The sequence below is a fragment of the Suncus etruscus genome, chromosome 7 (assembly GCF_024139225.1).
Source record: "Suncus etruscus isolate mSunEtr1 chromosome 7, mSunEtr1.pri.cur, whole genome shotgun sequence".
In the NCBI taxonomy this organism is placed as follows: Eukaryota; Metazoa; Chordata; class Mammalia; order Eulipotyphla; family Soricidae; genus Suncus; species Suncus etruscus.
In genome coordinates this window covers 70,185,728-70,474,085 of record NC_064854.1, presented here as the reverse complement: position 1 = coordinate 70,474,085, position 288,358 = coordinate 70,185,728, and the positions used below count along the sequence as shown (strand labels likewise).

The 288,358-nt window shown below is 37.6% G+C and overlaps 1 protein-coding gene, 2 non-coding genes and 1 pseudogene across 3 annotated transcripts; 3 read left to right on the top strand and 1 right to left on the bottom strand.

Annotated features, from left to right (window-relative positions):
- The first annotated feature begins 47,336 nt into the window (after nucleotides 1-47,336).
- LOC126014333 (periodic tryptophan protein 1 homolog) lies at nucleotides 47,337-117,716 on the top strand (annotated as a pseudogene).
- Nucleotides 117,717-143,797: 26,081 nt separating this feature from the next.
- Nucleotides 143,798-284,581, top strand: FAM135A (family with sequence similarity 135 member A). Its single transcript, XM_049776769.1, has 22 exons — nucleotides 143,798-143,865; nucleotides 167,045-167,132; nucleotides 167,852-168,020; nucleotides 169,805-169,920; nucleotides 183,718-183,797; nucleotides 193,603-193,742; nucleotides 193,839-193,909; nucleotides 195,325-195,498; nucleotides 196,756-196,882; nucleotides 197,685-197,838; nucleotides 207,980-208,029; nucleotides 213,318-213,473; nucleotides 238,576-238,649; nucleotides 242,995-243,149; nucleotides 243,360-245,721; nucleotides 247,735-247,895; nucleotides 253,475-253,566; nucleotides 256,750-256,847; nucleotides 259,031-259,182; nucleotides 261,470-261,580; nucleotides 281,545-281,658; nucleotides 283,207-284,581. The coding sequence occupies exons 4-22, from the start codon at nucleotides 169,844-169,846 to the stop codon at nucleotides 283,410-283,412; spliced, it is 4,554 nt and encodes a 1,517-aa protein (XP_049632726.1). The 5' UTR covers nucleotides 143,798-143,865; nucleotides 167,045-167,132; nucleotides 167,852-168,020; nucleotides 169,805-169,843; the 3' UTR covers nucleotides 283,413-284,581.
- Nucleotides 202,214-202,320, bottom strand: LOC126015135 (U6 spliceosomal RNA). The gene has a single exon (XR_007498029.1). It is a non-coding gene; the product is annotated as a U6 spliceosomal RNA (small nuclear RNA).
- On the top strand, nucleotides 211,371-211,534 carry LOC126014774 (U1 spliceosomal RNA). Its single transcript, XR_007497771.1, has one exon. It is a non-coding gene; the product is annotated as a U1 spliceosomal RNA (small nuclear RNA).
- Nucleotides 284,582-288,358: the final 3,777 nt, after the last annotated feature.

Below are 288,358 nucleotides of genomic sequence, written 5' to 3'. Positions count from 1 at the left end.
CTCTTTCTTCAATTTCCTGAAACAACCTGAAAAGGATTGGTAGTAGTTCTTCTTAAAAGGTTTGAAAGATTTGTTAGTGAATCCATCTGGGCTGGGCTTTTATTTTTGAGAAGACATTTGATTACCATTTTCATTTCCTAAATAGTGATGGGTCTGTTTAGACGTAATGATTATAAGATTATAAGTAGATGATTATAAGAGTCCAAGAATTAATCTATTTCTTCCAGATTCACATGGTTTGTGGCATAGTTTATCAAAGTAGTCTCTGATTACCCCTTGAATCTCTGTACTATCTTTAGTGATCTCCCCTTTTCATTTATAATTAGTTTATTAAGTTTTTCTCTCTCCCTTTGTGAGTTTTGCTAGTGGTTTATCAATCTTGTTTATTTTTTCAACGAACCAATTTTTGCTTTTGTTGATTTTTTTATTGTTCTTTGGACTTCCCTTAATTGACTTCTGCTCTAAGCTTTGTTGTTTCCTTCTGCCTACCTATTTTTGGTTAATTTTGTTGATCATTTTCTAATTTTATAAGCTGTGTCATTAAATTATTTATGTAGGCCCTTTTTCCCTTCCTGCTGTGTTTAACATTGCAATTCCTCTAAGGATACCAATGACATTAATCAAGGATCAAACACTCCTGAAATTTATTTGGAAAAATAAACACACGTGAATAGCTAAAGCAACCCTAACATAAAAGAAGATGGGAGGCATCACTTTCCCCAACTTTAAATTGCACTATAAAGTAATAGTCATTAAAACAACATGGCATTGGAATAAAGACAATCTCTCAGATCAGTGAAATAGACATGAGTATGTTGCCCAGAAATACAATCAATTAATCTTTGTAAAGGGGCAAAAAAACAAAATAGAACAAGTAAAGCATCTTTAACAAGTGGTGCTGGTACAACTGGTCAGCAACATGCAAAAAAAGCATACTCAAACCTCCATCTAACATCATTCACAAAGGTCAAATTCAAATGAACTAAAGACCTTGATAAAAGACCCAGATCCATAGAAGAACTCATAGGTAAAACACTCTATGACATTGAGACGAAAGGCATCTTCAAAGAGGAAATAGCACTGTCCAAACAATTGGAAGAAGAAATAAACATATGGGACTATATTAAGCTGAAAAGCTTCTGCACCTCAAAGGAAATAGTGACTATAACACAAAAACCACCTACAAAATGCAAGAAACAATTCACCCAGTACTCATCAGATAAGGGATAACATCTAAGATATACAAGGTACTGACAGAACTTCATAAGAAAAAAATCATCTAACCCCATCAAAAAATGGGGAGAAGTAATGAACAGACAATTTTTAAAGAAGAAATACAAATGGCTAAAGGTCACATAAAAAAATGTTCCAAGTCACTAATCATCAGGGAGGTGCAAATCAAAATAACAATGAGGTACCATCTCTATTAAGAGAAGAATATGTGGTTCTGACATAGTATTAAAAATACAATGTAAAATACAGTTGAATTTGAATAGGTGATACTTATCAATATATTAACCAAGAGTGGAAACATAGTGATGGGAGGAAATATAATAGACTAGGAATTAGTAAACTTGAAATGTTCTCACTTTCAAAATTTTCTTTTGGTTCAACATATTACACAATCAAATGTTTTGAGATAGATGTTATTTCTATCTAGGAGTTACAAATATACTTAGTATATAGGAGAGTATAAATTCCATCACAGTTTAGATAAAAATGATATATTTTAAGGTCAACAATAGATCAATAACCATTAACATGAGAAGTTCACAAGAATTAACTAGGATTTGTATGAGTTGAAATACAAAAGGAAGGTTAGGATTCTGAAGTGAGGAGGTAACAATAATAGGACACAAAAAAGGGAAATGAGCTATAAGAAGAGACCAGATTGACAGTGCAAAAATTTTAAGCAAAGGAATTTTAATATTAAAATACTAGTGAACCATTGTATTGTCATCAAAGCTTTGTCTGCAATAGAGATAGGGGTGAGGAAAGGCATAAAGTAAAAGGATATTTCAGGAATCCCTGGAGGCCAAAGGAGAATATTGTTGTGCAGCATCAAGAAATGTTAAACCCACAACAATGACAAGCATTCTGAGCTATTTCTTGAGGTTGGAGGGAAGGTATACCTACCCACCGTTATTCAAGGCTAACTCCTGGCTCTGAACTCAAGGATCACTCCTAGTGGTGTTTTGGGAAACTTAAGGGGTTCCAAGGATTGAACAATGAATTAGTAGTTCAAAGCAAGCAGCGTTCCTGCTGTACTATCTCTAGCCCTTATATGTCACTGTTTTTAAGATGGTACCCTTATACTTCACCCCTCTTTCACTCCCAATATGTTCTCTGCTTTCTACAAAACTCCAAAAAGTTGTCATCACTTTTTATTTTCTGTTAACCTTTTTCAGCATGGCTTGTATTTCAAATACTCAAATGAGTCTCTTCTGTAGATGACCCCCACTTTTTATAAATACAATAGCCAGCTCTAATTCCTACCTTACTGATCTATGTATAACATTTGAATGAGCTGTTTGGTTCATATTATTTTTAAATATTTTTTTCTTTATTTAAACATCTTGATTAAAAATATGATTGTGATTAGGTTTAAGTCATGTAAAGAACACCCCCCATTCACCAGTGCAACATTCCCACCACCAATGTCCCAAATCTCCCTTCATCCAACCCCACCCTACCTGTACTCTAGACAGGCTTTCCAGTTCTCTCATTCATTCACATGATTATGATAGTTCTCAGTGCAGTTATTTCTATAACTGAACTCACCACTCTTTGTGGTGAGCTTCATGAAGTGAGCTTGAAGTTCCAGCCTTCCTCTCATTGTCTCTGAGGGTTGTTGCAAAAAATGACTTTTATTTTTCTTAAAACCCATAGATGAGTGAGAATATTCTGAGTCTCTCTCTCCCTCTGACTTATTTCACTCAGCATGATAGATACCATATACATCCATGTATAGAAAAATTTCATGACTTCATCTCTCCTGATGGCTGCATTATATTCCATTCTGTATATGTACCACAGATTCTTTAGCCATTCCTCTGTTAAAGGACATGTTAGTTGTTTCCAGAGCCTGGCTATTGTGAATAGTGCTGCAATAAAAATAGGTGTGAGAAAGGGTTTTTTGTATTGTATTCTTGTGTATATCTAGGGTATATTCCTAGGAGTGAAATAGCTGGGTTAAATGGGAGCTCAATTTCCAGATTTTGGAGGAATCTCCATATCGTTTTTTATAGAGGTTGGACTAAATGGCATGTCCACCAGCAGTGGATAAAAGTTCCTTTCTCTCCACATCCCCACCAGAACTGATTGTTCTCATTCGTTGTGATGTGTGCCAATCTCTGTGATGTGAGATGGTATCTCATCGTTGTTTTGATTTGTATCTCCCTGATGATTAGTGATAAGGAGCATTTTTTCATGTGCCTTTTGGCCGTTTGTATTTCATTTTTATCAAAGTGTCTTTTATTTCTTCTCCCCATTTTTGATGGTATTAGATGTTTTTTTCTTGTAAAGTTCTGTCAGTGCATTGTATATTTTGGATATTAGCCCCTTATTTGATGGGCATTGGGTAATAGTTTCTCCCACAAGGTGGGTGGCTCTGGGCACAATTTCTTTTGAGGTGCATAACCTTCTCAGCTTAATATAGTCCCATCTGTTGATCTCTGCTTCCACTTGTTTGGAAAGTGCAGTTTCCTCTTTGAAGATGACTTTAGTCTCAATGTCATGGAGTATTTTACCTACGTGTTGTTCTAATACCTTATGGTATCAGGTCTGATACCAAGGTCTTTAATCCATTTGGATTTTAATTTGTACATGATGTTAACTGGGGGTCTATTTTCACTTTTTTGCAAGTGGCTAACCAGTTCTGCCAGCACCACTTGTTGAAGAGATTTTCCTTGCTCCACTTAGGATTTCTTGCTCCTTTGTCAAAAATTAGGTGACTGTATTCTGGGGAACATTGTCTGAGAACTCAAGCCTATTCCACTGATCTGAGGGTCTGTCTTTATTCCAATACCATGCTGTTTTGATAACTATTGCTTTGTAGTACAGTTTAAAGTTGGGGAAAGTAATGCCTCCCATTTTCCTTTTCCCTAGGAGTGCTTTAGCTATTCGAGGGTGTTCATTGTTCCAGATGAACTACATAAGTGTTTGATCCCCTTCTTTGAAGAATGCCATCAGTATCTTTAGAGGGACCGCATTAAATCATTAAATCTGTATAATGCTTTGGGGAGTATTGCCATTTTAATGATGTTATTCCTGCCAATCCATGAGCAGGGTATGTGTTTCCATTTCTGTGTGTCCTCTCTTATTTCTGGAGCAGGGCTTTATAGTTTTGTTTGTATAGATCCTTCACGTCTTTGGTCAAGTTGACTCCAAGATATTTGGGTTTGTGTGGCACTAATGTGAATGGGATTGCCTTCTTGACGTCCATATCTTCCCTTTCATCATTGGTGTAAAAAGAGGCCATTGATTTCTGTGTGTTAATTTTGTATCCTGCCACCTTGCTATATGAGTCTATTGTTTCTAGAAGCTTTTTGTTAGAGGCTTTAGGGTTTTCTAAGTAGACTATCATGTCATCTGCAAACAGTGAGATCTTGACTTCTTCCTTACCTATCTGGATTCCCTTGATATCCTTTTCTTGCCTGATCGCTATAGCAAGAACTTCCAGTACTATGTTGAATAGAAGTGGTGAGAGCGGACAGCCTTGTCTTGTACCAGAATTTAGAGGAAAGGCTTTTAGTTTTTCTCCATTGAGATAATATTTGCCATTGGCTTGTGGTAGATGGCTTCAACTAGATTGAGAAAGGTTCCTTCCATTCCCATCTTGCTGAGAGTTTTGATCAAGAATGGGCATTGGATCTTATCAAATGCTTTCTCTGCATCTATTGGTATGATCGTGTGATTTTTATTTTTCTTCTTGTTGATGGTGTGTATGATGTTGATAGATTTACGGATGTTAAACCATCCTTGCATTCCTGGGATGAAACATACTTGGTCGTGGTGCATGATCTTCTTGATAATCCTATTTGCTAGGATTTTGTTGAAGATCTTTGCATCAGCATTCATCAGGGATATTGGTCTGCAATTTTCTTTTTTTGGCAGCATCTCTGTCTGGTTTTGGTACCAAGTTGATGTTGGCTTCATAAAAGCTGTTTGGGAGTGTTCCCGTTTTTTAAATTTCATGGAAGAGTCTGGCTAGGATTGGTAGTAGCTCCTCTTGAAAGGTTTGAGAGAATTCATTAGTAAATCCATCTGGGCCTGGCTTTTCTTTTTGGGCAGATGTTTGATTACAGTTTCAATTTCCTCAATAGTTATGGGGGTGTTAAGATATGCTACATCCTCCCTACTTAACTGTGGAAGATTATGTGTCCAGGAATTTTTCCATTTCTTCTAGGTTCTCATATTTAGTAGCATAAAGTTTCTCAAAGTAGTCTCTGAGTCTTTGGATCTCTGTGATATCTGTCGTGATCTCCCCCTTTTCATTTTTAATACGGGTTATCAAGTTTCTCTCTCTTTGTGAGTTTTGCCAATGGTCTATCAATCTTGTTTATTTTTTTCAAAGAACCAACTTCTGCTTTCATTGATCTTTTGGATTGTTTTTTGGTTTCCACTTCATTGAGTTCTGCTTTCAGCTTTGTTATTTCCTTCTGTCTCCCTATTTTTGGTTCCTTTTGTTGGTCATTTTCTAATTTTATGAGCTGCGTTATTAACTTATTCAGGTATGTCCCTTCTTCCTTTCTGGTGTGTGCTTGTAAAGCTATAAATTTTCCTCTCAGGACCACTTTTGCTGTGTCCCATAGATTCTGGCAGTTTGTGTCTTTATTATCATTTGTCTCCAGGATAGATTTCCTCTTTGATTTCATCTCGGACCCACTGGTTGTTCAGTAGCAGGGTGTTTAATTTTCAATTGTTAAAGTTTTTCTTCTGTGTGGCTTTGTAGTTCACATCTAATTTCAGAGCCTTGTGGTCTGCAAAGGTAGCCTGCAAGATTTCTATCCTCTTGATTTTATGAAGGTATGTTTTATGTATCAGCATGTATTCTATCCTGGAGAATGACCCATTTACATTGGAGAAGAATGTGTATCCAGGATTTTGGGGGTGGAGTGTCCTATATATATATATATATATATACTAGTCCTCTTTCTTCCATTACTCTTTTCAGGGCTAGTATGTTTTTGTTGGGTTTCAGTCTGGTTGACCTATCAAGTGTTGACAGGGCTGTGTTGAGGTCTCCCACAATTATTGTATTGTTATTGATGTCTTCTTTCAGATTTGTCAGTACTTGTATTAGATAATTTGCTGGTCTCTCATTGGGTGCATATATGTTTAATAGTTTGATTTCTTCCTGTTGCATATATCCCTTGATTAGTAGATAGTGTCCATCTTTTTCTTTTCTTTTCTTTCTGAGTATAAAGTTGGTGTCATGAGATATTAGTATCGCCACCCTAGCTTTTTTAAGGGTGTTGTTTGCTTGGATAATTTTTCTCTAGTCTTTGATTTTGAGTTTGTTCTGGCTATTCAGGTGTATTTCTTGTAGGCAGCAGAAGATTGGATTCATCTTTTTGACCCATTTTGCCACTCTGTATCTTTTAATTGGTGAATTTAGTCCATTGACATTGAGGGAGATGATTGTCATAGGATTTAATGTCATCTTTGTAGATAGGTTTGTTGTGTATGTTAATGTAGACCTGTCAGTTTTTCCTTTAAGGCTGGTTTTTCATCTGTGAAGTTTCTGAGCTGTTGTTTATCCTTGAAGTTATGTATCCTTCCTTCAAACCTGAATGTGATTCGGGCTGGGTGCAGTATTCTCGGTGAGGCATTCATTTCATTCAGTCTTGTCACAATATCCCACCACTGTCTTCTGCCTTGAGAGTTTCTTGTGACATGTCTGCTGTAAGTCTTAAGGATACTCTTTTGAATGTAATTTCCCTTTTAGATCTTGCTGCTTTCAGTATTCTATCTCTACCTGTGGGATTTGTCATTGTAACAAGGATATGTCTTGGGGTGTTTTTCTTTGGGTCTCTTTTAGCTGGTATTCTTCGGGCTTGCAGGATTTGATTGCATGTAGTCTTTAACTCTGGGAATATCTCTTTGATGATATCTTTGACAGTTGATTCTTCCTGGGTATCTTCTACCTGGGCTTCTGGGACTCCAATGATTCTTATGTTGTTTCTGTTGAGTTTATCAAAGACTTCTATTTTCATCTGTCCGCATTCCTTGAGTACTTTTTCCATTGTCTGGTTGTTTGTCTTAAGGTTCTTTTCCAATTTCTTTTTCTGTGTTGAGTTTTTCTGCATCTCATCTTCCAGCATGCCGATTCTGTCCTCCACTGCTGATACCCTTCTGGAGAGGTCATCCACTGAGGTTTTCAGTTCACCTACCCTGTTTTTCAGATCTGTTATTTTAGTTTGGAGTTTTCTGATTTCTGTCTTTGTGTTCTATTCAGATCGATCTATGCTTTCTCTGAGTTCTACAAACATCTTCCATATTTCTATTCTAAATTCCTTATCCGTGAGGTTAATCAGATAGTTGGAATTTATTAGGTCATCCGAGCTATCGTCTTCATTCTCTGTGCATGGTGTTTGCCTGCGAGGTTTCCCCATTGTCACACTTGTAGTGTGAGTTTTTCTGCATGTTGTGGTGGGGCTCATTGGTTAGAAAGAGTGCACAGCGGTGAAGCAAAGCAGAGCACTCTTCTGCGGCCTTTAGGTGACAGTTTTTTGGAGGGTGCACTCCCTAGGCCTCTGAGGAGAGCTTCAGGTATTCATGAAATACAGACAAGCAGAGCAAAGATTTCCCTTGAAGTCCTCTGAGTCCTTGGTTCATATTCTTGAAACACCATTTCCCTTGAATTTGTCCCTTGTACATTCACTCCCCCACTTCTCTTTTATATCCCAGGTAATTTTTTTGTTTTCTTTAGCTAAAAGTTCCTCATATTTAGCAAGTGGATTTAGTTCTAAGATGTTTCTATTACACTTCTCTCTCAGTGATTTAATCTCGTTAAACTATAATGCCATATGTTGTACTATATAATATATTTAAATCATATGGTATAGTTTTCAAATACTAGATTTTTCTATTTTCAGCTACACCTGCTTCCAGAATATTCTTTACTCTGCTAAGTAAACATCTTCACAATTTCTATTGATACCTGCTCTCCCCACAATCCTTTCTTTTCAGTAAATGACAGCATGTATTTCCAAAGACACATATGAAAAATGATGGTGTTATGTTTCTCTATTCTTTGATTTATTCTCACAAAAATATTTTGGTTTTTGGACCACACCCAGCAGTGCTCAGGGCTCTCTTTGCACTCAGGAATCATTCTTAGCATTGTTTGGGATACCATATGAGGTGCCAGGGATTGAACCAGGGTGGGTGCATTATGCATACTAGTCATTATATGTTTCTTAAACTCTAAACCCACAATTTTCTTATAGTATCTCTAAACTACATAAGGTAATATTCATCACAACTTCAGCATTAATTTTTCATCATATCGTTCATGACTTTCATTTTTTACACTTGAAAATTTATGTTTCATAATATAGGGTAGAAGAAGACAAAGAACTCTATCAATAGTTTTGCCATTCTGTCAGTTGCTCTCATTTTTTCCTGTCTATTTATTATAGAGCTCTACATTTAAAAGAAACTTTTTAAAGCTATATAGAGCTGGCTGAATAGTCATGTTCCACATTGGTTTGTTTTGGATTATGTATTTTTAAAAAAGAAAAAGTGTTAAATCATGTATTTGTAAAGTCATATAAACTTTTATCCTTTCTCAAACAAACCCAACCTCCCAGTATATATATCTAAAATGAAAGACAAGCTAACTTTGTTTTCTAATAGAGCTGTACCAAATAACTCTCTCAGGCAATCTTGCTGACAGCAAACAATAAAGAATCTGTCATGGGGCCGGGAAGGTGGCGCTAGAGGTAAGGTGTCTGCCTTACAAGCGCTAGCCAAGGAACGGACCGCGGTTCGATCCCCCGGCGTCCCATATGGTCCCCCCAAGCCAGGGGCGATTTCTGAGCACATAGCCAGGAGTAACCCCTGAGCGTCAAACGGGTGTGGCCCAAAAACCAAAAAAAAAAAAAGAATCTGTCATAAAATAACATGCTTATACAGAATGCTGCCAGGAAACCAAGCTTTGCAGGGGAATAAATTGCACCATATTAAAATATGGGCACAAAGGAAAATAGAAAATTTGGAATTTATTGCTTTAAAATCAAACTAACAATGTTTATAGAAGTACATTGGAAAAAATACAAAATACTCTTAGCACACTAAATAACCATGAATGATGAGGTATTTTGAGTTCTAGACCACATGAGAAGCTATATTGAAAGCCAATGAAAACCTTTTGAAAATGCTTTCCTTTTCCAATTTAGAAAAGGTAAGGAGACAAAAAGACAGGATAGGTCAAAGAAAAGCACAAGAAATATGATATAAATTAGTCTTTCAGTATTAGTGTTCCATCAAATGTTGTGTTTGAGTACATTTTTTAATCATACAAGTCCTTAGTCTTCTTTTTGTTAGCTTAAAAGAAATATTTTCTTTTTGATTTCTTTACTAAAGGAAAACAAATGTTGATCTCAAAGAAAAAGTATTCAACTGATATAAATGCCACAGATTAGAATGAATCTAATTTAAAAATATTTGTTTTGGGGCCACCCAGTGGTGCTCAGGACTTTTCTCCTGGTTCTGTGCTCAGAAATTGCTCCTGGCAGACTCAGAGGACCTTTTGGGATGCCAGGGATCAAATCAGGTCCATCCCAAGTCGGCTGCGTGCAAGGCAAATGCCCAACCACTGTGCTACCACTCCAGTCTCTAATTTTTTTTGTCTTGTATGCAGCTAAACCTATTTTTTTCTTTTTTTTTATAATAGCTTATTTTTATTGAAGATCAGAAGTTAATATACGGTTAACATTATTTCTGCACACATCTTTCCAACAGTACCCCCATGGCCTGAGCGCTTCTAACCTTCACAGAACCCAAGGGCCCCTTTCATAATAGCTCAATCCAGGGCCTATTTTAGTAACATAGGATTGAAACATAAACCAATCAGATTTGTACAAGTACAACAATTTTAACCAATGGGAGCATAAACACATTTTGATGGCGAGAAGGATAAAAAGGAACCTGGCAGGATGGGGGGAGGGGAAGCAAATTCTTAAACAAATAGCTAAATGATATTTATGCAAATACAATTATTTGTTTAGCCTATTTTCCATTTAGATCTATCTTTTGTGCAAGCAATAAGGATCATAATTTAAACTTTACAAAAACATATCAATAACTACATGCTTGAGAGCAGTTACAAAAACAGGTTCCATGGAAAGGTTAAGGCATCTTGTTAAGCCAGATTCTTTGTGCTGAGCTAAATTTATTTGCAGAGTTTTCTGTTGGTTCGGGGCTATGCAAACTTTTGTGGCTTGAATCAGACAGGCGGTGGAAAATTCATTCAGAGTTCCTTTGATATGTGGGGTGCTCGATCTCCCACATCTCCCCCTGTTTAGTATACAATATAGAAGGGACAGACGTGCCTCGGTGGACTGGCCACACTGGGTGAAGAGGTGTGGGGCTTCCAGTCACCGCATCTGCTACCCTTGATTCAGTCGTTTCCAAAGCTTGGCAAGGCACAGATTGAGGTCTATGCGCCAGCTCCTCGATAACTTCAAACTTAAGTGGCAGAGAGTTGGCAGGAGGGGAGATGTCAGGTGTCAGCTGGTCTTCTGAGGTGCATAGTTGTTGGTACAGAACCTTTGAGTCCTTTCTGGTTGCTTCATCCACTTGATTCTTTACGAAGGTGGTGAGTTTGCGAAAAGCCCAAGGACCAAAGGAAACTAGCAACATAAAGCCAATGAAGGGCCCCAAAAAGGCTGGGAGCACTGTTGTTATCCATGGAGTGGTAGAAAACCAATTTTTGTACCAGCTCTCACTCTGCTCTATATCTTTTTGTCTATTTACTAAATTATCCTCTATGTGTTGAATGCTATCTCTAGCTAAGCCGAATTTATTTTAAAAAGCAACATTTTACTCTAAGGATGACACAAATTCCCCCCTCCCTCAAAAAAAATGTTAATTTTGAACCACGGTGGTTATTCTGCACTCTTTGCTAGGAAATCAACAGTAGTGTAAACTTCTTTAAGTTTGTAACCATTTTTAGCCACAGTTATAAGGCATTAGCAGATTCTAGGGTATGAACCAATGAATAAATATTTGTGCTTACACCAATAACACCTAGGCCTTTTAATAAGGCTAGGGTGATGGCAGTGTTTGATTTTTGTACTGCAGCGGGGAGAGACACAAGATTATATTTAAGAGGTAATAAGGCAATTTTTGATCTAACAGTCAATCTAGGCATTAAAACAACCAAAACACAGTGGTACTAGGACTAAAGAAACAAATGTAAAACAATGGGGGAGATAAACTAGTGAAACAGGCAAAAAAAAAAAACGTTAAATTGGGGGCAATCATGAACTGAAAGGAGAAATCAACGACAAGAATTTGATTACAATTTTTTCAGATTATTAAAATTTGCGGCAGGGAGGTCTTGGAAGAGTTCTTGCAATGGGGATACTTTTGGAGCTAGGCCCAGTTTCAAGGAACAGTCCGCATTAAGGAGAGTCTCTAATTTAATTATTTTTTAACTGGCTGATATATTTATCTGGTTGTTTCATATTATTAGCACATTTCATATTATGCATTTATATATTTTCATATGGGAGTAAATCCAGCAATTCTCAAGGGTTACTCATGGTTCTTCATTTAATTATTTTAGCAGTGCTCTAGAAACCCTATGGGATACTGGGTATTAAACCCAGTTCAGTCACCTGCAAGGCAATTACTCTACTCACTGTAGTAGTTCTCCAGCCCCATGCATATTTTATTTTATTCTTACACAGTGCTACTGAATATTTTCTATCTCCAAAGTGATGGAAGAGTGCTCTATAATTATCATTGGCCTCCCAGCATAAGTGGAGGCTATGGCTAGCAACTTTCAAAAAAGATAGGTGAGTATTGGAGGGTGGGAACTGGAGTGACAACACTAATAGCATTTGCCTTGCATGCAGCCAACCTGGGTTCAATCCCCAGCATCCCATATGGTCCCCTGAGCTGCCAGGACTAATTTCTGAACACAGAGTCAAAAGTAATTCTTCTGCACTGCCTGATACGGCTCAAAAACAAAACAAATGAAAAAGATAAGTGAGTATTGTAGGTTTCCATTAATTGATCACAACTTTGTATTTCAGACACATTGGTGAGATGACAGATAATAAAATGGAAATAAGGACAGAGGGACAAGAGTGATCACTAGGACTTGTATGAAAATTTGACTGTTCTTTTATAGACTAAGGCTATAAATTTCATATATAAAGATCTTTTCTTTTCATTTATATTAAATATATTATCTTCATATGTATGGAATATATATTTTTTCATCTGTATGAAAAGAAAAGAGTTGATAAAGATGGGCATACCAAAATTAGGCTCTTGCAGCTTGAATATTGCTCTTTAACTTCTTTTGAATAACACTCACTCATTTCAAAGATTTCTCACAGACATCATTTCTTTAAGAAACACCTGCAAGGGGCCAGAGAGATAGCCTGCCAGGAGCAATTTCTGAGCCTGGAGCCAGGAATAACCCCTGAGCGCTGTCGAGTGTGACCCAAAAACCGGAAGAAGAAGAAGAAGAAGAAGAAGAAGAAGAAGAAGAAGAAGAAGAAGAAGAAGAAGAAGAAGAAGAAGAAGAAGAAGAAGAAGAAGAAGAAGAAGAAGAAGAAGAAGAAGAAGAAGAGAAGAAGGAAGGAAGGAAGGAAGGAAGGAAGGAAGGAAGGAAGGAAGGAAGGAAGGAAGGAAGGAAGGAAGGAAAGAAAGAAAGAAAGAAAGAAAGAAAGAAAGAAAGAAAGAAAGAAAGAAAGAAAGAAAGAAAGAAAGACCTTCAAACTCCACTTTGAAGACTCCCTGCCCTGATCTGAGAATAAATTTTCGCCATGTCCTTCCAGTAACTACCATGGTCCTTATCATAGTCTATTGTCTTTACTGTAACTCTTGGTCTTTAAGAGGCTCAAGAAGATATGTGGATATGTGGTTTCAAACTGCATATCCATTTACCATTTACCATTTACCAGTACACAGGTACATAGTGAAAAGCAATAAATTAAAAAAATAATATCGATGTTTTATAGTTTGATGTCATTCATCTTTAGAATCATTTTGTGATTCCCTACAAAATAAATTCTAAAGATCTGTATATCAGATTGAAAAGACATTCTAAAGAAAGTTATGTGGCTGTAAAATTTTTTTGTGTTCAAGAGATTGGCGAGGTGGTGCTAGAGGTAAGGTGTCTGCCTTGCAAGCGCTAGCCAAGGAATGACCATGGTTCGATCCCCCGGCGTCCCATATGGTCCCCCCAAGCCAAGGGCAATTTTAATTTCTGAGCACTTAGCCAGGAGTAACCCCTGGGCATCAAACGGGCGTGGCCCGAAAAAAAAAAAACAATTGTTTTGTGTTCTCAAAGTAAAAATATCATAATAGAGAAAAAATATGAGTAAATGAGGAACCTCATTCCTAACACTTTTCTACAAGCCAAGATGTATTATTGAGTTCATTATAAAAAGTAATAACTTCTTCCCAATATATACAATCAATTAATCTTTGATAAAGGGGCAGGAAACGCAAAATGGAGCAAGGAAAGCCTCTTCAACAAATGATGTTGGGACAACTGCTCAGCCACATGCAAAAAAGCAAACTCAGATTCCCAGCTAACACCATGCACAAAGGGTCTGATCCAAATGGATTAAAGACCTTAATATCAGTCCTGGAAGGTATGTAGAAGAACATGTAGGCAAAAAACTCCATGACATTGAGGTTAAAGGCATCTTCATAGAGGAAACAGAACTTTCCAAACAAGTGGAAGCAGAGAAAAATAAATGAGACTATATTAAGCAAAGAAGCTTCTGTACCTCAAAGGAAATAGTGACTAGGAAACAAATGGCCAGCCACCCACCAGAGAAAGTATTTACACAATAATCATCAGATAAGGGGCTATCATCTAAGATATACAAGATTCTGACAGAACTTTACAAGAAAAAAATCTAACCTCATCAAAAAGTAGGTAGAAGTTATAAAAAGACACTTCCTCAAAAAAGAAATACATTAAAAAGTGTTCCACATCACTAATCATCAGGGAGGTGAAATCAAAACAACAATGAGGTACAATCTCATGCCACACATCACAAAGAACAAGAACAATCAGTGCTGGTGGGGATGTGAAGAGAAAGGAACTCTCATTCACTGCGGGTTGACTTGCAACACTGGTAGGAATGCTGTCTAGTCCAGCCTTTATGGAAACCAATATGTATATTCCTCAAAAAACTGGAAATTTTATGTTTTGGTGGGCCTATGCAATCAAATGCCACTTTAATATCGTTTTTTACTATGGTCCCTTGACTCCAATCCTTAAGAAAAACAACCCACTAAAACTTTTGAGGTTAATTTAAACTAGTAAGCATGTGCATGGATCTAGATAAATGTACTTTGCCCTCAATGTTTAAAGAGTTACATAAGTCTAATATCTTTAGATTATATGGTGTGCTGCTAAGAAATAATATGTACTACAACGGGGGATTTGAGGGACAAAGTAATTGTATGGTACATGGATTCAGTTTTGTTTTTCTTAATGTTCTTTGGCTGAAAGTATAAGGCTGGGATATCATCGATGGGACTACTGAGAATCCTGTTTATGGGTGATTGGGCTTCCACTGTAACTTTACCCTGTCCTCTTTCTTTGCATCTTTGTTGTCATAATTAAAATAAAATAAATAAATAAAAAAAAAAAAAAAAAAAGAAAAAACTGGAAATTAAGGGCCAGAGAATAGCAGAACAGTAGGGCATTTGTCTTGCATGCAGCCGATACAGGACCCGTGGTGGTTGGATCCTAGCGCATATGATTCTCCAAACCAAGAGCAATTTCTGAGTGCATAGCCAGAAGTAACCCCTGAATGTCACCAGGTGTGGCCAAAATAAAAATAAAGCTAAAAACACACAAACAACCTGAAATTTGAGCTCCCATATGATCCAGCTATACCACTCCTATGGATATAATCCAGGAACACAAAAACAATACAAAAATTCCTTATGCAGGGGTCAAAGTGATGGCACAGGGGTAGGGCATTTGCCTTGTACAAGGCTGACCCAGGATGGACATCATTTCAATCCTCCAGCATTCCATATTTTCCCCCAACCGAGGAGCGATTTCTGAGAGCATAGCCAGGAGTAACCCCTGAGCATCACTGGGTGTGGCCTAAAATAAAAATTTAAAAAAATTCCTTATGCACATCCACATTCATTACAGAGCTATTTACAATAGCCAGAATCTGGAAACAACCCAGATGCCCGACAACAGATGAGTAGCTAAAGAAACTGTGGTACATATACACAATGGAATATTATGCAGCTGTAAGAAAAATTGAATTCATGAAATTTTCCTCTACATCAATGGACATGGAAATGATTATGCTGAGTGAAATAAGTCAGAGGGAAAAAGACAGTCACAGAATAATCTCATTCATCTGTGGAATTTAATAAATTAAAGACAGCATTGTAATGATACCCAGGAACAAATTACAGATGAGGGCTAGAAGGACCAACCCATGATATGAAGCTTACCACAAAGAGTGATAAGTGGTAAGAGAAAGAACTACACTAACAACTATCATGGCAATGGTAGTGAGTGAGGGAAATAGAATACCTGTCTGGATTACAGACAGGGGGTGGAGAGGAGGAATATGGGTGGCATTGTTGATGAAAAGGATGCACTGGTGAAGGGTGGGCTGTTTATTTTATTTTATAACTGATACCCATCTACAAATATGTTTGTTATCATAGTGCTTAAATAAAGATATTATTTAAAAATCTACCTACACTGTTTGTGACGTCAGGCTGGGAAAATCCACGAAACTACGCCTGCCCAGTGGGGCCTGACTGTGAAAAATTGAGAGTGTTGCCTGTGTGTGTCTGTCTACTGTCCTGCTGTGTGAACATCTTGGGAGTGGGCCGAAAAGAGGCTCCAGCAGAGCACTTTGGCTCCGCTTCGCTATGCGGCCGTGACCTCTTTCTAAGAAAAGAACACCATCGCAACAAGAAGAAAAATCACACTAAGAACTATGCTGAATCACTGAAGCAGAGCATTTCTCTTCGGACTGTCTTCTCTGCTGCGTGCTTGGGCCTAAGATTTAATCCTGTGTGAGGCTTCATCCACGGAGGACTCCCCTTCCTTAGAGGCAAGTCGACCCATACAGAAAGGGTGGAGCCAGAGGAGTGTGGCTGCCTGCATCATTTAGCCAATGAATACCACAACACATAGAAAAACCCACAAAACAAGTGTGACAATGGGGAAACAACGCAGGCCAGCATCAGACATAGAGAATGAAGATGAAAATTCTGATGACCAGATTATGACCGAAAAACTAGTCAACCTCTCAGATAAGGACTTTAGACCAGCAATATGGAAGATCCTCAATGAACTCAAAGAAACCATGAATCGAGTTGAACAGAACACTAATAAGAACCAAGAAAATATGAACACAGAAATCACAAAACTCCAAACTGAAATAACATGTCAACTAACAGGCCTGAAAAAGTCAGTAAACGAAGTGAATGACAAAATGGATAAGCTCTGGGACAGGGTATTAGAAGCTGAGAATAGACTTGGTGCTGTGGAAGACGAGATAAATAACAATTCCATACAGCGGGAGAGATTGGAAAAAACTTAAAGCAAATGAACAGACAATGGAAAAATTAGTCAAAGAATGGGAACAGATGAAAATAGAAGTCTATAATAAGCTCAACAGAAACAACTTAAGAACATTGGAGTCCCAGAGACCCAGGAAGAAAATTTCCAGGAAGAATCAACGGTCAAGAACATCATTAAAGAGAAACTTCCAGAGCTAAAGAATATATGTGATCAAATCCTGCATGCCCGAAGAGTACCAACCAAAAGAGAGCCCAGAAAAACAACCCCAAGACACATCCTAGTCACAATGACAAATCCCACAGATAGAGACAGAATTCTGAAAACAGCAAGATCAAAAGGGGAAATTACGTTCAAGCAAGCATCCTTGAGATTTACAGCAGACCTGTCACCAGAAACACTCAATGCCAGAAAGCAGTGGTGGGATATTGTGACAAGATTGAATGAAATGAATGCTTTACCCAGAATACCATACCCAGCAAAACTCACTTTCCGGTTTGACGGAAGAATACATGATTTCATGAATTCTTGACAAAAAGCAGCTCAGAAACTTTACAGACACAAAACCAGTCATAAGAGAAAAACTGAAAGGCCTAACCAAAAGACACACCAAATTTTGATATAAAGATGGCATTAAATCCCAGGACAATTCTTTCTCTCAACGTCAATGGACTAAATACACCGGTCAAGAGACACAGAGTGGCTAAATGGATCAAAAAACTCAATCCAACCTTCTGCTGCCTACAAGAAACGCACCTGAATAGTCAGAACAAACATAGACTCAAAATAAAAGGCTGGAGAAAAATTATCCAAGCAAACAACACCCATAATAAAGCTGGAGTGGCCATACTAATATCAGATAATGCAAACTTTATACTCAGGAAGGTTGTAAGGGACAAAGATGGACATTTTATATTAATCAAGGGGTATGTAGAGCAGGAAGAAATAACTCTCCTAAACATATATGCACCGAATGAGGGGCCAGCAAAATATTTAATACAACTGTTGACAAATCTGAAAAATAATATCAATAACAACACAAAAATAGTGGGGGACCTTAACACGGCTTTGTCAACACTGGATAGGTCAACCAGACTGAAAGCCAACAAGAATATACTAGACCTGAGGAGAGAAATGGAAGAAAGAGGCCTAGTGGATATATATAGGACACTCCATCCCCAGAAACCTGGATACACATTCTTCTCCAATGTACATGGGACAGTCTCCAGGATAGACTACATGCTGCCACATAAAACATACCTCCATAATATCAAGAGGATAGAAATTTTGCAGACTACCTTCGCTGACCACAAGGCTCTGAAATTATTTGTGAATTCCAAAGGGACTCAGAAGAAAAACCTTAACACCTGGAAGTTAAACAGCCTCATGCTCAATAACCAGTGGGTTCGAGATGAAATCAAGAAGGAAATCAAAAGGTTCCTGAAACAAATGACAATAAAGACACAAACTATCAGAACTTATGGGACACAGCAAAAGCAGTACTGAGAGGAAAATTTATAGCTTTGCAAGCACACATCAGAAAGGAAGAAGGAGCTTACCTGCATAGCTTAATGACACAACTAATAGAACTAGAAAGTGCTCAACAAAAGGACCCAAAAATAGGAAGACAGAAGGAAATAACAAAGCTGAGAGCAGAAATCAATAAAGTGGAAACCCAAAAAACAATCCGAAAGATCAACGAAAGCAGAAGTTGGTTCTTTGAAAAAATAAACAAGATTGATAGACCACTGGCAAACCTAACAAAGAAAGAGAGAGAGAGAGAAACTTCATAACTCGTATTAGGAATGAAAAAGGAGAGATCACTACTGATATGACAGAGATTCAAAGGGTAATCAGAAACTACTTTGAGAAACTCTACGCCACTAAAAATGAGAACCTGGAAGAAATGGATAAATTCTTGGACTCTTATAATCTTCCACGGTTGAAGGAAGAGGATGTAGCATATCTAAACACCCCCATCACCATTGATGAAATTAAAACGGTAATCAAATGTCTGTCCAAAAACAAAAGCCCAGGCACAGATGGATTCACTAATGAATTCTTTCAAACTTTTCAAGAGGAACTACGACCAATCCTGGCAAGACTCTTTCATGAAATTGAACAAATGGAAACACTTCAAAATAGCTTTTATGAAGCCAACATCACCTTGATACCTAAACCAGACAAAGATGCTACAAAAAAAGAAAATTACAGACCAATATCGCTGATGAATGCAGATGCAAAGATCCTCAACAAAATCCTGGCAAATAGGATTCAATGCCTCATTAAGAAGATCATCCACTATGATCAAGTAGGTTTCATCCCAGGAATGCAAGGATGGTTTAACATCCGTAAATCTATCAACATAATACACAATATCAACAACAAGAAAAATAAAAACCACATGATCATATCAATAGATGCAGAGAAAGCATTTGATAAGGTCCAACACCCATTCTTGATCAAAACTCTCAGCAAGATGGGAATGGAAGGAACCTTTCTCAATATAGTTAAGGCCATCTACCACAAGCCAGTGATAAATATTATCCTCAATGGAGAAAAACTAAAAGCCTTCTTTCTAAATTCTGGCACAAGACAAAACTGTCCTCTCTCACCACTCCTATTCAACATAGCACTGGAAGTACTTGCTATAGGATTAGGCAAGAAAAAGATATCAAGGGAATCCAGATAGGAAAGGAGGAAGTCAATCTCTCTCTGTTTGCAGATGATATGATACTCTTCTTAGAAAACCCTAAAGACTCTACCAAAAAGCTTCTAGAAACAATAGACTCATATAGCAGGTTGGCAGGCTACAAAATTAACACACAAAAATCAATGGTCTTTCTATACACCAATAGTAATAAGGAAGAAATGGACATTAAGAAAACAACCCCATTCACAATAGTGCCACACAAACTCCAATATCTTGGAATCAACTTGACTAAAAATGTGAAGGACGTATACAAAGAAAACTATAAAACTGTGCTCCAAGAAATAAGAGAGGACACGCGGAAATGGAAACACATACCCTGCTCATGGATTGGCAGGATCAACATCATCAAAATGGCAATACTCCCCAAGGCATTATACAGATTTAATGTGATCCCTCTAAAGATGCCCATGACATTCTTCAAAGAAGTGGATCAGGCACTTTTGAAATTCGTTTGGAACAATAAACACCCTAGAATAGCTAAAGCATTCATTGGGGAAAAGAATATGGGAGGAATTACTTTCCTCAATTTTAAACTTTACTACAAAGCAATAGTTATCAAAACAGCATGGTATTGGAATAAGGACAGGCCCTCAGATCAGTGGAATACTCAGAAAATGTTCTGCAGACATACAATCACCTAGTGTTTGATAAAGGAGCAAGAAATCCTAAATGGAGCAAAGAAAGCCTCTTCAACAAGTGGTGTTGGCACAACTGGATAGCCACTTGCAAAATATTGAACTTAGACCCCCAGCTAACATCATGTACGAAGGTAAAATCCAAATGGATTAAAGACCTCGATATCAGCCCCAAAACCATAAGATATATAGAACAGCACATAGGCAAAACACTCCAGGACATTGAGACAACAGGCATATTCAAGGAGGAAACTGCACTCTCCAAGCAAGTGAAAGCAGAGATTAACAGATGGGAATATATTAAACTGAGAAGCTTCTGCACCTCAAAGGAAATAGTGCCCAGGATACAAGAGCCACCCACTGAGTGGGAGAAACTATTCATCCAATACCCATCAGATAAGGGGCTAATCTCCAAAATATACAAGGCACTGACAGAAATTTACAAGGAAAAAACATCTAATCCCATCAAAAAATGGGGAGAAGAAATGGACAACACTTTGACAAAGAAGAAATACAAATGGCCAAAGACACGTGAAAAAATGCTCCACGTCACTAATCATCAGGGAGATGCAAATCAAAACAACTATGAGGTACCACCTCACACCACAGAGAATGGCACACATCACAAAGAAGGATAATAAACAGTATTGGAGGGGATGTGGAGAGAAAGGAACTCTTATCCACTGCTGGTGGGAATGCCGTCTAGTTCAACCTTTATGGAAAGTGATTTGGAGATTCCTCCAAAACTGGAAATCGAGCTCCCATACAACCTAGCTATACCACTCCTAGGAATATACCTTAGGAACACAAAAATACAATACAAAAATCCCTTCCTTACACCTATATTCATTGCAGCACTATTTACCATAGCAAGACTCTGGAAACAGCCAAGATACCCTTCAACAGACGAATGGCTATAGAAACTGTGGTACATATACACAATGGAATATTATGCAGCTGTCAGGAGAGATGAAGTCATGAAATTTTCCTATACATGGATGGACATGGAATCTATTATGCTGAGTGAAATAAGTCAGAGAGAGAGAGAGAAACGCAGAATGGTCTCACTCATCTATGGGTTTTAAGAAAAATAAAAGACATTTTTGCAATAATAATTTTCAGACACAATAGAGAAAAGAGCTAGAAGTTCCAGCTCACCTCAGGAAGCTCACCACAAAGAGTGATGAGTTTAGTTAGAGAAATAACTACATTTTGAACAGTCCTAATAATGAGAATGTATGAGGGAAATGGAAAGATTACAGGCAGGGGTCGTGTGGGGAGGAGGGAAATTTTGGACATTGGTGATGGTAATGTTGCACTGGTGATGGGCGGTGTTCTTTACATGACTGAAACCCAAACACAATCATGTATGTCATCAAAGTGTTTAAGTAAAATATATATAATTTTTTAAATATTCAACCTAAATAAAGCTTGTAAAAAAATAAGCCTACAAAAATAAAGTATACTAATTTCATTACTATCCTTGAAAATTATTGCAAGGATTAAACAAGTTAATGGAGATTTTAAAAAATCCTGAAAACTTTAAATTGGCATAGTAAAATGTAGGTAGATGCTGAAATAAAATGTAGGTAGGCCTTCTTTTACAAATTATTTTATTTATTTGATCTACACAAAATGAAAACTGAGAAGTACACTTTGATGGCAAGTTTGACAATTATCACTGTCAATCTTGGATATTAGTAGCATTGTTCCATTTTAGTTATTGTCACCACTAGAACATCATCAAATACAGAGTTTTAGTTAGGCTATAGATTCAACTTTCTTTTGCCTTTCTTCTTGTGGGGAGTCAGAATTGTATAGAAAGCATAAAAATATTTATGCCTGTTTTAAAAACTTTTATTTTGTTTTTTTTGGGGCCACATCCAGTGATGCTCAGGGGTTACTCCTGGCTATGTGTTCAGAAATTGCTCCTCACTTGGGGGACCATATGGATGCTGGAGATCAATCAAACCCAGATCCATCCTGGGTGACCCATGTGCAAGGATCACTACCACTACCACTGTGATATTACTCCAGCCCCATGTTTTAAAAACTTTTAACATTGACTACAGTATAATGAATACCATGTTCTTTGGTGGACCAGAAGCAAAATATAACACCTATTATATTTATTTCTGCATGTGACAAAAGATAACTGGTACTAATCGGTCTCCACTGTGATGTAACTACACTTGACTATAACAACAGTGATGATATGATCTGATAAGTTATGGCATTATATAAAAATACAATAAAGTAATGTTGTTAGTAGCTGAATGATCTGGTAATCTATTTACAAGCACCCTAGTAAAAATAATTATAATTATATGGATTTTTTTACAAAACTGATATTTCAATAAATAATTTAAGTACTTAATGGTATTCATCACATTGAGAAAGTCTACTAAGTTTTCCTCCCCTTTAAAGTTGTAGTTTATAACAATAACTTTATGGTTTACCATATATAGTCCATTGTTGTCTGAAAACTATCCCAACACCCTTGACACAGAAATTTTAATATGGCACAATAGTGGCCCCATTTGCTTTCTAACCCAGTCACTTGAAATGTGATAATTCATTAGTTGAATAAGTACTTTCTCAAGTGTCTACATGCTGAAGCAGCAATGTGACAGTTACAAATTGCTTCCTGTCCATCGTGGAATATAGAAATTTCACACTACTCCACACTAATCACAATTCTTCCTTCCCTTGAAAATAAGTTATTTGAACAATTTCATTACTGTGATGATGAATAATCTTTTCTTTCTTTTGGAAAAGTTCACAGAAACTATTCAAAATCATTGTATGAGCATGTGACTAGAATTTAAGAGCACCATACAAGAGAGGGAGGTATGTTGGCATCAATAATTTATTTATTGAGCTCTAAATTTTTTTTTTGGTTTTTGAGTCACACCTGGCTGTGTTCAGGGGTTACTCCTGGCTGTCTGCTCAGAAATAGCTCCTGGCAGGCACAGGGGACCATATGGGACACCGGGATTCGAACCAACCACCTTTGGTCCTGGATTGGCTACTTGCAAGGCAAACGCCACTGTGCTATCTCTCCGGGCCCACTCTAAATTCTTTAGTTTACCCAAAACCCTTTTTTCTTTAAGAAATATATTTTAAATTTGTTCTATAAAATTTTAAAATATATTTAAAATATTGTTCAGTATATAGTTAAGCCATTCAAAATGAGAGAACTCTGTGGCACTGGTTAGTTCAATTATTGTCATTATATAATTTTATAACTTTATATATGTATTTCTAAATATTTGAACATGCCTCTAAAATTTCTTACTTTTTCTATACAAAATATACACATTGCCACATGCATATATCATCATAACCTACCAGTCTATAGGCTTTTGAATGTAGCCTATTTATTCTCTACTTCCTTTCCTTTAATATCTTTTCAGTCAGGCAGAAATTAATTTGTCTATAGAGGTGACAATTCAGTGGGCATAAGCACATGCTTTGTATACCCAATGATCCAAGTGCAATGTCTGGCAACACATTTTCTCATTCCCATCAATGTAAAGCATGGCCCTAGGTTCCTGAGCACCTCTGAAGTTACCCTTATGGGCAAACATTTTTAATATCCTGTCCCCCAATTACATCACCATCTGAGCAGTGAACCTTTTGATACATTTGGTCAACTATCACTAAGAGTGATTTTCAGACCCTCTGGTCACTTTGTTGGAGATTTTCTTTTTTTTTTCTTTTTTTTTTTATAATTATCTTTATTTAAATACCATGATTACAAACATGATTATAGTTGTATGATTACAGTCATGTAAAGAACACCCCCTTCACCAGTGCAACATTCCCACCACCAATTTCCCAGATCTCCCTCCTCCCCACCCCCACCCCCACACACCTGTACTTGAGACAGGCTTTCTACTTCCCTCATTCATTCACATTGTTATGATAGTTTTCAATGTAGTCATCTCTTGTTGGAGATTTTCAAATAAGACACACACATACACACAAGCACACACTTTTGTCAATTGAAGTCCTTCATCTTCAAGGTTAATTACGCTCAGGAAGCATAAAATTCTAAACATGGAATTCATAATTGAATCTTTTACTCAGCTTTATTTTACCTGTAATGTTTTTATTAGTTGTTTGTACTCAATATTAGTACACAAGTATAGGTTTTTATAAATACCTCAGAAGAATTCTAAGTGCTAGAGGTGGGCATTTAGTAACTTCCAAGTATGCTTATACATTCTTCATGATCAGACACCATCTATTTAATTCCTCTAATGCCCCATTCATCTGGTATGACTATGACCAAACTAGACACTGAAGGCTTTTTAAATAACAATAATTGTTGTTTGGGAATCACATTCATTGTTGCCTAAGGTTTACTCCTGGATCTGTACTCAGAGATCATTCTTGATGATGTAGTATTGAGGATCAACTGTGTGCAAGACAAGTGCTTTAACTCCTAAGCTATATATATGGCCCCTGTTTTAATAATTTTAAAGACTGAATAATTATCCATTATTTAATACAATTATATTATAAAAATATATAAGGCATTAATTTTTAGTACTCTTATTTTGTCTTAATCAATGATTAACTATACTTTTATACTTACCAGAACGGAAACCAGAGAATTTTCCACAACTTTTCCAAGCACAGCAAAGCCATCAATATCTATTTTGCCTCTTGGCTTTATAGGCAAGGATTCAATTCTCTTGCAGTCAACAAAAAGAGTAGCACTACTCCTTTCCACGCCAATCATGATCTTATGCCACTGAGAATCAAACAAGGAGGGAAATTTTGAAAAGGTTGTAGTTTGAAGACTTCCATCCAATCCCTTGTAAGAAAATGCAACAGATTTTGTTTGGCCATTTATCTTCACGCCAACTTGCTCCTTCCCTGAGAAATCCTGAATCTGCCAAATGTTCCAGTTCTTTTCAAGTGTGCTTCCCGTCATCCGAAATGTGGTTAAAAAGGAGTATTCTTCAGGCAATCCCCTGGGATATAAATGCCTGAATAAAAATTTTAAAAAGTAAATATAAATCAATGACCATGTTTATTACCATGTTCCCATATTAAGCTATTTAGATTCCAGACCTGCATGAAAGCTACAGTATAAAAACTATGCAGTACTTGTTCTTTCATGGCTATTCATAAAGACCTTCACAATTTAATCATTCATTTACATTAATGATCTATTTTAATACACACTAATTTAAAACCCTCTTTCCAGAGTTGAGGATTTTCATACTACTTAGTCCAACAGTGTTACTATTCATGCTACCTAAAGAACTACTGTTTAGTAATCCCATTCCAGAAAAAAAAAATTCTTGCCAATTTCTTGGCATTACGTCTTCCACAAATGAAAAAGATATGTTTTTGACCTTGGAGCCAGGAGTAATCCCTGAGTGCTGCCAGGTGTGACCCAAAAACAAAAAAACAAAAATAAAATAAAGATTAACAAAATTGTAAAGACTGTTTCTATGAACTGTGCTATTATCTAAAACTTCTTTTAGCCATTATTTTTAATATGACTTTGAGGTTCTTTTTTTAAATTTTCATTTTATTAAAACCATTGTTATTTACAAAGTCCTTCATAGTTGGATTTCAGATATATAGTGAATCAGGGCCATTCCCACCACCAGTGTCAACCTCCCTCCACCAATATTCCCTGAATGCATCCTAATCCACCACCTTTTGTCCCCTGGCCTGCCAGTATAACAGGCCCATTTTAAGTTTAGGTTGAGTCTATTGTTGACTTTGGCTTTTATATTTAGTTCTGTCCTCATTTTTTCTCCACCAATGCACCTGAGACCATTTAGCCCCGACTCCTGTCCTTTATTTTATCTTTTTAATTTTATAGAAAAATGAAGAAATATGAGGTAAAAAAAAGAGTAATTTGTGTCCCAAGGTTCTATGAAAAAGGTGGGAGCCCCTATCTAAAAGATAAAAAAGAGGTCAGTTTTTGCATGGGTGCAGCAAAAGTTGGAGAAAATAGAAAGGAAAAATCTTTGGCCTATAAACAAGAGGTCCCTACCCAGTAAGCATCCTACCATAAGACCAAACATAGGCTCCAACCGTACTAAGTTGTCTAACAGACTTTGGGGATCTTTTACAATAATTGAGTGAATTCTTTTGTCACTGTGCATTTTTAAATGATCACTGGTGATATGTACTATCCTAATTGAAAACTCTCAGTTCACTAATGTATTGTTTCTATAAGGAACATGGCAGTTTTAACTTGTAAATTTTAAAAAAAAATTTTTATTTGAAATGAAGAAGGAAAAAAATACACAGGAAGAAGAATTCTTTTTTCAACCTGAAAATATTTATAACATATATTTTAATATTTACTTTTAATAAAGATTATTTTATCATCTTGACCTTGTATTTTTCAAAATGTATCTATTCCAGAATAAACTCCAGAGATCAAATTAAGGTTTACTAGTGGCCATAGAAGATTTTCTTACTTTATAAAGTGCTTTGTATATCACTCAACTGTTCTTAATTAACTTGCAAAAAAAAAAAGTTTAAAAGCCAAAGAGATAGTAAAGAGTTAAAGCTCTTGCCTTGAACATTGCCAATCCCAATCACTGTATCACATATGGTCTCCAAGAGTTATCCCTGGTATGTCCCCCAAAAAAGGGAAGTTATATTCAATGTTGAAATTCAACATTTATTTCAAGTACAAATACCTTCTTTGGAGACTGGAGCAATAGTACAGTTGATAAGGCACTTGAATTGCACATTACCTAACCCAGGTTTGATTCCTTGAAGCATCCTGAGCCCTACCATGAGTGACTCATGAGTGCAAAGCCAGAGGTCATCCTTGAACACTACCAGGTATGGTCAAAAAGGCAAATATCTAATATTTTCATGTTAATGACCTGAATATATATAGACACTTAAAGATGTTCTATTTATTTAAAATAAGTATTGTTCACTGCAGTGGGACCTTACACCCTAAATAATTGGTATAATGATTTGCCCTAGACTCCAGTTGATTGGACAATGACCACCCACCCCTGAACCATGAATACTACCTACAGAAACAAACATGGCTTTCTACATCAGCACCAGCAACAAATTCTACCAAGGAAGGCCCCATTACTGCCATGTCACTGACTTACTCCAAAGACAGTTCTTATGTCACCCTGACAACTGGGCAACAGCAACTGTCTGCTCTTTGGGCAGGATTCTCTCCAATGCTAACTGATAGTGAGATAGAACCAGAAGACACTACAAGCACCTGGACTTTGACATAACACCTATACAGAAACCAGTATCTATAACTGCAGCTACAACTTCGATGGTGAAAAGCTGACCATCAAGAATGACTATGGGGTTGGACAACCTAATATGTCCGGAGCCTTAAATTGGTCTTATGGCAAAATGCCTCGGGGGTAAGATCTCTCTTTTTTAGGCCAAAGATCTTTCCTTTCCATTTCTTCCATATTTTGCTGTGCCTATGCAAATGACACTTGCCACACACACACACACACACACACACACACACACACATTTTTTAGTGTATCTCCCACCTCTAAATAAGAAAAAGGGGGAGGGAAGTGTACTAAACTTTGGATAATGTATTAACAACTTTATTGGTGATTCAAAATTTTTCACAAATATAACTGCTAATAAACTCTCTCCCCTTCCTTTTCTATCTTTTTCTTTAATTCTCTATTCTTTCTATGTTTAAATAACTTCACTTTCTGTAATCATGAAACAAATGTATTATGATCAATTATGTCAACTATAAAATTTATTTTCTTTTAATAAATTAAAAATAAAATAAGTATTCAGATGTGAGGTTTCTATATGAAGATAAATTCTAAAAACTTCGTCTTCTTGTCTTGTTTAATGTATTATTGTCCTTAAAAAAACCAATTAGTTCTCAGTACATTTGTTTATTTATATACTGAGCATGGCTAAGAATTCTACCAAATATTCTGTGCATAGCAATAAGTAAACTTGACAGCATACATAATTTAAACTAGATCTATAAATGATTTATTTCATTATGTTACAATCTGGAAAGAGTACCTATAAAGAGACCCATAGGGTTTGTCTTTGGACCTTGCAGCATTTGTTTTTATAAATTTAGACCAAAGGAAAGTTAGAGTTTATGTTAAAGAAATAAGCACAAAATTTAAGTATCAGTGGTCTAAAATAAAGAATAGTAGCCATCAAAATGTGTTACAATCATTCTAAAACATATTCAAATGAACAAAAATTATGAATCTAATACATTAGCCATATTTGCCATTTTTTCCCAAGAATAGTTTCTTTTCTCTCTCTCAATACATTTACTTTCCCACACAGAAAATTCCTTTATTCCAAGACATCTACTCCTTGAATGGTCTGGAAGCAATTTTAGTCCCTGACTGTCTTGCCACCTGACTTTTTAATGAGTATGACTTGGAGGACAGCTTAGAAAGAAAGAATCTACTAAAAAGAAAAGACCACTCTGTGAATAGTCTCCTAGCCATCCACTACTTAAACAACACCATTCTTTTCCAATTTCTAGTTTTCTCTACTTCTTAACTCCTCATGACAACTTTATTAGACAGTTATCACTACTACTATAATGTTATTTTATTTTATTTTTGAGTTTTGGGCTACCCCCAGTTGTGCTCAGTGCTTACTCCTGGCTCTGTGCTCAGAGAACACTCCTACAAGACTCAGGGTAAGATATGTGTTCCTGTCATTGTACCCAGGTCAACTGTGTAAAAGGCAAGTCTTACTACAAATTTTTAGTGGAGGGTATTGTCATAATTTGAGTAACATGCTTAAGTGTGTATTTTGCTACCTATTAAAGACTGTATCTCAGACTTCACATTTTCCTCCACTTTCCCAATTTCTCCTAATTATTTTCTCTTTTTTATCTCTTAATAAAATTTATTGATAAAACAATAGAATCTAGTCTTTATGGAGGTAAGGAGTCAGAAAGTATAGAAAATATTGGATATTTTATATATTTTTGTATTTGGAAATTAGTGATAGCTCTAAAAAGAGAAAAACAATAGATTGAGCAGTAGGTAAGTAGAAAATCTCTGAATGAAAGAATAAATGAGAGTCTGTAATAAATATTAAATTACAAACAAGAAAAATTAGCCTGCTACAGAGCTGATGGGCTATTTTGTATATGTTTATTTTATTAAAGAAATAAAATAACCTTTTTAATTCAACAATCACTATAGTGAAAAAAATCCAATGGTTGGGGGCCAGAGTGATAGCACAGCAGTAGGGTATTTGTCTTGCATGCAGATGATTCAGGACAGACCCAGGTTTGATCCCTCGCATCTTATATGGTCCCCCAAGCCTGCTAGCAGCGATTTCTGAACACAGAGCAAGTAGTGACTGCTGAGTGCTGCCGGTGTGGCCCAAAAACCAATAAAAAAAATTCAACTATTGTTATAATGCTTTCCATCTTTCCAAACATGACTAATGTTTCAGAGTCAATATGGAATAGAGGCTTGTATAACAGTCTCTGAAATAATTCAATCTGGGTTTCAAGCTTTTCAGGACTTCTCAAACTATAACCTCACATGATTAACTTAAAATTTTCTGACCTACATTTATTCCTCCAAAAAATACAAATAATAATGTTCTCACCACAGTGTTGTGATGATACGGTATAAGATTTTTTTATGTTATACAATATTACTGCTTTATAAGAACATAATGTGTCAAAATATGAGTTTATATATGTAACTTGGCACTTTATCAGAATATTGTTTGGCCAAATTTTTATTACACAAATAAACATCTAATATCTCCATAATGTATTTTAAATTTTCATTTGTTTAAATCTTTTATTACTCTAATATTTTATTATTTAATTAATCATAGTTTATTTGTATATCTAGTATATAATCTTCCTCTCCATATACCAAAAATATTCTACTTTTGAAGCAAATGAAGCATAAAATCATAACAGCTACATGAAAGTTGTGAAAGCTAAGACCTGTAGCTAATTTGTGACAATGGCATGGCACAACATATGTTATCTAAAGTGCCTTAATTGTAAATAAGTTAAAGAACAAATGGCATATCTGTAAATAAAGAAATAACTGAATTTTAAAGATTTTTGTATATTGCTACCATTGTTTCTATGGTTCCTTCCTGGAGCCAACACTATAAGTGGGAATATATTTCAGCACCATGATGCTTGAACAGCACCTCTGAAAGTCTAACTTCTCTTGGTCCCTAGTAAAATAAATATATACTTATTGTCCGTCATCTCTCACAGGTCTTTCACTCAAAATTAGATAAGTTATAGAAAAATAAATAATATCACATGTTCAATATTAGTGTATAATAGTTTCAGTGATTCTTTTCCTCCTGAAATGGACAATAAATTACATTGTGGAAAATCAAGAATATTCACATATTTGAATACTAAAAATAAATAAAAATAAAAGTGTCTACATTTTTAAATACAATGTGGATCCAAAAAATAAAACATGATAATATTTTCTAATATTATATCCAATGCTTTTTAGGCAGATTATAGTTTTAATATTACCTTGTCGGAATCCTGAAATCCACATTATTTCCCAATTTATAAGCCACTTGTAATGGAGTTGATCCAACTACCCTTTGGATTGCTCTTCTGGATGCTGCCTTATCTACTTGGAACTGTGAAATCAGATCAAACCCTATAGAATGGATATACACACACAATTCCAAATGAGATTTGATTTATTCCTTTCCACAACAACCTAAAATTAAAAATATATATTACTTAGCATGCATTTTCATTGTGGTAAATTTCTACTCACCTGGTAAGTCATCTTGGCCTATCCTGATCTTTGGACAAAGTTCATTTCTGTCATTAGAATTTGAATTGACAGGAAATCCTGCAAAAGGAATATTATGTGATCCGACTAACCCCCATTGGATTGTGGGGTTATAAAAATAATAATAAGAGCTGGGCAATTCTTTATGGTGTAGGGTAAATAATGATAATAATGCATTTAAATAATGTATTTAAATTTAAATAAGGTAAATAAGATAAATAATGTATTTAGCTTTAACTCTATGATACTATAATTACATATTATTTATCTTGTAGTTGATTTGGACCAGAAGCAATGCAAAAAGTTGCTTTAGTAATTTGTGCTAGAAATGTTTTTCTTTTGGGGAAACTAAGACTTTTTCTTTTTGGAAACAGAGCTTCAAAATATTCTGAGTGGCACAGAATAAGAAGCTTGTTTGGAAAGCTTTTTGTGGTGTGTGCTAGAAAATATTCTTTAAGCACCACACATTTTAGAATTCTAAGATATTCCATACCCAGCTGTAAGCCAATTCAATAACATTTCTCAAGGATGCAGTACTTGAGAATTTGTGTTCATTAATCCTAAATGAGATATAGAAGATATATCTAATTTAATAAACACATAACGTATGCCTGACTAGACCATTATTAACATTCCAACTGTGGAAGAGTAATCAGAAGAAAAAAAATCATAAGAATTATTTCTTCTATTTGATGAGAAATCCTAGGATACAATTAAATATTTCTTATACAAATGGAAGGATGCCTCAGAGTCTGCACTTATTTACAACCCAGTCTGTTCATTTCTATGAATAAGTGTTTTTTAAAATCTAGAAACTCTAGTTCTTACTCGGCCAACGCTTGACTGTTACAGAAGCCCATGATCCCAGGAAACTGCATACAAAGAAGAAAACTGGAATTTTCCTGAAAAGGAAAAAAAGGTAAAATAAATTTTAAGAGTAGTTCCTCCAGGTAGGGACTACTTTAGGATTTTTCAGCCTCATTAACATAGTTAATGTAAGTGATAAAATCTCAATATAGTTTTGTTTTTATTTTGATTTTGAAATCTTCATGAAAATTTTAAAATATTCTCAGGGTTTGACTCTTCCTACTCTAAACAATCATGCTGTTATTAATTTTGCTTTCTCACTTTTCCATTTTCTACCTATTTCACTGTTTCTACCTCTATTTCCTTTTTTCTACCTGATTTTCTGCATCTCCAATTTTCTCTATCTCTCATTTCTGACTTTTGCCTGTCACTCTTTTCTGCTCCTTATTTCCTTTCTCACGATCTGTCTCTTTCCATCTCTCCTCTCAACTCACTTTCTGATCCCTATTGATACCAATACAACCCCCAGTTCTAAAGATTTTCAGCTTTAATTATTTCCCACCCCAGCCCAGACATCGTTCAAGGTCTTACCAAAAGTTCGTCATTTTCCCATTCTGTGTTGTTGCTATTTTTCGTATTGTTGTTGTTGTTGTTGTTGTTGTTGCTGCTGCTGCTGCTGCTGCTGCTAATGCTGCTGCTGCTGCTGCTGCTGCTGCTGCTGCTGCTGCTGCTGCTGCTGCTGCTGCTGCTGCTGCTAATGCTGCTGCTGCTAATGCTGCTGCTGCTGCTGCCGCCGCCGCCGCGGCTACAGACCCTACAAGGAAAGGATTGTACAGAAGTACAAGTTCCTCCCAAGATTCCCCTATGTCACCCTAGGACTGATGAGTTATGAACCTAATCTTAGTCCCTCCTGTTTCTGCAAGGCCTAAAAGTAAAGAGAGTAAATAGAGACATTTGGGCAGTGTGGAGGGAAGGCGTAAAAAAAAAGGGCAGTCTTGTTAGCCCAGACTTGACTAGGGATGTGTCTTCAAAGCTAATAAATTATAGTGAAAGAGGGATTAGCTGCGGAAAGTTTACCTGAAAGAAAAATATCAGAATGTGGAGAAATTCACCAAAAGCTTTAAAAAAAAACTGCTATAGGAAACAGTGGAGCTTTTAGAGCAGCTATAGGAGTACAGAGAAGGCTTTTAGAGGACAGAGGTTCCAGTAAAGAGGGCCTCACTGGAAAATACAGATGTGGGAGCCAGTAGGAGCCTTGGTTGCCTGCCAACTAGATTTAAATCCTCTATTGTTCTGAAACTTGCTAATTCTGTGCTCTTAGGCAGTGAGTTCACCTATCTGCATCTAAGTCAGTTGCCTTTACCTGCAAAGTAGTTCAAACAAATGCAATAAAAATTAAACAAAATTGCAGAGATCCTGACTTAGAAAGTAGTTATTCCTTCTCATAATAATTATAGCTAGCACTTGACTATATATTCCTCCTCGTTGAAAGTTCTCACACCTGATGACATTTAATTTCTAACCACACTAAAAGAGAAGTCTAAATTTATTCCTATTCTGTAGCATTAACTTTATTTATAAAACAAATATGAAATAAAACAAATAAGAAATAAAGTAACATATTTTATCCAAAGTTGCAAAACTGACCTCTCTAAACATGTTAGCTCTCTATGTTTTATGGTCTAAAATCTTGATAAAATATAACACCAGGCCCAGATTTATTCTTCAATTAAATCTGAGCAGAATATTCCTAAAAACAAATAGCAAATCATTCTTCTGAAACCAGTTATAAATAATACAGTCCTTGGGCTGGAGAAGTAATATAAGAATTAATATAATTGTCTTGCATATGACTAGTTCTGGTTTTATTTTCCAAGACCCTATCTGGTCCCCTGATCAATATGAGGAGTGATCCTTGAGCACAATGTCAGGAGTAAGCCCTGAGCACAGAGACAGGAGTAACCCTGAGTGCAAGCCAGAGATAAGTCCTAAGCGTTGTCAGATGTAACCCCCAAACAAAAACAGAACATAAACAGGAGGAGAGATTTTACCTTCATCATGTGGCACATATTCACATTCTGGGCATGGCCCAGAACTGTGTGTGGCCCATTGGCCATTTCTGTGACAACAGTGTGAACCTGAGGGCAAAGCTTTAATGCAAGGCCATTTTGGTCAGAAGACTCAATGATCTCAATAAGCCTGAAGTAGTTTTGCATCCTTGAAATTTTTAGTGTTTTAGTTATTTAACTATCAAATAAATGCTTCATTCTTTTTACCTGAGTTTTTATGGAAATTTTTTTCAAAGGGACAGTGGTGGGTGCTTATGGACACTTGTGGGAGTGGTAGGGTGGTGATACTTTGTATATTAATGCCATATAATTAAATACTATTGAGGCATTATACCTAATTAAGCTAAACTAAAAGAAAATAAATTTTAGGCAAAATTTTCTCTCCTGCCTACCACATCACTAGAGAATTTTCTCTGATAAAGTGTAAGAGACAAATATTAAAATCTATATTGTTTTTCTCCATTGAATTTTGTAAATGCATTTGGGTGGTTGTGGCAGGAATTGGTTGTGAGGGAGCACCAAAGATTTCTAATTTTAACCAACTTGTGGCAGTTCAAGGTAAAAGCCCTATATGCAATATCCTTTAAGTAACTGCAATGTTTCTTCGCTGTTAACTTTGCTGGGTATTTGTGAATCCAAGAACAGTCCCCAGAATGAGAAATTACTTCCCATCCCCTTGTCCCCTTTCGGGGGAAGACCTTGGTAATATTTATCCGCAGCAAATAATAATCCACACAGACAAGAACGATAGGGTTTAAAAGATCCGGCAAGGAGAGCCAGAGAATCCTCCTGCAGCCAGCAGCTTTTCACAGAAGGACCCCTCAAGCTATTTATTCCCAACTCCACAGCGCCCCACCTGGAAGGGTTAGGTGGGGCAAAAGTCACAGAACAATCCTAAGGAAACACTTTTATATACAATTCCAAGAATCATCTTATGGAAACTTTTTCATATGCTACAAGTAACAATACTGCAAACCACAGTGCCTAAAAGGAAAAAAGGAGGGAAACAAAGGAAGAGAGAGAGAATAGTGTCGAAGAGGCAGATTGGATGGGGCAGATGGGAAATTAGGAACATTGGTGATGAGAAGTGTAAGAGAATGGTGTTGGAATATTGTGTGACTAAATTTAACCATAAACAACTTTGTATCTCAAATTGATTCAAATTAAAAATGCCCCATTGGAGGCCCTAATGCCACCCTGTCATCGACTTGTTTCAAAATAGTCTCATATGACACCCTGAGGACTAGGAACCATCAACATCTTGCTTTCAGGGCAGCTTTCCCTGCCTTGACACCTAACAGTGGGATGAAATCAGAAGATGCTCTGTGACACTCCAACTTCTACATAGTATCTGTGCAAAAACTACGATCTCTAATTACAGAAACCTGGCTGCAACAACTGAGGTTGAGGAGAACTTTTCCTAGGACCATGAAGAAAGACCTTGGGGCTGGACAATTAATATACTCAGAGCCTGTAGTTGGTCTTACGACAGAATGCTTCATGGATAGGGACACCCTGTTGTTGTTGTTGTTGTTGTTGTTGTTGACCAAGGGTATTTCCTAATTTCTAAAATGTTTGCTATGCCTATGCAAAAACAAAACAAAACCAAAAAAACCTTTTTATTTTATTTTATTTTTATCTTTTTATTTTATTTTTATCTTCTAGATAGAGGTGCCCACTTTTTTTTTTATAAAATTCTGGGACATAAATTACTTTGTTTTATCTCAAATTTCTTCACTTTTCTACAAAATCAAGAAAAAAAAGAAAATGGGGGCAGGGGCTAAGTGGTCTCAGGTGCATTGTGAAGATAAAAAAAAGAACATAAGGACCTAAGTCAAAATTAACTATAATAGAATCAAGACACCCAAACTATAACAATCTAAACTTATAATGGCAAGCCAGGGGGCTAAGGGTGGAGGTATAGGATACACACTGGGAACTTTAGTGTCAACACTAGTGCTGGGAATGGCCCTAATTCAGTGTCACTGTATGCCTAAAACCCAAGTATGAAAGACTTGTAATTCATAATAGTTTCAATAAAAATTAAAAAAAAGGTTGATTGTGTGAGTCGGATGTCTGGCCAGTAGTTCTATAAATATCCAGGGGTGGGGGCATCTGAGGAACTCCAGGTGCTGAAGCACAATGGATTTTTAGAAGGAAATCACTAATATGCCTTTTCTATTCGTGGTCTCCCTGCCTGAAAGAATTCTAGCCCTTTGTTATAGGAATGAGATTGTCTTGATATCATTGTAATTTTTCTTAAGGTTCTGTCACTCTTCCAGGCCATCAATTTTTTAGATAATTACTGAATTTCAGTTGACATTTTTATTTTTGCCAGCTTGCCATAGCTTATAATAGAGGTATCTATTAATCCAAAGAACTGGCTCTACTGCAAGGACTTCTCACAAGAAACTGTGCAGCTGAGGACCCAGGCATCCTGATATCTCAGAAGGGATCTTCTGATATCCCCTACATTCACAGTGAAAGGACATTTCCAAAATAACTCTTGCCACTAAAATTCTTCTGTGTTGTATGATATTGGTATTGCCATCCTACCCTTTATAAGAGAGTGATTTGCTTGAATTGTTGTTCTCAACCTTTAATTTTGAGTCTATGTTTGCTCTAGTTAGATGTGTTTCTTGCAGAAAATGTTGGATTCGGTTTTCTAACATATTTTGCCACCCTGTGTCTCTCTTTTTTGTTTGTTTGTTTGTTTTCTGTTTTTTTGGCCACACCCGGTGGCACTCAGGGATTGCTCCTGACTATGTGCTCAGAAATCGGCCCTGGATAGGGGGACCAGATGGAATGCTGGGGTGATTGAACCATGATCTGTCCTGGCTAGTGCATGCACCACCACTCTGGCCCTGCCCTGTGTCTCTTAATTGGAGCATTTAGTCCATTAATATTGAGAGAGAGAGATGATTGCCGTGAAATTTAGTTTCATATTTTTATAGGACATTGGTGTGTTTATTGGGCCTGCCTTACCTTAAATTAGACCCTTTAAGTCTTCTCTTAGGATTTGTTTTGAGTTTGTAAAGTTTCTGAGCTGTTGTTTATTTGTGTGATTGTGTGTCCTTCCTTCAAAGCTGAATGGAAGGCTGGCTGGATAAAATATTCTTGGTGAAGTATTCATTTTGTTGAGTTTTGTCGCTGTATCCCACCACTGTCTTTAGGGCTTTAGGGTTACTTGTGATAAATCTGTTGTAATTTTTATTTTTTATTTTTTGGTTTTTGGGTCACACCCGGCAGCACTCAGGGGTTACTCCTGGCCCTATGCTCAGAAATTGGTCCTGGCAGGCTCAGGGGACTACATGGGATGCCAGAATCTGACCTTCTGCATGCAAGGCAAACGCCTTTCCTCCATGCCATCTCTCCGGCCCCCAATCTATTGTAAATTTTAAGGGTATCATTTGTATGTAATTTTCCTTTTTGATCTTGCTTCTTTCAGTATTCTTCCCTGTCTGTGTGTTAAATCATTGTGACTAGGCTGTGCCTTGGCATGTTTTTCTTTGGATCTATTTTAGCTGGTACTCTCCAGGCATACCAGGATGTAGTAGCATATATTCTTTGGCTTTGTGAAATTCTCAGGAATTATGTTCTTAACTGTTGATTCTTCATGAGGATTTTCTTCCCCGAGTCTCAGACTACATTGATTCTTATGTTGTTTTTCTTAAGTTTATCCCTGAGTTTTATTTTTATCTGTTCACTTTTTGTGAGGTTCTTTACAACTTCCATTGTATGGAGTTGTTATATAGCTCATCTTCCAGTTCATGGATTCTGTCCATAGCAGCTGTTACTCTGTTGGTGAATCTTTTCAGTGAGTTTTCCATTTAGCCTACCGAATTTTTATCTGATGTGAAAAAAAAACCTTTAAACTTGAGTTTGAAGTTTTCTCATTTCTATTTTCATGTCCTTTAGAGTCATAGTTGTGGTTCATTCTATGTATTCTTTGAGTTCTTTGCATATCTTCTACATTTTCTTTCTAAAGTCCTTCTCAGAGAAGCTGTATAGGTGGCTGGTACTTGTTTTGTCTTCAGAGCTACCATCTTCATTCTCTAAGCATGGTAATGTTCTGCATTGCTTTGCCATGTGTTCTTTGAAATGTGGTATTTTCTATGTGTTGTGCTGGTATAAGCTGACTAGGGAATAAGCAGGACCACAGAGCAGAGAGGTCATGCTCGTCCCTTTTTGTCTCTTTGAGTGGGGCATGCTCCCCGTTTTTTGGGGTGGGCTGCACACCACTTCTGGGGTCTTGCTGCCATGGAGAGCTGGTTATCAACTCAGTTTTTGTCCTTTTGGGTGAGAGGCAATCACCTGCGTGTCACTCAAGGGGTTCTAGCTGCCACTTTGAAATGATTCTTTTTGGAAGAATTTTTAAATGAACTTTATGTTTATGGTGCATCTTAGAAAATTTTGCATGTTTGCTTGCTTTCACACTGGGAAAAATGTGTTAACTTCACTAGGTGGCAGCACAATCCTGAAATTTGAACGAGTAATCAGACTTGAAATTTTTTTACCTCTAAATTGATCATTTTGTTTTTCTGCAAATATTCCTACTATTCTTTTATATATAGATAACTGCAATCTATTTCATTTGAAAATTATTCTCAGAGAAAAAAAACGTGTGCCAAAGCATAAATTCTGATTGTTCTAATGAGAAAGAAAATGGCTAAATTAATAGCTAAAATAGACTTCATAAAATAGATTTAGTTATTTTCTTCCTACCTTCTTAGCACTGATTTACAATTTATAACTAAACAGAGAAATCAGAGGCTAATAGTGTGAGTGGTGGAGTTAGGAAATTTACGTCTTAGCACCACAACTTTCTAACCAGAATATCTTGATAAGTTGTGTTAATCAACACAACTCTGATTTCTTACTTGTAAGTGCAAAAAATTAAAGTACCTACATTATGGTATAGAATAAGAGATAAGCTATAGCTTCAAATGGATCCTGCTGGTAATCAATGAATTTTTATTTTGTACAGCAGTCAGAGATTACTACAACGTATTCTTATATCTGTTGCAGTGAGTGATAGCATATTTAATCTCTTTGAAAAAGAGATTATAAAAAGAGATTAATAAATACTCTCACACAATATACAGATACTCCAAAATCTAATATTGTAGTATCAAATACTAAATCAATGGCAAAGCACCCTCTTTTCTTCTTCGACTATAAGCTGATTGCTCCACTTTCCCAAAACTTTTCATAATATTCTAATTTTATGTCATCTTCAGCTTTACTTTATATTACTCTGATATTTTGAGTGTTTTTATCACCACAATTTCATTTGTATCTCTCCAGATTTCTGTGGGAGAATATCTGTGAGCAACCTGCTTTCTGGTATAGGCATGTAGATGAAGAGACATCATTCATTGTAAATTCGTTACTCTGTAACAAAAAAAGACATCCTAGTCTAGTTTATTTATTGACTGATATAAAGAAACATCAACTCTTCCTTCTCCAATGAATTTAGTTATTTCCAAAACAACTTGTCATGCATAATGCCTACTGCATTTCACTGAGTCCTTTATAAAGTAACACTTGCATATGTATACTTGTTTGAATCATTATTTTACTTTCTTAGAACCTGTAAACTAGATTCTCTTTTTTCTTTCTTTTTTCAATTAAGGTAACAGTCTACAGTCATATTACAGTGATTTTTTTTAATTAGATTATATTTGGGCTGTGTTCTCCCAAGCAGTGCTCCGAAGATGAGGAGATCCCTTTGTTGATTCAGGGTCAACAAAGTCAGCAGGATGCTCAACTGATCAGGTTCAGTCTGACTGGATCTAAAAGCCACACAGGTGGTGTTGCAACCTGTAGAAAGATACCTGGTGATGCTCAGGTGACCATGTAGTGCTAGGAGTCAAAACCTGATTCGGAACATGTGAGTTATGCACCCTAACTGCTGTACTATCTCCTGGCTGTACTTATTTATTTACTTATTTGTTAATATATTTATTTTTGTTTGGGGGGTCACATGTAGTGATGCAATGGGGATACTCCTGGCTCTGAGCTCAGGAATCACTCCTGGCAATATTCAGAAGACCATCTAGGATGCCAAACAATCTAACACAGATCAGCCACATGCAAGGCAAGCAGCCTACATACTGTATGATCACTCCGGTCCCTCTTACTTATTTTTAAGGTAATATATCCACCTTAGGTAAAAGTAAAAATTACAGACAAACATGTTTTAAAACCAATCATAGATTTAGATCACCCAGCTTGATCTCTGGCATCCTAAATAGTTTCCCAACTCTCACCAGGAATAAGCCCTGTTACATGTGTTCCAATAACAAACAAAAATATTTAAAACAAAACACTCATAACTTTTATATGTTTTATTTAGAAGCTGAAATTATAGTAAATTGGTAGGGTTCTTACCTCATAAAACTTATTCACATAGCACATACATATTATTATTTTCCCTAATTTATATGTGGTTGCCTTTTAAACTGGTATTTTTGCTGCCAGAGTAAAACTCAGATGTAAAATCTTTGCATTCAAATTAAAATAATAACTTTTACATTTAAGTACTCTAAAAACCTCAAAAGAGAAGACAACTATCGAAAAAAGAAATGAATAGAAAGCATTTTTCCAGAAGCCTGTGGTTATTAAAAGGTATTTTTTCTTCTACCAAAATCATGTAGAGCTAAAATTCACAAGCAACTAATTAACTACAGAGCAACACAGACATGTTTAGACATTCCAGAGGCCCAAACCTACGTTCCAAATATCTCTACAAGTATGATTAATGCAAAGAATAGCAATAGCAAAGAAATGTGGGTGAAAATGCTTCTCTGTTTTTGAGGCCTGAACTTAGAAGCTGAACGGACTCTACTATTAATGAATTCTGATATCAGAGAGTGTCAATCTGGAATAAACCAGCAGGCTAAAAAACTGAGCAGAGAGTAACCAGAGTGATGAGAGAAACTCAAGATCAGGACTGCTAGCATGTTATCTCAATCTGTATTGGCCAAAAGCTTGATGACCTTCTAGAAATTTTTCTAAAAGTATAATATTAGAATAAAATGTGCTAAAGGAGTACTTTAACTGTGTTTAATACTTAAAAACAAGAAAATGGGCAAAAGCCGGCTCCCTGTGTGTGACACCAGGCAGGGAAAATCCGCGAAAGTACACCGGCCCAGTGGGGCCCAACTGTGAAAGACTGTGAGTGTGACCTGTCTATGTCTGTCTACTGTCCTCTTGCGTAAAACTCTTGCAAGTGGGGCAAAAAGAGGCTCCAGTGGAGCACGGCCGATCCGCTTCACTACGCGGCCATGCACTCTTGATAAGGAAAGAACTCCATTGCAACAAGAAGGAAAAATCACACTAAGAACGGTGCTATATCACAGAAGCAAACATTTCTCTCCGGACTGTCTTCTCTGTTGCATGCTCGGGCCTAAGATTTGACCCAGTGTGAGGCTTCATCTGCAGAGGACGCCCCTCCCTTAGAGGCAAGTCAGCCCATCCAGAAAGGGAGGAGCCAGAGGAGTGTGCTGCCTGCATCATATAGACAATGAATACCACCACAACACGTAGAAAAACCCACAATACAAGTGTGACAATGGGGAAACAACGCAGGCCAGCATCAGACATAGAGAATGAAGATGACAATTCTGAGGACCAGATAATGACCAACCAACTAATCAACCTCTCAGATAAGGACTTTAGACTAGCAATATGGAAGATGCTCAACGGACTCCAAGAAACCATGGATCGAGTTGAACAGAACACTAATAAGAACCAAGAAAATATGAAGACAGAAATCACAAAACTCCAAACTGAAATAACATGTCAACTAACAGGCCTGAAAAAGTCAGTAAATGAAGTGAATGACAAAATGGATAAGAACTGGGACAGGGTATCAGAAGCTGAGAATAGACTTGGTGCTGTGGAAGATGAGATACATAACAATTTCATACAGCAGGAGAGATTGGACAAAAAACTTAAAGCAAATGAGCAGACAATGGAAAAATTAGTCAAAGAATGGGAACAGATGAAAATAGAAGTCTATGATAAGATCAACAGAAACAACTTAAGAGCCGGGCGGTGGCGCTAAAGGTAAGGTGCCTGCCTTGCCTGCGCTAGCCTTGGAAGGACCGCGGTTCGATCCCCCGGTGTCCCATATGGTCCCCCAAGCCAGGAGCAACTTCTAAGCACATAGCCAGGAGTAACACCTGAGAGTTACCGGGTGTGGCCCAAAAACCAAAAAAAAAAAAAAAAAAAAAAAAGAAACAACTTAAGAATCATTGGAGTCCCAGAGACCCAGGAAGAAAATTTCCAGGAAGAATCAATGGTCAAGAACATCATTAAAGAGAAACTTCCAGAGCTAAAGAATATATGTGATCAAATCCTGCATGCCCGAAGAGTACCAACCAAAAGAGACCCCAGAAAAACCACCCCAAGACACATCCTAGTCACAATGACAAATCCCACAGATAGAGACAGAATTCTGAAAACAGCAAGATCAAAAGGGGAAATCACGTTCAAGCAAGCTTCCCTGAGATTTACAGCAGACCTGTCACCAGAAACACTCAATGCCAGAAAGCAGTGGTGGGATATTGTGACAAGACTGAATGAAATGAATGCTTCACCCAGAATAATATACCCAGCAAAACTCACTTTCCAGTTTGACAAAAGAATACATGGCTTCACAGACAAAAAACAGCTCAGAAACTTCACAAACACAAAACCAGTCTTAAGAGAAAAACTGAAAGACCTAATCTAAGACAAGACTACCCAAAAGACACACCAAATTTTGAAATAAAGATGGCGTTAAATCACAGGACAATTCTTTCTCTCAACGTCAATGGACTAAATGCACCAGTTAAGAGACACAGAATGGCTAACTGGATCAAAAAACTCAATCCAACCTTCTGCTGCCTACAAGAAACGCACCTGAATAGTCAGAACAAACATAGACTCAAAATAAAAGGCTGGAGAAAAATTATCCAAGCAAACAACACCCATAAAAAAGCTGCAGTGGCCATACTAATAGCAGATAATGCAAACTTTATACTCAGGAAGGTTGTAAGGGACAAAGATGGACATTTTATATTAATCAAGGGGTATGTACAGCAGGAAGAATTCACTCTCCTAAACATATATGCACCGAATGAGGGGCCAGCAAAATATTTAATACAACTGTTGACAAATCTGAAAAATAATATCAACAACAACACAAAAATAGTGGGGGACCTTAACACGGCTTTGTCAACACTGGATAGGTCAACCAGACTGAAACCCAACAAGAATATACTAGACCTGAGGAGAGAAATGGAAGAAAGAGGCCTAGTGGATATATATAGGACACTCCATCCCCAGAAACCTGGATACACATTCCTCTCCAATGTACATGGGACATTCTCCAGGGTAGACTACATGCTGGCACATAAAACATACCTCCATAAGATCAAGAGGATAGAAATTTTGCAGACTACCTTCCCTGACCACAAGGCTCTGAAATTATTTGTGAACTCCAAAGGGACTCAGAAGAAAAAACTTAACACCTGGAAGTTAAACAGCCTCATGCTCAATAACCAGTGGGTCCGAGATGAAATCAAGGAGGAAATAAAAAGGTTCCTGGAAACAAATGACAATAAAGACACAAACTATCAGAACTTATGGGACACAGCAAAAGCAGTACTGAGAGGAAATTTATAGCTTTGCAAGCACACATCAGGAAGGAAGAAGGAGCTTACCTGAGTAGCTTAATGACACAGCTAATAGAACTAGAAAATGCTCAACAAAAGGACCCAAAAATAGGAAGACAGAAGGAAATAACAAAGCTGAGAGCAGAAATCAACGAAGTGGAAACCCAAAAAACAATCCGAAAGATCAACGAAATCAGAAGTTGGTTCTTTGAAAAAATAAACAAGATTGATAGACCACTGGCAAACCTAACAAAGAAAGAGAGAGAGAGAAACTTGATAACTCGTATCAGGAATGAAAAAGGAGAGATCACTACTGATATGACAGAGATTCAAAGGGTAATCAGAAACTACTTTGAGAAACTTTACGCCACTAAAAATGTGAACCTGGAAGAAATGGATAAATTCTTGGACTCTTATAATCTTCCACGGTTGAAGGAAGAGGATGTAGCATATCTAAACACCCCCATCACCATTGATGAAATTAAAACAGTAATCAAATGTCTGCCAAAAAACAAAAGCCCAGGTCCAGATGGATTCACTAATGAATTCTATCAAACTTTCCAAGAGGAACTACTGCCAATCTTGGCAAGACTCTTTCATGAAATTGAACAAGCAGAAACACTTCCAAATAGCTTTTATGAAGCCAACATCACCTCGATACCTAAACCAGACAGAGATGCTACAAAAAAAGAAAATTACAGACCAATATCGCTGATGAATGCAGATGCAAAGATCCTCAACAAAATCCTGGCAAATAGGATTCAATACCTTGTTAAGAAGATCATCCACTACGATCAAGTAGGTTTTATCCCAGGAATGAAAGGCTGGTTTAACATCCGTAAATCTATCAACATAATACACAACATCAATAACAAGAAAAATAAAAACCACATGATCATATCAATAGATGCAGAGAAAGCATTTGATAAGGTCCAACACCCATTCTTGATCAAAACTCTCAGCAAGATGGGAATGGAGGGAACCTTTCTCAATATAGTGAAGGCCATCTACCACAAGCCAGTGGCAAACATTATCCTCAATGGAGAAAAACTAAAAGCCTTCACTCTAAATTCTGGCACAAGACAAGGCTGTCCTCTCTCACCACTCCTATTCAACATAGCACTGGAAGTACTTGCTATAGCGATTAGGCAAGAAAAGTAAATCAAGGGAATCCAGATAGTAAAGGAAGAAGTCAATCTCTCTCTGTTTGCAGATGACATGATACTCTACTTAGAAAACCCTAAAGGCTCTATCAAAAAGCTTCTAGAAACAATAGACTCATATAGCAAGGTGGCAGGCTACAAAATTAACACACAAAAATCAATGGCCTTTCTATACACCAATAGTAATAAGGATGAAATGGACATTAAGAAAGCAACCCCATTCACAATAGTGCCACACAAACTCAAATATCTTGGAATCAACTTGACTAAATATGTGAAGGACCTATACAAGGAAAACTATAAAACTCTGCTACAAGAAATAAGAGAGGACACACGGAAATGGAAACGCATACCCTGCTCATGGATTGGCAGGATTATCATCATCCATATGGCAATACTCTCCAAGGCATTATACAGATTTAATGCCATCCCTATAAAGATACCCATGACATTCTTCAAAGAAGTGGATCAGACACTTTTGAAATTCATTTGGAACAATAAACACCCTCGAATAGCTAAAGCAATCATTGGGAAAAAGAATATGGGAGGAATTACTTTCCCCAACTTTAAACTGTACTACAAAGCAACAGTTATCAAAACAGCATGGTATTGGAATAAGGATATGTCCTCAGATCAGTGGAATAGGCTTGAATACTCAGAAAATGTTCTCCAGACGTACAACCACCTAATTTTTGATAAAGGAGCAGGAAATCCTAAATGGAGCAGGGAAAGCCTCTTCAACAAGTGGTGTTGGCACAATTGGATAGCCACTTGCAAAAAATTGAACTTAGACCCCCAGCTAACATCATGTACGAAGGTAAAATCCAAATGGATTAAAGACCTCGATATCAGCCACAAAACCATAAGATATATAGAACAGCACATAGGCAAAACACTCCAGGACATTACAGGCATCTTCAAGGAGGAAACTGCACTCTCCAAGCAAGTGAAAGCAGAGATTAACAGATGGGAATATATTAAGCTGAGAAGCTTCTGCACCTCAAAGGAAATAGTGCCCAGGATACAAGAGCCCCCCACTGAGAGGGAGAAACTATTCACCCAATACCCATCAGATAAGGGGCTAATCTCCAAAATATACAAGGCACTGACAGAACTTTACAAGAAAAAAACATCTAACCCCATCAAAAATGGGGAGAAGAAATGAACAGACACTTTGACAAAGAAGAAATACACATTGCCAAAAGACACATGAAAAAATGTTCCACATCACTAATCATCAGGGAGATGCAAATCAAAACAACGATGAGATACCACCTCACACCCCAGAGAATGGCACACATCACAAAGAATGAGAATAAACAGTGTTGGCGGAGATGTGGAGAGAAAGGAACTCTTATCCACTTCTGGTGGGAATGCCGTCTAGTTCAACCTTTATGGAAAGCAATATGGAGATTCCTCCAAAAACTGGAAATCGAGCTCCCATACGATCCAGCTATACCACTCCTAGGAATATACCCTAGGAACACAAAAATACAATACAAAAACCCCTTCCTTACACCTTTATTCATTGCAGCACTATTTACCATAGCAAGACTCTGGAAACAACCAAGATGCCTTTCAACAGACGAATGGCTAAAGAAACTGGGGTACATATACACAATGGAATATTATGCAGCTGTCAGGAGAGGTGAAGTCATGAAATTTTCCTATATGTGGATGTACACGGAATCTATTATGCTGAGTGAAATAAGTCAGAGAGAGAGAGAAAGACGCAGAATGGTCTCACTCATCTATGGGTTTTAAGAAAAATGAAAGACATTCTTGCAATAATAAGTTTCAGACACAAAAGAGAAAAGAGCAGGAAGTTCCAGCTCACCTCAGGAAGCTCACCACAAAGAGTGATGCGTTTAGTTAGGGAAATAACTACATTTTGAACTGTCCTAATCATGAGAATGTATGAGGAATATTGAGAGCCTGTCTAGAATACAGGCGGGGGTCGGGTGGGGCGAAGGGAGACTTGGGACATTGGTGATGGGAATGTTGCACTGGTGATGGGTGGTGTTCTTTACATGACTGAAACCCAAACACAATCATGTATGTAATTAAGGTGTTTAAATAAATTTAAAAAAAATAAAAATAAAAAATAAATAAAAAAAATTAAAAAAAAACAAGAATATGACCCTTCTATTTATTTTAACTCATTTTATTGCCAGTTTTTCAGTAAGAGGAGATTCAAAAGTGTTAGAAAACTTGCTAAGGGAAATTTGATCTATTTTTATTAATAAAAAAAAAGCCTACATACTTCCCAGAACTTGTTTTGGCTCTACACACATAAACACATACTCACTTAATAATGTGTTACACTACTTAAGGAATTATTCATATTTATCCATTGCATTGATTACCAACTTGGATTCCTAATCAAGATGATTGTAGCCGGAGGTTACAGTGATGGTGAAAGTCTTTTGTATATTTCCAGTGTTTGTATTTGTATCACAATTTGTATTCAAATATAGATTCTTTGTATTGGTTAGGTCCTCAATTATTCAAAATTTCTCCTTTATTCAAACTTTATTTTCTATTGCAAGCTTCATTTTATCATTGTGATATTGCACAGTATTGGGTACTAAGAAAAAAATTCAAAATCAAGCAATACCTTGTTTGCCCAAAAGAATAGCTATTGGCCTAGTCTACAAGTCCCCCCACCCCGGGACCCAAAGCGCAAACGGAGAACAGACCGGGTGAGTCCCCTTTCCCCCATGTGGGCGCCTAGTAGGCAAGCCCCCACCCCCCGGGACCCCAAGCGCAAGCGGAGAGTGGACCGGGTGAGTCCCTTCCCACAGGTGAGCGCCAAGTCGGCAAGCCCCTCCCGGGACCCCAAGCGCAATTGGAGAGCGGATAGGGTGAGTCCTTTTTCCCCCCACAAGGGTGCCTAGTTGGCAAGCCCCCCCCCCAGAACCCCAAGCGCAAGCGGAGAGCGGACAGGGTGAGTCCCCTTTTCCCCACGTGGGTGCCTAGTCGGCAAGCCCCCCCCCCCCTCCGGACCCAAACCGCAGGTGAGAGCGGACCGGGTGAGTCCCTTCCCCCAGGTGGGTGCCTAGACCGGCAGGTTGAACAAGCCACTCCGGGACCCCAAGCCCGAGTGAAAGGTAGGAGGAGTGAGGAAAACCCTGTGCCGCTGGGGCAGACTAGGTCCAACAGACAGGGGATATAGGGCCAGCCACCTGGACCCTTGGGTGACCTAGAGCAGTCCACCCCCCTGAGCCCTGGAAGGGACCTGGAACTCCCCAAGGGCTGAGGGCAGAGCCGGCAGGGTTTGGCTGAGGGAATTCCTTCAACTGAGGCATGGAGGGGGTGGAGCTCCATTGACTCCCAGAGAGAGGAGAAAGGATAGAGAGCCAGCTCAACATCTCAACAGCTCCAGCAACCATTGTGGCCAGGAGTAGAACTACACCACTGACAGAAATAAGGAGCGGAAAAGTGACAAGACCCACTGAAGGAAGGCTGACCTCTAGGTAGCAAAGGGGAGGAGAAAGAGCTAGGTTCAACAAGCTCACCCAAAAGCCCCCTCTAGAACTACCTTCAGGAAGGGGACCCATCTCCATGCCACAGGGGACCAAAGCAAGCCAAAATTAGAAAGCACAGCACTCCAAAGCACACCATTAAATACAAAGAAATATGCGTAAATCAAGGAGAACCCTAATATCTAGAGATACCGTGACAAACCCTAGCAAGTTTCCAAGTCCAGCAAAACGCACAGATCCATGGGAAGAAGACCTAAAAGTGGCCATGAGGAAGGAAATGCAAGAATTAATAAAAGAAATGAAAGAAACCCTAGCTACCGAGTATAAGAAATCCATGGATGAACGAATCAGCCAAATTAAAGAAGAAATGTTAAAGAACATGAGAGATTCCATACAAAAAGAAGTGAAGGAATTAAAAGACAAAGTAACAAGCCTCACGAGCAGAAACACAGAGTTGGAGAAGCACATTGAAGAACTCGAAGGAAAACTGCAAACAAAAAATGATCAAGAAACCAACAAAGAAATAAAAGGCAAAGAACTGGAAGGAAAAATCCAATATCTAATGAACAAGCACAAAAGAAACAATCTAAGAATTGTGGGTATATCAGAAGGGAAGGAAATAGGGAAAGGGGAAGAACAGGTAGTCAGGGAGATAATAACAGAGAACTTCCCCACCCTCTGGAAAAAAACTGCAGGGCAAATCCAGGAAGTCAAGAGAGTCCCTAATAAAATAGACCCTAAAAAACCAACACCAAGATATATAATAATCCAAATGGCAAAAAAAAAGAGAGAAAGAGGAACTCCTTAAAGCAATAAGGAAGAAAAAAACCTCAAGTACAAAGGAAAGGACATAAGAATCAAACCAGATATACCATTTGAAATAATTCAAGCAAGAAGACAGTGGAATGACATATTTAAATGACTGAATGAAAGAAATTCTCAACCCAGGGTCCAATACCCAGCAAAACTATCATTCATATGGGAGGGCAGACTAAAAACATTCTCAAACATTAACGAACTTGAACTATTTGTGCAAACTAAGCCAATCCTAAAAGACTTACTCAGAGACGAATTACACAATCCAAACCCCAGATTGTAACAACAACAACTCCACTCAATACAACTGCACAAGAGTCCTCTCTCTCAATAATTTCCCTAAATGTTAAAAGACTAAACTCTCCAATTAAAAGACACATAGTAGAGAATTGGGTTAGGAAAAATAAACTGGACTTCTCCTGTCTGCAAGAAACACATCTACAACTACAGGATAAGCACCAGCTTAGAATAAAAGGATGGAAAGTAATTATACAGGCCAATGGAAAACAAAAAAGAGCAGGGACAGCCATTCTTGAATCAGACCAAATTGCATTCAATTTCAAGAAAGTGATCAAAGACAAAAGGGTCACTACCTACTGATCAGGAGAACATTAGATCAAGAAGTACTAATACTGGTCAATATCTATGCACCTAATGTAGAGCCAGCAAAATATGTGAGGCAACTGCTCACAAACCTGGGGAAACACATAAAGGGAAATGTGATAATAGTAGGGGACCTCAATACTCCACTATCACCACTGGACAGATCCACCAAACAGAAAAATAGCAAAGCAATAAGAGACCTAAATGAAAAATTAGAAGATCTAGGGCTAATAGACTTATAGAGAGCCCTCCATCCCCAGAAAGCAGAATACATATTCTTCTCAAGCCCACATGGATCCTTCTCCAGAATAGACCATGTCTTAGGATACAAAGCCAGCCTATATAAGATCACAAATGTAAGGATCATTAGAAGTACCCTATCAGATCACTATGCAATAGAGGTAAAAATTGACTTCAAGAAGAAACAATGGAGAAAAACTAATACCTGGAGATTAAACAACATGCTGCTCAACAGCAGCTGGATCAAAGAACAACTCAAGGAAGAAATAAAAAGATTCCTTGAGACAAATGATAATGAGGAGACAACTTGTCAAAAATGTGTGGGACACAGCAAAAGCAGTAATTAGGGGGAAACTCATAGCAATACAGGCCTATGTCAAGAAACAGGAAAACAACAAAATCAACAGTTTAAACAATCACCTCAAGGAATTGGAACTGCAGCAGCAGAGAAATCCAACCACGACCAGAAGGCAAGAAATAATAAAAACCAGAGCAGAAATAAACAACATAGAAACTAAGAAAACAATACAAAAAAAATCAATGAGACCAGGAGTTGGTTTTTCGAAAAAATAAACAAGATAGACAAATCACTGGCAAAACTCACCAAAAAAAAGAGGGAAAACACCCAAATCAGTAGGACCACAAATGAAAGGGGAGAGATTACAACAGAACCCCAAGAAATACAACATATCATGAGATCATATTATGAACAACTATACTCAATTAGGCTAGAGAACTCAGCAGAAATCAACAGATTCCTAGAAAATACCATCTTCCAAGACTGAAAAAGGAAGAACTAGAAAGCCTAAATAGACCAATAACCTCAGAGGAAATTGAAGATGTAATTAAGAAACTCCCTAAGAACAAAAGTCCAGGCCCAGATGGATTTACAGGTGAATTCTACCAAACATTTTGAGACCTACTACCACTTTTCCATAGGCTCTTCCAAACCATAGAGAAAACAGGAATCCTCCCAAATTCCTTTTATGAGGCCAATATCACATTCCTTCCCAAAGATGGCAAAGACACCACCAAAAAAGAAAACTACAGACCAATCTCACTAATGAACATAGATGCAAAGATATTCAACAAAATCTTAGCAAACCGAATCCAGCACTTCATAAAAAAGATCATACATCATGACCAAGTGGGATTTATACCAGGAATGCAAGGTTGGTTCAACATATGCAAATCAATCAACATTATACATCACATCAACAACAAAAAGACAAAAACCACATGATCATATCAATCGATGCAGAGAAGGCGTTTGACAAAATCCAACATCCTTTCATGTTAAAGACACTCAGCAAAATAGGGTTAGAAGAAACCTTCCTCAAGATAGTTACAGCTATCTATGAAAAACTGACAGCCAACATTATACTTAATGGTGAGAAACTAGAAGCATTCCCACTAAGGTCAGGAACTAGGCAAGGCTGTCCACTCTCTCCACTCTTATTCAATATAACCTTAGAAGTCCTAGCAATAGCAATCCGACAAGAGAAGGGAATCAAAGGAACCAAATTGGGAAAGAGGAACACAAACTACCTCTATTTGCAGATGATACGATGATATACATCGAAAACCCTAAAGAGTCCACAGTAGAACTCCTAGAAATAGTTAACCAATACAGCAAAGTGGCTGGATACAAAGTCAATACACAAAAGACAGTAGCGTTTCTATATACCAACAACGAAGTCGAGGAGAGAGATTAAAAATACAATTCCATTTAAAATAGTATCAAAAAATATCAGGTACCTAGGAATCAACCTTACAAGGGAAGTGAAAGACCTATACCAGGGAAACTTCAAAACACTTCAGAAAAAAATTGAAGAGAATCTTAAGAAATGGAAGAATATCCCATGCTCATGGATAGGGAGAATTAACATAGTCAAAATGACTATCCTACCCAAACTACTATATAGATTTAATGCAATCCCTATCCAAATTCAAACACAATTCTTTAAAGAAATAGAACAATCAATCATAAAATTCATCTGGAATAACAAAAAACGCAGGATAGCCAAACACATATGGAAAAACAAGAAGCTGGGTGGCATCTCCTTACCTAACTTGAAACTATACTATAAAGCCATAGTAACCAAAACAGCATGGTACTGGAACAGAGACAGGACCTCAGACAAGTGGGTCAGAACAGAATTCCCAGACATAAACCCCCAGATATACAGCCAACTAATATTTGATAAAAGAGGCAGGAACTTGAAATGGAACAAAGAAAGCCTATTCAACAAATGGTGTTGGTACAATTGAAAAACCACATGTATGAAAGTGAAAATTGACCCATACCTCACTCCTTATACAAAAGTCAACTCAAAATTGATCAAAGGCCTTGAAATCAAACCCGAATCTATAAAGTTTATCAAGAACAAAATAGGTAGAACACTCGAAGACCTATATATCAAAAAGGTCTTCAAGAATGGAGCACCAATGGCAAGAACTTTAGCATCAAACATAAACAAATGGGACTACATCAATCTAAAAAGCTTCTGCATGGCAAAAGAAACCTTACTTAATGCAAGAAGACAGTTAACAGAATGGAAAAAAATCTTTTCACTCGACATATCAGATAAAGGGCTGATATCTAGAACATACAAAGCACTCAGAAAGCTGAGCCCCCAAAATGAAATAAAGCCATAAAAAATGGGGAGATGAAATGAATAGACACTTCTCTGAGGAAGACAGAAGAATGGCCAACAAACACATGAAAACATGTTCACCTTCACTCATCATCAGAGAGATCCAAATCAAGACAACAATGAGATACCACCTTACACCAGTAAGGATGGCTCACATCAAAAATAATGGGAACAATCTCTGTTGGCGGGGATGTGGTATGAAAGGAACTCTCATCCACTGCTGGTGGGAATATCCCCTAGTCCAACACCTATGGAGAACAGTCTGGAGAGTGCTCAAAGAACTCAGAATTGAGCTGCCATTTGACCCAGCAATTGCTCTCCTAGGTATATACCCACAAGTTGGAAGGACATTCATTCCAAAATACGTGTGCACCCCACTATTTATTGCAGCACTCAGTATAATAGCCAAGTCTTGGAACCAACCTCAATGTCCAACAACAAATGAATGGATCATTAAGATGTGGTATCTATAAACATGGAATATTACATGGCAGTCAGAAATGACACAATCACAGACTTTGCAGCAATGTGGATAGAACTAGAACATGTTATGTTAAACGAAGTAAGTCAGAAGACAAAAGATAAACACAGAATGATAGCACTATTATGAAGCACCTAGAACATACATCTTATACACAACTAACACTCAACAATCAAATAATAGGGTTTAACAGGGTAGAAACTCTAAACACTGTAATAGTCAACATATACTCGAGAGCAGTGCCCAAAATACATGAAAAAGGAACAACGCAAACTCTTGACCACATTATACCACAAAGACAACAGCAACACCAGAAACAGCAGCATAGAGAGAACAGGTACGTAATCAGCCTTCTACGACAAAGGCCCTCATTAATCCCTTGGATATCGTATACAGGATCACAGGTAAAGAATACCACGGGAAATTACTGACTCCAATGGAAACATCCCATAACATCATGTTTTAATGCCTTATCTTACTATATTTAAAATAACCTCTCAGCTTTTCTGTCCACAGGCATTCTTGGATACAAAGGGTGGACAAACCAAGATGGCAGCTTGGGATACCACACGAGATACCATACCTAGCTGGTACTACGAGATGGTCATGAGAAAACTTTTTAACATACACTTTATTTCAAGGTTATACCTTCTTTTAGGAATCAAAGCACGTGGCCAGTCAAACCACCGAAGCAGTAACCGTGACAAACAGACTTAAACTACAGACTCTACTCATCGAACACATTCAAGCAAACTAACATTCCCTTGCTATTCTCTCCTCTCTTCTCACTATTTTCTTTTTTATCATTTCTTTTCTACTCTTCTCTCTACTTTTTTCTTTTCTCTTTTCCCTTTCTTTCTAATATATTTTCTCTTTTCTCCCTTCCTACCCCTACCATATACCTTTCCCTTTTCCCCCTTTGGAAATACAACTACCCCCTCACCCCTCATTCCCATCCAGACTTCCCACTGTATTAAAACTCTTCACCCTCAGTCTTTAATTTATTAGGCATCAAGATTGACCTCCTACCCCAATGAACCAGTACCCAGTACCCAAACGAAGAGACACCCAGTCAAACCCAAACTTCGTCTCCTGCAAGAAAAGGCAGCTAACTCCCTGCGGACCCATGCTGCGCGGCCCTTCCTACCATCTTCCCCTAATATGGACTGTTACTTGAAACCAGACTTAGTTCCAAAAGTAGCCCCAATACAAGAACTCTTCCAAGACCTCCCTGCCGCAAATATTTTGCCAATCTGAAGAAGGTCAGGGGGTGTGATGGAAAGGTACTGAGAACCCACACACTATAAGAAAAACCCAAAAGACAATGGGAAAACATGTACTCCCAACATAAACATAAGACCTGTATTACACCTCCTCTTTACCTACCTTTCCCCAAATGTAAGGTAGTCTTTTGCATCACTTTGGTCCTTTAAATACTTTGTTAATTCATTTTTTAATTGTCTGTTCTACATATACATATGTGAGCACATACATTTTTAATCCTATTTTTTTAAATCTTTTTTGGGTATGTGACCTGTTTCTGTTTTCCTCTTTGTCCACTCCCAAATGCACCAACAATATAATGTAGCACTATTTCTCTCTGCAAAGGCACACTAAAAAAAGGGGAAATCTTACACATAAAAAAGAGCTCTTATCTACTAGAGATAGGAACTCATAGTTGTTTACAATACAGGAATAACTCCTCCCTTGAAAATATGTCATGTGGAATCAACTTAGACCTCAGGAGATTAGATCCCATCCATCCAGCCTTGAACCCTGGATCCCAGTCACAGAAATGGCACAGTTCTTCACAACAGCTGCAGAAAACAAACCCCATCCGGGACAACCTTAATACTGCTGGAACACCAATGAGTGCCAGCTCTAATATGATATCCTGACAATGAGGAAAATGGGAACAACATGACCTAAGAACAGGTTATCCTACCTTACCACCCATCGATAAGACAAAATCAGAAAACTTGTCACCCGTTGGTAGGTCCAAACACCAAGATCGTGATTTACAGATGACTGGCTGCTAGAACCATGACCAGACTGTATATATCTTGGGACCAATAAAAAAGCCCTATTCTAGGGTTTGAACTATGACCTGCACAACAACCATGATACCCAGTTCCAAAGGTCAGGCAGAGACAACTGTAACGGAATGGGGCTTCTGGAAACACAAGGAAAGGCATTATCCTAGGTGCCATCCCAGGTTTAGTGCCAAGACCAAGACCACCAACCACAGAAGATGGATTAAAATGACACTGAGGGAACAAAACTTCTAGAACCACAAAGACTGACTTCATCATAAGTCCCATCCCTGGAACTGTGCAGATACTGAGATCGATAGATACAGAGGTCTGATTGTATACACCTAGGGTGGAACAGAAGTCTTCCAAACAACACAAAAGCACTACTGGGAGAGTAAAGGATCCTGAACAGAGTCTATAGTTGATCCCGTGACAATATACTTCAAGGGCGAAGAAACCCCATATCTCTTAGGCCAAGTGAATTCCTTTTGGAATGACCTCAATATTTACTGTGCCAGGGCAGGAGGGAAAGAAACAAAACACAAAATATTGTTTATCTTTTTATATATATTATTCTTATCTTCATTTATTATCATTATTATTATATTTACCTATCTATTTTTGGTTGATTTCTTTGTTTTGGTGTGGTTATTGAAGCTGTTGCCCCCATTTACACTTTTTTTTCTTTTCTTTTCTTTTCTTTCTCTATATGCTCTGCCATGTTTCTTATCTCAAGACCGTGGCGTTTTTTTTTTTTTTTTTTTTTTTTTTGTGGTGGTGGTGCTTAGCGTTATTGTTGGAGTCCTCACTGGATATTTGGCACTTCTTTTTGTACTGGTGGAGTGTTTCACCTTTTTCTCCTTCGTCTCTCTAACTGAGGACGAGACCCTCTAGAAGAATTCCACTTATTTTCTGTGTATTAGACCTTTACCCCAGTTTACTACTATTCCCTTATTCAAACAAAACCACGTAACTGGAACTAGCTAGTCCTGCTCCCCAGTTAGAGGGGAAAATAAGGGAGGTAGCAGGACCAAACAGGTGCAAGACTACTAAGTATTAGGCTAGATACAGAGGGAACAACATATTCTGGCAGCCCTAGGGGTGAGGGAAGAGCATATAGGAGGTAGGACAAAAACGGAGGTGTAGGGAGGACAAATTGGTGATGGAAATCCCTCCTGATTTTATGTAAATATGTACCTAAAAATAATAATAATAATAATAATAAACTATGACCAAAATAAAAATTAAATTAAAAAATAGCTATCATATACTAATAAAAAAAACTCTTAACAACTTTGAAACCTGACAAGATTGTAGGTAAAAGTGAAGAAGACTTCACAAAACATCCTATAGAGAAAGTAAAGTTTTAATTTGACAAAATATTGTGTTATAGGCAAAGGAGAACAGAAAGTGTTACAAAGCAGTTGGAATTATGAGAACAGAACTATACAACACGAAAACTTATAAAAATATATTTAATTTGTCTAAGGCCTAGTCCAAACTCTTGAAATTATTGTTTGTGTATTATTATAACCCAGGGGTATGAAAATTTAATATAATGAAACTACATTTTGGAAAGAATGGATTAGACAATGCTTATAACCTGTTATATTAGGTTACTTTTTTAAATAGATATTTTTACTAAAAGTAAATCCATGTTTAATGGAAGGAATATAAATAAGAGATATAACTATAGAGTAACACAATCCAGGAAAACTTTTTGGCTATCTGCAAAGTATTTCCAACTTAGAGAATGCAACAAGAAATTAAGGACACCTAATTTTCAGCAGCAAAGGCAATATGTCTCTGTAAGTCATAATATGTAATTTTCTACCACTTAAATTATTTTTTCTTATTAACATTAGTAATAGACTATGTGACTTACCTAAAGTTAGATGATAGAAGAGTCAAAAATAAGGAGCTAACAGTAACACTTTCAATTCCTCAATAAAAAATATACTTAGACTCAATCTATTCTTGAAAAAGATGTAAACCAAGCCATGAAAAATTATGGGTACTCTGGACCTGCAGCTGAAAATCGGGAATGTCAGGAGAAGATGATGAGCCAAGTCTCTGCCATGCCAAAGCCATAGCAGCTGGTCCCATCACCCACAATTATTTCCTCACCGATCACCCTGCTTCACCACTCAACTACAGCTTTTTGCAGAGACACCAATCTGACCAAAACTCCAGGTATACCAGTATTTGGGCTGATAGCACCAGGAGTGAGTGTTGGCTACTCCTCCCCACCCCACCAACCACCTTCTCATACTTCCAAAATACCTGTCAACAGAATCAATGCCCCACAGAAGCCACAGTCTGAGCAATAGTGTTTGGAATTTCTCGACCGTATGGCCAGAAATCTGACAACTCAATTTTCTTAATACTATCATTTGAACAAACCAATTTAGATGCCAACATATATTTGAAACCACCTAATGTTCAGAAACAAAAGAAGTAACAGAATTGTCAACTAGCAAGAAGAGCTTTATAAACATGACAATATTGCAAGATATAATAATTTTCACAATATTTTAATTTCTGTACTCCTTTTTCTTCTTTTTTTCTCTCTTTTTTAATAATTTTACTCCTACTTCCTCAGAAACAAATATATTATAATCAACTATGTGATTTATTGTCTTTAAATAATGAAATTTATGTATAAACATAATGGATGTTCAAAGTTATAGTACCAGTTGGAAGAAATCACAAATTTCTTTCAGTTTGACTATTCTGTTTTGATGCTTCATTCTAGTTACTATTACATCTCTATCTCTATTAACAAAATTATATGGACCATCTACTTCATTCTATTCCTCATATAAAATAGACTGTTTTCACTGCTTTCAATAAATAACAGCCCTTCTGAAGATTTCTTTTTCCTCTCCACTGAATAAAATTCTCATATGTAAAGGCTAAACAAATGGGGTCTTCTGTGAAACTTTTAAAATTTTAAACAAAAAAAATAATATGTTGCTATGTAAAAGATAAATAAAGATATATCTTACTTAAACATAAAGGTCTAAGGGAATTTTAAATACAGTCTAATTTATGGCTGAAGGGTGAAAGAATGAAGGCAGAGAGCCAATAATGGGAAATGTGTTATGTGCAGGGAAAATATTTAAAATTGAAATTTCTCTGAACAGTGAAATGAGCTCTTAAGTGGAGTTTAAAAGGGAAACAGGGGGTAAATGTGGAGCATAACTGGAGCAACTCAAATTGAAATCAGCATGCCCATCATGTCTTTCCCAAAACCAATTCAGTCAAGTAAAACAAAATAGTAAAGAAGCGATAAAAGAATAAATTAGCTAGAATTATTGGCATCACTAAGCATAGTTCCTGCATCAGGTTGATTTCAGAAGCAGATGTAGAGAAATTGCCATCTAATAGGCTTTTATCACAGTATATGTTCTTTAAAACTTTGTTATTTGACAAGATACTGTTGAAAGCCAGAAGAACATGTAAAATGTTATTACAAGAAAAATAGAAGTAAGTCATAGAAATCTATCTCTTGATAAAATATTGGGAAATGCATTTGGTTACAGATTGTACCATAATAAACTTGTCCATAAAATCACACTATAAATACAGAAGGCAAGAAATAAATAACTTCAATGTTATATCCAGAAACTAAAGGATAGACCTTTGGTGTATTGTTATGTGCTGTTATTTTAGAAAGGAAAAAAGTTAGTTGACATATGTTGGACTATAAATAACCACAAAAACTTTAAAGAAATGGGAAGATTATAAACAGTCTTGGGGTTTTGCTGTGTTGCTTACAAACCCACCCATAGTCATTGGGATTGTTCTGTGTTCAAAATTACAGTGGCAACAAATGCAACTAAAAAACTAATAATAGTTCATACTTCTCTTACAAATAAACATTTTATATCAAATCTGAGTACTTGGTTTTCTCAAATGATACATAATAAAAACAATTTCAAAAGGATAATTTTCTCTTTCTGTACTTTATCTACCCAAATATCATTTGTGTCTCTGCCCAACTCAATGCATACCACCAAGACCAAAGCTCTTTTCAAGCAAATCTCATCTTTCAGTAAGTTGGTCTTTACTTCTAATAAGATATTTCATGTTCTAGACATGTAAACTCTCCAGGACTGAATGCCCAGATGCTTCTGAGCTCCACCCCCACGACAGACCATAGGAACTCCCTAAACTCGCACCTGCTTCCAGGAACATAGGCCAGTGTGTCTGCGCCCCACCTCCTTCTCCAGACTGCAAGAACTTTACTATATGCACCAGGACTGACCACAGGAAAGTACAGTAGACCACTTTATTAAACAACCTAAAATTTCAACATTCAAAGCCACTAAATGCAAAGAAATATGGGTGAATTAAGGAAGACACTAGCAGCTGGGGAAATGGAGAGAAATTTAGGCAAGTTTCCAAGTCCACCAAAGTGCAGGAGCCCAATAAATGAGGACCTAAAAGCAGCAATGAATGTCTTTTTTTTTCTTTTTTTTTATCTTTATTTAAACACCGTGATTACAAACATGATTATAGTTGTATGATTACAGTCATGTAAAGAGCAGCCCCCTTCACCGGTGCAACATTCCCACCACCAATTTCCCAGATCTCCCTCCTCCCCACCCCCCTACACCCGTACTCGAGACAGGCTTTCTACTTCCCTCATTCATTCACATTTTATGATAGTTTTCAGTGTAGTCATCTCTGCAACTGCACTCATCACTCTATGTGATGAGCTGCATGTCCTGAGCTGCACCTACCAGCCCTCATCTCTCTTGTCTCTGAGATACTGTTAAAAATGTCCTTCATTTTTCTTAAAGCCCATAGATGAGTGAAACCATTCTGCGTCTTTCTCTCTCCCTCTGACTTACTTCACTCAGCATAATAGATTCCATGTACATCCATGTATTGGAAAATTTCATGACTTCATCTCTCCTGATGGCTGCATGGTATTCCATTGTGTATATGTACCACAGTTTCTTCAGCCACTCATCTGTTGAAGGGCATCTTGGTTGTTTCCAGAGTCTGGCTATTGTAAATAGCTCTGCAATGAATATAGGAGTAAGGAAGGGTTTTTTGTATTGTATTTTTGTGTTTCTTGGGTATATTCCTAGGAGTGGTATAGCTGGATCGTATGGAAGCTCAATTTCCAGTTTGTGAAGGTATCTCCATATCGCTTTCCATAAAGGTTGTACTAGACGGCATTCCCACCAGCAGTGAAAAAGAGTTCCTTTCTCTCCACATCCCCGCCAGCACTGCTTGTTTTCCTTTTTTGTGATGTGTGCCAATCTCAGTGGCGTGAGGTGGTACCTCATAGTAGTTTTGATTTGCATCTCCCTGACGATTAGTGATGTTGAACATCTTTTCATGTGCCTTTTGGCCATTTGCCTTTCTTCTTTTTCAAAGTGTCTGTTCATTTCTTCTCCCCATTTTTTGATGGGGTTAGTTGTTTTTTTCTTGTATAGTTCTGTCAGTACCTTGTAAATTTTGGATATTAGCCCTTTATCTGATGTGTATTGGGTGAATAATTTCTCCCACTCAGTGGGTGGCCTTTGTATTCTGGGCACTATTTCCTTTGAGATGCAGAAGCTTTTCAGCTTAATATAGTCCCATCAGTTTATCTCTGCTTCCACTTGCTTGGAAAGTGCTGTCTCCTCCTTGAAGATGCCTTTAGTCTCAATGTCCTGGAGTGTTTCACCTACATGTTGTTCTATATACCTTATAGTTTCAGTTCTGATATCAAGGTCTTTAATCCATTTGGATTTTACCTTTGTATATGGTGTTAGTTGGGGGTCTGAGTTCGCTTTTTTGCAAGTGGTTAACCAGTTGTGCCAACACCACTTGTTGAATAGGCTTTCCCTGCTCCATTTAGGATTTCTTGCTCCTTTATCAAAAACAAGGTGGTTATATGTCTGAGGAACCTTCTCTGAGTACTCAAGCCTATTCCACTGATCTGAGGGTCTGTTTTTATTCCAATACCATGCTGTATTTATAACTGTTGCTTTGTAATACAACTTAAAATTGGGGAAAGTAATGCCTCCCATATTCCTTTTCCCAAGGAGTGCTTTAGCTATTTGAGGTTGTTTGTTGTTCCAAATGAATTTCAGAAGTATTTGATCCACTTCTTTGAAAAATGTCATGGGTATCTTTAGAGGAATCGCGTTAAATCTGTACAATGCTTTTGGAAGTATTGCCATTTTAATGATGTTGATCCTGCCAATCCATGAGCATGGTATGTGTTTCCATTTCCGCGTGTCCTCTCTTATTTCTTGGAGCAGTGTTTTGTAGTTTTCTTTGTATAGATCCTTCACATCTTTAGTCAGGTTGACTCCAAGATATTTGAGTTTGTGTGGAACTAATGTGAATGGGATTGTTCTCTTAATGTCCATTTATTCCCTATCATTATTAGTGTATAAAAAGGCCATTGATTTTTGTGTGTTAATTTTGTATCCTGCCACTTTGCTATACAAATCTATTATTTCTAGAAGCTTTTTGGTAGAGTCTTTAGGGTTTTCTAAGTAGAGTATCATGTCATCTGCAAACAGTGAGAGCTTGACTTCTTCCTTTCCTATCTGGATTCCCTTGATATCTTTTTCTTGCCTAATCGCTATAGCAAGTACTTCAAGTGCTATGTTGAATAGGAGTGGTGAGAGAGGACAGCCTTGTCTTGTACCAGAATTTAGAGGAAAGGATTTTAGTTTTTCTCCATTGAGGATAATATTTGCCACTGGCTTCTGGTAGATGGCTTTGACTATATTGAGAAAGGTTCCTTTTATTCCTATCTTGCTGAGAGTTTTCATCAAGAATGGGTGTTGAATCTTATCAAATGCTTTTTCTGCATCTATTGATATGACCATGTGATTTTTATTTTTGTTGTTGTTTATGTTGTGTATTATATTGATAGATTTACGGATGTTAAACCATCCTTGCATTCCTGGGATGAAACCTACTTGATCAAAGTGAATGATCTTCTTGATGAGGCACTGGATCCTGTTCGCCAGGATTTTGTTGAGGATCTTTGCATCTGTGTTCATCAGGGATATTGGTCTGTAATTTTCTTTTTTGGCAGCATCTCTATCAGGTTTTGGTATTAAGGTGATGTTGGCTTCATAAAAGCTATTTGGAAGTATTCCTGTTTTTTCGATTTCATAAAAGAGTCTGGCCAGAATTGGTAGTAGTTCCTCTTGAAAGGTTTGAAAGAATTCATTCGTGAATCCATCAGGGCCTGGGCTTTTGTTTTTGGGTAAATTTTTGATTACAGTTTTAATTTCCTCAATAGTGATGGGGGTGTTTAGATATGCTACCTCTTCTTTATTCAACCGTGGAAGGTTATATGAGTTCAGAAATTTATCCATTTCTTCCAGGTTCTCATATTTAGTGGCATAGAGTTTCTCAAAGTATTCTCTGAATACCCTTTGAATCTCTGCAGTATCTGTAGTGATCTCCCCCTTTTCATTTCTAATACGCGTTATCAAGTTTCTCTCTTTCTTTTGCTTTGTGAGTTTTGCCAATGGTCTATCAATCTTGTTTATTTTTTCAAAGAACCAACTTCTGCTTTTGTTGATCTTTCGGATTGTTTTTTGGGTTTCCACTTCGTTGATTTCTGCTCTCAGCTTTGTTATTTCCTTCTGTCTCCCTATTTTTGGGTCCTTTTGTTGAGCACTTTCTAGTTCTATTAGCTGTGTCATTAAGCTACTCAGGTAAGCTCCTTCTTCCTTCCTGATGTGTGCTTGAAAAGCTATAAATTTTCCTCTCAGTACTGCTTTTGCTGTGTCCCATAAATTCTGATAGTTTGTGTCTTTATTGTCATTTGTTTCCAGGAACCTTTTGATTTCCTCCTTGATTTCATCTCGGACCCACTGGTTATTGAGTATGAGGCTGTTTAACTTCCAGGTGTTAAATTTTTTCTTCTGTGTCCCTTTGCAGTTCACATCTAACTTCAGAGCCTTGTGGTCAGCAAAGGCAGCCTGCAAAATGTCTATCTTTGTTATTTTATGGAGGTATGTTTTATGTGCCAGCACATGATCTATCCTGGAGAATGATCCATGTACATTGGAAAAGAATGTGTATCCAGGTTTCTGAGGATAGAGTGCCCTATATATATCTACTAGGCCTCTTTCATCCATTTCTCTTTGCAGGTCTAGTATATTTTTGTTGGGTTTCCATTTGGTTGACCTATCAAGTGTTGACAAGCCTGTGTTGAGGTCTCCCACAATTATTGTGTTATTATTGATATCCTTTTTCAGATTTGTCAACAATTGTATTAAATACTTTGCTGGACCCTCATTCGGTGCGTATATGTTTAGGAGAGTGATTTCTTCTTGCTGTACAAATCCCTTGATTAGTACATAATATCCATCTTTGTCCCTTACAACTTTTCTGAGTATAAAGTTTGTGTCATCTGATATTAGTATGGTCACCCCTGCTTTTTTAAGGGTGTTGTTTGCTTGAATGATTTTCCTCCAGCCTTTGATTTTGAGTCTATGTTTATTCTGACTATTCAGGTGTGTTTCTTGTAGACAGCAGAAGGTTGGCTTCAGTTTTTTGATCCATTTCGCCACTCTGTGCCTCTTAACTGGTGCATTTAGTCCATTGACATTGAGAGAAATAATTGTCATGGGATTTATTGCCATCTTTGTGTAGAAGTTTGGTGTGTTTTTTGTTCTGTCTTGTTTTTAGAGTAGATCTTTCAGTTTTTCTTTTAAGGCTGGTTTTGAGTCTGCAAAGATTTTGAGCTGTTGTTTATCTGTGAAGCCGTGTATACATCCGTCAAACCTGAAACTTAGTTTTGCTGGGTGCAATATTCTTGGCGAAGCATTTATTTCATTGAGTTTTGCCACTACGTCCCACCACTGCCTTCTGGCCTTGAGTGTTTCTGGTGACAGTTCTGCTGTAAATTTCAAGGATGCTCCCTGGAATGTAATTTCCCTTTTCGATCTTGCTGCTTGCAGTATTCTATCTCTATCGGTGGGTTTCATCATGGTGACTAGGATGTGTCTTGGGGTGTTTCTACTGGGGTCTTTTTTAGCTGTTACTCTTCGGGCATGCAGGATTTGGTCACATGTTTTCTTTAGCTCTGGTAGTTTCTCTGTGATGATGTTCTTAACCATTGATTCTTCCTGAAGATTTTCTTCTTGGGTCTCTGGAACTCCAATGATTCTAAAGTTGTTTCTGTTGAGCTTATCAAAGACTTCTATTTTCATCTTCTCATATTCTTTGAGTAAATTTTCCATTGTCTGATCATTTGATTTGAGGCTTTTTCCAATCTCTTCTGCTGTGTAAAGTTGTTATGCATCTCGTCTACTAAAGCACTAATTCTATCCTTAGCTGCTGTTAACCTGTTGGAAAGCTCATCCATTATGTTCTTCAATTCATCTACTGAGTTTTTCAGACCTGTTATCAGATCTGATATTTCAGTTTGGAGTTTTCTGATTTCTATCTTCATATTCTCTTCATTTTTATTAGTGCTCTGATTTATACTTTCTTTGATATCTGTTAGCAACCTCCATATTTCATCTCTAAACTCCATTTCTGAAAGACTGCTTAGGTAGTTGGTCGTTGTTGGGTCATCAGAGTTTCCATCTTCATTCTCTATGGTTGAAGTTGGTTTGCGTAGTCTCCCCATTGTCTCGCTTACGCTGTGGGTTTTTCTACGTGTTGTGGTGGTACTCATTGGCGAGTTGGACTGCAAGGCCGCGAAGCGCAGCGGAGCGGCCGCGCTCCGGCCCCCAAACACTCACCTCAGCCGAGGCAGCCGTCAGGGGATGCCTGGGGAGGCCCCCAAATGTCTGCCAAGCAAAGGAAACCAGCACAATCCACAACTCCAACAGAAAACACACGCCCCAGCGAGACATGCCTTGAAGAGATTAATGCTGAATGAGGTCAAAGTTCCCAGGTTGATGCAGGCTGGGGGAGGTCCCAAAATGTCTGCCGGGCCTAGGGGTCCAGCAGTCAGCCTGATCCGCAACTCTGGCCCCCAAACACTCACCTCAGCCGAGGCAAGCCGTCAGGGGATGCCTGGGGAGGCCCCCAAATGTCTGCCAAGCAAAGGAAACCAGCACAATCCACAACTCCAACAGAAAAAACACGCCCCAGCGAGACACGCCTTGAAGAGATTAATGCTGAATGAGGTCAAAGTTCCCAGGTTGATGCAGGCTGGGGGAGGTCCCAAAATGTCTGCCGGGCCTAGGGGTCCAGCAGTCAGCCTGATCCGCAACTCTGGCCCCCAAACACTCACCTCAGCCGAGGCAAGCCGTCAGGGGATGCCTGGGGAGGCCCCCAAATGTCTGCCAAGCAAAGGAAACCAGCACAATCCACAACTCCAACAGAAAAAACACGCCCCAGCGAGAAACGCCTTGAAGAGATTAATGCTGAATGAGGTCAAAGTTCCCAGGTTGATGCAGGCTGGGGGAGGTCCCAAAATGTCTGCCGGGCCTAGGGGTCCAGCAGACAGCCTGATCCGCAACTCTGGCCCCCAAACACTCACCTCAGCCGAGGCAAGCCGTCAGGGGATGCCTGGGGAGGCCCCCAAATGTCTGCCAAGCAAAGGAAACCAGCACAATCCACAACTCCAACAGAAAACACACGCCCCAGCGAGACACGCCTTGAAGAGATTAATGCTGAATGAGGTCAAAGTTCCCAGGTTGATGCAGGCTGGGGGAGGTCCCAAAATGTCTGCCGGGCCTAGGGGTCCAGCAGTCAGCCTGATCCGCAACTCTGGCACCCAAACACTCACCTCAGCCGAGGCAAGCCGTCAGGGGATGCCTGGGGAGGCCCCCAAATGTCTGCCAAGCAAAGGAAACCAGCACAATCCACAACTCCAACAGAAAAAACACGCCCCAGCGAGACACGCCTTGAAGAGATTAATGCTGAATGAGGTCAAAGTTCCCAGGTTGATGCAGGCTGGGGGAGGTCCCAAAATGTCTGCCGGGCCTAGGGGTCCAGCAGTCAGCCTGATCCGCAACTCTGGCCCCCAAACACTCACCTCAGCCGAGGCAAGCCGTCAGGGGATGCCTGGGGAGGCCCCCAAATGTCTGCCAAGCAAAGGAAACCAGCACAATCCACAACTCCAACAGAAAAAACACGCCCCAGCGAGACACGCCTTGAAGAGATTAATGCTGAATGAGGTCAAAGTTCCCAGGTTGATGCAGGCTGGGGGAGGTCCCAAAATGTCTGCCGGGCCTAGGGGTCCAGCAGACAGCCTGATCCGCAACTCTGGCCCCCAAACACTCACCTCAGCCGAGGCAAGCCGTCAGGGGATGCCTGGGGAGGCCCCCAAATGTCTGCCAAGCAAAGGAAACCAGCACAATCCACAACTCCAACAGAAAACACACGCCCCAGCGAGACACGCCTTGAAGAGATTAATGCTGAATGAGGTCAAAGTTCCCAGGTTGATGCAGGCTGGGGGAGGTCCCAAAATGTCTGCCGGGCCTAGGGGTCCAGCAGTCAGCCTGATCCGCAACTCCGGCCCCCAAACACTCACCTCAGCCGAGGCAAGCCGTCAGGGGATGCCTGGGGAGGCCCCCAAATGTCTGCCAAGCAAAGGAAACCAGCACAATCCACAACTCCAACAGAAAACACACGCCCCAGTGAGACACGCCTTGAAGAGATTAATGCTGAATGAGGTCAAAGTTCCCAGGTTGATGCAGGCTGGGGGAGGTCCCAAAATGTCTGCCGGGCCTAGGGGTCCAGCAGTCAGCCTGATCCGCAACTCTGGCCCCCAAACACTCACCTCAGCCGAGGCAAGCCGTCAGGGGATGCCTGGGGAGGCCCCCAAATGTCTGCCAAGCAAAGGAAACCAGCACAATCCACAACTCCAACAGAAAACACACGCCCCAGCGAGACACGCCTTGAAGAGATTAATGCTGAATGAGGTCAAAGTTCCCAGGTTGATGCAGGCTGGGGGAGGTCCCAAAATGTCTGCCGGGCCTAGGGGTCCAGCAGTCAGCCTGATCCGCAACTCCGGCCCCCAAACACTCACCTCAGCCGAGGCAAGCCGTCAGGGGATGATTGGGTAGGCCCCCAAATGTCTGCCAAGCAAAGGAAACCAGCACAATCCACAACTCCAACAGAAAACACACGCCCCAGTGAGACACGCCTTGAAGAGATTAATGCTGAATGAGGTCAAAGTTCCCAGGTTGATGCAGGCTGGGGGAGGTCCCAAAATGTCTGCTGGGCCTAGGGGTCCAGCAGTCAGCCTGATCCGCAACTCTGGCCCCCAAACACTCACCTCAGCCGAGGCCAGCCGTCAGGGGATGCCTGGGGAGGCCCCCAAATGTCTGCCAAGCAAAGGAAACCAGCACAATCCACAACTCCAACAGAAAACACACGCCCCAGCGAGACACGCCTTGAAGAGATTAATGCTGAATGAGGTCAAAGTTCCCAGGTTGATGCAGGCTGGGGGAGGTCCCAAAATGTCTGCCGGGCCTAGGGGTCCAGCAGTCAGCCTGATCCGCAACTCTGGCCCCCAAACACTCACTCAGCCGAGGCAAGCCGTCAGGGGATGCCTGAGGAGGCCCCCAAATGTCTGCCAAGCAAAGGAAACCAGCACAATCCACAACTCCAACAGAAAACCAGCAATGAATGTCTTAGCAATAGAAATCAAGGAATTGCTAGCCTGCAAAATCAAAAAATCCATAGATGAGCAATTCAAACAACTCAAAGAATTTTTACAGAAGATGAGAGAATCCATACAAGTGGAATGAAGGGAAATAAAAAACATGATAGCAAGCTGTAGTAGCAGAATCACATAGTTGGAAGAGCACATAGAGGAACATGAAGAAAAACTACAAACCAACAATTACCAAAAAATCAATAAGGAAACAAGAGACAAAACAATGGAAGAAAATGTCAGGTACCTAATGAGCAAAGAAAAAAGAAATAACCTGTGAATTTTAGGAATACTAGAAAGGGAGGAAAACAGGAAAGGGGAGGGCCCAGAGAGATAGCACAGTGGTGTTTGCCTTGCAAGCAGCCGATCCAGGACCAAAGGGGGTTGGTTCGAATCCCGGTGTCCCATATGGTCCCCCGTGCCTGCCAGGAGCTATTTCTGAACAGACAGCCAGGAGTAACCCCTGAGCACCGCCGGGTGTGGGCCAAAAACAGGAAAGGGGAAAAACAAGCAGTGAGGGAAATAATAGCAGAAAATTTCCCACCCTCTGAAAAGAAATGCCTATGCAAATCCAGAAGGCAAAAAGAGTCCCTAAAAACAGATCACAACAGACCAACATCAAAAAATATAGTAATCCAAATGGCAAACAACAAAAAGAAAGATAAAATTTTAAAAAATAAGAGAGAAAAAAATTCTCAAGTACAAAGGAAGAAATATAATAATCAAACCAGATCTCCCATTTGAAACAATTTAAGCAAGAAGAAAATGGAATGACATAATAAAACTATTGAAGGAAAGAAACCTAGAATCCACTACAAGGCAAAACTCTCATTTATATGGGAGGAGCACTAATAACATTCTCAGACAAAAAAGAATTCGTACTATTTGTACTAACAAAATTGACTCAAAATGAACTACTCAAAGATGAGTTACACAAACAATATTTTAACAACCACTCCACACAATACAATAACACAACAACCCTCTCTGTCAGTAATCTCCTTAAATGTCAACAGACTGAATTCCCCCATTAAAAGACACAGAGAGCTGAATCAAAAAACAACAACCAGATATCAGCAGCCTTCAAAAAATACAACTAAAAGAACAAGATAGACTCAAACTTAGAATAAAAGGATGGAGAGCCATCTTGGGTCACACTGTTTTTAGCTTCCTGAGACTGGATTTCATCAGCGTTCCTGCTAGTGATACTGCCTGCTTCAAAGGTGGGTCGGGATGTACACACACTCATTCTTGCTGGTTTCTGCTAGGAGTAAGAAGGGCTCAGAAGCCATCTTGGGCCATGTGGATTCCAGCTGCCTGAGACTGGATTTCATCAGCAATCCTGCCGGTGATCCTGCCTGCTTCAGAGTGAGAGACAGAATTGAGGAACTCTGCTGGAACTCAGATGCCAGCACCCCTATCTGCCTGTCTTTTGTGCTGTGCTCCATTTTCAGCCTGATTTCATCCTTTTTGTGGCTCTTCTGAGGACGGCTCGCCTTCCCTGGAGGTGAGCTTACAAGCCCAGAAAGGGGAAGCTGCTGAACTCTGCTGGAACTCAGATGCCAGCAACCTATCTGCCTATCTTCTGTGCTATGCTCCATTTCTGCCTGATTTCATTCTGTGTGTGGCTCATCTGCAGATGGCTCGCCTTCCCTAGAGCCTTCCCTGGAGGTGAGTTTACAAGCCCAGAAAGGGTGGAGCCAGAGGAGCATGGCCTCTCTGCTTCGCTTCCCGGCCGTGCACATCATTTAGACAATGAATACAACCACAACATGTAGAAAAACCCATAATACAAGTGTAACAATGGGGAAACAATGCAGGCCAGCGCCAGATATAAAGGATGACAATGGCAACTCTGATGACTTGAACATGACCAACCAACTAGTCAGTCTCTCAGATAAGGAGTTTAGAGTCGAAATATGGAAGATGTTCAAAGAACTCAAAGAAAGTATAGAAGAGAACACTAATAAGAATCAAGAGAATATGAAGATAGAAATCAAAAAACTCCAAACTGAAATTTCAGGTCAAATAACAGGTCTGAAAAACTCAGCAGATGAATTGAAGAAAAACATGGTTGAGCTTTCCCACAGGTTAACAGCAGCTGAGGATAGATTTAGTACACTGGAAGATGAGATGAGTAACAACTCCATACAGCAGAAAAAAATTGAAAAGAAGCCTTAAACCAAATGATCAAACAATGGAAAAATTACTCAAAGAATGGGAACAGATGAAAATAGAAGTCTATGATAAGCTCAACAGAAACAACTTAAGAATCATTGGAGTACCAGAGACCCAGGAAGAAAATATCAGGGCAAAATCCATGGTCAAGAATATTATTAAAGAGAAACCTACCAGAGCTAATGAATACAAGAGATTATTCTTGAGATCATCCTTGAGATTTACTGCCAACCTGTCACCGGGAACACTCAATGCCAGAAGGGAGTGGTGGGACATAGTGACAAAACTCAATGAAAGAATATTGCACCCAGCAAAACTCACTTTCAGATTTGAAGGAACAATACATGGTTTCACAGACAAACAACAGCTCAGAAACTTTACAGACTCAAAACCATTCTTAAAAGAAAAACTGAACTGCCTAATTTAAGACAAGACTGACCAAAAGACACACCAAACTTCGATATAAAGATGGCACTAACTCCCAGGACAATTTTTTCTCTCAATGTCAATGGACAAAATGCACCAGTTAAGAGACACAGAGTGGCTAAATGAATCAAAAAACTCAATCCAATCTTCTACTGCCTACAAGAAACGCACCTGAATAGTCAGAACAAACATAGACTCAAAATAAAAGGCTGGAGGAAAAGATTCCAAGCAAACAACACCCATAAAAAAGCTGGAGTGGCCAAATTAATATCAGATGATGCAAACTTTATACTTAGGAAAGTTGTAAGGGACAGAGATGGACATTTTGTATTAATCAAGGGATATGTACAGCAGGAAGAAATAACTTTCCTAAACATATATGCACCAAATGAGGGGCCAGCAAAATATTTAATACAGTTGTTGACAAATCTGAAAAGTAATATCAATAAAAACACAATAATTGTGGGATACCTCAACATGGCATTGTCAACACTTGACAGGTCAACCAGACGGAAACCCAACAAGAATATACTAGACCTGAAAAGAGAAATAGAAGAAAGAGGCCTAGTAAATATATACAGGACACTCCACCCCCAGAAGCCTGGATACACATTCTTCTCTAATGTACATGAGATATTCTCCAGGATAGACTACAGGCTAGCACACAAAATATACCTCCATAATAGCAAGAGGATAAAAATTTTTCAGGCTACCTTCACTGACCACAAGGCCCTGAAATTATATGTGAACTACAAAGGGACACAGAAGAAAAACTTTAATACCTGGAAGTTAAACAGTCTAATACTGAATAACCAGTGGGTCCAAGATGAAATCAAAGAGGAAATCAAAACCTTAAATGACAATGGAGACCCTAACTATCAGAATCTGTGGGACACAGCAAAAGTGGTACTGAGAGGAAAATTTATAGCTTTGCAAGCACACATCAGGAAAGAAGAAGGGGCATACCTGAATAGCTTAATGGCACAGCTCATAGAATTAGAAAGTACTCAACAAAAGGACACAAAAATAGTGAGACAGAAGGAAATAACAAAGCTGAGAGCAGAAATCAATGAAGTGGAAACCCGAAAAACAATCCAAAAGATCAACAAAAGCAGAAGTTGGTTCTTTGAAAAAATAAACAAGATTGATAGACCACTGGCAAAACTAACAAAGAGAGAGAGAGAGAGAGAAACCTGATAACTTGTATTAGGAATGAAAAAGGAGACATCACTACTGATATGGTAGAGATCCAAAGGGTAATCAAAAACTACTTTGAGAAACTCTATGCCAGTAAATATGAAAACCTGGAAGAAATGGATAAATTTTTTGGACTCTTAAAATCTTCCACGGTTGAATGAAGAGGATGTAGTATATCTAAACACCTCCAATTAAGACAGTAATCAAATGTCTGCCCAAAAACAAAAGTCCAGGCCCAGATGGATTTACTAATGAATTCTTTCAAACCTTTCAAGAGGAACTTCTACCAATACTGGCAAGACTCTTTCATGAAATCGAAAAAACAGGAACACTTCCAAATAGCTATTATGAAGCCAACATCACCTTGATACCTAAACCAGACAGACATGCTACCAAAAAAGAAAATTACAAACCAATATCGCTGATGAATACAAATACAAAGATCCTCAACAAAATCCTGGCAAATAGGATTCAATGACTCATTAAGAAGATCATCCACTATGATCAAGTAGGTTTCATCCCAGGAATGAAAGGCTGGTTTAACATCCGTAAATCTATCAACATAATACACAACATCAACAACAAGAAAAATAGAAATCACATGAACATATCAATAGATGCAGAGAAAGCATTTGATAAGGTCCAACACCCATTCTTGATCAAAACTCTCAGCAAGATGGGAATGGAAGAAACCTTTCTCAATATAGTTAAGGCCATCTACCACAAGCCAGAGGCAAATATTGTCCTCAATGGAGAAAAACTGAAAGCCTTTCCTCTAAATTCTGACACAAGACAAGTCTGTCTTCTCTCACCCCTCCTATTCAACATAGCACTGGAAGTACTTGCTATAGCGATTAAACAAGAAAAAGATATCAAGGGAATCCAGATAGGAAAGGAAGAAGTCAAGCTCTCACTGTTTGCAGATGACATGATACTCTACCTAGAAAACCCTAAAGTCTCTACAAAAAAGCTTCTAGAAACAATAGACTCATATAGCAAGGTGGCCGGCTACAAAATTAACACTCTCTGTAAATGTGTCTGGAGGTCCCACCATACCAAGTTCATAAACTGGCTGAAGAATCTTTTCAGCTTCTCCTGACTTTCACAGCCCTTTGGTTCTTGGGTATCTGTCCCAATTACTGTTGGGGTCAGCTTCCTGTCTTTGGACACGTTCCAAAATTTAATGCATTTTTTGACTTGGCCAAAATTTAGAAGATGCTGTGAATATCATTTTGAATTCATGTAAATATATGAAAGAGAAAACCTTTGTCTGAACTTCTTGGGTCTGTGCAAAAGATGTGTACAAGGCAAGCAGATAACTGATATCTGTCCAGTTTGTCATTTAAAAAGGTTTCTGATGTCATGCAGTTGTTTGGAGCATTGCTCCATGTCTTTTAACATTCCTGGTATCCCAAAGAATAGCAAAAAAAAAAAAGCCAATTTACGTAACTTATTTTTTTAATCTGGATGTGCTAGAATTTGGTATGCCAAGGAATGAACATGGGATGGACTCATGATTGAGATCCCATGTTTTTTGTTTTGCCTTTTCCCCAACTTTAGTGCTGACTTCTGGGGAGAACCTCAGTTCCTCAGCAAATAAACCATGGGCCCTCTGAAAAATGCAGCCAGCTGTTTTTTATGAGAGTCTTAAACTCTCTTTACTCTCCTGATACTTGTGAACTGTTGTAAAAGAAACCAAATCATATGAATTGCCCTTCCCCTGTCATCCCAGTGAAGAGCTATACAGGCTAAATTGGACACAAATCAGAAGGACCAATACAATGCTTTTTGTAAGGATTTTGAATGTTTTGTAATCGTATTGGTCCAAGTGTTGTATTTTGTAGCCTTTCTAGTTCCTGGGCCTTTAGTTCCCTGCTTCTTCTATGTGTAATGCATACTGTAGTTAAACATTAAAGTCATGACATGCAAAAAAAAATCAATGGCCTTTCTATAGACCAATAGTAATAAGGAAGAAATAGATATTAAAAAAACAACCCCATTCACAATAGTGCCACACAAACTTGGACTTAACTTGACTAAAAATGTGAAGGACCTATACAAAAAAAATTATAAAACTCTGCTCCAAGATATAAGAGAGGAAACGTGGAAATGGAAGCACATATCCTGCTCATGGATTGGCAGGATTAACATAATTAAAATGGCAATACTCCCCAAATCATTGTACAGATTTAATGCAATTCCTCTAAAGATACCCATGACATTCTTCAAAGAAGTGGATCAGGCACTTTTGAAATTTATTTGGAACAATAAACACCCTCGAATAGCTAATGCAATCATTGGGGGAAAGAATATGTAGGAATTACTTTCCCCAACTTTAAACTGTACTACAAAACAATAGTTATCAAAACAGAGTGGTATTGGAAAACATAGGCCCTCGTATCAGTGGAATAGGCTTGAATACTCAGAGAATGTTCCCCAAACATGCAATCACCTAATTTTTGATAAAGGAGCAAGAAATCCTAAATGGAGCAAAGAAAGCCTCTTCAATAAATGGTATTGGCACAACTGTTTAGCCACTTGCAAAAAATTGAACTTAGACCCCCAGCTAACATCATGTATGAAGGTTAAAACCAAAAGGATGAAAGACCTCGATATCAGACCCAAAAACATAAGATATATAGAACAACACGTAGGTAAAACAATCCAGAACATTGAGACTAAAGGCATCTTCAAAGAGGAAACTGCACTCTCCAAGCAAGTGAAAGCAGAGATTAACAGATGGGAATATATTAAACTGAGAAGCTTCTGTACCTCAAAAGAAATAGTGCCCAGGATACAAAAGCCTCCCACTGAGTGGGAGAAACTATTCATCCAATACCCATCAAACAAGGGGCTAATCTCCAAAATACACAAGGCACTGACAGAAATTTACAAGAAAAAAATATCTAATCCCATCAAAAAATGGGGAGAAGAAATGGACAGACACTTTGACAAAGAAGAAATACAAATGGCCAAAAGACACATGAAAAAGTGCTCCACATTACTAATCATCAGGGAGATGCAAATCAAAACAACTATGAGGTACCCCCTCACACCCCAGAGATTGGCACACATCACAAAGAATGAGAACAAGCAGTGTTGGTGGGGATGTGGAGAGAAAGGAACTCTTATACACTGCTGGTGGTAATGCCATCTAGTTTAACCTTTATGGAAAGCAAAATGGGGATTCCTCCAAAAACTGGAAATCGAGCTCCCATATGACCCAGCTACCACTCCTAGGAATATACCCTAGGAACATAAAAATGCAATACAAAAATCCCTTCCTTACACTTATATTCATATCAGCACTATTTACCATAGTAAGACTCTGGACACAGCCAAGATACCCTTCAACAGATGAATGGCTAAAGAAACTGTGCTCCATATACACAATGGAATATTATGCAGCTGTCAGGAGAGATGAAGTCATGAAATTTTCCTATACATGGATGTACATGGAATCTATTATGCTTAGTGAAATAAGTCAGAGAGAGAAAGACGCAGAATGGTCTCACTCATCTATGGGTTTTAAGAAAAATGAAAGACATTCTTGCAATAATAACTTTCAGACACAAAAGAGAAAAGAACTGGAAGTTACAGCTCACCTCATGAAGCTCACCACAAAGAGTGATGAGTTTAGTTAGAGAAATAACTACGTTTTGAACTATCCTAATAATGAGACTGTATAAGGGAAATAGAAAGCCTGTCTAGAGTACAGGCGGGGGTTCGTTGGGGAGGAGGGAGATTTGGGACATTGGTGATGGGAATGTTGCACTGGTTATGGGTGGTGTTCTTTACATGACTGAAACCCAAACACAATCATGTATGTAATAAAGTTGTTTAAATAAAAAGTTAAAAAATAATAAAATAAATATAATAATAATAAAAAGTTAATAATTTGAAAAAAGAATAAAAGGATGAAATTCAATTATTCAAGCCAATGGAAAACAAAAACAAAGCTGGGACAGAAATTCTTATATGAGACCAAATTGCATTCAACCTCAAGAAAGTACTCAGAGACAGAGCAGGTCACTAGTACTTACTGATCAGGGGAACATTAGGCCAAGAAGAACTAACTCTGATTCAACATTTATGTACCAAATGTAGAGCCAGAAAATATGTAAGGCATTTGACCACAAACCTAGAGAAGCAGATGGAAGGAAATGTGATAGTAGTAGGAGATTTCAATACTCCATTATTACCACTATACAGATCCACCAGACAGAAAACCAGAAAAGACATAAATTTGAAACTAGAAGAACTAGGACAAATGGACAAATAGGGCCCTTAACCTACAGGAAACAGATTACACATTTTTTATATCTTTATTTAAACACCTTGATTACAAACATGATTGTGGTTGAGTTTCAGTCATGTAAATAACACCTCCCCTTACCAGTGAAACATTCCCATCACCAATGTCCCAAATCTCCCTCCTCCCCACCTCACCCCCGCCTGTACTCCAGACAGTCTTTCTACTTCCCTCATTCATTCACATTGTTAGGATAGTTCTCAATGTAATTATTTCTCTAACTGCACTCATCACTCTTTGTGGTGAGCTTCAGGTAGTGAACTGGAACTTCCAGCCCTGATCTGTGGAGAGCTGAGGCCTAGTAAGTCTCTAGCAGATGCCTGAGGCCTAAAAGTCTGTAGCAGTCTCTCAAGAGACCTGAACAAGGATGCAGCCTGCCTTTACTAAAGTCAGTCTAAAAGGCTATGTGAGGCATTGTGACAAGCCAAAGGAAACACTGAGGCCAGTAACCTTGAGAGAAAAACGTTTTTTAGACAAGGCATATTCTAGACACATCCAAGCCAAAGGGAACACTGACCCAGTCGTCTTGAGAGAAAAACATAGTTTAGACAGAACATATTCTAAACACATCCAGTGGGTTGGGAGAAGCAATATTTTTTATTTATGTAGCCAAGGTGCTAGGGGGAGTTATGTTAGGGGATCATCGCTTATTATGTAGCTAGATGACTTGAGGAATCTTAGGAAAAAAACTTATGCTGTTATCTGTGTAACCACAAGCCTTGAGACGTAGCTCATTGCTCTACACTATTTTACTGCTCTTTGTTTGCCTCCCCCCTACCATGAATGAAATATAAAAAACTGCCCTCTTTACAATAAACGGAAGCTAGCTGATTCTGACTAGTTTTCCCATTTTCTTTGTCTGTGTGTATTCTTTGGTTGTATGTTCTAATCTAAACCCATATTCCCTCCGAGAAATTAACCCATGTTTGTAGTTTCCCTGCAGGGGCAAGAGAGCCCATGCTCATCTCTTTTGTCTCTGAAAATTATAGCAAGAATGCCTTTTATTTTTCTTAAAACCTATAGATGAGTGAGACTCTTCTGCTTCTCTCTCTCCCTCTGACTTATTTCAATCAGCAGAATAGATTCCATGTACATTTATGTATAGAAAAATTTTATGACTTCATTCTCCTGATGGCTGCATAATATTTTATTATGCATATGTACCACAGTTTCTTTAGCCATTCATCTGTTGAAGGGCATCTTGGTTGTTTCCAGAGTCTGGCTATTATAAATAGTGCTGCAGTGAATTAGGTGTGAGAAAGGAATTTTTGTATTGTATTTTTATGTTCCTAGGGTATATTCCTAGGAGTGGTATAGCTGGGTCATATGGGAGCTCGATTTCCAGTTTTTGGAGGAATCTCCATATTGCTTTCCATAAAGGTTGAACTAGATGGCATTCCCACCAGCAGTGGATAAGAGTTCCTTTCTCTCCACATCCCCGCCAACACTGCTTGTTCTCATTCTTTGTGATGTGTGCCAATCTCTGTGGTGTGAGATGGTACCTCATAGTTGTTTTGATTTGCATCTTACTGATGATTAGTGATGTGGGGCATTTTTTTTTCATTTTTTCATGGCCTTTTGGCCATTTGTATTTCTTTTTTTTGTCAAATTATCTGTCCATTTCTTCTACCCATTTTTTTATGAGATTAGATTTTTTTTCTTGTAAAGTTCTGTCAGTGCCTTGTATATTTTGGATATTATCCCTTTATATGATGGGTATTGAGTGAATAGTTTCTCCAACTCAATGGTGGCTCTTGTATTCTGGGCACTGTTTTTCTTTGAGGTGCAGAAGCTTCTCAGCTTAATATATTCCCATCTGTTTATCTCTGCTTCCACCTGATTGGAAAGTGCAGTTTCCTTCTTGAAGATGCATTTATTCTCAGTGTCATGGAGTGTTTTACCTACATGTTGTTCTATATACCTTAAGGTTTCAGGTCTGATATCAAGGACTTTAATCCATTTGAATTTTACCTACATGAATTTTACATACATGATGTTAGCTGGGGGTCTGAGTTCGCTTTTTTGCAAATGGCTACCCAGTTGTGCCAACACCACTTGCTGAAGCAGCTTTCCCTGCTCTAGTTAAGATTTCTTGCTCTGTTATAAAAAATTAGGTGATTGTATGTCTGGGGAACATTATCTGAGTACTCAAGCCTATTCCACTGATCTGAAGGTTTGTCTTTATTTCAATATCATGCTGTTTTGATAACTATTGCTTTGTAATTCAGTTTAAAGTTGGGGAAAGTAATGCCTCCCATATTTCTTTTCTCAAGGATTGCTTTAGATATTTGAGGGTGTTTATTTTTCCAAATAAATTTCAGAACTGTTTGATCCACTTCTTTGAAGAATGTCATGGGTATATTTAGAAGGATCACATTAAATCTGTATAATGTTTTGGGGAGTATTGCCATTTTGATTATGTTAATCCTGCCAATCCATGAGCAGGATACATGTTTCCATTTTCGTGTGTACTTTCTTATTTCTTGGAATAGTGCTTTATAGTTTTCTTTATATAGGTCCTTCACATCTTTGGTCAAGTTGACTCCAAGATATTTGAGTTTGTGTGGCCCTAATGTGAATGGGGTTGTTTTCCTAATGTCCATTTCTTCATGATCATTATTGGTGTATAAAAAGACCATTGATTTTTGTGTGTTAATTTTGTAGACTGCCACCTTGCTATATAAATCTATTGTTTATAAAGCTTTTTGGTAGAGTCTATGGTTTTCTAAATAGAGTATCATGTCATCTGCAAACAGTGAGAGCTTGACTTCTTCCTTTTCTATCTGGATTTTCTTGATATCTTTTTCTTGCCTAATATCTATAGCAAGTACTTTCAGTACTATGTTGAATAGCAGTGGTGAGAGAGAACAGCCCTGTCTTGTACTAGAATTTAGAGGAAAAGCTTTTAGTTTTTCTCCATTGAGTATGATATTTGCCATTGGCTTGTGATAGATGGCCTTAATTATATTGAGAAAAGTTCCTTTCATTCCTATCTTGGTGAGACTATTTATCAAGAATGGGTGTTGAACCTTATCAAATGCTTTCTCTTCATCTATTGATATGATCATTTGATTTTTATTTTTCTTGTTGTTGATGTTGTGTATTATGTTGCTAGGTTTACGGATGTTAAACCATCCTTGCATTCCTAGGATGAAACCTACTATATCATAGTGAATAATCTTCTTGATGAGGCATTGGATCCTATTTGCCAGGATTTTGTTAAGGATCTTTGCATCTGTGTTCATCAGGGATATTAGTCTGTAATTTTCTTTTTTGGCAGCATCTCTGCCTGGTTTTGGTATCAAGGTGATGTTGGCTTCATAAAGGCTGTTTGTTGTGTCCTGTTTTTTCAGTTTCATGAAAGAGCCTGGCCAGGATTGGTAGAAGTTCCTCTTGAAAGGTTTGAAAGAATTCATTAGTAAATCCATCTGAGCCTGGGTTTTTGTTTTTGGACAGACATTGATTACCATATTAATTTTCTCAATAGTGATGGAGTTGTTTAGAAATGTTACATCCTCCTTACTCAATTGTGGGAGGTTATAAGAGTCCAAGAATTTATCCATTTCTTCCAAGTTCTCATGTTTAGTGCTATAGAGTTTCTCAAAGTAGTCTCTGATTACCCTTTGAATCTCTGCAATATCTGTAGTGATATCCCCGTTTTCATTTCTAATACAGGTTACCAAGTTTCTCTCTTTCTTTATGAGTTTTTTTAATTATCTTTATTTAAACACCGTGATTACAAATATAATTGTACTTGTATGATTACAGTCATGTAAAGAACACCCCCCTTCACCAGTGCAGGATTCCCACCACCAATTTCCCAGATCTACCTACTCCCCACCCCACCCACACCTGTACTCAAGACAGGCTTTCTTTTTCCCTCATTCATTCACATTGTTATGATAGTTTTCAGTGTAGTTATTTCTCTAACTGCACTTATTATTCTGTGTGGTGAGCTTCATGTCATTAGCTGTACCTACATAGGAGGATGGGGGAAGTAAGGGTTGGGACTGAGGCAGTAAAATATTAAAAATGAGCTTTGTAGGGCAGTATCAAGGTCCCAATACAAGATGGATATTATGGATATATAGAATATATGCACACAATACTATCAATATGAAAAGAAAGAGAAAAAATTTCCACTGACTGTCCCAATATAAACCGGTGCTAGAACAGCCTGCCCTCCTCCTAGAGCGCATTTCCATTAGTGTAGGGAGAGATAGGGGAAAGCCTGTTGACCCCTATAGAGTCCACCTAGACCGGTGCCCAGGGAAAGACTGAAGTCCAGGGGAGAAAAACCCTATACCTGGCAAGATCTGGTCTCCAGAATCAAGAAGGAAACCGGAAGCCAGATGTCTGCCCACCCTCCTCCCCATGCACCTACCCCCTGGAGTATGGAGGGAGGGGGGAACCTGAGGACCACTAAGAGTCCACCTGAACCCACTTCTGGCCATCTGAGCTGGCACCCAGGGAAGGTCTGGAGTCAGGGGGAAAAGACAAGGATGGCTGGGGGCCTGCCAAGCCTCCCAGCACTCCCCAGGCTAGGGAGAAAGGTTCCAGTATGGGGTCTCCCCAAACCCCATACCTGGCAAGAGCTGGTCTCCAGAATCAAAGAGGAAACCGGAAGCCAGATGTCTGCCTGCCCTCCTCCCCATGCACTTCCCCCCTGGAGTATGGAGGGAGGGGGGAACCTGAGGACCACTAAGAGTCCACCTGACCCACTTCTGGCCATCTGGGCTGGCACCCAGGGAAGGCCTGGAGTCAGGGGAAAAAGGCAAGGATGGCTGGGGGCCTGCCAAGCCTCCCAGCACTCCCCAGGCTAGGGAGAAAGGTTCCAGTATGGGGTCTCCCCAAACCCCATACCTGGCAAGAGCTGGTCTCCAGAATCAAAGAGGAAACCGGAAGCCAGATGTCTGCCTGCCCTCCTCCCCATGCACCTCACCCCTGGAGTACGGAGGGAGGGGGGAACCTGAGGACCACCAAGAGTCCACCTGAACCCACTTCTGGCCATCTGAGCTGGCACCCAGGGAAGGCCTGGAGTCAGGGGAAAAAGACAAGGACGGCTGGGGGCCTGCCAAGCCTCCCAGCACTCCTCAGGCTAGGAATAAGGGTCCTGGTAAGCTCAGTTTTTCTGATCTGTTAGTTCAATGTGAAAATTTCTAATTTCAGTTGACAAAACTTCGTGATGCTTAATTTTGCTCCACTCAAGTTTATCGATGCTTTTTTTTTGAGCTTCCTGAACATTTTCCATAATTCTACTCTAAACTTCTTCTATTTGTTTCCTACTTTTTACATTATTAGAGGAGCCATCTTGATTTCTGTAAATATGGGGGTGTACTGAAAAATTACTCCATTGGCAAGGCTGTAGATTGCTTCTTAAAATGTACAGAAATGGAATTTAGGGGTTACAAGATAAGCGCAGCCGCGAAGTGAAGCTGAGCAGCCGTGTTTCCGGTGTGGGTCCTGAAGAGGCTATAGTCCTTGGCTGTAGGCAGGCTCAGCAGAGAAAAGGTAGAGAGCAAGGCTGCTGTGGTTTAAAAGTCTCTGGGTACCCAATCATGGCAGGAATTGGCCCCACGTGCGTTGGGTGGGACATCTTACCAGGATGGGTCCTGAAGTGGCTATAGTCCTTGGATGTAGGCAGGCTCAGCAGAGAAAAGGTAGAGAGCAAGGCCGCTGTGGTTTAAAAGTATCTGGGTACCCATTCACGGCAGGAATTGGCCCCACGTGCGTTGGGTGGGACATCTTACTGGGATGGGTCCTGAAGTGGCTATAGTCCTTGGATGTAGGCAGGCTCAGCAGAGAAAATGTAGAGAGCAAGGCCACTGTGGTTTAAAAGTATCTGGGTACCCATTCACAGCAGGAATTGGCCCCACATGTGTTGGGTGGGACATCTTACCGGGATGGGTCCTGAAGAGGCTATAGTCCTTGGATGTAGGCAGGCTCAGCAGAGAAAAGGTAGAGAGCAAGGCCACTGTGGTTTAAAAGTCTCTGGGTAGTCAATCACGGCAGGAACTGGCCCCACATTCTTTGTGAGTTTTGCCAATGGTCTATTAATCTTGTTTATTTAAAAAGAAAAAAAAACAATTTCTACTTTCATTGATCTTTCAGATTGTTTTTTTGGTTTACACTTCATTGATTTCTGCTCTCAATTTTGGTTCCTTCTATCTCCCTATTTTTGGTTCCTTTTGGTGATAATTCTCTAATTTTTTTAAGCTGCATCATTAAGCTATTCAGGTATGTCCCTTCTTTCTTCTTGATGTGTACTTGCAAAGCTATAAATTTTCCTCTCAATACCGCTTTTGCTGTGCCCCATAGATTTTGATAGTTTGTGTCATTTGTTTCCAGGAAAGTTTTGATTTCCTCTTTGATTTCATCTCGGACCACTGGTTGTTCAGTAGCAGGGTGTTTAATTTCCAGTTTTTTAAGTATTTTTTTCTGTGTCCTTTTGTAGTTCACATTCAATTTCAGAGCCTTGTGGTCCACAAAGGTAGCCTGCAAAATTTCTATCCTCTTGATTTTATGGATGCATGTTTTATGTGCAAGCATGTGGCCTATACTGGAGAATGACCCATGTACCTTGGAGAAGAATGTATATTCAGGTTTCCAGGGTTGGAGTGTTCTATATATCTACTAGTCTTCTTTCTTCCATTTCTCTTTTCAGGGCTAGTATATTTTTGTTGGGTTTCAGTTTGGTTGACCTATCAATTGTTGATAGGCCGTATTGAGGTCTCCCAAATTTATTGTGTTATTATTGATATCCTCTTTCAAATTGGTCATAATTCTATTAGATAATGTGCTGGTCTCTCTTTGGGTGCATATATGTTTAGTAGTGTGATTTCTTCCTGTTGCACCTATCCCTTGATTAGTATGAAGCATCCATCTTTGTCCCTCACAACTTTTCTCAGTCTAAAATTGGTGTTATCAGATATTAATATGGCCACTCCAGCTTTTTTAAAGGTGTTGTTTGCTTGGATGATTTTCCTCCAGCCTTTGATTTTGAGTCTATGTTCGTTCTGACTATTCAGGTGCTTTTCTTGTAGGCAGCAGAAGCAGATTTTTTATCCATTTCGCCACTCTGTGTCTTTTAATTGGTGCATTTAGTCCATTGACATTGAGGGAGATGATTGTCATAGAATTTAATGTTATCTTTGTGATAAGATTGGTGTATTTGTTTTTCTGTCTTGTCTTAAAATAGACCTTTCAGTTTTTCCTTTAAGGCTGGTTTTACATCTATGAAGTTTCTGAGCTGTTGCTTATCTGTGAAGCTATGTATCCTTCCTTCAAACCTGAACATGAGTCGGACTGGGTGCAGTATTCTAGGTGAAATATTCATTTCATTCAGTCTTGTCACAATATCCCACCACTGTCTTCTAGCCTTGAAAGTTTCTTGTGACATTTCTGCTGTAAGTCTTAAGGATGCTCCTTTGTATGTAATTTCCCTTTTTGATCTTGCTGCTTTCAGTATTCTATCTCTTTTGTGGGATTCTTTGTTGTAACTAGGATGTGTCTTGGGGTGTTTTTCTTTGAGTCTCTTTTAGCTGGTACTCTTCGTACATGCAGGATTTGATTTAATGCAATCTTTAACTCTGGGAGTTTCTCTGTGATGATGTCTTTGACTGTTAATTCTTCCTGAGAATCTCCTTCCTGGGCCTCTGTGACTCCAATAATTCTAATGTTTCTGTTGAATTTGTCAGACTTCTATTTTCATCTGTTCACATTCCTTGAGTACTTTTTATATTGTCTGATCATTTGCTTTAAGGTTCTTTTCCAATCTCTTCTGCTGTATAGAGTTGTTCTGCATTTGATCTTCCAGTTCACTGATTCTGTCCTCGGCAGTTATTACCCTGTTGGAGAGGCTATACATTAAGTTGAGCTACCGTGTTTTTTAGATCTGTTATTTCAGTCTGGAGTTTTCTGATTTCTGTCTTTGTGTTCAGTTCAGCTAGAACTATGTTTTCTTTGATTTTCATGAGGATCTTCATATATTTCTATTCTAAATTTATCAGAGAGGTTAATCAGGTGGTTGGTATTTTTTCGGTCATCGAAGCTATCATCTTCATTCTCTGCATGGTATTTGCCTATGAGGTTCCCCCATTGTCACACTTGGAGTGTAATTTTTTTTCTGCTTGTTGTGGTTGGGTTCATTAGTTAGAAAGAGCACGCAGCCATAAAGCAATGCAGTGGCTGTGCACTTCTGAGGCCTCCAGGAGACAGTTTTTTGGACCCTTCCTAGTCCTCTGAGGAGAGCTTCAGGAGATCAGAGAAGAGAAACATGCAAAGCCAACAGGTCTCTTCAGCTTCTCCCAGTCGCCAATCTCACATCAGGGTGAACTCCTTCACAGACAAAGGAGTCAGCTCTCAGGCTGGCATCCCTGATAGCCGGTTTTCACTTTCCTGTCTTTCTTGGCCTTTTGGCCTGAGTGGCTCCAGGAGACAGTTTTTTGGGGCCCTTCCTAGCCCTCTGAGAAGAGCTTCAGGAGATCAGAGAAGAGAAACACGCAAAGCCAACAGGTCTCTTCAGCTTCTCCCAGTCGCCACTCTCCCCTTTTTATGTTTAATACCTCTATAAAAATGCCTCTTAGTGTGTTTATTCCCAAACATAAAGATAGCCTCCTCCATCATTTTTTTCTTTACCGTATTTGCCAGCATATAAGATGACTGGGCGTATAAGATGACACCCTAATTTTGCAGTTAAAACATAGGGTTAGGCCTATATTCATTGTATCAGACAGAACGTTCCTGTATGTATGTACCACAGTGAGCCAATCACAACAATCAAAGGTTGAAAGGTTATACTGTAATAGACTTCCTCTCTGACTCTGGCCAATCCGAGCAGGCTTTTTACAGTGTAGATTTGGGTCCAGAACATTGTCTAATTTGCATGCATAAAAAGCCGAGGTGGTCCGAGCAGCCTTGCAATGATTGGTCCCTTATTATAGGAAACTTTTCTGGCAATTCCCTGGTGGTGTCAGTTAATCTCCCCCACTACATGAAACAAACAACACCCCATCCTCGGACCCTAGTACTGAACCACCAACACGGTTAGCTGGGTTTTGCCAGAAGTGGCCCCCAGATCTTCTGACTGTTTGGGAGCCCCCAAGAAAGAGATTTGGAAACTCTGTGGCCTGATTTTTTTTGTTTTGTTTAGCGGCATATTGAAACATTTTTCGGGATATACTCGACGTATAAGATGACCCCTGATTTTTGGTTGACTTTTTTTTTTGTTTCAAAAGTTGTCTTATATGCCAGAAAATACGGTAATTACGTTTTTTAATTTATTTTTATTTATTTCTTCTATTTTATTTTTTTTCTTTAACTTTGCCTGTTTTGGTTCTGCTTGGTACAAAAACCTAGAAGAAAACGCCTTGCCTGGGATAAAAGCTCAGGTCAAAACCAGGGCAGAGATTGTGTACAGCCTGTCATTCCTACTCCCAAATGCACCAGCAATATAATATGGCACTATTCCCTTTTGCATAGGCACACTAAAAAGGGGGGGAAACTTATGCACAGAAACAAGATCTTATCTACTAAGGAAAAGAACGCATACATTTTTATAATACAGGGGCGCCTTCCACTCTGAACATGTGCCATGTGGCCCCAACTTAGATTCCATGTGATTGGACAGCAACTGTTCAACCCAAATCCCAGATCCCAGATATAAAATTTATACAGCTCCCTACAACAACACCAGGAACTAAACTGCCCTGGGAAATTCCTAATACCGCTCTGGCACCAACTTGCAACAGTTTTGTTATGACATCCTGACAACAAGGTAATGGCAACAACTTGATCTAAGAGCAGGTTGCCCTATTACATCACCTAATGTTAAGATGAAATCAGAAGACATGTCATCCTTTGATCTGTGCAAATACTAAGATAGCTAAATACAGAAGACTGACTTTGACAACCAACTGGGCAGAACTTATCCTGGGGCCAATAAGCCTAGCCTAGGCTTCGGCCTAGGATTTGTACAAAAACCAAGATCTCTAATTCCAAAGGTCTGACTTTGACAACCGCAACTGAGCAGAACTTCTGGAACCATAATGAAAGACTCTATGCTAGGTTTTGGCCTAGGATCTGAGCAAAACCCAAGACCATTAATTACGGAAAACTAACAACAATCCTATGACCTGTGCAAATACCAAGATCTCTAGCTACATAGGCCTAATTTTATCATCCACAAGTGAGTGGAAAGTTTCCTGGCACCATAAAAAGATCTAGGGTGTGAAAAGGAGCATTTACAGCGCTTGTAGTTGTTCCCATGGCAGTAGCTTCAAGGACAGAGAAGCCCTGAATCTCTTGGGCCAATGGAATTCCCTTTCTAATTTTCCCAATACTTACTGTACCAATGCAAAAAAGAAAAGAAAAGAAAAAGAAAAAAAAAAGAAGCACAAAACCTTGCCACACCAGCCCATTTTCCTTCATTTTTTTCTTTTTATTTATTATTTTCTTCTCTTTTCTATTTCTTTCTTCTTTTTTTTTTCCTTTTTTGTTCTTGTGGTTATTATTTGGTGGTTGTTCTTTTATTGCTGGGTGTTTTTTATGTAGTTGCTGGGGTCTTTCTGTTTGTTCTTTTGTTATGATATTCCCCCTTTCTTCTTTTAAATTGATATTTATAACCACTAGACAGACTCCTTTCCATTTCCTTTTCCAACAGAACCACACAACTTGTATCATCTTGTTCTGCCTCATGAATTGATGGGGAAGATGAATGGACCAGGACCAAACGGCTTTATGAACATTGAGTGGAAATAAAAAATGATCAGACTTAAACTCCAAACCCAAAGTCAATAACAACAAAATCCATACCCAATCTACAACAAGCTATACACAGAGGGGAGCAGTTACATTAGCAGTGGTGGGGGGGACAAATGAGGGAGATATGGGAGCATGCTGGGAATAGGGGTAAAGGGAGGACAACACTGGTGGTGGGAATGGCCCTGATTCATGGTCACTATGTACCTTAAATATTACTTGGAAAGATTCATAATTCACTTTGGTCACAATAAAAATTTATTTTATAAAAAGGTGTGTCATATTCTGATCCTCAAAAAATAAGCTATATATATTGTGTTGTTTTTAATGTTTCAAACATAAGAATATCAGGGAAAAAATAAGGACATCTAAAATCAGAAGACTTGAACCTGAGCCTTTCTTGTCTCCTTTTAGTGCACTTGTTTCCATTGAATGCAATGGAGCCTAATTTCCTTTCTAACAAATGAGGATTCCTCTTAAAGGTTCATTGTGAAGTTCAGTAACCCAATCCATGTGAGAGCTTATTGCTTATAAAATAGTCTTTAAAGTTAATTGCTCTTTATACATTTAGGAAATGTTTATTATATACAGGACATTATTTTGAACACTTTGCAGTAATCAAAATGAAAGATAAGACAAATTCCCAACTCTCAAAGAACTTTAAATGTCATAGATAGAGGAATGAAAATATATTCCTTAATAACTGAAGCACAGGGGACTGCAGAAAGTGCCTTAAACAATGCCCACCAAGACTTTAATCCAATTTGACAAACATCCATTCAGGCTCTGGAAATGCCATTAGCTCAGTAGGTCACTATCATCTGGGAAGGATAGACACAGAGCAGTCTAAATATAAGGCAGATGATGATAAACACAGTAAAGAAAGCACATACTGAGAACTACTTAGATCTGGGTAGATAGTTGAGATAGCTTAGCTGAATGCTCAAATATATATAGAAGTAAGAAATTAAACTATGCTTTTAAAGACATGAATCTTATTCCTATTGGGAAAGTTGAATAGATTTAAGTCTGGTGTTTACTTGGTCAGTGCTATAAAGTAAATGAATACTAGTGGGAAATATGATGGCTGTGAAGAATGAGCTTGAACTGGTTAAGTACTTCAGTACCACACACTGACAATATTATCTTCAGGCACTAATCACAATGCCTTGTACAAAATGCGCTAATCAATTGCCTAAAATTAATCACAAGAAGAAAACAAGTTAGGGGAAAAGCTAGTGGTTAAAAAGAACAGAATCTAGCCAAAGTTTTCTTTTGTTGTTTTTGTTTTGTTTTGTTTTGTTTTGTTTTGTTTTGTTTTGTTTTGAAGGGGAGAACACTGGGCATTGCTCATGGTACTAGGAATCAAACTCAAGCCTGCTAAGTGCAAGGCCACTCTACCTGTGAGATTACAAATTGTTTTATCAGAAACAAAGACTTTCCCTGGCTTCCTGCCCCTTAATTATCCATTCTCTTTTTATATGTAAAATGCCTATCTATATGGGACTAGCTCAAGATGAGTCTTTTGTCTATCACTCTCTACCCTTCCCCTGCTCCATTGTGAATTGAGGAGTGTAATAAAGATAATTGGTATGGGGGCAAATAACCACAAAGTTGGAGGCTCCCCAACCTCATGCTTTTCTCTCAGAATAATGATAATCATAATGATGAGGAAAATGAGATTCAGGGGACCTGATCAAATTCATGATCATATTTGTAAGAAAAAGGAGATAGTACAGAGACAGATATTGAAAACCAAAAATTAAGATAAGGTGCCAGAGTGATAGCACAACAGGTTGACTGCCTTGCATGAGGCTGACTCACATGGTATTGGTATCATTAATATATTCAATTCCCAGTGTATTTGATTCTCAATATATGCAATTCTCAGTTTGTTATACTATAGTAATATTGGTTTACTAAACAATGACAACTGTAACACACATCTATATATTGCTATAATGAGATCAATTATTTGTGTAGTGTGAAGAAATTTTTCTATAAACTTTAAACTTATTTCTAAAATAAAATAGTTTTTTAGTGGGGGCGGAGAGATAGCATGGAGGTAAAGCATTTGCCTTGCATGCAGAAGGTCGGTGGTTTGAATCCCAGATTCCCATATAGTCTCCCAAGCTCTGCCAGGAACAATTTCTGACCTTGGAGCCAGGAGCAACCCCTGAGTGCTACAGGGTGTGACCCAAAAACCAAAAAAAAAAAAAAAAAAAAAAAAGTTTTTTAGAAAATAAAAATATATAAGGGCCAGAAGGACCAGCCCATGATATGAAGTTTACAACAAAGAGTAATGAATACAGTTATAGTACTTGTTGCACTGACAATTACCATGACAATGACAATTGAAACTGATAACTCTGGACAAGAACTAGATGCTGAAAGAAAAAAAAAGTGATATGCATGGTACCTATTATGCAAAACACAATGTCAGAAAGGGAAAAGAGAAGAGTGTGTGTGTGTGTGTGTGTGTGTGTGTGTGTGTGTGTGTGTGTGTGTAAGAGAGAGAGAGGGGGGGGGAGGGAGGGAGGGAGAGAGAGGGAGAGGGAAAAAGAGAATAAAATACATGTCCCAGAGTCAGGCAGGAGTGGGGGTGAGATAAAAATGAGAGCTGTTGGTGGCAGGAAATTTGTACTGGTGAAAGGCAGCATATACATTCTATGACTGAAACCCAACTATGAACATTTCTCTAACCATGGTGCTTAAATAAAGAAGGGTTAGGTGAAATAGAAAACAAGATATTCCAGTATGCAGTAGTTGTAACAAGACATTCTTGAACAGCTGCAAGATAGAATTTTGTGCACCTATGTGCCAAATCTTAGATATTTAGATTGGAGTCTTTTTTTTTAACTAGGTATAATCATAGAAACTGTACACAATCCAGAGGGTCTCATTAACACATTTTATCTCAGGAATGTGTTGGGCCACTTCAGCTGCCCAAGAATCAAACAGAATGCATGTTCCAAACACAGAATTGGGAGCTCTTGGGATAACATACTGTTGGACAGCTTCTGTCCCACAGCTCCAGTGGGCATCAATGAGCCTACTTCAGGGATTGGGTAAAACACGGGCTAGTGTACAGTGAAATATGAAATATGATAAAAAAATGATGAGACCACATGAAGTTATGGGGACAACAGGTTCTGGCAAGCGTGTGACAATTTTAATCTCCATGCTGGAAATATTTAATGGGGAAAATGACAGTCATACATGAGAGGAATGCTGATTTTGTTTCTTTGCACAGTACAGAAACTTATCAGTGTATATCGTTTGATCTTTAAAACAATACACATGGCTCTAGGTGGTTTGTAATTATAGAATAGAATATAGTTCCTTTAGGAGCCCAGATGAAAAAAGGAAGGCAAACTTTTATATTTCAAAGTAGTACCTCTCTGGCCTGGCCCCAGGTATCATACTGATGTAAATTAAGAGATGAGCAAGAAGCCAGGTTTTCTATAACAAATTTCCTTTACCTATGAGAATAGGTTTATAGTTTAGGGACTAAGACTAACTTCCTAAATTTTGATTTTGAAAGAGATAAAACTTAGATGAAAGAGGTACAGAATTATACCTAGTAAATTCAATAGCCCAAATTTCCTTTACCTATGAGAATAGGTTTATAGTTTAGGGACTAAGACTAACTTCCTAAATTTTGATTTTGAAAGAGATAAAACTTAGATGAAAGAGGTACAGAATTATACCTAGTAAATTCAATAGCCCAGTGCTATACTGGCAAAACCTTTTTGGAGTATAAATTAGTTAGCAGGTGTTCAAGGTGACTGGGGAAGTCCCTGAAGCAAAGCAATTCTTTCTGTTACAAACTGCTGTGTTTAAAGGCAAGGAGAGAAGAAATTGGAAGAAATTGGTTTTTTTTATGCTGAGTATTCCAGGTAAACATAAATTTAATCAGGGCTATATTGCCTGTAAAAACCCTTATGTTAGTATAAGAAGGTTTTTACTATAAACACAGCAGAAGGGAGTTTATATATATTAAATGTTTGCAGTAAAGAAGACAGAATGTCAGTATCATTAACAGAACATCCCATTCAATTATAAACACTGAGAGGGAAGACTCAGTTGGCCTATTGGTGAGAAATCTCAGGAATCTTCCAGTCATCCACACTTGAAGGAAAGGACTTCTCAGTGGGCCTGCTGGTAATATTTCCTCAGGGATTTTTGATCAGCTACCCACGCTAAGGGTATGAGGCTCCTAGCAGGTCTTCTTACTGATTTCCTCTGGAAATATTAAGATTCCTATTATGTTAATGCTGTGACAATAACATGTACATGATCTCTTGATGGTCTTCCCCAAAAACTTTCAATCATGCTTTTGCCCTGATTACTAAACTACTCACTCCTAGTACTCAATCTGAGATTCACTTCCAATTTATGTCTAACTCATGCCTACCTCAGGCCCTCATTGTCATAGTAGGGAGTCTCCTCCATCGATGGGAGGAGGGAGGTTGTCACTAAATGACTATGAAATCTATCTCTTTAGAACTGAGTAAGATAAAAAATATGTGTGTAAATAATAACTACAAATGACTGAATTGGGTTCCAGCCATTCTTGTTCCCCTACCCCTTTTTAATAAGTTTTCTATGGAAGGTGGTAGCATATGCTGTTCATGTGCAATTTAGTTAATGCTCTTTGAAATAGACTTTAAATCTGTAACCTAATATTTTGCCATAGGAACATGTCTTTGTTTAAAATACATCCGATTAACTCTGAAAATATCATTAAAGGCACCTTCATAAATTGGAATGACTCCAACAGGTATTCAGTATGTCAGCAATAAGCAAAGATTTTTATTTTCTTCTTTTTCATTAATTATTTTAAAGACAGAAAATGAACAGAGATACTGGAGTAATAGCACAGCAGGTAGGTTGGCCTTGCACATGGCCAACCTGGGTTCAATCCTCATCACCTATATGTTCCCCTGAGCACCACCAGGAGTAATTTCTGAGCACAGAGCCAGGTGTAACCCCTGAACACCACTGTGTGTGACCTAAAAGAAAAAAAGATAGGAACATAACAAAAATCAACTTAAATATACATAAAAGCATAAAGATATTCACAGAGGGGAATTCTATCATTTATTATATTATTCTTCAATCAGCATGAAAATAGAGCAACATACACTAGCAGAAAAGACTTGTTAGGCATTTTGATGTGGTTGCCTTCTTGACCCGCGACTGATGTAGGGAGCCAACCTACCCAGAAAAGCTCAGTGACTGCATATCAACAGATGTGAACTGAGCCAGCTGCTAGTCAAAGAACCCCAGATAAGGACTTTAACCTTCAGATAAGGACTTTAGAGGAGAAATATGGAGGATCCTCATAGAACTGAAAGAAAGCAGGGAACGAACTGAACAAACCACAAGTATGAATTAAGAGAATATAAAAATAGAAATAAGAAAACTCCAAACTGAAATAACAGGACTAAAAATATCTTGGTAGTCAAAATGAAAACCTCACTAGAAAGCCTCTCCAAAGAGTAACAGCAGCTGAGGGCCAAATCAGTAAGCTGAAAATTAGATGCATAACAATACAATACCGATTAGTAAAGAACCTTAAAATAAATAAGCAGATCATAAAAAAAATCCTCAAAGAATATGAACAAACTAAAATATAAGCTTTGATAAACTCAACAGAAACAAGATAAGAATCACTGGAGTTCCAGAGACCAGGAAGAAACTCCCCATTAAAAGTCAGCAATCAAAGGCATCATTGCAAAGAAACCCCCAGAGCTAAAGACTGCATACAACTAAATCCTGCATGCCCAAAGAATACCAGCTAAAAATTTTTTTAAGAAAAGCACTCTAAAACACATCCTATTCCCTAACAAATACCACAGATAGGGATAGAATACTAAAAGCAGCAAGATCAAAAGGGAAAATTACATTCAAAGGAGCGTCCTTAAGATTTACAGCAGACCTATTACAGTGTTCGGAGTTTCTACCATGTTAAACCCTGTTATTTGATTGTTAAGTATTAGTTGTGTATAAAATATGTGTTCTAGGTGTTTCCGAATAGTGCTACCATTCTGTATTTTTCTTTTGTCTTCTGACTTACTTCGTTTAACATAACATGATCTAGGTCCATCCACGTTGCTGCAAAGTCTGTGATTGTATCATTTCTAACTGCCATGTAATATTCCATTGTATATATATACCACATCTTAATGATCCATTCATCTGTTGTTGGACATCGAGGTTGGTTCCAAGATTTGGCTATTATACTGATTGCTGCAATAAATAGTGGGGTGCATACGTATTTTGGAATGAATGTCCTTCCATCTTGGGGGTATATGCCTAGGAGAGCAATTGCTGGGTCAAATGGCAGCTCAATTCTGAGTTCTTTGAGCACTCTCCAGACTTTTCTCCATAGATGTTGGACTAGGGGGCATTCCCACCAGCAGTGGATGAGAGTTCCTTTTATACCGCATCCTCGCCAACAAAAGTTGTTTCCATTATTTTTAATGTGAGCCAACCTCACTGGTGTGAGGTGGTATCTCATTGTTGTCTTGATTTGGATCTCCATGATGATGAGTGAAGGTGAGCATGTTTTCATGTGTTTGTTGGCCACCCTTCTGTATTCCTCAGAGAAGTGTCTATTCATTTCATCTCCCCATTTTTTATGGCTTTATTTGGTTTTGAGGGGCTCAGCTTTCTGAGCGCTTTGTATGTTCTAGATATCAGCCATTTATCTGATATATCAAGTGAAAAGATTTTTTCCCATTCTGTTAGCTGTCTTCTTGCGTTAAGTAGGGTGTCTTTTGCCATGCAGAAGCTTTTTAGTTTGATGTAGTCCCATTTGTTTATATTTGATGCTAACGTTCTTGCCATTGGTGCTCCATTCTCAAAGACCCTTTTGATATAAAGGTCTTCGAGTGTTCTGCCTATTTTATTCTCGATAAACTTTATAGATTCAGGTCTAATTTCCAGGTCTTTGATCCATTTTGAGTTGACTTTTGTATAAGGAGTGAGATATGGGTCGATTTTCACTTTCGTACATGTGAGTTTCCAGTTGTACCAACACCATTTGTTGAATAGGCTTTCTTTGTTCCATTTCATATTCTTGCCTCTTTTATCAAATATTAGTTGGCTGTATATCTGAGGGTTTATGTCTGGGAATTCTGTTCTGATCCACTGGTCTGAGGTCCTGTCTCTGTTCCAGTACCATGCTGTTTTAATTACTATGGCATTATAGTATTGTTTCAAGTTAGGTAAGGAGATGCCTCCCAACTTCTCATTTTTCAGTGTGTGTTTGGCTACACTGGGTCTTTTGTGGTTGCAGATGAATTTTGTAATTGATTGTTCTATTTCTTTAAAAAATGGTGCCTGGATTTGGATAGGGATTGCATTAAATCTATATAACAGTTTGGGTAAGATAGTCATTTTGACTATGTTAATTCTACCTATCCATGAGGATGGGATGTTCATCCATTTCTTTAGATCGTCTTCAATTTCTTTCTGAAGTGTTTTGAAGTTTCCCTGGTATAGGTCTTTCACTTCTCTTGTAAGGTTGATTCCTAGATATTTGATATTTTTTGATACTATCTTAAATGGGATTGTATTTTTAATCTCTCTCTCCTCAACTTCATTGTTTGTATATAAAAACGCTACTGTCTTTTGTGTATTGACTTTGTATCCAGCCACTTTGCTGTATTGGTTGATTGTTTCTAGAAGTTTTTCTGTGGACTCTTTAGTGTTTTTGATGTATATCATCATATCGTCAGCAAATAGAGCTAGCTTGTGTTCCTCTTTCCCTACTTGAATTCCTTTGATTCCCTTCTCTTGTCGGATTGCTATTGCTAGGACTTCTAAGTTTATATTGAATAAGAGTGGAGAGAGTGGACAGCCTTGTCTAGTTCCTGACCTTAGTGGGAATGCTTCTAGTTTCTCACCATTAAGTATAATGTTGGCTGTAGGCTTTTCATAAATAGCTGTAACTATCTTAAGGAAGGTGCCTTCTAACCCTATTTTGCTGAGTGTCTTTAACATGAAAGGATGTTGGATTTTGTCAAACGCCTTCTCGGCATCGATAGATATGATCATGTGGTTTTTGTCTTTCATGTTGTTGATGTGATGTATCATGTTTATTGATTTGCGTATGTTGAACCAACCTTGCATTCCTGGTATGAATCCCACTTGGTCGTGATGTATGATCTTTTTGATGAAGTGCTGGATTCGGTTTGCTAAGATTTTGTTGAGTATCTTTGCATCAATGTTCATTAGTGAGATTGGTCTGTAGTTTTCTTTTTTGGTGGTGTCTTTGCCTTCTTTGGGAATGAGTGTGATATTAGCCTTATAAAAGGAGTTGGGTAGGATTCCTGTTTTTTCTATGGTTTGGAAAAGCCTATGGAACAGTGGTAATAAGTCTTCTTGAAATGTTTGATAGAATTCACCTGTAAATCCATCTGGACCTGGGCATTTGTTCTTAGGAAGTTTTTTAATTACATCTTCAATTTCCTCTAAAGTGATTGGACTGTTTAAACACTCTAGATCTTCCTTTTCCAGTCTTGGAAGAGGGTGTTTGTCCAAGAATCTGTCGATTTCTAGTGGGTTCTCTAGCCTAGTTGAATAAAGTTGTTCATAATATGATCTCATGATATGTTGTATTTCTTGGGGTTTTGTTGTAATCTCTCCACTTTCATTCGTGATCCTAGTGATTTGGGTGTTTTCCCTCTTTTTTTTTTTGGTGAGTTTTGCCAATGGTTTATCTATCTTGTTTATTTTTTCGAAAAACCAACTCCTGGTCTCATTGATTTTTTGTATTGTTTTCTTAGTTTCTATGTTGTTTATTTCTGCTCTGGTTTTTATTATTTCTTGCCTTCTGGTTGTGGTTGGATTTCTCTGTTGCTGTTGTTCCAATTCTTTGAGGTGATCTTTTAAACTGTTGGTTTTGTTATTTTCCTGTTTCTTGACATAGGCCTGTATTGCTATGAGTTTCCCCCTAATTACTGCTTTTGCTGTGTCCCATAAATTTTGACATGTTGTCTCTTCATTGTCATTCATCTCAAGGAATCTTTTTATTTCTTCCTTGAGTAGTTCTTTGATCCAGCTGTTGTTAAGCAGCATGTTGTTTAATCTCCAGGTATTAGTTTTCCTCCATTGCTTCTTCTTGACATCAATTATAAGCTCTGTTGCATAGTGATCTGAAAGGGTACTTCTAATGATCCTTACCTTTGTGGTCTTATATAAGTTGGCTTTGTATCCTAAGACATGGTCTATTCTGGAGAAGGTTCCATGTGGGTTTGAGAAAAATGTATATTCTACTTTCTGGGGATGTAGGGCTCTATATAAGTCTATTACCCTAAATCTTCTAATTTTTCATTTAGAGCTCTTATTTCTTTGCTATTTTTCTGTTTGGAGGATCTGTCCAGTGGTGATAATGGAGTATTGAGGTCCCCTACTATTATCACAATTCCCTTCATGTGTTTCTCCAGGTTTGCCAGTAGTTGCCTCACATATTTTGGTGACTCTACATTAGGTGCATAGATATTGACCAGGGTTAGAGTAATAGTCAACATATACGTGGGAGCAGTGTCCAAAATACATGAAAAAGGAATAATGCAAAATTTTGATTACACAATATACCATAAAGAAAACAATAACAACAGAAACGGCACCATAGAGAGAACAGGTAGGTAATCAGACTTCTACAACAAAGGCCCACAATAATCCCTTGGAGTTCGTATACAGGAACACAAGTATAGAACACCAAGGGAAATCACGGACTGCAATGGCAACATACCATAACACTACCTTTTAATGCATTTATCTTACTATATTTTAAATAACCTCTCAGCTTTTCTGTCCACAGGCGCCCTTGGATACAAAGGGCGGACAAACTAAGGTGGCAATTCGGGATACCATACGGGATACCATACCTTGCATGCACTACGAGATGGCCACGAGAAAACTCTTTAACATACACTTTATCTCTAGGTAATACCTCCATTTAGGAATTGAAGCACGTGATCATTCAGATCATCGAAGCAGTACCTGAGACTTACAGACTTAAACCACAGGCTCGATTCTTCGAACACCTTTAAATAAACCAGCATTCCCTTGCTATTCTCTCCTCTCTTCTTACTACTTTTCTTTTCTTTTTTTTTTCTCTCTATTCTGCTTATTACTTTTTTCTCTTTCTCTTCCCCTTTTCTCTCTAAGGTATTTTCTCTTTTCTCTTCCTTCATACCCTTCCCATATACCTTCCCCTTTCTCCCCTCCGGAAATCCAACTATCCCTTTACCCCTCAATCCCATCCAGATCTTCCACCATATTAAAATTTTTCACCCTCAGTCCTTATTCTATTAGGCATCAAGATCGACCTCCTACTCAACGAACCAATACCCTGCACCCAGACGAGGGGACACCCAGATAAACCCACACCTCGTCTCCTGAAAGAAAAGACAGCCAACTCCCCTGTGGACTCATGCTGCGAGGCCCTCCCTACTAACTCTCCCTAACGTGGACTATTCCTTGAAACTGGGCCAAGCTCCAAAAGTATCCCCAATGCAAGAACTCTTCCAAGAACTCCCTGACGCAAATTTTAATAATCTGAAAAAATTGTAATCAAATTCTTGTCGTTGATTTCTCCTTTCAGTTCATGATTGCCCCCAATTTAACGTTTTTTTTGCCTGTTTCACTAGTTTATCTCCCCCATTGTTTTACATTTGTTTCTTTAGTCCTAGTACCACTGTGTTTTGGTTGTTTTAATGCCTAAATTGACTGTTAGATCAAAAATTGCCTTATTACCTCTTAAATATAATCTTGTGTCTCTCCCCGCTGCAGTACAAAAATCAAACACTGCCATCACCCTAGCCTTATTAAAAGGCCTAGGTCTTATTGGTGTAAGCACAAATATTTATTCATTGGTTCATACTCTAGAATCTGCTAATGCCTTATAACTGTTTGTGTAAGCACAAATATTTATTCATTGGTTCATACTCTAGAATCTGCTAATGCCTTATAACTGTGGCTAAAAATGGTTACAAACTTAAAGAAGTTTACACTACTGTTGATTTCCTAGCAAAGAGTGCAGAATAACCGCCGTGGTTCAAAATTTAACATTTTTTTTGAGGAAGGGGGGAATTTTTGTCATCCTTAGAGTAAAATGTTGCTTTTTAAAATAAATTCGGCTTAGCTAGAGATAGCATTCACACATAGAGGATAATTTAGTAACTAGACAAAAAGATATAGAGCAGAGTGAGAGCTGGTACAAAAATTGGTTTTCTACCACTCCATGGATAACAACAGTGCTCCCAGCCTTTTTGGGGCCCTTCATTGGCTTTATGTTGCTAGTTTCCTTTGGTCCTTGGGCTTTTCGCAAACTCACCACCTTCGTAAAGAATCAAGTGGATGAAGCAACCAGAAAGAACTCAAAGGTTCTGTACCAACAACTATGCACCTCAGAAGACCAGCTGACACCTGACATCTCCCCTCCTGCCAACTCTCCGCCACTTAAGTTTGAAGTTATCGAGGAGCTGGCGCATAGACCTCAATCTGTGCCTTGCCAAGCTTTGGAAACGACTGAATCAAGGGTAGCAGATGCGGTGACTGGAAGCCCCACACCTCTTCACCCAGTGTGGCCAGTCCACCGAGGCACGTCTGTCCCTTCTATATTGTATACTAAACAGGGGGAGATGTGGGAGATCGAGCACCCCACATATCAAAGGAACTCTGAATGAATTTTCCACCGCCTGTCTGATTCAAGCCACAAAAGTTTGCATAGCCCCGAACCAACAGAAAACTCTGCAAATAAATTTAGCTCAGCACAAAGAATCTGGCTTAACAAGATGCCTTAACCTTTCAATGGAACCTGTTTTTGTAACTGCACTCAAGCATGTAGTTATAGATATGTTTTTGTAAAGTTTAAATTATGATCCTTATTGCTTGCACAAAAGATAGATCTAAATGGAAAATAGGCTAAACAAATAATTGTATTTGCGTAAATATCAATTAGCTATTTGTTTAAGAATTTGCTTCCCCTCCCCCCATCCTGCCAGGTTCCTCTTTATCCTTCCCGCCATCAAAATGTGTTTATGCTCCCATTGGTTAAAATTGTTGTACTTGTACAAATCTGATTGGTTCATGTTTCAATCCTATGTTACTAAAATAGGTCCTAGATTGAGCTATTATGAAAGGGGCCCTTGGGCTACTGTGAAGGTAAGAAGCACTCAGGCCATGGGGGTAGTGTTGGAAAGATGTGTGCAGAAATAATGTTAACCATATATTAACTTCTGATACTCAATAAAAATAAGCTATTATTAAAAAAAACAGATTTACAGCAGACCTATCACAAGAAACCCTCAAGGCCTGAAGGCAGTGGTGGGATATTGTGAAAAAAAATAAATGAAATTAATGCTTCACCTATAATACTTTATCCAGCCAAACTCACTTTCAGGTTTGAAGGAAATACACATAGCTTCATGAATAAACAACAGCTCAGAAACTTTATAGACTCAAAACCAGCCTTAAAAGAAAAACTGAAAGGTCTTGTCAAGGCAAGACAGATCAAGAGATACACCAAAATCCTACATAAAGATGACACAAAATCCCAATTATCTCTCTCAATGTTGATAGACTAAAATTACCAGTTAAGAGACAGAGTGGCAAAAAAAATGGATAAAAAAAGCTGATCTAACATTCTGCTGCTAAAATTCATTTTTCTAAAAGAAACACATCTGATTAGTCAGAACATAGACTCCAAGGTTGGAAGACAATCATCCAACCAAAGAATTCTCTTAAAAAGGAGGAGTGATCATATTAATATCAGATGACACAAACTTTAGACTTAAACAATTTATAATTTAAAAAAAAAGCTAGTAAAGAGGAAGGGAGACAAAAGGAGGAATGTAGAATACATTTTGGTTATCTTGGCTCATTATATCAGTATAGTGTTTATTGTAATTAATTATAAGAAAATAAATATACAAAGATGGGTATTTTATAATAATCAAGGAGTATGTACAACAGGAAGAAATCACACTCCTAAAAATATGCACCCAATGAGAGATCAGCAAAATATTTAAGACAAATGTTGATTAATCTGAAAGAAGACATGAATAGCATAACATAATAATAGTGGGAGACCTCAGCACCACCCAGTAACCACTTGGTAGGTCAATCAGGTTGAAACTTAACAAGAATATAGTAGCTCTGAAAGGAGAAATGGAATGTCCTGCTAGATATATATGTATATATAAGGCTCTCATCCACAAAAAACTGGATACTCATACCTCTACAATGCACTGAAATTAAACATGAATAATAAGCAGACACAAAGGGAAAACTTTAACACCTGGAAGTTAAACAGCTCACTAATGAATAACCAAAGGGTCAAAGATAAAATCAAAGAGGAAATCAAAATATTTATGGAAACAAATGCAAATGAAGACACAAATTACCAGAAGTTGTAGGAAACAGCAAAAGAGTTACTAAGAGGGAAAAAAAATTTTTTTTGGTTTTTGAGCCAGAACCAATAGTGCTCAGGGATTACTCCTGGCTCTGTGCTCAGACAGGTATGAGGTGGGGAAGGAGGGAAATTGGGAGCATTGGTGATGGAAAGATTGTACTAGTGAATGGGGGTGTACTTTTTATGACTAAAAACCAACTACAAACATGTTTGTAACAATAGTGCCTAAATAAAGATGTTAAAAATATAATAAATAAATTAAATATAAGACTAGTTATGTTTTGGGCCCAGAGAGATAGCACAGCGGCGTTTGCCTTGCAAGCAGCAGATCCAGGACAAAAGGTGGTTGGTTAGAATCCCGGTGTCCCATATGGTCCCCTGTGCCTGCCAGGAGCTTTTCTGAGCAGACAGCCAGGAGTAACCCCTGAATACCGCCGGGTGTGACCCAAAAACCAAAAAAAAAAAAAAAAAAGACTAGTTATGTTTTGAATATATGACTAAACAGAATGCATTGTGTAGAAAACCATTAATTTTTTGTTTGTTTGTTTTTTTGTTTTGGGGGTTTTTTTTGTTTGTTTGTTTTTGGGCCACACCCGGCGGTACTCAAAGGTTACTCCTGGCTGTCTGCTCAGAAATAGCTCCTGGCAGGCATGGGGGACCATATGGGACACCGGGATTCGAACCAACCACCTTTGGTCCTGAATCAGCTGCTTGCAAGGCAAACGCCGCTGTGCTATCTCTCCGGGCCCGGAAAACCATTAATTTAAATTGAATTATTGTTCTTAGCAAAGAAATTTGTAAATTTGTTTGTTGAATTGTTAATGTATTTAAGTAGATTACTGTAAATATATTTTTAATAGATACATCCCCATGATGGCACTTGGACTGAAACAAGCCCCCCTATAAGAGACTACTGCCCTACAGAGCATGAAAACCAGCATAACTTTGCAAAAGCCGGCTCCCTGTGTGTGACAACAGGCGGGGGAAATCCACGAAAGTACACCGGCCCAGTGGGGCCCAACTGTGAAAAACTGTGAGTTTGACCTGTATATGTCTGTCTACTGTCCTCTTGCGTGAAATTCTTGTGAGTGGGGCAAAAAGAGGCTCCAGAAAACTCTCTCGCCCAGACGCCATTTTCAGGGAGGGACTACAGAGCATGAAAACTGGCATAACTTGCAAAAGCCGGCTCCCTGTGTGTGACAACAGGCGGGGAAAATCCACGAAAGTACACCAGCCCAGTGGGGCCCAACTGTGAAAAACTGTGAGTTTGACCTGTCTATGTCTGTCTACTGTCCACTTGCAAGAAACTCTTGCCAGTGGGGCAAAAAGAGGCTCCAGCGGAGCACGGAGCTCCGCTTCGCTTCGCGGCCGAGCACTCTTTCTAAGGAAAGAACACCATTGCAACAAGAAGGAAAAATTACACTAAGAACGGTGCTATATCACAGAAGCAAACATTTCTCTTCGGACTGTCTTCTCTGTTGCATGCTCGGGCCTAAGATTTGACCCAGTGTGAGGCTTCATCTGCGGAGGACTCCCCTCCCTTAGAGGCAAGTCAGCCCATCCAGAAAGGGAGGAGCCAGAGGAGTGTGCTGCCTGCATCATATAGACAATGAATACCACCACAACACGTAGAAAAACCCACAATACAAGTGTGACAATGGGGAAACAACGCAGGCCAGCATCAGACATAGAGAATGAAGATGACAATTCTGAGGACCAGATAATGACCAACCAACTAATCAACCTCTCAGATAAGGACTTTAGACTAGCAATATGGAAGATGCTCAACGGACTCCAAGAAACCATGGATCGAGTTGAACAGAACACTAATAAGAACCAAGAAAATATGAAGACAGAAATCACAAAACTCCAAACTGAAATAACATGTCAACTAACAGGACTGAAAAAGTCAGTAAACAAAGTGAATGAGAAAATGGATAAGCTCTGGGACAGGGTATCAGAAGCTGAGAATAGACTTGGTGCTGTGGAAGATGAGATACATAACAATTCCATACAGCAGGAGAGATTAGACAAAAAACTTAAAGCAAATGAGCAGACAATGGAAAAATTAGTCAAAGAATGGGAACAGATGAAAATAGAAGTCTATAATAACCTCAACAGAAACAACTTAAGAATCATTGGAGTCCCAGAGACCCAGGAAGAAAACTTCCAGGAAGAATCAACGGTCAAGAACATCATTAAAGAGAAACTTCCAGAGCTAAAGAATATATGTGATCAAATCCTGCATGCCTGAAGAGTACCTACCAAAAGAGACCCAAGAAAAACCACCCCAAGACACATCCTAGTCACAATGACAAATCCCACAGATAGAGACAGAATTCTGAAAACAGCAAGATCAAAAGGGGAAATCACGTTCAAGCAAGCTTCCCTGAGATTTACAGCAGACCTGTCACCAGAAGCACTCAATGCCAGAAAGCAGTGGTGGGATATTGTGACAAGACTGAATGAAATGAATGCTTCACCCAGAATACTATGCCCAGCAAAACTCACTTTCCGGTTTGACGGAAGAATACATGGTTTCACAGACAAAAAACAGCTCAGAAACTTTACAGACTCAAAACCAGTCTTAAGAGAAAAACTGAAAGACCTAATCTAAGACAAGACTACCCAAAAGACACACCAAATTTTGAAATAAAGATGGCGTTAAATCCCAGGACAATTCTTTCTCTCAATGTCAATGAACTAAATGCACCAGTTAAGAGACACAGAGTGGCTAAATGGATCAAAAAACTCAATCCAACCTTCTGCTGCCTACAAGAAACGCACCTGAATAGTCAGAACAAACGTAGACTCAAAATAAAAGGCTGGAAAAAAATTATCCAAGCAAACAACACCCATAAAAAAGCTGGAGTGGCCATTCTAATATCAGATAATGCAAACTTTATACTCAGGAAGGTTGTAAGGGACAAAGATGGACATTTTATATTAAACAAGGGGTACGTACAGCAGGAAGAATTCACTCTCCTAAACATATATGCACCAAATGAGGGGCCAGCAAAATATTTAATACAACTGTTGACATATCTGAAAAATAATGTCAACAACAACACAATAATTGTGGGGGACCTTAACACGGCTTTGTCAACACTGGATAGGTCAACCAGACTGAAACCCAACAAGAATATACTAGACCTGAGGAGAGAAATGGAAGAAAGGGCCTAGTGGATATATATAGGACACCCCATTCCCAGAAACCTGGATACACATTCTTCTCCAATGTACATGGGACATTCTCCAGGATAGACTACATGCTGGCACATAAAACATACCTCCATAATATCAAGCAGATAGAAAGTTTGCAATCTACCTTCACTGACCACAAGTCTCTGAAATTATTTGTGAATTCCAAAGGGACTCAGAAGAAAAACTTTAACACCTGGAAGTTAAACAGCTTCATACTGAATAACCAGTGGGTCCGAGATGAAATCAAGGAGGAAATCAAAAGGTTCCTGGAAACAAATGACAATAAAGACACAAACTATCAGAACTTATGGGACACAGCAAAAGCAGTACTGAGAGGAAATTTATAGCTTTGCAAGCACAAATCAGGAAGGAAGAAGGAGCTTACCTTAGTAGCTTAATGACACAGCTAATAGAACTAGAAAATGCTCAACAAAAGGACCCAAGAATAGGAAGACAGAAGGAAATAACAAAGCTGAGAGCAGAAATCAACGAAGTGGAAACCCAAAAAACAACCCGAAAGATCAACGAAAGCAGAAGTTGGTTCTTTGAAAAAATAAACAAGATTGATAGACCACTGGCAAACCTAACAAAGAAAGAGAGAGAGAGAAACTTGATAACTCGTATCAGGAATGAAAAAGGAGAGATCACTACTGATATGACAGAGATTCAAAGGGTAATCAGAAACTACTTTGAAAAACTCTACGCCACTAAAAATGAGAACCTGGAAGAAATGGATAAATTCTTGGATTCTTATAATCTTCCACGGTTGAAGGAAGAGGATGTAGCATATCTAAACACCCCCATCACCATTGATGAAATTAAAACAGTAATCAAATGTCTGCCGAAAAACAAAAGCCCAGGTCCAGATGGATTCACTAATGAATTCTATCAAACTTTCCAAGAGGAACTAACACCAATCCTGGCAAGACTCTTTCATGAAATTGAACAAACAGAAACACTTCCAAATAGCTTTTATGAAGCCAACATCACCTTGATACCTAAAACAGACAGAGATGCTACAAAAAAAGAAAATTACAGACCAATATCGCTGATGAATGCAGATGCAAAGATCCTCAACAAAATCCTGGCAAATAGGATTCAATGCCTCGTTAAGAAGATCATCCACTACGATCAAGTAGGTTTCATCCCAGGAATGCAAGGCTGGTTTAACATCCGTAAATCTATCAACATAATACACAACATCAATAACAAGACAAATAAAAACCACATGATCATATCAATAGATGCAGAGAAAGCATTTGATAAGGTCCAACACCCATTCTTGATCAAAACTCTCAGCAAGATGGGAATGGAGGGAACCTTTCTCAATATAGTGAAGGCCATCTACCACAAGCCAGTGGCAAACATTATCCTCAATGGAGAAAAACTAAAAGCCTTCACTCTAAATTCTGGCACAAGACAAGGCTGTCCTCTCTCACCACTCCTATTCAACATAGCACTGGAAGTACTTGCTATAGCGATTAGGCAAGAAAAGGATATCAAGGGAATCCAGATAGGAAAGGAAGAAGTCAAGCTCTCACTGTTTGCAGATGACATGATACTCTACTTAGAAAACCCTAAAGACTCTATCAAAAAGCTTCTAGAAACAATAGACTCATATAGCAAGGTGGCAGGCTACAAAATTAACACACAAAAATCAATGGCCTTTCTTTTTTTTTTTGTTTTTGTTTTTGTTTTTGGGCCACACTCGGTAATGCTCAGGGGTTACTCCTGGCTATGTGCTCAGAAGTTGCTCCTGGCTTGGGGGACAATATGGGACACCGGGGGATTGAACCGCGGTCCGTCCAAGGCTAGCGCAGGCAAGGCAGGCATCTTACCTTTAGCGCCACCGCCCGGCCCCATCAATGGCCTTTCTATACAACAATATTAATAAGGATGAAATGGACATTAAGAAAACAACCCCATTCACAATAGTGCCACACAAACTCAATTATCTTGGAATCAACTTGACTAAATATGTGAAGGACCTATACAAAGAAAACTATAAAACTCTGCTCCAAGAAATAAGAGAGGACACATGGAAATGGAAACACATACCCTGCTCATGGATCGGCAGGATTAACATCATCAAAATGGCAATACTCCCCAAGGCATTATACAGATTTAATGCCATCCCTCTAAAGATACCCATGACATTCTTCAAAGAAGTGGATCAGACACTTTTGAAATTCATTTGGAACCATAAACACCCTCGAATAGCTAAAGCAATCATTGGGAAAAAGAATATGGGAGGAATTACTTTCCCCAACTTTAAACTGTACTACAAAGCAATAATTATCAAAACAGCATGGTATTGGAATAAGGACAGGTCCTCAGATCAGTGGAATAGGCTTGAATACTCAGAAAATGTTCCCCAGACATACAATCACCTAATTTTTGATAAAGGAGCAGGAAATCCTAAATGGAGCAGGGAAAGCCTCTTCAACAAGTGGTGTTGGCACAATTGGATAGCCACTTGCAAAAAATTGAACTTAGACCCCCAGCTAACATCATGTACAAAGGTAAAATCCAAATGGATTAAAGACCTCGATATCAGCCCCAAAACCGTAAGATATATAGAACAGCACATAGGCAAAACACTCCAGGACATTACAGGCATCTTCAAGGAGGAAACTGCACTCTCCAAGCAAGTGAAAGCAGAGATTAACAGATGGGAATATATTAAGCTGAGAAGCTTCTGCACCTCAAAGGAAATAGTGCCCAGGATACAAGAGCCCCCCACTGAGTGGGAGAAACTATTCACCCAATACCCATCAGATAAGGGGCTAATCTCCAAAATATACAAGGCACTGACAGAACTTTACAAGAAAAAAACATCTAACCCCATCAAAAAATGGGGAGAAGAAATGAACAGACACTTTGACAAAGAAGAAATACACATGGCCAAAAGACACATGAAAAAATGTTCCACATTACTAATCATCAGGGAGATGCAAATCAAAACAATGATGAGATACTACCTCACACCCCAGAGAATGGCACATATCACAAAGAATGAGAATAAACAGTGTTGGCGGGGATGTGGAGAGAAAGGATTTCTTATCCACTGCTGGTGGGAATGCCGTCTAGTTCAACCTTTATTGCAAGCGATATTGAGATTCCTCCAAAAACTTGAAATCGAGCTCCCATATGATCCAGCTATACCACTCCTAGGAATATACCCTAGGAACACAAAAATACAATACAAAAACCCCTTCCTTACACCTATATTCATTGCAGCACTATTTACCCTAGCAAGACTCTGGAAACAACCAAGATGCCCTTCAACAGACGAATGGCTAAGGAAACTGTGGTCCATATACACAATGGAATATTATGCAGCTGTCAGGAGAGATGAAGTCATGAAATTTTCCTATACGTGGATGTACACGGAATCTATTATGCTGAGTGAAATAAGTCAGAGAGAGAGAGAGAAAGACGCAGAATGATCTCACTCATCTATGGGTTTTAAGAAAAATGAAAGACATTCTTGCAATAATAAGTTTCAGACACAAAAGAGAAAAGAACTGGAAGTTACAGCTCACCTCATGAAGCTCACCACAAACAGGGATGAGTTTAGAGAAATAACTACGTTTTGAACTACCTAATAATGAGAATGTACGAGGAAATTAGAGTACAGGCGGGGATTGGGTGGGGAGGAGGGAGATTTGGGACATTGGTGATGGGAATGTTGCACTGGTGATGGGTGGTGTTCTTTACATGACTGAAACCCAAACACAATCATGTATGTAATAAAATTGTTTAAATAAATAAAAAAAATATTTTGAGGGGCTGGATTGGGTGGGGAGGAGGGAGATTTGGGACATTGGTGATTGGAATTTGTTGCAATGGTGATGGGTGTTCTTTACAAGACTGAAACCCAAACACAAGCATGTATGTAATAAAGTTGTTTAAATAAATAAAAAAAAAGAAATATTTTGAGGGGCTGGAAGATAACACAGCAGGTAGGGCATTGACTTTCACGAGGCCAATCTGGGACCAACCCGGATTTGATTTTCAGCATCTCATATGGTCCCTTGAGTCTGAGTGCCACTTTTTGGGGCCCAGTAACCAACCAACCAACCAACCTACCTACCTACCTACCTACCTACCTACCTACCTACCTACCTACCTATCTTCCTACCTACCTAATGAACAAACAAAAATCTATAATAAATAATAAAAAATCTTTTGATATATGCAAATTTGTGACCATAGACATGTTTTTAGAACTGGGTATATTATTGATGATCTCTTCACATCTTGAAATAATTTGAAACAGGATTTCCGTGCTAGCTTTATCTATCCAACTTACCTGTGTGGCTACGTAACATTATACATGCGTATTATATATGCTGTTAATTAGACTACAACCATAAAATGAAATATTGGCAGACTGTGCTAAGTTAAATCTTACTGAAATCACAGTTTAAAATTATAAATTTTGCTAGTGAACAACATTGTTTAAGGTCATAAGTTTTGGTAGTAAAATTTGAATTGGTTCAGTATTGATTCACTAAGTAAAAATTATTCTAACTTCACCCAATTTTATGCAGCACTTTTTACACATTAATTTTTTGTTAAATTATCACCTTTAAACACTTTTATGAAAACATCTAACAGGTAGTGAGTGACAGGAATATGTGACAGACATATGCTAAGTACTTGGATGCATTATTTCTCATAGATCTCAGAACTCCAAACCGTGATATTATGAATCTTGTCAGTGAAAATATATATATAACACCTGTAAAATTAAGGATCTTAACTTTAATGCTAGTATATTGTGAAATTGAAATATAGTAAGTTTTGCTAGTACTTATATGTGACAATAAAGCATATTATATTTTCTAATCAACTCAATAATGGTAGAGAAGAATAACTGAATACCTAGTGAAGTTAGTGTTTGGACTCGATCAGTTTGACTGCAGTTCTGAATATTGTATATCAAAACTGAGTAGTGAGTGTTAAATGTGTGCTGTCCAATATTTAGCTGCAAGCCATATTTCACAATTCAAAATTAAATGGACTCCATAAAGAAATTCTGTTCTTCAGTTACATTTAAGTTACATTATAATATTAGATACATTTAAGTGCTCCCTAGCCACATATGACTAGTGATTATCATATTGAATGATATAGATACTATATACTTGCATCATTTTAGTAAGTTCTATTGAATAGTGCTGCTCCATAGCATCTACATTGAATGTTTAGTAAAAACAATGCATACTCCAGGAAGAAACGTGAAAGCATTTAACATTTATTGTCAACATGAACTAATCACCATTATGAGTAAAAAAAATGTTTTGGGCAATACTTGCAGTCCTCAAGGCTTAGTTTTGCTTTTGTGTTTAGGGGTCAGTTCTGACCACATGCTGTACTTGGGGTACCATAGGCTGTACCTAGAATCGAATAAAATCAATTAACTACAGGGCAACTACCTTAATCCCTGTAGTAACTTTCAAGTATTGGAGTGAATCAATTTTTGTAATTAAGTTTTTGTTTTGTTGTGTTTTGTTTTTGGATCACACCGAGTGGCACTTAGGAGTTACTTATTTCTGGCTCTGCGCTCAGAAGTCGCTTCTGGAAGGCTGAGGGGACCTTAAAAGTTACCAGGATTTGGGGCCGGAGAGATAGCATGGAGGTAAGGTGTTTGCCTTTCATGCAGCAGGTCATCTGTTCGAATCCCGGCGTCCCATATGGTCCCCTGTGCCTGCCAGGAGCAATTTCTGAGCCTGGAGCCAGGAAAAAACCCTGAGCACTGCCGGGTGTGACCCAAAAACCACAAAAAAAAAAAAGTTACCAGGATTTGAACCGGGGCCCATTCTGTGTTGGCCGCATGCAAGGCAAGCGCCTTACCGCTGTGCTATCTCTCTGGCCCGTAATTAACTGTTAATTATATCTTAGGCAACATGATTACAATATCATTAATATTTATGATATTTATATACATAGTTACCTCACCATCATAGATCTTCCTTCCTTCCTCCCTTCCCTCCCTCTCTCCCTTCCTTCCTTCCTTCCTTCCTCCCTTCCTTCCTCCCTCCCTTCCTTCCCTCCTCTCTCCCTTCCTTCCTTCCCTCCTCTCTCCCTTCCTTCCTCCTTCCCTCCTCCCTCTCTTCCTCCCTTCCTTCCTCTTTCTTTACCTACCTTTCTTTCTTTCTTTCTTTCTTTCTTTCTTCCTTCCTTCCTTTCTTTCTTTCTTTCTTTTCTTTCTTTCTCTTTCTCTCTATTTCTTTTTCTTTTTTCTTTCTTTCCATAACCTTTATAACTCATAATAATTTTCAATTAGGGAGTATTAAGTGATTAAAATATATATATATATTCAAAGAGTTAAGTGTTGCATGTAGGTATTAAAATACACTAGAAAATTGAATTTCATTGAATGCCAAGACCCACTCATGGATGCCAACTGTAGTGAAGAAATAAGGAGAGAGAGAAAGAGAGAGAAAGAGAGAGAAGAGAGAAACAATGTTGCTTTTTATTGTCATGCATCTCCTGAAGTCAACCCAGGAGGTTTGAGCTAGATAGAGATCACTGGCTAGAGAGGATGAGGAGGCCTGTGGCTCAGGTTTGAGATATTGAAAGAGAGAAGGTCAGAGCAAGTTGCATCTTGTTGATGCTGTCTATCAAGCCCTACCCGGCAGAGTGGAGTGCCTGGATTTTGCTCTGGTATTTTCCTGCCACCCCATCATGCTCAACTGCCATGCTTAATCTTTTAAAGTAGGGCAGTAGTCTCTCTCTTTTTTTTTTTATTTAAACACCTTAATTACATACATGATTGTGTTTGGGTTTCAGTCATGTAAAGAACACCACCCATCACCAGTGCAACATTCCCATCACCAATGTCCCAAGTCTCCCTCCTCCCCACCCAATCCCCGCCTGTACTCTAGATAGGCTCTCCATTTTCCTCATACATTCTCGTTATTAGGACACTTCAAAATGTAGTTATTTCCCTAACTAAACTCATCACTATTTGTGGTGAGCTTCCTGAGGTGAGCTGTAACTTCCAGCTCTTTTCTCTTTTGTGTCTGAAACTTATTATTGCAAGAATGTCTTTCATTTTTCTTAAAACCCATAGATGAGTGAGACCATTCTGCGTCTTTCTCTCTCTCTCTCTCTCTGACTTATTTCACTCAGCATAATAGATTCCGTGTACATCCACGTATAGGAAAATTTCATGACTTCATCTCTCCTGACAGCTGCATAATATTCCATTGTGTATATGGACCACAGTTTCTATAGCCATTCATCTGTTGAATGGTATCTTGGCTGTTTCCAGAGTCTTGCTATGGTAAATAGTGCTGCAATGAATATAGGTGTAAGAAAGGGATTTTTGTATCGTATTTTTATGTTCCTAGGGGATATTCCTAGGAGTGGTATAGCTGGGTCGTATGGGAGCTCGATTTCTAGTTTTTGGAGGAATCTCCATATAGCTTTCCATAAAGGTTGAACTAGATGGCATTCCAACCAGCAGTGGATAAGAGTTCCTTTCTCTCCACATCCCCGCCAACACTGCTTGCTCTCATTCTTTGTGATGCGTGCCAATCTCTGGTGTGTGAAGGGGTACCTCATAGTTGTTTTGATTTGCATCTCCCTGATGATTAGTGATGTGGAGCATTTTTTCATGTGTCTTTTGGACATTTGTATTTCTTCTTTGTCAAAGTCCATTTCTTCTCCCCATATTTTGATGGGATTAGATGTTTTTTTCTTGCAAATTTCTGTCAATGCTTGTGTATTTTGGAGATTAGCCCCTTGTCTGATGGGTATTGGGTGAATAGTTTCTCCCACTCAGGGGGGGGGCTCTTGTGTCTTAATATCCATTTAATATATTCCCATCTGTTAATTTCTGCTTTCACTTGCTTGGAGAGTGCAGTTTCCTCTTTGAAGATGCCTTTAGTCTCAATGTCCTGGAGAGTTTTACCTACGTGTTGTTCTATGTATCAGGTCTGATATCGAGGTCTTTCTTCCATTTGGATTCCATTTGTACATGATGTTAGATGGGGGTCTAAGTTCAATTTTTTGCAAGTAGCTAGCCAGTTGTGCCAACACCACTTGTTGAAGAGGCTTTCTTTGCTCCATTTAGGATTTCTTGCTCCTTTATCAAAAATTAGGTGATTGTATGTCTGGGGAACATTCTTTGAGTATTCAACCCTATTCCACTGATCTGAGAGCCTGTGTTTATTCCAACACCATGCTGTTTTGATAATTATTGCTTTGTAGTAAAGTTTAAAGTTGGGGAAAGTAATTCCTCCCATATTCTTTTCCCCAATGATTGCTTTAGCTATTCTAGGGTGTTTATTGTTCCAAACGAATTTCAAAAGTGCCTGATCCACTTCTTTGAAGAATGTCATGGGTATATTAGAGAGATTGCATTAATTCTGTACAATGCTTTGGGGAGTATTGCCATTTTAATGATGTTAATCCTGCCAATCCATGAACAGGGTATGTGCTTCCATTTCCACGTGTCCTCTCTTATTTCTTGGAGCAGAGTTTTAAAGTTTTCTTTGTATAGGTCTTTCACATTTTTAGTCAAGTTGATTCCAAGATATTTGAGTTGTTGTGGCACTATTGTGAATGGGGTTGTTTTCTTAATGTTTATTTCTTCCTTATTACTATTGGCGTATAAAAAGGCCATTGATTTTTGTGTGTTAATTTTGTAGCCTGCCACCTTGCTATATGAGTCTATTGTTTCTAGAAGCTTTTTCGTAGAGACTTTAGGGTTTTCTAGGTAGAGTATCATGTCATCTGCAAACAGTGAGAGCTTGACTTCTTCCTTTCCTATCTGGATTCCCTTGATATTTTTTCTTTCCTAATCGGTATAGCAAGTACTTCCAGTGCTATGTTGAATAGGAGGGTTGAGAGAGGACAGCCTTGTCTTGTGTCAGAATTTAGAGGAAAGGCTTTCAGTTTTTCTCTATTGAGGACAATATTTGCCTCTGGCTTGTGGTAGATGGCCTTAACTATATATTGAGAAAGGTTCCTTCCATTCCCATCTTGCTGAGAGTTTTGATCAAGAATGGGTGTTGGACCTTATCAAATGCTTTCTCTGCATCTATTGATATGTTCATGTGATTTCTATTTGTCTTGTTGTTGATGTTGTGTATTATGTTGATAGATTTACGGATGTTAAACCAGCCTTTCATTCCTGGGATGAAACCTACTTGATCATAGTGGATGATCTTCTAAATTAGGCATTGAATCCTATTTGCCAGGATTTTGTTGAGGATCTTTGCATCTGTATTCATCAGCAATATTGGTCTGTAATTTTCTTTTTTTGGTAGCATGTCTGTTTGGTTTAGGTATGAAAGTGATGTTGGCTTCATAAAAGCTATTTGGAAGTGTTTCTGTTTTTTTGATTTCATGAAAGAGTCTTGCCAGTATTGGTAGAAGTTCCTCTTGAAAGGTTTGAAAAAATTCATTAGTAAATCCATCTGGGCCTGGACTTTTGTTTTTGGGCAGACATTTGATTACTGTCTTAATTGGAGGTGTTTAGATATGCTACATCCTCTTCATTCAACTGTGGAAGATTGTAAGAGTCAAAAATTTATCCATTTCTTCCAGGTTTTTATTTTTAGTGGCATAGAGTTTCTCAAAGTAGTTTCTGATTACCCTTTGGATCTCTACCATATCAGTAGTGATCTCTCCTTTTTCATTCCTAATACGAGTTATCAGGTTTCTCTCTCTCTCTCTCTCTCTCTCTCTCTCTCTCTCTCTCTCTCTCTCTCTCTCTCTCTTTGTTAGTTTTGCCAGTGGTCTATCAATCTTGTTTATTTTTTCAAAGAACCAACTTCTGCTTTTGTTGATCTTTTGGATTGTTTTTCGGGTTTCCACTTCATTGATTTCTGCTCTCAGCTTTGTTATTTCCTTCTGTCTCCCTATTTTTGTGTCCTTTTGTTGAGTACTTTCTAATTCTATGAGCTGTGTCATTAAGCTATTCAGGTATGCCCCTTCTTCTTTCCTGATGTGTGCTTGCAAAGCTATAAATTTTCCTCTCAGTACCACTTTTGCTGTGTCCCATAGGTTCTGATAGTTTGTGTCTCCATTGCCATTTGTTTCTAGGAAGGTTTTGATTTCCTCTTTGATTTCATCTCGAATCCACTGGTTATTCAGTATTAGGCTGTTTAACAGTACAGCAGGGCGAAGACTCTGCAGGTGAAGCAATCAGCACTTCACCTGGCAGTCCCCACAGTCAGCCATTTCTTACTCACTCGCTTGCTGGGTAGCTTCAGAATGCAGGTTTTTTTTGGGGGGTTTGCTTCCCAGGGCTCTGAGGAGAGCTTCAAGGATTCAGAAAAGACAGAGAAGAACAGTACAGGGCTCCCTTCAGGTCTTCAGTTTCCTCAGAAGAAGCACAGCAGGACGGAGACTCCGCAGATGAGGCAATCAGCACTTCACGTGGGAGTCCCCACAGGCAGCCATTTCTTTCTCACTCACTCACTCTCTAGGTAGCTTCAGAATGCAGTTTTTGGGGGGTTCGATTCCCAGGGCTCTGAGGAGATCTTCAAGCATTCAGAAAAGACAGAGAAGCACAGGACAGGGCTCCCTTCAGGTCCTCAGTTTCCTCAGAAGAAGCACGGCAGGGCAGAGACTCTGCAGGTGAAGCAATCAGCACTTCACCTGGCAGTCCCCACAGTCCGCCATTTCTTACTCACTCACTCAGAATATTTCTTATATAATATTTAAATAAAGTGATAAATCTCACATACATATCAACCCCTCTTTATTTGCATCTTTAATTAAGTACCAAGTGATAAGACATCTAAAATGTAAGCATTTAGGGAAGATTGAACATGCTTTGAAAAATTGTTTTCAAATGTCAGAGCAATAGTTGAAGTCTGGAAAAGTTAAATTAGTAAGCTTCTAGTTGAGGTTTAAAGCATATAAATAGGTCTTATGTGCTCTCTTCAACATTTTTTCTGGTATTGCAACAGCAGACAAAGGAAGTTCTTGTTTGTCTAGTAATGTTTCCTTGGTAGAGTGTAAGTAGGTCAGGGAGAGAATAAAAAAGCTTTTCTTTCAGCCAGAAATTTGTCAGAACCCCCTTCATATTTATGGTTACTTTTACAGTACAGTTGCCTATAAGCAAACAAGTAGCAAACCCCTTGCTCCTAAACATATGCTCCCAGATCCTAGAGAAATAATGAAACTTCAGTTTTCAAACTGCAGATTTCCTGGAATCTGTTAGACATTGCAGTTTGAGAAATTACCAGTGTAATATCAAAGTCTTGGCGAAGTTATACTGCATCGAGACTGCCAACTGGAAGCGGGCCCTTAAAACCCATTTAGGTATAATAAAGATTTCATCTCTGAGTGACAAAATAATCCTCAAGTACAAACCGATTAAGTATAAAAGAGGAAAATGGTATGCTTACTGTCATTAGATTTTGAGAAAATAGGATAATGACCTGAATCAGATTGTTTCAAACCCTCCCAAATTATAGTATTCAATACTACCAAAAGACCCGAGATTATATTTGATCATCATCCTTTTGTAAGGGTTAAAGCTGCTTTTAATCTGAACTATCAACTAACAGAAACACCTTATAATAAAGATTTTAATGGTAACATTTAAACATGTACTGTATTAACAGATATAATACATATAGTAATGAAATTTTTTCCTTCTCTGAGTTCTAGATCAAATTTTATTGGTCCATATAGATTTTAAACTCTTCCTAAGACTTTTCTGTCTCGAGGATGATTTATTGTCAAATCTCAAATATTCTCGTCTTGCGTTCCTACATCCAATAATGCTGGACTGAGAAGCATTGTTCTTCTATGGTTCTTTTGGGTACTTATAACATCATTTGCAGACCATACCATACAGGCAGATAGGTCGATTAGAAAAATACATCTCTCCTGTCCTGTACCAGAGCAAATAAACATTATTTCAAGGGCCTTGTATGGCCTATATACCAGACATACCTGATCCCTGCTTAATGTATGCATACTTCACTAAGTAAACACTTTGCACAGAAAATTTAAACTGCCGTACCTCCCCCTACCCAAAATTCTCAGTGAATACAATGTGATCAGTAAAACTAGGGAGTTTTTTAAGGACAGGATGAAGGGAAAGATAAACACATAGGAGAAAAAGTCACCTTATGGCCAGAAAGATAGCACAGGGGTTAAGGGACTCGCCTTGCATATGGCCAACTCCTGTTCTGTTCTCAGCACCATATATGATCTCCTGAGCTCCACCAGGGATCACTGCTGAGCACAGAGTGAAAAATAATCCCTGAGCATTTCAAACTCTCCTCTCCAAAAAGAGAAAAAAAAATAATTGCCTCATATTATTTCACAAATAATTTAAAAAACCTGTCTTTTCCACTTGTTCTCTACATTTATCTCTAAATCTTATGATCTGGTACCATTGGTTGTGAATGAGTATAAAGCAACCAGGGGACACCAACTGAGGAGGCTCCTGACACATGCTGAGAAACACAGATACCAAGCAGCTCCATAAATATAGTTTAAAGTTAATAAAGAGCAATTATTAAATTTCAGAAACCTGTGCCTTGTATTCCTTCACCTCTTTGTAAGATTAGACATTGAACTCATCCTGTGGTGCAGGATCAGAAATGTAGGTACAATAATTGTGAAAATACTATAAAATAAAATTGGCTAGTCAGATATTTATGTAACTTAATTTATGTAACTTCAGTTCAATGTAAACTTGAACTTCTCTGCCCCAGTGATTCATAATTTTAGTTGGCCATGCATGATGAAAATAATCACTTTCATATCAGGGGCTGAAGAGATAGCACGGGGGTTTAGGCACTTGCCTTACTACTGGCCCAGTTTCAATTCCTGACATGCCATCAGGTCCCCTGAGCCTAATCAGGAGTAATCCCTGAACACAGAGCCAGAAGTAAGCACTCACTACTGCCACATGTGACCCCCCCCAAAAAAAAAAAATAAACAAAAAAATATTTTAATTAAAATAGTAAAAGTTGGGCCAAAGAGCACAGCTGTAAGGCATTTACTTTGCACGCAGCAGACCCAGGATGGACGGTGGTTCAAATCCCGGCATTCCATACAGTCTTCCTAACCTGCCAGGAGTGATTTCTGAGCACAGAGCCAGACCCCTGAGTGCCACCGGGTGTGACCCAAAAACAAAAATAAATAAATTAGTTGATTAACTTAATAGTAAAAATCACTTTCAGGGCCCGGAGAGATAGCACAGCGGTGTTTGCCTTGCAAGCAGCCGATCCAGGACCAAAGGTGGTTGGTTCGAATCCCGGTGTCCCATATGGTCCCCCGTGCCTGCCAGGAGCTATTTCTGAGCAGACAGCCAGGTGTAACCCCTGAGCACTGCCGGGTGTGGCCCAAAAACCAAAAACCAAAAAAAAAAAATCACTTTCATATCTGATTAACTGATATTTTAGAATACAATTCAAATATAATACTCCAAATATTGCATATATATGTATTAAGTACTGCAATTTTTTTTTTTTTTTTTTTGGTTTTTGGGCCACACCCTGTGACGCTCAGGGGTTACTCCTGGCTATGCGCTCAGAAGTTGCTCCTGGCTTCTTGGGGGACCATATGGGACGCCGGGGGATCGAACCGCGGTCCGTGCGCAGGCAAGGCAGGCACCTTAGCTCCAGCGCCACCGCCCGGCCCCAGTACTGCAATTTTTTATAGGGAATACTCTCATCAATGAGTGATCTGAAGCCCAGACAATTCCCAGTGATGTTTTTCTAAGGGTTCTGGGCCTAAAGACAGATAACATGAGAAACATGACCCAGATACTGAAACTCTTGGTCTTACCATCTATGGGAGCAATGATCAAAATCCTTACTTCACAGTGAAATACAAAGCAATACAAATTGAAGACTTTGTGATCAAATGGTGATCAACCACTAATAGTCTTGTGGTCTGTAGCAGAGATGAACAGGATCAGTGCAACTTAGAGGCACATGTTTAAAATCAGGAAGATTGTTTTTATATGTACCATGATATACTGTTGCCTGCATACCCTCTGATTTTGGAAGGGCTGGATTTTGATCCTAGACCAGATAACACTACTGGAAATTCTGGTGTTGTGGGAAACGACCCCAGTAATTGAAGTGTGTGCTTTCCTAGAATAAGCTCATCAGAAAGGGCTGACAGTGCTGGGATTCTATGGGACATTTCTGTATAGCAGTCAGCCTCTATGTGTGAACTTGGTTGAGATACAGACTTTTCTGCTTCTTCTGTTTGAAGCACAAACTCTGATTTCTGAATCAGATGATAAATCTGTGGCACTGTATGACTGCCAAGCCCAGAAGAGAATCACCAAGTGTGGCACTTCAGAGAGCAGATCAAGCAAATGACTTCTAGCCATATCATATTTTGGCCAGTAAAGATTATGGTTTTGAATGAAGGTTCAAATAAACTAATTTTTACACTTAATGTACATAACGATGAGATCTCTGAGCTTGACCTAAGCAATCAGGCCAATGGCTATCTAGTCTCAGTATTGGCAGACAAGTATGTGAATATCTAGGACATCTTGAGAAACCACACAAGCCTGGTTTTTCCAAAGACATGAAAATGGGAGTTTTCTTCTGTTCTTATGCTGTCCAGATTTGCCATTTATTTATGCTTTGGGAGATCAGAGAAAAGGATTTGAATCTGGGATTTTAGCACTGTTTCTTCAGTAAATAAAGAAGTAAAACTTTTGTTCTGACAATGCAAGAAACTCACTATTAGCAGCCCTTTCAGGAGCAGGAGCTCAGACACACAGATGGAGTTGTAGTAAGATCACAGAGCCTTTTTTTTTTTTACTGTAACTCAGTGACAAAAGACACCTAAAATGCCTCGTGCAGTGACCAAAACAGGCTCATTCCTACTATCTGACATTCTCTCTGCTTTATGGTGATAGCAGAGATGAGGCCAGTCTGTGTGCTTCTAATTCGAATTTATGGAGTAGAGAGCTTCAGTCGCATTCTTGAGAAGAATAAGAAAGGTTCTGGGGAGATACTCAGAGGACTGGAGCACATACTGTACATGTGCTGGTCCTGGGTATGTTACCTAACCTAGTAGTTCCCCTATTACAGAGCTATTGGGCCCCCTCCCAAAAAATAAAAAGTGTATTTGAAGAAAAATAAATTGTTACAATGTACTTTTTAAGTTCTTAGTAATCTTCCCTGCATCAGTTCAAAATTAGGCATTTCAACCATTCTATGTATATAATGAGGAACTCAAATTAGAGAAATTATGAGGACAAACACTACACTGAAAATTGATTGAGCTCTACTTTGTCACTAATCAAGTGAATTTACAAATTCCTTTAGGCCCTGTAAATTAGGTGTTGCTATAGATGTCCCTGCAGGGTTCTTCTAATTTTAAAATCGTGCAATAAATACCTTTTCAATTCCAACATCATTTTAGATTCCAACAGCTATTTTATAAAAAGGAGGGAAGTCTGACAAAAAGAAAAAGTCACTTAAAATTATTCTTTTATAAAGAATATATATAATAGGGCCAAGAGAGAGTACAGCATTTAGAGCATGAGACATGAGACAGTCCTGGGTCCCATTTCTGGCACAATATGGTTCGCCCACCAACACGGAGTTTAACTCTGGAGGCCTTCAACATCAGTGGGGTTGCCCAGCTATCCCTTGTACTGCAGAGACAGAACAGAATTGTATCTTCTGGCCCATCTGTTGAACTTACTGCCCACTTGGTGGAAATTGGTAAGGGGAACCAGACTTCCTGAGCTCTGCTTGGAGGGCCCCCAAACATTAATAATACGTAACTTTAGTTTAGACCAGGGAATGATTAAACTGTGGAATATTAAAATCTTTTACTCTAGAGGTTTTTAGGAACAAAACAGGTTTCAAACTGCAAAGGGATAATTTATAAGAAAAGATTGTTGAGATGATATGTCAAGAACATTCTAGCTCTTTGATTATTATCTGAGACTTTTTTCATATCTAAAGTTTTCTTTCCACAAGGACAAGTTCTTAATTATCCATGGGCATATATTATTAATTAAATCCATCTTTGAATACTAACTCACACTAAAGTCCCTAGTGGCTAAAAAAAAGTGTGTGTGAATTTATAAGAACTTGAAACTCGACTCAGGAAGTCATTGCTCAGATCATTTAAGGTCATTTACTTTGTTTAGATGTGATATACTTTATTATTAGAGCTTATTCACACTCACTGCAATACTCCTGGGGAATTAAACACATTAATCTAATTATGAGTTTCACAGCACTTTTAGCATAAAGCATTCACTAAACTCCAATTATTTTTAGAAGAACTATCTTTGAATATAATTTAAAATGTGATCAAATACCTCTTTTGTTATCTAAATAGTAGTAAAAATCTATTCATAGACAAAAGCATAACTTCATTTGTGTTGGTTTCTATTCTGAACATATCCTTACAGCATTTTTTCTATCATATCAATTTCAGATTCATAGATGGCCTTCAAAGAGTTTTATGTTTGTTTTAATTTTTTTGGTTTTGGGGCCACACCCGGTGATATTCAGGGGTTACTCCTTTGGGGAACTTCAAACAAATATAAAATAAGTTAAAATAGAGTATAATATTCCTATTAAACTTTAGTATTTATCATAAAAGTCTAGTATTTTACAATTTAAGGCCTTTTTAATCTATACTCTCTGTCTAGGAAATTTTTGAAGACAACAAAATTTTTAAGAGTGATTAAGCCTCTCTTTATAACGCAACAGTATTATCCGGCTCCTACTTAACTTGGTTCACTTGCTTACATCTGGCCTTTGTCTTAATGAAATCAATTATTTTTCTAGGATTAAGAATGACAAAAGCATGAAAAAATCCAACAAAGCAAATCTTTTGAAAGAGCTTAAATCCCGAATCTTGCTTTTGAACAGATGCTCAGCGTCATCTCTGCAGCAACTGATGTCAAGTGTGGCACCCAGAGAAAATACTAAGAAGAAAGGATCCTGTATGCCTGTATTCATGACTGACAGAAAAGAAGTAGTCACTGTATCAATTGCCACTGATAATGTCACTGGCATTGCATCCTTACAGTAGCTTTATCTTATACATTACAAAATACTACAGCTATGTCTCTCTTTGGGCCACTCCCACTCACAGTCCAGTTATGTTTTAAAAGGCATCAAATTTGATATCATGTTGTTCTCTGTCTTTGCAGGTCTCTTCCTCTCTATATGCTTTCCTTCCAGCTTCTTTTTTAGACTCTCATCTTTAAAGATGTATCCAAGTAGATTAAACCTAGTCACCTTGATAGCTCTCTGCTGTCCCCTTCTGATGTAAATTGGTAATGATAATAGTGACCCATTCTTTGGACAAGACTTAAATCTCTTTTTCATACCCAGTTGTTCTCTGTTCTTTCCTATATCACTTCTGCACATTTGTATGATCTATTGACAACTGTACTCTGTCTTCAGAGATAATTATCTCTGTTGGATTCCTCATAGCCTCTCTGTTGTCACTTGTAAAATTTTCTGAATTTTCTTTTTATCATTAATAGAAATCAAAGAGGCATATTTAATTGTATGTTTCTTTTACTCCACAAAAAATATCCTCAGTGGAATTTATAGATTTCCATTACATGATCTAACATTACATTTTTTTCTACACTCCCACTTGTTCTCAATTTTTCTTTTCACAGTCCTTATTTAAATAGAGCTCTAGGCTAGAATGAATGGTTTCACTTATTGTCTCACTTCAAAATTTTATGACTAGAGTATAAGACATAGAGCTCTCAGAAGAAACTTGTGTAAGTTTTTCTAAGAAAAATTAACTATTGACTCCTAAAAACTTATGCTGGCAATTCAAAACAGGAAACACTGTGACTACTCATGACCAAGGAGAAGAAAATATATATATCACTCTAGCCCCTAAGCTCAATATTAATATGCTCTTCAAAATGAACTGTATTTGTTTCTGTGAAATATATCATACCAACAAGACAGAACAATTCATAAAAGTATTTTAAAGGATAGTAATAGTACCTACCCAACAATGTGTACCTACAACACAACTAAGGTTTGGATATAATCAAAATCTTTCTCCTCCATGAAAGCGAAACACTACCCTGAATTTCACAAAATTGTCTCATATTCCCCTTGAAATTATATATATAGTACATATAATTATTCACTGCTTAGTTTAATAATTGTATTAATAAAATTTTATGGTAGCAGTAATTACTCTTTATTGCAGCATTATACTATTAAAATTTTACCATGTGGATAACTTTTCTGTACTTCATTCCTTTTAAATATTGTATATTCAGCTATGTGAATTTATAGCAAAAAATAGACTTTCTTTTTTATGCAGTAAACAATTCAGGGGCTAGAGAAATAGTACAGTGAGGGGGCCAGATAGATAGCACAGTAGTAGGGCATTTGCCTTGCACGCAGCCGACCCAGGATGGACAGTGGTTCAAATCCCAGCATTCCATATGGTCCTCTGTGCCTGCCAGGGTGATTTCTGAGCACAGAGCTAGAAGTAATCCCAGTGTGACTCAAAAGAACAAAAATAAAAAGAACAAACAAACAAAAAGAAATAGTACAGTGGGTAGGATGCTTGCCTGACCTAGATTCAATCCCTGGAAGCCCATAATATTCCCCCAAGCACCACCAGCATAGAGCCAGGAGTAAACATTGAGCATGACCAGATATGCACCCCCAACAAACAATAATAAAAACATTTAATTAGGTTTATTTTTCTTTATTATAAAAGAATGTTATAAACACTCTTAGACTTTTAGTGTCCAATACAAAAATGTCTTACAAGGGAAGATCCAAGAATAAAATTTCTATATCAGAGGTATACAAAGCTTCAACCTGAACCAAATTGCTTTTACAAAGTGGGTACAAGTTCATAATCGTAAATGCCTCATTTACTTTCCATTTAGAAACTAACAATATTGACTTTCTCTTGTAGATTATCTTGGTTACAACTACTAAAAGCAAACTAAAAAAGGAAAATGTTCTTTATTTTCAGTATCCATGGTTTATTGTGTATCAATATTGTTCATACCTTTGACTTATTTATCTTACCACAGATGAGTGAGGTTATTCTGTATGGTCCTTTTGCCTGGTTTATTTCACTGTACTCATCCATCCAGGATGCCAAATTACAACTTCATTTTGGCTTATGGCTACATAGTACTCTTCTGCTCAGTTTTGATGGGGTTAGTTGTTTCAAGAGTTGTGACTTTTTAAATTTTGTGCATTAACTCTTTGATATATTATATGCAAATATTTTCTTCTATCAGTACAGTATCTTTTTGTTTATTTTTGCCTGTATATTTTGTTTCCTTTACCATCAGAGTTAAATCTCTGAAGATTTAAATAAAAAATATGATGTGTTTTTATTTAGGTTTTCTGCATTGCATTTTATGGTTTTTACTTTAACATCCAACTCTTTAATTCAAATAGAGATAATGTTTGTCCACAATGTAAGAGTATTCCTGAGTCTATCCAATTTTCCCACCACCCTTTATTGAAGAGACTCACCTTTCTTTACTCTATGCTTCCTTTTGTCTTAAATTAACTGTTCACATAATTCTATGTTCCTAATTTTAGTCTAGTGAGTTCTGAGTCCATTTTATCCCAATACCACAGTATATTTTATTTCTATAAATTTTTTAAGTAATTTGGAGTTAGCTGGTGGTGGAAATGGTGTTGAAATATTATATGCCTAAAACTAAACTATCAATAATTTTGTAATCTATGGTTTTTACTGAGGAAAAAGATAAAGAAAAGAGAGTTCCCATTTGATGTCTTTGTTTAGTACATAAAGTATATGTGGTACATTTGCATATAAAGTAAGAGCATTTTTCTCTGTGGCCAAATACAGAAAATTAGAGCAGAAAAAAATAGTTATATTATAGAGTAATCAAGTCCACAAATGCAGTTGCTATATCTGTACCTGACCAGCTCCATAGACTTATATTGTTCTCAAAAGAGATATAAACCAAGTCATAACAAATCCTGTGTACCAGCCATGTAGCTGAAAGATGACAATTTCAGAAGGAAAGGGCAAGCCAATCCCCACCCTCCAGAAGCCACAACTGCTGCATCCATCACCCAAATGCACCCCTTTGCCCTGTTCCACCACTCCTCTATGATTCTCTGCAGAAAGCAATCTGACAAAATTACAAGTATGCAGGTATTTGGGCTGATATCACCAACTATTTTTTTTAAATGAATGCAGGCGCACTCCCCCATCTTGTATTTCTGAAAGACTGGCAAACAAAACCATATGTAGGTAGTATCAGCAATAATGCTTAAATGCTGCATTCACGGCCACATGACAACTTCATTTTTCATTTAATACTGTCCTCTTCATAGGACATACCAAATAACTTAATGACCTCATTGGAGAGACAATAATTTTCACAAAGTTGCTTGTCACTTACTTCTTTTTTCTTTATATTCATCATTTTGCTCTCACTTATCTGGGAACAAATATATTATGATCAACTATGTCAACTATGTGATGCATGCTCTTTAGCAATTTCTGAGCGCAGAGCCAGGTGTAACCCCTGAGAGCCACGGGTGTTTCCCACAAAAAGAAAAAGCAAATTTACTTTTCTATTATAAGTAGAGATTTAATATATGGATAGTTACATCCATTTGTGAGTGTGTCTGTGTGTGTGTGTGCTGTATCAAAAATAAATAAGCAAATAGATAAACTAAATAGAGGACCTAAAAGATACTCAATGAAAAAACAATTTTTGGATAATTTTCTCTTACAACTTTGTAGTATTCTAAATATAACAAGATAATTATATAGATCCAGGATAAAAAATTTGAAGTAAGATATAAAGTACACAATTTGCAGAACACTACTTTTGATAAGACAAATTAAAAATAAAGTTAGCTCATTTCAATTCTACCTGGCAGAATTGTACTGACTTATGACAATACCTATGTTTCATGTCTCTAATGAAAGGGCTTCAATCCTACAATAAAATCTCCCAGAATATACAATAGAAACATTTCTCAGAATTTTTTTAAACTAATGAAAAGAAAGCTTAAATTTGCTGATTAATTAGACTTATTATTATGAAGAAAGAAAAATAAAAGATTAATGTTTTAGCATCCTTTATTTCTAAAACTTGAAAATATTATATAACTGATTATGTAATAAACTCTATAAACTATAGGGCTTAATCATAGAAAAATTAGTTTTAATATTTAGTAAAAACTTGTAGAACTTTTATCCCATCTAATATAATTTAAACTCTCATTGACTATACTACAGCACAAAAGACACCTCTGAAACATTTCAAATAGTTGATTATAAATACTTTTTCATTCAATTATAGCAATCAGTTTTTCCCAAGTGTTTTGAGTATAAATAAATGTAAAATTTCTTCAATATTTATTTAAAAGTTGCATTATATTATGACTAGACAGATAGTGCCGGAGTTAAGTTGCTTACCTGGCCTGTGGCAAACCCTGGTTCCAACCCTAGTAAAATTCCCAACTATCTATGGGTGGTATTGAAGCACTGGCCTGATTTGCTAAGAATGCCTGAGAGTGATATACTATATTAATATCACAAGCACTACTTTACAAAACATGACAGAGAACTAATAGTAAATATATATATTGATATTTTGCTTTACCTCTTCCCAGTGAAATAATTTTGAATATAAAAATTATACTGAAGAAATAAGTCAGTGTATAAGAAATAAATCAGGTTCGAGTTTATTGAAGGATAATGGATAAAACTGAGGTGAACAAAAATGAGAATGGTAAGGAAAGAATTAATTTTATAACACTAATATGCATTTTATAATCAAAAGTCAGAGCAAAAAATTATATGAAAGCCTATGAAGAACTGCCACTAAACTTCAGATTGTTATACATATCCCCTAACTAGAAGAGTAATACAAATGATCATCTGTTTAACACTAGGCAAAATTGGAAAATACATGAATTTCATTTACAGCAACAATACATCTTAAAGTCCCTTTACCTACTTCTTCCTTGCTTTAATTTTCTATTTCAAAACAAAAATCCATGAAAAAAATTTTAAGGGAATATGATACAATGTTTTATAAAATAAACAGAAGCCTTCTGTCTCTAAAATAAAAAGGAATGCTGTCTCGGAGATATAATACAGTGAATAGGAGACTTGCTTTGCACCCCATTAAACTGAGATTGATCTCTAGCATCCCACGTGGTCCTCAGAACACCTCCAATTTCTGAGTGCAGTCAGGAGTTATCCTTTGCATTGCCAGTTATAATGCTCCCCACAAAAAAAGAGAACAGTCAGAAAATAAGAAACAGAATAAAAAATGATAAATGATTTTTCAGAATGTTCTTAGAAGATACAACACACAATCACACACACAAATAAATGTAACTATCCATATATTAAATCTCTACTTATAATAGAAAAGTAAATTTGCTTTCTTTGTGGGGCACACCCCATGCTCTCAGGGGTTACACTTGACTCTGCACTCAGAAATTGCTCCTGGCTCAGGAGATCATATGGGATGCTGGGGATCAATCCATCCTAGGTTGGCTGCTTGCAAACAAATGCCCTACTGATGTGCTACCACTCGGGCCCCATTTTTTATATAAAAGAAGTATAACTACATATGCCTTTGTTGTTTACAATAATCCATCTTTACTATTTATTTAACTAATTATACTTTTTTCCTGACATTTATGTAAGCAATTGTTTGTCAAATATAAACTACTATTATTTGAAATTTTGTAATGCTGAATATTACTTTTAAAATTATGCTTTCAGTTGACAGTATTAAAAATCTGTTGAGTGGCAGGAGAGATAGCACCATGATAGGGTGTTTGCCTTGCGCCTAGCCAACCACAGACTGGCCCAGGTTCAATCCTTGGCTTCCCATATGTTCCTCAAGCCTGCCAGGAGTGATATCTCAGAGCAGAGCCAGGAATAACCCCTGACAGCTGCTGAACATAGCCCAAAAACAAAAACAAAAACAAAAAAAACTATTGATTTTGGAGCTGGAGTGATAGCACAGCAGTAGGGTGTTTGCCTTGCATATGATGACCCATTACAAACCTGGGTTCAATCACTAGCATCCCATATGGTCCACTGAGTCTGCCAAGAGTGACTCTGAGCACAGAGTCAGGAGTAACCCCTGGGAGCCCCTGGATGTGGCCCAAATAAAGAATATAGTAATACATTTGCAAATCTGGCAAATGGTTAATCTTAATAGTTTTTATTATCTCATGATGCCTTGTAAAGTGAAACTGGTTGCTTAAGACACCCTTTCTATTAATTCTCAATTTTCATCATATATAATATTTTAATAAATTATTTAGCTTCTATTGTCCTAAAGTCATAGCTTTTTCACATCATAATTCTCCAGTTTCCAGTGTGTTATTTCCTATTATGATATTATTCAAAAGTTTTTTATTGTTGCATTTCATAGAGAAGTCTGGCCAGTGGTACATGGGGTTATTCAAAAGCTAGTTCCTTCCTGTGCGTGTGCATAAACACACATATGCTTGCACATGCACATATACACACTTTTAGTAAGAATTTGTCAATTTTTTAAATCTTCAAATCAGTTTTCAGGCTATAATTTACTACTTTTAGAAGCAAGTACTTTCTTTCAACTATTCTATATTTTCTATATTCTGCCTTCTCCCCTTCTTTTAGAATATCCTACATCCTGAGGTATAGTGGCAAATTCCTGCAGATATGCATATAGTAGTCAATTAAGCAAAGGGAAGAGGTACACTTGTCCCTCAACTGGCAACCTCACTCTTTCTGGAATGCCAGGTTTCTTTTTCTAACAAGTTACATCCTGTCTGTAGACAGATTGGCCAAACAGACTAATCTGTTGAAGTGAAACTTGCAGAGAAACATGGGAGGTGGGGAAATTAAATTGCAAAATAAATTCTTAAAGGGGTTAAAATACAGTCTATGTATACTACATATGTATATTACATATACTCAAGAAAATTACCATTATTTTTCAATGACATTTTGTTCTAGGGGATAAAATATTAGCATATTCAGGAAAAAGATTAGTAAAACATCACTTATGTTTTAATAACAAACTATCATTAACCAGAAAATTAGAGATTGTCTCATATCCTAAATAAGTGACTTAGCTAAGTTGAAAAGAAGCACCCAAATGTTGCAGAGATCATTGCTTATCTGATTTTATATATGAAATTATTTATTATTTTTATTCAGAATAGTGATTGTAATGTTATCTGTGGATCATTATTTAGGCTCTAAGTTTCAATCATCATACATTGGCCATTCATCCCCAAAACTTAGATCCAATTTTTGAAGCTGGCATAGTTTTCTGCACCAGTACCAAGAACTGAACTCCTATTAGAGAAGGCCCTAATGCTGCCCTGGCACCAACTTGCTTCAGAGTGGGTTCATATGACACCCTGATAACTTGGAAACAGCAACAACTTGCCTTCAGGGCAGGGTTCCCTTCATCGCCACGTAAAGGCAAGATGAAACTAGCAGATGCTCTGTGACACCCTAACTTTGACATAGGACCTGTGCAAAAACCAAGATCTCTAATTACTGAAGCCTGACTGTGACAACTGTGATTGAAGAGAACTTTTCTTGGGACCATAAAGAAAGACTTTGGGGTTAGACAACTTAGTATGCCCAGAGCCTGTAGTTGGTCATATGGCAGGATGCTTCATGGGTAGGGTCTCCCTATTTATAGGCCAAAGGTTTTTCCTTTCTATTTTCTCCAACTTTTGTTGCAGCTATGCAAAACTGCCACCCCTTTCTTTTTTCCTTCTTTTTTATTCTTTAATAGGGGCTCCTGCCTTTTTCATAGAACAATCAGACATGAATTACTTTGTTTTACCTCATATTTATGCATTTTTCTATAAAATTAAGAAGGAAAGAAAAAAGAAGAGTAGGAACAATAGCATAGTGGTAGGGCATTTGCATGCAGCCAACCCAGGATGAACCTGGGTTCAATTCCTGGCATCCCATGTGGTCCCCAGAGTCTGCCAGGAGTGGTTTCTGAGCTTAGATCCAGGAACAACCTTTGTGTGCCACTCAGTGTGGCCCAAAAAACAAAATAAAACAAAACAAAACAAAAAAAAAGGATGAGGGCTGGGACCAAGTGGTCTCAGATGCATTAGCAAAGATGAAAAAGAACAAAACTAAATATCCAAATCAATGTTAACCACAATATAATCAAGAGACCTAAACATTAACAATCTAAAATTAAACAGACCTGTTATACTAGCAAGGTAAGGGGCAAAGGGTGTTGATATAGAATACACTCTGGGGAACATTGGTGGAGGGAGGTCAACACTCGAGATGGGAATAGCTCTGACTCACTATATATCTGAAATTCAACTAAGAAGGACTTTGTAGATCACATTGGTTTCAATAGCATAAAATTAAAAAAAATAAATTTTACTTTATTTAAAGAGCATGTATCACATAGGTAACATAGCTGATCAAAATACATTTGTTTTCAGATAAGTGGGAACAAAATAATTTTTAAAAATATAAAGAAAAGAAGGAAAAGAAGAAAACAAAAACAAAGTACAATGACAAGCAAATTTGTGAAAATTATTGTATCTCCAATGAAGTCATTAAGTCATTGTCAGAGGTTTAGAAGCTCTTGTTGACAGCTGACCATTCTGTTACTTCATTTGTTTTTAAACATTAGATAGGCATCTAAATTAATGCACTCCTTTGGGGATGACAGTATTAAACAAAAATGTGATTGTCACTCAGTCCAAAAATTTCAAGCATTATTGCTGATACTGCAGCTTTTGGGGGGCATGTTCTTGACTGCTAGGTCTTCTGAAAATACAAAAGGCAGTGAAAGGGTGCCTGTTCTTACTCTAAATAAATCCTTGTGATATCAGTTCATATACCTGCAGTTTTAATCAGAGAACCTTACAGGAGTGATGAAGCAAGGCCATTCATTGGCAAAGCAGCAATTGTGGGTGAGGAATACAACAGGCATGGCTTCAGCATGGCAAGGACTTGGCCCACCCTCTCCTCATGATATTCCCAGATTTCAGCTGTGTGGCCAGTGTACCCCTAAGTTTTCATGATTTGGTTTCCATCTCTTGTGAACAGTGAGTCTATGTAGCAAACATAGCAACTCAATCATAATTTTCTAGTTTATATTTTTAATTTATTGTTGGAGAGATGAAAAGCTACTCTAAATTTTAATATTTCAAAATGTTATTTTTGTTCTATAAAAATGAGAAATATTGGGTCTGGATTGATAACACAGCAGTAGGGCATTTGCCTTGCATGCTGCCAAATGGTGGTTCGAATCCTGGCATCTCATATGGTCCCCGAACCTGCCGGGGGGTAATTTCTGAGCGTAGAGCCAGGAGTAGCCCCTGAGTGCTGCCGGGTGTGACACCTCCCCCCAAAAAAAAAACACAAAAAATATGAAAAAGATTTATTTCAAATTTAAAATCTTTGTACTAGTAATGATAATTCAGCATTAAAAATAAACTGTATGGCAATAAAGGTCAGTAAGAATGGTTTTTAAAGTTCCTGTTCTGGTTATATGTTCCAGTTTTGTTTTGTTGGTTGTTTTTGTTGGGTGGGGGCAGTGGATGGTCTAGAAAATTCAAAAGTAAGTTACTAGAAATCTTAATTTCAAAATGTACCTTCAAAATAATTTTAGCCACATTACATAAATGTGATACAGATAACTAAGTTTGCTGTCTTATTAGTTATAAATAATAGTAAAAACATTAGAGATCTACACTTCTAACACTAATAACTAAGGAAAAAGAAACTTACATGAAATTAACTCAACTTATAGTACTCGTTGGCTTTGGATAGTTCAATGGTCTAAAATACATGGTTTTCAAACAATAGGTCCTAAGTTTCACCTCTAGCAATAGATAGGGTCTCTTGAGTACCACCAAGAGTAACTCCTGAACAATAAGCCAAAGTAGCACCTGAGCATTATGCAGTATGGTCCAAAACCAAAATGAATGAAAGAATTAACAAATAACAGAGATAAAGGGACAAAAGATACATTGATTGTACCTGATAATTATGTGCAATCTAGATACTGGGCCAGACATTTTATAACTTAACAGTAAGTTAAGTTATAACTTAACTTAACAGTAACTTAACAGTAAGTTAAGTTATAACTTAACAGTAAGTAACATTTTATAACTTAACAGTAAGATAAGAAATACAGAAAGCATAGCATTGTTGGGTTTTTCTTTTTCTAAACTTATACAACTCTTTTTATTTTTTTGGTTTTTGAGTTACACCTGGCAGCGCTCAGGGGTTACTCCTGGCTCTACGCTCAGAAATCGCTCCTTGTGGGCTCGGGGAACCATATGGGATGCCAGGATTCAAACCACCGTCCTTCTGCATGCTAGGCAAATGCCCTACTTTCATGCTATCTCTCTGGCCGCTTTTTCTTTTTTTTTTTTTTTTTCAAATTATAAACCTTGCTTTTTCTTTCTTTCTTCTTCTTCTTTTTTTTTTTTGCTTTTCATTTCTTTTTTTATTTATTTAAACATCTTGATTACAAATATGATTGTGATTAAGTTTCAGTCTTGTAAAGAACACCCCCTTCACCAATGCAACATTCCCACCACCAATGTCCTAAATCTCCCTCCATCCCACCTCACCCCCACCTGTACTCCAGACAGGCTTTCCAGTTCCCTCATTCATTCACATGATTATGGTAGTTCTCTGTGTAGTTATTTCTATAACTGCACTCACCACTCTTTGTGGTGAGCTTCATGAAGTGAGCTGGAAGTTCCAGCCCTCCTCTCCTTGTCTCTGAGGATTGTTGCAAAAATGACTTTTATTTTTCTTAAAACCCATAGATGAGTGAGACTATTCTGTGTCTATCTCTCTCCCTTCGACTTATTTCACTCAGCATGATAGATTCTATGTACATCCATGTATAGGAAAATTTCATGACTTCATTTCTCCTGACGGCTGCATAATATTCCATTGTGTATATGTACCACCGTTTCTTTAGCCATTCGTCTGTTGGTTGTTTCCAGAGCCTGGCTATTGTGAATAGTGCTGCAATAAATATAGGTGTGAGGAAGGGGTTTTTGTATTGTATTCTTGTGTTCTTAGGGTATATCCCTAGGAGTGGAATAGCTGGGTCGAATGGGAGCTCAATTTCCAGATTTTAGAGGAATCTCCATATCGCTTTCCATAGAGATTGGACTAGATGGCATTCCCACCAGCAGTGGATAAAAGTTCCTTTCTCTCCACATCCCCACCAGCACTGATTGTTCTCATTCTTTGTGATGTATGCCAATCTCTGTGGTGTGAGATGGTATCGCATCATTGTTTTGATTTGCATCTCCCTGATGATTAATGATGAGGCCCCTTTATCTTAATTTTTAAACAAAATTTTAGTACTTGGGCAACACCCACAGCACTTTTTTTCTGATTCAGCTGTACTCAAGATCTATCACTCCTTTTCCACTTCTAGGAACTATATGAAATGTAGGGAATCAAACCCAGGTCAGTCATGTGCTAGTCAAACAGCCTCCCTGCTGCACTATCTCTACTATCCCAAACCAGCACAATTCTTGACTCACATGTGCTTAAGACAAAGATAATTTTTGATGTTTCACTCACACAAGATTTTCTCTCTTACAAATCCTATTTATTTATTCATTATTTGCCTCACACTCAATCTAGTGCAATTTCTGAAGGACTGGCTTAATACTTTTATACACCTTTAAAATATTTCAAATATAGGCAACTCATTAGCATCACAAGTGCCTAGCGCTGTCATGTCCCTCTTCTCAGCCAACTATGCTGGTTAACAAAGTCTTTATCTTTCTGGGTGGATACAGGGTCATTAAATTTAAATATGCCTTTGTGAAGAAACATTAAGGTTGAGCTTAGTATTAACTTAGTGAACCTCCACCCAGCTAACTATTCTAGGAGTAATTTGGTAAGTCAGATGTTTGGCTTTCATATTTTAAAGAATTATTATAATCTATCCTAAGTAATGCTATTGAAAGTGGAATGTCCTAGAAATGTGCCATTACATCTCCATTACTACAAAAGCATCAGGGGTAAATAACAAAATGACACATTGTTAACAAAACCATTTTCTGTATTTTGTTGTTGTTTTTAAATACACTGTGTTATTATCAAAGATGGATAAATATTTTTTCATTTAACTATGCAGAGACTGACCTTTTATCATAAGGCACATAAAAACTTTTGCAATATGCAATTGGGAAATCTGAATTGAGAGACTGTGATGATTAAATGTAACAAAATCTGAACAGCTTCTTCATCATTTAAAAATAACAAGTTGATGCAACTCTCAAGATAAATATTCCAGTCAAAAATAACCTAATAAAATAGCAATAATCCAAATGAAAGTCAGGAAATGAAAAGCAAAAGCAAGACATTTAAATTTAACAAAGATATGTAGAGAGGATATAGGCATTTATTATATTTCCCTCCATATTTTATATATGTTTTACATAGAAATTTACTTATAAAAAGATAATCATTACCTGTACAGAAATTTTGACCACAAATAAATGTAAAGATGATTTACTTTCACCATATGCATTTTATATCTGAGCACACAGGCAGAATCAAGAACAAAAGAATATATTAAGGTAAAAAAAACCTACCTTAAAGAGAAGTGTTTCTAAGAAAATATAAAAAGTATCATATTATTTTAACAATAAAAATTTTAAATGCCACATAATACCATGTATTAAAATTCCCTTTAATAAAAAAGCTTCTACATTTATCTTATAAATGTAGTACAAATGACAAATGGCAGGAATATGTAGGAAGAAGATATTAAGAGAAAGGAAAAAAGGAAGAAAATAAAACATGATATAATGTATATCATGGTATACAGATGGTGAAAATGTTAAATAAAACTTTTCTAAATGAAAGCTTAAAATATATTAAAAGAACATTTAAACTCCACCAAATACATTTTAATTTCATGAAACAGAAGGAAAATAATATACATGTCTAGAGATAGAATACATGGTACTCATAAGTCAAAGAAAAAATTTTAATAGATATGAAAAAATGTGATGAATTTTACACTTTATTTTAAAAATAACTACAAAAATAAAAAGCTAATATATGTGTATATAATTCTCAAACATAATATAAATTATAATTATTGTGATGGTTAAGGAAACATGAGCTGCTCTCTGAGAAAAGCCTGGGCATTTTCAGTTTAACTGTTTTTTTTCCCTAGTCCTATGACTTCCAGCCAGGATAAGTAGAGAAGAGAATTGTTTTAAGAGATTAATTATATGTGTGCTGCCCATCTAAAGAGATTCAGGCTGATGGTGAAGTTGCTATCTTCAAAACAAGGCTGTAAGTCCACCTGAAAAAATAACAGACCTAAGTAGGAAACTGGGAATAAAAGAGTGTCCTACATTGGAAACTTTTGAATAAAGTGTAAGCCTGGAAATGGAACCCATTACTTCAACTAATACCTCACTAGTTAAAACTTAGTCACACAATTGCTTCTAATAATAAAACAACTATGAAATGGAATCTATGTGACAGAAGACTAGAGAAACAGGTTTGAATAGCTAGTCAGCCTCTATGGAGTCTATACAGTGTCATCATCACATAGTCATTCTATTTTTTTCTTTGGTTTTTGGGCCGCACCCAGTGGCCTTTAGGGGTTAGTTATTCCTGGCTCTGAACTCAGAAATGACTCCTGAATGTCGCAGGAAACCATATGGGATACTGGGATTGAGCCAGAGTCTGACATATGCAAGGCAAATGCCCTACCTGCTGTGCTATGGTTCCAGCCCCTCCTCATTCCTGTTTCAAAAAAAGACAGCTGATTTTCCCAAGAGAAGATAATTCAAAAAGTTATCAAGCCTCTTTATCTAATTCTGAATCAAGAATATCCAAGAAATGAATAATTCTTTCTATGATGATAGGTCTGATAGTTCAGGAAGTTATGAACTAAAATGGGAAATTATCTGGCCATCCACCTTCCTGAAACACATACTGATTACTGCATAAAAGGGAATTCTTGCATCAGATACAAAATTCCTTTGTGACTTTCATGACTTTTTGCTGTTAAATAAAGTTCATGTATTTTCAATTACATATTGTTTTAATAATTTGGAAAGAGCCTTTGAAATAATAACCTTGATCTTTATTGAATACCAACTAGTTCTTATATGCATCATGACTGCTTGCACCTTGATCTTGGGTTTTCAGCCTTGAGATATGAAAAATTAATTTGCACTGTTCAAAAGTCATCTAGTTTATGGTATTTTTTTCTATAGTTTGAACAGACAAAATCAATAATTTGGCTGTCAGAGGGATTTTTTGTGTCTTTTAGCTTTAATAGTCCTAGAAAATTTTTACTTTAGGGTGTGCTTACCAACAAGAAATACTAGAAATACTCTTTTTTTGTTTTAGTTTTGGGGCCACACCTGGCAGCACTCAGGGTTACTCTTGTTTCTGGGCTCAGAAATCACTCCTGGCAGGCTTGGGGACATTATGGGATGTTAGGGTTTAACCTGGGTCAGCCACGCACAAGGCAAATGCCCTGCCTACTGTGCTATTACTCCGGCCCTGGAGATACTCTTTTTACAGCGCTTCTTTTAAAGATACTTTCATAGAGATCTCAGTAACGATATTGCAAATCTCAGTTTCTAAAAGGGGGGGGGGAGAAAGGGAGAGAGAGAGCCAGAAAGAAAGAAGGGGAGAAAGAGAGAGTGTGGGAGAGGGATGTCTTCCCCAGAGGCAGGCAGGGGAGAATGGCAGGAGAAAAACTGGAGACATTGCTGGTGGGGAATGTGCCCTGGTGAAGGGTGTTGTATATTGTATGACTAAAACTCAATCATAAACAACTTTGTATCTGTGAAGAAAAATGCCACTGTATTATGAACAACCAGTAATCACAGTTTTTAGATAAAATTATCAATAAAAATAAAATAGAATTTGAGTAAGAATAGGGCCAGAGCTATGGCACAGTGATAGGGCATTTGCCTTGCATGCAACTGACCCAGGATGGACCACAGTTCGATCCCCTGCATCCCATATGGTCCCCCAAGCCAGGAGTGATTTCTGAGTGCATAGCCAGGAGTAACTAACCCCTGAGCATCACCAGGTGTGGCCCCCCCAAAATTAAAAAATTAGAGTAAGAATAAAATAATTCTATGCCAGTGTAAAAATATATAAAACAACTACAGGATAGAAAAGATTACAAACTTTGCAGTCTTTAAGCATGCATGACTTGAAATATAATACATACAGCTTTAGTTTAGTACAAAGATGATATGAACTTCTTTTTTTTTTTTTTTTTTTTTTTTTTGTTTTTGTGTGTGTGTGGTTTTTGGGTCACACCCGGCAGTGCTCAGGGGATACTTCTGGCTCCATGCTCAGAAATTGCTCCTGGCAGGCACGAGGAACCATATGGACGTCGGGATTCAAACCGATGACCTTCTGCATGAAAGGCAAACACCTTACCTCCATGCTATCTCTCCGGCCCCGAACTTCTTTTCTTAAATAATATACAAGTTGACTAAACATTTGGGGATAAGTCTGAGAAGGTGGTGAAAAGAGCTAAGTGTATGCTTTGTGTTTAGGAGGCCAGAGTCGGATGCCAACACCAAATGTTTCCCAAATATTACTGATAACAAGTCCAAAGCATCAAGACAGGAGCACTATGTGGCCTTCACACCACCCTCATCACCACAAAATTATGAAGAGATAAACAGGAAGTTTAGGGTAATGAAATTTCTTAATGATTTTAGGTACTATACAATCTAATTCTGTTGCTAAGAGAAAAGTGAAACCTACATATGTTTAAAGAATATCAAGTGAGGCTAGAGTGAGAGCTTAGTGAGTAGGTGTGAATAAATTTTTAATAAATCCTGAGGGAAAAGGGAAGTAAAAACTGGGGAGAGAAAAGAAAAAAACTTTACCCTAAGATCAGGGTGGACTTTCAAGGAAGCATCTGACTACATTTCCAACATCAGGCTTCCAACAGTCTAAGTTTGCCTTTTCTTTCTAGGTCCTGGAAAAATTTTTTCTCATGGTGGTTGTCGTAATCAGGCTCTGTAATTAAAGTTCTTAGGTTTTTCACAGGCTCTATATCATTGTCAGGGTGTCATGAAGCATGTCCTGGTTTGCCAGAAGTTGTCAGGGCGTCATAAAACAAGCCCTGGTTCTATGTCGTTGTCAGGTGGCAAGTCTGTCCCAGTTGCAAGTTGTTGCCAGGGTGGCACAAAGCCTGCCATAGTTGCAAGTCATTGCCAGGGCGACACGAAGCCTGCCCAGTTCTGGTGATGGGGCCTAAAGTGTGGGGGTGCATGGCCAATCTCAGAGCAACTGAAGTTTAAGTCAATATGACAATGTTCAGGATAAAAGACCCACATATAAGTTTTGCAAGCTTAAAATTTGAAGTTTTTATCCCTAATATCTGGTAAGTCCATTCGGGCACCAGCTCTGGATAAATCCTCACACCATAATCCTGAGGGAAGAGGAGAAATAAGTCTGGAGCAGAGCAACTGCAGGAAATAAACCAAACAAGGCTGGGTGAAAGAGATGAAACTTGAGTCCAGGGACCCTTATGCCACATGGAGAGATAGTGAAGCTTGCCAGGACTGAGTCTTTATTGGGAAGATAGATCACCTCCATGGGGGAGAATAGTTTGGGAACAAAAGTCTATCCAGAGGTTCTTTCTGCCTAGGTGGGCTTTTGATATGTAAAAAGGAAAGCTGTATTGTGGCTGAGGGTGAAGTCTGATGCAGCATATCTGTTTGGGTAAAGGCTGAATATTCCAAGAGGTAGGACATTTGCCTTGCATGCAGCTTACCCGGGTTTTATCCCCTGCATCCCACATGGTCCCCTAGGCATGCTAGGAGTAATTCTGAGCACAGAGCCAGGAGTAACCCCTGAGCACAGCTGGGTGTGCCCCCAAAACAAAAAATCCCCAAGAGTACAAAACATGTATAGGCTCTAAAACTTAAACTAGATAATCTGATAATTAAACCAATATTTTATTTAGACTCTGCTAAGTCTAATATTTAAAGAGATTATTTTATATTCTTTTATTGATGAAGAATTTTGGAAACTTTTCTCAAATCTCTAGGTTCATCCATTCTTTTATTATTAAACTGTGGCTATTCCAACTTATACTCTCAAAATTTTTTCAGGGAGTCTTACTCAATGTACTCAAATTCCTTACTCATGGCTCTCCACTCAGAAATCACTGCGGGTGGGCTTATGGGACAATGTGAAATGCCAGGGATCCAACTTAGATTGACTATGTGCATAGTAAGCAATTTACCTGTTGGGTTATCTCGCTAGCCCTTTATTCTTAAATTAAAAAAAAAATTTTATCTCTACTTCTACTTATTTGGACAGTGATGTATCCTTCTTGAAGATGCCTTTAGTCTCAATGCTATGGACTGTTTTACCTACATGTTCTTCTACATATTATATGGTTCTGGGTCTAATATCAAGGTCTTCAATTCATTTGGATTTGACCTTTGTGCATGATGTTAGATGAAGGTCCAAGTTCAATTTTTTTGCAAGTGGCTGACCAGCTGTCCCAACACCAATTGTGTGGTTTTTTGTTTATAATAGTTTTTATTGGGATCAAAGTGAATTACAAGTCGTTCACAGTAATATTTAAGGTACATAGTGGTAATGAATTAGGGCCATTTCCACCACCAGTGTTGTCCTCCCTACACCACTGTTCCCAGCATGCATCCGATACCTCCCCCAACTTGCACTATGGACTGCTAGTGTAACAGCAGTATTTGTGTATAGTTTATTGTAGATTGGGTATCATTGACTTTGTGTTTGGTGCTTAAGTCTGATCATTTTCTATTTTCACTCAATGTTCATACGATTGGTAGTTCCTGGTACCATCCATTTCCACCCCCCTCAGTTTATGAGGGAGAACAAGATGATTCAAGTACTGGCGTTCTGTTGGAAGAAGAAAAAAAAAGAAAAAAGAAAAAAAGCTGGGAGAAATTCGTCTAGAGACTATAAATATCAATTCAAAAGAAGGAAAAACAAAAAAAAAAACAAAAAAATAAAGAAAAACAAGCAATGATAAAAAGCACAACAGCATCAACAAAATATCATCACCAAAACAACCACCACAAGAAATAAAATAAGAAAATGGAAAAAAAAGTGAAGGGCCAGTGTGGCAAGGATTTGTGGGCTTTTTTTTTTTTTTGCTTTGTTTTGTTTTTGCATAGGCACAATAAATATTGGTGAACTTAGAAAGGGAATTCCTTTGACCTAGGAATTACAGAATTTCTCCACCCTTGAAGCAGTATATACTGTCATGAAAGCAACTAAAGGCTCCATACATGTTCATTATTGAAACCCAAGGTCTTTTTCTGTTGCTAGGAAAGTTTCTGCTCAATTGTGTAAAAGGAGTCCTCTGTAGCAAGAGATATTCTGCTTAGTTGTGTAAAAGCAGTCTTCTGTAGCTAGAGATCTTGGTATTTGAGCAGGCCATAGAACAAAGTCTAGAAGAGTCTTTCATATGGTTCTAGAAGATCTGTTTCATCGTGTTCGTTGTAATCAGTCTTCTGTAATTAGTGATCTTGTTTTTTGCATAGATCCTAGGTGAAAGCCTAGGACAGAATCTTTCCTTAGGGCTCCAGAAGTTCTGCTCTGTCATGGTTGTCAAAGTCAGAACTCTGGGATTAGAGGTCTTGGTTTTGTACAAATCCTAGGCCGAAGCCTAGGCTAGGATCTTTTTTATTGGTCCCAGGAAAAGTTCTGTTCAGTCGCACCAACACCACTTGTTGAAGAGGCTTTCCTTGCTCCATTTTGCATTTCTTGTCCCTTTATCAAAGATTATGTCTGGGGAACATTCTCTGAATATTCAAGTCTTATGTCTATTTCACTGATATGAGGGTCTGTCTTTATTCCAATACCATGCTGTTTTAATGACTATTACTTATAGTACAATTTAAAGTTGGGGAAAGTGACGCCTTCCATCTTCTTTTTCCTAAAAGTTGCTTTAGCTATTCATTGGCTTCTTTGAGAAGCTTCTGCACCTCAAAGGAAATAGTGACTAGTATATAAAGGCCACCCACAGAATAGGAGAAACTATTCACCCACTACCCATCAGATCAGGAACTAATATCTAAGATATACAAGGTACTGACAGAACTTAACAACAAAACGAAACAAAACAAACACCACATCTAACCCTATCAAAAAGTGAGGAGAAGAAATGAACAGACGTTTCCTCAAAGAACAAATATAAATGGCCAAAAGGAACATAAAAAATGATCCACATCACTAATTATCAGGGAGATACAAATGAAAACAACAGTGAGGTACCATCTCATGCTACAGAGCAGGGATGGCGAACACAAGACTCTTGAGCCGCATACGGCTCCCGGCCTAAATGAATGCGGCTCTTTGCCTCTTATGAGTTTAATATATTATTGTTAAAAATATATGCTTTTGTGTGTTTGTCTGTTTTGGCAGGTCACTGCGTAGTGTGGCTCTCTAACTCACACAGTTTAAAATTTTGGCTTTTTGTGTCAAACTTGTTCACCACCCCTTCTACAGAGACTGACAAACATCACAAAGTATAAAAACAATCAGTGCTGCCAGGGATTTGGGGAGAAAGGAACTCACATTCACTGCTGTTGGGAATGCTGTCTATTCCAGTCTTTATGAAAAACAATATGGAGATTCACCCAAAAAAACCCTGAAAATTGAGCTCCCATACCATATAATCCAGCTATACCACTCATAGGGATATACCGAGGAACACAAAGCATAATACAGAAATGTCTTCTACACACCTATATTCATTCCAGCGCTATTTAAAATAGCCATCATATGGAAACAACCGAGATGCCCGAGAACAGATAAGTGACTAAAGAAAGTGTGGTACATATAAATAATGGAATATTATGCAGCTGTCAAGAGAGATGAAGTCATGAAATTTTCCTATACATGGATGGTCATGGAAACTATTATACTGAGTGAAGTAAGTAAGAGGGAGAGAGACAGAATAGTCTCAGTCATCTGTGGGATTTAAGAAAAATAAAAGGGGCCGGCGAGGTGGCGCTAGAGGTAAGGTGTCTGCCTTGCAAGCGCTAGCCAAGGAAGGACCGCAGTTTGATTCCCCTGCATCCCATATGGTCCTCCCAAGCCAGGGGCAATTTCTGAGTGCTTAGCCAGGAGTAACCCCTGAGCATCAAACGGGTGTGGCCCAAAAAGCCAAAAAAAAATAACAATATGGTAATAATATCAGAGACAATAGAGATGAGGACTGGAAGGACAGGCCCCCAATATGTAGCTTACTTACCACAGAGTGGTGAGTTCAGTTAGAGAAATAACTACACTACCAACTATCATGACAGTGGTAGTGAGAGAAATAAAATGTCTATCTCAAATACAAGCAGGGGCGTCGGGGCGGGGGGAGAGATGGGGGCATTGGTGGTGGAAAGTTTGCACTGGTGAAGGGGGGGGTGTTCTTTTTATACTAAAACCCAACTACAAACATATTTGTAACCATGGTGCTTAAATATAAGAAAAATAAAGAAAATATGAGTCGGGAGGGGAGAGAGTTATAAAAAAAAAGAAAATATATATATATTTTGTAGTGCTGGACTAAACCCTGGTCTTATGCATAGAAGTATGTGCTTTGCACTCAATACTTAATTATTTTTAGTGCAATTTCTTGATAGTTTAATACCCAACTATTTTTTCCCAATAGATCTTAAACTGCTGGAGGATGACAAAATCCTGTTAATCTTCATTGGATACTAGTAACTGCTACGGAGCTTGCCATACACTGAATGTATAATTAAAATGACAAATTTGTTGGCTATATACTTGAAAAGTGCTGAAAGAATATATTTTTACTGTATTCACTACAAAAATGAAATAGGTTCTATGATAGCATTAGCTAGTGTGTGACAGTTTGCTATATATGCGTAGAAATGTACCAGAAATCATTATTATTAGTCAATTATTAAATCTGAAGGAAATTACAAGTTTGAATTGATCTGACTTTTCTGAAAATTTTCAGAGGTTATGATCTCACTTGCTTATTTCTCTAGCTCATATTTCCCAGTTGTGGCATCAAAGTTTTTTTGGGTTTAGTTGTGTGCAAATATGCTTCCTGGGGCTGCAGAGATAGTATAGGGGTAAGTAATTTGCCTTGATTGTTGATCTGGGCTCAATATCTGGCACAACAGATGGTCCCAGAGCACTACAGAAGTGATCCTTGAGCACAGATTACAGAAGTAGGACTAAGGGCTAAAAAAACCCATAAAAACAAAAAACTTCAAACCATAAAGGTGATCAAGTAACCTCTTTGCTCTTTTACACCCACCTTTTGCTCCAAATATCTATTTTTATTACTTCTCAATTTCTCCTAGAAGTCTTTCCTGACACAGACATTTCCAACCAAATTAATGCTTCTTCTCTGAGATTGTTTCTCTGTGCACTACTTATCCTGTACTATACACATCACATCTTAAGTTAATTATGTAAACACTCCAACTATGTTGTTTAATTCATGCTGCTATCCTCAGAGGTAAGTACACTATTTGGCATTTAAATGGTTTACAATGTGATTTGAATAAAAAGAAAACATAATGGAGAATAAATCTTGGCACAGGCTGTACTTTAATACTTAGATGTAAAAGTGTAATTGGATATGTAGTGCATTTTCCTGAGACAGAACTGAAAAAAAAATCCACAAAGGTTTACTAGTTTTTAGCAAGCAATTAAAAATTACAAAATGAACAATTTTGAAATAAGATAACAAATAGTATTTTCTCACTAGAATATATCAAGGATATAATATTTATATCACATACTATAATTACATTCATAAAATATAAATCTCAGCAAAGCATAACATTTATGCAAATACTAATAAGATAGATTACCATAAGCTGGAACACTTCCAATCAAGATAAAAATTCAAGATGAAGAAAAGCCATCGGCTCAATTATATTGAAAAATGCTATGACATAGCAATTCCAGTCCAAGGTGTATTAGAGAAACACATATTCAGTCTATACAAACTCCTGTATTCATGGTCTATTTACAATACCAAGACATGGAAACAACCCAAGTGTCTGCCAATGGGGCTGGAGCGATAGCACAGGAGGTAGGTCATTTGCCTTGCATGCAGCCAACCCAGGTTCCATCCCTGCCATTCTGTATGGTCCCCAACCCTACCAGGAGTGACTTATGAGTGCAGAGCCAGGTGTAAAGCCTGAGCACCGCTGGGTGTGGCCCTCAAACAAAGCCAACCAAGTACCCACCAATGGTTGAATGGGTACATAGTACATGTGCACTATTCAGTCAAAAGATGACCTCTTGCTATTTTCACCAATATGTGGCTAGATTTGGAGAGGATTATGCTAAATGCCATCAGTAAGTTTAATGCTGGATGTTTTGACAAGGAGACAAACCAAACTCTTGGAGTCTGAAGATGAAACTGAGGAGAGATAAAAAAGAACATAAGCCATTACGCTAGAAGAATGTTAGTACTTTGAAGGAGGGCGTGGTATAACTTATGAATACTTAACATAAATCTGAAGGCATATGTGTATAACTGTGAGCGTATTATCCATTATATACCTATAAATACCTCAAATGGGTGGGGGAAACTTGCCCCTACAGGTTATAAAGTACCATTATTTCAAAAATCCATGCACAAAGCCTTGTTATTCAAATCTCAGTATTTATTGTTAATAAAACGAACAAAACCGGTCTTTTTAACCATTTATAAGTACACGATTCAAATGTCACTAAAACTTGTTTCTATACAACTACCACCAATTGCAAATCTTTGTTTTACAGACACACACACACCCACCGCCCCTTATTTCCACTGTCCCACGAACTCTACTGCTTTTTTTAGTTTTTATAGCCGGCTGTGCTCGGCTAGGTATCGAACCCGAGTCGGACCCAGGGTCGGCAGCGTGCAAGGTAAACACCTTCCCCGTGGTGCAATCGCTCGGGTACCACACAACTCTGCTTTTGTACAAAAGACTCGACTAGATTTAGAGACAGATCAGTGAAGCAGAGAGTGGAGGAACTCTTCTTCGCCAAGCCCCAAATCATGAGCTGGGGTCAAATGTCAAGACTGCCTTTGTAACAAGTACTCCAAGCCCCATCGCGGCCTTTTCGGGCATCATCAGCTGGATAACCATCCGTCGCCGACATGTCTTCCAGAGCGCTGAGTCCCAGAAACATAGCTCGTCGCGAGCAAGGTCCCGAGTCTGGAAGAACACCAAGCGCGTCGAAGAGGCCGCATCTGGCTCTTCTCGCCCTCTCAGGCTTCTTCTACCCTTAACCGCCCGGAGCTCCCAGCGTCGCGTCTCAGTGGAGCTCGCGCTCTTTATTGACGGAAACCAAGCCCTCCGCTAACTCTCGCGGGATTTTGGGAGCGGGATCTATATCTCTAGAAATCCCTGCAGCGAGAACTGGAACTAGATTTGCCGCGGAGACGCAGGCGGAGGAGAAGGGGGCGGAGCCCGGAGCCCGGAGAGGCGGGGCCTGGCCTCCGAGGGGGCGTGTCCTGGCGGGAGGGAGGGGTGTGTGAGACAAGACCGGGGGGGAGGGGGCGGGGCCGCACCGACTGGGACCTGTTGAACGCAGGTAGCGCCGCCGGCGGGCCGGGGCTCCCGAGGACCGCGGCGACTGCGCATGCTCGCTGGCCGCGCCGGGCCGGGAGCCGAGTGGCTGTGACGAGCGAGCGAGCGAGCGAGCGAGCGCGCTCCTCAGCGGCGGCGGCGATGGCTGTGTGAGGGGCCTCGGGCGGGATGGTGCTGCTCCCCCGGGCCGGCCGACTTCTTCCAGCGGGACCAGCAACTCCTCCGTGCGGCCGGCGGTGGAGGAGGAGGCCGTCGCGGGCCGGCGAGGTGAGCCCCCTCAGGGTCCTTTCTGCCTCCCCGGCTCCGGACAGCCGGCCACCCGGCGCCCTCCTGCCCCGTCGCCTTTTCCTTCTTTCGTTCGAGGCCGGGCAGGAAGCAGCCGCCTCCGCCGCCTCCTCGGCCCACTTGGCCCGGCGGCGGCTGCTGCTCCGGCTCGCTGAAGGTCGGTGGGGTCGGCGGGGCAGAGCGGCCGGCGGCTGGCGGGGCCTCGCTCCGTTTACTGCCGCTTCGCCGCTGCCGGAACGGACCCGCGCCCCCGCCCGCCCGTCCGTCCGTCCGTCCGTCCGTCCCTCCGTCCCTCGGTCCCTCGGACTGAGCCTGCTCGGCGTCGGCGAGCGTCCGTGCCACACGCCCGCCCCGCCGCTCGGGGCCTCTTCCGCGCACTTCTGCGCCTGCTGCCCCCGCTCCCCGTCCTCTCCGTCGGGCAGTTCTTGGATGCTCCTCACCCCTCGAGCCCCGCCGGCGTCTCTCGGCTAGCCGTTGATTCCGGTCTGGCTGGGCCCCCCGCGGCCCCCCACTCCACCCCATCCCACCCGGTGGCCCCTGCCCGTCCTGCCATCCTCTTCCATCCCCATTCCCTGTCGACTTTGCTGTGCATGCATGCCCACTCCTCGGCAGTCGACGTCTGCACTTTGCACACGCCCAACCTCTTAACATGTAGCCGAAGAAATCTGGACTTTTGCTCCCTTTCTTGACCCTCCTTTATCTTTCTGCGCCGACTGAAAAAACTAGCATCAAACGAATGCTAGAAGCAGTAGACGTGTTTACGTTTTCCTGTCGCATGCCTCAGTTTGAGGGAGAGAACTACCGTCTGTCTCCTGACACGCCAGGAAAAGCCAATGGAGAGGCGTGGTGAAAAAGATGTGAGCGAGGGTTCACATTAGTTCCAGGCCGACCTACAAACATACAATTAAACTGTGGACCTGTTGGGGCCCTCCCGAAGTTGTAATTAAGATCTCATATTAAAATGAGATTTAAAGAACTCGTTCAACAAAATTGGTTATGATTTGTTTTATGTATTGATTGTTGCAGGCCATTGCATCATTTTCCTAGTATTCTGTTGGCTTTAACATAGTGTACAATTTATACTCTATAGAATCAGTGTTTTTCCAAAGAAAGAGAAATATGTGAGAGACAACACATTTTTGTTGTTGTTGTTGTTGTTGTTGTTGGTTTGGGGGCCACATTCCGCGCACTCACGGGTTACTCCTGACTCTGCAGGCTCAGACATAACTCCCGAGGCTGGAACAGCAGTAGCACAGCGGTAGGGTGTTTGCCTTGCATGCAGCCCACCCCAGTTTGATTCTCAGCATCCCAAATGGTCCCCGCCCCTGCCAGGAGCGATTTCTGAGAGTGCAGAGCCAGGAGTAACCCCTGACCACTGCCGGGTGTGACCCAAAAACAAACAAAAATTATTTATTATTATATGGGATGCTGGAGATGGAACCTCTCTTGATTGCATGTAAGGCAAAGGTCCTACCCTCTGTATATCTCTCTGGCCCCAATACATTATATTTTAATTGGATAGAAGAGCTTTGTAAATGGTTTTGGAGATTTTATTCCTCTACTTCATAATGATCAGAATTTGACTTCCCTAAAATATGTATTGCACAATAGTCTGCTGGAGATATCTGCTGAATTAGTTACCTTTAGTCTAAGTGAACTGTGAATTTCATTCTAGAATCTCAAAACAGTTCACAGTTAATTCTTTACTTTGTTCTCTTAAGTAGGAATGAAATGGAATTTTTGTCTTGTACAGAAGGAAGCACCAATCAGTAAGTAGCTTCTTCAAAGTTATAGTAGAGGTAAAAGTGGAAGATACATTTTAAGGTCTAGTCATTAGACTTTACACCCCCCTTTTTGGACAACAACTAGTCATTATTTTGTATTGAGGGTGATGAATGCCTCTGCTTTTGCCTTTTTTTCCCCTCTGCGTCCCCCCTGCTTTTGCATTTTTTAAAATGATTTTCCCTATAGGTTAAATAGAGATCATTGCTAATTTTTTGTTGTTGTTGTTCGTTTGATTTTTGTTTTTTTGGGCCACACCCAGCAGCGGTCAGGGATCTCCTGTCTCTGTGCTCAGACACTGCTCCTGGTAGGCTCAGGGACCATATGGGATGCCAGGGATTGAACCCAGGTCTGTCCTGAGTAGGCTTCTGTGCTATCGCTCAGTCCCCAAGATAACTTGCTATTTCTGAAGAAATCTGCCCCTGCCTCTTAAAGGCAGATCTTTTTAGTTTTAGATAACTGTTTATTTAAAAAAGCACGTGCCTACAAATTCTTGTTGATATTTTTAGTCAGTTGATTTTGTGTACTTCAAAATACAGTAATGATTCATGAAGGATAGCAAACACAGGACTAGAAGTAAGAAGCTTTAAACACATGATGACTCGGGACATTATAGAAATAATTTAACCTCTGTATCTCAGTGTCTCTACCTATAATTTGTCACTGGTAAAGCAAGCCCTAATAAACATTCTTAGGACAATCACAGCCATGTAAAAAATTGTTTTTCTCTTTTACTTTTTTGAATTCATGCTTTTTAGACTATATACTAAGTATAATTGCTGAAATGCTAAGCGAATTAAATTTTTTTTAGTTTCAAACTTATATGGAAAGTCAGGTGCATTATGGACTAGTTTATATTAGTTAATGTTTTTATAGAGTAAAACATGCTGCATATTCAGTAGGTAGAACCAATAGGCTCTTTGCTCGGATTCAACAGGAAAAAATTTTAAGAGTTCCGTATTTTTCTGCCTTCATAGTTTTCTGTTGTTTTATGTTTAGTTGCTGCTGATATACTTTTGATATTTGGGTTATTTAGGGGAAAGGACAAATATACTTTTTGCTTTGATTCAAGGTATTGAGGGAAAAAATAAAGTGAGTTTGTGTTAAGTGCATGTATCTTGTGTTCATAATAGGTATCACATACATACATACACACAGAAAGTTTTCTTATTGAATTATAATTCATGTAATTGGATTTCAGTCCATTCTAACACCAATTCTTTCACCTATATCCACTTACCTCCACCAGTGTCCCCAGTTTACACCTTTGTAGCCTGCCTCTGTGACAGACACTATTTTGGTTTTTTTCTCTTCACTTTTAGACTTTGGTTTATAATATTATTACTAATTGGGTATCATGCATAAGATTATTCTCCTTAAATACAAGCAGCTACCCTATATATATGTATAACATATATATATATAAGTAAATAGAAATTTACTAATTTACATTATTTGTTTTTATCCTGATACTATTGTTTAATAAGATTTATGCATTTCAAGTATGCAATCATAGTTTAACAGCTATGTATATAATATATATAATATATATGCATATATATGTGCCTATATATACACACATTTTGTATATAGTCACATGAAGTTACTTATTTTTCAATAATTTTTATTTTGACCAAAGTGGATTACAAAGCTTTCACAGTAATATTTTAGGTACATAGCGACATTGAATCAGGGGCATTCCCACCAACAATGTTGTCCTCCCTCCACCCCTGTTCCCAGCATGCATCCCATATCCCCTCCTTTGCTCCCCAGGCTACTAGTATAAGTGGTCCCCTCTGTGTCTAGCTCGTTGTAGATTGGGTATCAATTTACTGAGTTATTTATAATTGGGTTTTAGGCATAGGCTGTTTCAGCATTTTTATAATGTGGTTGTACTGTTGTACAATGTACTGTTGCTGATAGGGTTTCATATTTACATTTTGCCACATTCTGCTATGTTCAGCACTGCCTGGTGATTGAATGCTTTCCTCCTTCATAGTCATTGCCCCATTTCTGTCCTATCCCCAAAGTGACATGTTTTCTAAATATCACTTATGTTCTTTCTTTACATTGTCTTTGGGTGTTCATTATTCAACCATTATATTTCTTTATATCTCACATCTAAGGAAATTTCTCTGGCTAACATCACTCAGTATGATACATTCCAGGTCACTCTATGTAGCAGCAAAATGCATGATTTTATCTTTCTTCTAGCTGAGTAAATTTCATTGTGTGTATGTACCATATGTCTTTGCCTGGTTATTAATTCTTTTTGTTTGTTGGTTGGTTTTTGGTCCACACCCGGTGGTGTGCAGCGGGTATTCTTGGCTATGCACTCAGAAATCACTTCTGGCTTGGGGGATCATATGGGACACTGTGGTTCATCCTAGGCTAGTGCGTGCAAGGCAGATGTGCTACCTTATGCACCACTGCTCCGGCCCCTGATTATCAATTTTTAAGACACTTGGTTTGTTTCCAGATGTTAGTTATTGTGGATCAGTGGTCCTCAAACTATGGCCCATGGGCCACATATTGTATTTGTATCTGTTTTGTTTCTTCATTGCAAAATAAGATATATGCAGTGTGCATAATAATTCGTTCATAAGTTTTGTTTTTACTATAGTCAGACCTTCCAATGGTCTGAGGGACAGTGAACTGGCCCCCTGTTTAAAAAGTTTGAGGATCCCTGTATGTGGATGATAGTACTGCAAGGAACACAGGTGTACAAACATCTTTTCTCATTTTGTTTTTGGACCTTTGGGGTTTATTCCAAGAACTGGAATTCCTGGGTCAAATGGAAGCTCAATTCTTAGATTTTTTTTTTTTTTTAGGACTATTCTTATTTTTTTTCATTTCCACCATTATCAATGAATGAGAGTCCCTGGTCTACAGACATACCAGCACTGGATGTACTTTTTCTTTTTTTTTTTTTTTCTTTTTTTAATTTTTTGGGTCATACCCGGTGACACTAAGGGATTACTTCTGGCTATGTGCTCAGAAATCGCTCCTGGCTTGGGAGACCATATGGGATGCCAGGGGATTGAACTGCAGTCTGTCCTGGGTCAGCCACGTGCAAGGCAAACACCCTACCGCTGTGCCATCACTCCAGTCCCTGTACTTGTTCTTTTTAATGTGTGCCTGTCTCGATGTGAGATGATATCTGAAGCTGAACATTTGTTTGTTTGTTTTTTATTTTGGGCCACACTCAGTGATGCTCAGGGATTACTCCTGGCTGTATGCTCAGAAATCGCTCCTGGCTAGGGATACTGGGGATCAAACCCAGGTCCATCCTGGGCAGCCTTGGGCAGGGCAAATGCCCTACTACTGTGCTATTGCACGATCCCCTGAACATTTATTTAAGATAGACTTTTGTTTGGCATTTTTGATTTCTTCAAAAGTGATTAGTCTGTTCAGGTGTTCATATCTTGATTTAGCATTGGAAAGTTAATAGTAGTCCTGGATTTATTGATTTCTACTAGGTTTTTGGTTTTATGGCATAAAGATTCTCAAAATAATATCTGATGTTTAAGTGTTGTGATGTCCTACCCTTTCTGATTTGGTTTATTAGGATTCTCTCTTTGGGAGTTTAGCTAGTGGCTTATTGATCCTGTTTTTGTCCTTATTGTTGTTATTTTTTTCAAAGAATTACCTCTGTGTTTCATTGATCTTTTGGATTGCCTTTTTGAATTATAATTAATTAATTTCTGCTTTTAAATTTTAGTATTTCCTTCCTTCTCCCTGTTTTGGGCTTTTTGTTGGTCATTTTTCTATTTCTTAAATTGTACAATTAAGGTATTTATGTGTGTTCTTTCTTTTTTCTTGATGAATGCTTGCATAGCTATGAACTTTTCTTTTTTTTTTTTGGTTTTTGGTTTTTGGGCCACACCCGGTGGTGCTCAGGGGGTTACTCCTGGCTGTCTGCTCAGAAATAGCTCCTGGCAGGCACGGGGACCATATGAGACACCGGGATTCGAACCAACCACCTTTGGTCCTGGATTGGCTGCTTGCAAGGCAAACGCCCTGTGCTATCTCTCCGGGCCCTGAACTTTTCTTTTAACACCACTTTTGCTATGTCCCACAAGTTCTGGTAGGTAGCGACCTCATTCTCATTTTTTTTCAGGAATCTTTCATTTTCATTTTTTATTTCCTCTCTGACCCATTGGTTGTTCAGTAACAAGCTATTTAATTTCCAGGAGTTTGAGTGTTTCCTATTTTTGTTTGTTTGTTTTGTTTTTGGACCACACCTAAGTAGCACTCAGGTGTTACTCCCGCTCTGTTCTCAAAAATCACTCATGTCAGGCTTGGGCGACCATTTGGAATGCCAAGGATCAAACCCAGGTTGGCTGTATACAAGGCAAGCGAATACCCACTCTACTATTGCTCTGGCCTTGCTTCTCTATTTCTGTTTCGCTTCTGTTTTCATGTATCACAATCTGATAGATAACTGATATGATTTCTATTCTCTAACTTTGTGGAGGTATGTTTTGTTTTCTAGTATTTGCTCTATCTTGGAGAATGTCACATGTGCATTGGAGAAGAATATGTATTTGGCTTTTTGAGGATGAAAATTTCTGTATATCTATATTCTGAGCCCCTCTCTTCAATTTTATTTTCAAATAAAATAATCTAGTTGACCTATCAAGAAGGAACAGAAATACTGATGTCTCCAACTACTATTGTGTTGCTATTGCTGTCTCTTCAAGTCGATTAGCAGCTATGAGTATTTGCTAGTTCCTAATTCGTTGAATCTTTAAGTGTATAAATTCTTAAAAAAAAAAGGTGTGAATTCTTGATATACAATTTTTTGATCATTAAGCAATAATGATATGGGGCCGGTGAAGTGGCGCTAGAGGTAAGGTGTCTGCCTTGCAAGTGCTAGCCAAGGAAGGACCGCGATTCGATCCCCTGGCGTCCCAGATGGTCCCCCCAAGCCAGGGGCAATTTCTGAGCACTTAGCCAGGAGTAATCCCTGAGCATCAAACGAGTGTGGCCCAAAAACAAACAAACAAAAAAAAGAAATAATGATATAAAAAATAATGATACACCTTTTCATCCTGTGTCATCTGATAACTAGTAGGGCAATCATGGCCTTTTTGAGAGCATTGTTAGTATAAAGAATTGTTTTCCAACCTTTGACTTTCGAGTCTCTGTTTGCTCTAACTATACATATGTGTTTCTTGCAGGCAGCAAAATGTTGTGTTCAATTTTCTAATTCATCCTTCCACTCTGTTTCTCTTAATTGGTTCATTTAGAGTGCTGTGAGAGATTATTGCCATGGAGTTTTGTGGTATATTTCTGCAGGAGTTTAGTGTATTTGTGAAATTTATCTTGTCGTAAAGTAGTCCCATTAGTTGTTGTAACAGTGTTTTTGAGAATGAAGTTCCTGAGTTACTGTTTATCCATGAAGTTGTATATCCTTTTTTCAAATATTAATGAGATACTGGCTGGGTAAAGTATTCTTAATGATTCATTCATTTTTTTGTTTTGTTTTGTTTTTGGGTCATACCCTGTAGCACTCGGGTTACTCCTGGCAGGCTCGGGGGACCATATGGGATGCCGGGGATTTGAACCACCGTTCTTCTGCGTCTAAGGCAAACGCCTTACCGCTGTGCTATCTCTCCGGCCCCAATGAGTCATTCATTTTGTTGATTTTTTTTTTATTACGTCATATCACTGTCTTGAACCTGGAGGATTTTATTTGGTAAAGCTTTTTGTTGTTGTTGTTGTTGTTGTTGTTGTTGTTGTTTGGGTTTTTGGGTCACACCTGGCAATGCTCAGAGGTTACTCTGGCTCTACAGTCAGAAATCGCTCCTGGTAGGCTCGGGGGACCACATGGATGCTGGGATTCGAACCACCGTCCTTCTGCATGCAAGGCAAAAACGCCTTACCTCCATGCTATCTCTCAAGCTAAATCTCAAGGACATTCCTTTGTATATGATTTTTTTCTTTGACTTTTGCTGCTTTTAGTATTCTGGAATAGTTTACATGATTTTGATTAGGATGTCTTATAGTATTTTCCTATGGTCTCTTTTAGTTGGTACCCTGTGGACCTCCTATAGTGAGAGGCCTGCATGGACTCTCCAGCTCTGGAAATTCTCAGCAATATTTTTAATTGTTTCTTCTAATGAGGATTGCTTTCCTGATCCTCTGGAGCCCTAATGATTCTGATTTTTTTTTTAATTTATTCCACTGTTTCCTTATCAGTTGTTTGTTTATTTTAAGGCTTTTTCTTTTCTGGTGCTGCCTGGAGATTTTTTTCACTTCATGTTGGAGCTGACTGATTCTTTCCTCAACAGCTGTTACTCTACTAGTGAAACTTTCAAAGTGAGTTTTTCATTCGCCTACCACATTTTTCAGTTTTGTCATTTCTTTGTGCATTTTTCTCATTTTTGCTCTCATATCCTCTTGTTTTTTTATTGGCTGTCCATTCCATTTGTTTATTTGAGCTCCTTATGCATTCTCAACCTTTCCTCTCTAAAGTCCCGATCAGAGAGGTCATATTGCTGGTTATTATTGGATGAGTCTTTGGGGCTACCATTTCTACTGACATGGTGAGGTTCTGCATTGCTTTTCCATTGTGACTTTTGCAGTATAGAGGTATTTCTTGTGGATTGTTGACTGTGGCTAGATAACTACAATTAGGATGTCTTTTTATGTTCTCAGTGAGATATGAAGAGGTGAAAAAACTTGTGGCTATGTAGGGCCATGGTCTTTGAAGGGGTCATGACATGGGAGGGGACAGAGAGATATTCTGAGACAAAAACAGGTCCCTGACCTGCCATGATTACTTGGGACCCTTGATTTCTTAGGACTGCTACTGGGCAGAGTCAAGTCAGGATGGCTAGCAGCCTTCTCCTTCTTCTACACTTTTACCTTCTTCCTGGGAAAGTGAAAAATTCCACCATGGGTTTCATCATTTAATTTTTTTAATTTTTACTTTTTTGGATATTGGGCCATATCCAGCAATGCTTAGGGATTAATTGCTCCATGGCTCTGCACTTTCCTGTACTCTTTCCTGGTAGGCTAGGGGGATCATATGGGATACTGGGGATATGGGACCATATGGGATACTGGTCACAGTACATGAAACACAGGCACCATTCCTGCTGTACTATATCATTCCTGCCCCTCATCTAACTTTTTTGGTTTTGATTTGTTTTATGCCATACTCGGCAGTACTCAGGGCTTACTTCTGACTCTGTGCTCCTGGCAGGCAGGGACCATATGGAATGCCAAGAATCAAACCCAGGTTGGCTGTGTGCAAGGTAAATGAACTGCTTGCTGTACTACCACTCCAGACACTTATCATTTAATTTTTAAAGATGAATTTTTAACCATATATACATGGTTAACAGTGAGGTACTAAATTTAATTTTAAAAATTTATTTCCTTTTTCTAAACAGGAATAAGAAGTTGTCCAGCTCATTATGCCTTTTAAAAATAATTTCTGGTGGCTAGAAAGATAGAACAGTGGTTAGGGTACTTGTTTTACATGCAGGCAACCTGGTTCAATCCCTGGTATTTCATATTCTTCCCCTGAGCCAGCTATGCTGGGTGTGGCCCAAGTTCCAATATCCTGTTTGAATAAACGATTTGGTCATTTTGTTGTCAATGAAACAGTCTTCATGAATGTTTAAAAACATTTTGAAAAAAATTATGTTACATTCCCTTTTATGGAATTTTGCTTGCAGAGAATCCATGATATTAAAAGTATTTCTGTTTTATGTTGTCAATTTAGAAGTTTGTCATTGTTAGTATATGCCAATTTTTGGCATTATGAAAACCCTTTTGCTGCAGTTTTATTAATAGTTCTTATATAATTTCAATTGAATATTCATTGAATCCCTTTGAAGTTACCTTGTAGAATGCAACTGCTTCATTCATTGTTGTTTTACAACTGTGGTGCTTGACACTTGCTTTTGATGTTAACAAGCTGCCCGTAAATCATAGGAGGGTTTTATTTATATACCTATTTAAAGAAAATTCATCACATATAGTATTGACATATTTATTCATAATACATTTGTTTCCAAATAAGTGGAAACAAAGTTATTGAAAAAAAAACAGAAAGAAAAAATAAAGTGAAAAAGAAGAAAAAAAGGCAAAAAGAAAGAAACAGGAATGAGTAATACTCACCCGCCCCCCAAAACCAGGGTGTGCTGAATGATTCACATAGGAAGTGTAGTGTTGGTCCTTAGGCATAATAGCAAGAGGGAACGAACTTTCTGCTTCTTTAAATAAGGTAAGAAGAAATACAAATGGCCAAAAGACACATGAAAAAATGCTCCACATCACTAATCATCAGGGAGGTGCAAATCAAAACAACGATGAGATACCACCTCACACCACAGAGAATGGCACACATCACAAAGAATGAGAATAAACAGTGTTGGCGGGGATGTGGAGGGAAAGGAACTATTATCCACTGCTGGTGGGAATGCCCTCTAGTTCAACCTTTATGGAAAGCAATATGGAGATTCCTCCAAAAACTGGAAATCGAGCTCCCATACGATCCAGCTATACCACTCCTAGGAATATACCCTAGGAACAGAAAAATACAATACAAAAACCCCTTCCTTACACCTATATTCATTGCAGCACTATTTACCATAGCAAGATTCTGGAAACAACCAAGATGCCCTTCAACAGACGAATGGCTAAAGAAACTGTGGTACATATACACAATGGAATATTATGCAGCTGTCAGGAGAGATGAAGTCATGAAATTTTCCTATACATGGATGTACATGGAATCTATTATGTTGAGTGAAATAAGTCAGAGAGAGAGAGAAAAATGCAGAATGGTCTCACTCATCTATGGGTTTTAAGAAAAATGAAAGACATTCTTGCAATAATAATTTTCAGACACAAAAGAGAAAAGAGCTGGAAGTTACAGCTCACCTCAGGAAGCTCACCACAAAGAGTGATGAGTTTAGTTAGAGAAATAACTACGTTTTGAACTGTCCTAATAATGAGAATGTATGAGGGAAATGGAGAGCCTGTTTAGAGTACAGGCGGGGGTCGGGTGGGGAGGAGGGAGACTTTGGACATTGGTGATGGGAATGTTGCACTGGTGATGGGTGGTGTTATTTATATGACTGAAACCCAAACACAATCATGTATGTAATCAAGGTGTTTAAATAAAAAAAAAGAAAAAATACAGTAGCAAACATATTGTGAAAATTTTGTATCTCCAATGAACTTATTAATACAGTGGCAGAAGGCGTAGTAAGCTGTTAGCTATTCATTCTGTTAAATTGGGGTGTTCCTTTAAGAATGACAGTATCAAACAAATGAAGTTATTGATAAATTCAAAGCACTATTACTGATACTACAACTTTTAGTGACATATACTCAGCTCTCAGACCTCCTGGAAGAAGGAAGATATGAGGGGAGGGTGCCCCCACTCACTTTAAAAAGCTCTGATGATATCAGCCCCAAATCTGGCATACTTGAATTGTGGTCAGCTTGATTTCTCCATAGGGAATCGTAGAGGGTCAGTGATGAGGCAGGGTCACTGGGGAAACAATGATTCTGGGTTGATGGAAGCAACAAGTGTGGCTTTGGCAGGGCAGAGGCTTGGCTCACTGTCTCCTTAATTATGGAGGATTTTAAATATTATTTTTCCTGAGTTTTCCTTGTTGAGAAAACCACTTAGAAAAAATATTTAAAAAATTGGGGTTAGTTACCTAAAGTTGGAAATAGATGTTGATTAGTTCTTTGTTATCACAAATAAGAGTTGCCTTTGGGGGCGGGGGTAATATGGGCTCTACTTTACAAATGTATATAATTTATACATGCATACAGTTTCCAGTTTCCTGCATGATATATTCATAGGAATTTTGTATTATATTACTGACACATTTATTTTATAACATAAATTTATCCCTGAATATTTTTATGAACAATTATGTTAAGTTCAATTATTTTACATTAAGTTCAATTTTCTTATTTTCTGTATAATTTCAGAGTGACTTTAGTGAGCAATAAAGGCTGCATTCTGTTTTTAAAAGCTTGTCATGTAAGTCAACAAGGGAAATACTCTCAAAGTTATTATTAATGTTCTTCGTGACTTACAGTTATACTACTCTCCAGCCTAAGAGTACTTCTTAATCTAAATTTAATTCTGTGTTTGTCTCACATTTATTAGACACGGTTGACACTCAATTTTATGATAAACTAGAAGATAACAGTCTCTTTAAACTTAGTTTTCATGTGTGTAGATATGAGGTAGGCTGAGGGAAAAGTGAAGATCTCATAATTAGAAATAAATGTTCATTACATGAAAACTTAGACTAATTTTTTTTTTTTGGGGCCGCACCCGGTAACGCTCAGGGGTTACTCCTGGCTATGCGCTCAGAAGTTGCTCCTGGCTTGGGGGACCATATGGGACACCGGGGGATCGAACCGCGGTCCGTCCAAGGCTAGCGCAGGGAAGGCAGGCACCTTACCTTTAGCGCCACCGCCCGGCCCCCTTAGACTAATTTATGAAATTATTTTTTTCATTAATATTAAATTCTTATTTTTTTTCTTTTTGTAGGGCCATATTTTTCTCATTTCTTGCTGATCACTAAATTCTATAGCAATTCAAGTGTGGACTGTAGAATTATGCAATTTCAAATGTTGCCTGTGGATTTTTACTCATTTAAGGGGTTTGTCATTTTGTTGTTTTTGTTTTTTATCATTTCCTGACTTTACTGTAAACTTTCTGCTCTTTAGTTTCCTACTTATGAAAGGAGTAATAGTGATTTTCATAATTTTTGATAAGTAAATAAAATAATGTAACTAAAACTACTGGTGTAAAATTACCTTTCTCTTCCCTTTAATGCTGTTCGATAAGGTCCAAGGGGTTGTCATGCATACTTGGTTGTTGGTGCTTCTAGACTTCATAGATTTTAGTGACAGCTCCAGTTATTACATACTTGGTTGTGGCACCAGGGATCCTAAACGTTAGTGCATTGGTGCTGCTGAATTGGATTGGGTTTGTTAGTTATTAGTGCAAGGAGGGGGGGCATGGCAGTTCAGGGATTGAATTTAAGATATCATCACACTGGTAAGGCAGTTATTTTATCCTTCAAACTATCCCAGGCCACCTCCACCCACCTCTTTTCTTTTCTTTTCTTTTCTTTTCTTTTCTTTTCTTTTCTTTTCTTTTCTTTTCTTTTCTTTTCTTTTCTTTTCCCTCCCTCCCTCCCTCCCTCTCTTTCTTTCTTTTTTTTTTTTTTTGGTGAGTTTTTATTGAATAAAACTTGCTTAGAAAGATGCAGGACAAGAAAAAGAGGAAATACATGTACAAGACATGGCCTTCTTTCTTGTGTCCACTTCTCTGGAGTATAACAGACAAGCAAGATACTTACTTAAGAGAGAATACAAGTTTACAGAGAAAGCTCCAAAAAAAATTTTATTTTTGGTTTTTGGGTCATACCTGGCAACACTCAGGGGTTGCTCCTGGCTCTACACTCAGAAATTGCTCCTGGCAGGAGCCTCGGGGGACCATATGGGATGCCGGGATTCGAACCACCATCCTTCTGCATGAAAGGCAAATGCTCTACCTCATGCTATTTCTCTCGCCAAAAAGCTCAAAATTTTTGAGGTGTAATTGATAGAGTATTAGTTTCAGGTTTATACATAGTGATTCAACATATGTATATATTGTAAGCCAGTCACAATATTTATAAAACTTATCTTCTTGGGATGAGAATCTTTAAGATCTGCTCAGCAATTTTCAGATTTACAATAAGTATTATTATAGTCATTATGTTGCACGTATTTTTTAATGACAGTTTGTACCTTTTAACTCCTCGGTTCAACATCCAGCATCCCTCTTTGCCTTGCCTTTAGCAATCTGCAATCTGTTATTCATATCTGTGAGCTTATGGTGGTGATGGTGGTGGTGGTGGTTTTTTTAAATCATTATCCTGTTTTTACCAAATTGCTTTCAGGAAAAATACAATGTCCTTAACACCAATTCCACCAGTGTCCTACTTCCCTCTAGCCATTGTTCCCATGTTCTCTCCCACTTAACAGTCTACCTTTTTGGCAGACACATTTTTAAGCTTGGCTATTATAGTTTGGGGTTTCATATTTTCAGCATTAGATATGTATCTATACCATACCTCTACACTGCCAGTATATTTGAGGCCGCTGACCCCTGTCACTTTTACCTTCATCTCTCGTTTGCCTTTTCTTATTTCCCTATTTATTATTTTTCTTTTCTGTCCTTAATTCTATAATCTAGGGTTAAGGTTAATCTAGGTATTCCTGCCTTTGATAAGCATTCCTTTGTCCTATTACTCTAAATGCCATATATAAATGATATTTGTTCTTCTGATTTTATTACTATTTTTGCATAATCACTGTATCAATATGTATTTTCATCTGCACTACACTGGGATAACCTTTTCTCAGTTCTCTACAGTACTTCCTACTTCTTATCTTTTTAATAATATCCTTTCTAGCAGTGTGATGTGTTAATTGTAGTTTTTATTTTGCATTTCTCTGATTATTAAAGGCATTGAACATATTTTCATGTATTTATTGGCCATTTGTACATGTATTTTTGGTAACTGGTCAAATCCACCTACTATATTGTTTAGGTTTTTGCTGTTGAATTGTATATATATTTAATGTATTTTGAATATTAACCCCTCCTGGACATATGATTTGCAAATAATTCATCTGTACCTTGCCTTTTTGTTTTATTGTTGGACTCATTTTTTTTTTTTTTTTTTTGGTTTTGGGGTCACACCCGGCAGTGCTCAGGGTCTACTCCTGGCTCTGCACTCAGAAATCACTCCTGGCTGGGGGACCATATGGGATGTTGGGATTCAAACCACGGTCCTTCTGTGTCTAAGGCAAACACCCTACCGCTGTGCTATCACTCTGGCCCCTGGACTCATTTTTTTATGTAGAAGCATTTAGTTACTGAAGTGTCAAGTTTATTTTTGCTTTGGTTGCTTTTTTTGTGTGTGTGTGTTAGGTTCACAAAACAATCATTAAGACTAAGAGTTTGCTTCCCTATGTTTTCTTTTAAGAGTTTTGTGGGTTTTGGTGGTACATTTAAATATTACTCCATTTGATGTTGATTTATTTTGTTGTGGCATAAGTTTTATTTTGCTTATAAGTAGTATTCCTACCAATATTTACTGGAGTCTATCCTTTCCTCACTGTATATACTTGGCCATCCGGCTATAAGTTAATTACTATGTCATGTCTGCATGGGGGTATAACTGTAGATCATGTAGATCTTTGTTGGTCTATATGTCTGCCTTTATGCCATTGCCATATTGTTTTCATTATAACTATCTCTGTGATTTTGATATTCTTTCTTAAGATTGCTGTGGCTTTGGGGGAGCTTTTGTAGTTTCTTGAAAATTTTAGGATAGTTCTGTTTTTGTAAGATTGTCATTACTGTATTATTTTTTAGGAATTGTATTTTTTCTAAAATTGGAATAAAGTAAATGATTTACTTACTAAAAATATATATTTTGATTGCCAACATTTCCCGCTTCTATGAAATTATTAGGGGGAAATAGGGCATAGATGAGGTGTTGTGTTATATTATCTTTATAGCTAATGTCTATCTAAATTTGGATTTTATAGGTGAATTTATTGGTAAAGTGCTTGCCTTGCATACAGGAGACCTGAAATCCATCTTTGACACCACCCAGCATCCCTCTCTATTCTTTCCCTTCCTACCAAAAAGAATTGGACATCATTATTTGAACTGTGTTTCAGACTTCTGCAGTGATGGGAACTCTTAAAAGCAGCCATAGGAATTCATTTGTTCCCATGGTTGCTTACCTGGGCATGAATTCAGATGCTGGAACTATTGGCTCTTTAATTGATAAAAGTGGCCCCTTCATTGCTAGGTAATATACTTCAATTTTGGGGCTGGAGTGATAATACAGTGCATAAGTTCCTTGCTTTGCACGTGGATAACTTGGATTCGATTCCTGGCCCTCCTGTATGGTCCTTTGAACACCACCAGAAATAATTTCTGAGTGCAGAGCCAAAATAACCACAGAGCATGGGTATGCCCCACCCTCAGTCTTAGGAAAAAGAAAAACCCCAGGGTATTTATTTGAGTTAATATTTCAAGTTAAGTTTGTTAGTTATTTGTTTAATGTGAGGAGGATCTAGCATCTCTTGAGTTCTTTACTTTATTGTGTTTTATATTATTGAAACCATTGTTTCAATAAATGAAGGACTATAAAAAGTTCTTCATCCAGACATACAGTGATTCAGGGACAATCCCACCACCAATGTCCACCTCCCTCCAGCAGTGTTCCCAGAGTGCATCCTTTGTCCCCTGGCCTGCCAGTATAACAGGCCCATTTAAGTTTAGATTGTTAATGCTTAGGTCTCTTGATTCTATTGTTGTTAACTTTGGCTTGGATATTTAGTTCTGTCCTTTTTTATCTCTACCAATGCACCTGAGATCACTTGGCCCCTGGCCCCCATTTTTTTTCTCTTTAATTTTATAGAAAAATTAAGAAAAATGAGGTAAAACAAAGTAATGTCTTAAGGTTCTATGAAAAAGGTGGAAGCCCCTATCTAAAATATAAAAAACGGGGTGGCAGTTTTTTTGCATAGGTACAGCAAAAGTTGAGGAAAATAAAAATTAAAAACCTTTGGCCTATAAACAAGATGTCTACCCATGAAGCATACTGCCATAAGACCAAACAACAAGCTCCAGTCATATTAAGTTGTCTATTCCCAGTCTTGCTTTATGGTTTCAGGAAAAGTTCTCCTCAATCACAGTTGTCACAGTCAGGCTTCAGTAATTAGAGATCTTGGCTTTTGCACAGATCCTATGTCGAAGTCACTTGAGTTCTATAGGCCACTTGAGGAGTTTCTGAGCTGTGTCTCTCAAGTTTCTCATAATACTTCATTCCTTTTAGGTTTCTGAAACACTTGTGAATTTAGACTGTGCTCAGAGTGGTTAGTTATTATTTACGAATCTCTGTAAATGATGTGGAGCATCCTCCACATATATATATATATATATATATATATATATATATAGAGAGAGAGAGAGAGAGAGAGAGAGAGAGAGAGAGAGAGAGAGAGAGAGAGAGAGAGATCTATATATATATATCTGGACTCTTTCCTTTGTGCATATCAGAGAGCTCTCTCTGCTGACCCAATGTGCCAGAAAACAGCCCTGTAGTCTTAGGGCTGTTTTTATGTTATTTTTATGCACCTAGTGTTACTTTTGTTGCAAGTTATTTAAAAAGTAAAAATAAATGGATAATAGAAAGTTAATCTAACATTCAAAATGATATTTCAGAATGTAGTCCATAAAACATATCAGTAATTATAGCTTTATGTATGAAGTATATAGGAATTTTTGTTATTTATTTTGGTTTGGGGGCCAAACCAAACCTGGCATCGCCAGGTGTTTGTTACTCCTGGCTGTGTGCTCAGAAATCACTGTTGGCAGGCTGGGGGACCATATGGATGCAGGAGATTGAACCCAGGTAGGCCTCATGTAAGGCAAACACTGCTATCATTTCAGCCCTAGGTTTTAAGTATTTTAAATACAGTATATAAGTTGACACATTTTAATTAGTACATTTATTTTATAATTCTTACATTTTTTGTATTTAAATTCATTTTTAAAAACTCTGTCCTAGCTCTTCCTCCCCTCCTTTTCTTCATCCTCCTTTTCTTCTTCCTTCTCCTCTCCTTCTCCCCCTCCCCTCACTTTTCCTCCTCCCCTTCTCTTCCTCTCCTCTTCCTCTTTCTCCCCTTTTCCTTCTCTTCTTCCTCCTTTTCTTCCTCCTCCTCTTCCTCTCCCTCCTCCCCTTCTAAAAATAAAACAAAAACAAAAAACTCTGTCCTCAGTTATACTAATTATATTTCAGTTGTTTACAAGTCAGGTGTGGTTTGTGGCCTTCTTGCTAACAGAACAGCTCTAGGAATGTGTTTCTGATTAGTCAGTAACTGTTTCTTTGGAAATCAGTCAACTTTTCTTGAGATGTTAATTATCATATTGTACCCTTTAATGAGGTTTGATGGAAAAATCCCTTGCCATAGAGTCGAGATCTACTTCTTATCCATTATTGAGATAGTTTCTGTTTGAGTATCTTGTCCTCAAATTATTTTGTGTAGTTACTTTGTCAAGACCAGAAGAATGGGAAATACAATCTTAAGTGCTGATTCTCAAAGTGCCAAAGGCTGTGGAAATACAATCTTTTTTAATTTTTTTAATTTTTTTTTATTTTTAATTATGAGAACAAAGATGCAAAGAAAGAGGACAAGGTAAAGTTACAGTGGAAGGACAATCACCCATAACATAATTCTCAGAAGATATCTTAAGATATCTGCTAATATCTTAACTTTGAACTTTCAGCCAAAGAACATTAAGATAAATAAAACAGAATCCATGTACAATTACTTTGTCCCTCAAGTCCCCAGATTGTAACACATTATAATATTTCTTAACAGCACACAAGGCAATCTAAAGCCATAAAACTTACGTAACTCCTTAAACATTAGAGGCATAGTATTTTTTACATTTCCATGTACATGCATAATAACTTAAGTTAACCTCAAATTTTAAGTGTTTTTTTTTTTTTAAGGATTAGAGTCAAAGAAGCACAGTAAAAACGGTGTTAGAGTGGCAATTGTTGTTTGCATATGCCCAACAAAATATGAGGGGAATGGAAAGGAATAACCTTGGCCTAAATACAAAGAGACCCGACCCCTGAAGTTTCCTGGCATAAGACCAACTCTAGGCTCCAGACAAGCTAGATCGTCCAATCCAAGACATTGTCTGTAGTGCCAACACACTTATTTTTCACACAGTCTCTGTTGTTGGTATCATGTTTCTGTATTAAATATCCTGGAATCTGCATATCCTACATTGAAGTCAGGATGTAGAACGTCCTCTTGTTTCACCTCACCATTAAAGGGCAATGCAGAGAATCCTGTCCTGTAAGCAGGTCGTTGTTGTTAAGTCTTCTCAGTGTTAAGGGAAGTCTCTTTTGAGCAGGTCGATGTCTGAGCAGTGGTAGGGTCTTCCGTGGTAGAGGATTGCTTCCAGGTTATGTTATAGACAAATCTGGATGTTTCGTGGATGGCTTCCCTGGTTCAGGGGTGAATGGAAAATGCCCTTTCTTCTGAGGCCTGTGCAAGGTCGTTATGTCAATGTTCAGAGTGTAAGGTCCCTTTGCACTATAAGATTTGTGTGTTCCAATCTCTATTAGATAGGATCTTATTTGTATGTATAGTATTTTCCCATTTTAAATGTGCCTATGCAAAAAAGGAGCAATGCCACGTGGCGTTATTGGCGCATATGGGGGCCATAAGAACAAGTCCAACAATCCCCATGACATGGTTCAGTCATAAGCATTAAACTGGGGGACTCTTTCAACAAAATTCCTTGTTGAACAGCTCATAAAGAGAAGATAAAAAGTGGTTAGAATCATCACTGTATAAGAGAATATTTAGTAAGACTTATAGTTGTCAGAGAAAAAACAAAATATTCTAAAGAAATACGTGTCCATTTTATGTCTTTTGAAACAGTTTGGGGTTGTCACACACAATGCACGGCTTTGGTCTGTGATTAGGATTGTGCAGTACTAAAGTTAAACAGAGTAATGTGGATTAGTGATGTTTGGTGGGGGTGAGAGAGTTAAGGAGTAAAAATGAGCTTTGTAGGGGTGTGGGAAAGGGAAGAATACAAAATGGACATTCTGGATACGCAAAACAAACATAAAGATAAGGGATACTCTTAATACAATCTTAAGTAAGTGCTGATTCTCAAAGTGCCAAAGGCTGTGATTAAAGTCACAGATCTGGACCTAAATAAACAGGAAAGGGGTAATAGTGCTTGCCTTGTACTAGGCAACCTGGGTTAGATCAGTAGGGATCCCTGAGTACAAAGCCAGGAGTAAGCCCTGAGTGCTGCTAGAATTGACACACACACACACACACACACACACACACACACACACACACACACACACACACACACACACACACACACACACACACACACACCTGAGTACAAAGCCCAGGAGTAAGCCCTGAGTGCTGCTAGAATTCACACACACACACACACACACACACACACACACACACACACACACACACACACACACACACACACACACACACACACCTGAGTACAAAGCCCAGGAGTAAGCCCTGAGTGCTGCTAGAATTGACACACACACACAAGCCCTGAGTGCTGCTAGAATTGACACACACTCACACACCAGCACACACATCAGCAAACACACACCAGTATACACTTCCATCCCAGCATCACCACCCCATGCTCCCCCCTCCCCATCCCAAAAGTAACAAATCTGAACAAACTCAGGTCATGAAACTCAAGGGTTCTAGTGGATATGGGGGAATTTCTTGCAAAGGAGTGTTTCTTGGCCATCATTTGGGTAATAGGAATTAAAAACCTTACTATTTCCTTTCATTCTGGAGAGAAGGCTGGGGTTTTGTCTGTTTCATGAAAAATGTTTTTACCTTATTAACTGAGTAATGTAGAAATCTGTTAAAATTAGAAATGAAAAATTTTGAGCAAATTTTCCCTGGAGATGAATTTAGATAGATTTGTTTTAGTTTCTGTTCGATTTTTAACTAATTAGCAGCATCTAAACATTTGGAGAATTTTAAAATTATTTTACCTTTAGAAAAAAAGGTTTTCCAACTTCTTGAAAATTAGCAACTTCTGTTAGTGTTGGGCCACTAATGGGAAAGAACAGGATTTTTTGTTTGTTTGTTTTTTAGAAAATGTATCTCCTTAGTTGCTGACAGCTTTTGATTTTTCTTTTTTCTTCTTTTTTTTTTTTTTGCCTTCTAGCCTCTTAAATTTTTTGTTCAATTTTTGGGTTTTGACCGGGGTGGCACCTAATCAGGCTCAGGACTTACCCTGGAAGTGTACTTAGAAATCACTCCAGATGGGCTCAGAGGACCATATGGGGTGTCAGAGATTAAATCTGGGCCAGCTGCATTTTCAAGGCAAACACTTCTTACTACTCTGGCCTGTCCCTGATCATTTCTTCTTAAAGTCTTGTTTCCTTAGATATTTTTATGTGGGAAATTAAACAGCAAAATGAATACACAGGAAAACATGAAGATGAAAAAAACTAATAGATCTTAACATTTTTGTTTGTGTTTTTGGGGCCACACTCTGTGGTGACTCCAGTTACTCCTAGCTCTGAGCTCAGAAATTGCTCCTGGCAGGCTTGGGGGACCATACATATATGGATGACAGGGATCAAACCTGGGTCCATCCTGGGTTGGCCACTTGCAAGGCAAACACCCTACCACTGTGATATCGCTCTGGTCCCAAGATCTTGACCTTTTTGATTTTCTCTGACCCACTTATTGCTCACTAGTGAGCTGTTTATTTTCTAGGGGTTAAAACTAGTTGTTTGTAATTTATCATATTTGCTGGCGTATAAGACGACCCTTCAACCCATGAAAAACTTCCTAAAAGTCAGGAGTCATATTATATGCTGGTATATGGCATGCTGAAACTTGTTCCAGCTTCAGGGACGAGTGATCCGCACCCCTCTTACTTTTAAGAAGTAACTTACTTTTAAGACTTCTAGGAAGTTTTTCATGGGTTGAAGGGTCGTCTTATATGCCGGCAAATACAGTACTTCTATTTTCAAGCATCATGGTCTGACAATATTTCTATCCTCTTGATTATATTTATAAAGTTAGGCTGTCAGTGTACGTGGGGATCTTGACTTGCTGGAGGCCAAGCAGGCAAGAATCTGGAACAAGATGTTTCTTTAAGTCTATTTTAATAAACAGGGAGTGTAGAGTGGCTAGGAGCTTTATGACAAACCCCTAAGCCAGGAGAGATAGGGGGAGAGAGAGAGAAGAGAGCTGGGTTTGGGACCAGGGTAAAGTCAGATTGATGGCCTGGTACAAGGAACAGGTAAACAAGGCAAAAAAGAAAACTATCCAGAAAAATACAACTTAAGCCTGTAGATGTAGACATCAGAGCAAGCCACAGACAGGAGTAGAAATAGTTTTCTCTGCTCCACCAACTGCCACTTCACAACTCCCATCTCTCAGCCCCCTCCCCCACTTCACTGGGGGTTGGGGTTTAACCCCCAGACAAACTGCCAGCCAATGACAGTTGATTAAGGTCTTTCTTAAAGGTGTTGTTAGGGTGTTATAGGGATAATATAGTATTGTAGGAGAGGAGTATGTTTTGGCCCATTATGTGAGAATGTTTTGGAGAGTGTCCCATATACATTGGAGAAGAGTATGTATTGAGATTGGGAGGGGTTGAAAAGCCATATAGTGTTTATGTTCTCTCTCTCTCTCTCTCTCTCTCTCTCTCTCTCTCTCTCTCTCTCTCTCTCTCTCTCTCTCTCCCTCCCCCCCTCTCTCTCTCTCTCCCTCCCCCTCTCTCCCCTTCTTTCTCTCCTCCTCTACCCTCTCCTCTCCTCCTCTACCCTCTCCTCTCCTCCTCTCCTCCTCCTCTCCTCCTCTCCTCCTCCTCTCCTCCCCTCCTTCTCCTCTCCTCCCCTCCTCCTCCTCTCTTCCCCTCCTCCCCTCCTTCCCTCCTCCTCTCTTCCTCTCCTCCCCTCCTCCATTTGACGCTCAGGGGTTATTCCTGGCTATGCGCTCAGAAATCACCCCTGGCTTGGGAGGACCATATGGGACACCGGGGGGATCGAATCGTGGTCCGTCCTACTCTAGAGCTTGCAAGGCAGACACCTTACCTCTAGTGCCACCTTCCCGGCCCCGACCCTATAGATTTTACGTGTTTCGGTTGAATTTATTTCAAAGGTGTATTTTTTTTTAGTTTATTTTGAGGAATTTTCCATCTCTTTTTATTTATTTTAAGGTTCTTTCCCAACTTTTCTTGTCTTAAGGTGTTATGCAGCTCATCTTCCATCTCACTGATTCTGTCCTCAGCAGCTGTTACTCTGCTGGTGAGGCTTTCCTGTGAGTTTTTTATTTCACATACTGAGTTTTTCAGTTCTTGACAAATATTATTAATGCTGATATCAGGGAAAGTATAAGTGAAAATAATCTTTAAAATATTATTCTTAGGGCCAGAGAGATAGCATGGAGGTAAGGTGTCTGCCTTTCATGCAGAAGGATGGTGGTTTGAATCCCAGCATCCCATAAGGTCCCCTGAGCCTTCCAGGAGTGATTTCTGAGCATAGAGCCTGAACGCTGCCAGATGTGATCCCAAAACAAAAAAACAAAACAAAAACAAAAACAAACAAAAAATATATATATATATAATTCTTAAGCCTTACGTAGAATATATGTCTGTTATGGAAATTCTCAAAATGTTTAAATAAAACAGGTTTCATTGAAATGGATTCTTTCTATGTCTATTATGTTGTTTGACATGTTAATTTTTTCTTTCTCATAGGAGGAACAATATTTTTAACAGGAATCAATAACTGGAAATACACAATTGGTTATTTAATCATGTTAAAGTGAATATTTGACCAGCAGAGGTGAGTAAATGCTTTTACCCCACTATATATATGTTTTGTTTTGTTTAGGCCACACCCAGTTTTGCCCATTGTTACTTTCTAACTCTGCACTAAGGAATCACTCCTGGTGATGCTCAAGGGACCTTTCAGGGCCAGAGATTGAATGGGGTTGGCCACATTCAAGGCAAGTGCCTTACCCACTGTACTATCTCTCCAGCCCCTCCCCCATGTTTTAACACATAGTAAAGTAGAATGTTTATACAAAAACAACAGAACCTGAGAACTGATCTGTAAAACAGAGTTTGCTGTGTTGGGAAGAGGGTAGATGGAAGAGTAGATTGAGGCTGGTACATTGATGAAGGGTGTGGTGTATGTATGAAACATTGTATTATAAAACCAGTACTGTAACTCATAATGCCTTAAAAAATTAGTCAGCCAAATTTCTGTGAAGTGCTGTTGCAAGAACTTTGGAGGAGCTGAGAATTTATCCCACATACAAGTTAACAAGTTATCTGGCCACAATGTCACTGATGTGAGTAGATCCTTTGAGATTCCTAGATCAAAAGAAAAGATGGCTCACACACAGCAGTAGCAGCAGTTCTTAGAATATCAGACAATACCTGCATGTGAGTAAGTTGTTTTACAGGAAACAGGGAACCTGTAGTGGACAGTAAGCCTGCTGAGTTATGTCTTGGAGGGGGGTGTTGCTTTCCCCTAAACAAATCTTCCCTTTGTTACAGGTTGACAGACTGTCTCACTTGAGACTTTGCTATGTAAACATCTTTCAAAAGTAGTCTGGAACAAAGACAGCATTGTGATTGTTTGGAAGACACACAGACAGAAGATTCACAGAGAATTGTCTATCAGCATTTTCTTATTCTGAATTGGTTTTTGAAGCATGCTTTATTGGTAAGAATTATTATTCAGTGATTTTTAAAAAAAATAGTCATGCATTAGATTATAATTTTATGTCTACACACATGTTAAATTGCCCAATGGCCTTATTTTTTTTTTTATAACATTTGCAAGATGGGTATGTATCTCAGTTGAATAGCACTTGCCTTCCATGTATGAGGCCCTGGGTTTGAACCCAGCTCTGGCTTGTTGGCTCTGTAGCTTTTCTCACAAAGCTAGATGTGCAAGGTGTGGGGCTTACCTCAGTTAGAAGAAAGGATGCCTGCCATTTTCTCTTACTGTCTTTTTAATCATGTGGCTTTCTATATTAATAGCCATTGACTTCCCTAGATTTACTCCCATATACGTAAGATCTTATCTCTGTTTCCTTTTTATATGTAATTTCTTTCTGAAATAAAATCATTTTTGGAAAAAGGAAGGAGGGATGGTAGAAAAAGAATAAAGGACAGAAAGGTTGCAGGAGGGATGGACAGATCTGGTATTCAGCAATGCCCAGTTAGTGCAAAGATTAAAAACTTTTGAAATGTCCAGTATGAGATAGTATAAATTATAGTATTCATAGTGTTATAGTTAATTATAAATTATTTTTACAGAAATTGTGTAGTTAGTTACATGTATCAACGATAGGTCAGCATATATAAGTCAGTAGAATTGGGTTTTCTTTTTAGTTGTTTGCATTTTTTTTGAAAATCAATAATTTAGACTTTATAATAAATGGAAATGTATTTAATTAAAGAATAATTACTTAGGTTACCCAGTTCAGGGTTGTGAGTTTAGGTGGTCAGGAGTAACATTTTATACTGAAAACATAAATATTGAAATAATTGTAAAGCATATAATCACAATAATAATGCGATTTTCAAATAAGTACCTTTTGGATGGAGGGTTTGGGAGTCATACCTTGTGCTGCTCAGGGACTGACTTATTGTTAGCCCTGTGTAAGGCCTCCAAATGAGTATCTTTAAATGCTTTACCTAGCTGGAAAAAAGTAACCTAATATTTTATTAAAATGTTGCTATATGGGGTCCAGGAAGATAACTAAATGGAGTAGAGTATGTATTTTGTATGCAGGGCTCAGGGTTCATTCCTAATACTGCATTGTTTCCCAAGCACTGCCAGAAACAACCCCACCAAAGCCTGGAGTATATCTTGAGCACCTCTAAACCTGGCCCTAAAACAAGATTAAAAACTAAACAAAAGCTGTTTTGTTTGCCTTACGGTTAGAATTAAGGCCAAAAAGAAACAAAACAAAAAGTATTTTGTCTGTGATTTATAAAGTCAAGTTGTTTTGATTTTTTTTCACTAGTTTGCTATATTATAGATGTCCCAAAGGAAAAGTTTTAGAGAAAGCTTCCCAACAGGGCATAAATTATATAGTACCATTGTTTAATGTGTTATTAGTAGGTATTTATAGATTCAGGTGATAGTTGGATTATATGTTAGGTATACTCAACACACATTTATTTTTCCTAGTTTTGGGACCACGCCCGGTAATGTTCAGGGGTTACTCCTGGCTGTGTGCTCAGAAATGGCTCCTGGCTTAAATGACCATATGGGATGCCAGGGGATATAACCGTGGTCCACCCTGGATTAGCACGTGCTCCCATCCTAGGTTAGCGCATTCAAGGCAAAAGCCCTACTGCTTGTGCCACCACTCTGGCCCCATAACAAACATTTTTATTTTCTTTTTAGGTGTCATACTTTACAATATGCTTAAGTAATAATGTTCTGTGAGCTCCCATTTTTTGTTGTCTTCATTTTTTTTCCCATCTAACAAGGTGCCGTTACCAGATTTGTCTTCTCAGTATAAAATAAAAATGAGTGAAGTTCAAGCAATGGTAGAATTCTCTGTGGAGTTAAACAAGTTCTACAATGTGGATTTGTTTCAGCGAGGGTATGTATTTAAATGTAAAAGTATGTATAATGAAAATGCTTTTCTCCTGTTTTCACACAGAAACAACTCAGTCCAGATAGGGGTTTTCTGTGAAGGATTTTAGTAGGACAAAACAGGTAGGAAGGAGGCCAGGGTCTTAGAGGAAAGCCATTTGGAAAATCCAGCCAACAGTCGTCATCAATATAAACACTAATACAACTGCTACCACATCAACCTTTCAACAGTATTCCAGCTTGGGTTCTTATGCCCCCAGAGCAGTTGCTTCTCAATTTGCTTATTGAAGTCTCTAATTGAGAGGATTCTTTGCTCTGAAAGTGACAGGCCTTTTTATAATCTCCAAGACAGAAGACTCCTTTAGGAGTCAAGAGCAGTATGAATTAAGCTTTGAAAATAAGAATGATCATGTTATATTAAAGAAATATTTAGAAGATTGTATATTTACTAGAATTGCAGGTGAAAAGATTTTTAAAGGAGACACAATGTTGGTAAAGGGCTTTTATTTTATTTTATTTTTATTTCTGTTTTTTGGGTCACACCCAGCAACACTCAGGAGTAACTTTTGGCTCTGACTCAGAAGTCACGCCTGGCATCTCAGGGGACCATATGGGATGCTGGAATATGAACCAGAGTCCATCCTGTATTGGCTGCTTGCAAGGCAAATGCCTTACTGCTTTGCTGTCACTCCAGCCCCTTCCCTGCCCTGCCCTTTCCCTTCCTTTTCTCTGCCCTGCCCTTTCCCTTCCCTCCCCGCCCCCTTCTATTCCTTAACCTTCCCTTTCTTCCCCTTTCCCATTCCTTACCCCTTTCCTTTCCATTCCCCATTCCCTTTTTCTTTTTTTTTCTTCTCTTCTCCTTTTCTTCTTTTTTCTTTTCTTTTCTTTTCTTTTCTTTTCTTTTCTTTTCTTTTCTTTTCTTTTCTTTTCTTTTCTCAGGGGTTACTCTTGGCTCTACACTCAGGAATCACTACTTGGTAGTACTCAAATCAGATGGGATGCTGGGGGTTTTTCCTAATCTGCCATGTTCAAGCCAAGCACCCTACATACTAACATACTATCTCTGGCCTCAGTGAAGGGCTTTTATTTGCTTTTTGTTAGTTTGAGTTTAGTTTTTGGACTACACCTGGTGGCGTTTAGGGTTAATTGTTCCTGGCAGGTTCAGGGGCCACATGGGATGCTGGGACTTGAACCTGGGTCAGTCCTGGCTCGGCCATATGCAAGGCAAATGCTCTTGTTACTGTGCTATTTCTCCTCCCACAATAAAAGGCTTTAATATCTGTGAAGTGGCACTAGGGATAAGGTAACAATGGATGGTTTTGAAGAAATTATATATTAGACTAATACTTATATGGATGATTGGAGGCAAAGGGTATGTCTCAGAAGTACTTGCATTACCTAAGGATTAAAAATCTAAAGATCATAATGTGGCTGTGGCGTGTAAAAGGGTAAGAGATATTTTCCTTTTTTTTAATTTTCTTTTTAATTTTTGTTTGTTTGTTTTTGGGGGGCATACCCAGTGACACTCAGGGGTTACTTCCTGGCTCAGAAATCGCTCCTGGCTTGGGGGACCATATGGGATGCTAGGGGATCGAACTGTAGTTTGTCCTATGCTAGCGCTTGCAAGGCAAATACCTTACCTCTAGCACCACTGCTCCGGCCGCTTTTTAATATTTTTAAGGCACCATGATTCACAAAGTTATTTATGATTGAGTTTCAAACATACACTGTTCCAACACAAATCTCGTCACCAGTGTTAGCTTCCCTCCACCAATGTCCCCAGTTTCCCTCTCACTTCCCCAACATCCCCTTATCTTTATGGCAGGTTTTGTTCTTTTTATAAGGCACTGTGATTTATAATACTGTTACTGATAGGGTTTCATGCCTTACACATTTCAGCTTATCACTCTCTTCCCAGAGTGTCCACCTCCTTTCTCTGTTACCTCAGTGTTCTCATCTCCTGCCTATTGCCCATACCTTATCCTGTGTTTTGCATCCTACTAAAGGTCAGGTCTCAGTTTCTGTTGCCTTTTGGCAATTGATATTACGCTACTGTGTTTCTGTTATATTCCACATATAAAAGAGATTGTCTTTGTTAGTCCCTCTCTCGGAGCTTCTTCATTTAACATGATATTCTTGGAAATTTTTTATTGAGTTTTACTTATTTGTAAATTGTAAGATTTGTAAGTAAAATTACTTAGTTTGACTTTGTCATCTTGTTGAAAAATCAATGCAGCTATATAACTGTTGTACTTCACATGGTCTCTGATCCTTTGTCAGGTCTAGTCTGGGCTTGTACTCATAACAGAGTCACGAGTCTTAGGAAGTGACCACAGGTAAACTTATTATTGCCATCACATCTTATTTGGGGGGGAGGGGTTTGGGCCACACTCGGTGACTCTCAGAGGTTACTCTTGGCTATGAGCTCAGAAGTCGCTTCTGGCTCAGGGGACCATATGGGACGCCAGGGATTAAACGCAGAAATGTCCTGGTCAGCCACGTACAAGGCAAACGCCCTACCACTGAGCTATTGCTCTGGCATTTCACAAGATTATCCCAGGAGTGTAGGTCGGTGGCTCTTCCATCAGCAAAACTCCCTTTAAAATTGTATTGTGCTTTATATATGTCTCATATAATTCATTATTTGCTCTAAAATTTATATCTACTGATATTTCAACAAATAGCCTGGACTGTAGGTGTAAGTGCTACCATTTGGGGTCAAAAATGTGTAGACTTATTTCCTTAAAGCTTCCTACAAAGACCAGAGAGATGCAATGGGCTGGAATTTATGCTTTGCATGCACTAGTCATGAGTTCAGTTCCTGAAAGTGAATATTATGTATAGTTTTGGCTATGTTTTCTTTAATATGATTTATTTATCAAGTCTAATAATATCTTTAATTATTTTTATGTTAACTTGTGCACAGTGTAAGAGATTGTCTCCTTCTTCACAAATAAACTGTCCATGTTTGTGGATTTATTTGTGGGCTCTCAATTCTATTCCACTGGTTTGATTATCTACTTATATTCTGGTAACTGTTTTGATATTACCTCCAGTCTAGTTTAAGGTCACAGAGCCCTTTCTTCCCATCTTATTTTTGCAGGATTGCCTTGACTATGTAAGCTTTTGTCTTCATCGATCAATTCAGGTGTATGTTTCCTGCATTTTCATTATAACTAGGGTTAGTGCTAAAGTCTGCATTTAGGCAAAACTCGTTGGCATTTGGGATTTTAGAAATTCAAATTTTAGCTAGTAGCTCTTCTGAATTGTGGGGATCAAGAATATGGAGAGTAAATGTAAGGTCAGATCCCAAGATGTAGATAGAACTCACTGGTGAGGTAAGAGTCACTCCATAGAAGTCACTGGTGGGGCTGGATTTCAGGCAAGTAGGAGTACTCACAAAGAAGCATCCACTAGCCACTTGGGGGAAGTAACTCAGTTTATTGTAGGTGGGAAAGGGATTTATATTAGGGGAGAGTAAAGTGGAGTAATAGTAAGGTGTAGACTCTGTCAGCCAATCCAGTATGATATTGGGGGACCAGGGAGAATTACAACAGGGTGTGTGTTTCTGTGTTTAGGGAACACAGGGTAAAGGGATTAAGGAAAGCAGGGTGTGTGCTTAAGGTGATTAGCTACAATGGTGTGGCTGCAGTAGCAGAGTTTAGTGGCTTGTGATGCTGATCCAGCATTCACATTTGCTAGTTCCCAGCAATAATGCTGGGGTGTGAGGTAAGCAGGTAATAACTGGAAGAATGCAGTCACAAATGTCTAGTACCAACAGCATGCATTCCTGTGTTAGTACTGGGGAAATTTTGTTTGTGAGCATATGGCAGCAACTCTAATAGCATGATCAAAAAGATCTGGGTAGTTGCTTGTGGGGTAGAGTTTGAGTATTTTGGGGATGAGACCAAGATCAAACAGAATTGACCTGTAACCAAATATTTAACATTGTGTTGGGGGCAGGAGCTACCTGTTCACCAAATTTAAGGAACCTGTATCACCAGTAGGTAGCAACTGAATGTGAAAGAGGCTTAATCATGCTTGGGAGTCCCTAGAATGCTGTGGGCATAGAATGCTATGAGCAACTGTGAAACCTTGTTTTGTTTTTGTTTTTGTTTTTAATTTTTTTATTTTTATGAGAAAAAAATGCAAAGAAAGGGAATAAGGTAAAGTTACAGTGGAAAGACAATCACCCATAAACAGAATTATCAGAAGAAATCCCCTTGCTGACACCTTAATTTTGAACTTTCAGTCAAAAAAACATTAAGAAAAATAAAACAGAACCCATGCACAATTACTTTGTCACTCAAGTTCCCAGATTGTAGTACATTATATTTCTTAGCAGTTCACAAAGCAATCTAAAGCCATAAAATTTATGTAACTCCTTAAACATTGAATGTTTACTATTTTTTTATAATTCCATGCACATGCATATTAGTTTAACATCAAAAAAAAATTTTTTTTTTTAAAGATTAGAGTCAAAGGAGCATAGTAAAAATGGTGTCAGACAACTGTGACTGAACAGAACGTACCTTGAGACCATTAAGGAAAACCTACCCTAGGCTATAGCCCAGGTCTTTTACAAAAATCAAGACTTCTTAGTACAGAGGCCCAATTCTGACAACAGAGACTGAGCAGAACCATTGGAACCATAATTTCCTAGACTTCAGCTTAGGGAACGAGCAAAAACATGGAGCACATGATACAGAAAACTGAACACACCAACAATGGTGGAACAGTACCTCTAGAACCCTGTCCTGGGACCTGCGCAAATACCAAGTTGCTTGCTATAGTGGCTTTATTTTCTCATCCACAACAGAGAAGAAAGGTTCCTGACACCACAAAAAAAAAAGAAAAAGAAAAAGAAAACAACCCTGGGATATGGCAATGAGAAGGTATGGAGCCAGTGGTTGTTCCCATGACAATATGCTTCAAGAGTGGAGAAACCCTGAATCTCTTAGGCCACGGGAATTTCCTTCCTTCCCCAATACTTGCTGTGCCTATACAAAAAAAAAGGGGGGGGGTAACACAAACCCTGCCACTGCAGCACTTTTTCTGGTGTTGTTTTAATTTTTGTTTGTTTTTTTTTTTATATTATTTTTCTTCTTTTTCTTCCACTTTTTTCTTTTTTTTCCACTTTTGTGGATATTATTCGGTGATTTTTTTTTTTAGTAGTTAATACCAAATTTTTTATCCTCTTTTCCTTAACCTTTTTACCTCCAACAGAATAGCATAATTTAAATCATTCAGCCTCATAAATTGAGGGGAGAAAAGAATGATACCAGGACCAGTCATATGAACATGTAGTGTAAATAAAAAAATGACCAGACTGGAACACCAAACAGAATAGATACCCAACCTATAACAAGCTGTAAGGCGGAGACCATTTGCAGTAGGATTCTGGGGGGTAAAGGAGGGAGATGTGGGAGACATGCTGGGAAGGAGTGGAGGGAGGATAACATTGGTGGTGGGAATGCCCTTCATTCATTGTCACTATGTATCGTAAATAATTCTGTGTAAATGAACTTCAGTCACAATAAAAAATAATTTAAATAAAAATAAAGAAAATAGGAGTTCTAAAATAAAAAAATAAAAAATTGGAAAAAGAAAAAAAATGAATTGCCAGGAAGGAATCCTCCACTCAGGAGTAACTCAGGAGTAATCCCCCGAAAAACCCTAATAAACTCTCTCTCTCTCTCACACACACACACACACACACACACACACACACACACACACACACACACACACACACACACACACACGGTGTCAGAGTATGGGGCTTTGAACTTCCGGGCTTCCAGCTCTTGAAGGATCTCTTTCCATCATGGGAACCAGAAGTTTTTGCCAGCATGGGGTTTGGCGGGCCTCCGCCATGCCAAAGGCTTTTTTAGCTTTGCTCCCCACCTCTCCCCCAGCATGGGGGCGGAAGGGCACAGGGAGGATGGCGGGCAGATGTCTGGCTTCCGGTTCTCCACCAAATACTTTCTTGATCTGGAAGCTAGCTCTAACCGGCATGGGGTCTGGGGAAACTTCAGGCCGAGGTCCTTCTCCCTAGCTTGGGGGTTTGGGGGCCATCCCCTCTTCCCCCAGTCTCCAGGTCTTCCTTGGGTGCCAGCCAAGGTGGCTAGAAAAGGTGGGTCCCTAGCTTAGGGGTTGCTGAGAGTTGCTGGGTTGCACTAAGGCAGTCAACCTCAGCTGTGAAACCTTTATGGAGAGAAGACTGAAAAGTTGGGGGCCTCATTACAGAACATGACTTATGGGGCCAAATGGGAATACGGTAGGCAAGGAATTTCTTCCTTGCTAATTAGCTAAACTGGCAGAGTATTTTTTGGCTGTAAGGGTACAGCTTGTGTGTTAATAGTCATGTGTAGATTAGGAAGGACCAAGTCTATTTGGTAAGCAGTCACATAAGATGTCTCTTAGCTCCAGCTTAACTCCACTATTAGTTTTTCCAAACTAAAAAGTCACATAGGGGCCTGAGCGTTGCACAGTGATAGGGCATTGGCCTTGCACGTGGCTGACCTAGGACCGACCTCAGTGTCCCATGTTGTTCTCCAAGCCAGGATCACATAGCCCGGAGTGACCCCTGAGCGGCACCAGGTGTGGCTCAAAAAGCAAAACAAAAAACACATAAAACTAGAATTCACATCAGACCCCTAGATTTACTCTGTTACTCTGGAAATGAATCAAATATGGTTCCTCATCCATAAGCTTGGGTAGACTTTTTTTTTTAATCAGTTTGCTTGATTTAATCAGTTTCATGAAAGGGAAGTGGTTAAATTCAAATGAAGCTACCCTAAGACTTTTTTTTTTAACTTAGAACAATTTCTTCCAGAAATCCTTTTTATTTCATTGATTTTAGTTCATTGATTTTAATGACAAATGGGTCTATCTCTGTCCACCTCTGACAGCTTCATATTTGTTGTGGATCTCTTGTCTAGATACCACTCATTCATGTTCTGCAGTCATCAGTCCTTCAGATATAGGGATGCATGGGTCTCTTAGTCTGGTTGGTGACTGGTGAGGGTTTTCTGTGATTTCTAATTAATTTTGATTTGTGCTTTAGCTCTGGTATCTTTCCCACTCTTCAGAATTCTAAATCCTTTTAAATGACTCAAGTGACTTTGTTTCTTTTGGCTTTGTAGGTTGTTTGGAGCTAGTCGAGCTGAACTGAGCTTTTTGAAGCATTTGAAGTTAACTTATATTTTAGCTGTGGTCTGAAGTGTCTTAAATGGCTTTGTTTGGGACTCTTCGATTTTTTCCCACAGTGTCTCTTTCCAGCAGGCTGAATTGAGTATAGTAACTCCTTAAATGAAAAGTTATGTATTTTCTTGTTGAGTGCAATAGCTAGTCAATACTTTAAAAAAAAGGTTACTTTTTCAGAGTCAGGGTAATATCACAAAAGGACTAGAACATATATCTTGCATGCACCTGGCCTCAAATTTGATTGTAGGTACCTCATTCTCCCTTTCTAGTATTGTTAGGTGTGGCCCTAATGGTTGGACCCTGAAGCACCATTAGGTTCCCTGTTAGCCCCAGCACCACCATGCCCAAGCAACATTTTTGGTAAAGCCAAGTATTTGAACAGTCAGATCTGCAGAGTAGGCTTTCATTGGGAGTGGCTTTTGTGGTCCTTGATCACTGATCGAGAGCCCCTAAACTCAGTATTTTAAATCTTGAATTTTGAGGAAAGATGGAAATTACTTTTATTTATAGAATTTTTAATGCTGTAATTACATTTTTCTTAATTATAAAGTAAAATATCTCATCTAAATAAAAGCTTTATTTTTTTTGTTTGAATCTTTAACATTTTAAAAATACAGTTGATCTATGAATTTCAAATACAAATTGGTGTTCAATTTTGAGATTTTATTATTTGCACACTGAGATGAAACCTAAGTAATACGCTTGGAAGGCATGCACTTTTTGAACCATATACTAGTTGTCTTTTGGGAGACAGGGAAGCCTTCAGTCCATACTCAATGCTCACTGATCACTCCTGACTGGTCTAGAAGACCAAATAGGATTCTGGGAGTTGAACTTAGGCTAGCATATACAAGGCAAATACTTTAAATTCTGTGTCATCTCTTTAGCTCCTCCAGACCTATTTTTGAGATTTTTTTTTTTGTATACTAGAAGTAACTGCTTACAAGATGACTTCCCAAATGAATGTAAAACATTTGAAATCATGGTTCCAAAGGCGAGGAAATAATTGTTTTTAACTATATGGGGTTGGGTGAAATGCTTTTTGAGCATCTATTCTTAAGTGCATAAGGAATAAGAGACTGGGATTAAGTTAAAACTAGTAATTTTAGTTAGATATTAAATTGGGGAGAATAGTTCATCTCTTTGGAGAGACCACAGCATAATTATTAGAATCTATTTCTTTTAGAATGCTTTATGATAGTGCTATTCAGAATAGCTCATCTGCAAATATTTATTACTGGATCAGAAAGAGATTAAAGGCTGGAGCAATATACAGTAGGTAGGGCATTTGCTTTGTATATGGCTGACCCAGATTCAATCTCTAGCATCCCATGTAGTCTCCCAAAGCTGCCAGGAATGATTTCTGAGTAGAGAGCCAGGAGTAACCCCTAAGCGCTGCCGTGTGTGGCCCCAAAACAAAAAGAGATGAAATGTTTTTGCTGGAATGTAAATTCTAATTTTTTTTAATTGGCAAGTCTTGCTATTAGGAAAAGAACTAGGGACCAGGAATGTGACTCTGAGGTAGAGTAATGCCTATGTGAGGCCCTGAGTTCAATCCCTGATGGTAAGAGAGGGTGGAGCTAGTTGAAATAATGTGTTTTGATATAGTTTTGTTTTTTATTGCTACAGTTTGGTTAAGAAAATCATCTCAAAATCATCATGTTTCACAATTCATTGACTGTAGACTTAGAATATTAGTAATTTGTTTCTAGATTTGCGTTAACTCTATAAACTCTCTAAACTCTATTTGCGTTTCACTCTATAAAGCGCACCTGACTATAAAATGAACATAGTTTTTAGACGAGGAAAACAAGAAAAAAAAAATAGTACATTGTAGAAGTGATCAAATAAACTTAAAAAAGCTTTATATGTGACGGTTAAAGTGTGTTAACCTGATTGCTCATTCTATGTGGTATGTCTGTGCAATAAAGGGGTCGTATCACCACAGATGTCAAGTGGCTAGTATATGCTCTCCTCTCCTGCACTAAGGCTTCAGCTCCAGGTGGCATTTGCTTACTAAGCCACAAAGAGACACTTCCCCCATCTTGGAGGGGGAGAGGGTTGTATCTAATGGTACAAAAAATACTGTAAGTTTCTTTTGGCAGGAAGTAGACTAGGTTAGATATTTTCAGATTTTTAGAAAAGTTGGAACTTTGATGATGACTTGTATTCTTTAAAAAGAAATGTAAAATGTTAATTACAGTTTGATGGTTTTATGTACAGCAGTGAAGCAGTCAGTATCCAGCACATTGCATATAATAAGTAAAAAGGGAAATGCTGAAAATACTGTCTTGATACTTTAGTTTTAAATTTTAATTCGGATCTAGATACCTATAAAACCATTATGTATGTAGCTTCTGTAACTTTTCTTAGTTGTGTATTGACAACCTTTCTTTGTTGTAAAGTGTGCATCTGTAAGGTTAAGAGCATTTATGATTTAGAAAGAGTGAGATATTATAGATTCACTTTTTCTTATATTTTAATAATGTCACAAAACCATGGGATAAAATTAATTTGGAAAACTCTATAGATCCCTACAATCTAAGTTCTATACCAGAAGAGTTTTTAAATGTTATGAACAAAATAATTTGTCTGTTAACACAAATCTGAAGTTGTTAAATTTATGGGAAGCATATTTTTGATTTAAAATGGCTGTGTGCCAAGGGTCAGGAAATTTCATTTTGAGTTGTTTGAATATTGATAATTTTATTATAACCTTGGAAAAAAGATACCTGATTCAGGAGTAGTGATAATGAGTTTATACAAAACTCCCAAGTTATCTGTAAGGTTTTCAAAATAATGAGTGCTATTAGGAAGATAGTTTTCTACCTTACAGTCATCCACACCCTCTCTTGTTAACTGTTTTCTCATATTTACTCCATTATTAGAACATAATATTTTCTTCATTATTGTGCCTTGCCTCTTTAAAGAATACATATTTAATGGTAGAGATCTGCCTTAAACTTGATTCTATATCATACAGATGGAATAGAAGCACTTGTTTTTTTTTTGTTTTGTTTTTGTTTTTTTTTTTTTTTTGGTTTTTGGGTCATACCTGGCAGCGCTCAAGGGTTACTCCTGGCTCTGCTCAGAAATCGCTCCTGGCAGGCTCGGGAGACCAATGGAATGCCAGGATTCGAACCACTGACCTTCTGCATATAAGATACCTCCATGCTATCTCTCCAACCTAATAGAAGCACTTGTATAGAAAGTAACTTGTTCTCCATAGGAGATATTGTAATTTTTTTATTTTGGAGGTAATTAACTTTTGCAAAAAGTTGTAATAGCTAGGGTATATCTACTCCCTTTTGTTCTTCAAAATGGAAACTTGCTTTTGTTTCAGTTTTGCCATATTTTTGCTTTTGTGAGATATGAGGGATTTTGGAAGTTTAGTCTGAAGGATTATAATGATGGATTATAACAATAGAATTAATAGAAATAGGGTAAAGAGCTAGAGAAAAATACAACAGGTATAAGGCACACATCTATCTAGGACACATCTGACATAATTCATCCCCAGTAGAGAATATGGTCCTGTCGGAGCCAGGAATAAGTCCTGAGAACAGCTGGATATGGCCCAAAAGAGCCAAAAAATGAAAAAAATTATTATTTCAGCAATCAACTAAAACTGACTTTCAACATACCAATAAAACATAAGTACTACAAATATAAAATTAAGTATAAATAATACAAAATCAAATTAATTGTGAAAAATATAGAAAACCAGACTGGAAAGATAGTACAGTGATATGGTGCTTTCTTTGCATGTTCGCAATTAAGTTTTGATCCTCAGCACCACATATGGTCCCCTGGTGCTGCCAGGAGTATCCCTAAGTGAAGATTAGGGACTGAGCAAATCAAAACAATGAGAAAACATCTCACATAGGTGAAAATGGCACATATCAAAAAGATGGGAAACAACTAGTGCTGGCAGTTCGGTGGAAATGTTATCTGGTTCAGTCTCTATGGGAGGAAGTAAGGAGATTTCTCAAAAGAACTCTGATAGAATCCTTTTTTGCTTCTTGGCATCTAATCCCAAAACATAGATTCATTAATTTGAAAGATATATTCATTACTTTGCTCACTACAGGACTTAGTACTACTGTAACCAAGATATTAAAATAACCCAAATTTCCAATAACATATGAATGGATAAAAAAACAGAGGTATATTTGTGGTATATTGTTATAGTGGAATACTATGCAGCTACAAGAAATGATTAAATGTAGTTTTGTGCAATTCAGATGGAATGGGAGGATATAATGTTGAGTGAAAATATAATGTTCCACAATGTCACAGAGAAAACAAATTTCAGATGGTCTCACTCATATGTAAAATATATATAAAACAAAATAATATACAGTATTGAACAATAAATATGCATTTGATATAACACTGTAAACAATAGAGGTCATTGAGAAAACCACACTGGAGGTGACATAGGGACACTGGTGTTAGTTCATGTTGTTGGTGTGGCTTGAGCTGCAGTAATTTGTATATCAATACTATAAAGTAATATTTTAAAATGTAATTTAATATTTTTAATATTTTAAAAGTTTACCCCAATGCTAATTTTTTTAGTGTGGCTTCAACCTTCAGAAAAGACACCCAACCACTTAATCACATCCCTAGCTACACCCTGAGGTTTCATTCACCTGGAAATAAAGAATAATAGCTTATAATCTTAGTATTATTTAAAGATTGAATTTAATGTGTAGGAAATTATTACAGAAAAGTAAGCATGCTAGTCAACTACTCAGTATGCATCTATACTTACTGTTGGTTTTAATGTAAATTTAAATTATAGCAATTCTGTGTGTATATATGTGTGTACACTTCCAAATATATCACTTATATTACCTAACAAACTTTCAGTAAGTGATATTAAAGAAAAAAATGTACTAAAAAGTTTGGATTTGGAAAGAAAGAGAGAATGAATATATGGATTAAGGCACTTGCAGTGCCTGAGGCCAACCCTTGTTCAGTCATTAACACCATATATAGTTCCCTGAGTACTACCAGTCATGGCACCTGGTAGTCAATAAAATAAAGTGTTTTTAATTCATGTATTTTATATATAACTAATAGAGTTGAAATATTTAATATAAATTTAGAGTAATCAAGTAAAAGTACATTAATAAATCAGCATTGAAAATGGATTTGTATATAAAATAGATATATACTTTAATAGTATGGAATCAAAAGTAATTTATTCTTGTATCAGGCCCAATTTCTTCAGCACTTTTTGATATCAGTTTTTAAAGCCATTTATAGTTAACCCTTAATTTTCTAAGAATAATATTTATCTTATAAAAATAAACCAAATTAAGCAACAGAACTCTTTGATACCTTAATTTTCTAGTTTCTATAACATTCTTCATGTGTCAGAAATGCCTTGATTCTCTCATCTTTATACCTGACGGTTTCTTTTTTAGATTAATGTCATTTTAGTATTTGATCTGTGAGCCTGATAGTGTTATTCTCCACCAATATTGGACGATTGGCATTAAAATAAACTTCATGTTTTAATGCATATTTATATATGGTAATTGAGACATTGCATAGATTAAAATGTTTTGAAATGACTTTCTGCATAGGTTAAAATGTTTTGAAATGACTTTCTAATAAATATCTTTAAGCACCATGATTGCAACTATATTTGTAGTTGGGTTTTAGTTATATATATATAGAAAAAGAACACTCCCCCTTCACCAGTGCAATGTTCCCACTACCAGTGCCCTCCATCTCCCTACTCCCCCACCCTTGCCTGTATTCAAGACAAGCATTCTCAGCTGTCAGGAGAGATGAAGTCATGAAATTTTCCTGGATGGACATGGAAACTATCATGCTGAATGAAATAAGAGAGAGAGAAAGAGATAAACACAGAATAGTCTCTCTCATCCATGGGTTTTAAGAAAAAAGACATTGTAATAATGCCCAGAGACAATAGAGATATGAGGGCTGGAAGGACCGGGTCATGATATGAAACGTATGGTAAAAAGTGGTGAGTGCAGTTAGAGAAATAACTATACTAACAGTCGGGGTGTGGAGACATTGGTGGTGGGAATGTTGCACTAGTGAAGGGAGGGTGTTCTTTTTATGACTGAAACCCAACTACAGACATGCTTGTAATCATGGTGTTTAAATAAAGACATTATTTGAAAAAAAAAAAAGAGGCAGGCATTCTATTTCTCTCATTCACTACCATTGTTATGGTATTTGTCAGTGTAGTTACTTCTCTAACTGAACTCCCCACTCTTTGTGTTAAGCTTCATATCCTTGGCTGTACCTTCTAGCCCTCATCTCTATTGTCTCTATGTATTACTACAATAATGCCTTTTATTTTTCTTAAAACCCTTAGATGAATGAGACTATTCTATGTCTATCTCCCTCTGACTTATTTCACTAAGCGTAATAGTTTCCATGTCCATCCATGTATATGAAAATATCATGACTTCTATTTTTTTTCTGACAGCTGCATAGTATTCAGTTGTGTATATGTACAACAGTTTCTTTAGCCACTCATCTGTTGTTGGGCATCTGGGTTGTTTCCAGATTCTGGTTATTGTTGAAATGGCTTCTATTTTGTTTTTAGTTTTTACCAGATTCGTGCATCTATGAAAATTCCACCTAGAATTCCCCACAGAGTAGAAGCTAATTTGTTACATGCAACAGGTAAGTGAAGGAAAATTTTCAAAATTTGAAGCAATATTATTAATAAATATTAGTGAATACATATATTATTATTAAGTTATTTTATTCGGTTATAAATGCAAGATATTAAAGAGCACAGTTGTAATTTTCTTATGAGAAATATATTTGAATCCTCAAAAAAAACTTGATTATAGGTATCACATCATCATAGGTTTCTTATGATGAGCAGATGAAATATTAGTCTTTTGGTGATTCTGTTTTTGTTCTGGTGCCACACATGACAGTTTCCAGGTTTTTCGAAGGTTACTTCTGGGATACATGACCGGAACTCTCGCTTCTTGCATGCAAAGTATGCACTCCAGTCTACCAAATTATATCACTGGTTCTCTGGTAGAGTTTTGTAATGTATTGTTTGATAATATACATTTTTTAAAATAATAATTAACTCAAGTAAGTTGATCACAATCTTGTTAATTGTTTTGATATTGCTATATATTGCTTTTTGGCCTTTTGGCTAAGATCAAGTGTTGATATTGGTATAGTTACTGTACCTCAGTACAGTAATTATCACCAGTGCCCAAAACCTCCCCTCTATCTTTATTTTACTAATAGTTTATAGTTCATTTCTTCATTCCCCTGCCACCATCCTTTCATCTTCTCCCATTACTTGGCAATCTTGTGTTTTGTAAACCAAGATCAAGAATTTGTGATTATTCTGTACTGTTTATTTCCTTGTTTCTCTTTATACCATAGATGATTGAGATCATCTCATATTTGTCCGTCTCCATCTGACTTACTTTGCTTAATTTAATACCCTACAAGTTTCATTTAAGTTGCAGCAAATTGCAAAATTTTATTTTTTTCTTACAAGTGCACAGGTGTGTGTTTATATATTTATTCAACCGTCATTTGGCAGATGGGTTGTTTCAATATCCTGGTTATTGTATTGAGCACTACAGTGAACATAATTGCATATACATCTTTTCTAATTAAAGCTTTTGTGTTTGGGAGATAAATGCCAAGAAGGTCAAGCATTGAGTCACATGAATGCTCTCTTCTTCCTTGAGAAATTTTCATACTTTTCCACAGAGGCTGAACCAGATGACATTTCCATTAGTAATGAGGGCAGGCTCCTTCTTTACCACATCCCTACCAGTATTGGCTACTTTTTATCTTTTTGTTAAATGCAAGTCTCACTGGTTTAAAATAATAATGTCATTTAATTTATATTTCTCTGGTAATAAGTGATGATGAACAACTTTTTATTTGCTTACTGGCAAGCACATTTTTATGTATCTTTTTTGTAGAAGTGTTTATCTTCTCTTTGTTTTTTCATGGGATTAACACTTTTTGTGTTCTGTGTTTAGATATCTTGGGTGGTGGCTGTATATATTATTTGCTGTATATTCAATAGGCTTTTTTTTTAGCCCAGATTTTTTTTGCTATGCAAAGCTTTTTTATTTGGGGAGGGGAGAATGCTGTAGGCAGCTTCTGTTGTACAGCCATCAGTGAGATTTCGGTGAATCTACTTTAGGGAGAGTGGGTTGCACAGGCGGCAAAATATGAAATATGAAATATTGAAGCCACACACAGAGTATGTGGGGTCAACACATCTTCTGGCAGGAGTGCGACAAGTTTAATTTTTTGAGCAAGGGGATTTATAGGGGTGAAACTAGCCATAGGTGTAGAGAAGAATAATTATAATTACAAAGCAAAGTACAACAGTTTTGTTAACAATACCTAAGCTATGGGTGTGACTGTAAAAATTCTAAATTACAAAGGAGAAGGTTACAAATCAAGGCAGCTCTTTGCAAGCTTACTTCAAATGCAAAATCAGGATTAGAAGGAAGTAGGAAATATCTAGGAACTTGATCTTCACTAGGCTGGGCTCTATTGTTTTAGGGGTCAAGTAAAGGAAGGAGCCAAATCCCCTAAAATGTGTTTCCCTATTTTCTTTTTCTTTTCTTTTTTTTTTTTTTTTTGGTTTTTGGGCCACACCCGGTGTTGCTCAGGGGTGACTCCTGGCTGTCTGCTCAGAAATAGCTCCTGGCAGGCACGCAGGACCATATGGGACACCAGGATTCGAACCAACCACCTTTGGTCCTGGATCGGCTGCTTGCAAGGCAAATGCCACTGTGCTATCTCTCCGGGCCCAGTTTCCCTATTTTCTGAGCAGAGTCAGTAGCCCAGGATCTGCATTCACCCTTGATACCCAGAGACTGCAGCTACAAGGACATATTTGAAAAAAAGAAAAAACATTGTCCTAAGTTTTAAACGTTAAATATTACCCAGGAAAAGGCATTCTCTTAGTAATCTTTGATGCTGGAATTTCTGAGCCAAATTATTTGATTGAGGCCACAATTTTGCCTGAGATTTACAAAGGAAAGATAGCCAAATAATGACTAAAAATGTAATGCCAACCATCTCTTCGGAAATTTCTCAACTATCCACGGAGGGGAAAAAGGCGTCTACAGTGGGCCTTTTGAGGAACCCCGTGGGGGTTATTTCAGTTCTCCCCACCAGGAAAATCAGGATATATCTGGTGGGCTGAGCTCCCCTAAAAGTTTATGTATGCTGTGGCAGGGGAGGATTTGGGCCACACCATGGCACTCAGGGATTACTCCTGGTTCTGCGCTCAGAAGTTGTTCCTAAGAATGTGAATGAATGAGGGAAGCAGAAAGCCTGTGGGGGTGGAGTGGGGAGGAGGGAGATTTGGGACATTGGTGATGGGAATGTTGCACTGGTGAAGGGGGGTATTCTCTACATGACTGAAACCCAAACACAATGATTTGTAATCTAGGTGTTTAAATAAAGATATTAATTTTGTTTTTGGTTTTGGTTTTTGGGCCACACCCGGCCATGCTCAGGGGTTACTCCTGACTATCTGCTCAGAAATAGCTCCTGGCAGGCATGGGGGACCATGTGGGACGCCGGGATTCGAACCAACCACCTTAGGTCCTGGATCGGCTGCTTGCAAGGCAAACACCACTGTGCTATCTCTCTGGCCCCATAAATAAAGATATTAATAAAAAAAAAAAGTTGCTCCTGGCAGAATTGGGGGAGCATATGGGATGGGAGGGATTAAACCTGGGTCCATCCCAAATTAGCAGCAAATGCAAGGGAAATACCCTATTGCTGTCCTATCTCTTCGGCCCTATGTAAAACCTTTTAATGTAATCCTATTTGGTTTGGTTTTTATTATCTTTGACAGTGAAATCAAATAATTGAAGGTATCTTTGAAATCCATTTTCTTGTGGTTTCTGCCTGTATTTTCTCAAGTATTTAATAACCTTCTCTGATTTCAGGGTCTTAATCTATTTTGAGTTAATTTTCACATATAATGTGAGATACAAGTCAAGCTTTTTTGTTTATTTTGGGTTTTGGGTGACATCTAGCAGTGGTCAGGACTTTTTCCTGGCTTGTTGTACTCAGGGATAATTATGGTGTACTGGGGTTTGGATCCAGGTCCTTTAGGTGCAACACAAGTGTCCTGCTTTTGGGACCCTATGATGTACTGGGGTTGAATCCAGGTCCTCTGGATGCAACACAGGTGCCTTTCTTACTGCCCCTTTGGAAGGAATTTTTGTGTTTATACCAGTGTGGGATGGCTTCTGTGAACCCTTCCCTTATGTGTGGGACTTAACTCCAGGTGCCTGCTACATGCCTCTTATAGTAATCTCAAAATAATTGTTCCAAACTGTGGCCTGAGGGAAAGCACCTCTATCTATGGTGGTTAATGCCAGTTCTAAGATTCTCACAAAGTGGGCATAGGCACAAAATGGTACCTTTTTGGACCCTTTATGCTCAGTTGTCCCATGTACTTGATGTCTTTGCAATTGGTTTGGAGATTAAGTCCAGTGCTTAAGTCTCTGCCCACTTTGGCAGTGTTACCTTGGTTCTGAACTACCTGGAGTCACAAGCCTATCAGATTGTGCCACAATTGGAACTTGAAGGTTGGGGTTTAGCAGGGTGGCAATGAGTCTATGCTTTTATGGTGGCAGAGCCAAGACTGAGCCTCTCAGGGCTGGCTTGACTGGCTTGACTGGGTGGGACTTTGCTATATGGGACTCACCTCACCAATGGCTGCTCCCTTTGGTGCCATATGTGATTGTACCTTTTAGTGGGTGTAACAAGCCCCATGACACCTACTCCTCAGAGTATTATCAGGTTGGGACTATCTGGTAGAGCTGGGGAAAATTCCTTTGGGGTAGAGCCCAGACAACAATCCTCCTTTTGGTGTTGACTCACCTTTTCTGGCTACTCCCAGCTCTTGATGTGAGTTCCCAGTGTTTGGAATAACACCAACCCTGGTGTTTTTTGATTTGGCATTAGAATAAAGCTGTTGGTATTTTATAGTTCTTTATTTTCAGTGCCCTCCTGCCCTAGGTTGGCATTTTTCTGTTCAGTACTGGTTTTCTGGACTTAGTAGCCCCATTTTTTTTCAATATCTGCATCTGCCCATTGTCTACCAAAGGAAGCATGCATTTTTGCTTCCAAAGAGTTGCGTCTCCTTGTGGTGATGACTGTTTTTTCCAGTGAATTTTCTTGATGTGACCCCTTGTGGGATGCTCTGTTCCCTTAATTTTTTTTTTTTTTTTTTTTTGATAGTGGAGCCATGCCCCACAGTGCTCAGGGCTTACTCCTGGCTCAGAGATAACTCCTGGTGGGACTTGTTGGGACTATTTGAGGTTGCAGGAATTGAACCTTAGTTGACTATGTACAAGGCAAACACCCTACCCTCTGCACTGTTTCTCTGGCCCCTCCAATTTTTATGAATGCATCTTTGTTAATGCCAAAGGAATATTCACAAGAGTTTTTCCTCTAGACCTTATCCTGAGATTATTTTTTATCTGCAATTTGGAGGAATAATCACTTTAATTAGGAAACAACCTGAAAACAGTATAGGAAAGATATAAAATAGACAACTTATGCCTGTTATTTATGCATACTCTTGAGAGACACCAGCTATTTTTTTTTTTTTTTTGGGTTTTTGGGCCACACCCGGCAGTGCTCAGGGGTTACTCCTGGCTGTCTGCTCAGAAATATCTCCTGGCAGGCACGGGGGACCATATGGGACACTGAGATTTGAGCCAACCACCTTTGGTCCTGGATCGGCTGCCAGCAAGGCAAACGCCGCTGTGCAATCTCTCCGGGTCTGACACCAGCTATTTTGGGGGGAAAGTTTCATCATTGAGATTATGTGGTTTACACATAATAATGGTACTAATAATGGTTTCTTATATGCATAATTATAACACCAGTATACCCTCTCCCACTCCCAAGGAACCATAGCCCCCCTACAAATCCCCTCCTCCTCTCCAGTTAGTTGCTTTGGATTATATGGAAACAACCAAATGCCCAATTATAGACAAATGGATCAAGAAGTTGTATTATATATACGCAATAGAATTCTATGCAGTTAAGAAAGAACAAAATCATGCAATTTGCAGCAATATGGATGAACTATAGGATATCATGTTGAGTGAAGTCAGAAGAAAAGTTCTTTCTCATATGTGGGACTTAAAAATATATATAGCAAGGTAGCAGAGGTCGTCCAAAGGCAACATAATGGAAAAGAAACACCAGCCTTAAAATGTTTAGCCATAACTGGTGTTTCTAACATAATTTTTATAGGCACTACTTTTGAAAATAATTATAATTAGGAAATAAAATGGTTAGTGAATTCTAGAAAGTTACATACTTTTCAAAACATAAAACAAGTTTTGGGTTTTTTGTTTTTGTTTTTTTATATTGTTTTGGGCCACACCCAGTGACGCCCAGGGGTAACTCCTAGCTATGAGCTCAGAAATTACTCCTGGCTTGGCAAACCATATGGGATGCCGGAGGATCAAACTGCAGTCTGTCCTAGGTTAGCACAGGCAAGGCAGATGCCTTACCACTTGTGCCACCACTCCAGCCCCAGCTAAAGCTAGTTTGAGGATAGTTCAGTGTCAATTTTTGAATTAAAATCTTTTCCTAGGAATTTGAAGATTTAGAATTATGTTTAGCATAATATAGTTATTAAAATGCTGGTTAATACTAAATTTCAGAACTATTATTTAATAGAGTTTACTCTGATAGCATGAGTGTCAGAAACTGTCAGAAAATTAGTGTGCTCAATGACCTCTGTGCTTGCCACTTACCTGATGTCTTGAGTTTGATCTCCCTGCACTGCATTAGTCAAGCACCCCACAGTCTATTCTTCATAATCAGAAAAAAATATATATATAAAAAAATTGCTCAGTAAGGCTAAGGGCTAATATAGGGGTAAGTTACTTTACACACAGATAAACCTAGTTTAATCCCTTGTATCACACATGGTCTCCCAAGCTCTTCCAGAAGTGATCCCTGAGCAAGAACTATAATTAAACCTTGAGCACTGCTGGGTGGCCCAAAAATAAAAAATGAACACTTTATCCAGAGTATCTATCCAGCTACATACTCTGATGTGAAGTAGTGGTATCAAAACTTCAGGGCCAAATTGAGATTTGAAGAACTGATAAAAAGTTTACTGGACATACAACAGCTTAGTTCACAGAAGCCTTGGAACTAGGTTTGTAAGTAGTGTTGAATTTTTAAAAAGTAAACTTCAGAAGCATTCATAACTTACAAAATGATATTTTATTCATTTTCAATGACTAGAATTCATGAATCAAGAGACAGAATGATAGGATGAATCGGGAATATTATCTGCTGCCTACAAGAGACACATCTAGTCAGGATCAACACAGGTCCAAAGTTCAAGGTTGAAAAGCAGTAATAGAAGCTAATAATTCTCTTTAAAAAACAGCACTGTGGGCCCCGAGAGATAGCACAGCGGTGCTTGCCTTGCAAGCAGCCAATCCAGAACCTAAGGTGGTTGGTTCGAATCCCGGTGTCCCATATGGTCCTCCGTGTCTGCCAGGAGCTATTTCTGAGCAGACAGCCAGGAGTAACCCCTGAGCACCGCCGGGTGTGACCCAAAAACCAAAAAATATATAAAATATAAATAAATAAAAAACAGCACTGTGTGGTGCTTGTCTCTATTGCTGTAGTGCTCACTGGATATTTAATTTGTATTTCTGTATTGTAGTGGTGCTTCAGTTACCTTTTTCATGTCCTCTCTCAAACTGAGGTTGAAAGCCTCTAGAAGGACTCCGCCCATTTTTAGCTTATTTGATTTTTCTTTTATTTATTTACCCCATTCTATTGCTTTTCTTTCCTTCAAACAAAACCACATAACTTGAATGATCTAGCTCTGCCTCTCAAATAGAGGGGGAAACAAAGGAGGGTACCAGGACCAAACAGATATGATCGCTAACAGTAAGCTAGACAAAAAGGGGACCACCTATTCTAGCAGCCCGGGGGTGATGGTGGCTGTTATGGGTTGCAGGAAGGGAACGGGGATGGGAGGAGGACAAATTTGGTGATGGGTATTCCCCTGATTCAATGTTAATATGTACCTAAAATACTGTGAAAGATATGTAAGCCAATATGATCAAAATAAAAATTAAAAAAAATAAAAATAAAAAACATCACATTTTCAGAGCGGGAGAGATAGCACAGCATAGGGCCTTTGCCTTGCACTCGGCCAACCCAGGACAGATTGTGGTTTGATTCCTGGTATATCCCATATGGTCTCCTGAGCCTGCCAGGGACGGTTTCTGAGTACAGAGCCTGGGTAACTCGAGTGTCGCCAGATGTGACCCAAAAACCAAAAATAAAAAAAAAAACTTCAAATTTTAAAAAGGTACTGGGAGAGTCATTTTGTTAAATTACTTTAAACAATGTGCAGATTTTTTGCCATCAATGACTTTCCCTCCCACTTACCCTCTCTCCTGCCTGCCTCTGTGTCGGCATGTGTTTTATTGTTTGTTTGAACCATTTTGTTCTGCCTCACAAATTGAGAGGGAAATAATGGAGGTGTATACATCAAACAGGTGTATGAACATTGACTAGAAATAAAAAATGATCATACTTAAACACCAAATCCAAAGTCAGCGACAACAGAATCAAAACCCAATCTAAAACAAGCTAGACACAAAGGGGACCACTTACACTAGCAAGCAGCGCAGGGGTCAAAGGAGAAGGATATGGGATGCATGCTGGGAATAGTGGTGGAGGGAGGACAACACTGGTGGTGGCAATGCCCCTGATTTAATATCACTATGTACCTAAAATATTACTGTGAAAGATTTGTAATTGGTCAAAATAAAAATTAATTATAAAAAAATTTCAAAAGAATGGGTGATGTAGCTCAGTGGTAAAGTACTTGTTTCTATGGAGGTATTCCATATTTAGTACCGCACACAATATTTAATTTCAGCTATCATGTGATTTGCAATTTCACTGCTAGCTATTTATCCAAAGAAAAATAAAATTTTAGATTAAAAGGTATATTCCATGTTATTGCAGACTTATTTTATAGTATAGTTAAGAAATGATGGATAAAGATGTATAATGTACTTTTTCTCATGTATTCAGGTGCCTATTACCAGCTTTTTGATGTATTTGAAAAAAGTGTCTTTTTAGATTATCTGCCTTTGTTTGTTTTTTTTGGAGGGGTGGGGAGCCACACCTGGTGATGCTCAGGGGTTACTCCAGGCAGATGCCTTACCTCTCTGGCCTCATATCTGCCCTTTTGTTGTTGTTATTGTTGTTTTGAGTCACACCTGCAGCGCTCAGGTGTTCCTCCCTGGCTCTACACTCAGAAATCGCTCCAGGCAGGCTTGGGGACCATATGGGATGCCGGGATTCGAACCACAATCCTTCTGCATGCAAGGCAAATGCCCTACCTCCATGCCATCTCTCTGGCACCATCTCTGCCCATATTATAAGTAGGTTGATGGGGAGGAGGGTTCACCCATACCTGGTGACGCTCAGGGGGTTTACTCCTGGGCTATGCACTCAGAAATCGCTCCTGGCTTGAGGGACCGTATTGGATGCCGGGGGAATCAAATATTATTACTCCAGTAGTTTCAACTGTTCACTAAAGCAACTGACAGAACACTAGAAAGTCTCCTACTTACTGGTTCCTCTGCTTACTGGATCCTGACTACTGACTACTAATATGTAAAACTAAAAGCACCAAATATTTAATTCTTCCCTTACCCCATCCCCAATGGAATCAGGATGCAATGCCCTACAGGAAATGGAATACTCTACAGTCTACAATACATAGAAAAATTTAATAATAAATAATAATTAGAAATAAATAGATAATAATAAATAGAAAATTTCACCTAGGCTTCAGTATCCATAGGTTCATTACATAGGTGAGATTGAAATATTTCCCAGATGGCTGTTTACAACCTTGATATATGCTTGTATCATGTGACTAAAACCCCAACTCTCTAGTCACATGGTTGGTTTTAGTGTTGTGACCAGCACCCATCCTGAGTCCTCTCTTTAGCTAAGGTGAGGCCCACCCCCCCACCTTGAGTCACCTTATCAGCATGAGTTATCAGGGCCCTCATAAATAGTGAATTTACCAGTCACTAGGAAATTCCAAGGATTGAGATCTCCTCCCAGGAAGCCTTGACAATAGCCAGCCAAATTCTTTTTTCCAAGAATTTGGAGGTAACCTCCCAGCAACCAACACAAAGACCACTAATTTGTTTACTGTGCAGCTATGGGAAATGATATTGCTTTCTTGTGTAGTATTTCAATCAATTCTTCATTCTTAAAATATCTACCTTCTGATAGTAAGTTTTATACTTTATAATGGTTATCATGGAAAGTAATAAACTTTTGGAAATTGACAATATATATTGTCTTAAAGTACAGCTATTATTAATTAATCTTATAGTTTGTGTTTAACCTGTTAATCCCATATCTCACCTCTTAGGTATGACTTTAGCTTTTCCAGCTTCAATTCATGATTCTCTGATTTGCAGTAAAACATTTCAAATTCTGTATAAAAATGAGGAAGTTATTTTAAATGATGTTATGATCTTCAAAGTTAAAATGTTATTGGATGAAAAAAAGGTGAGAATTTCTACATATATTTTCAGAAGTGTTTCTTAAAGTCTCAAATCCTGTTTTTAACTTTCTATTTTTAAAAAAACTTCTTTTACTCTGTAGATTGAAGAAACCCTTGAGGAAATAAACTTTTTGTTATGTTTGGACCTACATTTCACAGATGGAGATTATTCGTAAGTAGGCTAATCAAATAATTGAAAATCTTCAGTAATTCATTACTTAGATTCTCATTTTCTTAGAATCTAATGTATCCCTTCATTTTTGAGTTACTTAAATCTTCTTGGAAAATATGAGAATAGATCATTTTATTTTTGTCTATTCTCATTCCATGAGCTTTCATTAGCCAAAGGAGAGAGAGAAAGATGTTTTGCCTTAGAGACAGGCTGAGGGATAAATGGGTGAACAGAAAGGGATTGTTGGGGGCAGGAAATGACTACTCATGAAGGAGCTGGGTATTAGAGCATTGTATGACTAAAACCCAATCATCAACTACTTTTTTCTGTATCATGGTGTTTCAATTAAAAAATTTTAATAGTAGGTATATTTGTTTTGAGATATCATTTTTATGGCAGTGTTTCAAATATTTTGCCTTTTTTTTTTTTGGGGGGGGGGCTGGGCAGGGGGCCAAATCCAGCTTTATTTTCCACTTCAGGATTTTTTCCTGGTTCTGTATTCAGGGATTACTACTAAGGGGACATAAGGGGACCTTATGTGGTGCCAGGGAGCAAATCTGTTTGGCTATGTTCAAATTAAGTGTCCTAACCAATGTACTATTTCACCATCTGTTTCAGATTTTTGTAAGCGATAACCAAATAATAGGCTAAATAGTTATAGTAATATATTAACTGATAGCTTGCTTGTTTTATTTAGTATAACATTTAAAAACAAAATTTGGGGAGCTAGAGTTGATAGCACAGTGGGTAGGGCATTTGCCTTGCTCATGGCCAATCTGGGTTTGATCCCTGGCATCCCATATGTCCCTCAAGCCTGTCAGGAGGGATTTCTGAGTGCCCCTGGGTATGGCCCCAACCCCCCAAAATAAATAGTAAATAAATAAAAACAAAATTTTGTACAGTAAAGATATTTAGAATTTATGAACATATTGTCCAGCATGCATGCAATTAAAAAAATTGTATGGACATGAGAGATAGTACAGTGGGTAGGGAATTTGCCTTGCATTTAGCCAACCTGGGTTTCATCTCCTACACCCCATTCTCTCTCTGAACACTAAAAGGAGTGAACCCTTTAGTGCAGAGCCAGAAGTAAATTCTGAGCAACACCAGGATTGATTACCAAGAAACAATAGATGAATAAATTAATTAAAATACAAAAGACTAATTGTTTAGGGACTTCAGTGAGGAAACATTCCAATGGACTTATAGAAAAGTATACTTAGGGTATTTATTCTTCTATTGTTAAATTTCACATTCTGATAATCAGTGTGCTACCATTTTATTATTAAAATTTATTCTCATTATAAGTTTAAAATTAAATAATTCGGTACCTAAATGTTTTGATCATTTAAGTGATAAAATAATGGCATATACTCTGTACTGCATACCTTATACAAATGTATTGCTTTTTATAGGGCAGATGATCTGAACGCCTTGCAACTAATAAGTAGCCGCATATTGAAACTGCACTTTAGCCTCCATCGAGGCCTTCATCATCACGTTAATGTTATGTTTGATTATTTCCACCTTTCTGTTGTGTCTGTTACAGTACATGCATCATTGGTTGCACTACACCAGCCACTAATAAGGTAAATTTAACTAATAGCTCTGTCCTATAAATTAATATCCTATATTTCTATATTGAAAAATTTACTATAGTAAAGATAATAGAAATAGTGAATAATTTTAAATGCAACTTTTTTCTTTGTTAGAAAATACATGTTTATTTTCTAAAAGCAAATTTATTTTGCAAATGAAAACTGCTCTGCTTATGACAATTTTTTTTTTTTTTTTGGTTTTTGGGTCACACCTGGCAGTGCTCAGGGGTTATTCCTGGCTCCAGGCTCAGAAATTGCTCCTGGCAGGCACAGGGGACCATATGGGGCGCCAGGATTCGAACCGATGACCTCCTGCATGAAAGGCAAACGCCTTACCTCCATGCTATCTCTCCGGCCCCAACTTATGACAATTTTTTTTTACTTTCCATCTCTTCCCTTTTACCACATAGTCCAGATGCGCCCATTATAAATTGGCTCATATTTCGTATCAAATTTGCACGTGATTTTTTTTTTAAATCATCAGAATTAGTGAAGAACTTTGCTTTTAAGTCCCTGGTCTAGTAAATGCAATGTCAACATTGACAACAATCCTTGACACCAGTGATTGAAATAGTGCTTTGAAGCACTTATAAAAGTCACCTTGTTGGAGTTCTTAATCTTTTAATGAGTAGTTTGAGAGAATTTAAATTTTGTTTTTACATAGTAGCAAGGGGCTAGAGCAGAGCTCAACAACCTGAGACTATACTTTGTGTACAGGAGACCTGGTTTTGATTTTCTGTCCCACCTGGTCACCTGAGCACTGATAGGTGTGATCTGGAGCATAAAACGAGGAGTAATCCACTGAGTATTATACCAAGTCTAATCAAAAATCAAAAATTAATAATAGAAACACAAGTAGAGTTAGTAATTTTTCTGTATTACTTACAACTCTTAGCCCTTTATTTCTAAAATAATGTCTATATTTAATTGTCTATAAATCTGGCAAATAGTTCTGACAGGTCTTTATTTCTAAATTAAAGTTTAATCTTTATTTGTCATTGAGCTTCTCTGAATCCTTCTACATTTTATCTTTAGAATTTTTTGAGGTCCCCTGAGAAACCGTGGAGAAATAATAAACATTTAGGCTTGCTTTTTATATTTTTGTCTTTATACTAATTCAAATTAAGTTACAAAATTAGAAAACTTTGCAAAATCCTTGTCTTTTATTCTTACAAGATTTCTTTTTTGTAATGTTTGACTTAGCATTCATATACTGTAATGACAACAATGTAATGCTTACTTCTTCAGCTTTCCTCGACCTCTGAAGACTACATGGTTAAATAGAAATGCACCAGCACAAAACAAAGATTCTGTGATTCCTACTCTTGAAAGTGTGGTGTTTGGTATTAACTACACGAAACAGTTATCACCAGATGTAAGAACTGAACGTATTTATAAATTGTTATTCCTCTTAGCAAATGAAGTGTTTGTTCTATTTATAAATGTGATGTTTCTTAATAATTTGAACTTAATAATATACAAATACAGTTAACTATGACCATAACAAATTGGCTGGTTTTATTTCTGTATTATAAAAACTCACTGGAGAAATTGTACAGAGGTTAAGGCAATTGACTTACATGCAGCTTTCTGTGGTTCAATCCCAGACACGGCATTTGGTTGCCTAGCTATTGCCAGAATAATACCCGAGCTTAGAGCTAGGAGTAGTCCCTGAGCACTTCCAGTATGGCTAGTTACCTCCTTGTGCACCGTCCACCCCCAAAAATAGAAGGAAAGAAAACTAAAATCCTTAATAGCTAGTTGTTTTTTTAAACTTGTTCTTTTCACATCTTGCTCCCTAGTCAAATCAGTCTAAAGTGTAAAAAGAACAGTTCCCAGAGTTGCAGTTTTCAGTTGTATTAGGATACTTACTATACATGATTTCCCTAAAGGAAGGTACTGTGCTAATAAAGAACCCAAATGAAATTTGACCCTCAGATTTTTTAGATCATAGTTTATTTTCCTTGATTTAGACATCATCTATAACTGAAAAAGCACATTTTTTGTTTATATTATTTGTGTGATCAATAACAATTCTCTGAGATATCACTGTATTATATTTTTAAAATAACTAATAAATACTAAGGGTTTTTTCTGTTTCAAGTATAGTATAATATTTTTAGATTTTTTTTATTGTTACTATTAACACTCTAATCCCAAATTAATTTTTTATTTAGGGGTGCAGCTTCATCATTGCCGACTCTTTCCTACACCATGCCTATCATTTTCATTATACACTTTGTGCCACATTGCTACTAGCCTTCAAGGGATTGCACAGCTACTTCATTACGGTAACAGAAGAGATTCCTTCTTGTCAGAAACTAGAACTGGGTATGTTAAAAGTAGTCAGATCTATCCTACTTTTTTTAAGTCATTCTGTTTAGATGCTAGTTGTTTAAGCTTTGCAATTTTTTTCTACCAAATCTGTATTATATGCTTCACTTTTCTTTCTTTCCACTTCCATCTTTTTTAACATTTAATAATTCCTTTTTGCACTTAAAAAGTATCTTTGAAAAATAACTTCTTGGTTCTGTGTTTGAAATATCTTTTGGTAATTTCTTAAGCCATATGTCAATATACTACTGCTTTTAAAATTCAACCTCAAAGCATACTAGAAAGTAAATGTAATTATTATAGAATTATAGGAAATAAATTAGTCATTCATACTTCGAAATATTAGAACATTTATATACATACATTTTATTTGTTCAAAAATTTTAATCTGATCGCTTCTGGGCCTTTTGGCTGAGATCAAGTGTAAAATGTTTAAAAATATTGACTCCCTCTCGGGCTTAATTATAATTAATATATAAAGTTAAATATTACTTACATTTTTTTTTTTCAGTCAGTCTTAACATTTAAGAGAAATAGCATAGAGGTAGGGCGTTGCACACAGTCAACTCAGGACAGACAATGGTTTGAATCCCGGCATCCTATATGGTCGCCAATGCCTGCTAAGAATGATTTCTGATGGGAGAGCCAGGAGTAACCCTGAGTACCACCAGGTGTGACCCAAAAACCAAAAAACAAACTGAAACAAACGAAAACAAAAAACTTTTTTAAATCAGGCTGGAGAGATAGCATAGCAATAGGGCGTTTGCCTTGCATGCTGCCAGATGGTGGTTCGATTCCTGGTATCCCATATGGTTCCCCAAGCCTGCCAGGGGCGATTTCTGAGTGCGGAGCAGAGGAGTAACCCCTGAGTGCTTCTGGGTGTGACCCAAAAACCAAAAATCAGTTTTATTTTTTCATTTTTTTAATTTTTTTAAATTTTTTATTTTGTTTGTTTTTGTTTGGGGGCCACACTCAGCAACTCGGAAACTCAGAAATCACTCCTAGAAGGCTCAAGACCATATGGGATGCCAGGGATAGAACCTGGGCTGGCTATTTTGCAAGACAATGGGCCTACCCACTGTGCTGTCTCTCCGGCCCCCTTATTTAAAGATGACTGAGATTTTTGGGGGTATTCCACTACTCAGTTGTGTTTGATTAATACTCTATTCAGTATATTCAGTCAATTCATTTACACTTTATTTTACATAACTAGAAACATAACACTCAATTGGCTTTTTACACTACTTGCTTAAAAAATCCAATATATGAAAAAATATTCCAATAATAAGAAAATATGATTATGTGCTGTTTTTATTCATGTATTCTTGTAAAAATATAGTAGTATAGAACCTTTAGATTACTTTTTCTTTTTTTTCTTTTTTTAATTTATTGTTTTATAAATTATCTTTATTTAAACACCATGATTAAAAATATATTTGTAGTTGTATGATTACAGTCATGTAAAGAACACCCCCCCCCTTCACCAGTGCAGGATTCCCACCACCAATTTCCCGAATCTCCCTCCTCCCCACCCCACCCACACCTGTACTCAAGACAGGCTTTCTTTTTCCCTCATTCATTCACATTGTTATGATAGTTTTCAGTGTAGTTATTTTTCTAACTGCACTTATCATTCTATGTGGTGAGCTTCATGTCATGAGCCGCACCTACATGAGAAGATGGGGGGAAATAAGGGTTGGGACTGAGGCAGTAAAATATTAGAAATGAAATTTGTAGGGCAGTATCAAGGTCACAATACAAGATGGATGTTATGGATATATAAAATATATGCATACAATACTATCAATAGGAAAACAAGGAGAAAAAAATTCCAGTGACTGTCCCAATATAAACCAGTGCTAGAACGGCCCACCCTCCTCCCAAAATGCATTCCCATTAGTGTAGGGAGAGGTAGGGGGAAGCCTGAGGACCACTAAGAGTCCACCTGAACCCACTTCTGGCCATCTGAGCTGGCACCCAGAGAAGGCCTGGAGTCAGGTGAAACAGACAAAGATGGCTGGGGGCCTGCCAAGCCTCCCAGCACTCCCCAGGCTAGGGAGAAGGGCTCCGGTATGGGGCCTCCCCAAACCCCAAATCTGGCAAGAGCTGGTCTCCAGAATCAAGGAGGAAACCGGAAGCCAGATGTCTGCCCGCCCTCCTCCCCATGCACCTCCCCCCTGGAATACGGAGGGAGGGGGGAAGCCTGAGGACCACTAAGAGTCCACCTGAACCCCCTTCTGGCCATCTGAGCTGGCACCCAGGGAAGGCCTGGAGTCAGGGGGAAAAGACAAGGATGGCTGTGGGGCCTGCCAAGCCTCCCAGCACTCCCCAGGCCAGGGGGAAGGGCTCCGGTATGAGGCCTCCCCAAACCCCATACCTGGCAAAAGCTGGTCTCCAGAATCAAAGAGGAAACCGGAGGCCAGATGTCTGCCCGCCCTCCTCCCCATGCACCTCCCCCCTGGAATACGGAGGGAGGGGGGAAGCCTGAGGACCACTAAGAGTCCACCTGAACCCCCTTCTGGCCATCTGAGCTGGCACCCAGGGAAGGCCTGGAGTCAGGGGGAAAAGACAAGGATGGCTGTGGGGCCTGCCAAGCCTCCCAGCACTCCCCAGGCCAGGGGGAAGGGCTCCGGTATGAGGCCTCCCCAAACCCCATACCTGGCAAAAGCTGGTCTCCAGAATCAAAGAGGAAACCGGAGGCCAGATGTCTGCCCGCCCTCCTCCCCATGCACCTCCCCCCTGGAGTACGGAGGGATGGGGGAAAGCCTGAGGACCACTAAGAGTCCACCTGAACCCACTTCTGTCCATCTGAGCTGGCACCCAGGGAAGGCCTGGAGTCAGGGGAAAAAGAAAAGGATGGCTGGGGGCCTGCCAAGCCTCCCAACACTACCCAGGCCAGGGAGAAGGGCTCCGGTATAGGGCCTCCCCAAACCCCATACCTGGCAAGAGCTAGTCTCCAGAATCAAAGAAGAAACCGGAAGCCAGATGTCTGCCCACCCTCCTCCCCATGTACCTTCCCCCCTGGAGTACGGAGGGAGGGGTGAAAGTTTACTTTTCCTGACTTTTTAACAACTCTACTATGGTACTGAAAAGGTAATACAGGGAGTAATGCACTTACCTTGCATGTGACAGACCCTGATTCAATCCCTAGCACTACATGGCCTCTCAGAACCACCAGAAATATTTCCTGACCCAGGAATAAGCTCTAAGTCATTTCCAGGTGTGGCCCATCTCTCCCCAACCCACTAAATTATGTACTTAAAATTTTTATGTTTCCCTCAGAAAAGTTCCTTAGGAGGCTACTTTCTCAAGGAAAATACTTTATTTTTAAATTAAATAACTGTTTTTAGCATAAAGTTAATTTATGCTGTTGCTTAGGCACATTGATGAAAAATTATGTCCTAAGTATGTTTTAACTTGGTTCTTTGGAACTGAAATTTATTTTCTTAGAAAATTTATATTACAAATTTTCACATTTCCACAGGAATGTTAAATTACACATTAACAAGTATCCTACATCATCTTCCTGAAAAAAGTGTTATTAAGGTAGTGATATGATGGAGCCAGAGCAATGGGGGTAAGGGCATTTGCCCTGCATGTATCTGACCTAGGTTTGATCCCTGGCACTTCATACTGTCGCTTGAGCCCATCAGGAATGATCCCTGAGCTTAGAGCCAAGAATAATACCTGAGTGTGACCCAAAACAAAAACAAAAACAAAAAAAAAGAAAAAAAATAGAGATAGGGTTTAGTAGTTGTATTTAATGGTATCTCTAAAAGACAATGTGGATCATTTCAATGCCATAGTAGAATTTAAGGAGGCATTATTTTGTCAGAGTTCTGAAGAATATATATTTGTAACTTTTCCTGTAGTTTAGCAACTTTAAAAGTATGAGCACAAAGTGAACATAAAGCTGGAAAAAATTCTTCAAGTGTTTAGAAAATGAGTGGAATCAGATATGTGTCAGGAAGGAAGGTTGAGAACATTTGAAAATCAGAATGGTTTTATTTACTTAGACTTTTCAAGAGCACTTTTTGTTTTAAATATTTAGCAATGCGGGGCCGGGCGGTGGCGCTAAAGGTAAGGTGCCTGCCTTGCCTGCGCTAGCCTTGGACGGACCGCGGTTCGATCCCCCGGTGTCCCATATGGTCCCCCAAGCCAGGAGCAACTTCTGAGCACATAGCCAGGAGTAACCCCTGAGCATTACCGGGTGTGGCCCAAAAATCGAAAAAAAAAAAAAATTTAGCAATGCACTAAGGGGAAATTTGAGTATCTTTTTACAGAGCTCTGATTTCTCTTATTTTTATATCTAATTTATTTAGCTATTAAGATTGGCAGGAGAAACCTGCAAGATTGTATTTTTTTAACAGAAAAAAATATGGAACGCTTCATGAATTTGCATGTCATCCTTGCACAGGGGCCATGCTAATCTTCTCTGTATCATTCCAATTTTAGTATATGTGCTGCTGAAACCAGCATGCTGCTTGTATTTTTAATAAGAGATCTATATATGAGATGGTCTATAACTGCAAGAAATTGACTTGCCTGTAATTTTTAAATAGATTTAACTTAATATTTGCAAATGAAAAAATATACTTGAATCACATTTTAATGTAGGAAAAAAATCTTTCTTTAAAAGGAAGTGCTTATTGTGCTCGCTTCGGCAGCACATATACTAAAAGGAAGTGCTTATTGGTAAAACGTGTAACTAAAGGTTAGACAAGCATTTTTTTTCAAAGACAAGTCTGTTTCGGATAGCTTTGATTGTATTCACATTTTATTAATTCATTTATTAATCTAACTTTGACAATGATAATTTATTCATTTTAAGATTTTTAATATTTCACAATTAAAGATGACTTGTTATTTGGGGATTATAGATGTCAAACAGTAATATATATAATATAGAATATGATGTATAATAATTAAAAGAGCCCTATAAGAATTAGTTACTAAATGAATGTCAGCTATGTTTCAAATTATTTGCATAAAATATTTTTTCAGAAATAGAATTCTAAGGCAAATGCAGGTATTTTTCAAAGTATTTTTTCTGAATAAGAATGAAGTAGCACAGTATAGCTTTTATTGTTAACTTAAATTACATAAGTTTCAACACATAATTTAGAACAATTTCTAGAGATTTTTTTTCATAAAAAACATTTGTAATATTTGTTTTCCAGTATTAAACTTTTCACTACTATTTATGTTTCATATTTATTACAGATATTTTTTTGATAAATCTAGGAAAATATTTAGAAGTACTATTAACTATTCAAAATAAACTACATTTGTGGCTGGAACAACAGATACCACAGCAGATAGGGTAGGGCATTTTCCTTGCACATAGCTGATCTGTTATCCCATATGATGTCCTTAGTCCTCCAGGAGTGGTTCCTAAGTACAGAGCCAGGAGTAACTCCTGGATACTGCCAGGTGTGGCCCCAAAACAGACAAAAAAAAAATCTCCAAAATTTGTTTTTATCATTGTAAAATTAAAATTTAGACAAGGGATTATTTCCATAAAACACATAACTAGATTTTACCATATTAACTAGTTTTAATACGTGAATATAAAATAATTTTTGATTAGAGAATCAATATTTGTTATTTAGCAATTTTCTTGAATAGTCTAAATATGTATTTAAAAATCTTAAAATCCATTACATTTGAAATGATCTTGAACTTTATATAATAAAGCAATACTTCGAATTCCTTTCTGCTTTTGACTTTTCCTTTTCTCCTAGATGAATGATGTACATTGTTTTGATGATGTAGTTTTTTCATTTGGTGCAAGGAGCTCTTACTGAAAATGCCTATGAAATTTAAACTGTAGCAACCCATTTAACTTTTCTGGGCCCCAGTATATACACTTGTAAATGTAAACATTTGCTTAGTTAAGCTCTGAGATAACCTATCTCTTAAATTCTAAAAATTTAAAACAATAATATTGGATGATGATATGTTAAGATGTCATTAAATAGATAAAAAGAATTAATTAATAAAAATGGAATGTACATCATTTGTAATTCTAATAATCTAACACAGATTCTGCTTTAGTGCTCTAATCTACTTGCACTTTCAGATCAATATTAAGTTTATTATTAACAAGTTAAAAAATTCTAGTAAATTTGTCATAAAAGGAATATAGTAACTAGTGCTATGTACAATCCCTATAACTAGCCAAGGCCAATATGCAGGTCCTTTATGAGCGCCTTCTCAGAAGAAAACAGCCACGAACACAGAAAGACACCTATCTAGGTATGTTTACATATAAGTTAATAATCCCTTTAAATACTATAAAATTTTGTTTCAAATTAGTGTCGAATATTGTGATTTGCATTTGCTTTTATTATTTAATGACATAATTTTATGTATTATTGTTTTAATTTAAAACTAAATAATGCAAGGTTTTTTATGTCTTTTTTTTCAAATTATTTTTAGAGTTTCTACAAAGAAATTTGAACACCAATATTGCCATAATTTATAGGTTTAATGTTATTGCTTTAAACTTATTCAGAATAAGTTTATCTTTGGATAGGACTAATAATAATGTGATTTAAAAACTTTTTCAGTACCTGGTTTTGTTTCTTCAGTCAGCTTACAATTATTTTTTTATTCCTCTGTATTTAAAAAGCAAAATAGTAACAAATCAACATTATCTAGGTGTCAATCATTAAGAAAATATTCTGACCTCATTTTTATTACATATTTAGCTCTATATCTTAGACATTTTTATAATAGCAACAATACTTAATTCTATATTATTTTGAAAGCTTTTACTTTGTGATGAGTCACAATGGCATTTTGAAAATTTTGAAAAGCCATATGAATAAAAGAAATTGGGTTTTGTTTCCAGTATCAGAAGTATTACAAAGGGAAATTAAGATGCTAAATGTGTTCTCTGTTTTTCTTAGATAAGAGCTAACTCAGAAGTTTTTGCATTTGGGTCAGTCTTCACTAAAAACTTTAAGAGAAACTAATTTCCTTATCAGGAAAAATAAAATCAAAGATTGGGGGCCAGAGCTATAGCACAGCAGCAGGGTGTTTGCCTTACACATGGCCAACACAGGACAGACACCGGTTCGAATCCGGTATCCCATATGATCACCTGAGCTTGTCGGGTGATTCCTGACAGAGCCAGGAGTAACCCCTGAGCACTGCTAGATGTCGCCCAAAAACCAAAAATATAAAATAAAAGATTTATCAAAATTTAAGAGTAAAATCCTGTTAGCAGTTAAAAATGTCCTTGTCATTTAAACTATTATAACATCTTGTCAACATATATGTGGACATTGTAAATAATTTTGTAGAATGCTGTATACATGTAAAGTATAGATAAAGACCTAGTTTTAGGGGCCGGGCGGTGGCGCTAGAGGTAAGGTGCCTGCCTTGCCTGCGCTAGCCTTGGACGGACCGCGGTTCGATCCCCCGGTGTCCCATATGGTCCCCCAAGCCAGGAGCAACTTCTGAGCGTATAGCCAGGAGTAACCCCAGAGCTTTACCGGGTGTGGCCCAAAAACAAAACAAACAAACAAAAAAAAAACAAGAAAGACCTAGTTTTAGTTTTTTGGAGAAAGCTTAATGAAAAATTGAAGCATAATAGTAATTAAATTTTATTGAAATTATTTTATACTTAACATAGTATTAGCATTTCTGAGCTATATTTGTTGAATGAATAAGTGGCAGATAGATCTGCCTGGCCACTTCGTTTTGTGAAAATTATGTATCATAGCAGTAGGGTATTAGTAAATAAAAATAAGTATAAATGCACATTTATTATTGCACTGCTTTTGCTTAGACAAAACACAGAACACAGTGATGAATGCTTTATGGTTGCAGATTTTTTAGAGTGCCACTGGAAAAAATTTTTTACTATATGGGCATATAGTAAAATATAGATTTATAAGGTACAAGTAAAAAAGGAATAGTGTGGTCATTTTAAAAAATGCCTTATGGGGGCCCGGAGAGATAGCACAGCAGCGTTTGCCTTGCAAGCAGCCAATCCAGGACCAGAGGTGGTTGGTTCGAATCCCGGTGTCCCATATGGTCCCCCGTGCCTGCCAGGAGCTATTTCTGAGCAGACAGCCAGGAGTAACCCCTGAGCACCGCCAGGTGTGGCCCAAAAACCAAAAAAAAAAAAAAAGCTTTATGGTTGCAGATTTTTTAGTGTGCCACTGGAAAAAAATTTTAAATATTATATGAATGCTGGGCTGGAGAGATAGCACAGCAGTAGGGCATTTGCCGATCCAGGATGGAAAGTGTTTCGGATCCCAGCATTCCATACGGTCCCCCGAGCCTGTCAGATGCCACTTCTGAGCACAGAGCTAGGAGTAAACCCCTGAACGCTGCTGGATGTGACCAAAAAAACAAAAACAAATAATAATAATAATAATAATAACAATAACAATAATAATAATAATATGAATGCAAAGATCTTAAAGTTGTTTTACTTTCAAGCATGAAAATAGTTCTCAATATTCAATATAAATATACCCAATTATTCATTAAATTTTTATTACATAAAGATTCTGAGAGTATTTTAAAACATCAAATAGTTTATTTTAATCTAAAATACACAGGTAGAATATTTAAACTTTTATGGCAGGAAAAGGATATGGAAAATATGAAAATAGATGTTTGTATTTGGAAATTACTGTTTTAGTACAGAACCTGCTATTTTTTATTTTTGGAAAGCTTAAAACCATTGATTCAGGGCCGGAGCAGTGGCGCAAGCAGTAGGGCGTGTGCCTTGCACATGACTGACCTAGGAAGGACCTCGGTTTGATCCTCCAGTGTCCCGTATGTTCCCTCAAGCCAGGAGTAATTTCTGAGCACATAGCCAGGAGTAACCCCTGAGCGTCACATGGTGTGGCCCAAAAAATAAAAAAGAAGACCACTGATTTGTCTGACTTGTGAAGACTCAGTGGATTCTTTCGTTATTAGTTGAGCAAATTTGTGATCTAATTCTTGTTATGTATTATCTAAATTAATTTTATTTATATTTTAAAATACAAATATTTGTTCTACTGGATTTAATTACCAATGTTGCTCTCATCTTAGCATGGGTTGTATTTTTGTATGGGTATAAATAATGCTCATCATATTTTTATCAAGTCATAATGTTCAGTCTATAAGATAGTAGACTGATACATAAGTTTAGGGATGTCTATAGAAAATATTCTTGTTAGAGCCAGAGTGATAGCACAGCGGTTTGCATTTGCCTTGCATTCGGCCTGCCAGGGACAGGCCTGGGTTCATCCTCAGCATCCCGTATGGTTCCTCCAAACCTGCCAGGAGTGATTTCTGGGCGCAGAGCCAGGACTAACTCCTCACCACTGCCGGGTGTGACCCAAGGACAAAATTTAAAAAAAATTATTGCCTTTGTGTAAGAAGGAACAGCTAAACTTTCAGCACCAAGATTATGATGGATTATTTTAGAAAGTTATCTACTATATTATACTGTTGAAAAGAATTTTGTCATTCCTCTTTATTAAATAACCTATATTTTAGGTATATTTTCTGTTTCTATTATAAAAATGAATTTGAATTGATATTTAGGTATAACTTGTAATTAGATATACATGTACTCTTATGTCACAAATACTACGTTTTATTGGAATTCATAGCACATGACTCCTATGAAATGTATTAATGTTTTAGTTTTGGGGATAGGGATGTGGCTCAATGGTAGAAAACAGCCTTGCATATATGAAACTTTGGTTTGATACATGGCACCACAGGGTCTCCTGAGCTGTGCTTAGGGGCTAGACCATCAAACAATAGAACTAAGAGTAACTCCTAAGTACACACTGGTATGACCCAAACAACCCCCCTTCCAAAATTTTATCTTTTTCTGTGACACATTTGCATATATGTTTCTTTAGGTATGTTATCCAGTATTTAACAATTTTAGCCCATTAAAAGACTAAAACACTGTTTAATAATCAAAACATATTTTAATAATTATAGTATATATGATTAAATATTTATGAATATATATTATATTGAATTTTAGTCCATTGAATATAATTGAGGTATTTCAAATTCATAATTTTTTAAAATGTTATTTATATCATTTCAAAAACTTTTCAGATTTAACATTGAAATATTTTCTTTAATTAATCTTTACTCCTTTCAGAGGAAATGGATATAGAAGCTCGACTTACTGAACTTTGTGAAGATGTTAAGGTACTTGGATTTTTTTTTTTTGTAATTCACACTATCAAGTGATTTGTTTCCTGTACTATATTTTTTCTAAGAAAACTTAAGTTATCCTTAAGATGCATAGATACAAAAGAGAGATGCATAGATATGTGATAAATTTGTATAACTGCAACTCAGTTCACACATTTGACTTCAACAAATTTATAAAGTGCGTATTCTACATGTAAGTGAAAATCATATTTAGCTATCAAAATCATACATTTTTTCATCACTAAGAGTATTTGGACAAAATAATTTCCCTGTTACCATTTTTTATGTATTTGTATTCTGAGCGGAAAGTGTATACTTATGGTGGTGTTCACAGGACTGGATACTTCAGTTATGTTTACACATATTTTTGATTACAGGGCTTACACAGTGGTTGTGGTGTTTATTGTCTTTTAGTTTTATTGTCAGGGTTTTTAGACTTAACCTGTGATGCTCATTTAGTTGGGTTGTTTACATTACATAAAATATAAACATTTATATAAACATATAAACATAATATATATATATATATTGCACATATGTAGTTAGTTGAAATCCCAAATAGCATTGCCACAATATTGCCCTTAGCATATAGGATCGTGCCAGAGATTAAAATCATGACTCAGGCCTATAAAGTAGGTACTCTGTCATTTAAATATGCTCTGGGCATATTTTTTAAATAATTCCTTCATTAATATATTAAAGCTTTCTTTTTTCTTTAACCTTTTAACTATTTACAAATATTTTAACTATTGACAAATAACCATTTCATATCAGCTACACTTATAAAAGAAATTAGATGGGAATCAAAATTATGTATTTGACTTTGGGATGTAAATTTGACTTAAGACTCCTTTGGAAAGGGTTACCATCTCACAAATTTAATCACATGTAGGATTTACAAGTTATTTTGTATAGTACCTTACAGGCTTTTCCCACACATACAATTTTTGTAGTGTTTTGTTACTGTTTTTGTTTTGGAGCCACACACAGTGATGTTTAGAGTCTACTCCTGGTTCTGCATTCAGGATCATATGGGAATTGAACCCCTGATTGGCCTCCTGCTAGTAGAAAAGCATCTTACCTATTATACTATCTCTCCAGTCCCTTTCCCCACAATTTAAGTAAATTCTTTTTTTTTTAAATAATCAATTGTAAAATAATTGCCCCAAAATGTATTAAATATTTAGAAATAATCTTAATTTGTGGTTATTATGAAAAAAATATTCATATATCAAAAAGTGATAAAATATTTGAAATAAATAAAACTATACTTACTGATGAAAAGATGATCTTCAGTAAATTTTAATATAGCCATATCGAAATCTCATTGAAAATTTTAACTTAAAATTTTATTTTTGTTTTTTTCCCCCTTTTTTTGGTGGTGGGTTGGGTCACATCTGACAATGCACAGGACTTACTCCTGGCTCTGTACTCAGGAATCACTCCTAACCAGTACAGGGGACCACATGTGGTACCAGATACTGAGCCTGGGTCAGCTGTGGGCAAGGCAAGCACCCTAGTCAGCTATACTATCACTTCAGTCCTAAACTTTTCTTTTTAAATGTGCTCACCAGGAGTAATTCATGTGACTATTGTCCTCAGAGATTATACGCTTTTGTTCTGCTGGGGATTCTATACTCAAAATTGCCAGGAACGTGGAGGAGCAAACTCATGGTCTTAGGCTTACAAAGCTGGTGCTTTTACCACTGAACTATCTTTGGGCTCTTAAACTTAAAAATCATTTGAATAAAGATAAGGTAGCTTTAGAAACACTTTTAAAAAATATTCATGTGGGCCCGGAGAGATAGCACAGCGGAGGCCAAAGGTGGTTGGTTTGAATCCCGGTGTCTCATATGGTCCTCCGTGCCTGCCAGGAGCTATTTCTGAGCAGACAGCCAGGAGTAACCCCTGAGTAACGCCGGGTGTGGCCCAAAAACCAAAAAAAAAAAAAAAAAAAAAAAAATTCATGTGGAGAGATAGCACAGCGGGGACCAAAGGTGGTTTGAATCCCGGTGTCTCATGGTCCTCCATGCCTGCCAGGAGCTATTTCTGAGCAGACAGCCAGGAGTAACCCCTGAGCAATGCCGGGTGTGGCCCAAAAACCAAAAAAAAAAAAAAAAAAAAATTCATGTGGAGAGACTAGACTAACTGGATGCTAAAAGATACAGAACATTAACCATAATTAAATAATGTTGGACCTCTAATAATAGAGTGGAAAAAAATCAATGAAACTAGTACTAAAACAGTCTCAGTTTGTGTTTAATTGTGATCATATAATTATTTGTAAACTTTTAAATATGTATATTTTGAACTGTTGTACATACAGAAGAGTAATGTAAATTAAGATATAAAGAATTTTTTTATTCTTATCTTTTATTTTAAGTCTTTTGGGGAGGGTTGGGGGCCATACCTGGCAGCGCTCAGGGGGTTACTCCTTGTTCTACGCTCAGAAATCACTCCTGGCAGGCTCGGGAAATCATATGGGATGCCGGGATTAGAACCACCGTGCTTCTGCATGCAAGGCAAACGACTTACCTCCACGCTATCTCTCTGACCTCTGTCAACTTTTTCTGTTTGTATATATTATATTCCTGGAACTTTTTCCTTAAATCTAAGAATTTTTTATTCATCTATACATTTGTTCATTTAGTAGTTATTTTTGGGTCGATAAATTTGTACTAGGTAGTAGAATTGTAAAATCAAGATCATCCCTTGTTTTCTTACCAATTTTGTATTTTTATTTCTGTGTTCTCTGTATTAAGATAGTTAAATTTGAAAGTAGAAGCAAAACCTGCGAGTTAAAGAAGTATAAATTAATAGATTACATTGGAAATTTAAAAAATTCAAATAGCAAATATACATGTATATATATTTAGGCCATCTTAAAATAAGAACTGAACAGCTGTTTTCCAAAAAAAGGCATAAGATGATGAACATGCATATGAAAAATAGTTCATTGTCTCTCTATATTAGGGAAGTGCAAATCAGAATGACACTAAGGCATCACCTCACAACTTTCTTTATAATGACCCAGTTCATTGGAAACAGCCAATTCTGGTTGATGTGTAGTGAAAAAGTAACCCTCATTCTCTGTTTTGGTGGGGACGTCAAACAGCTCAGCTTCAATGGAAAGCAATATAAAGACATCTCAAAACATTACAAATAAAAATATATATTATGGTCCAGTCTTTCCCCTTCTTGGCATCTATCCTAAGAATATAAAAACATTTAATTCATATTCTATTTACACAATTTCATTGAAGCTTTATGTACAATAGCTAAGATCTAGAGATAAGCCAAGTACCCAACAACAGATAAAGAAATTACTCAGTTTTATACTTAGCAGGCAGGGCTGATTCCATGATCAAGAAGATGGTTTCTCCAGGGTGAGGCTCGCCCATTGCACTTCGGGCATGTTGAGCCCTGCGATTTCCCCAAATGTGGGAAACTTGACTGCGTAATTTATGGTAGTGGGGGACTGCGCGCACGCTATCCCCTGAAAAAAAAAAAAAGGAAGAAATTACTCAGTTTTAAGATGAAATCTTGCATTTCTCTACAACTTGGATGGAAATGGAGTATCTCATACTAAGGGAAGTGAATCAGAAGAGGGAATCAGATATGGATAATCTCCCTCATTTATGGAGTATGAAGAAACAAAGTAAGGGAACTGACAGTGATCAGTGAAAAAAAAAACTGAATATTGGAACCTAGGAACAGTGGTGTGGCTGTAGTACAGTTACATTGCCTGTCCAGGACCTTAAAATTGATACATTAAAAAAAGAGAGAAAATCTTCAGAGTCCACATATAGAAGTACTTCCAAATGTAAGGAGGCAGATGCTGGATATGATGAAATAAATAATTTCTGTTACGCTATACAAATATACCATAATTTATGCAATGGATATTTTTGGGTTTGGTTTGGTTCGGGTTTTGGTCCACACCCAGTGACACTCAGGGGTTACTCCTGGTTATGCGCTCAGAAATCGCTCCTGGCTTGGGTGACCATATGGGACATCAGGGATTGAACTCAGGTCTGTCCTGGGTCAGCCGCATGCAAGGCAAACGCCCTACCGCTGTGCTATCACTCTGGTCCCTGGTTTTGTTTTTGTTTATTTAACAAAATTTTTTTAATAATTCCATTTCAAAATGTTAGCATTTTTATTTCTACCCATTTGGTCTTTGGGGGTGTTTGGGGGTGTTTGGGCCATACCCTGCTCAGGGGTTTCTCATGGCTCTTTGTTTAGGGATCATTCTTGGTAGTGCTCTGGGCACCGTATGTGAAGGCGGGATTTAACAAGCATCTGCCATATGCAAGGCAAGTGCATTGACCCTATACTATATAGCTCCTCATTTATAGGTTTTGTTTGGATACTTTTGCATATTTAAGTTGTATTCAATTTTTTACTAGCAAAAAGTAGTTTAAAAAAATTTTTTTGATAAAATGGATCTCGGTGATTTTGGACAGTGTATCCACTGAAATTAAAGGGTGTGTGTATGTGTGTGTGTGTGTGTGTGTGTGTGTGTGTGTGTGTGTGTGTAATAGCTCTGAGAATGGGACACATTTCCTGGCACTGAATTCTCCCCTGGGGCATGCTGATTGTAGCTTAGTAACCCACAGGTTCTGCCAAGGTGATTCTCTATAAATTGCCCTATAAGTTACCCTATAAATTGATCAATAAAACGAAAAGAGAGGGATTTTTAGGCCTTTCTGAGGGCCTCCCAATCTTTTAAAATTTAGTTGATGGGAGAAAACAATATCAAGATTTCATTATCTTAAAAAATTTTGTAAGTTCGTATACATTATTAATTCCATTTAGTGTTTAAAGCTGATAATGCTTTGCAGAATCCTATTATGTACCTTTGTACATATTTGATAACAAGATAGCTTTAGTATTGAAATAATGTGGCCTGACTGATAGTATAGCAGTCTTACCTTGCACATATCCAACCCAGGTTATATCTGGTACATATAATCATCATGAACTGCCAGAAATGATCTCTGAGTAGATAGCCAGGAGTATGCCCTATGCACACTGGGTATGAACACAAAACCAAAATTAATATGATGCCAAAATATTGGTTAACTTTGAATTACACTTTAGTAATTACCATTTAGAAAGTCACTGGCAAGTTAATTTTTCTCCATAATATATAGGTACATACCAATGTTTTTTTAAACTAAGCTTTGACTTTGCATTAATATTCTCATTAATACAAATACTTGAATATGCAGTGGTAAATCTCAGCAGTGAACGTTTGTTTTTTTTCCTTGTCTTTTCAGAAAATAGAAAACCCTGATGAATTGGCAGAACTTATAAATATGAATCTTGCACAACTTTGCTCACTTTTGATGGCTTTATGGGGGCAGTTTCTGGAAGTGATAACATTACATGAAGAACTAAGAATATTATTAGCACAAGAGCACCACACTTTGAGGGTAAGTTAAAGAATTAATGTTACAGAATTTTAATGAGAATTAATGAGTATTAATGAATATCATTTATCTTAGTCTTTTACGAACATAAATTCAAAGATACTTATCATTGTGTTATTGCTTGATATCTGAAGTTAAGAAAACTAGACAGTTGAACACACAACTCCAGCTAAGAAGTGATATAATGCCAGTTAATAAAAAAGAACTGTCTAAATATCCATCCTTAAAGTACGTTTAATGAAACACGTTGGATTTTAAGAATGGAAATATAGCCCAGTTTTATTTGGAATAGAAAACAGGAACTGGAGAGCCTTTTCAAATTAAGATTCAGTTTTATTTTTTATTCCCCATTTTCTCCCCTTCCCAAACCATCCTGCTATTTTTTATCATAGTTATGATTGGCAGGCTTAGAGAAGACATGAATGCTTACTATAGACTTTTTAGGGACCATCTGCACAAATTTTTTATACAAATTAGTTGTATGCTGTATCAGGTGTTTTGATTTGTAAAGCATCTGGCCACCCTTTCATCCTTCTTGTTTACTCTGCATGCACACCAATTTATTTGACCTGTTATCTTCAAAATGTTTATATTTTCTTTTCTTTTTGTCAGATTATAAAACATAATATGTAACTAAAATCGCATAGGTAATAAAGCATGTATATTTACAAAGGTAATTTCTGAATACAGACAGGAATACCCTCTGGACGCTGTCAAGTGTGGCCCAAAAAGCCCCCTTTCATCCCCTAGTAAAAGATAACTTTTTCACTCTCACCCAAATCAAGAAATAGGAATTGTCGGGGCTGGAGCCATAGCACAGTGGGTAGGGCATTTGCCTTGCACACAGCAAACCCAGCTTTTATATCTGGCATCTTATATGGTCCCTCAGGCTTGCCAGGGATGATTTTTGAATGCAGAGCCAGGAATAACCTCTGAGCACCACCAATTCTGGCTCCAAAAGTCACCCCGCCCCAAAAGCTGTCTTTTTAAACTCTTAACCAGATAAACAAATAGACATTTTCAGAAGCCAGAGCACAGTGGGTAGGGCATTTGCTTTGCATGCAGCTGACACAGCTTCGATCTCCTGCAACCTGTGGTCCCCCAAGCTTGCCAGAAATAATACTTGAGTGCCCTTGGGTGTGGCCTAAAAACAAAAATTAAAAAAAAAAGTGTCAGCACTAGGGAAGTCCTCTATATTTTTCCCAGTTTTTAGACAGTTGCCCATACTATTTTCCCCAATTTTATCCCTCCCTGATATTTATAAGTAATAACCATTTTCTTCTATATAATAAGTTTCTCACTTTCCTTTTCATATTACTACGTGCATACATGGATTATTTAACATGTTTTATTTTGTATCTTCCCTCTTTTAGTCAAGGTTTTGTAGTAAGTTTTTTTTCCCAGTAGCTATAGATTTTTCATTTTCAATTCTGTCATGTAATCTATGTGAACAGACCCATAATTGGCTTATTTAATTTACTCTTAATGGGCATTCCATTAACACTATTATAAGCCAATCTGTTCTGAATATATTTCTTGGCATGTAGTTTTCTCTGAAGTAGCTATTATATATATATATATATATATATATATATATATATATATATATATATATATAGGTATCCATTACTTCAGTGTTACTGGTTAATGCCATACTCTTTTTTTTTTTTTTTTTTTTTTTTTTTTTGGGTCACACAGTGACACTCAGGAGTTACTCCTGGCTCTGTGCTCAGAAGTCGCAGGCTCGGGGGGACCATATGGGATGCCGGGATTCGAACCAGGTTCGTCCTGTGTTGGCCCTGTGCAAGGCAAACGCCCTACCACTGTGCTATCACTTCGGCCCCCAGTGCCATACTTTTCTTAACCACAGAAATGATAGCAATTTCAGTTACATCAACGCTTTATGAGATTTCATATTAATCTCAACTCTTTGTGGGGAAAGGTGGAGTTGACCACACCTAGCAGTACTTAGGGTTTATTCATGACTTTAAACTCACGGATGACTCCTGGCAGGCTTTGAGGAACCATATATGGTAGTAGGGGTCAAATTTGTATTAGTTACACACAAGACAAGCACCTTACTCTACCCTACCCTACCCTCCAGCTCTCTGTCAGCTCTTGATATTGGTAGACTATTTAAATTTTGCTACTCTGATGATATCTATAAAGGTTATATAATCACGAATTTAAATTATCTTTATTTGGGCATTTGACCATCATTTTGAATAATTATTGACTGTCAATTTCCTCTTTGTGGTTGCCTATTAAATCACTACTTTTGTGGGGTCAGAGAGAGAGAACATAGGGTTTAAGACAATTGTGTGTGTCTGACCCTGGTTTGATCCTCAGCACTGATAGGTATGAACTCTGAATAGAGCCATGAGTAGTCCCTGAACACCACTGGGTATGGCTCAAAAGCATCCTCAGAAAATTAATTACAATTCTGCAAACTATTGTCTTTTTTGTTCTTCATTTCTAATAGTTTTCTATACATTCTAAGTACTAGCTTCTTCTTAAATGATCTATAAGACTTATTTTCTCTTTATTTGGATTCTTTCCTTCACTGCTTCTACATTATCTTTTGATGAACTAGACATCGTTATTTTACTGTATATAGTACAAAAGAAATAAACCAAACAGTAAATAAAAATGGAAAGATGAGACTTTTAAATGAGTAATATTGGGACAATTCAATATCCACTGATCTATAGTAAAGAGGCACTGGTATATATATAAATATATATATATTTTTTGTTTTTGTTTTTTGGGCCACACCCGGTGGTGCTCAGGGATTATTCCTGGCTGTCTGCTCAGAAATAGCTCCTGGCAGGCACGGGGGACCATATGGGACACTGGGATTCGAACCAACCACCTTTGGTCCTGGATCAGCTGCTTGCAAGGCAAACACCGCTGTGCTATCTCTCCGGGCCCGGCACTGGTATTTTATGGCGAGTAAGCAAATATTTATTTCAGTTGTTCAAACCTGTATTCATAAACCTCTGGAATTTTTAAAACCAACATTACATCAATAATATTAATAACATAATATGTATAGAGGGAATAGTGAATTATTTTGTTTGAAAAGTTAGCAGTTTTTTGGGGGGGCATCTGAAGCACATTTTTTGCTTGAAAAAAATTTTCGAATGGTAATGTAGGTATTGTATATTTGGAAGTTGTTGCTCAGAGTATAGATGATGTTTTTTAATTTTTAAATTTTATTTAAAGAAAATGGATCACATAGTTAACATAGTTGATCATAATACATTTGTTTCCAATTAGTGAAAGCAAAATTATTGGACAAAATGATCCAATGAAGTCATTAATACCATGGCAGAAAGTTTGAGCTCTTTTTGTTAGCTGTCCATTCTGTTAAAGTGGGGTATTTCTATAGGAGTGACAACATCAAACAAATGAAGTTGTCTAGAAATTCACAGCACTATTACTGATACTACAACTTTTAGAGGCATATACTCAGGTACCAGGCCTCCTGGAAAAAGAAAGATACAGAGAGGGATTGCCTGTATTATCTACAGAAGCCCCAGTGATATCAGCTCAAAAAGCCAGCATACCTGAAGGTTAGTCAGATTGGTGTCCCTGAAGGGCCATCAGGGAAATGGTGCTTCTGGGTGAAGGAGCAACAGGCATGGCTTCGGCAGGGCAGAAGCGAGGCTCACCCTCTCCTCCCAAGATGGCCAGCTTTCTGCTGTGTAGGCTGATGTACCCATGATCTTTCACAGCTCAGTTTACAACTTGTTTGAGAAAAGAGTGAGTCAATAAAGCTGGCCCTGTTTGAACATGATGACTCAGTGTGAATTTTAAATGTTCTCACCATAAAAGAGGAAGAAGGTAGTTATATGAAATGATGATGTTAGATCATGCTAGGTTATCAATCATTTAGCAGTATCTAAGCATCATATCAGCATATAATGACCTTAAATTTGTATGATGTCAATAAAAGGTGCCTTAGTCATTTCAAAATGAGAAATGGTATTTTTTTATTTTAAATATTTTTTATCTTTTTTTTTGTTTTTTTTTATTGTAAGAATTTATTCAAGAGACAAAATTGATTAACATAATGAGGTAAGCTAACATAACATAATATAGTGACATAACAACATATAATATAATTGATGTAATAATAATACATGTAAGTCAAAGAAAGTTTCTGATTAAAAACATTTTTTTTTCCATAATGCCTTACATATCTTTCACAGTAGTGTTTTAGGTACATATTAACATTGAATTAGGGGAATACCCATCACCAACTATGTCCTCCCCCCATTCCAGTTCCCTTTCTACAACCTATATAACCCACCATTACCCCCCCGGCTGCTAGAGTAGGTGGACCCCTCTTTGTCTGGCTTACTACTAGTGATCTCATATCTGTTTGGTCCTGGAACCCTCGTTTCCCCTTCTATTTAAGAGGCAGAGCTAGAAAAATCAAGGTATGTGGTTTTGTTTGAAGGCAAGAAAAGCAATAGAATTGGAGATAGTTAATTCCTCATAATACATTTGCATTTATTCTTAAGCCCCAGTTTCCACAGTTCAATTTTATGAAGGCTAGTGGATTGCTTTGAATTATAGTGGTGAGAAACTTGTGTGTAGAGATATAAACGTTTTATAATAGACAGTATGTAAACTGGCCCTACGTATGCCAAAGTGCGAGTTTTGTCTTCAGTGTTGTTCTTATTGTATAAATATTTTTGAAAATATAATCTTAGAACAAAGATGGTGCTTTTCCTAATAGATGCTTTGAGAATTTATTAATAATTCTATTGGCATTCTCCTAAAAGAATGCTTTTCAACAGTCAGTCATGTCTTATGGAAAACTCATTTCCATGTACCTTATTCTCCCAACCAATTTTACTGATCTTTCTTGGTAGTGCTTTAAATTTTTTGAATTTCTATTATAGTACTTCCTATCATAACATCTTAGATGCCTTATTTAATGCACAGTAACTTGTGCATAGAATTATATATACATTGTAAGGAAACCTGTTTAGCTTATGAGCATTAAGATTCAGACTTTCGTTTTCTTACTAGTATTATAGACTTTTCTCCTCTAAATTGACTCATTTTAGCACTGATAGAGTCAAATAAAACAGCAATTCATCTGGCTTTCTTTTTTTTTTATCTTACCCTCACTTCACCTGGTATTTTATTCAGAGAAAATTTGAGTAGATCTTAAATCTGTCATACCAAATACCTTGACTGACAGATAAAATATAGAAATGCCAGTTAAATTTGAGTTTTGAGTATCAAATAATACTTAGTATAAATACATGCTTTTCAGTGATTATAAACACTTATGCTAAACTGTTTATATTTTTCTATCCTGTTTGGAAGTTGCCAGATTTAGAAAACAGAATAGCTATGGAGCTTTTATTTGAATTTTAGGTGAACAAAAACAAATTTACCAATATAAGTAATTATTTACATTGCAAAATTATCAAGCAAATAACTGAAACATCTTAGGACATAACTATGTTTTCTTTATTTCAAAATCAATGAAATACTTCTTCTGGAAGTAGACATAAATTAAAATCTCTTCATCAAAAAGAAAACTAAATTTGAGCCTAATTATGGAGCCAGAGTAATAGTCTGGCAGGTAGTGTTCTTGTCTTGCACAAGGCCAACCTGAGTTCAGTCTCCACCATGACATTTAGTCCCATGAACATTGCCAGGAGTAACCACTGTGCATTAAAGGTGTGATCTCCAAAAAAATTTAAAAAAAATACAAAGAATATATTTCTAATTCTTTTCTTTTTTTCATTCCTTTTTTTCTTTTTTTTCCTTTATTAAAAATCTTGGTTACATATATGATTGTGATAAGGTTTCAGTCATGTAAAGAACACCCCCTTCACCAGTACAACATTCCCACCACTAATGTCCCAAATCTCCCTCCATCCCACCCCACCCCCACCTGTACTCCAGACAGGCTTTCCAGTTCCCTCATTCATGCACATGATTGTGGTAGTTCTCTGTGTAGTTATTTCTATTTTTTTTTCTTATTTGTGTAGTTATTTCTATAACTGCACTCACCACTCTTTGTGGTGAGCTTCATGAAGTGAGCTGGAAGTTCCAGCCCTCCACTCATTGTCTGTGAGGATTGTTGCAAAAATGACTTTTATTTTTCTTAAAACCCATAGATGAGTGAGCCTATCCTGTGTCTCTCTCTCTCCCTCTGACTTATTTCACTCAGCATGATAGATTCCATGTACATCCATGTATAGGAAAATTTCATGACTTCATTTCTCCTGACGGCTGCATAATATTCCATTGTGTATATGTACCACCGTTTCTTTAGCCATTCGTCTGTTGAAGGGCATGTTGGTTGTTTCCAGAGTGGCTATTGTGAATAGTGCTGCAATAAATATAGGTGTGAGGAAGGGGTTTTGTATTGTATTCTTGTGTTCTTAGGGTATATCCCTAGGATTGGAATAGCTGGGTCAAATGGGAGCTCAATTTCCAGATTTTGGAGGAATCTCCCTATCGCTTTCCATAGAGGTAGGACTAGATGGCATTCCCACCAGCAGTGGATAAGAGTTCCTTTCTCTCCATATCCCCGCCAACACTGACTGTTTTCATTCTTTGTGATGTGCGACAATCTCTCTGGTGTGAGGTGGTATCTCATCGTTGTTTTGATTTGCATCTCCTTTATGATTAGTGACGAGAAGCATTTTTTCATGTGCCTTTTGGCCATTTGTATTTCTTTTTTATCAAAGTGTCTGTTCATTTCTTCTACCCATCTTTTGATGGGATTAGATGTTTTTTTCTTGTAAAGTTCTGTCAGTGCCCTGTATATTTTGGAGATTAGCGCCTTATCTGATGGGTATTGGGTGAATAGTTTCTCCCACTTGGTGGGTGACTATTGTATCCTGGGCACTATTTCTTTTGAGGTGCAAAAGCTTCTCAGTTTAATGTATTCCCTCCCATCTGTTGATCTCTTCTTCCATTTGTTTGGAAAGTGCAGTTTCCTCCTTGAAGATGCATTTAGTCTTAATATCATGGAATGTTTTACCAACGTGTTGTTTTATATACCTTATGGTATCAGGTCTGATATCAAGGTCTTTAATCCATTTGGATTTTACCTTCGTACATGATGTTAACTGGGGGTCTATGTTCGCTTTTTTGCAAGTGGCTAACCAGTTCTGCCAGCACTACTTGTTGAAGAGGTTTTCCTTGCTCCACTTAGGATTTCTTGCTCCTTTGTCAAAAATTAGGTAATTGTATGTCTGGGGAACGTTCTCTGAGGACTCAAGCCTATTCCACTGATCTGAGGGTCTGTCTTTATTCCAGTACCATGCTGTTTTGATAACTATTGCTTTGTAGTACAGTTTAAAGTTGGGGAAAGTAATGCCTCCCATTTTCCTTTTCCCTAGGAGTGCTTTAGCTATTCGAGGGTGTTTATTGTTCCAGATGAACTTTATAAGTGTTTGAGCCACATCTTTGAAGAATGTCATGGGTATTTCTAAGGGTATCGCATTAAATCTGTATAATGCTTTGGGGAGTATTGCCATTTTAATGATGTTAATCCAGCCAATCTATGAGCAGGGTATGTGTTTCCATTTCCGAGTGTCCTCTCTTATTTCTTGGAGCAGGGCTTTATAGTTTTCTTTGTATAGGTCCTCACATCTTTGGTCAAGTTGACTCCAAGATATTTGAGTTTGTGTGGCACTAATGTGAATGGGATTGCCTTCTTGACTTCCTTCTCTTCCCTTTCATTATTGGTGTATAGAAAGGCCATTGATTTTTGTGTGTTAATTTTGTAGCCTGCAACCTTGCTATATGAGTCTATTGTTTCTAGAAGCTTTTTGGTAGAGTCTTTAGGGTTTTCTAAGTAGAGTATCATGTCATCTGCAAACAGTGAGAGCTTGACTTCTTCCTTTCCTATCTGGATTCCCTTGATATCTTTTTCTTGCCTGATCGCTATAGCAAGAACTTCCAGTACTATGTTGAATAGGAGTGGTGAGAGAGGACAGCCTTGTCTTCTACCAGAATTTAGAGGAAAGGCTTTTAGTTTTTCTCCATTGAGGATAATATTTGCCATTGGCTTGTGGTAGATGGCTTCAACTAGATTGAGAAAGGTTCCCTCCATTCCCATCTTGCTGAGAGTTTTGATCAAGAATGGGTGTTGGACCTTATTAAATGCTTTCTCTGCATCTATTCATATGATCATGTGATTTTTATTTTTCTTGTTGTTGATGTTGTGTATGATGTTGATAGATTTACGGATGTTAAACCATCCTTGCATTCCAGGGATGAAACCTACTTGGTCATAGTGTATGATCTTCTTGATGACACATTGAATCCTATTTGCCAGGATTTTGTTTAAGATCTTTGCATCAGCATTCATCAGGGATATTGGTCTGTATTTTTTTTTGGCAGCGTCTCTGTCTGATTTTGGTATCAAGGTGATGTTGGCTTCATAAAAGCTGTTTGGGAGTGTTCCCATTTTTTCAATTTCATGGAAGAGCCTGGCTAGGATTGGTAGTAGCTCCTCTTGAAAGATTTGAAAAAATTCATTAGGAAATCCATTTGGGCCTGGGCTTTTCTTTTTGGGCAGATATTTGATTACAGTTTCGATTTCATCAGTAGTGATGGGGCTGTTTAGATATGCTACATCCTCCTTACTTAAATGTGGAAGGTTATAAGTGTCCCAAGAATTTTTCCATTTCTTCTAGGTTCTCATGTTTAGTAGCATAAAGTTTCTCAAAGTAGTCTTTGATTACCGTTTGGATCTCTGCAATATCTGTCGTGATCTCCCCCTTTTCATTTCTAATACGGGTTATCTGATTTCTCTCTCTTTCTTTGTGAGTTTTGCCAATGGTCTATCAATCTTGTTTATTTTTTTCAAAGAACCAACTTCTTTTGTTGATCTTTCGGATTGTCTTTTGGTTTTCCACTTCATTGAGTTCTACTTTCAGCTTTGTTATTTTCTTCTGTCTCCCTATTTTTGGTTCCTTTTGTTGGTCATTTTCTAATATTTTGTGCTGCGTCATTAAGTTATTCAGGTATGCCCCTTTTTTTTCCTGATGTGTGCTTGTAGAGCTACAAATTTTCCTCTCAGGACCACTTTTGCTGTATATCATAGATTCTGGCAGTTTGTGTCTTCATTATCATTTGTCTCCAGGATAGATTTTCTCTTTGATTTCATCTCGGACCCACTGGTTGTTTAGTAGCAGGGTGTTTAATTTTCAATTGTTGAAGTTTTTCTTCTGTGTGGCTTTGTAGTTCACATCTAATTTCAGAGCCTTGTGGTCAGCAAAGGTAGCCTGCAAGATTTCAAATCTCTTGATTTTATGAAGGTATGTTTTATGTATCAGCATGTAGTCTATCCTGGAGAATGACCTATGTACATTGGAAAAGAATGTGTATTCAGGTTTTTGGGGATGGAGTGTCTTATATATATATATATATATATATATATATATATATATATATATATATATATATATATATATATATATATATATATCTACTAGTCCTCTCTCTTCCATTACTCTTTTCAGGGCTAGTATGTTTTTCTGGGTTGACCTATCAAGTGTTGATATGGCCATGTTGTGGTCTCCCACAATTATTGTATTATTGATTTCTTCTTTCAGATTTGTCAGTAATTGTATTAGATAGTTTGCTGGTCTATTATTAGGTGCATATATGTTTAATAGTCTGATTTCTTCCTGTTGCACATATCCCTTGATTAGTACATAGTGTCCATCTTTGTCCCTTACCACTTTTCTGAGTATAAAGTTGGTGTCATCAGATATTAATATGACCACTCCAGCTTTTTTGAGGGTGTTGTTTGCTTGGATGATTTTCCTCAAGCCTTTGATTTTGAGTCTATGTTTGTTCTGGCTATTCGGGTGTTTTTCTTGTAGGCAGCAGAAGGTTGGATTCATCTTTTTGACTCATTTTGCTACTCTGTGTCTTTTAATTGGTGAATTTAGTCCATTGACATTGAGGTAGATGATTGTCATAGAATTTAATATATTTGTAGATAAATTTGCTGTGTTTGTTGATTTCTCTTGTTTTAAAGTAGAACTGTCAGTTTTTCCTTTAAGGCTGGTTTTTCATCTGTGAAGTTTCTGAGCTGTTGTTTATCCTTGAAGCTATGGATCCTTCCTTCAAACCTGAACATGAGTCGGGTTGGGTGCAGTATTCTCAGTGAGGAATTCATTTCATTCAGTCTTGTCACAATATTTCACCACTGTCTTCTGCCCTTGAGAGTTTCTTGTGACATGTCTGTTGTAAGTCTTAGGGATCCTCTTTTGAATGTAATGTCCCTTTTTGATCTTGCTGCGTTCAGTATTCTATCTCTATATATGGAATTTGTCATTGTAACGAGGATGTGTCTTGGGGTGTTTTTCTTTGGGTCTCTTTTTGGGTACTCTTCGGGCATGCAGGATTTGATTGCATGTAGTCTTTAACTCTGGGAGTATCTCTTTGATGATGTCTTTGACAGTTGATTCTTCCTGGAGATCTCCTACCTGGGCCTCTGGGACTCCAATGATTCTTACGTTTTTTCTGTTGAGTTTATCAAAGACTTCTATTTTCATCTGTTTGCATTCCTTGAGTACTTTTTCCATTGCCTGGTCATTTGTCCTAAGGTTCTTTTCCAGTTTCTTCGGCTGTGTTGAGTTTTTCTGCATCTCATCTTCCAGTACTCCAATTCTCTCCTAAGCTGCTGTTACCCTGCTGTCGAGGCCTTCCTCTGAGGTTTTCAGTTGAGCTACTGTGTTTTCCACATCTGCTATTTCAGTTTGGAGTTTTCTGATTTCTGTCTTTGTGTTCTGTTCAGATCGATCTATGCTTTCTTTGAGTTCTACCAACATCTTCCATATTTCTATTTTAAGTTCCTTATCCGAGAGGTTAATCATATGGTTGGAATTTTTTAGGTCATCCAAGCTATCATCTTCATTCTCTGTGCATGGTATTTGCCTGCGAGTTTTCCGCATTGTCACACTAGTAGTGTGGTTTTTCCTGCGTGTTGTGGTGGGGTTTATTGGTTAGAAAGAGTGCGGGGCTGCTCTTTTGGGGCCTCTAGGTGACAGTTTTTGGGGGTTCGCTTCCCAGGGCTCAGAGGAGAGCTTCAAGAATTCAGGAAAGACAGAGAAGCACAGCACAGGGCTCCCTTCAGGTCCTCAGTTTCCTCAGAAGAAGCACAGTAGGGCGGAGACTCTGCATGTAGAGCAATCAGCACTCCACCTGGCAACACCCACAGCCAGGCCTCCTTAGGCCAGAGATTTCAGCTTATTGGACGGCGACCCCCACAGCCAGAATTTACTCACTGGGAAGTTTCAAAATGCAGTTTTTTGGGGGTGCGCTCCCTAGGCCTCTGAGGAGACCTTCAGGTATTCAGAAACACAGGCAGACAGGCACAGAAGTTTCCCATATTTTCAAGCCCAGGTGAATGAGTCTGAATCAGAGTTGCAGAAGAAATAATCCAGACCAGGCTGAGGGTGAAACATGTCTAGTCTTGCAGTCTTCTACCTAGTATGGAGCCTCTAATTATTTTTTTTTTATATTTTTGGGTTTTGGACCACACCGAGTGACACTCAGGGCTTACTCCTGGCTATGCATTCAGATATCGCTCCTGGCTTGGGCCACCATATGTGATGCCAAGAATCCAACCACAATCTATCCTAGGTCAGCTGTGTGCAAGGAAAACGCTCTTTCGCTGTTCCGTGCTCTGACCAATTAAGAATATGTTTTAATATAGTATCACTCAACATGCACTTTCTACCTGGAATAAATATATCCTAGACAATATATTTCCGTTACTAATATTTTATATGTTAGTATTCGTTTCAATTCTTCATATAAATGAGCGTTACTTTGGACTATTAAAGGAAAACATTTTTTTTATTTTTAATTAAACACCATGATTACATACATGATGGTGTTTGGGTTTCAGTCATGTAAAGAACACCACCCATAACCAGTGCAACATTCCCATCACCAATGTCCCAAGTCTCCCTCCACCCCACACAACCCCCGCCTGTACTCTAAACAGGCTCTCCATTTCCCTCATACATTCTCATTATTAGGACAGTTCAAAATGTAGTTATTTCTCTAACTAAACTCATCACTCTTTGTGGTGAGCTTCCGGAGGTGAGCTGTAACTTCCAGCTCTTTTCTCTTTTGTGTATGAAAATTACTATTGGAAGAATGTCTTTCATTTTTCTTAAAACCCATAGATGAGTGAGACCATTCTGCGTTTTTCTCTCTCTCTCTGACTTATTTCACTCAGCATAATAGATTCCATGTACATCCATGTATAGGAAAATTTCATGACTTCATCTCTCCTGACAACTGCATAATATTCCATTCTGTATATGTACCACAGTTTCTTTAGCCATTCGTCTGTTGAAGGGCATCTTGGTTGTTTCCAGAGTCTTGCTATGGTAAATAGTGCTGCAATGAATATAGGTGTAAGGAAGGGGTTTTTGTATTGTATTTTTGTGTTCCTAGGGTATATTCCTAGGAGTGGTATAGCTGGATCGTATGGGAGCTCGATTTCCAGTTTTTGGAGGAATCTCCATATCGCTTCCCATAAAGGTTGAACTAGATGGCATTCCCACCAACAGTGGATAAGAGTTCCTTTCTCTCCACATCCCCGCCAACACTGTTTATTCTCATTCTTTCTGATGTGTGCCATTCTCTGTGGTGTGAGGTGGTATCTCATCGTTGTTTTGATTTGCATCTCCCTGATTAGTGATGTGGAGCACTTTTTCATGTGTCTTTTGGCCATTTCTATTTCCTCTTTGTCAAAGTGTCTGTTCATTTCTTCTCCCCATTTTTTGATGGGATTAGATGTTTTTTTCTTGTAAAGTTCTATCAGTGCCTTGCATATTTTGGAGATTAGCCCCTTATCTGATGGGAATTGGCTGAATAGTTTCTCCCACTCAGTGGGTGGCTCTTGTATCCTGGGCACTATTTCCTTTGAGGTGCAGAAGCTTCTCAGCTTAATATATTCCCATCTGTTAATCTCTGCTTTCACTTGCTTGGAGTGTGCAGTTTCCTCCTTGAAGATGCCTGTAATGTGCTGGAGTGTTTTGCCTATGTGCTTTTCTATATATCTTATGGTTTGGGGGCTGATATCGAGGTCTTTAATTCATTTGGATTTTACCTTCGTACATGATGTTAGCTGGGGGTCTAAGTTCAATTTTTTGCAAGTGGCTATCCAATTGTGCCAACACCACTTGTTGAAGAGGCTTTCCCTGCTCCATTTAGGATTTCCTGCTCCTTTATTAAAAATTAGGTGATTGTATGTCTGGGGAACATTTTCTGAGTATTCAAGCCTATCCACTGATCTGAGGGCTTGTCCTTATTCCAATACCATGCTGTTTTGATAACTATTGCTTTGTAGTACAGTTTAAAGTAGGGGAAAGTAATTCCTCCCATATTCTTTTTCCCAATGATTGCTTTAGCTAATCGAGGGTGTTTATTGTTCCAAATGAATTTCAAAAGTGCCTGATCTACTTCTTTGAAGAATGTCATGGGTATCTTTAGAGGGATAGCATTAAATCTGTATAATGCCTTGGGGAGTATTGCCATTTGCATGATGTTAATCCTGCCAATCCATGAGCAGGGTATGTGTTTTCATTTCCCTGTGTCCTCTCTTATTCTTGGAGCAGAGTTTTATAGTTTTCTTTGTATAGGTCCTTCACATTTTTAGTCAAGTTGATTCCAAGATATTTGAGTTTGTGTGGCACTATTTTGATTGGGGTTGTTTTCTTAATGTCCATTTCATCCTTATTACTATTGGTGTATAGAAAGGCCATTGATTTTTGTGTGTTGATTTTGTAGCCTGCCACCTTGCTATATGAGTCTATTGTTCCTAGAAGCTTTTTGGTAGAGTCTTTAGGGTTTTCTAAGTAGAGTATCATGTCATCTGCAAACAGTGAGAGCTTGACTTCTTCCTTTCCTATCTGGATTCCCTTGATATCTTTTTCTTGCCTAATCGCTATAGCAAGTACTTCCAGAGCTATGTTGAATAGGAGTGGAGAGAGAGGACAGCCTTGTCTTGTGCCAGAATTTAGAGGGAAGGCTTTTAGTTTTTCTCCATTGAGGATAATATTTGCCACTGGCTTGTGGTAGATGGCCTTAACTATATTGAGAAAGGTTCCTTCCATTCCCATCTTGCTGAGAGTTTTGATCAAGAATGGGTGTTGGACCTTATCAAATGCTTTCTCTGCATCTATTGATATGATCATGTGGTTTTTATTTTTCTTGTTATTGATGTTGTGTATTATGTTGATAGATTTATGGATGTTAAACCATCCTTGCATTCCTGGGATGAAACCTACTTGATCGTAGTGGATGATCTTCTTAATGAGGCATTGAATCCTATTTGCCAGTATTTTGTTGAGGATCTTTGCATCTGCATTCATCAGTGATATTGGTCTGTAATTTTCTTTTTTTGTAGCATCTCTGTCTGGTTGAGGTATCAAGGTGATGTTGGCTTCATAAAAACTATTTGGAAGTGTTTCTGTTTGTTCACTTTCATGAAAGAGTCTTGCCAGGATTGGTAGTAGTTCCTCTTGGAAAGTTTGATAGAATTCATTAATGAATCCATCTGGGCCTGGGCTTTTGTTTTTCTGCAGACATATGATTATCGTTTTAATTTCATCAATGGTGATGGGGGTGTTTAGATATGCTACATCCTCTTCCTTCAATCGTGGAAGATTATGAGTCCAAGAATTTATCCATTTCTTCCAGGTTCTCATTTTAAGTGGCGTAGAGTTTCTCAAAGTAGTTTCTGATTACCCTTTGAATCTCTGTCATATCAGTAGTGATCTCTCCTTTTTCATTCCTAATAAGAGTATCAAGTTTCTGTCTCTCTCTTTGTTAGGTTTGCCAGTGGTCTATCAATCTTGTTTATTTTTTTCAAAGAACCAACTTCTGCTTTCGTTTATCTTTCGGATTGTTTTTTGTGTTTCCACTTCATTGATTTCTGCTCTCGGCTTTGTTATTTCCTTCTGTCTCCCTATTTTTGGGTCCTTTTGTTGAGCACTTTCTAGTTCTTTTAGCTGTGTCATTAAGCTACTCAGGTAAGCTCCTTCTTCCTTCCTGATGTGTGCTTGCAAAGCTATATATTTTCCTCTCAGTACTGCTTTTGCTGTGTCCCATAAGTTCTGAGAGTTTGTGTCTTTATTGTCATTTGTTTCCAGGAACCTTTTGATTTCCTCCTTGATTTCATCTCAGACCCACTCGTTATTGAGCATGAGGCTGTTTAACTTCCAGGTGTTAAGGTTTTTCTTCTGAGTCCCTTTGGAATTCACAAATAATTTCAGAGCCTTGTGGTCAGCGAAGGTAGTCTGCAAAATTTCTATCCTCTTGATATTGTGGAGGTATGTTTTATGTGCCAGCATGTAGTCTATCCTGGAGAATGTCCCATGTACATTGGAGAAGAACGTGTATCCAGGTTTCTGGGGATGGAGTGTCCTATATATATCCACTAGGCCTCTTTCTTCCATTTCTCTCCTCATGTCTAGTATATTCTTGTTGGATTTCAGTCTGGTTGACCTATCCAGTGTTGACAAAGCCGTGTTAAGGTCCTCCACAATTATTGTGTTGTTATTGATATTATTTTTCAGATTTGTCAACAGTTGTATTAAATATTTTGCTGGCCCCTCATTCGGTGCATATATGTTTAGGAGAGTTATTTCTTCCTGCTCTACATACCCCTTGATTAATATAAAATGTCCATCTTTGTCCCTTACAACCTTCCTGAGTATAAAGTTTGCGTTTTCTGATATTAGTATGGCCACTCCAGCTTTTTTATGGGTGTTATTTGCTTGGATAATTTTTCTCCAGCCTTTTATTTTGAGTCTATGTTCTGACTATTCAGGTGCGTTTCTTGTAGGCAGCAGAAGGTTGGATTGAGTTTTTTGATCCATTTAGCCACTCTGTGTCTCTTGACTGGTGCATTTAGTCCATTGACGTTGAGAGAAAGAATTGTCCTGGGATTTAATGTCATCTTTATGTCGAAATTTGGTGTTTTTTTTGTTAGTCTTGTCTTAAATTAGGTCTTTCAGTTTTTCTCTTAAGACTGTTTTTGTGTCTGTAAAGTTTCTGATCTGTTTTTTGTCTGTGAAACCATGTATTCTTCCGTCAAACCGGAAAGTGAGTTTTGCTGGGTATAGTATTCTGGGTGAAGCATTCATTTCATTTAGTCTTGTCACAATATCCCACCACTGCTTTCTGGCATTGAGTATTTCTGGTGACAGGTCTGCTGTAAATCTCAAGGATGCTTGCTTGAACGTAATTTCCCCTTTTGATCTTGCTGTTTTCAGAATTCTGTCTCATCATTGTAACTAAGATGTGTCTTGGGGTGGTTTTTCTGGGGTCTCTTTTGGTTGGTACTCTTCGAGCATGCAGGATTTGATCACATATATTCTTTAGCTCTGGAAGTTTCTCTTTAATGATGTTCTTGACCATTGATTCTTCCTGGAAATTTTCTTCCTGGGTCTCTGGGACTCCAATGATTCTTAAGTTGTTTCTGTTGATCTTATCATAGACTTCTATTTTCGTCTGTTCCCATTCTTTGACTAATTTTTCCATTGTCTGCTCATTTGCTTTAAGTTTTTTGTCCAATCTCTCCTGCTGTATGGAATTGTTATGTATCTCATCTTCCACAGCACCAAGTCTATTCTCAGCTTCTGATACCTGTCCCAGAGCTTATCCATTTTTTCATTCACCTCGTTTACTGACTTTTTCAGGCCTGTTAGTTGACATGTTATTTTAGTTTGGAGTTTTGTGATTTCTGTCTTCATATTTTCTTGGTTCTTATTAGTGTTCTGTTCAACTCGATCCATGGTTTCTTTGAGTTCGTTGAGCATCTTCCATATTGCTAGTCTAAAGTCCTTATCTGAGAGGTTGATTAGTTGGTTGGTCATATCTGGTCATCAGAATTGTCATCTTCATTCTTTATGTCTGATGCTGGCCTGTGTTGTTTTCCCATTGTCACACTTGTATTGTGGGTTTTTCTACGTGTTGTGGTGGTGTTCATTGGCTATATGATGCAGGGAGCACACTCCTCTGGCTCCGCCTTTTCTGGATGGGCTGACTTGCCTCCAAGGTAGGGGAGTCCTCCGTGGATGAAGCCTCACACTGGATCAAATCTTAGGCCCGAGCATGCAACAGAGAAGACAGTCCGGAGAGAAATGCTTGCTTCTGTGATATAGCACAGTTCTTAGTGTGATTTTTTTCTTCTTGTTGCGATGGTGTTCTTTTCTTAGAAAGAGCACACGGCCACGTAGCGAAGCGAAGCGGCGTGCTCTGCGGAGCTTCTTTTCGCCCCACTCCCAAGAGTTTCAAGCAAGGGGACAGTAGACAGACATACACAGGTAGCACTCACAGTTTTTCACAGTTGGGCCCCACTGGGCAGGCGTAGTTTCGTGGATTTTCCCCAGCCTGATGTCACAAACAGGAGACCCGGCTTCTTCAAAAGCTAGCCGGTTTTTATGTTCTGGAGTCCCACCCTGAAAATGGCCTCCTGGAGAGCGAGTTTTCTGGAGCCTCTTTTTGCCCCACTCCAAGAGTTTCACGCAAGAGGACAGTACACAGACATACACAGGTAGCACTCACAGTTTTTCACAGTTGGGCCCCACTGAGCAGGCGTAGTTTCGTAGATTTTCCCAGCCTGATGTCACAAACAGGGGACCCCTAAAGGAAAATATTTATGGTCCAAACTGATTCTACATTTTGTACATTGCCTTGCACTCAATTAACCTGGGTTCAATTCCTGGTACCATATATGGTTCTCCTAGCAGTGTCAGAAGTGAATCCTGAATGCAGAGCTGGGAATAAACACTGCTGATATGACATGACCCTATGCCCCAAATCCCCCTGCAAAAGCAAATATATATATATTAAGGTTACATAAAAGAAAATCTAATCCTATACAATCATCAGTTTTGGTATGAACCTAAAACTGTTCTTAAAACATATTCTGGGGGCTGAGCAATAGTACAGCATGTAAGGAATTTGCCTTGCATGTGCCAGTGCTCAATTTCTAGCTAGTACCATCAGAAGTGATCTCTGAGTGCAGAGCCAGAAGTAACCCTTTAGCATCCTCACCCCTATCCCAAAAAATGATCAGGAGAGCTACAGCAGACAGAGTGCTTGCCTTGCACACTATCAACCATTTACAATCCTTCAAGCCCACCAGGAATGATACCTGAATGCTAAGCCATGGAGATTAAGCTAGGAGCAAAACAAACAAAAAAAATCCAATGAATTATTTACGATCACAAAGTAAATCAATATAGAACAAGGGAGGATGAGTAATTTTAAAAATGTTTTAATTTTCATTAGATATCTTCATATGTAAATTTCTGTGCCCTATTTTGATATCTTTAAAATTTACTCTGTTAAGTCCCATAATCTTATCCTCTTTTCCATTTTTTTTTGGTTTGTTTTGGGGGGATTGAGCCATACTCAGTGATACTCAGTACTCCCTCTTGGCAGTGCTCAAAGGAACATATGCCAATCCAGAATCAAACTGGGGTCTGCTGTATTCAAGGCAAGTGCCTTAACCTCTGTATTAGCTTTCTGTGATCTAATCCCATTTTTTTTGTTTCAAATTAGATGTCTTTATTTTAGACACTAGTTTACACTAGAGTAGTTAACAATACAGTTATTTGTGGCATTAAATATTACAACACGGGGCTGGAGAGAGAGCATGGAGGTAATGCGTTTGCCTTGCATGCAGAAGGTCAGTGGTTTGAATCCCTGCATATGGTCCCCAAGCCTACTAGGAGCGATTTCTGAGCATAGAGCTAGGAGTAACCTCTGAGCGTTGCCGGGCGTGATCCAAAACCTGCCCCTTGGCATGTATGAATAATTTATAAAATTACTTGCTACAATTAAATGATGTTGGAATTACAGGGAGAAAAGACTGCATTAAAAGAAAATTTGTGAACATGGGTCTATATCATTGTCTGAAGGTCTACTAAGCTGTATATTGCCAGCGGAGCATTCTGTTGTTGATTCTGTTTGTTGAGATTATATAGCTTCTATGATAATTTCTCATCAAATTTGATAAATTCCTACTGGAAAATCGGCATTAAAATTATGGGAGTGTTGGGCCCGGAGAGATAGCACAGCGGGCGTTTGCCTTGCAAGCAGCCAATCCAGAAACTAAGGTAATCCCGGTGTCCCATATGGTCCCCCGTGCCTGCCAGGAGCTATTTCTGAGCAGACAGCCAGGAGTAACCCCTGAGCACCGCCGGGTGTGGCCCAAAAAAAAAAAATTATGGGGGTGTTGCATGGCCCACTAATTTGAGGATATGAGGGGCTGTGCTGATAAGCAAATTGTAGCTGATAAGATAATTTCTAATAGGGGCTATAGGAAGGGCCCCAATATGATCAGCTGTGAAACAAGTATGTCCAAGACTTTTTATTGCTCATTGGGTCTTTCTTTTGAGAGTTAGATGAATGTATGGTGTTGGCTGCTTGTGCATACATAGTGGAAAGAAAGCTCTGAATCATGGGTGTGGCTGCCAAGAAAATCTGGAGGTATAGCAGCATGGGGAAAGTGGCCTGGCCTGACTCCAGACCCCCAAAGGTGTCAACCACAAAACCAGCTTACCTGGAGTGTTTGGTGGGTAGGAGTCTGAAGAGATAAGTAGAGAAGTTGTCAAGCTGGGCCATTGGCATGGTGGCATGTACAGTATGTATGGCATGTATGGTAGATTTTTGTGTGCAACCCCTAGAGGGTGTTGATTAACCACTGCCCCATCCTATTTTTAAAAAAATATTTTTTCTCGGGACAGGGGAGATAGTACAGTGGTAGGGCGTTTGCCTTGCATGAGGCTGAGTAAGGGACCCAGTTCAATTCCCAGCATTCCATATGGTCCCCTGAGCCTGCCGGGAGCTATTTCTGAGCGCTGAGCCAGGAGTAACCCCTGAGTGCCACCAGATATTGCCCCAAAATCAACCAACCGACCAACCAACCAATCAATCAAAGTTTAAAAAAAATTTATTTTCTTCCCTTTACCTTTGTTACCAGGGGTCACTTGCTTAGTTATGGTTCTCATATATTTGGTTATTATACTCACATACTCAGCCACAGTGCTCACTAATGGTCGCACAATAAGCAGTGCTTGTACAGTAAATCACCAGGAACAAACAGAAAGCTTGGGTGATAGTACATCTATATACAGAAAATCTTATTGAATATTTGAAGTTCGTTATTGATTCCTATTGCTTAGCAAAAGAGTCCATTCAAAATATTACTCTATACTAGCAGTACATTTTGTCACCTAACTTCTGATGAAGATGGATAGGGATATTATTATTTCCATGCTTGCTGACAAAATGTATTCTGAAACAATGTATTAAGCATTTTAGACTTTCAAACTTTATTATTTATGAAATATATTTTATATATATGGCAGCTGCCATAGTGATTAATCTGATGTATATGCACAGAGTACATTGAAAATCTTTTGGGAAAGATTTGTTGTTATAGATGCGCTTAAGGGCATTCATAATTCATGGGAGGAGGTCACCATATCAATATGATCCATTTGAAAGAGATTGATTTTGAACTTTACTAGATGACATAAGTAGAAGAAATAATTAAATGATAATGTTTTCTTGTGATAAACAGATTCCTATGGGCAGGTTGTAAACATTGTTAAAATGATAATACAGAATCAGAATACTGAATGAATGTATGGATGAAGTAGTGTCAAAGTTCAAAAAACTTTAATATTGAAAGTTCTACCATGGGTAAAATTCTACCAAGCAGCATTTCTACAGAGAAATCTCTCATGTAAGAAAGAGTCCAACAGCAGGGGTTACTCCTGGCTAAGCGCTCAGAAATTGCCCCTGGCTTGGGGGGACCATATGAGATGCCAGGGGGATTGAACCTCGGTCCTTCCTTGGCTAGTGCTTGCAAGGCAGACACCTTACCTCTAGCCCCACCTCTCCAGCCCCTTGGTTAGCATTTTATAGAAATAAAGTCATTAATTTTGGCAATCATTAATTTATAAGACTGTGTTTTAGGAATGCAAATTTAATTCATTAAATATAAATGATCACAACATTCCGTCCAACAAAGTACCCATCTATTATACTTCCTTCCCCTCTGGAAGCCTTAGTCTTGTAGTAAGAATCCACTATTTTATTTCCCTTTTACTTTATTCCCTTGATAGGCTTCTTTCTAGCCCAAATGTGAGTGAGATCATCTGGTGTTTGTTTTTTATCCTCTGACTAAAATTTTCTTAGCATGAAACTCTTCAGTTCCATTCTTGTCACAAAAGGCAGAAATTCATCTTTTCTTTCTTTTTTTCTTTTTTTCTTTTTTTTTTTTTTTTTTGTTTTTCAGCCACACCTGGTGGCATTGAGGGGTTACTCCTGACTATGTGCTCAGAAATCACTCCTGTGTTGGAGGACCATATGGGACTCCTAGGGGATGAAACTGTGGTCCGTCCTATGCTAGTGCGGGCAAGGCAGATGCCTTACTGCTTGTGCCACTGCTCCAGCCCCAGAATTTCATCTTTTCTTATAATGGATGGATTATTATTTCATTATGTATATATATCACATCTTCTGTATTAATATATCACTGAGTAATTGGGTTTCCTTATCTTGGCTATGTAATGTTCTAAGGAACATGGGTTTTGGGTGAATCTTTTCAAGTTAGTTCTTTGTATTAATACCTAGAAGTGAACTAGATCAAATGGTAGATCTGGTTTTTTACAATCTACTTTTAATAATTTGAGAAATATCTTTAGTTTTTTCTATAAAGGTTAGAATAATTTACATCCTACTGACGGTGTACCAGGATATCCACACTCCTTCCAACACATATTTCTGGCATGTGTATCAGCCATTCTCACCAGTGTGATGTGATAGCTCATTATCAGTTTTTGTCTTTCCCTCACAATAAGTCATAATGAACATTAACTGTGTGCTTGTTGGCCATATGTATCTCTCACTATTCAAGTGTATAATAATGGTGGAGGGAAAGTCAGTCATAAACTAATTGTGCCTGCTGTAACATGTGCCTGCTGTTACAAGCAAGCATTAGGCTGTAAATTCAATATCTGTTACTGCTACATGTGCTGAACATGATTCTGGCAGCTCAACTCAGTTGTCTGAGATCACCAGAAATTGCCACAGGCACCTAGTCAGAACCAAGTGTATGTAAGCATTTCAACTGTAAAACAGATATGATCACTATAACCAGAATTTGTATAAGTATCTGGTTAAAATGTTTATAGGAATCTGAGTCATTGCAACATCATCAGCAGAGGAAGAGTTATAAAGTATTTGTTCACCTTTACTCCCTAATTTTGAATAGGTTTGTTTTCTTGATCAGCTTTGTAAAATCTTTATAAAATCTTAGTCTTTTGCCAGATAAATTGTACCAGAGTGCTAATCATTACATTATGGAACCCACCTTTTAGTAAGATGTGTTTGCATCTTAATGGTAGTTTCTTTAGCTTTGCAGAAGTTTTTTCATATTATGTAGTCACATTAACTTTTTTTTTAAACAATAGGTAGGGGATTTTGATTTTCTTTTGTGTTTTGGGGTTTTTTGGTTTTGTTGCTTGTTTTGTACCGTCCTCATTTGTGCTTGGGATTTATCCTGGCATTGTACTCCTCAGGGGGATAGGGGCACCATATGGGGTGCTAGGGATTCAAACTCAGCTTGACTGTAATTAAAGCAAGCACTTTGCCTGCTGAACTATTTCTCTGACCCAGTGCTGTTTTTATCGAATTAAGATATGTACTTTTCCCAGGTATTGCTGTGTGTACTTAATTGTGGACTTTATTGTAGTTCTTTATTTCTGTGGTCTGGCACCTATCTTGTTCTTACTTAATACTATGTTATTTTTAATACATACTGCATAGCAATACAGACACATTGCTATGAACATTGGTAAACCAACATTTAAATCTGTAATGGTAATAACCATTAGAACAGTCAAAAGGTAATAGTTGATATTGTCAAATAAGTGAATTTTTTAATTAAGGTATATATGCAAAATGTGATTTACAAATTTATGTGACAGAAGTAATCAAATAGACTGTTAATATCTTCAGAATCATTAATTTAATTTATATGTATGCCTTTTGTCCAGAATTAAGTTGTGCTGTCATCAAGTGGCTGTTATATCTTAGTTATGGCCTTACAATAGCTTTATTGGCTTAGTCATTACATATTGCCACAGCAAAAGTTATGGTTGAAGAAACATTAGAAAAATAATTATATGAAGGCATAGAGAAAATAGAAAACTTTATGGCAATAAGAAATCTTAATATAAAAGAGAAGAAATAATGGGCAGAGCGATAGCACAGCAGGTAGAAGTTGACCCGGATTTGATCTCCAGAATCCCTTATGGTCCCCTGACTTGTCAGGAGTGATTTCTTTTTTCTTCTTACGGATTTTGGGCCACACCCGGTGATACTCATTAGTTACTCCTGGCTCTGCTTTCAGAAATTGCTCCTGGCAAGCTCTGAGGACCATATGGGATGCTGGGGATCAAACCCAAGTTCATCCTGGGTTGGCCTCATGTAAGGCAAATGCTCTACCATTGTGCTATCACTCCAGCCCCATCAACCGGGAGTGATTTCAGAGAGCAGAGCCAATAATAACCCCTGATTGCCACTAGGTGTGTCCCAACAACCAAACAACAACAATAACAACAACAACAATAAAAAGAATAAAAACAAAAGATAAATTTTTGGAGCTAATGTTTTAGAATTTCTCAAATCTTTATTTGAAACTATTTATTATTTGTTAGCTATGTTACCTTCAAGCATTTAACGTCTTTGTGCTTTGGATTTCTTATTAAATAAAGGCAATATCCACTTTGAGAACTTTTATATTGTTTTGTCAAAGAATAAAAATAAAATGCTTAGAATAGCATAGAAAGTAAAGTAAGGTCCTGGCCAAGAAATGACCGTTATTGTTATATAGAAGTTAGAGAAAGAAGGAAAAGCAGTTACCATATTTTCCGGCATATAAGATGACTTTGGAAATGAAAAAAAGTCAACCGAAAATTGGGGGTCGTCTTACACGCCGAGTATATCCCGAAAAACGTTTGGATATGCCACTAAACGATCATCTGGATATTGCCACAAAACGAATTTTCAAACTCGACCCTGCACCAATCACTTCAAAGCTACTCAGACCGCCTCTTTAACTCAGCCAATCCAAGCAGGCTTTTTATGCATGCAAATTAGACAATGTTCTGGAACCGAATCTACACTGTAAAAAGCCTGCTCAGATTGGCCAGAGTCAGAAAGGAAGTCTATTTACAGTATAACCTTTGAACCTTTGCTTGTTGTGATTGGCTCACCATGGTATATACAGTTGCAGTACAGGAATATTCTATCTTATACAGTGAATATAGGCCTACACCTATGTTTAACTGTAAAATTAGGGGGTCATCTTATACACTGGAAAATACAGTAACAATTTTTGTAGTTTCGTCTGCAACTGCAGAAATTCTGAAGACTTGTGGTATCATTTCTTAATCTATCATCTCTAGAGAGACCTGAAAATAATGCAGCTGTAAGGGCACATAGATCTAGGATTCGCCCTATCCAGGTTTTTTTCCAAGTATTACATGGTCCCCTGAGCATTGTAGGGTACAGCCCCACAGGCCTTGGAGGTCACTAATTTCGGGGTATAGTAAACTCCATTTCATACATAACAAAGCATATTGCATTATAATCTGTATCACCTATATGGTCTTGTATTGGGTGGGGATTCATAAAGATGTGGTAGATTTTTAGCTTGTTTCTTTTTCTGAATGTCAGGCTACAATCTATAAGCCTACTTTGCCTCTCTTTGTTCCTAAGCTGATACTTGAGCTCCTTACTTTTAGGAGGTTCTTCCTGGTCATTCCCAGATCTGTTTACTTTGTAAGCACTATTGTGCACTTCCTGTGAGGCTGCTTGCAGAATTCTTGGGTCGCTTCTGTGTTTTCATTTGATTTGAGATCCAGTATAATTCATAGGGCATCCTTCTCTGCTATCTTGGCCTCACCTCCTCACACTCTCTTTTACCATCCTAAGATTTTTTTTCCTGACTAATCAAATATTTCACATTATTAATATTCTCTTTTGTAATTTTCAGGTACGGAGATTTTCTGAGGCTTTCTTTTGTTTTGAACATCCAAGAGAAGCTGCCATTGCATACCAGGAACTGCAGTGAGTAGCATAAATCCAAAAATAACACTCAAATTATTTTTTTGTTGTTATGTTTTAGTTTGTGCTTTAGACTTACTCTTGGTTCTGCACCGGTGATCACTTCTAGCAGGACTCAGCCATATGGGGTGCTGGAAATAAAGCAAACACCTTATCACTATACTATCACTCTGAGCCCCCCTCCCTTATTCTCTTTTACATAAAATCTAAATATCAGACTTTATCAGTGGACAAAGTATGGTAAAATTCCATTCCTTACATAACAAAGCAAATTGCACGGTAATCTACTTCACCTATATTAGGCCTATATCTTTGATAGTACTATACATTTCTGGCTTCAGGTTTTCTTTTGGTCATCTTGGTCTAGCTTTACTTTTGCATATCGGAACTCCCTATATTTTTTAATTATGTGTTACAGATTTCTACAAGTAGTTTGCTTGGCACTGTCTCTCTTTCCCTCTGGAGATACTCAGTATATCTCCTTGACTTTCAAATATTTGTGGGCATTATGTTGAGCAAAAGAGTAAACACTGGGCTAAAGAGAGGCTATAGCAGAGAAAGCAATACATTGCATGTGACCAAACTGGTGTCAAATCCCTAATATCACATATATTCCTCTGAGCCCTGCCAGGAGTAAGCTCAATCATTAGTATTTATTCCATCACAACTAAACACGTGATTTTATTCTTACGAAGTTCTGTAACATGTAAAATATAAGATGAGGCATATTTGTCTATATTTCCCCAAGATGTCTTTCCCTTCTTTAGACTTAAGGCACATTTGCCCATATCCCTACTTCATAACTTCATGTGTGTACTTTTCTTTTTCTATGCTGCTATAGCCCAAATTTTTCTTCTTTTTTTTTCTCTCCTATTTTCTTCTTTCCTCTCCTCTCCTCGCCATCTTTGCTTTACTTCACTATCATTCTCCTCCTAAAATTTTTGCTTGAGGTTGAGAAAAGGCAACAGACCTGTAAAACCTGAAAATGATTTAGGATTGACTTGTCCTAAAAGAGAAATAAAAAAATTCTAAAGGGAAAAATATCTTGACAAATTTGGGCTAGAAGTTTAAATGGGAAGACATAAAATTACTTTCTCAGTAGATAAAAATATTCTATATCATGTGTTTATTAGTCAAAATATTACTGCTAAAATTTTTATTTCTGTGCCTATGAATTATAAAAAACAGTAATAAAGTATGACATCATTAGTGAATAACTAGTATAGATAAAACAAGAAGAGCAAATTTTTCATCTGAATGATAGATTTTATTAATTTCTTAGATTTGAATTTTTTCATTAGAAAAGGTTTGTGTGTGTGTTTCTTTTTAAAAATAACTATTTTTTAAAGAAGGTACCTTACCCTGATTTTATTCCTGTTACCAAATAAGGCCCCTTTCCCAGTATTGCTAGGTATAGTTCTATTGGTCCCCAAATATAACCTGGTATCCCTTAGGATGCTGTTAAGCACTGCTTGCATAGACCTAATGATTTATGGCACTGCACAGGACCCTGACATTAAAGCTCCAGCCCAGTTGGCCAAGGGATCGTGAGCACTGCTTGGAAATATTCATCCCATGGGGGGAAAAAGGGAACCAGAAAAATAATATAGGAGTGAATAAAGTACTTGCCTTGTGTGATACTAACCTTAGTTTAATCCTCTGTTGTTTCTTGAACATCACTGGAAGTGACCCTAAAGCTCAGAGTTGGGAGTAAATCGCATGCTCCATCAGGTTTTGTCAAAGTAAAATAAATAGCCAAATAAATATATTTTATGGTGAAAGTTCATAGCTTTTTAAAAATAGATGTTAATTTTATTCATGAGTATATGTTAAATATAGCAGTAACAACAGAACACATTTTTCTTTTTTTATATGAATATTTAATAAAATTATAATTTAACCAAGATCATTATAAATATTGAAGTTGTTTTAGATTTTAGTTATATCAGAATATCACATATTCCAAAATATTTTATCACGTGTTATTTAATAATACAAAGAGTAAAGTCATAATTTTACAGTTGAGAAAATTAACAGACATCTTTTAAACCTAATGATAAAAGTTAACATTGCCAACTTTAACAATTAACGATCTGTGCTTTCTGATATATTTGTGTTTTCATAGTCAAATATATATAATTTGAATATTATATGAGAAAACATAAATACAAAAATTAACAGGTCTGCAAAATTGCTTTACTGATTTTTAAAAAACATCAATTGTGGAACAATAGATGGAATCAGAAACCATTTCAAATTGAAACATGACTACTGAATGTTATAGGAGAAATCTTAGAAGTTTTATTAAGAGAATTAGGAGATGTTATATTCTTCTAAATGGTATAAGGAGAAATACTAAATTGTAATAATATAATTACAGTTGTACTTTATATATTGACACTAATTTTTTTATTTTGATTCAGGTCATTCCTTTATTAAGGGAAAGAACACAAAAATGTTTAGGAATTTAGACTTCATCTTGCAACATGTCTGCAAATTAAATGGCTCAGGAAAAAATAAAAAATAAATAAAAGATTGATTTATTGGTATATATAGTAAACATTGGAGCCTTATGGCAAAACAATATATTTGTGTAAATTTAATTTACTTAAATAAAAATTTATATATATTTTTCTTATTTTGACCATATTAGCTTACATATCTTTCACAGTAATATTTTAGGTACATGTTAACATTGAATCAGGATAATTCCCATCACCAAATTTGTCCTCCCTCCACCCCTGTTCCCATCTTGCATCCCATATCCCCTCCCCTTACACCCCAGGCTTCTAGAATAAGTGGTCTCCTCTGTGTCTAGCTTACTACTTAGTGATCATACATCTGTTTAGTCCTGGTACCCTCCCTTATTTCCCCCTCTATTTGAGAGGTGGAACTAGAGAGTTCAAGTTATGTGATTTTGTTTGAAGAAAAGAAAAGCAATAAAATGGGGTAAAAATCAAATAAGCCGAAAATGGGTGGAATCCTTCTAGAGACTCTCAACCTTAGTTTGAGAGAGGAAAGGAAAAAAGGAATTGAAACACCACAACAATACAAAAAAGAAATATCAAATAAAATATGCAGAGAACACTACAGCAATAAAGACAAGCACCACCTGAAATAAAAACATGCCAGAGTGCAAAAAGAAAGAAAAAGATATAGTAAAATAAAATAAAATTGGAGACATCAACTTCAATATCTACACCAAAACAAAGAAGTAAAAATATATATAAATAAATAAAAGATTATTTTGTGCTTTTTTTTTTTTTCCTGCATAGGCACAGTAAATATTGGGAACATTAGAGAGGGAATTCCTTTGGCCTAAGAGATTCAGGGTTTCTCCACCCTTGAAGTATACTGCCATGGGATTAACTATAGACTTCTTGCATGTTCATTTACTCTCCCCTCCGTGCTGGAACACATTTTTCTAACATTATCATCAAATTATCATTAGGCATTTGACTTGCGGTATTTCTGCTATAAGGCATTGCTCTATCAATGGGAAATTAGTTCAGGCATTAACCATAAATAATGATTACCTTGAAATAACAAGTTCTGGGGCTGGAGAGATAGCATGGAGGTAAGGTGTTTGCCTTTCATGCAGGAGGTCATCGGTTTGAATCCCGGCATCCCATATGGTCCCCTGTGCCTGCCAGGAGCAATTTCTGAGCCTGGAGCCAGGAATAACCCCTGAGCACTGCCGGGTGTGACCCAAAAACCACAAAAAAAAAACAACCAAGTTCTAGAATATAATACAAATTATGTAAATAATTTATCAACATAGCCATAATTTAAATCAGTAATTTTGCTATCAATAAATTTTCATTTTATCAGAGTTTGGGGGGATTTCTTGTGTGTGTGTTCTTTGTAAATACTTTTCCATAATAGATTTATTTGTTTTTTCACAATTGCAAAATTGTTTGTGATTTAATTTTAGTCACATCATGTACAAAACCCTTCCCCAGTGCACGTTTTCTGCCACCTATGTCCCCAGTTTCCTTCCCATACTCCCCTCAATTGCCTCTGAGACAAGTTTTGTGGGGTTTGCTCATTTATGGCCACACCCAGTGTTGCTCAATGTTTACTCCTTTCTCTGTGCTCAGTGTTCACTCCTAGTAGTGTTTGCAGGAACATATACAGTTCTGGGAATTAAACCCAGTCTATATGCAAGGCATAACACTGTACTCTCTCTCCTGCCCCACCCACAATTTTTCTTTTTAAACAAGATATTATTTACAAGAAGGTTATATATTGAGAAAGGAAATACAGTGAGGAGGTTAGAAAAGGAGTTGAGTGTTAAGGTAGAATTGGATATAGTTTTTATTACAGTCTAACTTAAATATTTTTTCAGTGCTCAGAGTCATCTACAGATGTGCACTGCTATCAAAAATACTTCCTTCTGCAATTCTCTTCCACCCCTACCTATTGAATGTAGTGAATTAGATGGAGATCTCAATTCATTGCCTATAATCTTTGAAGATAGGTATTTAGATTCAATTACTGAAGGTAAGTATACTCTAATATGTAACCATATTGTGATTTTTGGTATAATTTTCCTTATATACATAATTCATTCCCTAATTGGGGCTGTTTTTATTCTCTGGTTTTATTTTATTTTATTTTTTTGAAAATGAAGAAAGTTATAGTCAGAAAAATAATCTTAATTATGATCCACACCTTGTTTTAAACCTGAATCTTTTTTTCTTTGGATAAAAGACATAGATGCACCTTGGATTGGAATTCAGACTCTTCAGAGATCAGAATCCAGTAGAATGGATAAATATGACACTGAAGAAAGCTCTATAGCTGGACTTTCTAGCCCAGAGTTGAAAATCAAACCTGGTGTCTCCAATTTTTGGTATACAGAAAGTGAAAAGCAGCTAACAAAATCTCTAAAAGGAAATAATGAAGAATCACATAAGTCCAAGGTTAAGGTTACTAAACTCATGAAAACAATGAAATCTGAAAGCACAAAAAAAATTATAAAACAGAACTCTAAGGATTCTGTGGTTTTGGTTGGCTACAAATGTTTGAAAAGCATGCCATCAAATGATCTCTCTAGATGCTTTGAAGACAATCCTTCACATAGTCAGAAGGAAAGTCTGGAGCCCTCAATATTTGGATATCATTTTGACCTAAAGACCTACACCAGACAGAGAATTCAAAATGAAGCTAGCTATTTGCCAACTAATAAAGACAGAACTGAACAAAAGTCTCCAGATAATGAAAACATACAACCAGACATGTTTGATACTTTGAGCTCTGGCAGCCTAAATCAGTGTGCAAATTTGTCCATTTCAGGTAAACTTGATATCTCCCAGGACGATAGTGAAATTATACAAGTGGAACAGAATGTGACATCCAGAAGTTCATCAGATTATTGCCATGATCCTCCGATAACTCCATCTCCAGGAGTTAAGACAATTGAAGTAAAGCCCTGTAATAAAGATGCTTTTAGTGGAGAGAAAATAACTGTAAAAATAGGACATTGGACGGAACTTCAACAAAATGAAACATTTGTGGATAATTTACAACTACCGAACTTTGAGCCCTTAGAGTCTAATGGTAATTCTAAATCTATAGAAATAAGTCTTGAAAAGGAAGTTTTTCAGGAAGGAAAGAATATTCCTATTGAAGAATCCTTAACTAAATTAAGTGATCTACCTGGTTCTACTACAAAAGAATCTCATATTGTAGTAAGTGGAGATACAATTAAAGTACCAGATAACAATGCCACATATGTCTCATCTAGGTTTTCAGATTCAGGTGTTGAAAGTGAACCAAGTTCTTTTGCAACACATTCAAATCCTGATGTAGTGCTTGAAAGTATCCAAGGGCAAGGTCCTTACAATAATGAAAAATTATTTCGGCAGCTTTTGATTAAACCTGACTATAATGTAAAAATTTCATTAGGAAGTCATTGTACAGAGAGTACAAGTGCTTTAAGTGAAATACAGTCATCTCTGACATCTATAAACTCTCTGCCGTCTGATGATGAACTATCACCTGATGAAAATTCTAAGAAATCTCTTATACCTGAAAATCACCTAAGTGATAGCAAAACTGTATTAAATCTAGGAACAGTTGATTTGCCAAAATGTGACAATAGTAAAAAGTCAAATGTTACTTTGCAGCATCAGAGTGTTGTGTTTTCTGAGCATTTGGACAATGAAATTATAACAGTACAGTCCTTTGATTCAAGCACTAAAGACTCTTTGCAATTTGTTTTTTCAGATGAAGATACATCCACTGATCTGAAAAGTAGTTGCACCTCCAAACCTAACCTGGACAATCTATATAAAGGCTCCCAAAGTCCAGATAAAGCTAGTAACTCTGCAGAAATTGAATTTACATTAAATTCAGAACTGGTTTGTTTGAGTCCTCCTCCTGCTCTAGTAGGTTCTATTTCTTCTAATACAGAAGAGAGTGAAAATAGTTCTGTAAATAGAAAAAGTAGTGATACAATAAATCTAAAAAAAATTAATCTAGAAGTGTCTACAGTTAAAAATGAAATTCATCTAGATACAAGCGACCCTTTTTCTACCAGTCTTTCTACCAGTCTTGATATGGTTAAGCAGGGGCTTGTGGAAAACTATTTTGGTTCTCAAGGCAATACAGATATTTCTGATGCATGTTCTAGTAACTATAGCAATTCAGTTAACACTCAGAAGGAGACTTCAGGAAAAGAAATTAGTAATCTACTGCAGGAACAGGGTGTCAAAGATGAGGAGGAAGAGCAGGATCAACAAATGGTTCAGAATGGTTATTATGAAGAAACAGTGTATTCAGCTTTGGATGGAACAGGAAGTGATCATTATACAAGCAGAGATGAACTAGAAGAAAGTCTTAAAAAATCTGAAAAACTAAACAGTGAATACCTGAGGGATGGTATAAATATGCCTACGCTCTGTACTTCTGGTTGTCTTTCATTTCCATCTGCACCACGAGGATCTCCTTCTAGTGTTAAGTTTTCTAAAAGTAAATTTGATGCCATTACAAAGCAGCCAAGCAGCACTTCTTACCACTTCACTTCATCAATTTCCTGGTATGAAAATTCACCTAGACCTCAAATTCAAGCGTAAGTAAAGAAATACAGTAGTATGTGCTACTTTCTAGATAGAACATACATTTTTTTTGTAACAATGTATTTTCATGTTCTTTGGTTTCATAAATAAAAAAATTCTTCTTTGGTGCCGGTGAGGTGGCACTAGAGGTAAGCGCTAGCCAAGGAAGGACCTCGATTCGATCCCCCAGCGTCCCATATGGCCCCCCCAAGCCAGGGGCAATTTCTGAGCGCTTAGCCAGGAGTAACCCCTGAGCATCAAACGGGTGTGGCCCAAAAAAACAAACAAAAAAAATTCTTCTTTGATTAGTTATCTAAAGTGGAGAAGTTATTAGCTCACTATACTTTTGACCAACATTTCATTCTTTATGTGAATTTCCTGTTCTATTTTTGTTTTGGCGCCATACCCAGCGATTCTTAGAGCTTACTTCTGGCTCTACACTCAGATATCACTCCTGACCTGCCTAGAGGACCATGTAGGGTGCTGGGGATTGAACCCCAGTCTGCTATATGCAAGACAGGCCACCCCTCCCATTGTACTATTTATCTTGTCCCAAATTTCCTGTTCTAAAGACTAAACTTTCCTAATACAAAATTTTCACTGGCAATTTTAGTTGTTTTGTTTTGTTTTGGGCAGTGCTCAGGGGTTACTCCTGGTTCTTCACTCAGAAATTGCTCCCAGCAGGCTCGAGGGACCATATGGGATGGTGGGGATCAAACCCAGGTCCATCCTGGGTCAGCCACATACAAGGCAAAGGCCCCACAGCTGTCCTATCACTCCAGTCCCTATCCTTTTTTAAAAATATTATATTTTATATTCCTAACCAATTTTTTTATAATCAGCTTCCCCACTTATTCTCAGATAAGTTTAAAAGTATGTCTAGCAAATATTGGCAACATTAGATAGTAAATAATAGATTGTTGGAAAGTTCCTAAACTTATCAGACCAAACTGCTTAAGCTAAGTCAGTGGTTTACAAATTTAATATATTATGCATCGGTAAAATATACTAAAAATCTGAAGATTACAGGTTTACTAGCATAGCACTGGTTTTCAAGATGTTCTACCTTGCCCCAGAAAGGATTATAAAATCCTTAGAGTAAATTTGTCTGGGCGTGTCTGCATAGATGATTTTTTCTTAATTTTTAGATTATTCTGATTATATCTATAAACAAGATCCAGGCATAGTGATTAAAGTTAGTGAAGCCAATGAAGAAAGGAAGCCCTCTTCAAATATCAAAATATGCTAGAAATTCTGACTACATCTGGGTACTTCAAATTGTGTCTGAGTCATTAATGAAAACATGTCTATGTCTTTAAAAGTTTAGAAATTAACAGTTTCTGCTTTACTTTTATGGGTCCAAATGATGCAATGTAAGAATTTTTTTGATGTTTGTAATCCCCAAATTGATTAAATTAGCCATTATTTTTTTAAAAATTTTATTGAAACAATTGTGTTTTACAAAATTCTTCAAAATTGGTCACTACTTTAAAGTGAATGCATAATAATCACTTTTCATCCTACTCCCTTTTGATACTACTCAGTATTTTCAGAGAAAAAATAACAATCTAATGTATTAAAGGCTATTAGTCTTATTACCCTTTCTAGGACAGCTCCTTCCCTCCTGTTTATGGGAGATTAGAAAGGAGTCAAAAGGGAATTTAGTACGTTTATAGGATATGCTTCAAATTGTCACATTTTCAGTATTCTGTCAGCTTTCTTGTGCTTTCCTACAGATATAGTTTAAAACATATTCACTCCTAACTTCACTGATCCCAAATTTAGAAGAATATTTTTTATATTTTTAAGTATTCATTGTATTTGGTCAGATTTTGTACTAAAATAATATAGAAAAATCACTGCTTTATAAATCATTTAGGGGATCTTACATATTTTTATTATTTTATAAACAAATGTTGCTGTGATTCCTCTACAGCAATCCTCTGAAGTCAGTAGATTATCTTTTCAGTACTTAAAAACAATACAATAAAGTAATATGAAAGATATTTTATAATATTTTGCTTCAGCTTTCTTCAGGCAAAAGAAGAACTAAGGCAACTTAAGCTCCCTGGGTTCATGTACAGTGATGTTCCTGTCCTAGCATCCTCCATCCCTTACTTTAGCATTGAAGAAGAGGGTGGTTCTGAAGAAGGAGTTCATCTCATAGTCTGTGTGCATGGTTTAGATGGTATGTGACATCTATCAATATAAACCACAGTAATTCTGTTTTATAAATTCTGTTTTCCTAATGGATCTGACTTAGTTTTATTTACTCTTAAATAACTTTTCTATTGTTTACATGTATTGAATTATATACATTTTAAGCCAAAATTATTTAATTTCGCTGTATAATGTTAGATTTTCTTTACAGCAAATATTCTGTGGACCTGACATTCATGTGTCCACATTTCATTTAACTAAATTTTTCTCTTTTTTTTTTGCCAGCTCTCTCACCTTATATAATCATTTTGTCTGCATCTGATAGTCTTCCAATGAATTTTATGGAATAGAAAGCCATTTTCTATAATTAAAGATTATATATAATAAATATAATTAATTATGTTAATTAGGGCATAATTTAAATTCTAAATACTTTGGTTTAGTGCTATAGTTTATATGTTATATTACTTAACAGACTTTCTAGATGAAGAAGCTGGATAAGAAGATGTAAATAGCTCTAAACTAGTCAAATATTACTGTATTGTAAAATGATTCTCTATAAACAAATTCACCTTTTTATAGATTAAAAAATTTAACAGAGGTCTTGGGATGTGACTTAGAGGTAAAGAATTGGATGTTTAAAGTCCTCAATTCAATTCTTGGCACCACGCCACATCATTAAGTAAGATTCCCTACACCACAAATCTAACCCTATTATACAACAAATACTAAAGAAACCTGACCTGTGGAATTGCTTTTGTCTTATTTTACACACACATATACATGTACATACACGCATGCATGCACACACACACACACACAAGGACATGGCAATGCTCAGAATTGCTTTGGGCTCTATGACTGGGAGCCCGTGAAATTCTGAAGATTGAACCTAGGCATGAATGCATATGAGCTAAGTCCATTGAGCTATTTCTCCTGTCCCAAGAATTAAAGGATTTTTTTTAAACAAACAAAAAATGCCTTGACTCTTAGAAACAAAATACTTATAAGATTAAACTCTTTCCCCTAATAATAATATTTTCAAAGAATTTTTCCCCCAGTTAAAATACTTATTACTTAACAGCTCTGGCAAATCTTTCTTGGAATTTAAGAAACAGTCCCTATCTGATATATCTTGCTCCATAATAATGAGGATAATAAGGGGTAGGGGATAGGAGAGAGCCACAAACATAATATTGTTATTATTTTATACAAAATAAATAAAATCTTAAAATAGAAACTTGATATTAGAAATAAATATTTTTCTATGAATACTTAGAAATTAATCTTTTTTATGGGGCCAGAGAGATAGTACAGCGAGTAGGACACTCCCCTTGCATGTAGCTATCATGTGGGTTTGATCCTTGACACCCCATATAGTCCTTCAAGCTTGCCAGAGTGAGCCACCACAGAATGAGGCCCAAAAACGGGGGGGGGGGGTGGAGAGAGGGAGGGAGGGAGGGAGGGAGGGAGGGAGGGAAGGAGAGGGAGAGGGAGGGAGGGAGAGAGAGAGGGAGGGAGGGAGGGGGAGAGAGAGAGAGAGAGAGAGAGAGAGAGAGAGAGAGAGAGAGAGAGAGAGAGAGAGAGAGAGAGACCATAGACCATAGTACTCAGGACTTACTCCTGGCTCTTGTGTAAGGGATCACTCCTGATAGGTCCCAGGTGATCCTAGGGATCAAACCTGGGATGGCTACTACAAGGCAATTGGTATCTTTGCTTTACTGTCTCTCCAGCCCCATTTTTTTTTTCTGGTATTTGGGCCACACTGTAATGCTCGGGAATCATTCGTGGCAGGGCTCAGGTTACTATATGCATTGCCAGGAATCAACTCCAGGACAGCTGATGCAAGGCAAGTGCCTCTACAGTTGTAGGGCCATACTTGGCAGTGCTGACATTACACTAAGTGGTATAGAACAGTGCTGAGAATCAAACTCATGACCTTATATATGCCAGGCCACTGAGCCATAGCCCTAGAACTTGTTTTGGGAGATCATAATGGGTTGTGTGTGTGTGTGTGTGTGTGTGTGTGTGTGTGTTATTCAATTTTAACAGTATAATAGTATAACTGATATTTTTAGAATACATTGAGCACCTTTTCTTTTATATAAAATATTTATGCACCATGATTATAAGCATGATCGTAGTTGGGTTTCAGTCATAAACAGAATGCCCCCTTTCACCAGTGCAACATTCCCACCGCCAATGCCCCCCCCCTGCTTCCCAACCCCTGCCTTTATTTGAGAAAGGCGTTCTTCTTCTCTCATTAAGATTGTCATGATAGTTGTTAGTGTAGTTATTTCTCTAACTGCAATCACCACTCTTTGTGGTGAGCTTCATATTGTGAGCCAGTTCTTCCAACCCTCATCTCTATTGTCTCTGGGAATTATTACAATAATGTCCTTAATTTTTCTTAAAACCCATATAAGATGAGTGAGACTATTCTATGTCTATCTCTCTCCCTCTGACTTATTTCACTCATAGTTTAGTGCCTTCTTGTTTTTTGTATTTTATTTTATATACTGATCCCACAAGAGATAGAGCTCTTGTTTCTCAATAAGTTCTATCAACCATGGACTGGAGAGATAGCACAGTGGTAGGGCATTTGCCTTACACGCAGCCAACCCAGAACAGATGGTGGTTCAAACCCCTGCATCCCATATGGTTCCCCAAGCCAGCCAGGAGCGATTACTGAGTGCAGAGCCAGGAGTAACCCCTGAATGTCACCGATTGACCCAAAACAAACAAAAAGTTATATCAACCAGTTGCCATGAAAAAAATCTTCAAAATTCATTAAATACTATTATGAAGTCCTCTTTAAACTTGTTCTAAGGCTAGAAAGATAATGCAGGGGATAAGGATAGGTTCATTCCCCAGCACCACATATGGCCCCTTGACCACTAGAAATAAGCACCAAGTCCAGGTATATTCCAAAACCCTCTCCAAAAATAAGGTTTTGGCCTAACAAACCAACATAATATCTGAACAGATATTAAGAGATAGGATGCAAAGACAATCTATCACACACTTCTCATACTTTAGCAATATTTTAGAAAATAGGTATTAACCCTCTAGCAGGTAGATCTTGTATATGAAGTCAGTTCAGTAAGTAGGACTTAATTCCAAGAATGTACACTAAATATAATGTTTATTTATAAATATACCACTACCAACAATCAGGTGAGGAACTTGATAAGATTTGATTCATGCACTGAGGATGTATCAGTGGTAGAATGCCTACCTTGCACACTTGAGTCCCTAGTTTGATCCCTGTAACCACAATACAAAAAAGATAAAACCAAACTTTAAGCTTGAAATAACACTATTTAGAGGTGATTACACATTTATATTTCCAGTCAATATAAAAAATATTTAGTAGTAATGCAGTAGGGATGTTTCTTTTAACATCATAAAGAAGTATAGGAAATGCCTCAAGAGTCAAATATTTGGAGAAATTAAAAGCTCAGCAATTGCTTATGACATTTTAATATTAGTATTCAATAAACAAAAAGAAGTAACTAAAATTTTACTATGCTGATTTTTTTTTTCTTGGTGTTTGGGCCACACCCGGCGTTGCTCAAGGGTTATTCTTGGCTGTCTGCTCAGAAATAGCTCCTGGCAGGCAAGGAGGACCATATGGGACACCGGGATTCAAACCAACCACCTTTGGCCCTGGATCAGCTGCTTGCAAGGCAAACGCCGCTGTGCTATCTCTCCGGGCCCACTATGCTGATTTTTAAAGAAAATTGTATATCTATTATATGCATTTTACAAATATTTCCTATTGATAGATTTCTATTGAGGTATGCTGATTTACATAACTATATATTTTAATGGTTCATTTTCACACCTCTTCAAAAATGGACATTACCATATCACACCCATCAAACAAGGTAAACCCTCTTAGATCATTCGATTTGTTTTTAATTTAGTCACCATGAAATTACAAAGTCATTCATGATTGAGTTTCAGGCATACAATATTTCAACACTTAATTCTTTTACCTGTGCCCTTTTTCTTATACCAGCTCCCTGCCACACTCACTAGTCTGCCTTTATGAGAGTCACTGGGGAGTAGGGGTTATTCTACAGTACATTTTTACACTGTGGTTTACAGTTCTGTTGCTGATAGCACTGTATAATCTAGCATACATTAAATCATACATAATGCTTTACCACCTTTCAGTACCACCTCCTTCTCCTTGTTGAGTACTTCCCTCCACCATAGTTGTTGCCCCTTTTCTTTAGCCCCAAAGTGACATGTTTCCTACTGAATGTCGGTTTTCAGATTCTTTGTTTCCATTGTCTTTGGGCATTTGTTATTCCACTATTACGTTTCTTTATAACCCACATATTCTCTCTCTCTCTCTCTTTCTCTCTTTCTCTCTTCTCTCTCTCCTCTCTCTGTCTCTCCCCCCTAATTTCACTCAGCATGGTTTTCTTAGGACCTCCATATAGCAAATTTCCTTTTTTTTTTTTTTTTTTTTTTTTTTGGTTTTCTGGGCCACACCCAGCAGTGCTCAGGGGTTACTCCTGGCTGTCTGCTCAGAAATAGCTCCTGGCAGGCACGGGGGACCATATGGGACACCGGGATTCGAGCCAACCACCTTTGGTCCTGGATCGGCTGCTTGCAAGGCAAACGCTGCTGTGCTATCTCTCCGGGCCCAAATTTCCTAATTTTATCTTTTCTTATGTCGAAGTAATATTGCATTGTACCATAGAGCCTTTATTTTTTAATCATTTATTCTTGAACATTTGGGTTGTTTCCAGATTTTGGCTACTGTGGATAGTGCTGCAAAGAACACAGGAGTTGTAGATAATTTTTCTCTATTTTGTTTTTGTGCCATTGGGCATATATTCCAAGGAGTAGAGTTGCTGGGTCAAATGTAAGGTCGATTACTAGATATTTTTAAGAATGTCTATATTTTTCCAGAAAGGCTGAACCAGTCAACATTCTCACCAGCAGTGAATGAGAGTTCCTTTCTTACCATATCCACACCAACACTGATGGTTCTTGTTCTTGATGTGTGCTATAGAATTGTATTTAAATTTCAACCACTATCCCAGGAGCAAGGAAAGTCAACAGATGAATTCTGATTCTAAAATGCACTTAAGTTTTGTACAATGAACATATTGAGTGGTGACAATAAAAATAACTTTAGTTATTCATAGCTCCTATAGTCATTGTCACCAAAGTGAGTGCTAACAAATATACAATTAAGTGACAAAATATCAATTGATGTAAACTTCCTTAGAAACAATACTGTAAGGGTTGGAGTGATAATACAGTGCAAAGGGTATTAATACAGTGCAAATTTGCCTTGCAAGCTGTTGATTTGGACTCAATCCCCAACATCCCATATAATCACCTGAGTACATCCAGGAGTGAAAGAAGTTTGTCATGAGCACCACTAGTTCCCCCTTAAACAACAAACAACATAAAACTGGAAAGTACTGCCTTACTTGTAGGAATAAAATTGAAAATAAATTGAAATTTGTAAGTGTGTTTATTCATAACTGAGATATGACATATCTTTCAAAAACTGTAAAAATATATGAATACTTTGTTTTTGTCCTTCAGACATAATTTTTCATATTCTTTATTTTCTAGGAAACAGTGCAGATCTCCGATTAGTAAAAACTTATATTGAGCTTGGACTACCTGGGGGAAGAATTGATTTTCTTATGTCTGAGAGGAATCAGGTACAATATAGTGGTGTTTTCAGAAAAAGCAAACATTTAATATTAATTTCATTCTAATATTTGCTTACTACAGAATTTCTATAGTAATAAATAATAAATCTGATTTCCATGAAATTTAACATTACTGTATTTAGTGAGTTCATGCTTATTATTTTTTAGGAGGAGTTTGTAGGCTTCCTCACTGTAATAGGTAATTCTCAGACAATAGTGTTTGCCCAAGTGTTGGGCTCAATTTTGACACTTTTACCTAGTGATAACTTTCCTGTTCTATTGGCTGAGTTCTCAGTCTCCCAAGATAACTCTATCAATAGTAAGTTTCAAACCCATGAGATGCATAAGACACAATATAGGGAAAGCTGGAGAGCAATATGCTTATCTTTAATTTCATGTGCTCACTAATCCAGAAACTCTTGAGAGTCCATCTTTTTGGACTTTTTAATGGTGTTTTTATTCATATATGTCATAACTCATTGGTTATTGGCTGTTGAATTCAACCTATTCCTTTCCTTGGGTTAGAATTTCCAACCCCCATTGTTAGGTGACTTCCCAGCCTACTTTATTATCATAACAAGAGATACCTTTAGCATCTTTAATACTTTAAAATTCCAAGGCTTTTGGAGAAATGTGAATTTGGAATCTTGAATGAAGACTTAATACGTCATATAAATGACCAAATATATTTTTCTTATAAATTATAGTATCTCAAGGAAGTGAAAATTATTTAATCAACCTGTGCACTATTTCATTTAATCCATTATGATTAGCTTAATGTTGAATGCTGAAAGTGTGCTAAATAATTAAATTAAAAATTTATCTAAAATACAGTGAAATGTTAATTAGGAAAAGAAATTAAGACTATCATAAAATATCATACATAGAAAATATTTTAGAATAGCAAACCAATGCAATTAAGTTGAAGAATACAGCCAATGCCCAAAAGAAATCTGTCACATTTTTACAGATAAGTAATGAATAATCTAGAAGAAAAAAGTTAAAGATAGTTTTATTTACAATTGTTTTCAAAAGTATCTAGGAATCTATTTTACAATGGAGGTGGAAGACTTATTTGTCAAAAGCTAAGTCACTATTAAAAGAAATAGTACAAGACACATAGCAAGTTGAAAGTGTTCATTTCCTATTATGTTCATTAATTGGAGAACTTGACATAGTGGAGATGACCATCCTATCCAAAGTATTAGACAGTGCAGTCTCTGTCAAAATTCTTATGGTATTGAAGGAAATAGAGGCAAATAATACTAAAATTTATGTGTAACCAAAATCTCTCTTTGCAGCCAAGTAATTTCTTATAGAAAGGCAGATAAAGTGACATTATTGCATTTACTGACTTAAGACTTACACTATTCTGGATAAGTATAGTGATAAAAAGCAGATTATCAGACCAGTGGAGTAGAATTGAGAATCCAAAAGTAAACCCAGAGATGCAAGACAAAGTAGCTACCTACATACAGGAACACGGGAGTTTCAAGTGCTAGGAAAGTTGGGAGCCACATCAAAAAAGAAAGAAATTAGATATGACAGACAAAAATTAGTTCAAAATTCAAGACCTCCAAATTAGACACAAATTCAGCAAAAAAATTAAAAGAAACTGTAGGCGAAACTGCATAAGACTGCAGAAGGGTCTTCAATTATTTGATTCCACTGGCAACAAAATTACAAGCAAAATTAACAGCACTACAGAAACTAAAAAGAATTGGCATTGCAAAAGAACTGAATTGAAATAATACACTACTGAATGAGAGAAAATTTTGCATGCCATGCATTTGATATGATTCATATCCAAGATATGTATAACTCAAAGAAGAAAACAACTCATTTTAAAATGAGAGAAAAGGGGGCTATAGAGATAGTATGGAGGTAGGGCATTTGCCTTGCATGCAGAAGGATGGTGGTTCAAATCCTGGCATCCCATATGGTCCCCCCATGCCTGCCAGGAGCAATTTCTGAGCATAGATCCAGGAATAACCTCTGAGCCCTGCTGGGTATGTCCCAAACCACCACCCCCCCAAATGAGAGAAAAGTTGAACAGACATTTCTCATTGCTTATTAAGTAAAGTATGGGTGAAAACAAATTTGTACCAGTGAGAATTATCTATATAAATCTGGAAAAAAACATTATTGCTTGGAATGTGGTATAAAGGAACCTTAATCATTGTTGATGGGACTTTCTCTAGTTCAATTTCTATGGAAAACTGTATAGACCTTCTTTCCAAAAGTTGAACTATTATAATATTCAGTGATTTTACTCTGGGATATTTATTCAAGAATGCAAGTATCTTAATTCAAAAAGATTTGCCTGTTGCTTTGTTCATTGCACAATACCCAAGACCTAGAAATAACTCAGATGCAAAACAATCATGTGTGGATAAAGAAATTAAGGTTTTTGTACACACTGGATTACTACTCAGCTATAAGAAAAGATGATATCAGGGCTGGAGAGATAGCATGGAGGTAGGGCATTTGCCTTGCATGCAGAAGGATGGTAGTTCGAATCCCGGCATCCCATATGGTCCCCCGTGCCTGCCAGGAGTGATTTCTGAGCATAGAGCCAGGAGTAACCCCTGAGCACTGCTGGGCATGACCCAAAAACAAACAAAAAATAATAATAATAATAATATATATATATTATATATAATATATATATATATATATATGAAAGAAAGAAAAGATGCTTTCTTTGCCTTTTGCTGCAATTTGGGTGTCATGTTAAGCAAAATAAGTCAAAAGGGAAAAAATAATTGCCAGATGGTATTCTCCATGCAGTATATATAGGAACAAAGTTAGGGAATTGACAATGTCCAAAGAAAAGAAATCGAGACCTTGAATTATCAGCAGAACTGGGACCACAGGATAGTGGAAGTGGGAGGTAAGGAAGTAATAAAAGATGAAAGTGTGAAGGGAAAAATGAAAGATCAAGGATTTTTGACACTGTTAGAAGTTGTTGCACAGCGTATATACCAAAAGTATAACTTAACATTGTAATTTTAAGAAAGATAGACTTTTTCCCTAGAAATTGACTATTCATGCTTATTAATGAATTCATTTCACTAACTTCTCATAGGAGCTGTGATTCTAATTGTATTAATGGTTTATATTCCACTTCATATTCAGTTTTAATGTGATTATGCATATTTAATACATGATATATCTCTTGCTTTTGTTTAGAATGATACTTTTGCTGATTTTGACAGCATGACTGATCGCCTTCTGGATGAAATAATACAATATATTCAGATATATAGCTTAACAGTTTCAAAAATAAGGTAACTGCTATGTTATGCAACTTAATTTTTATATCTATGAATCATAGAAAAATATTTTAGTATTTACTGTTCTGAAGCATAGAATATCATGACTCAGACTGAAAACAAAAAGAAAACATTATATATTTTTTAAGGATGAAGCATATACCATCTGATCCTATTTTTGTGAAATGTTCAGAATTGACTATTTGTAGAGACAGAAGGTTAGTTACTGCTACAGACTGGAGGAGATAGGAAGGAGAAAACTAAAGGAAGTGGTGAAAAGTTCTAAATTTTTTTGTAATAGTTGCAAAATTCTGTGAGTACACTAAAAACTATTGAATTGTATTCTTTACAAAGTGTTGAATTGTATGATGTGTGAATAATATTTTAATAAACCTGATAACAAAGAAGATAGAGAAAGGGATGTACCATCTATTATAAAATAGTGATGAGCGAAATGCTCTTCTGATTTCAGCAACTTCTAAATAGAGATAAATGTTTTATAAATGTTATTCTCTACGTGTAATGCAATGCGAATTATTTTCCTGTTCTTAAAGCACATGAAGTCAAAAACTTCCAGTTTGGAGTATATATTCAAAATAAGTCATCCCTCATAGATACAATTTAATGATTTTGCTTTATTTCAGAACTAAAATATAAAAAAAAAAAAAAAAGGTGTGTGCCTAAAGAAGCAAATTTATTGAAGCCAGAGAAATAGCACAGCAGTAGCACATTTGCACGTGGCAAACCCAGAATAGATGGTGGTTTGATTCCTGGCATCCCATATGGTCCCCCATACCTGCCAGGAGCGACTTCTGAGTGCAGAGCCAGGAGTAACCCCTCAGCGCTACTGGGTGTGACACAAAAACAAAAATGAAAAGAAATAAATTTATTATCTAGTAAATGTTAAATTAATTTTTAAATTATTTATTTTAAGTATTTACAAACTTTTGGATAAAATTTAATGTTAACTTTTAAAATATAATAAATATATTTAAGTAAATACTTATTATATTTTAAATATATATATTTTTTGTTTGTTTTGTTTTTTGGGGGGGGCCACACCCGGTGGTGCTCAGGGGTTACTCCTGGCTGTCTGCTCAGAAATAGCTCCTGGCAGGCAGAGGGAACCATATGGGACACCAGGATTCGAACCAACCACCTTAGATCCTAGATCAGCTGCTTGCAAGGCAAACACTGCTGTGCCATCTCTCCGGGCCCTATTTTAAATATATTTTAAATATATTTTAACAGGGCCGGAGAGGAAGCGCTAGAGGTAAGGCGTCTGCCTTGCAAGTGCTAGCCTAGGACCGACCTTGGTTCAATCCCCCAGTGTCTCATATGGTCCCTCCAAGCCAGGGGTGATACACATGAGCACAGAGCCAAGACTAACCCCTGAGCATCAAATAGGTGTGCCCCCCAAAAAAATATATTAATCAATAAAAAAATAGTAAATATATTTAACACAAATATAAAAAATATAAAAGGAATTTTATACACTCAGTTTTCCTTCAAACTATAGGTATTATAGGGGTCAGGCAGATACTCAGTGGGCTAGAATTCATACTTTGCATTCAGGAGTTCCAGGTTCTGTCCTCGGTAAGATATCATTACCCATGCAGAATTGAAGATGACTCTCTCAAGCACTACTGGGTATAACTTAAAAACAAAATTTTTAAAAGATAAATGTATACAATGGGTAAAGTACTTGCTTTGTGGGGCTGGAAAGATAGCATGGAGGTAAGGTGTTTGCCTTGCATGCAAAAGGTTGGTGGTTCGAATCCCGGCGTCCCATATGGTCCCCCAGACTGCCAGGAGCGATTTCTGAGTGTAGAGCCAGGAGTAACCCCTGAGCACTGCAAGGTGTGACACCCCCCCCCCCCAAAAAAAAAAGCATTTGCTTTGCACGCAACTAACTTAAGTTCTGTCCCTGGTACCACATACAGTCTCCCAATCCCCTCCAGGAGTGATCCCTGAACTCCCATAGTCCTGAATACTACCAAGTATGCCCCCAAAACGAACAAAATAAAGAAAAGCAATGAATTACCATTTCAAGATACTGAAATAAAGTTTTAAAATATTAGAAAATTTCAAATTATTACTGTTACTTCCATATAATGTGATAATAACTTATTTTTTACTTAAAGTTAATTATATGAAAGACATGGTTTGTTTTGTTTTGTTTTTGCCCCCTTTTAAAGCTTCATTGGACATTCATTGGGAAATTTGATAATCCGTTCAGTGCTCACCAGGCCAAGGTTTAAATATTACCTTGATAAACTTCATACCTTTTTATCACTTTCTGGACCTCATCTTGGTACACTCTACAATAGCAGTGCTCTTGTTAATACAGGTAAATAGTTTTCTTTTTCAATATAGAAACCTTGCCGTGGAGAGAACATTTAATATAAATGTAGCATTTTCTTGTGTTTATTATAGAGTGTTTGTTACATTATGAAATGAAAGATGAAGCCATTTTTCTAAATTGACATTGAGTGTGAAAAATATGTTAAAAATGGTTTCAAAAAATATTCTAGGGGCCGGAGAGATAGCATGGAGGTAGGCATTTGCCTTTCATGCAGAAGGACGGTGGTTCGAATTTTGGCATCCCATATGGTCCCCTGTGCCTGCCAGGGGTGATTTCTAAACCTAGAGCCAGGAGTAACTCCTGAGCACTGCCGGCTGTGACCCAAACACCAAAACCAAAAACAAACAAACAAACAAACAAAAATATTCTAATAGATGGAAATGTTACTCAGTAGTAGATAGCACGCACTCATATGTGTGAAGCCCTGATCTGGATCTTTCACACACCAAATCCTCAGTTCTTCCTTTCCCAAGCTCCTGGTAACCTACCCCACCCCCCAAAAAGAGGATGTCCTCAATTTCCTTTCTCTTTACATCAACCTGTCTAGATTTTTAGTAAATACTTTTAAATAGGCATTTTTTCGTTTATACATCTAACAAATATTTTACTATATTATAACATGACAAAATATATGACATTAATTAGGATTTTAATTTGTTACTCATAGAGGAACTTAATGAGAAAATACTTAGTTTTCTTTTCCCAAGAAATTTAATTTAAAAACCCTGGTTCTGGTTAGAATAGATATTCTCCTTAAGAAAGAACCAGTACCTTGATTTGTCTTTTATTTCATTTTGTTTTTCCCTTACAACTTTGAAACGCCTTTTATATATAGTTGTTACTCATTGTAAGAGTAAACTGATTTTATTCTTTTTCACCAAACCATGAAATTCTTAGTTCCATGTTCTCTTCTACTTCTTTCACTAGCAAGCAAACTACATTTTTTAGTATACCATTTTAAATAGTACATTTTAATAGTTCTCTATTTCTAATTTTAATAAAGTTTGTTTTCCATTTTTAACTTTTCAAAAAGTGAGTGTGAAAGAAAAATAATATAAGTAAATAATAAAAATTCTGAATTTAGTGGAAGAGCTTAACAAATTGAGTACATGATTAGCATGCATGAGACTTGGGTTCAATACATAGCACCAAATGGTTCTTAGAATGTCTCTGGGAATAGTCCCCAAACCCCAGCACAACCAGGCATAAACAAAAATAATAATGTAAACTTTTTCTCTCAAAACTTATTCCCAAATATAGTTGAATTATTTTATCTAATATATTTTTCCCATTTTCCTCTAATATCCTCTAAATAGTTAAAGTAGAAATAGATATTCTATATTCTTAAATTATTTCCAGGGTGGGGAGCAAAAGATAGCATGGAGGTAAGGCATCCCATAAGGACGGCATTCCATATGGTCCTCTGAGCCTGCCAGGAGTGATTTCTGAGCCTGGAGCCAGGAATAACCCCTGAGTGCTGCCGGTTGTGACCCAAAAAAAAAATATTTTAATTCGGGTTGATTGAAGGTTCATATAAAGAAATTACATTTATGTAGGTAACTCATAATATAAAAATTATAATTAAGGACCAAAGAAATAGAATAGCAGGTAGGGTATTTGTCTTTGTTTAGGCTGACCCAAGTTCAATTCCCAGCATCTCATATGGTGCCCTGAGCCTGCCATGAGTGATTTCTGAGTTCAGATCCACGAGTAATCCCTAAACACCATGAGGTGTGCCCCAAAAAACAAACAAAAAATTATGATTAAATATGAACCATAAGATTATTTATACCTATATAAATTAAATGATTAATTGATAATATATTTCTATTAATTGATTAATTGAAACGCTAATTCTGAAGTTTAGTCCATATCTAATTAATCAGAGACTTTGTAGTTAGGCATTTTGATGTTACTGTTTGAAGATTACACACACAATTCTAATAAATATGAACATATTGTTCATATAATATAACATTATAATATGCTGAACAGAAATATTTTTTTCAAATTTGTACTTCAATGACCATTTTCTGTTTTATTATTGAATGAAATAGGGACAACATGTCTTCAACAATCACCATTAAATCAGAAGTAATTTATGTGTTTCTGATTATTGACTATGATTATCAGAAAATAGAACTATATTCCATATATTATAACCAATAAAATGCTTATTTTAGATCTTATTTTATGCATTGAAATACATAGTAAAATTAACATGTTGCCACACATTTCCAGCTGTACTAACATATCATTTATAACTGTCTAGGTCTCTGGTTTATGCAGAAATGGAAAAAATCGGGCTCTCTCTTACAGCTGACTTGTCGAGATCATTCAGACCCTCGCCAAACATTCTTATACAAGCTTAGTAATAAAGCAGGTAAGTATCTAGTAAGAGTTTTGAAGATATTTACATGAAAATGTAAATACTGTTTTGTTTTTGTTTTGGGCCCATACTTGGTGATGCTCAGGGGTACTCCTGACTTTGCTCTCAAGGGTCATTTCCTGGCAATGCTCAGCAGACTCTATGGGATGCCAAGAATCAAACCTGGGTCAGCTGCATGCCAGGCGAATGCCCTACCTGCTGTGCTATTGCTCTAGCCCATGAAAACTTTTAAAAATGAACCTTTAGCAAAGAAATGATTACCTTGTCTTTCTAGTTATAAAAAAAAGTATAATTAATTATAATTTTGTGATGAAATAGAAGATTCAAAAATAAAGTTTAGCAGTTAAATTAATTATTACCATGAATATATTCATCTTTTATAAGTGAAATAACTTAGAAAATTTAATTATGCCTACACTTGGCCTAGCCTTCTGGAAATCCATACTCTTGTCCACGGACCATTCTATAAACTCAAATGACCACTTATTTGTGCTCATCAAACTTTTCTGCACAAATGTCAGAAACTAAAATATTAATAGTTATTTCTTGCACAGATTCTGCCGATTCTTACTACTCATCTCCATAGCTAATTATTAAGTTTAATACATTGTCCATCTTCACATACATTCAGCCTGGAGCCCAAATTACTCTTTAACCATTCTGATTGTTAGCATTCAAAAATAAGGAGTATCTAAATAGATGAGAATGGCTTTATTGGCACAGAGATAATAGGGAAGCTAGCCTGAACACACAAATAGAGCAAGCTCCAGAAGGGGGAAGTGTAAGAGTCTGCTTTTATGCCAAATAGAGATAAGGTCTTTTTAATAGTCTATATATTTGGAGTTTTCCAGTGGAAAAAATACAAATTTATGAGAAGAAACAGTGTGACATATACAGTTGAGAAACCCAGTTTACATTAAATAATGGTATATCACATGCAGAAAATGTCAGCAAAATAAAGTATGTTTTTAGTATAGTTAATGAGGAAGCAGATCAGATGGCCCTTCAGGTCTGTTTTCACTGACCAATTTTAGCATAGGTGGGACCAGAGAAATAGCACAGAGGATTAGAATCCCAGCATCCTGAGCATTGCCAGATGTGCCCCCCCCCCCTAAAAGAAAACGTTTGTATCATAAATATGTAGATCACTGACACAATAGATTCATAGGTCCTCATCTACTTATCCCTATCCATTACCTTAAAAGTTCAGAGGTGTATATGTGGGGGCGGGGGGAATTCCCACTTGTATGGTGCTTGCCTTGTACACAGCTGACTTACAATCTGTCCTGATACCCTTTATAGTAACCCAATCTCTGCCAGGAGTGAACCTTGTGCATAGACCCAGGAGTAAGCCTAGAGCACCAAATGCATGGCCTAGAAATAAAAGGCAAAAAAAAAAGTCTTTTTTTTTTTTTTTTTTGAGATCAAAGAGCTGAAACTTAACTGTGGCTTGCAAAGGCACTGGATTTGATTTACAAGATTATTTAAGTACCACTGGTGGTCCAGTGGCTGAAAGACTTGAGGAGTGATGACCTTTAGGTACCCTGCACACTGCTTAAAACAGGTTCCTTCCCACTTGCCCCTTTTTTAGAACAAAATTACTTGGTACCTTCCTGAGAATCTCTTCTTACTTTTATTTTTTTGAGTTCTCATGCTTTTACTTTTTGCAAAGCACTATTCTCTGTGTTCTGTTGACATGACACTAATTTTTACATGGCCACATGAAGTAATACACATTGTTCCCATTTTATTATTTTTATATAAAATATCTAAGCATCATGAGTACAAGCATGATTGTAGTTGCGTTTCAATCATAAACAGAACACCCCTATCACCACTTCAACATTTCCCCACCAATGTTCTCCCTCCCTCCTTCCCAGCCCTTGCCTGTATTTGAGATAAACATTCTACTTCTCTCACTCATTAAGATTGTCATGATTGTTGTTAGTGTAGTTATTTCCCTATCTGCACCACTATTTGTGGTGAGCTTCATATTGTGAGCCAGACCTTCTTGTCCTCATCTCTTTCTGTCTCTGGGGATTATTACAATAATGTCCTTAATTTTTCTTAAAACCCATAGATGAGAGAGATTATTCTGTATCTATCTCTCTCACTCTGACTTACTTCATTCAGCATAATAGATTCCATGTACATCCACATATAGGAAAATTTCATGACTTCTCTCCTAACGGCTGCATAACATTCCATTGTATATATGTACCACAATTTCTTTAGCCATTCCTCTGTTGAAGGGCATCTTGGTTGTTTCCAGAGTCTGACTATTGTAAATAGTGCTGCAATGAATATAGGTGTGAGGAAGGGATTTTTGAATTGTATTTTTGTGTTCCCTTGGCATATCCCTAGGAGTGGTATAGCTGGATCATATGAGAGCTCAATTTCCAGTTTTTTGAGGAATCTCCATATTTTTCATAAGGCTGGGCTAGACAGCATTCTCACCAGCAGTGAATGAGATTTCCTTTCTCTCCATACCCCCACCAGCACTGATTATTCTTGTTCTTTGTGATGTGTGCCAGTCTCTGTGGTGTGAGATGGTACCTCATTGTTGTTTTGATTTGCATCTCCCTGATTATTAGTGATGTGGAGCATTTTTTCAAGTGTCTTTTGGCCATTTGTATTTCTTTTTACCTTCTTTAAACAAGCAGAAAATTCGTTCCCTCTTGCTGTTATGCCTAAGGACCAACACTACACTTCCTATGTGAATCATTCAACACATCCTGGTTTTGGGGGGCGGGTGAGTATTACTCATTCCTGGAAACACTGGATTGGGAAATTTTTTAATGGCTTCTAATTTTCATATCTTCTTCATACTTTGAACTACCACTGCTACTGTCACTCCACAAATGATCTTGCTTCCTACTTTATATGTGATAATCGAGACCATCATGAAAGAACTTTAGCATACCTTTTTTCTTTCTCAGTAAAGTTTACATTTATGATCTAGGAATAACTCTGGGTTTTTATTTTTCTCTTCAATATTTTAATCTCTTATCTCTGTATTTAATCTGCCTTTCTCAGTGGAAAAATCCCTTAATTTATGGTATTCCACTTAATCTCATGTTACATCAGTGGTAATTGATATGCTCCTTGACTACTGACACTGTAGTTCTCTTTCTCTTTTTTCAAATTGAAGCCACTTTACTTCATCTTTTACTTCACCTTTCAATCTATTACAATTTGATTTCTAATTTCATCATTCTACACAAGCTTGTTAAATCCAGTGATCTCTGTTCATTCTTTTACTTGAACTTACTTTCATTTAAGATTATTGAAAACACCTTTCATCTTGAAGTTACTTTCTGTTCACTAATTCCTTATCAGCATCTAATTTTTTTTCATCTCTTGCCTTTTGCTTTCAAATAGGCTCCTTTTTTTCTTCTCCCTCTGCTTTGTTCTTTGATAGGATTATTCAGTATCCAACTTTACCTTCGATACTCATTTAACACAGTCATCTGTGCTTTATAATTGAGTGTCCATTTGCCCAATTAATTTAACACTTAGATGTTTCATGAATGCTACAGATAGAATGTTTTAGGTGCCTTCTGAATTTCTTCTCTTGATTTCACATTTACAAGTATGTCACCCCCATTTACCCAGCTAGAACCTGGAAAATTTTTTAGATTTCCCCTACCATACACTGAGCTTTTAATATTTGCAGCCTTTCTAGTAGCAATCTGCCTCAAATTTGTAGCAATAAGAGTAGAGCAAAATAAAATAGTATCTTCAGGTTTATACAACTTTAGGTTGATATTCAAGTAGAGATGTTTAAACAAATAAAATTGGATTTTATTAATGAGATCAGGCTGGAGGCATACTGTATTTTTCGCTCTATAAGATGCACCTGACCATAAGATGCACATAATTTTTAGACAAGGAAAACAAGAAAAAAAAAAAAAAGTAAATGGTGCAATGCGAGGCGCCAGGAGACGGTGGCTTGGAACAACCAGCCTTCGAGGCTGAAGTATATTTACAATACGCTGTTCCACAGCTGGTGTAAACACATTTACCTAACTTTTTTTCATCAGAAAATAAATAATAAAAAAATGTCATAGTAAATACTTTGAAAAACTATGAATTCCACAGTAAATACTGGGGAAATTAGAAAGGAAATTCTCTTGACCTAAGAGATAGTTTCTCCACCCTTGAAGCATACTGTCATGAAATGAACTACAGGCTCTGGACATGACAACCCCAAGGTCTTCCTTTATGGTGCCAGGAAATGTTCTGCTTTGTTTCGGTTGTGGTTGTCAAAGTTAGTCCTCTGTAATTAAGAGATCTTGGTTTTTGCACAGATTCTAGGATAGTGTCTTTTTAATGGTTCGAGAAGTTCTGCTCACTACGTTTGTTGTAGTCAGTCTTCTGTAATTAGTGATCTTGGTTTTTGCACATATCAAGGACAGAGTGTTTTTTGATTTCATGTCACCATTAGGGCAACTTGCCCTTAGATCAAGTTATTGCTGTTTACTCATTGTCAGGATTTTATATGAACCTTCCCCAGCGCAAGTTGGTGCCAGAGCGGTATTAGGGACTCCCTCAGGGGGAGTTTGATTCCTGGTGCTGCAGCAGGGAACTGTGCCAGTGCTAAGGTTGGGATCTAGGGTTCTGATGTCCAATCACATGAGGTTTAAGTTGAGTCCCCATGACAAATGTTCTGTTCAGGGTGGAAGGTGCCCCTGTATTATAAAATTTATGAGTTCTTATGTCTAGTAGATAACTTGTTTCTATATGTAAGATTTTCTCCATTTTAGTGTGCCTATGCAAAAAGGAATGATGCATATCATATTATTGTGCATTTGGAGGTAAAAATGACAAGCTATACAATCTCTGTACCCTGACCTGAGCTTTTATCCCAAGCAAGACTTTTCTATTAGAATTTTGTACTAAGCAGAAATAAAGCCAGCAAAAATTAAAATAAAGGGATGGAGAAGGCTACCTTTATATTTGGAAATAAACACACTAAGAGGTATATCTATTAAGGAAACACAAAAAAAATATAGATAATCCCCATTAAGTCTTTTGAGATAGTCTGCGGGGGATGAGATCCAGGGCACATTTTCATCCCACTTCTTGAGTCTTATTGCCTATATTTCTATGAGAATCAGTGAAACTTTTATAGGTGAAGTTTTAGTATTTTTGTGTCTAAGGATAGAAAGTACATGGAATTTCTTATAGTGTACTTAAGTATATACTTGATTTATAAAACTATAAGCTATTCACACAAAATCAAAAACACTATTTGAGAAATTTTGTGAGAAAAATACACAACAGAGACTTAAGGATATTACCTGAACCATGCACAACTTTCTGCTAGCCTTATGCTCTGAAGAAGGTAGCTGTAGTTTGTGCTAGTGCTGATGACAGGTTGGCACCTTTCTTATGCCATTGGTCCCCAGTTTATGAAAATTTCATCACTGCTTCCTTGAAATATCTTTTAAGTCTCAAGGGGAGTCAAATAGCACCCAGTTGAGTACAGCTTCAGAAGACTACCTAGTATATACTGTTACATCTCATAAGATTATGAGAGGCACTGAGATCTCTGTATTTTAAAAGGACTTTCTATGAAGACCAACTCCAGAGTCTGCAAACTGCCAGATGGTGCAGTACCTAAACTTGCAGTGTGGTGCTTCTGAGACCCAGTGGTTGTGGGCAACAACAATGGTTACCTGTTAAGGTAGTGGGTTCCATATGCTGCCAGGAATTAAACTTTGGGCCCCACACATATAAAGTTTATAGCTCCATGTCCCAAGAACTTATACTTCTATATTTTTTATGTTACATGAATTTTTTTATTTAAGCACAGTTCTTACAAAGTAAGAACTGATCATTTATACTGAATTTTACAAAGTAAATTTTAATTAGTAATAATAATAGCATAATAAAATAAAAGCATTAGGCTGGAGTGAAGTTAGGCATTTGCTTTGTACCTGGCCAACCCTATTTTGATCCCTAGCATTCCATATGGTCCCCTGAGCCAGCCACAAGTAATTTCTGAGCCCAGAGCCAGAAGTAACTCCTGAGCACTGCTGGGTATGGCCCCATAAAGAAAAAGATAGAAAGAAAAGAAAAACATTGGGGCCAAAAAAATCAACCTGGTCAACCTGAGTTTGGTCCCTGGTACCACGTGTGGCTCTCTGAGCATTGCCTGGTATGATCCCTGATCTCAAAACCTGGAGTAAGCCCTGAAGACTTCTGTGCTGCTGGTGTGGGCCGAAAACAAAGAAACAAGAAAAAAACTAAAAAAAAGCATAATTATAAAAATTTATGTAAATTTCATTATTCATGACCTTCCTCATCTGAACATATATTTATATTACTAAGTTCATTATTAATAATTATGTATATATTACTTATTTTAAGTTAAAACTTATGCATACATCATATGCTTTAAACATTAGTTAAAACTTAAGCCTACAAACTGTTTGCCTTAAAATGGCAACTCTTTATTTTACCAGTCTGACATTACCAAAGTTTGAAGTTGTTACACATAGCTCTCAACTGTAGATAAAATATCAACTAGCATATTTATCTAAACAAGCATGTTTCTTTATTGGTAAATGAATACAATAGTATCTTCCTGACAAGACTATTAAAGTTTTTTTCTTGTCACACCCAGCAACACTTAGGGGTTAGTTACTTTTGGCTATGTGCTTAGAAATCACTCCTGGCTTGGGGGACCCTATGGGACATCAGGGATTAAACCCAGGTCCATCCTGGTTCAGCCTCGTGCAAGGCAAATCCTTACTGCTGTGCTATCACTCCAGCCCTGACTATTAAAATATTAAGATAATATGTGCAAATTATTAGTATTTTGAATATAAAGAACTTAAGGTTAGATGGTAAAAGTAGCTCTAAAGAGTTGTCTGAACTAGAACATTATTTACTAATGTAATTAATAATGTAAGTTGAGGCCTGAGAGATAGCATGGAGGTAGGGCATTTGCCTTTCATGCAGAAGGATGGTGGTTCGAGTCCCGGCATTTCATATGGTCCCCTGAGCCTGCCAGGAGTAACCCCTGAGTGCTGCCGGGTGTGACCCAAAAACCAAAATAATAATAATAATAATGTAAGTCATAGTTAATTTACTTTCAAATTAACATGAATTATTAGTCTTTTAAATATCAGCAGTTAAAAATCCTTCATGTCAATATAAGTAAATATAAAAAATGATTTAAAGAAATTATTAAATTGTTTTTATTTTAAGATTATGCCTTGCACCTGAATCTTGTTAATATATACTAGAATTTAATTCACATTATTAGACATAACATAAAAAGCATGATTTTCTAATTATCTTGATTAGTATATTAGGTAATAATGAAATACAGAAATAAAATAACAGTACATGACAGCTGGAACTTACTATATTCCAGATATCAGCTTATTGCATATATGTGCTCTGATACATAATAGCTTATTTACTATTATGCAGTAGAAATCTTATAACCCCTATCTTGTAGATGAAGGGCCTAATTATAGAGAAGTTAAATTATCTGCTTTAGAGTATAAGGCTAGTAGAAAGTTTTGCATGATTCAGATTATGTCCATAAGCCATTATTGTGTATTTGTTTTGTTTTTTGGGGGGCCACACCTAGCTGTGCTCAGGGATTACTCCTGGCTCTGCACTTTGGTCATTCTTGGTGGTACTTAGAGGAGTGTATGGAATGCCAGGGATTGAACCCAGGTCAGCCACATGCAAGGCAAACACCCTATCCTCTGTGCTATTGCTCTGACCTTCTGTTGTGTAATATTTTTGGCTTTGGAGATTTTTGTTAATGTTAACAATATTCTGTACTTGACAGTCTTATTTTAGAATATTGTCAGTTTGTCTCTCAAGCTTTGATCATGTCTACCACAGAGCTGTGAAAGATTACTAGTCTATTTTTAAAACATCATTTCACCTGTATGTTTTATATAATTTATTTATAAAGTAAATTTTGTGGATTTATAGCAGAAATATCAGAAATAAATATTAAATAAATATCAGAAATAAATAGAAAAATATAGGCAGTGTTTATGTAAAATCTGTTATTTTTTAAATCCATAATGATAATTTCTCTTTCATTTAATATTACTCTGCTAAAGCCTCCTACTTGTAAATGCCCTTGTCTTATTATTGCTTCTGTTTCTTTACAATGGTCAACTTCTGGTTCTTTGGGAAAAACTAAAATAGTATATCTAAAGTAAAATCTGGCCTTCTATCTTCTTCCATTTCTTTTGTTTTTTTAATATCTTTATTTAAACACCTTGATTACAAAAATGATTGTAGTTGGGTTTCAGTCATGTAAAGAACACCCCCCTTCACCGGCTCAACATTCCTATCACCAATGTCCCAAATCTCCTTCCTCCCCACCCACCCCCACCTGTACTCGACAGGCTTTCCACTTCCCTCATTCATTCATATTGTTATGATAGTTCTCAGTGTAGCTATTTCTCTAACTGCACTCACCACTCTTTGTGGTGAACTTCAAGTTGTGAGCTGAACCTTCTAGCCCTACTCTTTGTCTTTGAGGATTATTGTGAAAATGTCTTATTTTTTAAAAAACCCATACATGAGTTAGACTATTCTGTGTCTATATCTCTTCTTCTGACTTATTTCACTCAGCATAATAGAGTCTATATTTTGGGGATTTTTTTTTTTTGGTTATTCTTTGAGTAATTTGTATATCCTTGATATCAACCCTTTATCTGATGTTTTGAATGAAAATATTTTGTCCCAGTCAGCCCATATTTCTTTTGCCATACAGCAATTCTCTAGTTTGATGAAGTCTTATTTTTTGTGTGTGTATTGATTCTGTAGCCTTTGCCTTTAGCATCATTGAATACTTCTTTGAGGTCTAGGTATTGGAGTGTTCTGCCTATATTTTCCTTGGTATACTTTATAAATTCAGTCTGCATTAACTTTTGTGTAAGGTGTTAGAGATGGATCCAGCTTTAAATTTTTACTTATGACTATTCAATTGTCCCAACATCATTGTTGGGATGTCTTTATTCCATTTCATATTCTAAGCTCCTTTGTCAAATATTAATTGACCGTGTGTTTGGGGGTTTGTCACTGAATATTCTATTCTGACCAATTGGTCTGAAAGTCTGTCTTTGTTCCAATATCATGCTGTTTTGATCACTATATCTTTGTAGTAGAGCTTCAAGTTAGGTGATGAGATGCCTCCTGGTTTCTTGTAAGAGATACCCAGCAATTTATCCAAAACAAAGGCTTTCCCCATCTTTCTCTTCCCCAGAACCTCTCCCTTTGATACATAAACTACCACCTGGATCACTCTGGCCTGCTCCACCCTTGTGAATTTTGTTATGGGATAATAAAGAAAAGTCAGTTTTGGCTTGGCTCTCAGAGAGAGACCATGAGAAACCACTGACTCCATGTTTCTTACCTGACTTGCCTGGTTTATTATTTCTTCACTGCTATTCTGCTTCTTCAGACCCGTCCATCTCCATATGGTATGTGGATACATGGATGACTTCAGCCGCCTACTACAGAACGAGAAGATGGAGGGACGCCTTTGTTTTGGGTTAATAGCTGTATGTCAACTTAACAGTTTTTCAATATGGGTTTGGCTGTCTTCGATCTTTTATGGTTCCATACAAACTTTATAATTGATTGTTCATTAAGTCCTTGAAGAATGTTGTCTGAGTTTGGATAGGAATTGCACTAAATCTATATAGTAGTTTAGATAAGATGGTCATTTTGATAATAGTGATTCTTCCAATTCATGAGCATGGAATTTTTTATATTTCTGTAGGTCTTCAATTATTTTTCTTTATGCTGTAGGTCTCTTCACTCTTTTGATAAGTTGATTTTGAGATACTTGATGTTTTTTGACATTATTTTAAGTGGGATAGACTGTTTATCTCTTTCTCTCTGACTCATTATTTGTATAAAATAATGGAACAAATTTTTGTGTATTGACTGTAGCCAATCACTGTGCTGGTATATTGGTTTAATTTTTCTGGGAGCTATTATGTAAACTCTTTAGAGTTTTCAATGTATATTAAAGGGTCATCTGCAAATAGTTTAACTATTTGTTTAACTTCCTCTTTGATTTCCTTCTTTTGCCTGTTTGCTGTGGCTAGGACTTCTCTATGATGTTAAATAAGAATTGGGCCCGGAGAGATAGCACAGTGGCGTTTGCTTTGCAAGCAGCCGATCCAGGACCAAAGGTGGTTGGTTCGAATCCCGGTGTCCCATATGGTCCCCCATGCCTGCCAGGAGCTATTTCTGAGCAGACAGCCAGGAGTAACCCCTGAGTACCACTGGGTGTGGCCCAAAAACCAAAAAAAAAAAAAAAAAAAAAAAAGAATGAAGACAGGGAGAAATGGCTGGATGTGGGGGTTTCCAGGCAGAGTGCTGACTGCTCTACCTGCAGAGTCTCCACCTGGCTGTGCTTCTTCTGAGGACACTGAGCACCAGAAGGGAGCCCTGTCCTACCCTTCTCTGTCTTTCCTGAACTCTGGAAGCTCTCCTCAGAGCCCTGGGAAGCGAACCCCAAAGAAACTACATTTGGAAGCTACCCAGCGAGCCAGAAACTGAGCACCTGAAGGAAGCCCTGTCCTACTCTTCTCTGTCTTTCCTGAACTCTGGAAGCTCTCCTCAGAGCCCTGGGAAGCGAACCCCAAAGAAACTACATTCGGAAGCTACCCAGAGAGCCAGTGACCCTCCTCAGAGTCCTGGGAAGTGAACCCCAAAAATACAGCATTCTGAAGCTGCCCAGCGAGCGAGTGAAAACTACGCCTGACCAGTGGGGCCCGACTGTGAAAAATTGTGAGTGCTGCCTATGTGTGTCTCTGCTATCCTGTTGCGTGAACCTCCTGAGAGTGGGCTGAAAAGAGGCTTCAGAAGGCACTTAACTCCACTTCGCTACGCAGCTGTGCGCTCTTTCTAAAAAAAGAACACCATCACAAGAAGAAAAAAACCACACTAAGAACTGTGCTGGATCACAGAAGCAAGAATTTCTCTCCAGACTGTCTTCTCTCCTGCGTGTTTGGGCCTAAGATTTGATCCTGTGTGAGGCTTCATCCACGGAGGACTCCCCTACCTTGGAGGCAAGTCGGCCCATCCAGAAAGGGCGGAGCCAGAGAAGTGTGCTGCCTGCATCATATAACCAATGAATACCACCACAACACGTAGAAAAACCCACAATACAAGTGTGACAATGGGGAAACAATGCAGGCCAGCATCAGACATAGAGAATGAAGATGACAATTCTGATGACCAGTTAACGACCAACCAACTAATCAATCTCTCAGATAAGGACTTTAGAGTAGCAATATGGAATATACTCAAAGAACTCAAAGAAACCATGAATAGAATAGAACAGAACACTAATAAAAATCAAGAAAATATGAAGACAGAAATCACAAAACTCCAAACTGAAATAACATGTCAACTAACAGGCCTGAAAAAATCAGTAAACGAAGTGAATGACAAAATGGATAAGCTCTGGGACAGGGTATCAGAAGCTGAGAATAGACTTGGTGCTGTGGAAGATGAGATACATAACAATTCCATACAACAGGAGAGATTGGAAAAAAAAAACTTAAAACAAATGAACAGACAATGGAAAAATTAGTCAAAGAATGGGAACAGATGAAAATAGAGGTCTATGATAAGATCAACAGAAACAACTTAAGAATCATTGGAGTCCCAGAGACCCAGGAAGAAAATTTCCAGGAAGAATAAACGGTCAAGAACATCATTAAAGAGAAACTCCCAGAGCTAAAGAATATATGTGATCAAATCCTGCATGCTCGAAGAGTACCAACCAAAAGAGACCCAAGAAAAACCACCCCAAGACACATCCTAGTCACAATGACAAATCCCACAGATAGAGACAGAATTCTGAAAACAGCAAGATCAAAAGGGGAAATTACATTCAAGCAAGCATCCTTGAGATTTACAGCAGACCTGTCACCAGAAACACTAAATGCCAGAAAGCAGTGGTGGGATATTGTGACAAGACAGAATGAAATGAATGTTTCACCTAGAATACTGTACCCAGCAAAACTCACTTTCCGGTTTGACGGAAGAATACATGGTTTCACAGACAAAAAACAGCTCAGAAACTTTACAGACTCAAAACCAGTCTTAAGAGAAAAACTGAAAGACCTAATCTAAGACAAGACTACCCAAAAGACACACCAAATTTCGATATAAAGATGGCATTAAATCCCAGGACAATTCTTTCTCTCAACGTCAATGGACTAAATGCACCAGTTAAGAGACACAAAGTGGCTAAATGGATCAAAAAACTCAATCCAACCTTCTGCTGCCTACAAGAAACGCACCTGAATAGTCAGAACAAACATAGACTCAAAATAAAAGGCTGGAGAAAAATTATCCAAGCAAACAACACCCATAAAAAAGTTGGAGTGGCCATACTAATATCAGATAATGCAAACTTTATACTCAGGAAGGTTGTAAGGGACAAAGATGGACATTTTATATTAATCAAGGGGTATGTAGAACAGGAAGAAATAACTCTCCTAAACATATATGCACCAAATGAGGGGCCAGCAAAATATTTAAAACAACTGTTGACAAATCTGAAAAACAATATCAATAACAATACAATAATTGTGGGGGACCTCAACACTGCTTTGTCAACACTGGATAGGTCAACCAGACTGAAACCCAACAAGAATATACTAGACCTGAGGAGAGAAATGGAAGAAAGAGGCCTAGTGGATATATATAGGACACTCCATCCCCAGAAACCTGGATACACATTCTTCTCCAATGTACATGGGACATTCTCCAGGATAGACTACATGCTGGCACATAAAACATACCTCCATAAGATCAAGAGGATAGAAATTTTGCAGACTACCTTCGCTGACCACAAGGCTCTGAAATTATTTGTGAATTCCAAAGGGACTCAGAAGAAAAACTTTAACACCTGAAGTTAAACAGCCTCATACTCAATAACCAGTGGGTCCGAGATGAAATCAAGGAGGAAATCAAAAGGTTCCTGGAAACAAATGACAATAAAGACACAAACTATCAGAACTTATGGGACACAGCAAAAGCAGTACTGAGAGGAAAATTTATAGCTTTGCAAGCACACATCAGGAAGGAAGAAGGAGCTTACCTGAGTAGATTAATGACACAGCTAGTTGTGTACTTTCTAGTACTAGAAAGTACTCAACAAAAGGACCCAAAAATAGGAAGACAGAAGGAAATAACAAAGCTGAGAGCAGAAATCAACGAAGTGGAAACCCAAAAAACAATCCGAAAGATCAACTAAAGCAGAAGTTGGTTCTTCGAAAAAATAAACAAGATTGATAGACCACTAGCAAACCTAACAAAGAAAGAGAGAGAGAGAGAAACTTCATAACTCGTATTAGGAATGAAAAAGGAGAGATCACTACTGATATGACAGAGATTCAAAGGGTAATCAGAAACTACTTTGAAAACCTCTATGCCACTAAAAATGAGAACCTGGAAGAAATGGATAAATTCTTGGACTCTTATAATCTTCCACTCTTCCACGGTTGAAAGAAGAGGATGTAGCATATCTAAACACCCCCATCACCATTGATGAAATAAAAATGGTAATCAAAAGTCTGCCCTAAAACAAAAGCCCAGGCCCAGATGGATTCACTAATGAATTCTATCAAACTTTCCAAGAGGAACTACTACCAATCCTGGCAAGACTCTTTCATGAAATTGAACAAGTGGAAACACTCCCAAATAGCTTTTATGAAGCCAACATCACCTTGATACCTAAACCAGACAGAGATGCTACGAAAAAAGAAAATTACAGACCAATATCGCTGATGAATGCAGATGCAAAGATCCTCAACAAAATCCTGGCAAATAGGATTCAATGCCTCATTAAGAAGATCATCCACTACGATCAAGTAGGTTTCATCCCAGGAATGCAAGGATGGTTTAACATCCGTAAGTCTATCAACATAATACACAACATCAACAACAAGAAAAATAAAAACCACATGATTATATCAATAGATGCAGAGAAAGCATTTGACAAGGTCCAACACCCATTCTTGATCAAAACTCTCAGCAAGATGGGAATGGAAGGAACCTTTCTCAATATAGTTAAGGCCATCTACCACAAGCCAGTGGCAAATATTATCCTCAATGGAGAAAAACTAAAAGCCTTCCCTCTAAATTCTGGCACAAGACAAGGCTGTCCTCTCTCACCACTCCTATTCAACATAGCACTGAAAGTACTTCCTATAGCGATTAGGCAAGAAAAAGATATCAAGGGAATCCAGATAGGAAAGGAAGAAGTCAAGCTCTCACTGTTTGCAGATGACATGATGCTCTACTTAGAAAACCCTAAAGACTCTACCAAAAAGCTTCTAGAAACAATAGACTCATATAGCAAGGTGGCAGGCTACAAAATTAACACACAAAAATCAATGGCCATTCTATACACCAATAGTAATAAGGAAGAAATGGACATTAGGAAAACAACCCCATTCACAATAGTGCCACACAAACTCAAATATCTTGGAATCAACTTGACTAAAAATGTGAAAGACCTATACAAAGAAAACTATAAAAGTCTGCTCCAAGAAATAAGAGAGGACACGCGGAAATGGAAACACATACCCTGCTCATGGATTGGCAGGATTAACATCATCAAAATGGCAATACTCCCCAAGGCGTTATACAGATTCAACGCTATCCCCCTAAAGATACCTATGACATTCTTCAAAGAGGTAGATCAGGCACTTTTGAAATTTGTTTGGAACAATAAACACCCTAGAATAGCTAAAGCAATCATTGGGAAAAAGAATATGGGAGGAATTACTTTCCCCAACTTTAAACTGTACTACAAAGCAATAGTTATCAAAACAGCATGGTATTGGAATAAGGACAGACCCTCAGATCAGTGGAATAGGCTTGAATACTCAGAAAATGTTCCCCAGACATACAATCACCTAATTTTTGATAAAGGAGCAGGAAATCCTAAATGGAGCAAGGAAAGCCTCTTCAACAAGTGGTGTTGGCACAACTGGCTAGCCACTTGCAAAAAATTGAACTTAGACCTCCAGCTAACATCATGTACGAAGGTAAAATCCAAATGGATTAAAGACCTCGATATCCGACCCCAAACCATAAGATATATAGAACAACACATAGGCAAAACTCTCCAGGACATTGAGACTTCAGGCATCTTCAAGGAGGAAACTGCACTCTCCAAGTAAGTGAAAACAGAGATTAACAGATGGGAATATATTAAGTTGAGAAGCTTCTGCACCTCAAAGGAAATAGTGCCCAGGATACAAGAGCCACCCACTGAGTGGGAGAATCTATTCACCCAATACCCATCAGACAAGGGGCTAATCTCCAAAATATACAAGGCACTGACAGAAATTTACAAGAAAAAAACATCTAATCCCATCAAAAAATGGGGAGAAGAAATGAACAGACACTTTGACAAAGAAGAAATACACATGGCCAAAAGACACATGAAGAAATGCTCCACATCACTAATCATCAGGGAGATGCAAATCAAAACAACAATGAGATACCACCTCACACCACAGAGAATGGCACACATCACAAAGAATGAGAACAAACAGTGCTGGCGGGGATGTGGAGAGAAAGGAACCCTTATCCACTGCTGGTGGGAATGCCGTCTAGTTCACCCTTTATAGAAAGCGATATGGAGATTCCTCCAAAAACTGGAAATCGAGCTCCCATACGATCCAGCTATACCACTCCTAGGAATATACCCTAAGAACACAAAAATACAATACAAAAACCCCTTCCTTACACCTATATTCATTGCAGCACTATTTACAATAGCAAGACTCTGGAAACAACCAAGATGCCCTTTAACAGATGAATGGCTAAAGAAACGGTGGTACATATACACAATGGAATATTATGCAGCTGTCAGGAGAGATGAAGTCATGAAATTTTCCTATACATGGATGTACACAGAATCTATTAAGCTGAGTGAAATAAGTCAGAGAGAGAGAGAAAAACGCAGAATGGTCTCACTCATCTATGGGTTTTGAGAAAAATGAAAGACATTCTTGCAATAATAAATTTCAGACACAAAAGAGAAAAGAGCTGGAAGTTCCAGCTAACCTCAGGAAGCTCACCACAAAGAGTGATGAGTTTAGTTAGAGAAATAACTACATTTTGAACTGTCCTAATATTGAGAATGTATGAGGGAAATGTAGAGCCTGTTTAGAGTACAGGCGGGGGTTGGGTGGGGAGGAGGGAGATTTGGGACATGGGTGATGGGAATGTTGCACTGGTGATGGGTGGTGTTCCTTTTATGACTGAAACCCAAACACAATCATGTATGTATTCAAGGTGTTTAAATAAAAAAAAATTAAAAAAAAAAGAAAGAAAAAGTGAAAGGTCTACTTTAAGACAAGACAGACCAAAAAAAAAAAAAAAGAATGAAGACAGTGGATATTCTTTTTCTTTTTAGTTTTGGGTCACACCCGGCAGCACTCAGGGGTTACTCCTGGCTTCCCGCTCAGAAATTGCTCCTGGAAGGCTCGGGGGACCATATGGGATGCCAGGATTCAAACCAATGACCTTCTACATGAAAGGCAAACAGCGCCTTACCTCCATGCTATCTCTCCAGCCCCGACAGTGGATATTCTTGTCTTGTGCCTAATCTCAGTGGTAATGCTTTCAGTTTTTCATCATTAAGAATAATATTGGCTATAGGCTCTTTATAGATAGATGTTACTTTCTTGAGGAAGAGTCCTTCTAACCCTATTTTGCTGAGGGTTTAATCATAAATGGTATGGATCTTGTCAAAAGCTTTCTCTGCATATATTGATATGATTATATGGTACTTATCTTTCTTTTCACTGTTGTGGTATATGATATTAATTGATGCATACATTTGGATGTATATCCCCTTGAAACTCACCTTGCATCTCCCTGAAACCCACCTCATGATTATGATTTCTTTTGATATGCTGTTGGATTTGCTTTGTTAAAAATTTGTTGAGGATTTTTCCTCAGTGCTCATTAGAGAATTTGATCTGAAATTGGTTTTTTTTTTTTATAGTATTTCTGTAAGCTTTAGGTATCAGTGTATTGGTTAGCTTCATAGAAATTGCTAAGGAGAGGAAAAAAGGTTGCTAGGGAGAGTTGTCATTTTGCAGATATTTTGGAAGAGATTAAATTAAGATCAATGACAGCACATCTTGGAGTGCTTGGTGAAACTCACCCATAAACTCATGTAGGCCTGGCTTGTTTTTTTTGTGGGGTTTTTTTTTTTTGGAAAATCCTTAGTTATTGTTACAATTTCATTTTCATTTTCAGGCTATCTACTTTCTCCTCATTTGGTTTTGGAAGATTATGTGGTTCTAGAAATTTCTTCTAAGTTCTCTAGTTTATCAAATAAAGTTTATAGTAAGCTCTCATGATATCTTGGATTTCTGGAGATTTCTTTATAATTTCCTCCCCTTTTTTTTCTGAGCCAATCTATTTCAGCACTTTATCTTTTCTTCCTCATGAGTCTTGTTATCTTGTTTATTCATTCAAAGAACCAGCTCCTGGTTTCATCAATTCTTTGTATTGCTTTCTTGATTTCTATATCATTGATTTATGCTTTGGTTTTTATTATCTCTTTTCTTCTACTAGTGTTTGTTTTCTAGACATTTAAGGTGTACATTTAACTTGTCAATTTTATCTTTTTCTTTTTCCTTATATATGCCTCTATTGCTATGAGTTTTTCTAATTAATGCTGTTGCTCTGTCCGTCCCATAGATGTTGATCATTTGTTTCTTCATTATCTTTAGTCTCAAGGAATCTTTTTATTTATTCCTTGAGTTTTTCTTTAAACCAGCAGTTATGTCCCACCTGCCATGTTTAGAAGTATTTAGCAATGTATTCATTCACATACATATACTAGTGTCTGTGCATTTGAGGTTTAGAGGACAGATAAACATCAGATCTGGCCAATTTCTTGTTGAGGACTGGGCAGAGCAGTGTTGATAGGGGGCTGGGGTCTCCAGTTTTCCAGGTCACTTACTTTTTTTTTTTTTTTTTTGGTGTTTGGGTTATACCCAGTGGCACTCAGGAGTTTACTTCTGGCTCTGCACTCAGAAATTGCTTCTGGCAGGCTCAGGGCATGCCAGGAATCAAACCTGGGTCAGTCCCAGGTCAGCTTTGTGCAAAGCAAATGCCCTACAGCTGTGCTACCCCTCCAGCCCCCTGGTCACTCTTAAAAGTAACCTTTTTTAGTGCTTTACCAGACCTATTGGAGTATAGAGATAGCTCAAAGGACTGACAACATGCAGGAGGCCTGGGTATAGCTCCTGGCACCACATGTTCTGCCAAGCACTGCCAGGTGACTCCCTCAGCACTGCCAGTTGATATCCAAATTCCCCTGCCAAAAAAGGAATAAGTTAATTACTAAGTTAGACATTAAAATTAGCATTAAATTTTCCAACAGCTTTTAACCAAAAAAGCTTTTTAAAACTTTTTGCTAAACTGTATAGTAATATACACTGTATATTTATGCATACCATGGCATACAGTATTGACTATCAAAGGCAGGAAAAATGAAGGAACCAGGCCAGTTTAAAGGTAAAATGTTTGTGATATATAAATGAGATGATAGCAGTGGAAAGAAATCAAGACTGTATTAACTATAAGGAATACCTCTTTTGATTCAAAAAAATTGCCCACAGCCCACAGCTGGCAATCTTGCTGCCAGTCTCATGTCCTTTCTGTGTACAGGCCACACTCTTGTCTGGGCATACTAATCTCAATTCAGAATGGCTCTTTTGATTCCAAAAGCTGCCTGCTTCTGGAGCCACTGCTGCTGTTCATCACAGGTTTTCTGTCTTACCAATGACGTATACTGTCAATATAATAATTTTAGTAGATACTCTATATATTAAAATTTCCATGTCAGATGGCAATTGGAGGTATATAAAGTTCTAAGAGTAAATAATTTTTAGGATGGGAAAAATAAAAGTATTCTGTATATTAATCATCATGATCCAAAAAAAAATAAAATTAACAGTGCATGAGAGAGACATGATGTCTTCTAGAACTATTTCTTTTTTAAAATAAAAAAGGAATTGGAATCTAACATCCAGGTGAAAAGGCTCACTGAAGTGTGAGCATAGGCAGTTCATTTTAGGAGCAAAAGCAAAGGCATAGCACTTGAAGATATACACAATTGTGGAAGTGTGGATGTTTTCTCTGGTTCTTCTATATTTTTAGTGAAGTAGGAGCAAAGCCAGTTACAGTTATAGAAGGGTTTGAAGATATATATATATATATATATATATATATATATATATATATATATGCATAGTTAAAGAAAAAGTAGATCATTTTGTAAAGTAAAAAATGAACATTTGTTGCTAAAGGTCATTTAGGAAAACAAAAAAATGAAGATTTGTTGAGCCAGACTGCCACTGTGCAGCATACAGCTCCAGGAAGTAAACTGGGATGTGAATGGCATCCCTAAAGTTGTGCAAATTAGTTAGTACTCAATGGAGTGCAAAGAAATATGCCTTTTACATTAATAAGAAAAGCCAGTTGTGAGGTTATAGATCAGTGGTTTGTTCCACTCTAATTATAGTTTAGATCATTCAGTGTTTAAAATGTGAGCCATAAAACCTAAAACTGTTGGATAGAGGGGGAGTTTGGGCCATACCCAAATGACTACTGAGGGGATAGTCCTTCCTTTGTGCTCAGGAGTTCCCTTGGTTATGCTCAATGGGCCATGCAGTGTTGGTATATCAAACCAAGACTAAACCAGCTGCATGCAAGACAAGTGATTCTTCATATTAGTTCATAAGAAAACTGGTTAGGGGAACTTCTATAGAGAATATATAGAAATTTGGAGAAAAAATTCATCAGGATTATAAAAGCATTAAAATAAGTATTAAAAATTAATTTCTTGGTCATTATGATACTTTAAAATCTGGCTAATTGTTGCATTATATTTCTCTTCCCAGGACTTCATTATTTCAAAAACGTTGTGCTTGTGGGTTCACTACAGGATCGCTATGTTCCTTATCACTCTGCCCGAATTGAAATGTGTAAAACAGCATTAAAGGACAAACAGTCAGGTAACAACATAAATTAGAAGTATTTCAAAGAGGGGCCGGAGAGATAGCACAGCGGTAAGGCATGCGGCCAACCCGGGATGGACCCGGTTCTATTCCTGGCATCCCATATGGTCCCCTGAACTTGCCAAGAGCAATTTCTGAGCACAGAGCCAGGAGTAACTCCTAAGCATTGTCAGTTGTGGCCCAAAAACCAATTAATTAATAAATAAATAAACCAAAAAAAAGTATTTCAAAGAACTTTTTCATTTTTTTCTCTATCTCAAAACAGCCTTTTTTTTTTTAATTACTCTGAATTATTTGGATATGTGGTTGTGGGTAATGTTCATGCTATTCTGCTATAGCCCAAAAATTATCAAATATGTCTAATCAAAACTAGCTTTGGCTATTAAAAAAAAAAAAAGAAAGAAAGAAACTTATAGCATAGCTCTTTACCTCAGGTAGGAGGCTTCACTCTTACTTAGTTTTGTTTGTTTGTTTGTTTGGGTGCCACACTAGTATTGATCAGGGCTTACTCCTTCTGTGTTTAAGGATCGTTCCTGGAAATACTCGTGGGATTTGAGCTGCCAGGGAATGAACTATGTTAGCCACATGCAAGGCAAGCATTTTAACTGTAAAACTAGCTCTTCTGCCCTTACTTCATATTTTATAATTGAGGCACCTAGTGATGTTTAAGTGGCTTGCCTAAAGTTTTTGAAGGTTATTTGTAGGCTTAGGGCAAAAACCTAGATATCCTACTTCCTAATAATCCAATTCTGTTGTTGAATGTGACCACTTTTATACTCTTCATCTTCATCTTTAGCCTTTTTCTTTCCACAATGTGAAAAATATGCTTGTTCAGACTGGAACTTTTATCTTGGTATTGGCCTTGCCTAGTGTAGTACCTGACATTGTGCCACAGTATTTGGTAGGTACTCAGTTGCTTAAAATGATTTTATGAGCATTGTAACATAAAAATAACTTTTGTAAATGAAAGACACAGTGCAAGAGGTAAAATAATTGCCTTGTTTAGATTTTTCTCTTATACCTTTAGCAGACCCTTTCTGTAAGTAGTCTCTCAAGGGTCTATTACCATTGGCTATTTAATATATCACTCATTCTGTTTGGGAGGTAGTGAAGATTTGTTACTACAATTTAGGTAATTAGTATTAAATTTTATGATATAAATACATAAATACAATTTAGGTAATTAGTATTAAATTTTATGATATAAATACATAAGATTGTATGAATAAATCATACAATGGGTAGGATGCTTACCTTGTATATGGCCAACCTGGTATCTAATATGGTCCTCCTGAGTACTGCCAGGAGTGATTCCAGAGCACAGAGCTAGATGTAACCTCTAAGCATTGCCGGTGTGTCCAAAAAAATAAAGGAAGGGAGGGAGAAAGGAGAGACTGTATAGGATGCCAGTGATCAAACTGAGATCAGGCATGCAAGGTAAATAGTCTATCCACTATGCTATAGCTCTGCCCCCCCCCCCAAAATGTGATTTTTATCTGCTTTTCATGTGAATTAATCTCTTATTTTGTATTTGTTTGTTTATAGGACAAATATATTCAGAAATGATCCATAACTTGCTTCATCCAGTTCTGCAAAGCAAGGACTGCAACTTGGTTAGATATAATATCATCAATACATTGCCCAATACAGCTGATTCACTCATTGGGAGAGCTGCACATATAGCTGTTCTTGATTCAGAAATATTTTTAGAGAAATTCTTCCTGGTTGCTGCCCTTAAATATTTCCAATAAGACAAAAACATTGCTAGACATTTACCTCATTCAGCAGTGATTCAAATAATGTGTTATAGTAAATTGTAGATGTTGATAAGTTCTATGAAATATTTATATCTTTTTATATGGGAGATAATTTATATCATCCATGTTAAGAGCTTTGTAAACATCTACTTTTACTTTCTAGGTAATGTGGCTGTGCAATTTTTTTAACTATATTTTTACTTTTCCATTCTTTTCATATATTTTGCTACTTATGTATTTCAGTGAAACTTTAAGCCCGGGCTATATGTATATTTGATTGTTTATTGGCTTCCCACAATCCTTACATCAGAAACATATTAGAGGCCATTATTGTGAGAATAGCATGAGTTTTTAATTTTCTAGTACTGGGATATAGTAAATTGCAGATTTTACTTTTAACCTTTTACTATTTAACTGGAAATAAAATGATGGCTGCTAAAATATATTTTTTGAAATCAACTTCTTTAGACCAGTCAAACTGAATAGTTCATATATGAAAATGTTACAGAAGTTTTCTATAAAAAGTCATTATATTATTGCTATTAAACATCATGCCTTTTAAAATATATTTTCTACTGGCGATTCAACATTATTTCTCATACTGACTTACTACTGGAATTTTTCATGTTCGGGTTAGCAGCATCTAGAGATTTTTTAATGTTTGCCTTCTGCCTTGATTTAGTTGGAATTCTGCTACACTTGGTAATGTTGCTTGAACTTTTTGACAACATGTCTAACTTTTTTCATGAACTTCCTTATATGTACATAACAATAACATGTTGAAATTTATGAAGTACTTTTATGAATTTAGATAACTTTTAAATATCGTTAATATTTGGTGAACTTCAGAGTGATGTAAATAAAATTATTCATGTTAAAATGGAAAAAAATACATGTTTGGTGATAACAGCTACAAATGTTTTTGATATATGGAGATGTTAATTTTACTAATGGTGCTGAATAGCATTTAAATTCACTATTTTCCTTTTCTGTTTTATATGTGAAAATAATAATGCACTAAGGGTGGAGCGGAGGTTTGTCTGCATTCACATATTGTGATGGACAGAGGTTTTTGTATTATTGTATAATTGATGCATGTTTATTTTGAGAAATGTGTTATTGCCTCTGGTGTTAATAAAGGGTCAGATGACTCTGGAAGAACATCTAAGACACTTGCTTATTTTCAGAATACTGGAGGTAGTATGTATGTTTATAATTGAATCAACTATTATTCTGTACACCAACATGATTTGTATGTTATTACCTTAGTAGGTAAACTAGTGAGATAAGATTATAGAAACAGGGGTCGGAGTGATAGCACAGCAGGTTAGCACTACCTTGCATGTGATCCAGATCGACCCTTGGCATCCCAGATGGTCCCCTGAGCCTGCCAGGAGTGATTTCTGAGCAAGAGACAGGAGTAAACCTTAAGGGCCACCAGGTATGCCCACTCCCCCAAAAGTTACAGAAACAAGAGAAATTCACATAACCAGTTGGTAGATGGATAATGGATAGTAGCAGTATGAAGATGCATTTTAAATGTAAAAATAGGGGAAGAATTATAAAGATGCCAGAGATGAATGACAGTATACCTCTGGTGACTAGTCACCACCATCCCATATAAAGTAAGAATATATGGTGAGCAAGAAAAGGAAATTTATAAAGTTTGTAAAGCACTTGCATGAGTCGGAAGGAACCAGTTAAATATATTTCTCCATTTCTGCCACTGTTCATACGCTTGGTGGTAATGACTTGCCACCATTATTACTTATTCCCTATTTGCTTTTTTTTTTTTTCCTTGAAGCCCATCCTTATTTTAGTTTCTTGTTGCAATGATCAGGTGATCACACACAGTTGGTTGTGTTACTTACTGGGCCAGTGCTAAACAGATGTCTCACTTTTTTTACACTTGCTTGCATGTGTTCCCACAGGAATATCTTGCTTGAATTGTTCATACACATACTTGCTAGGAGTTGCATACTTGGCCATAGTGCTTGCACACTGTAGTTGTACTCTCCCAGAATCATACCCTAGTGTCACATCTTGCTCAAGCTCAGATACTTTGCCACTGAACAATCCCTAGAGCCCTCCCTTTTTGCTATATTTTGATGAACTACACTCAGCAGTGCTTGGGACTTGTTCCTGGCTCTGTGCTCCATGATCAGAGCTTAGAGAAGACCATATGGAATGCCAAAGATTGAACTGGATCAGCTGAGTACAGAGCCAGGGTCTTGCCCACTGTGCCTGTTGTGTTATCTCTATGGCTTTTGTTTGCTTTATGTTCAACCAACACTCATTCAGATAACAATGGAGGAGCCAAAGTTCTGTTTGAATATTCTTGCATTTATGTTTATGTTCAAAATGGTATTGTGAAGAGATATTATAGTCATATTTTTCACCATACTCCTAATAGGAAATAAGCATCCTCCCCTACTATAGGGGGGCATAGTTGTCAGAGCAAATCATTCCAGTTAGCACCATAACCACCTTTCAAACAATCCTAGGGACTAATCTTAAAATAATAATGTGGCAATCTAAAATTCCAGTTCAGAGGAGATTCCAGTTCTTTAAACCTTCCCTTGGATATAAAAATCATAATACCAACAGAACCTGGAATCATGGCAATGAGAGCAAGAAGTATAAAGGAGCAGTGAAGATTTTTTTTTCTACTTGACTGCTTGCTTGCTGTGATTTTGGTGATTCTGACAGGAGACTAATACCTGGGTAAAGAAAGGTAATCTTTACTATAGCAAAGGATTAGTGACCAATATATTGGCACTATTGCATAGTTATTGTTAAGTCCCACAGTGATACAGAAAGACCAGAAGATACCTTTACACATAATAGGTAACTTTAAAAGTCCATACGCTAGGAATTTGTTTTGGGACTACACCTCACCTGGCAGGCTTACTCTTGAGTCTGCAGTCAAATATCACTCTTGGAAGGCTTGGGAGCCAGATGAAGTGCCAGGGTTCAGACCTGGGTCAGCTACATGCAAGGTGAATGTCCTACCCACTCCACTATCAGTCCATTGCAAGAAAATATTTCAGCAGACAGAAGCTAGTCTTTTGGGAAGCAGAGTTACATCATGGCATTGTTCTGTTACTTTAATCCACCTCTATGACTGGAACAGATCAAGATTAGGAGATTAATTATCCCGCCTTAAGACTGACATACTCAGCAATTACATCAAAGCTATTCAGGACATATGGCAGATTCTTTTCCCACAGGAAAGTAAAATATATGGACAGATGTCACTCCCTCTGCTGTTTTTGGAACTATCACTGAAAATGGTAAACTTGCTTGGGACATATGCCAAATCCCTTAGCACAGCATCTCAAAGTATCTCAACCTGAGTCCAAAAATAACCCTCAGTCGGGTGGTCCATTATTCTTGAAGACCAGTGCTTATGGTCTGATAGGATATGTATTAAGACTAGTTAATCCCACTGGCATCCATACACGGTCCTTTTCATCTTTCACAGAAAAGGAAGTCCTGGGCCCGGGGAGAGAGCACAGTGGTGTTTGCCTTGCAAGCAGCCGATCCAGGACCAAAGGTGGTTGGTTCGAATCCCGGTGTCCCATATGGTCCCCCGTGCCTGCCAGGAGCTATTTCTGAGCAGACAGCCAGGAGTAACCCCTGAGCACCACTGGGTGTGGCCCGAAAACCAAAAAAAAAAAAAAAAAAAAAAAGGAAGTCCTTTGGTTAAGAAGATATATAAGATGCTTTATAAGACAGTTACTTAGAAAAACTTTTGTAACTAAGTCCATACATGGAATACAAAAAAAAAAGCACATTTGGAAAAGCAATCCAAAACTATAGTAAATTTATACAATAAATGACTGCCGACCTAAGACAGTAATAGTCCATTACAATCAAATCTGTTACCCTGGGAATCTCAGTGATCACTGCAATTAGTAGTACTAACTATACCCGGTCTTAGCAACAAGAAAAGACTGGTTAAATATATATGCAACAGGAAGAAGAGGTGGAAAAAATAATGCATTTTGCATTGTCACAGCCTGCTTGGTCTGGACACTAAGGGAATTCTCAGGGTCCCTGTTCAGGAAGGTGGATGCATGATGTCGGTGATTGGTAAATAGGTCAGACACTTGGAAGTGAAGTTCAAATTCTGTTTTATTTTTCAGTTAAAGCAGGATAATTATAATAAATTTCTTTGCAAGGCATCATAATTGCAAACATAACTGTTAGTTCTCACAATGTACCAGACAAAATGCCCAGAGCAAGTTGCATACTTATTTTTACAGACTCAGAGCACAGCCTTTAGCTTCTGGCTATTCTGCTATCTTGTCAAATTATTCCTGTGGTCAGCCAGGTAGCAAGGTCAGTTTTCAGAGAGTGGTGGATTTTTTTTTTTTTGGCCTTGTTCCAGTTCATGCACTCTCAGCTGGGCTGAAAATATTAATCCTTAATATGACTGCACTTAGGCTAACAGCAAAGATAGGTTGAGGGTAGTTAATAATTTTGCAAGATGAATAAAGAATTGCTTGAGTATATACAATTAATGATGGAGGATTTACAGAAATCTGAGTGGTCTTTAAAAGAGGCTCAAATGTTCTTAGGATGCTAGTGAAGTTATGTCTCAAATAAGATTTATGCCACATCCCCTATCAGTTTCCCCATTTCCGAGTGCCTTATGGACTGGCAACCAAGGTGTCTCAATGTCTAGTGCCCTCCCTTGTGGGTACAGGCTGCTTCTCGAGCCCAGTGCCCTCCCTTGTGGTACAGGCAACTAAGGCTTCTCAATCCTAGTGTCCTCCCTTGTGAGTACAGGCAGCTAAGGCCCCTCGAGCCCTTAGCCGTGGTCTCAAGTCAGTTCCATACACAGGTGTGGCTATGATATGCTTAAAGACCCAACTTCAATATCAAGTAGTCCACTGTTCTCTGAACATCACCAAGTTCAAGCATCACTGGGCCCA

Bases quoted from the DNA above. Each gene is read 5' to 3' on its own strand.
- FAM135A (XM_049776769.1), top strand. From the start codon at position 169,844: ATGAGTGAAGTTCAAGCAATGGTAGAATTCTCTGTGGAGTTAAACAAG. The intron at 213,474-238,575 runs GTAAGTTAAAGA...TGTAATTTTCAG, and splicing joins AAGAGCACCACACTTTGAGG to GTACGGAGATTTTCTGAGGC. The intron at 245,722-247,734 runs GTAAGTAAAGAA...ATTTTGCTTCAG, and splicing joins CCTAGACCTCAAATTCAAGC to CTTTCTTCAGGCAAAAGAAG.